Raw genomic sequence first — 273686 nt, 5'->3', positions numbered from 1 at the left:
ACACACACACACACACCAGGAATGGCTTCTCTCCCTCACCTGTTGTGAGTCCTTGGGAAGAAAAGGAAGGAAGAGACCAACCAGAGCTTTCTTCCTTGTCTCTCTGGGGAAACTGAGACCCGAGTCAGGAGATGAATGAACTTCCCTAAAAGCAGCCGAGCAAATTCCTGGCAGGACTGGGACCGGAAGCTTTGCCTCCTGCCCGCCGGCTCTCCGCCCCGGCTCTCCTCAGAGGTCTAAGTCAGAAACCTCCCTCAGGCACGGGTTATGCAAAGACACACACACACACACACACACACACACGCACACACACTCGCGCGCACACACACACACACACACACACCCGCCGCCCTCTCCGCCTCCCTCCGGAGGCCCCTGGCCCTGAACATCAATCCCGTCTTCCCCAGTCCCTTCCCTGGGCCACCAGGGAATTTGAGAGTTGAGATCCTTGAATATTTCATCAGCACTTCAGCCTCCACTTCAAGAGGCAGCCAACTTACAGTTCATGGATGATTTATGGCCCCATCAGAGAACCTGGAAGTGGTGGGGGGGAGGGGAGGGAGTGGGGGAGGGCAGAGGGGGGTCGGTGAGGAGGGTGCTGGAGAGAGAAGGGTGCTGGAGGGTCCCCAGCTCCATCCAAAGTGTGTGTGAGGGGAGCTGGGGGAGGCCAGGGCATTTCCATTTTTGAGAACACCAACGTCTTTTCAGACAGACAGACAGACAGACAGAAAACCAGCCAGGGCCATCAAAAAAACTGTGCCAAAGGTGAACGGCCTACGACAAGCGTTTTTGAACTTGATTCCTGTCCCTGCCTTTGTAACTGGGGCATCACCTCATTTGGAGATAACAAGACATCGGGACGGGACGTCCTCTATGGCTGTGAGGCTCCCACACCCACCCACCCCAGCCAGAGCGAGAGGCCACACTCCCCACTTAGATGGGCTGAACCTCCGTCCTCCCCGGGCTCCTCCTCCAGGAAGGCCGTGAGGATTAGCCAAGCGGTGCAGGGAAAGGAAGGAACCCCCAGCGGCCACCTCTGACGATGCTCCAGGAGGATAACGTCACACGCTTCTTCTAAAAGGAAAGATGGAAAAGGTGACCGGAAATGGAAGACATCAAATTCTCTTGCCGAAACCGGTTTGGCTCAGTGGATAGAGAGCATCGGCCTGCGGACTGAAGGGTCCCAGGTTCGATTCCCAGCAAGGGCATCTACCTTGGTTGCGGGCACATCCCCAATAGGGGTTGTGCAGGAGGCAGCTGACCGATGTTTCTCTCTCATTGATGTTTCTGGCTATCTCACCCCCTTCCTCTCTGTAAAAAAATCAATAAAATATAGGGGGGGAAATTCTCCTGACTTCCTTCAGAGCGGCTGGCCTTAGGGAGTCCCTTCACAGATTCTGAGGATTGAGTAAGTGTATGTGCACGCGCGTAGGGTGTGTGTGGTAAACCAGCAAGCATGTCCGCCCCCTTACCTCCGTTTCCCCACCTGAGTCATGGGCACGAGAGATGCTCCCACACCAAGGGCTGCTGGGGGGAGGGGGGGCTCCAGAGATGCTATCCAGGCTCCCTGGCACCGGGTGGGTCCCAGGCAGGTGGTAATTATGCGGTGATGTGTCGTCCACAGGGTTTGGCCTGAGGTTGACTCAGGGCGGGGGGTGGGGGGGGGGGGGGGAGGTGCCCCTGGTCCTCGGCACACTCCCATCTAATCCCCAGCCATCTTGGAGCTGGGTCCTGGGCAGGCAGCTGGGCAGGACGGCACCCGCCTAGCTTAGTGAGCCCTGACCCTGGGGGCCCAGGCTGGCCTCTCTGGGCCTCCGTTTCCCCATCTGTGGAGTCAGGGGCATCTGCCAGAGCCTTGGAGAGAAGTTGCAAGAGGAAGCCTGGGTGAAGACCCCGGAGTGGGGAGGCTTGGGGGGCTTGGCCCTGCGGCTGCCAGGACTTCCCACACACACACACACACATACACACCCCGGGTCAGGTTGGGCAGACACAGCCTTCTGACACGGGAAAGTGTCATTCTTCGTCCCCAGGGGACCCTGGGAGAGGGTCCAAGGGGGGCAGAGGGTAAGACTTCAGAACTCTTCCTCAAACCCAAGGGGGGAATTCCTTCTATTGTGACTGACTGGAACCCGGGGGAAGGCCTGGGACTCCTCCCACCGCACTTTGCCATCACTTAGGATTCAGGAAGAGGCTAGTCTACGTGCCTCCAGCAGTCTGTCCCCAGGACCCCTAACATCCGCCCAATCTCAGGACTGGCTCTGGGATCAGGCCTGAGAGAGGGCCCTTGATAGTTTGATCTCCCCTCCCTCCCTCCCTCCCTCCTCCACTTCCTCCCTCCCTCTCTCCCTTCTGGAACTCCTGGCCTCCTGCAGTGAGGGGTGGCAATGTGGGCCTTTCGTCTCCACAGCTGGCCCTCACCTCCCCCTATTGGGCCCCAGCTGACAGCCTAACGCTGCGGTGGGACTAGAAGGCCCTCGAAATCATTCGGCCTGGTCCTGCCGAGGCATTGGGGGGAGTTGATTAAATGTCTGACCAAACACAGCGGGCTAATGTGTAGGGTGATACGAGAATTTTGTTTGGCCCGGGAGTGATGTTATAAATATGCCAGTGGCTTCTGGCAGAACAAAGGTTCCTCACCTGGAAAGGGACAAGCCCACCCCAGAGGCCAGGGCGGCATTCTCACCTCCCTCTCCCTTCTCCGATGTGGGGAGGAAGGTCCAAACCCAGCTCAGCCACCACCATCCTCGGGGACAAGCTGTTTCCCCCCAGCCTCACCTGCGGCCGAGGGGAACTCATATCTACGTGGAGAGGCTGTTTGGCGTGTTATAAAGAACCTGCCACCCTGACCGGTTTAGCTCAGTGGATAGAGCATCAGCCTGCGGACTGAAGGGTCCCAGGTTCAATTCCGGTCAAAGGCAGGTACCTTGGTTGTGGGCACATCCACAGTAGGGGGTGTGCAGGAGGCAGCTGATTGGTGTTTCGCTCTCATCAATGTTTCTAACTCTCTCTCTCCATCTCCCTTCCTCTCTGTAAAAAATCAATAAATTATTAAAAAAAAAAAAAGAAAAGAAAAAAAAGAACCTGCGAAGGGCCTGGCACATAGTAGGTATTCAATACATTGTAGTAGTGAAGCTCTCCTTAGGATGGGGTCTTCTGGGCCCAGGACACCTCTGTGGTGTGGGAGCCTGGCCGCACTGTGAGGTCTCCATCCCCAGTGCCCTATCGGAGGTCATTAACCTGCTACCCATTTTACTACAGATGCTGTGACTGACGAGGCGCTGGGTGGGGCGCTGGGTGTGGGGGAAGGAGATAGATGTGGAGGAGGCAAGGGCGTCTGGGCTGGGTGGGGTTGGAGAATGGGCTGGAGGGCCCCAGAGGGCCCATGCTGGGACTTGCTGGGACTCTGTCTCACCGGTTTGGGGAGCTGGCCCGACACTGGGGAGAGGCTGGCATTAGAGAAAGACAGGAGGGGCCGGCGCTGCCTGCTGCTTGGGAACAAGGAGCGAGATGGCACACTGGCTGGGCCGGCCTGGGCGGAGAGCCTGTCTGTGCCGAGAGAGGGGCCAGGCTTCTGCTCCCAGTGGATACCCTCCACACACACACACACACACACACACACACACTCACACACTCTGCCCCATCACCACAGGCTCAGAGACGCCACTCTCAGATGCACACTTGCACACACACATCAACACACTTCTTGAACTGCAACCACTCCATCCTCCTCATCCTCTGACCCAGCTCTACTTTCCTATCTTAGTTATCTACAATTTTTATAACACATAGCAGGGCTTCCTGCCCATCTCCCGCTGGAATGCAGGCCCCACCAAGGCAGGGTGCTTGGCCTGCTGTGCCCTTAGTGAATGCCCAGCACCCGTGGGTGCTCGATAAATACGTTCTGTCCTGGCCGGTTTGGCTCAGTGGATAGAGTGTCGACCTGTGGACTCAAGGGTCCTGGGTTCGATTCTAGTCAAGGGTGCATGCCTGGGTCGTGGGCTCGATCCCCAGTAGAGGGTGTGCAGGAGGCAGTCAATCCAGTCGGTGGTTCTCTGTCATCATTGATGTTTCTATCTCTCTCTTCCTCTTCGTTCCTCTCTGAAACCAAGAAAAAATATATTTAAAAATAAGTAAATAAATACGCCTGAGTGAGTGAGCGAGGAAACCCCCTAGAGTCATATTCACAAATGCACAGACCCCTCCACGACATCGCCCTGGACGGACGTTCTGGCACACGCACCCAGGCACCCGCTCACACCCAGCCTCCCACGCCCACACCACACACAAGCATAGACCTTCGCAGCCCCGCACACCAGCACTTTCAGACTCACACCCACCCTCTTGGATTCCAAGGCTCCTAATCACACCGGCCAGCAGGCTCCAGCACATCCCCGCTCCGCACCCTCCTCGGTGCCAGCCCCTGAGGGCAGCCCCTCCCAGCAACAGGGGGCAGAGCCCTGGTGGAGGCAGCCTGAAAGGGGTGGGGCTGGGCTGGGCCACCCTGGCACCTGGCAGTTCTCAGGAGAAGCCACCTACCGCTACCACCGCAGACTCACCTCTGGGAGGGGTGAGGTCACCTTCGCCCTCGACCCCACCCATGTGCCTGCCAGACTCAGACTGGCCTTCCCACCCTCGTCATTGATAAAGGGCCAGGGAAGGGGTTTGGGGTGGGACATGGGGTTCTCCTGGGCACAGAGATGGGCGGGGCCCAGGCACAGCCTCCTGGCACATGTGGGGAGCAGGGGTGTGGAAGGTGAGAAGCAGGTTCCCAGCCCCAGCTCCACCCTACAGTGAGAGAGAAGGCTCCTCCACCACCACCCTGCCCCTCAGAGGGCAGACACGTGGGCAGTGGGCAGAACTGTCAGCTGGCAGGCCCTGGCCCATGGCCCTTCCCAGAGACCCTCTGTGTCTCCACTTTCCCACTGCGAAACCTGGAGATCATAGGTGAGTCACAGGGCTGGGCGACAGCCACCAGACTCGGCTCTCACCCCCACATCTCCGGATCCTCTGCCCCCCCAAAGCCAACGTAAGATGGGGCAGGCCACCACAGCCACCACCAAGTTGCTCTTCTGGCACTGAGATGGGGCCCCAATCTCTTGGAGAACGGGCAGAGCGGGCAGGGCATGCTCACCCTGACTCCAAGGAACCTGGGTCAATGCCGGAAAAGTGAAAACCGGACTTAAATGTCCTCGGCCCCTTCCCCTCACTCACCACACGTCCCCAGGGAAGCCATGCTGAACTAGGAAAACACAGGACGTCCCTCTTAGAAATCTGAAACCACCATCCTCCCAGGACGCGGGGCAGGAACTGCGTCCTCGCGCCCCCTGGCGGTGGGTTGCAATCACAGCAGCTGCTCCTCATGGTCACAAACACCCAAGGTCCAGAGGCCAAACGGCGCCTCCTCACCCGCCTCCCTCCGCATTTGCAGATGAGGGGAGATGGGGCAGAGGCCGGGAGAGAAGGACCTGCACCCTCACCGCTCAGCTCTTGGGAGAATGGACCCCAGGTCTTGTAACGTTTTCGTTGTTGGTGCTGTTAATCCTCACCTGAGGATATTTTTCCATTGATTTTTTTTTTTTTAGGGAGAGAAGGAGAAAGACAGAAACATCGATGTGAGAGACACATCGATAGGTTGCATCCTGCACGGACCCGACCAGGGCCTGGGCCGGGGAGCAGGCCCTTAATCGGACTCGAACCCAGGACCCTTTGGTCGGCAGCCGACGCTCTATCCACTGAGCCAAACCAGCTGGGGCCAGGCCTTGCAATTCCTTCAACAAGAAACGTTTATTGAGCGCTGTGGCCAGTGTGCCAGGCACCGCCGGCCGCCTGGGCCAGCGCTCTCCATGGTGCCAGCGCCCCTCCGCTAGCTCTGAAATTCAGGCCGAGGCCCCGACCAGAGACGCTGGCATCGCCTCCCCCAGGGGAGGAAGGAGCAGCTGCAGCACGGCCCTCCTGGGGTCCAGAGACCGGCGAGGAGGCAGGGGGGCCGGGAGCCACGCTCTCGGGGGGGGACAGGATGGGCCTGGCCAGCTATGTCCATTCTACACTTTTAATAAATAGTCTTGCTGCTGCCCAGGCTGGTGAGGGTGGTCCCGTGGGGCCCAGGCTCCCCAAGTTCTTGTGAGGTGCAGGGGTGGCCCTCTTCTCATGCTAGCTCAGGCTCCGGCTCTGCAAAGAGAGAGAGAGAGAGAGAGAGAGAGAGAGAGAGAGAGAGAGAGAGAGAGCGCGCACTGGGGTGAGCCCCCGCCCCTCCCAACAGGTGTCTGGGTGCCATTCTACGGGGCGGTGGGGCAGGCAGGCGCGAGGCTCCCCAGGAACAGGTCTCAGCGGACCCCTGATCCCAGGAAGGATGCCCCCCCCACAGAGGTTGCCAACAGACAGGAAGCCCCCAAAGGAGGTGGGTCCCAGCACCCAACATACATCCCATCCCCCCGCCTCTGTAGCCCAGTGCCTGGACCCCTCCGTCCCCAACCTTCCCCCCAGGCTGCATCCCCGCCCCCATCACGGCTAAGTCACTGACCAGCCTCAGCCTCATCACCCTTGGCGTCCAGCTCCTGCCACCAGTCGGCGTAGATGCCCTCCTCGTAGTCCCCCTCCCCCTCAAACTCGGCGTCGGAGGGGTGGTCCTCGGGCTCCACGGGCGGTCTGGTCTCCTCCAGCTCCATCTAGAGAAGCCCCAGGGCAGGGACAGACCGGGTCACAGAAGGCACAAGCCGGCATCAGTGCCGTCCGGGCCAAGGGGCCCGCCCACCCCATCTGTCTCAGGATCTCACACAGGGATGATAGGAGGGTTTCTCCTACCGTCCTGTTCCCCAGCCGCCCCCGCCCCGCACTGGCACCTGGGGCTCCACCAGCAGAGTCAGGGCTAGCAGACGCTTCCCCCTCTCTGCAGCCTCCTGCTGAGTATAAAAACCCGAGGACGCTGCTAGCCGTGCACACCGCCTGCCTGTGCTGTTCCCAGCCAGGAACTGGGTCTGCCCGTGCCTTGTTCATCCCTCCAGCGCCAGGATGCAGCCTTCGATGTGACCATGGCCGGGTCAGGCGTCCTCTGGTGCCCCCTGCTGGCCTCTCCCACAGGGAGCGGGATCTGTGCCTCCCCCTGCTGCCGGGGGCTGTGCCTTCCATCCACTGAGCCCAGGCCCAAACCCGGTGTCTGGCAAACAGCAATCAACACGGCTGCTACCTGCTGAGCACCTACAACCTACGTGCCAGCTCCGGACTAAGTGCCTTACAGACCTGATCTCGTGTCACTGTCACTGAGCGGGGTTAGGGGGCTATTGCCCCCCACCCCCAGAGGATGAAGAGATGAACGTTGCAGGGTTACCTATGACCTGCCCGGAGGGGGCCCACTTGGGAAGTGGAGGACCACGTCTGACCAGCACCAACGTGGCTACTCAGAGTGTAGACCCAGCCCCGTGTCCCACGTGGGGGCACGGGGCCTGAACAAAGCAGGGAGTGAAGAAGCCCTGAGCGCCCTAACCGGTTTGGCTCAGTGGATAGTGTGTTGGCCTGCAGACTGAAAGGTCCCAGGTTCGATTCTGGTCAAGGGCATGTACCTTGGTTGCAGGCACATCCCCAGTGGGGGGTGTGCAGGAGGCAGCTGATCGATGTTTCTATCTCATCTGTTTCTAACTCTCCATCCCTCTCTGTAAAAGAACAATAAGGTATTTTTAAAAAAGAGGACACCTGAGAGCATTCACCCTCAAACCCTCATTCAGAATCATTCCTTCCTGGTGTCCTGTACTCCTTCCTTCCTTCCCTGGTTCATTCAAACTCAGTTTCTGGGCGCCAGCTCCGCTGTCCCAGGCGCTGTGGGGGGGCTGGGAGTAACCTGGTCCCCCATCCTGGGTCACAGCCCCTAGGAGACTGGCTGGAGAGGGGGCTGGGGCTGAGATGGACCAGGGCTGCAAGTCAGTCCCGGTCCAGGGAGGCAGGGAGGGCCAGCGTCGGCATTGCACGCCTGGAAGACAGAGCCAGGGCACGCCGCCCGGCTTCCCGGAGGGGGCGCTGCCTGAGCTGGGCCCAGGAGAAGCCCGGCTCAGACGTACAGAGAAGGGGCAGGAGAGCACGGAGTGGGGAGGGAGGGCAGGTGCATTAAGGGACAGGAGCGTCCTGCTTCACAGCAGCGGGCTGCCGGGAGCTGAGGGTTGGCAAAGGGGCCCAGGGGTCTCCATCCTCACCCAGCCCTGAGGGCGGGGGCCGCTCACCTCATCATCGGACTGCAGGTACAGGTGCGCGAACTCCAGCAGCTCCCGCAGCTCGGCCGTCTGGTTGTGGTAGAGCGTGGCCTCCTGGGAGGAGGAGGAGAGGGAGGGGAGCTGGGCCCCACTGCCGGAGGAGGGGGAGCCAGACCCCTGGGATGTGGGCCCTCTGGCCCTTTTCCAGCTCAGGAGCCCGGACGGGTATCCGCTCCCACTGAAGCTGCTGGGAGAGCCGGTTAAGAAGGCTTCTGAGGGCCAAAACCGGTTTGGCTCATGGGATAGAGCGTCAGCCTGTGGACTCAACCGTCCCAGGTTCGATTCCAGTCAGTGGCATGTGCCTTGGTTGCGGGCACATTCCCAGGAGGGGGCGTGCAGGAGGCAGCTGATAGATGTTTCTCTCTCATCGATGTTTCTAACTCTCTCTCTCCATCCTCTCTGTAAAAAGTCAATAAAATATATTTTAAAAAGGAGGATTCTGAGGGCTCTGCGGGAAAGAGCGCCTCCTCTGGTTCGCAGTGTCTGCCCCTCAGAGGACATGGACAGTAGGACCACGTGCCCCACATCTGCCAGGGTTGCCCCAGGCTCCTAAGGGGTTTCTCAGTTGGCCCAGGCTGGGAGGTCCCTGGGGAAGCAGAGGGTGATGAGGGTGTGAAGGGAGCGGGCGGGAGCCAACAGGCATTTGTATACCTCCCACCCCCCAGGGGGTGCTGGTACGGCGAGGAGGACCAGCCCCATCTTGCCGGTGAGGAAAGGGTCAGCGGTGTTCCCAGGACCACAAAGCTGACGGGGCTGGATTTGAACCCAGGACCCCAATCACAACCCATATTTTTTTCACTTTCCATGCTGCCTTCTGAGGAAGCCAGAATTTTTTTTTTTTTTTTTTTTTTTTTTAACCAAACCACACGGTCCCCTGAGGGCCTGGAAGGCAAGGCCCACCTCCCGGGGCTGGAAGTCCTCCTCCTGCAGGCCCCAGCGGGCCCGGTGGAAGCGGTAGTACACCAGGTTCTGCTGCATGACGCCGTCCTCGGGGTCGAAGAGCATGTAGCTGGCGGCGCTGCGGGCAGCCTGGCGCACGTCGTTCACTGCGGACAGAGGAGGGGTGAGGAGTGGCCCTGCACCGCCCACCTTTAGGGGTGACCCCACCCCCCTCCACCTTTAGGGGTGACCCCCTCTCACCCACTCTCTCCTATCTCCCTCTTCAGACCAGTGCCTCAGCTGTCTCCCAGAATACCTTGGGGCGTCTCACCCCACCCAACAATAATGCAAGCTAGGATGTACTGGGCACTTGATGTGGGCCAGGCCCTCATTTAAGACTCAACGTCGCTGTCATTTCCATTTTACAGATGAGAAATTCAAGGCACAGAGAGGTCGCACCGCTGTAGAATGATGCAGAGGGGAATGAGAGGCCAGTGTGTTGCCCTCAATCTCTTAGCCAACTGGACCCATGAGGGGTCTCCTGGCTGCTGTGTGTGTGTGTGTGAAATATATTTTTATTGATTTCAAAAAGGAAGGGAAAGGGAGGGAGAGATAGAAACATCAATGATGAGAGAGAACCATTGACTGGCTGCCTCCTGCATGCTCCCTACTGGGGATTGAGCCGGCAAACTGGGCATGTGCTCCTGATGGGAATCCAACCGGGGACCCTTCACCCTTCAGTCCACAGGCCGACGCTTCACCCACTGAGCCAAACCGACTAGCGTTCTCCTGGCTCCTGGTGGGCGGCCCCTCCACTCCACCTCCGGCTTCTGTCTGAATCTTGGCATCTCTGCATTGCAGGAACCCTAGAGATTGTCCATCGCAGCCCCCACTTGGGGCCAGGATTTCCCTCAAGTGAGGGAAGCCTTAAGTCCTGGGGGTACTTCATTTTTCATAAGATTTAAAAAAATATTTTATATTATTTTTAGTGACAAAGGGAGAGTGAGAGAGAGAAATAACTATGTGAGACCAAAACATCAATCACACACCCCATACTGGGGATCAAACCCAAAACCTGGGCCTGTGCCCTGACCTGGAATTGAACCAGCAACCTTTTGGCACATAGGTTGACGCACAACCATCTGAGCCACACCGGCCAGGGCTCTGGTGCTACGTCTTATTAGCTTTGTGACTAACGGCCCCGGGCCCTCTATGTAAGCCTCAGTGTCCACATCTGAAAAATGGGTCCAGCCGAAACCAGTTTGGCTCAGTGTATCCACTGAGTGCCAACCTACGGACTAAAAGGTCCCGGGTTCAATTCCCGTCAAGGGCATGTACTCTGGTTGCGGGCACATCCCCAGTAGCGGGTGTGCAAGAGGCAGCTGGTCGATGTTTCTCTCTCATTGATGTTTCTAACTCTCTATCCCTCTTCCTTTCTCTCTGTAAAAAATCAATAAAATATATATTTTTTTAAAAGAAAGAAAAAAGAAAAAGAAAAATGGGCCCAGCAATGTCCTCTGCAGGAGGTGGGTGAGAGGATAAAGTGAGATAAATGGATGTGACAGGGCTTGGTAAACTGTCAGGTGCGGTGCAGCCGTGGGCTAGCTAGTCACTGACCCTGAGGCTGCTCCCTGTCTCTCCCTCAGCCTCTCACCCGCCCCACCCCCACCTGATCGAGGGCCCCCCCCCCCAATAGCCCTGAACTCTGAGGAACAGCTCCCCCTGACTCTGTGATGCTCCCAGCGCAGTGCTCTCCGCTCCCCACCCACCCTCAGCCCTCAGGAGGCTCACGCTTGTAGTAGGCAAACTGCAGGTAGTGATACATGGTGGCCACGAACTTCTCCACGAAGTAGCCGCCCACGTTGGGGGTCAGGTTGGCCTCACAGTCCACCTTGCACTGCAGGGATTCTGCGAAAATATCTGGGCGGGGGTTGGGGAGAAGCTGGGGTGAGACGCTGGTGGTGTGCTGAACAGCTCCGTCCCACCAAGGGGGTGACGCAGAAGACGCCCCCCCCACCCCCCAGCGCTGCCTGCAGAGCCGCTGCCATCACCGGAGACCTGGCGGCTGGGATAAGCGATGCTGAGGGAGACAGACTACTGCGGACAGGGCTGACGGACACCCACAGCTCGGCTCTCCGGGAGGGTGGCAGGTGAGGTGTGGGAGCCTCACTGACACCCAGATTAAAAAGCTCAGACAGCCCTGAGGGGCCCCTGCAGTTAGGGACTAGGTGTGATTTCTGGCCACAAGCTGCTGGGCTGTTGTTTCCCATCTGGGGCGGGCGTGGGGGGGGCACCTTTGCACCTGCATTGACCTCTGCCCCAAAGCCTGTGAACCCCACCTCCCAGGCCCTTCTGGGATGTCACGGCCTCTCTCCCCCGGGGCCCAGCACCCTGGCCGCTCCAGACTGCAGCCCTCTGCACCCAGTGGCGGGGGATCCGTTACCCGGTCCGCCTCTCTGAGCTGCCTGCACCCTCCGCACTCCCGGGGACCGGAGGACTCCGACCGCCTCCCCAGCCCTGGGTAGGCGCTCCATAGCTGTGTGAAGGGGTGGGAGCTGCTCCGGGCCGACCCCGTGGTGGCCGGAAGGACGCCCCCGGGCTGGGGCGGGGTACCTGCTATGGCGGGGTAGAAGTCCTTGAAGTCCACCTGCTCGTGGGCCCCCTCGCAGCCGGCCAGGCACCGCGCAAAGGTGGCCAGGTACTCGGCCAGGGCGCGCTCCATGTCCTCCGTGCTGCTGCGGAAGTCCCCGCTGTTGTAGAGCTTCACCGCCCGGAGGAACACGGCCTGGAGGGCAGCGAGGGGAGGGTCAGGCACCCCCTCCCCCAACTCCCTTCCTCCCCAAGTCCTAGGGGTGGGGGGGTGGGGGAGGAGCCTCAGGGCCAGCCCTCCCCTTGCACCCACCTCGTAGGGCTGCGCCTCCAGGTCGGTGAGGGGCTCCTCGGCGGCGTCCAGCAGGCCGCGGTAGTAGCTGAGATACTTGGTGGTCAGCTCGTGCTTGGGGTTCTTCTGCAGGAAGGTGTAGGCCGCCGCCAGCGCCTTCTCCAGCCGGTTAGCCTGCGGGGCGGGGCGGGGCGGGGTCAGGGTGGGTCAGCGGGGCCTGAGCCCGCCGCCCGGGAGTGAACGCACCAGGGGCTTAGGGACCGGTGTCACCCACTGCTCCGCCGCACCCGACGGGGCACCCGACGGGACACCCGACGCCCGCTGCCCGATGGGGCCGATGGGGCCGGGGCGGGGGGACGGGGGCGGCGCCCACCTTGAAGTGCGCGTAGTGCAGGTACTGGTATGGCCGGCGGCTCTGGAAGTCGCGCAGCAGCTGGCGCGGCGGGTAGGGCACCTGGAAGGCGGGCAGCGTGCGCTTGCAGCGCCGCAGGCAGGCGGCGCGCTCCAGGACGCGGCCGAAGAGCCGCAGCTCGCGGGCCCACTCGTCGCCGGGGCCCCCGGCGGGGCCGGGCGGGGGCCCGGGGGCGGCGGCGGGGCCGGGCGCGGGCGCCCCGCTGCAGTCGGCGTGGCAGAAGGCCTCGCTGTCGCGCAGCAGCCGGTGCAGCCGCAGCGCCGCCTCCAGGTAGCGCGCGCTCTCGCGCCAGCTCTCGCCCTCGTACTGCTCCAGCGCGTGCCCGTAGGCGGCGGCCAGCGGCATCAGGTCCTCGGGCGGGAAGCCCCGGAAGCTGTACTTCTCGTACTGCGCCGCCGAGCCGCCCAGCAGCAGCCACAGCAGCGCCCAGGCCGCCCGCCCCATCCCCGCGCCGCCGCCCGCGGCTCTCCAGCCGCGCGCTGTCCGGGCCGGGCCTGGGGGCGGGCGGGCGGGGCAGGGGCCGGGCCGGCGTGCCCGCTGGGTCTTAGCGCCGGGCCTCGGGCCTCCTGCAGGGTCGTGGCCTCGGTCAGGTCCCCGGAGGGCCAGAGGGCTGCGTCTCCCCTCTTTTCGGTGGGCGCCATGGGGTCCCGAGTCCTCTACGTAGCCCGCCCCCCTGTTCTTAGGCTTTTCCCTCGACAGATGGGGGGACGCTCCCCTTAAGGATGGGGAGCCCAGAAAGCTCCTCTCCACACTGTCCACCCACCTTAGGATCGTGAGGGATGTGCCACCGCCCTCTAGGCTGCCCGCGCCCTGGGGCCGGGCTTTCCGCCCATCACAGCGCCCCTCTGGCACACGCCGCACCCCCAGTCACGAAGGGGTCGCTCCCAGTGACCCCCCATCCCAGTGTCCCCCCATCCCGCAGCGGGCAGGCCACACCTGGTCTTGCCCGGCTCACCCTCCACTCCGCCCCCTCCTCCATCCCCCGACAGGAAGCCCGGGCAGCCCAGGTTTTGCAGAACAAAGTTATCTCCTCGTCCTGGGACAGTAGGGATGGGGGAGCCCCGAGACACCCTCGGATTCTGTAGCCTCCCCAGAAGAGGCTTCTGGTTTGGGGGTGCCAGCGAAAGGAGCAAGGGATGCCTCGGTCCGGCGGTCCGGCGTTAGGACCCCGGGGGCTCCAAGGGGGAAAACACACCAACACAACTTTTTCTTTTCTTTTTTTGGGTTTGGAGTCAGCTCCCACTTCTCATCTTTCCGCAGCCTCCCTCCCTCCCGCCCCGGCCAGGCCTCTCGCCCCGGGTGGGGGTGAACGGGGGGAGTCTGGAGCCCTTTGTGGCGCCTTCCCGGTCCCCAGGGCTCCCGCCGGGCCCCCTCCTCCCAGCCCACCCCCGCCGGCTGCCAGCTCACCGCCCCCGCCCCCATTCCACGTGGACCCGCCGGGCGGGGTGGGAGTGGAGACAGGAAGAGGGGGAGCCAAGGCCGGGAGCGGAGCCTCTCCTGTTCGCCCTCCCTCTGCGCCGGCCATCCCCGCTCCCGGCCATCCAACCCCGCTCTGGGCCATCCATCCCCGCTCCGGGCCATCCATCCCCGCCCCGGGCCATCCCCGCTCCGGGCACCATGTCCCGCGGCCGCTCCCTCCGGCGCCCCCCGCCGCCCCGGATGCTGCTGCCGCTGCTGCTGCTGGCCCTGGCCGTGGGCAGGGGCCTGGGCCGCGCCAGCCCGGCCGGGGGCCCCCTGGAAGACGTGGTCATCGAGCGGTACCACATCCCCAAGGCCTGCCCCCGGGAGGTGCAGCGCGGGGACTTCGTGCGCTACCACTACAACGGCACGTTCGAGGACGGCAAGAAGTTTGACTCCAGGTAAACGGGCCGGGAGGGGGGGGGCAGGCTCCCTGCTCCTCTTCCCCCGCAGCCGGGCGCCCTTAGTTCCTGGGGTCCCCTGGGTGCCCCGTTAAGCCGTGTCTGCATTCTGCATCCCCTGATCCCCCTCAAACCCCGTACACAGCGCCTTGGGTGGGGGTGGGGCTGGTCTCCCAGACACCCATCTATCTCCCCAGGGATGTGTCTTCTGCTCTCAATTTCAAACCTTTGCCTCTCCGAGGATCCTGGTTTCGAGCTCCCCAAACTCCCCCCAAAGAGCTTGAAAGTCAAGGTGAACTGCTCTCTTTCCAGCCCTTTATTTAGGGACAGGAGGAGGGGGCTGTTCTAAGCCTACAGGGTTGGGGGGAAGAGCGTGGTCCCTGGTGCATGTGAGCAGCCTGGGACCCCTCCGTTCCCACCCACCCTGACTCCCTTCGGCTTCCATCTGCGGGTTTCAGTGCCGCTGTGGTCAGAGAAGAGGGAGAACTTTCTTTTGCGGGTGGGGGTGGCTGTTAGCAGCAGCCAGCGGCCAAGCAGCTGCGTTATAATGAGGTTGGGTGAATCTGGGCGGTAGGGACCACAGCTGTCCACATGTCCGGCCTGCTGTCCCAGGCTCCCGGGGAGGGGGGAGTGTATCCCTCCCTCTCCAGGGCTACCTGCACCCCCACCTCCCTCCATCTTAGTTCCTGCCACCCGGCCAGGGCTGCCACCCATCTTGCCAGCCGTGGCGTTCCAGAGGCTGGCTTCTGCTCCGACAAGTCCACATTTCCCCCCAAACCCAGGAATACTGTTTCCATTGATTTCTAGAGAGAATGGAAGGGAGGGGGAGAGGCAGAGAGACAGAAACATGACATGAGAGAGACACACCGATTGGTTGCCTCCCAACCAGGGTGGGACTCCAACAGCCTGCGACCGAGGTACATGCTCTTTGACCGGAATTGAACCCGGGGCCCGTTAGTCTGCAGGCCGACGCTCTATCCACCGAGCCAACCCGGCTCCGGCGCTAATCCACTTTTGTTGGTGGGGGCAGGGCGGGGCTGCTTGTCAGTCTTGGTTAAACCATAGGTCTCCGTGACACACACACTCACAACCCCCCACCACACCCCAAGAAGTCAGTGCTTCTTAGACCCTCCCCCCAAACACAGCTCCTCCCACGGGAAATGGCGGCCACGGCTTTGGGGGTGGGCTGTGTATTGTAAGAACACAAACTCCAGGGTCCGAGACCCTGGTTTCCAAGCCAGGCCGTGGCCATGGATAAGAAAGGCTGCCTCTTAAAGCTTTGCTGGATTTATCTGAAACATAGAGATCACAAACCATCTGAAAAAGTCCAGTCCCTCCTTCCTAAGACTGATGAGAGGACTCCAGGCGATGAATGAAAGTGGACTTGACTCAGTGCCTGGAAGTCCGAAAGGTTCAAGACTCATCAGCCTCGATCTGGGAGAAGCAGAGGCCCTGATGATGCTTAGCTGGTGCCGGGGGCCCTCACAGCAGCCTCCCGTCATAAAACCTGCTCAGTAGGCAAAGCGAGGAGCAGGCGGTAGCTGGGAGCACAGCCCCTGACCGCCAGGAGCAGGGTGGAGGGGCGGGTGGGGGTGGGGGAGGGGTGCATTGGGCGACGACTTCCCTGGTGGGGACTCGGGAGAGCCAGGCTGATTCTGGAAAACGTTCACAACCCGTGGCCCCCTTCGGTCAATCCCCCAGCCTCCCTAACTTCTGAAAACAAAAGGAAAAAACAGTACTAAAATAAATACAAGCCATGGCACTTTTAGAGTAGGCTCTTTCAGAGCTAAAACCAATCCGTACCCCCACCAGCCCTGCTGCCCCTTCCTTTCCTCCTTGGCGGAGTGAGTCCCTGGTGCGGAGGCACAAACGGGGCTTTGGCGTGGGCGCATACCACATGTTAGCCGTGACCTTGAGTGAGTGACTTCGACTCGGAAGAAAAATGAAAACAGTCGTGCCTGCCTCACGGGGAAGGAATTAAATAAGATCACCACCAGGCATGTCCCCGGCACACGCTAACGGCTCCATAGATGCTCCTCTTCGCCTCCATGCAGCGCTGAGCGCGCCTTTGCTGCCAACAGAGAGCAGCAGGCGCCGGCGCCCAGCCCTCTCCCGGGGGTAGGAGAGCCCCGGGCTCCAGGGGGGGGGGGAAGGGAGGAGACTGGCTTTTTGTAACTGCCAGCCTCTTACATGAGGGGGGGGTTGTGGCTGACTCCGAGGGAGGTGAGGAGCATGCTGATCTACACCTGTGTACAGAGGGGCTTGTGCATGCGTATGCGCGTGTGCGCGTGTGTGTGTGTGTGTGTGCGCGTGTACCTCGGCCTGTATGTGACGGTGCGCCGAGGGGAGCACCTGGCTGTGTGCACCCTCACCTGTGCACACCCGGACCCGCTGTATCCCTTCTGTCCCCTCCGTCCCCCAGCTATGACCGCAGCACGTTGGTGGCCATCGTGGTGGGGGTGGGACGTCTCATAACCGGCATGGACCGCGGCCTCATGGGCATGTGTGTCAACGAGCGCAGACGCCTCATCGTGCCGCCCCACCTCGGCTACGGCAGCATCGGCGTGGGTGAGGAGGCTGGGCCCGGGCCGGGGGATGGCAGCATCGGCGTGGGTGAGGAGGCTGGGCCCCGGGTGGGGGATGGCAGCAGCGGTGTGGGTGAGGGGGCTGGGCCCGGGCCGGGGGATGGCAGCATCGGCGTGGGTGAGGAGGCTGGGCCCCGGGTGGGGGATGGCAGCAGCGGTGTGGGTGAGGAGGGCTGGGCGGCGGCAGCGGTGTGGGTGAGGAGGCTGGGCCCCGGGTGGGGGATGGCAGCAGCGGTGTGGGTGAGGGGGCTGGGCCCGGGCCGGGGGATGGCAGCATCGGCGTGGGTGAGGAGGCTGGGCCCCGGGTGGGGGATGGCAGCAGCGGTGTGGGTGAGGGGGCTGGGCCCGGGCCGGGGGATGGCAGCAGCGGTGTGGGTGAGGAGGGCTGGGCGGCGGCAGCGGTGTGGGTGAGGAGGCTGGGCCCCGGGTGGGGGATGGCAGCAGCGGTGTGGGTGAGGGGGCTGGGCGGCAGCAGCGGTGTGGGTGAGGGGCCTGGGCGGCGGCAGCGGTGTGGGTGAGGAGGCTGGGCCCCGGGTGGGGGATGGCAGCAGCGGTGTGGGTGAGGAGGCTGGGCCCGGGCCGGGGGATGGCAGCAGCGGTGTGGGTGAGGAGGCTGGGCCCGGGCCGGGGGATGGCAGCAGCGGTGTGGGTGAGGAGGCTGGGCGGCAGCAGCGGTGTGGGTGAGGAGGGCTGGGAAGGAGGGAAACCAGAGATGAGGAGGGGAAGGCCAAGCAGGATGCCGGGGGCTGCACCAGCGTGAGCGCCCGCCGCCCGGCCCTCACAGCGGGCCTCATCCCCCCGGACGCCACCCTCTACTTCGACGTGGTCCTGCTGGACGTGTGGAACAAGGAGGACACCGTGCAGGTGAGCACGCTGCTGCGGCCGCCCCGCTGCCCCCGCATGGTCCAGGACAGCGACTTCGTCCGCTACCACTACAACGGCACGCTGCTGGACGGCACCGCCTTCGACAGCAGGTGAGGGCGGCGGGCCGGGGCGCCGGGGACCCGGGCTCGGGGGGGGGGGGGGGGGGGGCGTCCGGGGTCTGTCCTCCCTCCTCCGGCGGCATCGCCCCTGCCTCCCTCTCCGCAGCTACAGCCGGGGCGGCACCTACGACACCTACGTGGGCTCTGGCTGGCTCATCAAGGGCATGGACCAGGGGCTGCTGAGCATGTGCCCTGGGGAGAGAAGGAAGATCATCATCCCGCCGTTCCTGGCCTACGGCGAGAAGGGCTACGGTAAGGGCACGGGCGTTCTCCGAAGCGGCTGCAGCACACACGTCCGGGGTGCGTACCGCACAGGGCACCCGCCGAGGAGGCGCCTGGGAGTGAAATCCAGCCCTCGGTGGTCCTCTCGTTCAGAAGGGGGCTGTGTTCTTTTTTCTTTTTTTTAATATGTGTGTGTGTGTGTGTGTGTATATATATATATATATATATATATATATATATATATATATATATATTTTTTTTTTTTTTTTTTTTTTTTTACAGAGAGGAAGAGAGAGGGATAGAGGGATAGAGAGCCAGAAACATCGATGAGAGAGAATCATCGATCAGCTGCCTCCTGCACACCTCCTACCGGGGATGTGCCCGCAACCAAGGCACATGCCCTTGACAGGAATCGAACCTGGGACCCTTCAGTCCGCAGGCCAACACTCTATCCACTGAGCCAAACCGGCTTCGGCAGGGGGTTGTGTTCTGATTCACACAAAGGCCCGTACAAGCTGATGGGGGGCCCCGGGGACGTACCCAGCTCCGGCCTCACAGGGGGAGCCAGGAGCAGGGCTGTGAGGGCCAGGGAAAGGCCCAGGGGAGCAGGGCTGGCACCCAGAGGCCCTCCTGGGTCCCGGAGGAGCCGGGCTTGCTCCCCACCCGTATGGTTGAAGCCTGTCCCGTCCCCAGGGACTGTGATCCCCCCGCAGGCCTCCCTGGTCTTCCACGTGCTGCTCATCGACGTCCACAACCCCAAGGACGCGGTGCAGCTGGAGACGCTGGAGCTCCCGCCGGGCTGCGTCCGGAGGGCGGCGGCCGGGGACTTCATGCGCTACCACTACAACGGCTCGCTGATGGACGGCACCCTCTTCGACTCCAGGTCCGGGGCGGCCCGAGCCTGGAGGCTGGGGCTGGGCGGGAGGCAAGGAGCTGGGGTCCCCCCGCCTCCCGGGGGCGCTCTGCGCTGTCGGCCGGGGCAGGGGCCGCCCTGACTCCCTCGCTGGCCTCCCCACCTTGCCCGGCAGCTACTCCCGCAACCACACGTACAACACCTACGTGGGGCAGGGCTACATCATCCCGGGCATGGACCAGGGGCTGCAGGGCGCCTGCGTGGGCGAGCGCCGGCGGATCACCATCCCCCCGCACCTGGCCTACGGGGAGAACGGGACCGGTAGGCCTGGGTCCCTCCGCGCCTCCCCTGAACCCCTCCGCGCCTCACAACACCGGCCACCCGCACGGTCCTGCCACACCGACTCCATCCTCTCCCCCGGGCAGTGCCCCCACCTCTCTCCCCTCCTGGGGACGTGCGCTGAGTGCGGGGAGGGGGTGGTTATGGGAGGGCGGGAACCCCAGAGCCCTGGGGAGCAGAGGCCCGGAGCTGAGGCCCAGCTCTGTTGGACGCCTCGGCGTCCTCGCCTATACAATGGGACTCGTCGCCCTGGCCAGCAGGTGAGGAACCCGGAGCTGCACGGTATGAGGGCTTTCTCACTGGCAGGCCCCCTCCCTCCCCTGCCCCCGAGGAGACCTGATTATGTGGACAAACAGCCCACCCCATTCTCGCGGGAGACCCCAGGGCAGGTTCACGGAGACCCTGAGGCTCCACCCCCACCACCCCCACCACCCCCCCAGACGCCACGCTGACCCTCTCCCCGTTCTGGTCCCAGGAGACAAGATCCCTGGCTCGGCCGTGCTGATATTCGACGTCCACGTCATCGACTTCCATAACCCCGCGGACCCCGTGGAGATCAGGACCCTGAGCCGGCCGGCCGAGGCCTGCAACGAGACCGCCAAGTCCGGGGACTTCGTGCGCTACCACTACAACTGCTCCCTGCTGGACGGCACCCGGCTCTTCTCCTCGTGGGTCTGGGCGGGGCGGGGCGGGTGGGTGGGACTAGGGGAGGGGAGACCTCCATATAGCACCCCCTTCCTTCTCCGTAAGTTCCCATCCATGGGGGAGCATAAGGGCAGAGAGGGGAAGGGAGGGTGGAGCTAGCCGCAGGGGAGCTGAGCCCTCGAGGCCACGTCTTAGGGGCAATGGCAGGATGAGAAGGGTGTCTTCTCAGCCCGGCCCCGCACTCTGCAGCGTGGAGGGGGGGGGGGGGGGGCACCGGAGGGCTGTGAACTGTGGGGCGAGGAAGGGCACTGACCTGGGACTCTGCTCCTCCCCCAGGCACGACTACGGGGCCCCCCAGGAGGCCACTCTGGGGGCCAACAAGGTGATCGAAGGGCTGGACACAGGCCTGCAGGGCATGTGCGTGGGCGAGAGGCGGCAGCTCGTGGTGCCCCCGCACCTGGCACACGGGGAGAGTGGAGGTGAGGGGCAGTCTGGCCTGACCCCCCCACCCCGTTGGCCCCTTTCGGCTGGTTCCGTAAACACCCACGCCCCCTCCAGCCTCCCCGCGGGGTGACAGGCCTGCGAGCTGGGAACACCCCGGGCGGGCGGGCTGCACCGCCAGGCCCAGCCCCTGGCCTGACCGGGACGCCCTCCCTTCTCCCCCCGCCAGCCCGCGGGGTCCCGGGCAGCGCCGTGCTGCTGTTCGAGGTGGAGCTGATGTCCCGGGAGGAGGGGCTGCCCGAAGGCTACCTGTTTGTGTGGCACCAGGACCCGCCCGCCAACCTGTTTGAAGACCTGGACCTCAACAAAGACGGCGAGGTCCCGCCGGAGGAGGTGGGTGAAGATGCGACCCTCACAGGAGCCCTTCCCACACCCTCACCTGGCAGGGTGGCCTCTAGCAGGAACGGGTGCATGCCTGCCCTCCTGTCTGGGCCCGTGTGCCCGCCCCTCTGTCTGGGCCCGTGTGCCCGCCCCTCTGCCGGGTCCCTGAGCTGTCGGTTCCTGTCCCTGCGTCTCTCCCACACACGGGCGGCCCTGGCCCCGCACAGGACCCCAGCCCCGGCTCCTCCCCTCCGTCCTCGCTGGCTGGCCTCCCCTGGGGTCCTTTTAAAAAACAAAACAAAAACAAACAAACAAACAAAAAAATATATATATATATATATTTTTTAATATATTTTTTATTAATTTTTTAAATATATTTTATTGATTTTGTACAGAGAGGAAAGGAGAGAGAGAGTTAGAAACATCAATGAGAGAGAGTCATTGATCAGCTGCCTCTTGCACACCCCCCACTGGGGATATGCCCGCAACCAAGGCACATGCCCTTGACCGGAATCGAACCAGGGACCTTTCAGTCCCCAAGCCGATGCTCTATCCACTGAGCCAAACCGGTCTCGGCATTATTTTATTGATTTTTTACAGAGAGGAAGGAGAGGGATAGAGAGGTAGAAACATTGATGAGAGAGAAACATCTATCAGCTGCCTCCTGCACACCCACTACCAGGGATGTGCCTGCAACCAACGTACATGTCCTTGACCGGAATCAAACCGGGGACCTTTCAGTCCAATGCTATATCCAGAGCCAAGCCGGTTTCGGCATCCCCTGGGGCCCTTGCCAAGGTCCCCAAAGCTGCTCCGGCACGAGGCTCACGCCCCCGCCCCCGCCCCGCTCTCCTTTCCCCAGTTCTCCACCTTCATCAGGGCTCAGGTCAGCGAGGGCAAGGGCCGCCTCATGCCGGGGCAGGACGCGGACAAGACCATCGGCGACATGTTCCAGAACCAGGACCGCAACCAGGACGGCAAGATCACCGCCGAGGAGCTCAAACTCAAGTCCGACGAGGACCAGGAGCGGGTTCACGAGGAGCTGTGAGCGCCGAGCCCGGGCCGGGCCCCACACCGACGCCCGCGTCCGGGCACCGTGGGCAGAGGGGGGACGCCCAGCAGTCACCCCCCCCCCTCTGCGGGGACGAGGTCTGAGAGCATCTCAGTGGTCAGAGACAGCCCGGTCTCCCCACCAGCCCGAGCACGATCCACAGCGCAGACCTCTCCCCGTGCTTCTCCTCCGGCCCCGCACCAGCTCCTTCGGAGCCACAGCCAGTCTGGGGGCTGGGGGAGGCTGGGGCTGGATGGGCCATTGCTGGCCCCCACCCGCCCCTCCGCGTCACCACGGAGCACGGCCAAGCCAATCATTTCTATTTCCCCACACTCCCTGTTTGTCCTTTTCCTCACCATCCCCAGGCCTGCCCCCTTCCCGTCATGGCAGCTCCCCAGGGGCGTGGGCCGGGGCTGGCAGAACCCCGTCTTCCTCCCACAGCCACAGCTGGCTCCAGAGGAAGGGGAGCCTCAGGAGAGCAGCCCTACCACCCCAGGCCCCTGCCCCTGCGCCGTCCCCGTCCGTCTGTCCCCCCCCCAGCGCTGCTGGGTACCTCAGGGAGCTGCAGGTCCGGGCTGGGCCGTGTCACCTTTCATCCCTGAAGGCGGCTGAGGGGCTGAGGGGGAGGAAGGAATAAAAGGGCAGGGTGAGGAGGTGGGTCTTGGAGCTATGAAATGATTGAGAGCCGAGATAAACCCGGAAGGGCTCACTGGGGCCGGGGGGAGGGGAGGGGCAGAGCTCTGCACTCAGAGCTCAGCTGGTGTCGGATCTCCTTCTCCTCGGTGACGAATAAAAGACCCAACCAGAGGCCTCCGGAGTGGTCTTTCCCTGGGGAGGCTCTGAGACCCAAGGACTGAGAGGAGGGGAACCGAGCAGGCCATGCCCGCGCCCGCGCCCGAGCGCAAGGCTGTCCCTGGGTCTCCGTCTCCTCCCTCCAGAGCCTCCTGCCTCCCCAGTCCAGTCCCTCGGCCCTAATCCTGGGCAGGGAGCCCCTGGGCAGGGAGCGGGTGACCACCGAGAGGGGCCTGCAGGGGAGGTGCGGACAGATGATCCCTGTCTCCTCACTGTCCCGAGTGAATGGAAAGACGTGGTCTGTGACCTCAAACACCACACACAAAGCTCAGAGATAAATCAGAGGCCGGACTCCGCCCTCACATTAGATCATTCCCAAAACTGACATTCCCACCTCTCCCTGCTCCTGGCTGCAGGCCATTCCCACCCGCCCGTCCTCCCTCTGGTCACAGGAAAGGAACTGAGTGAATCTCCGGGTCCTGGGGGAGGTGTTGGCAGCAGCCACCAGCCAGGCCATCGGCCCTCACCTGCCCTGCCATGGGGATGACCCAGAGCATCCCGGGACCAGGGTGGAGGAGGTGCTCAGGAGAGAAAACGATGGGACTGGCCACTGATCTGCCCCTCAAGATTTCCTTCCTGCCCAGGATCCTGAGACGTGACCTCCCCATGGCCACTTCCTGTCCCAAAGCATCCGGAGGCACCTCAGGGCCTGACACCAGCTACCCTCAGCCTTAGGTGAAAACCTCTCCTCCCCCAAACCTACCCATGCGGGGGGGCAGGATGCAGGCCCCCTTTGGCCAGAAACACCCTACCCTCGCTCTAGCTCCTCGCCATGGGGTGTGGCCGTTCCTGGTCCTTCCTTGGCCACCGGCAGACTAGACCTGCCGGGTCGCTGTGAGGTTTAGTGGCGCACACAGGAGGTGCCGCACAGGATCCAGCCCCCAGACCCGAGGCTTTCCTCCAGATAAACATTTCCAATAACCTGGCACCCATGGGAAGGGTGAGGGGCCGGATGTCTGAGGACAGGCTAAGGAAACACAGGGTAATGTGGTGGGTCTACATTTTCTTCAAAAGGCACCCTAGAGAAAGGTCAATTAGTTCTTTTCGAAAAAGTATTTTTATTGATTTCAGAGAGGAAGGAAGAGGAAGAAAGAAACATCAATGAGGAGGGAGAATCTGACAGGCTGCCTCTCACACGCCCCCTCCTGGGGACCGAGCTGCAATGCCTGAACCAGAACTGAACCGTGACCTTCTGGTTCAGAGGTTGATGCTCAACCACTGGGCCACGCTGGCCGGGCTCAGCTAGTTCCTCACCAAGTCAACAGGGAGGGGAGAAGGGAAAAGACTTTGAAGAACAGACAAGACAAGACAACATAAACTACTTCTAGTTTGCTTTGCCACAGAGCGACTTCTCCCTCCAGGTCCGAGGTCCCACGCCCACCCCCACTTACGTCACCCATTTTAGTGGCCCTGGATCCGCAAGAGGAAGGAAGGACAGGAATCAAGGGCATCAGGGAAAATCGACACCCCAATGGACCCCTTGGGGGGACTTCTAAAGGGCTCTGCACACAGGGCTGGCCAGACCCAGCGGATCCCAACTGAATTCCCAGTTTACCAGCTGCATCAGAATAAAGGCAAACTGCTCCTGCCTGCCTGCCATCCCGACCCCCGCAGACATCCTCAGGCTGCGCTCACAGCGTCGTCTGGGCTAATGCAGAGGTTTCCAAACCACGTTCTGTGGATCCCTGGCAGCTTCTTGGGAGGTTCCTGCACCTCCAGGACCAACGGGTACAGGCTCTGTCCCACCCCCCAAACCTCGAAATCAGAACAGCTCTGGTTTCTCCATTTATTTCGATCCACTTTACACATTTGATTTGTTTGAAGAACAGCATCCCACGTTAAACATTTCCGAAAACCAGAATCCTGGACCACACGACCCCCGGAATGCAAACAGCCTGCAGGTCCGACTCATCTGGAGTGGCTTCTGCTCCTCCCACCTGCCAGGGCCTCCCTCAGGCCTTGGAGAGCTCACAAGAATGTGCCAGGGGAAGGGGGAGGGGAGGGTACGGACCCAGCAGCAAGGGGATGACCTGAGCTGCCCTCTGCACACACCAGGCTCACCTCGGAGCGGCCCCCGGAGGCTCCCCTCCCTCCGCTCTCACCCTGCGCCCGCCTCTCAGGAGCCCCACGTCTCCACCCCGTCCCCCTGGTGCAGGATGTGCTGCAGCAGCCCGTTGACCACGTCCAGCGTCTCGTCCTTCTCCAGCACAATGTCGTAGGAGGCCATGTAGCGCTCCCGCTGCTCCTCCACCTGCCCGGGGAGGGGGAGGGGAGACGGAGAGTCCCTGAAATGCCCACCCTCTGCCCACTGCCTCCGCCTCCAACCACTGCCTCTGCCTCCGCCCACCGCCTCTGCCTCCGCCTCTGCCCACCGCCTCCGCCTCCGACCACTGCCTCTGCCCACCGCCTCCGCCCACGGCCTCCGCCTCTGCCCACTGCCTTGGCCTCTCAAACACCTGGAGTGGGGGGAGGAGTGCATTCAAGCCACAGATCCCCTAGACCCGTGGTTGGCAAACTGTGGCTCACGAGCCACATGCGGCTCTTTGGCCCCTTCCACAAAATATCATGGCCTGGGCGAGTCTATTTTGAAGAAGTGGCGTTAGAAGTTTTAAAATTTTAGCTCTCAAATTTCAGTCATCGTGCTGTTGATACTTGGCTCTGTGGACTAATGAGTTTGCCGACCACGGCCCTAGAGGAGTTCAAGGTCACAGGGCCTGCCTCTTGGAGCCGCAGATGGCAATGGGCACAGGCTGCCACAATAAACTCTGGGGCCAGAAGGTCAGCGACCAGGATTAAAACTTAAAAGCCAGACGTGACCTCTAATCCACGTGGACTGGATTTCCACAGGCTCCAGCATGCGGGGAGCCTTCCATCCACACCGTGCCGCGGCCCCCGCCGGCCGTCCTGCTTCCACCCGCCGGCCTCTGTGCGAGTGTTTTTCTCTCTAAACTGGGGACCCGCATCCTGAAACCCGGCGTCTCCCATCGCAGTGATGCTCGACAGGTCTGACTTGGGAGGACCAGCCACCAGCCCGCCTCTTCCTCCCCAGCGTCCCCCGGGCAGGTGACTCAGCCTCCTCGCCGGCTTCCTCGGCTGTAAAATGGTGCAGCCGTCACTCCCTCACCGGCTGCTGTGAGGACTGAGGGGTTAATGACCCCACACACGCTGAGCACTCAGTGGGACCCCAATGAGGGGCCTGGCATTCCCCTGCCTCTGAACTCACTCAGCGCTGGCTCTCGCGCGTTCATTGCTGGCTACCTCATCTTCCTATGAGATTCGGGATTTCCTCCCGAAGAACACGCCTCCTGTCTTACCTCTGTGCCTCCAATACTGAGTGCCGGGGGCAGCACACGGGTGTCCGGTGAGCACGTGGACAGAAGCTGCGGGGGAAGCAGCCACGGAGGCGGCGGCCCCGGCCCCCCACCTACCTTGTCGTTGAGGAAGCCGATCTTGAGAATGTTCTCCACGCCCTGAACGCCGTCGGCCATGGTGAGGTCCCCCATGGTGTCCCCCAGCAGCAGCACGTTGGTCTTGCCCTGCAGCTGCTGGAAGTAGCTGGAGTTCCTGCACACGGAGCTGTTCTTGTTGTACGTGTGAATGAGCTGGCCCTTGAAGCCCCGCAGGAAACCCTGAAGGACCGAGAAGAGAGACCCACCGAAGGGCTCCAGGGACCCGTCCGGCTCCGGTGTACCCCTGCCTCTGCCAAAGAGACAGGGAAATCCTACAAGCCCCAGGCAACGCCAAAGCCGCCTTGTGGTCTAAGCCAGGAGTCGGCAAGGGAGGGCCTGCGGGTCGAACGTGGCCTATTTTTGTAAATTAGGTTTTGCTGGCCCACACACCTGCCTGTTGGTTCCCGTCTGCCTGCGGCTGCTTTTGGCACGGCAGAGCCGGGAGCGGGGGGTGGCTGCCACAGAGGCTGTGTGGCCCGTCCAGCCACAGATGATAACGCTTATGGTTCCTGGTTTAAACTTTTCCGCAACGACCGTGTTTCCCCGAAAATAAGACATCCTCCGAAAATAAGACCTAGCGCGACTTTGGGAGAAAAAATTAATATAAGACACTGTCTTATTTTCGGGGAAACAGGGTAGGAGCCATCCAATATGGCTGGTCACCTACTCTGGTGGAAGCATGAAGCCCGTTCAGGCTGTGTGTGCACTAAGCCTTCCCTGATTAGCCACAGGACAAAGGCATGGAAATTCCGGCCACTGGTTTTAAGGGGAAAAAGTTAGAACGTGGGCAAATCAGAGCAGCCCACCGCTGGCCCTAGAAAAACAAGCCCTGGAGTACCCAGGACGGCGCATGACGTGACAGTGACGTGGGGCCTGCTGGACCCCATGGCAGAGAGCCGTTGGCCAAACACCAAAGAGCAGGTCCTTCAAAAGTAACTGTCTTCTCTGACTGGTTTGGCTCAGTGGATAGAGCGTTGGCCTGCAGACTGAAGGATTCCAGGTTCGATTCCGGTCAAGGGCATGTACCTCGGTTGCAGGCACATCCCCAGTGGGAAGTGTGCAGGAGGCAGCTGATGGATATTTCTCTCTCATCGATGTTTCTAACTCTCTATCCTTCCCTCTCCCTTCCTCTCTGTAAAAAAATCAATAAAAATATATTTAAAAAAAAAAAAAAAAGTGACTGTCTTTAGAGGGCATAAGTAAATAGGTGAGGACTGCCCGCGGACACAGAAGCCAGCCCGCCTTCCGCTCCCTCTCCTCCCGGGTTAGGGCTAACGTTTAGGGTGAAGTGCCCTGGCCGGTGGCTCCCGCCCACGTCCACTCCCAGCCCAAAGCGATTTGACGTGGCTCACATCTTCGTCGAAATCCATGTAGTTGGACACCACGTGGATGTTGGGGTGGAACACTTTCCTCTGCCGGACGATTTCCTCCAGGACGTCGCCGATGCCCGCGGAGAAGATGAAGAGGGGGATGTTGTTTTGGTGGAGGGTGTTGAAGAACGTCTTGTATCCCTCCCTGGAGAGAGAGGAGCAGATTCTGAAACGGCACTGCCTCTACTGCCGCTCTGCATTTCACCAACCAGACCTGCGTGCCCCCGTGCCCCTCCCAGTGGGTGCCAGCCTTCCCTATTCTGACTTCATGCCAGCGCCGATTAGCTTTCCTGAACTTCGTACGAACAGGCGTGTGTATTTTTGCTTTTGCCTCTGTATTACACCTGAACCCCGAATAACACAGGGGTGAAAGGTGCTGACCCCTGTGCAACAGGAAATCCACGTACAACCTGTGATGCCCCCAACCCTTGACTACAGCTGTCCCTCAGCATCTGCGGGGGGATTGGCTCTAAGACCCCACGGATACCAACACCCAAGGCTGCTCAAGTCTGTCTCTCTCTCTCTCTCTCTCTCTCTCTCTCTCTCTCTCTCTCTTTTTTTTTTTTTTTTTTTATATTTTATTGATTTTTTACAGAGCGAAAGGGAGAGGGATAGAGAGCTAGAAACGTCCATGAGAGAGAAACATCGACCAGCTGCCTCTTGCACGCCCCCTACCGGGGATGTGCCCGCAACCAACGTACATGCCCTTGACCAGAATCAAACCTGGGACCTTTCAGTCCGCAGACCGACGCTCTACCACTGAGCCAAACCAGTTTTGGCTCAAGTCTCTTATAGAAAACGGCATGGCCCTGATCGATGTGGCTCAGCTGACTGGGCGTCGTCCCACGCTTGGAAAGGTTGCCGGTTCGATTCCCCGTCAGAGCACATGCCCAGGTTGTGGGCTCGATTCCCAGTGTGGGGCGTGCAGGAGGCAGCTGATCAATGATTCTCTGTCATGACTGATATTTCTATCTCTCTCTCCCTTCCAGAAATAATAAAAATAATATTTATAAATAAGTAAAAATAAAATTTTTTAAATAGTGTAGAACAACACACACACTACCAGCAGACTGCTTCCAAGGAAGTACCCAAGTGTAGGACATTCTTTAGCCACAGCCAGAGAGGGAAAGCAAAACCTTCCCCCTTCATGGCGCCAGGTCTCTCCTAACTCCCAGCAACTAACTCCTCTCCTCCCTCTTCCAGCCTCTCTTTGTGAGCAAACCAGTTCGCAATGTTCCCCACAGCACGTAGCTTACCTCAGCATGGCGTTGGACTCTCTGACCACCTGGGCTATCTGAGACTTCTGAATCTTCTGCTGACACAGGAGATCGTGTGCTTTGGTCCACCTACACACAAACACCCCGCAGACCCCCGATTCAGATCAGCAAGATGACCTTTCCCTTCTCAGGGCCAAGTCCCCTCTGAAAGCACTGACAATGGAGGTGGCCTCATCCGTTTCCACGGAACCATTTCCTGGAGAACCCTGGCTGTCCTTAAAAAAGGAGGGTGAGCTGAAACCGGTTTGGCTCAACGGATAGAGCGTCGGCTTGAGGACTGAAGGGTCCCAGGTTCCATTCCGGTCAAGGGCATGTACCTGGGTTGCAGGCACATCCCTGGTAGGGGGTGTGCAAGAAGCAGCTGATCGATGACTCTCTCTCATCGATGTTTCTAGCTCTCTATCCTTCTCCCTTCCTCTCTGTAAAAAATCAATAAAATATATTAAAAAAAAAAAAAAAAGGAGGGTGAGCCCAGCATGCATGGCTCGGTTGGTTGGAGCTTCATCCCGTTAAACCTAAAGGCTGCAGTTTCGTTTCCTGGTCAAGGCACATACCTGGGTTGCGGGTTCAATCCCTAGTCAGGATATATACAGAAAATAACCAATGGAGCCTGGCTGGCGTGGCTCAGTAGATGGAGCATCGTCCCATGAACTAAGAGGTTCTGGGTTCAATACCCAGTCAGGGCACATGCCTGGATTGTAGGCACCATCCCCAGTAGGAGGTGTGCAGCAGGCAGCTGATAGATGTGTCTCTCTCATTGATGTTTCTCTCTCTCTCCCTCCCCCCCCCCCGCCTCCCTTATTCCTTATCTAAAAATCAATAAAAACATTTTAAAAATAAAGATAACCAATCCACATTCTCTCTCACTCTCTCCCCGTTCCCCTTGCTCTAGACCAGCGTTCTCAACCTATGAGTCATGACCCCTTTAGGGGCCGAACGACCCTTTCACAGGGGTCGCCTAAGACCATCGGAAAACACAGACATTTACATTACGATTCATAACAGTAGCAAAAGTACAGTTATGTAGTAGCAACTAAAATAATTTTATGGTTGGGGAAATGTATTAAAGGGTTGTGGCAATAGGAAGGTTGAGAACCACTGCTCTAGAATTAATAAGCATATCCTTGGGTGAGGATTAATAAAACACAAAACAAGACTGTGAGAAGGCAACATGACTTGGACACAAGAGGTAGATGAGTTAACTGCTGAAGTCAAAGCTCTTCTGAACCCCTTCCTCCGTGAGCTCACTCGGAGAACTGGGGCTCTGTCCAGGGGTACTGGTTTCTACAGGAAGGTTATCTTCCAAAGCATGGACTCCCCCACACCTAGGGGCTTCTAACTCATCCGAGGATGCTTGGCGGGCCACCATGCCAGCAGCTGTCACAGTAGCTCCAGGTGTGTCTGGACAATCGGTTCTACTAGTTGGGCCTGTGGCATTCAGTTAAGCATCCAGTAAGTTAAGGAAGTCTGTCATCTCATCAAAGCTCTGGAAAACCAGCCCCTCCCAGGCCAGACCGCCGCAAGGAAAGGCAAGGGCGTTCACCACCACTCACCACTCCACCATATGAGGCGCCTTCTCCTTGGCGGTCCGCTGTGGGTCAATCTCAATTGGGTAATATTGGTGAAGGAGCGCCTTCAGCTGGGGCAGCCAAAGAAGAGAAAAGCCATTAGTCTCTCAGGTTTTCCCCAGCAAAGTCCTACTGTTCAGCACAAGAAAAAAAAATCAGGCCGATGGGTGTGGCTCAGTGGTTGATCTGTGATCTATGAACCAGAAGGTAACGGTTTGATTCCTGGTAGGGGCACATGCCCAGGTTGTGGGCTCAATCCCCAGTAGGGGGCAAGTAGGAGGCAGCTGACCCATGATTCTCTCTCATCATTAATGTTTCTATCTCTCCCTCTCCCTTCCTCTCTGAAATCAATAATGAAATATACACACATACACTAATATGTGTGTGTGTGTGTGTGTGTGTGTGTGTGTGTATGGGGTTAAATGCAAAGATCACACACTGACCAAGACAGAGAGCTCCTGCCCTGATAGATTTGGCTCAGTGGACAGAGTTTCCACCTGCAGACTGACGGGTCCCAGGTTCAATTCTATTCAAGGGCACATGTGTCCTTGGGTAAGTTGCTCTATGTCTCCAAACCCGCTTTCCCATCTGTTAGGTGGAGACAATAATGGATCCAGTCCCCTCTTGAAGTTGTGGGGTTACATAACGAACACTGAAGTCTCTTGTAAACTCTATAGCTAACCATGAGCATAACACCCACAACTCCAACTACCCATTATCATCCTGAGACACGCCCGAAAGCCAGGACAAGTGGCGCAGGGAACAGACAGCTGAACAAACGGAAGAGCAATGTACAGCAGATACAGAAGGTCACCTCCCTAGAGATAACGTCTAGGCCTCAGTTACAGTTCAGCTCCAGGCCCGAGAAGACAGCAAAAGCAGGCGGGGGACCCAGGACCAGCTGCCATGACTAACAGACGCCCTGCCTGACACTGGCCCATCGGTGGAGACCAGGACCTGGAGCAGCACACCAAGAAAAGGGATGACTATTCCACTGAAACCCTCCCTAAGATTCCCGCCTACGAGAGAGAGATAAAAGAACCCAGTGCCAGGAGCCCTCAGGCTCTACCCCTCTCCCCCTTCTTGCAACCTGGGCAGCGATGGGCTGGGTGGCAGCAGCAGTTCATCCCGGGCAAACCCCCTAAACCTCCGCAAAGCCCCCTTTTCTCTGATGTCTTTGTGAGCCAAGCAGCCCAGCCTAGGCTCATTTCCCCAGCCCCTCCTTGTTCCACTGTCCCCAGCTTCTTTTCTTTTTTATTTTTTAATATATATTTTATCGCCAAAACCGGTTTGGCTCAGTGGATAGAGAATCGGTCCGAGAACTGGACGGTCCCAGGTTCGATTCCAGTTAAGGGCATGTACCTTGGTTTTCGGGCACATCCCCAGTAGGAGGTATGCAGGAGGCAGCTGGTTGATGTTTCTCTCATCGATGTTTCTAGCTTTCTATCCCTCTCCCTTCCTCTCTGTAAAAAAATCAATAATAAAATATATTAAAAGAATAATAAAAAAATAGAAAAAAATAAAATTCACAATACTTTAAATATATATATATATATATATATATATATATATATATATATAAATTGATTTTTTTTTTTTTTTTTTACAGAGAGGAAGAGAGAGGAATAGAGAGTCAGAAACTTCGACGAGAGAGAAACATCAATCAGCTGCCTCCTGCACACCCCCAACAGGGGATGTGCCCACAACCAAAGCACATGCCCTTGACCGGAATCGAACCTGGGACCCTTCCGTCCGCAGGCCGACGCTCCATTCACTGATTGGTGCTGTGAAGTTTTTCCTGCACTAAGTCAAGAACCCACACACTCTGGGTTGGCCCGAGGCATTCCCCCGCCCAGGGTCAGGTCCCCCTGCCAGGAACCATCTGTCTTGGCCAACACGGAGAAGCTCTCCCAATGTACTAACACAGGTCCCCCTGAGCGAAAGAACACCAAAAAACGTTCCCTTCGTCTTCGAAGGTCTGGGAGGCCGGCTGGCCCGGGGGCGCCGCATCTGGACTCTCCGATCCTAAGCAGGAGCCACGCGAAGTAACACAGGACAGCAATGCTGAGCGGAGGAGGGGCGAGCTCACCTTCTCCCGGCACTCCTCGCTGATGATCTTGCTGTCGTCCAGAATATCTGCAAAAACACAAAGCTCCCTTCACTCCCCCCTCAGAAGCCATCGCCCTGTCGGGCCCAACAAGGCAAGCTGGCAGGGGACTGACTTACTGTAGGAAGAAGGGCAGGGCTTCCCGTTATAGGCAAATCTGCTCAGGGTCCTGTCAAAGTCAGAAATGACCTGAAATGCAAGAGAGAGATGACGCCTAGGGGGGCTCCTCCTGGGGTGGCCCCGCCTCCGCCGCCGCCGCCTGGAGGAGGATGATGATGAAAGTCCGAGGGCTCAGCGTCCAGATGGGGGGTCAGGGAGGGCTCCGGAGGGAGGGAGGCCTAATCCCAGTAGCTCAGCGCTAACCCTCAGGGGGCCCAACCTGGGGTAGGCGGAAGGGAGTGCTAAGAATCACGATCCCTTGGGCTCTTTCAATAGCACCCATCTGGGCGCCCCAGGCCCTTCCTTCAGGGCCCATCTCCCTCCACATTGGCGGTTTCCTGGGGAGCCCGCCGCGCTGGGGAGTGTGGGGAAAGAGGCCCAGGGTCTGGGTGGGTGCTTTCTGCCCCATCAGAGGAAGCAGCACGACCCTGCAGAGCAGGGGGGGCTCTTCCCCAAACGGGCGAACCCACCCGCTTGCCCCAGGCCCCGGGCCATTCCTAGAGGCTGAGGGCTTGCAGGTGCCGCAGCCAGACGGGCGGCTCCTCGGCAGGACGCCCCGCGCCCCCCGCGCCCGCCCCCAGCCCCGCGGTACCTGCAGGCGGTCCCGCCCGCCCCTGCGGAGGGCGCCCACGATCTCCTGCACCCGCCCGGGCTGCCGCATCAGGACCGTGGCCTTCATCAGGGGGCGCACCTGCCCGAGACCCAGAGAACGGTGACCCCGGCGCCGGGCCCGAGGGCAGCGGGGGTGCAGCGGGGGCTCCGGCCGGGCTGGGGCGCTACTGGCCGCGGCGGGCCCGGGCGCCCCGCTGGAGGCCTCGGCGCGCCCGGGGGGTCGGGGCCCGCGCCTCGCGGGCCGGTCCCTCCCGCCTCACCTCCTCCGCCATGGTGCCCGCCGCCGGCCGCCGGCCGCCGTGCCCGCCCCGCCGCCGCACTGCGCAGGCCCGTCCCGCCCCGGAGCGCACCGGGCGGGGCCTGCGGGGGCGGGCCGGGGGCGCCGCGCCCCACGCGGGGGCTCTGTGTTGAGGGTGACGGTGCCAAGGAATTGGGGTCAGGGGGTGCCACTCTCTCTAGAGCAAAAACCCCAGCAAGCAAGGTGGCTTCTGGCTTCCAATTTGCAGGATGGAAAGGCCGCAGGGTTGAGGGGAGGGGAGGGCAGGGGAGGGCAGGAAAAGGCGCCCAAAAACGGTTCTGTTCCCCATCCAGAGGCGGTCCTGGGCCTCCTCAGGAGACAGTGAGTGTCTACCTCGCGTCCAGAGGCCAGGAGAGGCCTGGGCAGCCGGGCCGAGGTGCAAGGGTCATCCATTCTGCATCTCCCTTCTGCCTCCTCGGGCCTGGTTTCCATGAACACGGAGGCTGGGGAGCCAGGGGGGAGCTGTGGAGGAGGGTGGATGGATGCCACGGGGATGCGAAGTGGGCAACAGGAACCAGAACTGATTAATAAAAACTCTTACATGCCCCTGACCGGTTTGGCTCAGAGGATAGAGCATCAGCCTGCGGACCGAAGGGTCCCAGGTTCGATTCCGGTCAAGGGCATGTGCCTTGGTTGGGGGCACATCCCCAGTGGGAGGTGTGCAGGAGGCAGCTGGTCGCTGTTTCTCTCTCATCGATGTTTCTAGCTCTCTATCCCTCTCCCTTCCTCTCTGTAAAAATAAATAAAATATATCTTTAAACAAACAAACAAACAAACCTCTTACATGGTGTTGATGGCCATGGTCCTGCTCGGGGTACAAGGACATGGGTGCAGGTGTGGGGTGATCTTTAGCTGGCGGTGCAGTGGGAAGGGGAGAAGGCAGGAGGACAGGGACTTTAGACGTAATAGGGTTGCCCAACTAAGCCTAAGGGGGAACTGGGCGCATGTGAGACATCTTGGTTCATGTCACGTTCCCCACCCCGCCATCTGAAGTTTGGGGACACTGTCAGAGCACTGGGCTCCTTGGTCATCTGAAGAGGCACCACGAGGGCCAGACCTCCTCCTCCTTGGTTTTCAATTGGAGAGAATTCCAGAACCTGAGAGCACAATCCTGCGAGTGATCTCACTCAGGCCCAGGATTCTGGAACTTGGGCTGCCTAATGGACCCTACATGAAAGATGTAGTAGGGAAAAGGAGCGACAGCTGGCTGAAGGGGCCCCCCACAACCCTCCCCGACACCCTCGGAGAACAGCCTCCCTTGGCTGGCCCCAGGGTGCCATGGAGATGGAGAACAAGGCGGCCTCCACGCGTTTCCACCAACCTCACATGGAGAGGAAGATGAGTGCGATGACCTGTGAGATCTTCAACGAGCTTAGGCTAGAGGGCAAGCTCTGCGACGTGGTCATCAAGGTCAATGGCTTTGAGTTCAATGCCCACAAGAACATCCTCTGTAGCTGCAGTTCCTACTTTAGGTACCGATAGGGCGGCCGGACTGAGCCTGAGGGGGGATGGGGTGCATTTTAGACGTGGTTCGTTTCGTGTTTCCCACCCGACTGTCTTGAGTTTGGGGACACTGTCAAAGCACGGGGCTCCGGAGGGTAGCCTGGCTCCGTTGTCATCTGAAGGGGCACAGCTAGGGCCTGATTCTCTTCTCTTTGACTTTCAATTTGGATTTCAACCAACTCTTGGTGAGCCAGCTGCTTTTTCCTTTTCTCACTCAAACTATTATATACTGGGTTTCCTACTTAAACCTAGATAATACTAGTAATGCCACTTCAACCACCCCTATCCCCCTGGCCCCATAGAGACAAGCTTGAACAGGGTGATCAATTATCAAGGATTGAGGGGATGGGAAGGGGGATGCAGGAGAACCACATAAATATTTATCAGAAGAAAAGAGAGGGGGGGGGGGGGTTGTGTCCAAACCATTGTAACCCAGGAAATGGAAGGGCTATTTGGTTCATGAGCTGAAAATGTTTGCGTAATCAATTCCAATCAAGATATGATAAATGTGTCCCACCTGTTGCTAAAAATTCTCATTTTGATCTATCGCAGGGTCTATAAAGAGACCAGATAGCACATGCTGTAAGCTTTGCAGTCTCTCTCACATGCAACTACTCCACTCTGCCTTTAGAGTGGGAAAGCAGCCATAGATAATACTAAATGAAAGGACACTGAAATTTGAATTTATTATAATTTCATTTTTACCCCATTTAAAAAAATGTAAAAAATATTCTTACCTCGTGGGCAGTACAAAAAGAAGACGTGGTTGGAATTTGGCTGTATTTACAGACCCCTGCTCTAGAGGAGAATTTTATCTCTAAGCCCATAGTCCCTGAGACCTCCTAGAAAAAGGAAGCAAAATATATTATGGAAGGGAATTCTGTCTTATTCAGTACCTAGCTACAGAGTGGAATACTACTCACTTATTTATTCAATAGCTATTTATTAAGTGCCTATTTTGTGACCAGCACTATAGTGGGTACTGGAAATAAAACAATGAATAAAGAGGTAAACATTCCTGCCCTCATAAAGCTTACCTTCTGGTAGGGAGAAGAGACATTAAATAAATAAAATACGTATCAGATTGTAAGTGCTAAGAAAAAACAAGATTGCCGGTGGATGGCAATTTTAAAAGTGATAACTTTTTGACAAAGTTAAATTTGAGCAAAGACTGCAAGGGAATGAAGGATTGAGAAATAGAGAGATCTGGGCAGAATTCCAGGCAGAAGAGCGAGCAGGTAAAGCCCAAAGATGGAAGCATCTCTGATGTGTTCAAGGAACGCATCAGAGAGGTGTGGCTGGCTCAGATCTCACAGGTTTTTGTTTTTTGTGGTTTTTTTATAATATATTTTATTGATTTTTTACAGAGAGGAAGGGAGAGGTATAGAGAGTTAGAAACATCGATGAGAGAGAAACATCGATTCAGCTGCCTCCTGCACACTTCCTTACTGGGGGTAGCAATAGAATTGATTGTATTGTGATATGTGTTGAAGATTACTTGAATTTGGTGGGCAATGGGGTTGAGACAGAGAGACCTGGGTCTTACACCTAGCTCTAGATCCCAATTTTTCTTTTTTTAAAATATTTTATTGACTCTTTACAGAGAGGAAGGGAGAGGGATAGAAAGTTAGAAACACCAATCAGCTGCCTCCTGCACACTCCCCACTGGGGATGTGCCTGCAACCAAGGCACATGCCCTTGACCGGAATCGAACCCCGGACCCTTGAGTCCGCAGGCCAACGCTCTATCCACTGAGCCAAGCTGGTCAGGGCCAGATCCCAATTTTTCCATCCCCAAATGGGAAAAGGATATGGTGATCACGAGGATAAGAGTGACCACAATCAAAGTTCTTGGGAAGGTTCTCTCACCCTCCGTATAAAGCAGCCTGCCCTTCCCCTCGCCTATTTATTTTCAATGGGCTCTTTGGAAAATATCCAAACTCCCCAACAAGAAAAAAGCGGGGAGAACATGGTCGCCTGGAGGGAAATGTTTCAGTGACTGCTCGTTTCTCCCCTTTTTCCAGAGCTTTGTTTACAAGTGGCTGGAACAACACTGAAAAGAAGGTATACAACATTCCCGGCATCTCCCCCGACATGATGAAGCTGATTATTGAATATGCGTATACCAGGACCGTGCCCATCACGCCCGACAATGTGGAGAAGCTGCTGGCTGCGGCGGACCAGTTCAACATCATGGGTATTGTCAGGGGTTGCTGCGAGTTCCTCAAGGCAGAGCTGTGTCTGGATAACTGTATCGGCATCTGCAAGTTCACGGACTACTACTACTGCCCGGAACTCAGGCAGAAGGCCTACATGTTCATCCTGCACAACTTCGAGGAGATGGTGAAAGTCTCGGCAGAGTTTCTGGAGCTCTCCGTCATTGAACTGAAGGATATCATCGAGAAAGACGAGCTGAACGTCAAACAGGAAGATGCTGTGTTTGAGGCCATTTTAAAATGGATTGCTCATGACCCCCAAAGCAGGAAGCAGCATATTTCAGTTTTGCTTCCCAAGGTCAAGTTTAATTACTTTTTTTTAAGGATGCTTAGTTGACCACTTTTGACTCATTTATCCCAGTCGGGTTGTCCTAAGAGCTATAGTCAGATGTGTGACAGACTCCAGGGCTGTGTTTAACATATACGTGTACAGAAGGCATCTCCTACTAGTTTCTGGAATTTTGCAATTTTTCTTTGCCCTTGACATTGCTAGTTCCTTTTATCCCAGTTCTTTTGTTTATATTTATTTTTCTTTTTTAGGGAGAGGAAGGGAGACAAACATCAATGTGAGTCGGTTGCCTGCTGCTCGCCCGACGACCAGGGTAGCATCTGCAACCTGGGTGTATGCCCTGACTGGGAATCGAACCAGCCACCTTTTGGTGTACAGACGATGCTCCAACCAGCAGAGCCACACCAGCCAGGCCATTTCGCCCCCCTCCCTCTACCCCACAGTTTTAGTCTTTGACAAAAATTCTCCCTGGCTGTGGGGGAAGGAGAGGGCAAGGCCTTCAAAAGAATTCTAGTCTTCTTTTTAACTTTGTCCATTCTGAGTTTCCCTAAACCCAAGGGAGAAAGAAACTGGAGTAGTAGCCATTTGATGCTAATTCGTGTTATTTTACATACGGAGACAGATATTCATTTACAGAAAAATTACTTCAACCTTTTTTTGGTCTAGTAGTATAATCTGGTGGTCAAGGAATGAGCTAGCTTGCTGATCATTTTCCAGCTCATTCTCAGGATCCAAATGCATACCACCTCTTAAAAACAGATACTTAAACTATAAGCTGTAAATGTCAAAAAGGCCCTGCTGCGGTTCAAAGGCAGGCCTCCTCGCCTCGCTTTTTTAAATGACTTGCTGCGTTTCCTCCTCAGGTCCGCCTGGCCCTGATGCATGCGGAGTACTTCATGAACAATGTGAAGATGAATGACTATGTCAAAGACAGTGAGGAATGCAAGCCAGTCATCATTAATGCCCTCAAAGCCATGTATGACCTGAACATGAATGGACCCTCTAATTCTGACTTTACCAACCCACTCACCCGGCCCCGCCTACCCTACGCCATCCTGTTTGCCATTGGTGGCTGGAGCGGCGGGAGCCCCACCAATGCCATTGAGGCGTATGATGCGCGGGCAGACAGATGGGTGAACGTCACTTGCGAAGAGGAGAGCCCCCGTGCCTACCACGGGGCGGCCTACCTCAAAGGCTACGTGTATATCATCGGGGGGTTCGATAGTGTAGACTACTTCAATAGCGTGAAGCGTTTTGACCCAGTCAAGAAAACCTGGCACCAGGTGGCCCCGATGCACTCCCGACGCTGCTACGTCAGCGTGACGGTCCTCAGCAACTTCATCTACGCCATGGGCGGGTTCGACGGCTACGTGCGTCTCAACACCGCCGAGCGCTACGAGCCGGAGACCAACCAGTGGACACTCATCGCGCCCATGCATGAGCAGAGGAGCGATGCGAGTGCCACGACACTGTACGGAAAGGTAAAAAAATTGGGGGGGGGGGGGGAATGTGAAAGCAAACAAGCCCGGAAATAATGCTCTTCTTTCTGGGGGGGTGGATGGAAAACAGAAATGGCAGTCTTCTTGGCAATTCAAACCCTTTCATGCAATGACTAAGGGACCCTTTGTAACTGTCTTTTCTTAGTTGACTCATTCTGACCCATGAATCTCTTCCCCCGGCTGAGTTTTTATTTGTATCTTTTCACTGTAATAGACTCTGAGAGTATAACCACAAAAAGAGTCAAAATAAAGAGCAATGCATGTACATGTGGAAAAAAGCGGCTCAGAGTGCCCCCGGCTGGGGGCTCGGTTGGCTGTGGCATTGTCCTGATGTGCCAGAGTTTTGGCTTTGAGTCCTGGTCAGGGCACATACAAAGGTCAACCAATGAGTGCATGAATGGGTGGACTAGCGGGTTGATGTTTCTCTCTCTCTCCTCCCTTCCTCTCGATCTAAAATCAATAACAGACTGGTATAAAAGCACCCCCCACACACAAACACACCATGTACACACCCGTTCATACTCCAGAGGTAACCATTTTAATAATCTTAAAACTGTCTTCACACAGGTCTACATATGTGGTGGGTTCAATGGAAATGAATGCCTGTTCACAGCCGAAGTGTACAACACTGAGAGTAATCAGTGGACAGTCATAGCACCCATGAGAAGCAGGAGGAGTGGAATAGGCGTAATCGCTTATGGAGAACACGTATATGCGGTGAGTTGATCGTGTACCACCACAAAAACGATCCCCTCCATTTTTCTATCATGCGACCAGTGGTAAGCACTTGGAGAGGTTTTGTTCCATGGCAGAAAGCGGGAGAGGGAGGTGAGGTCACTGGCCCTCCCCTCCGAGGGCCTCCTGGGGAACAGAGTCCAGGCAAACAGTAAATCCTGTTCCCGTTGCTGCCCACAGGTAGGCGGCTTTGACGGAGCCAACCGACTCAGGAGTGCAGAAGCCTACAGCCCGGTGGCCAACACCTGGCGCACGATCCCCACCATGTTTAACCCTCGTAGCAATTTCGGCATCGAGGTGGTGGACGACCTCCTGTTCGTGGTGGGCGGCTTCAACGGCTTCACCACCACCTTCAACGTGGAGTGCTATGACGAGAAGACTGACGAGTGGTATGACGCCCACGACATGAGCATATACCGCAGTGCCCTGAGCTGCTGCGTGGTGCCGGGGCTGGCCAACGTCGGGGAGTACGCAGCTAGAAGGGACAACTTCACAGGATTAGCACTGCGAGATGAAGTCAAGTACTCCGCTTCAACAAGCACCTTACCTGTATGAGCCTCTTCATTTAGCTAATAAAAAGTCTAAGCAATAAGAATTAATTCTTTTTTAAAATAAATGCAGTGTTTAAACTTGTAAGAGTACTGGAAAATGTTCACCATAAGGGAGCCAGGGGTTGGACGAACGAGGGAGTAAAAGGGTTCAGGGAAGAAAGCAATTACATTCAACAGCACGTACTTAAAAGGAAAAATCACACAATGCAAACCAGCTCTAGTGAAATACGTTTATTTAAAGCTTAGATTGAGACCATTAGTAGCTTTAACACAGAACAAGATAGCTTCGGGAACATAAAACAAGCTGTTACACAACGTCATGTCTCAAAGTATCTTACGTTCCACATCTCCTCTGGCTTGCAGGAGATAGTCAAAATTATTCTTTCAGTAGAATAGGGGCTTGGATACTGCTAGCCCCCAAAACTCACTGTACATCGCTGGAACTAAGTATTGATGTCACAAATAACTCAATGAGCCCTAAGCACAGGGATCCTAAGATCTTCACACGTCTAGCAAGCACTACTTTTCGCGAGTGCAAAAGGCAGGAGGATTAAGTTACTAAGTGCTCTATCGTATGTGCTTCACTGTTGCAGAAATGGTCATATAGGGCAGACGAAAGCCTCACAAAGGTAAGCAATAAATAGCAGTTATTTGGCTAACTAAATTCTTTGAAGCAAAATGACTACTATATTGTTATTGTATTACATCACTCAACTATGAGCTCTTTTGTTTCCAATGACCAGAACATTAACAAAAACAAAAATGGACTACTCTCAAGAGATTAACAAACTGGAGTGATGAACTGTGCCAAAATGTATGACAGTTAAAAGGGAGACTGAGTTGTTTCTCAAATACTCTACAGTTAAAGAGCAATGTTTCTAGTGTAGGCTGATGAACATGCTTCACAATTCTCTGTTTCAAAAGACATGAAATGTGACCAATATACCCTTTTCATGTTAGCTTAATCTGAGGAAAGTACAAACAAAACAAAACAAAACAAAAAAAACCCTTTGGTTATGCTTGATTAGGCCAAGTAACTAAAATACACAATTTAGCTTACTTGTCTACCAATATATTAGTGTTCATATAAGAATTATGAAGCAGAGAATATTTAAATACACCACATCCTACACTAGTCAAGAAACGCGAAGAAAAAACATGTGCACTAGAAACTGCCTTAGCAGCAGCCTAAAGAATTTAAAATACAAAAGCACACAAATCTTCCATAAACAGTCTTTCCAGTTCCAAGAGTCTGTTCTATATTTTAAAAGTTAGTATTTAAAATTTTTTGGTCCCAGAAATACTACACAAAAACCAGCTGATCAAAACAAAACTAATGTCAATAAATAGATTTTTTTAGCACAATATTTTTGAATTGGCACAGCAAAAGCCAAGATACCAAGATACACAAGACTAATCATGCAAATAACTGCAAGTGAGATACTTAAACACTAAGCTCACGACTGACATTCGTAATATATACCACTGATTTTTTTTTTTTTTTAACCATGGCGGGGTAGGTATAGTTAAGATATCCATTCTGAGATAGAAGTAGATTCACTCAGTTATGTACAGTTGTTACTTTTTGTATAATCAATTCCTCTTTTACTTCCACAAATTACCAAAAGCAACAAAAACAAGATTTGCTTAAATACACATTAGTTGCCTTTTTAAAGCTGTATTTTTTAACTGCTTAAATTACCAAACACAATCTTCACATTTTCATCAAAAAGGACATTTCCGCACCCCCGAAAAAGCCATTTCAGGTTCTTCGTAATCAGAACCTTTCCAAAAACACTGGGAAGTTATTTCCAGTTTGGAACTTCAGAATGTCAGCCTTGAACAGATTTAAGCAAATCTGGTTTCCTTCCTGATTAACAAGTTAGTTAGGCTATTTCAGAAACACAGTTATTGATGTGAAATCACACGTGAATTCAGATACGGAAATTAGAAACTCAGTAGTCAGGAAGACCTGCACACACCATCATGCAAGGAAGCACTTACCCCTTCTCTCCACCCGTGGCCTAGGCTGCCTGCTAAGTTAAAAAACAACAATTTCAATCAAGTTTTCAGAACCAGATTATACCTTAATCTTATCCGTTGTAAAGTCGGCCATATTATGTGAAAAAGAGACAACCTTCCAAATAAATTGGTGACTCTCAGAAAAGTCTGAGACAAAAACCCCTCAAAACCCACTGGCCCCAAATCCCCGCATCACCTTCTAGAGAGAAACTGGCATCCGAGTGAGCGAAGGTTTAAACCGCCAGGAAAAGGAAGTCTAGTAGAGAGGAATGAGAACTTCGTTCATTGAGCTTTTCTGTCTTACTTGCATAGATTTCTCACAACTAAGAATTAGCATTTCTCGGAATCCAATGGCTTTTATTAAACTAACTACAAATACATAGAAATTGAGAAAATGGTTGGGATAATATATCCTCATAGAGAAACATGACTTGCAGTTTCCGGTCCCCACCCCCTTCTAAATGAAATGGTTTTAAAGCAGATTTCCAACAAGTTTGTTGAAAAACCGTCCTAGGTAGTGATATCAATTTATAAATTTCAGGAAAATTCTTAGTAGAGAGTCCAAGGGCTAAACATTAGTAGTAGTCTTGCAGCTGAGAGCTAAAATTTCTGTTTTGTTTTGTATTTAGTGTTTGATATAACTAATAAAGAGGTTAACTATTAGTGCAGTAGGGGGGGAAAAATCAATGCACTTAGAATTCTACTTCTAGGACAGTGTTTGGGAATGCCAAAGATAGTAGAAAACAAGAAAAATATACTGGACCTACCTTGCAAACAGTAAGAGTAGGAGTTACTGAGTGCTAAAATAGTCAACCCAAGTGCTAATTTGTATAAAGCTTTTGAGTGTGTTACAAGAATCAGAAGAATGAATAAAATAAAATTTGAAGAGCCACAATTATGCCCTTAAATTTGGTATTCCAGGCTCAGGCAAAGTTCCAATTAAAGTTCATGGCAACTGGGGAGCATGTGAGGTCCTCGCCCAGCATATGTGGTCAGTTTGGCTCAAATAAAGTCTTCTTTAAAAAAAAGTCTAGGGAAACTGGATATGACATTATAACAATTGGGGCTGAGAAATAAGGCTTCTCTTTAGCAACATTTCTCTAAATTGTTCTTCTCTTTCCATTAAAAAAAAAACATTTTAGAAAGGAATGAAGATTCTATTAAATATGCATTAGAACAAAATTTAAAATCGAAGGCATTGAGTGTCGATTGTCATCGGCATTATTTACACTCATGAACTTATCCTCAGATAAGCCTGCAATTCCTGAAAAAAGTATTTAAACATTTTTAATGCCTTTGACTTCTCAGACTGCACCAATAATATTTCTTAGAGAAACAAATTTCACATATATAATGTCCTCTGAATTCAATCAATCAGCTAAAGATTAATAGTTGTGCCAATTACCATTATTTCAGAGTGACAGCTTAAAGTCAATAACTAAGTTGGCTAAAGAAATGAAAAATATTCCAAAAAAATGCATGAGCCAATTACAAATTCCTCACCAGTCCTCTCTTCTAGAAGGAAAGAAAACAGCATTTCTAGATAAACAAAATGTCAAAGCAAGAATTCTGAAATCATCTTGCTAAAATATTGTGCTTTTTCCTTCAAATTTTAGTCCTACTATTGCACATACCTCTTGCAAATGAGGGCTCGATGCATAAATTCTGATCTTATCAAAACCAACCGTTCCGGAAAAAAAGTGAAAAGGAGTATCAAGAAATGTGCAAATAAAATTGATGCTTAAAGCATATTCAAAACCTAAGTCCTAAGACAAAGGAGTTATACCTTCTTAGCAGAAAACCAGCCGAGGAACTACACCTGGTTTTCCCGTCTGCCTTTAATAAGATCTTAGTTAGCTAGCTCATACACATAAACCAAAGACAAAGACCAAAGGCAGAAAAAGACTGCAAGCTAACAAAAATTACCACGTATTGAATTCAATTTCCCAGCCTTCCGATTTTAACTATATTTCTTTTATAGGGGGCAATCATCAACTCAGGTAGAAAATAAGTTATTGACACACTTTTTCAAGTAACAGTCTGGCATCTTCAGCTCCACAAAACAGGTGTGTGACTGTTTTAAGCTTCATGTACTGCAGAACCTAGCATTCGATCTGAGAGCTTGGCACTCGCCGCATGTTCAAGGCATGCCGATGTATTTCCTGCATCTGCCTGATCCGGTCCTTCTGCCACATTAAGTTTTGAGGCATGGGATATCTCTGTGTGCCATGCAAGTACCGGTACGGGATTCTCACGTGGCAAGCAGTGGCTCTACAGCGAGGCTGCGGCATGGGTGGGAGCAGCATCCACCTCTTCCTCTCGGCGCAGTATCGATAGGCCTCTTTCCGATACTGCTTGTCGATATCATCACTGTTTTTCCAGCCTCCAATAATGAAAACGTCATCTTTGTAATAGCAAATGGCTGCTCCTTCGATGCTTAGGACTTCTGGAGGTAAGCTTTCAAGGATCTCATCGGAAACTTGGCTGGCGATTTTTCTGACTGCCTCTTCATTTTCTAAAGAATAACTCTTGGGACAGCATGATGCTGTTTGATAAAAGTTGGAATTGACCACAGACATTTGGAAAAAGCAGTAATTGTCAATAAGCGGCAGAGACTTCACATCCTGCCACTGCCGCGTCTCTGTGTCGTAGCAGGTGATGACAGCCTTCAGGCCATCCTCCGTGTCCCGATCCACAGGGGTGCGGGCAGCGATGTACACAAACCGGTCTTCGACAGCGAGAGCTTTGACATCTCGAAGAATCTTTGGTGCCGATTCCAAGTTGTGCCACTTATCAATCTCAGGATTATAAACAGTAACATCTTTAAAGCCGGGACTGAAGTTGCCATGTCCTCCAATGCTATAGAGCTTCCCTTTGACTTGGGTCAGCCCGAAAGAATGCTTCCGTGTCATCAGACTACAAACATGTTCCCATATATTAAAATTTGGGTTATATCTTTCCACAGTTTTAGCAAAACCTGGTTCCATTGATCCAGCAACATACACGTGGGATTCAGTTACTGCAACCGCGTGGCCATCCAGGTGATTATGAATATGGGGCAGGTTTACCCATCTGTCCTCATCAACAAAATACCCCACACATTCACTTAAATAGTCCCCTCCTTCCGACACGCCTCCAATCACCATGATCACGTCCATGTTTTGTCCGTAGCGAGGTAACAATGAGACATTAGAAGCAGGATGCTGGATTGTACCAGACTGTATGTTCTCAGCTCTCAGAGCATGCCTCTCCACGGCATCAGCCACTAGCTTGACACAAACTTCATTATTGGCCACCAGCCTCTCCGGTTTCACGTGCCGAGTAAGATAAGTAGGTTTCATCTGGGACAATCTGAGCAATTTAAAAAGTTCTTCAAAGTACCTCTCCCTCTCTTCGGCATTTCTCTGAACCCACTTCAAAACTGTTTCAAAAAGAACCTCTTCGGAATCCACCGTAATTTCCAGGTCTGACAGCCAGTCTCGAATAAGATGGAAAGGTAAAGTGTAAAATTCCTCATCCTGAATTACTTTGTGGAAATTTCTCCGTATCATATCGGCAGCTTTCAGAGCAAGCTGGCTCAGGGTATACATGTGAGCTAAGCTATGAATGGCCACACAATTAGAGAGATGAAGTTTTTTCTTGAGAAATTCTCCACAAAATTCTTTTAAGCGAATTAATAGGAACCTAAAATCAAGAAAAAGAAGGATTAATTTTCAAATGTACATGTTATGTAGCTGCGTTTTGAGAGCCTCTGAATTATACAAATTGAAATGGTAAGCTTTAACTCACTTTATGCACAATATCTGAAAAAAAGCAAGCCTTCCCAAATTAAAATGGATTATACTGAAAAGTATGTTTAAAAGCATATATAAAATCATCTTTATCTATGATCTGTTTTCAATTACTTATATAGTTTGTATATAATTATGTTATGCATAATATATCTAGCACACATATGCACACAATGGGGATTTTAAATTATGTAAGATTTTCCAGACATACCCTTTACCAAAGTATAACAGTCCTATACTTTATTTTTACCTGTTTGTTGTTGTTAATCCTCACCTGAGAATATTTTTCCATTGATTTTCCCGGAGAGTGGAAGAGAGAGGGAGAGACAGAGAGAGAGAAACATCGATGTGAGACAAGCACATTGATGGTTGCAACCAGGGCTGGGGATGGAACCTGCAACCTAGGTATGTACTCTTGACAGGAATCAAATCTCGGACACTTCAGTCCTCAGGCTGACACTCTATCCACTAAGCCAAACGGCTAGGACTATTTTCACTCTAATTTGCCCTTGCAAAGGCAAATCTCAATTTACCATCCTACCCCAATCCCTTGCCAGTGACCAGCCTCTCTTCAATGAGGCAGGGTCTCAGTGAAGAGCTTTAGTAAGCATTGACTGCATGGTATAGGAACTGTGGCTCCCAGGAGGTTGGTTACTCAGGCCTCAGAAGTGGAATTTTTGTGTCCGAGATTTAAATCTCCTCACCAGACCATTCCTCCAGGACAACAAATGAAGCGGGGAGGTGCTGGAGAGTGGGGGAGCTGCAGTCTCATTAAAGCAGAGGTGGCAAAGCAAACAAACATCTGAAGAAGCCAGGAAATAAAACCATAAAAAACATGTACAGGGCAGTCCAGGGTAAAAAAGAAGAGCACTGGCAGGTGGTTAGAGCGTTGGCCTGCACACTGAAGGGTCTTGGGTTCGATTCCCAGTCAAGGGCACATAACTGGGTTGCAGGATCGATCCCTGGCCCCAGTCAGAGCATGTGAGGGAGGCAACCAATCAATGAACCTGCTTCACATCCCCGTTTCTCTCTCTGTCTCTTCTCTCCCTCCCCCTTGTCCCCTTTCCAATAGAAAAAATATCCTTGGGTGATTATCAAAATAAAAAAGAAAAATGGTTAGGCATGTATCGGGTCTAGTAATAATTAATGTCGTTTTTAAACATTCGTTTAAAATCTTGCTTGGCGTTGACTTGTATTGACATAACCTTCAAACACGTGGTATCTACAGAACGTGTGAAGTGCAATTAACAAGTTTTGCTTGAAAAAGTTTGTGTTTGGTTTGGTTTTTGTTGCAAAACTAGGGCTAAGAAGATGGCGGATGAAGAGCATATTCGGCACTGCATGCTTTACGAGTTCCAATTAGGAAGAAAAGCAAGTGAGGCTGCAAAAAACATCTGTAGTGCTCTTGGTCAAGATGCAGTTAGCGCCAGAAAATGCCAGCGTTGGTTTGAGAAATTTCAAGAGGGAAATTTTTCGTTAGATGACAAGAGTGGTCGAGACCGTGTGTCCAATTTTGATCAAGAAGCTCTTCAAGCTCTTTTGGTGCAAAATCCTCAAATTACCCAACAAGAGCTTGCGACAACTTTAAATTGTTCACAAAAAACAATTTCCAATCAATTGCGTGCACTTGGCAAAGTCCAAAAGTTTGGAAAATGGGTTCCTCATGAGTTGACTGACAACAACCGTAATCAAAGAGTCACAATTTGCAGTTCGCTCCTCTCTCGTCAAAACCGTTCGCCGTTTTTAGAGCAAATTGTTACCGGAGATGAAAAATGGATGCTGTATGTTAATTTGAAAAGGCGGCCTCAATGGTTGGACAAAAATGAGGCTCCGCAGCCCACGCCAAAACCTGACTTGCATGCGAAAAAAGTGATGTTGTGTGTTTGGTGGAATTTTAAAGGAATTCTTCACTATGAACTTTTACATCTAACCAAACCATTACAAGTGGAGTGTAATAGTGCCCAAATGGAAAGGTTAGCCCAAGCTTTAAGAGAAAAAGAACCCGCGCTGATTAATCGGAAGGGCGTAATTCTTCACCACGATAACGCACGACTGCATACTGCAAGAATCACTGCTGAAAAACTGTGCCAGTTGGAATGGGAAGTTCTCCCTCAACCTGCATATTCTCCTGATATTGCCCCTTCCGATTACCATTTGTTTCGTTCTTTGCAAAACTTTCTTCTTGGGCCGAGACTGGTTTAGCTCAGTGGATAGAGCGTCGGCTTGGGGACTGAAGGGTCCTGGGTTCGATTCCGGTCAAGGGCATGTACCTTGGTTGCGGGCATATCCCCAGTAGGGGGTGTGCAAGAGGCAACTGATCGATGACTCTCTCTCATCGATGTTTCTAACTCTATCTCTCTCCCTTCCTCTCTGTACAAAATCAATAAAATATTAAATAAAAAAAAAAAACTTTCTTCTTGGAAAAAAATTTAATAATGAAGAATGCCTCAAAAATGCATTGACCGAATTTTTTGCATCAAAATCACAAGAATTTTACAACAGAGGGATTAAAATGCTTCCTGAGCGTTGGGCACAAGTAGTAGAAAACAATGGCAACTATATTGTTGATTAAATTTTGTTGTATTGTTTAAATAAATTCGATTTAAAAAAGTATTAGAAAACGACATTAATTATTACTAGACCTAATAGTTGGCTAGAAATTACTTACCTACCTCAATTTATTTTAAAGTTAAATTTAAAAAAAAAAAAACCACACACCACAAAACCACATTTCAGACAAACCCATAAATCTGGCAGAATTCAGCCCCAAGGGTACAGTTAGAGACCTCCACTTTAAAAAAGAGAAAGTCCCCAGAACTGAGAACCTTAACAATATAAGGACGAATACATTAGTCCAGACCTACTTAATTCAGTAACCATTTATTATTATGATTGTTACAACTATGTGAAACCTGAGAAAGAGAGAGGGCTCTTGGTAGCTAACTGTACTCAAATTTTCAAAAAAACAGAGCTTAGCAGCCATGTCTCCACAGGGGCCTCTCAATTTAGGGAGAGGCCTGCACTGCAGCACTTGCCTCAGAACCAACTGTGTTTCTGCCACCTGAGCTGGCCCTGAGAGAGGTATTCCTGAATTCAATTTCAACCAAAAGGACTGAAGATTTCCCCATCCAATTGGAGCTGTGCAGCTCCAACAAACCAGAGTGGTTCTATTCTGACCAATCAGGACAGTGCATTTTGGAGTGAGGGCTTCGAGCCCTCATTTGCATGATGACAGACCAATCAGGGATCAGGGGCAAGGATGTCTACCCAAATAAGCCAGCTCCCCTCTGGCTCTGACAGCACACTTTCCTTTCCCACCAAAAACTGGGTAGCCTAGCTGAGCTGAAACACCAAAGATGTGTCAAAGGAGCAGACCGGTGCAGGCCCAGGCCAGAGCAGACTGGCACAGTACGCAGCAGACCATGGTGGAGCAGAGCAGAGGCCAGCAGAGCATCTAGCTGGAAGGACTGGGCCCCAGGACTGCTTCACAGCCTCGTTATCTCACAAACGAGCTGTTCTACAGCCCATGCTGTTTTCACAGCTGTGCTATATCACAATTGAGCTGTTTTGCACTGAATAAAGTTTCCTTCTTCACCACACCTCAAATTGGGGATTCCTGTTGCCATTGAATTGGTGCCAATAACAATCGGACAACACAACACTGTCTAACCAATGATGTAAAGATGAGTAACACAGGCTCCCTTCACCCCCTTAAGTGAAAATACATCTTAAACATAAAGACAAGGTGTAGTAGTGAGTTCCAGTAGCTCTCAAACGTCTGGGTGCCTAGATTCCCAGCTCCTATTTCTGGCAGGCACTCCAGGTAGTTCCCACACATATTCCCTTGGACGGGGGTTAGGAACATTGCTCTATGAAAACAACAGCTAGCATACACCAGGCATCTGCCACGTGACGGGCATTGCAAGCTGCACTTCTTGTGATTTACGTTGTTAGTGACCTACAAGGTGGGCATGACCAACAGAATGTATGGGGAGTGGGGTCAGGAGAGTGATCCGCTCTCAGAGCTGATATAACATTAGATGAGATGGCTGCAGGATACTCAGAAGAGTGCCTAACACAAGGCAGCTGCTCAGCAGCTGACAGACGGAGAGAAGTTAGTGCTGTAAGTAAACTGCCTGAATGTTCTCTCCTCCTCCTTATCCCCAACTCCTTAATAAGGCTGGACAAATCTGAAAAACAAGCTCACCTGGCAAAAGCAAACACAGCATGAGTGAGTGCAATCACCTTCCCCCATCTCAGATCTGTAACTGCCCCACCCTGTTCCACTCCCTTCTCTACTGGATGACCCGCCTCACGCTTTCAGAGAAGCCACCAGGCAGAAACTTCATCTTCCCACCACCCACACTGCCTACAGCTGTACCCTACACTATGCCTTCCCAGTCCAACTTTTCCATTAAAAAGATTTTTTATTGCTTTCAGAGAGGAAGAGAGAGAGAGAGAGAGAGAGAGAGAGAGAGAGAGAGAGAGAGAGAGAGAGAGAGAAACATCAACGATGAGAGAGAACCACTGATCAGCTGCCTCCTGCGCGGTCCACTGAGCCCACAACCCCGGCATATGCCCTGACTGGGAAGTGGAAATCGAACTCTGACAACGCACTTTCTGGCTCATTGGTCAGAATAGAGCAACTGAACGCAGTGGTTTTCATGCTCAACCACTGAGCCACACCAGCCGGGCCAACTTTTCCGTTTTTCATATGAATTCTATCTGCTTCTTGGTTTCTAACACTTTGCTCCTACAATTATTCTCCTGTCCGGTGACATCAATCTCTCCTTTTCCACTGATTCATTTTTCATCAGCACACAAACATGCTCTAGTATCTCCTACATTAGAGGGGGGAGGACAGATCTCCCAGGACCACTCCCCAAATATGTCCATGAATAACATTTTTCTGATCTTCTTTGTATAGCACGACTTAACTTAAATGGCTCTTGTCCCTGGCCGGGTTGCTCAGTTGGTTAGGGCGTTGTTCCAAAATGCCAAGGTTGTAGGTTCAATCCCAGTCAGGACACATATCAAGCAATTGAGTCAGGACTCAACCAATGAATGCATAAGTGGAACAACAAATCTCAAATCTCTCTCCCTTTTCCTCTCGCTCAAAATTTTTTAAAAAATCTTAAATGGCTCTATGTCATTAAGGCCCTCTATTATTGCCAAATTCAATGATCAGTTACGGTTGACAGAGCTGACATGATTGGCACCCTTCTTTCTAGTCTCTGCTGGTTCCTCTTTAACATTCTGAAGAATCCCAGGACTTAGTCCTGCCCCTTCTCTTTTCCATCTACACTCTCTTCCTAACTAATTTCATCCAGTCTTAAAGCTTCAATTAGATTCTATATGTTCTGACATCCACCTGCCTACTCGCACTTCTCCTGGACCCAAATCAAACTCCTGATCTTCCTCCAAACTTGCTTTCCTGCAGTCTTCCATGTTAAAAAACAACAACTCCATCTTTCCAATTGCTTGGGTCCAAAAGCTAGCGCACTCTTACTCATACCCCACATCCAATCTATGAGCAAATTCATCTTCTCTTTATCTTCAAAATATATCTAGAATTGAAGCACTTATTACCTTTACTTCACCCTCCCCAATCCAAATCTCTACACCACCATTGCAACAACCTCCTTCACTAGTCTCTGCTTCTGCCCTTGCTGCCCCATCCTTCAACATAGCAGAATGCTTCAAATCAGAATGCGTCATTCCTGGGCCTCAGACCTTCACATCTCATTCAGAGTAAGAGTTCACGTCCTGCCACAGGCCAACAAGGCCCCACGGGATCTGGATCCATTCCCATTTCCACCCAGGGGCCTTTCCTACTCCTCTCATTCAGCATCTGTTTGATCCAGCCTCCTGCTATTCATTACCATCCAGATACGCTCCAAACCTGGGCCTGCACACCAACACTGATTCATCTCACCTCCTGTAGGTCTCTGTCTTCTGTGTGAGGGATTCTCTATTCAATTTAAAAAATACTAGTTTCTCTCCATCAGCACTTTTTATATGTCCCCACCACGTTTTTATTTTTCGTCATAGCCATAACAATCACCCAACACGCTATATATTTCACGTATTTCTTGTCCATCTACCAATGTGAGTGCAATGACGTAGGGATTTTTGTCTGTTTTGTTCCCCCGCTGAATTCCCAGCACCTTTAGAACCCAGTGTCTGAATTGGTGCAGAACAGGTACTCAATAGGTAGTTGTTAAAATAACGAATCTGTAACATAATACTGCCCACACAGGCTCCTCCCATCTCTATAAAGGGCATTCGTTCACCAGCACCCTAAACCAGTCTCTGGAGCACCCATTCCTGCTACCCTCTACAATCCATTTTCCGGAATCATCTTTTAAAATATTTAAATCAGATCAATTCTTCACCCAGCTTCCCATCACCCAGTAAAAATTCAAAACTCCTATCCCAACGCATTTCACACACCCGTCTCCCCTTCACCCACTAGATCCAGTCCCACCGGATTTTTTTCCCCCCGTTCTTCTCTAAAGCCAAACTGGATCTTGCCTGAGGGCCTCTGCGCTGGCCGCCAGGAATGCCTTATCTTTGCTGTGTAGAGGTCGGTTTAAACGTCCTCTCCTGAGAAAGGTCTTCCGTCTACCCCATCACCATCCCTTTCCCCACCACTACCACCCTCTTTCCCCGTCATCCCTTTTTAATATCAACACAGCACTTACAACCAGAAGCGGATTTTCCTTTGGATCGCCTTTGTGTTCCTCCCCCCCGGGATCTGAACTCCCTAAGCCAGGCAAGTGGCCCCGGCGGGGCTGGCCGGCTGCATCCTCCGCGGCCGGCGCCGGAGCTGCCCGCACCCCGCCGCGGGCCCCCGGGAAGGGCCACACGAGGGCACGTCCTCCGGGTCCCCGGGGCTCAGCCGCCCGCGCTGCCCGCCCCGCCGCCGCCGGCGCGTGCCCGGAGGCGGCGCTCGGAGGCCAGCGCCCCCCTCCCGCCGGCCCTGCCTACCTGTCCGCCAGCTCCAGAACCTCGTGCACGCTGCCGGTGCTGACGCGGATGCGCCCGGTGTACATGTATTCGATAACGGCTTCCACCGTGTCAGGTTCGGGCCCGGGCTCCGAGCTCCACTTGCGCATCTCCACCCGGCCCGAGCGGGACTCGGAGAACTGGCCCGACAGCAGCGGCGTGAAGTACTCGGTGGCGGCGGCCAGCACCGAGCGGTGGGCGCGGAACTCGCGGCCGCCGGCGCCGCCGAAGCACAGGGTGATGTCGCAGAAGAGGCCCTGGCGCCGCTGCTCGTTCTGCCTCCACGACAGCTCCGAGCAGTGGGTGCTGCACTCGAAATCCTCGGCCTCTGGGCCCGGGTCGCCGCCGCTCGCCTCCATGGCGGACAAGCAGGGCCCGGACCCGAACTCCACCGTGCCGCTGCCCCTCACCTCGGCGGCCAGCCCGGCCGAGCCGGCGGCGGCCGTCTCCATGCCCTCCATCTCCAGCACCTGCAGCGAGGCAGCTGCGGCTGCTGCGGCCGCCGCCGCCACTGCCGCAGCCGCCATCTTGACGCCGCCGCCGCAGCGCCGGGGCCGCCGCAGTCTCCGAACGGGCCGGCCGTTCTGGTGCGACACAGAGGGATTCTGGGAGTAAATAGTGGCGCACACTGCGCCGCGGGCCGCGCCGTCTGCGCACGCGCCGCCGCGCCGCCTACGCCGGCCGCCCGCCCGCGGGGAAAGCGCCACCTGAGCGCTCCGCAGTGGGAGGCCTGTTGCCCCTCAGGCGGCGGGGTGGCTGGTCTCCTCCCTCTTGTAGAGCAGCGTGTCCTTCCTCGTGGGCATTTTGTAAAGCAGAAGCCTCACGAGATTATCATCCATTGCTAGTGTCTTGGGTGGCCATACAGGGTTTTGTTTTGTTGTTTTGTTTTGTTTTTTAATCCGCACGAGGGGTATTATTAATTTAGAAAGGGAGGGAGAGACAGAGAAATTGAGAGAAAAAACATCGAAGTGAGAGAACATGCATTGGTTGCCTCCCGAAGGCACCTCCCACTGGGGATAGAACCTGCAACCTCTAGACTGAGTCTAGTTTATGTGCCCTGACCCTGAATCCAGCCCTCTCAACCTTTTGGGATGAGAACGATGTACCAATCAACTGAGCCACATCGGCCAGGGCAGGATTTGTATGTAAAGGTTTAAAATTGCTGAAACCGGTTTGGCTCAATGGATAGAGCGTTGGCCTGCAGACTGAGGAGTCCCAGGTTCGATTCTGGTCAAGGGCATGTCCCTTGGTTGCGGGCACATATATTTTATTGAATTTTTTACAGAGAGGAAGGGAGAGGGATAGAGAGAAACATCGATGAGAGAGAATCACTGGTCAGCTGCCTCTTGCACACCCCCTCCTGGGGATGTGCCCGCAACCAAGGGACATGCCCTTGACCGGAATTGAACCCTGGACCCTTCAGTCTGCAGGTGGACGCTCTATCCACTGAGCCAAACTGGTTTCGGCAATTATATATATATATATATATATATATATATATATATATATATATATATAAATATATATATGAAGATTTAAAATGGCTTTGGAGTAAATTAAACAATAAATGAGACTGAGCTCCAACTTATGGATGAGTTGGGCATGCAACTCATGAATGAGGGTGAGCAAGTTACTATCTGGGAACCCATCCTATCTAATAAAGAGGGAATATGCTAATTGACCATCACTCCATCACAAAAGATGGCTGCACCCACAGCTGAGGCCAAGTTCCCTTAGACTAGGGGTGTCGAACTCAATCAGAGAAGGGGCCAAAATCTAAAATCCAGCCTAAATCGCGGGCCGAATGGTTTACTGAACAGTCATAAACTGTCATAGTGATGGAAACGCAGCGGAGTGCAGTGATGACAGCGCGGTGCGGGCCACATTGCAAGGCCTGGCGGGACGGATTTGGCCCTCGGGCCTTGTGTTTGACACATGTGCCTTAGACAATGGTTCTCAACCAAAAATGCCACAACCCTTTAATACAGTTCCTTATGTTGTGGTGACCCCCAACCATAAAATTATTTTTGTTGCTACTTCCTAACTGGAATTTTGCTACTGTTATGAATTGTAATGTAAATATCTGTGTTTTCTGATGGTCTTGGGCTCTATCCATAGGTTGAGAACCGCTAGCAGGGTTGCCGTGACCCCCACCCCTCCTACCAATAACACCCACCCCCCACCAGCCCAGGGGACCCGAGGCCATGCCCCACACCCTGCAGAGCTTGATCGGGGACTTCAAGGTGCGCTTCCTGTACTGGTGCTGGGCTGGGGGACCTCAGGGTGCCCCCCCCATACCAGTGCTGGGCTGGGGGACCTCAGGCCATGCCCCCCACAAGGTGGGGCTTGACAGAGGACTTCAGGCTGCACCCACCCTGACACCATGCTAGGGGACCTCAGGCTGCACCCACACACACACCAGGATCGGGCCAGGAGACCTGAGGCTGTGCCCCCCTGCCTGGCAGGGCTTGACAGGACCTCAGGCCACGCTCCTCACCCAGTGGGGCTTGACAGAGGACGTGAGGCTGTGCCCCCTGCCAGTGGGGCTTGATGGGACCCTGATGTTGCCCCCTGCCCAGTGGGGCTTGACAAGGGTGGGACTGGCCGGGTCTGGATCTAGCCCAATGGGGGTTAGGGGGTTGCCGGGTCTGGGTCTCTCACGCATGTGGGTGGGCGGGGACTTGACTCTGGGTCCCCCTTTTAATGTGCATGAATTTCGTGCACCAGGCCACTAGTTATAACAACAGTGATACTATCTACGTTGGAAGACCGTTGTGAGGATTAAATGAGATGCTTGTGTTCTGCAGTGTTTGGCCTACATAGCTAAACTGTTCTCCATATAGTTGTTAAAAAGACTACCAAAAGCCGCTTTGGAATTTTAAGCAAAGGAGGGTTTCAAATTAGATGTTTTAAAAAATATCACTGGTGGCTGCATGGAGAATGCACTGTAAGGGGAAAAGCAGAACTAGGGGCACAGTTAGCACACTAGATATGGATCCATCAGAGCGATAAGAAAGGTCAACTGAATGGTAACTAAAGCTACTGTGGTGATCATTTTGCAGTGCACACAAATTCCAAATTATTATGTTGTATGCCTGAAGCCAAATTATTTATTTATTTTAACTCTTGGTTATTTTTAAAATATATTTTATTGATTTTTTACAGAGAGGAAGGGAGAGGGATAGTTAGAAATATCAATGAGAAAGAAACATCAATGAGCTGCCTCCTGCACACTCCCTACTGGGTATGTGCCCGCAACCAAGGTATATGGCCCTTGACCGGAATCGAACCTGGGACCCTTGAGTCCGCAGGCCAGCCCTCTATCCACTAAGCCAAACCATCAGGGCGCAAATTATTTTTGAAAGGATAATTTGACAGCACTTGTCAACCAGATAGAGAAGGAAAGGATGGCTTCCACGCTGTTGGCTTGTGTGTCTGGATGGACAGAGCTTTGGTTCTCATTCACCAAGAGGGAGGTGCAGATATAAGGGTGGGTATTTTGTTTGTGGAAATAGTGTTTTTGATAAGATTCTTTTTTTAAAACAAACAAAAAGAGGTAGATTAACATTTTTTTTAAAATACATGTAGTAAAAGTATTAGAAAGTAAAGTTCAAAGAAATACAGATGAAAAGGGTAGGGATGACATGAGACAGCAGTAGGTATTCATTGTTACTATAGAGTTTATTCAAACCAGACTATGATAATACGGAGAAGAGACTGAGGTGGCAGCTGCCCAGAATCTTATGGATTACAGATGCAAACTGGCTGGAAAGGAGTCCGTGGACCACACTTCAGTAACAGACAGACAAGTCAGTTGCATAAATATAGAGAACATAAGACACAGACATTTCACAGCTTTTTGCTTTGCTTTTCCATTTTAAACATATGTATGTTACAACTTTACATTTTAACTTACTCCTCCACATATTCTGTAACACTGGCTAAGGATGCAATGGTCTCAACCCGATATAAGCAGACTTTGGTCTGCGATACGGAACGTTTCAGTGAGATACCAAACAAACCCTTAACACAGAACACACAAAAAGACCCTAAGAACATCAGATTAATACAATGTGTTTTTTTTTTAATGTTATATAAGCACGAAAAGGGGGAAATGAAAACACAAGACATTAGGGGTGCCTTAAATGTATAGTATCTTGCTTGAGGTCTTACAAGTTTCATTCCCTTCCTTCAAGGGGAAAAAAATTTTTTTTTAACTAAAGGAAAAAAGAAAAAGCATCAGAAAGCCCTACAATGAGGAAAGACACTCTCTTGACAGTGCTTAGATGCTTTTATGTAATAATTACAGCAGGTAGCAGAGCAACTGTCACAATATTGGCTTTGTTTTTATTTCTATGCTTAAAAAAATATTAAGCTTCTTTGTGTGGACTGAACGGTGATAGCCTGTGGGTGTTGGTCTCCACCCTGTACACCAGGGGTTTACATCGCAGGCCATCCTATAGCAAGCCCCAGTGCCAGCTGTCTGCACACTATTTCCCAAGGGAGGAGTCGTCTTCACTTCACTCATCAGGACTCCTGGCTCAGTTACATGGTCATGTGTTCCGGAAGAACATATGAAATATCATCCCACGGGTGACGATAGAGCCCCTGCTTCAGCCTCTTCTGATCGAGATAGTGTCCTAAAATGGAGCAAGTGCAGTTTTTTGAGTTGGTGAATTTATTAAAGTTTGGTGAAGGAGAAAGGATAAGGAAGGGAAATGCATCTAATACAAAAAGGCAGATACAAAGAAGTGGGGAAGTAAATCGAGACCCATTCTCCATAGGTACATGTCAGGCTTGGTTTGCAATCAAAGTACCTTCCAAGACAAGGGAACAAAGGTAAAGATAAGGGGGAAATGAAGGTAAGAAAGGAAGGATTAGAAACAATTAAGTCAATGTAACATCTCTTTTGTGGAAACTCACCACATGGGTTAAGCGGTGTAGCTGGGCCATAGGGGGGAAAAAACAGTCCCACCTAAAACACTCTTAAAACAGGAACAACTCACTCACCAATGAAGCCCATGCTCCTTCCCAGAACAAAGATGCCATTGAGGGCTCCAATGTCAATATATTCATCAGCTTCTTCCCTGCAACACACAGTCAACATGTAGTTTTTTTGTTTTGTTTTTAATCCTCACGTGAAGATATGTTTCCACCCATTTTAGAGAGAGAGGAAAGGAAAGAGGCAGAGAGACAGAAACATTGAAGTGAGACCGAAGCATCAACTGGTTGCTTGCTGTATTCACCGAGACCAGGTTTGGGACCTGCAACCTTTCCATGTATAGGACAACATTCCAACCCACTGAGCCACATCGGCCAGCGCTCAACATGTGGCTTTAAAATGGCTCACATGACGGCCCTCCTCCCCATGGACAGTACAACTTGTGCTCAGGAGAAGCTAGTTCTCTCTGATTTCAAAGTGGAAAAGAGGGGTGCTCTGGGTGGTGGGAGTGGAGGCAGTTTTTGTTCTTTTTTATACACTGCATATTTTCTACATTCTCTATAATGAGCGTGCATTATTTTCAGAATTGGGAGGGAACAACAACAACAATCAATAAACACCATGAAGAGGAAAGGGCTTCGAAGCTCACCGGGTGAAGGACCCACAGTTTCTCAGCATGTCCACAAACGCAACCCCGATGAAGCCATCCACATTCAGGATGAGGTTTGGTTTCTGGGAAGGCAAAATATTCAAAGCATTTGTCATTATTTTTCATATTCCCCTTGTAATTGTTCACTACTACTACTACTACATTAGGTATTCTGATCACCTTTTAAAAAAACTACCGGTACTACCAAAACATCCCTGTTGGTTAGAAGAGACTGTCTTACTGAGTTCACTCCCCATTGTCTAGCAAAGGATCTGACACCTAGTGAGCACTTAGTACATGTGTGTTGAACTTAGTGATGCAACAGAAATAAAATTTTCCAGAAAACCAGGTTTAATTTTAGCTCCACAATCAAAAGATAACTTGGCTGCCTCATTTCTGCCAAGAGATTCTGCCAAGTAATTCAAGAACGAGGGACATTTTCTCTTTTACCTTCGAGGTGGTAATCTTTTCCACTTGCAGTGCATAGTCGAGCAGGGGGGTGGCAGGGAAGTGCTGTTTGACGTAATCTTTCAGGATCTGCACTCGCATGTCTGGGTTGTTTATCTAGAAAGAGATTTAAAGGTACAGAGGAACTCACTCAAATATTGCTACTAAGGAGTATGTTTGTGCTCATGTCACAAGTAGACGCACTCATTTCATATCCAGGGAGCACAGATTAGGACACTGGGGCTTAAAGTCCTCTCGTATTTTCATGTGGGCCTTAAAACAACCTTTTAGATTCTCTCTTTTAAGCTATAAATAAGGAACTGAGACTTGAAGATGTTGAGTTAGCCGTGCATCCTACCATGTAAAGCACCAGGCGGGCTTACCACTCTCTAACCAGAAGTCTTAGCCATGCTGCCCACCAGCTCAGCTGCCTGGTTAAGCTGTAACAAAGTTCCACACTAAGCAAGTACCCCTGAAATTTTAGAAAAAATTCTGGACCTGCAATGAATAGAGGTGAACCACCTGCTAAGAACCCACACTGAGCACTAATCTGTTAGTGGGAGTGAGAGGGAGGAGGCACACACCAAATCCCAAAAACCACTGTGACGCCCCTCAGCAGCGACGTGCTGCTGAGCCAGTGCAGACTCCAGGAAGACTGAGTGTGGCAGTGCAGGTCTAATGTTAGCTCAGAAATAGGTCTTGCACCATAAATAGCAGAGATACTATCTGCCTGTGAGCCGGGGGGCGCTGAGCAAAGTTCTGCAAAACCTGGGTGGAATGTCCCTCAGAACTAACCACATCCCCTGATTCCAGTGCAGTCATTGCTGATCAAGCAACTTCCGTAGGCTACGTCCAGGCCAAGCGTGTGGATGCCTGGAAGGGGGTGTTCTGGATCACATGCATGACCCTCTTGTTTTCTTCTTTTTACTTCTCTGTATTTTCTAAGTCCTCTATACTAAGCAAGCGTTGCTTTTAAAGTTGGGAGGAAACAAAAATCAGTAAGAAGAAAAGGGCCGCCGAGCTCACAGAGTAAAGGACCCCAGTTTGGATGAGAGTGTTAAGGCCCGCCTAGACCAGCGGAGTGACTGACTAAACGAGGTTTCTAGAGCTACAGAGCCACGGACCCCAAAGCAAAGGGTCCTGTAAGGATCTATCTCTGCAAGAACCTGAACAGCAGTCACTACCTCTTCTCTTTCCCTGCGATTTCTTTTTATTATTATTTTTTCAATCCTCACCTAAGGACATGCTTATTGATTTTAGAGAGGGGGAGAGAGACATCTATTGGTTGTCTTCCTGGAGATTGAACCCACAAGCTAGAGATGTGCCCTGACCAGCAATCGATCCAGCAACCTTTTGGCATATGGGATGACACCCCAACCAACTGAGCCACACTGGCCAAGGCTCCCTTTGATTTCTACATACAGCTCACTACCAGGACACACAGAAGACTACCTGCCTGGGGGGAGACTCTATTAACTATTTAATAGAGTCCCGCCCTAGCCGGTTTGGCTGAGTGGATAGAGCGTTGGCCTGTGGACTGAGGGTCCTGGGTTTGATTCTGGTCAAGGGCTAGATTCCCAGTGTGAGGTATACAGGAGACAATCGATCAATGATTCTCTCTCATCATTGATGTATTGATTCCTCTTTCCCTCTTGCTTCCTCTCTGAAGTCAACAAAAAGTATATTTTAAAAATAAATAAATAAATAAATAAATAAATAAATAAATAAATAAAATATTAATTCCTGGCCTCTACCAATCAGGCTTGCCTTGAAATTCTTGCTTTTCCTGCACTAGTGAGTCAGACTTAACCATGTCTGACTTTTATTGGCCAATGAAATTCTAGTGCAAGTGAGATGTACCAAGCAGAAGCTTTAAGAACTTCTGCCATGACTTTTCCCAGATAGGGGCTGCTTCTTCAGTGTAGATGACAGAGAACAGAGCAGCAGGCACCCTGCAGTGGGGGTCGGGTGAATCCTACAGGGGGTGTAGAGTGAATAAGAAACCCTTGCTGTTGGAAGCCACCGAGATTCTTGGAGTTGTGTTACTGCAGCACGCAGCTAGCCTCAGGTGATGGTATGTTCCCTTAACACCTAAACTGTCCTTTCTCTTATAAGGTTCATAGGATGTGTTTCCAGCTCATCATATTTTAAGACCACAACTAAGCACGATAAAATTTGTTTAAAGGTAACCTGTCTTACAACGTTCTCATCTGTCAACACGTCCAAAGTTTTGCATGTTGGAGTCAAGAGCCTGGGTGTTCTCAACTGAACTGATGCTCTCTCGTCCCCATGCATCCAGTCCCTCAAGGAGAACAACATACCGACTTCACTCGGTGGCCGATGCCCATGATCAGCTTTCCTTCCTTCTTCATCTTGTTCACGAACTCCATGGGGATAATGCCACTGTCAAAGGCTTTGCTGAACATCTTGGCTGCTGCATCCAGGGCACCCCCAAACCGGTCACCCTGTGGGAGAAGCAATCCCATGTTGCCCTGAGCTGTGATTCTCCTTCCACTTCGCAGACAATCTGGCCTGCCCTGAACAGCCCCTGCACAGGCTTTTACCTTCCAGGGCTTCTGGTAGGACCTGCTATAGCCAAGCAGCACGGTCCCAAAGCCCTGTGTCCCTGCTGGCACCTCCCAGAAAGACGATACTCACAATGGTGAGCAGCCCCGAGGTGAGGCTGGAGACCAGGTCCTTCCCAGCGCGAGCACAGATGATGGTGTTATGAGCCCCAGACACGGCCGGGCCATGGTCAGCTGTCACCATCAGGCACATCTCAATGAACTGGCAGGAGTACTTGGGCAACCTAGAGGCGGGTGAGTAGAGGGACAGGGAAAGGAGAACAGAAACAAGGTGAGCTGCTGAAAAGGAGATACACTGACAAGGCCATGCTCCCACTTTCTCCCACCTCCCTGAACAAGTCACTCAAACTCAAGAAGGGCAGCAACTTGCCAATCTAGGTCTGATACTATCATACCAACGCCAGCCCAAAATCTCCAGAATGAGAGGCTCCGGACTTTGCTGAGAACAAATACTGGTTTTAAGTAGTTAGCAATCAGGGTTTGAAATCTCTTCTTTAGTCAGTTTTCAGCATGAGTTGCTATGACAGGTTTGACCTGTATTTGTGGCTATCCTCTGTGGAGAAGAGGTGAGGTCCCTGTCCCTTTCACAGTGTAGGAGGCCCTAGACCTCCAGTGTTCATCCTAACAACTATGATTAAGAATGCAGCCTGCAGACGTGGGGACACGAGAGCAGAGTGAAACCTGCCCTGGTAGCTCAGGTGTGACAGCTCATGAGTATTTCCCAGGAAGCCCAAAGCAGGACCAAGACCCACCTTTGCAGGTAAGGGCATGACACAATCCAAGACTTCCACCTGGCCTTCTGCCCGGCCCACACCAAGCCACAGGGCTCTGTGAATCATGGACTCACTGGCCCCCTGGCCCAGCTGTCAGTCCCAGGGGAGGGCTAAGTTTGGGAGTTGCAGAGAAAACCACTTTTTTCTCACATTCAGGCTAATGATACAAGGTGCTTCACACGTGTTCTGCAACTCTACCAGCCGTGCACTCTTTTAAGTACCAGATCTGTCCCGGTCTCCCCTGCTAATCTTCATCTCTCTCTCAAGAGGCCTGCGTTACTCGGTCCCGTGTCTATGTAAGTTCCCAAGGGAAAGAGGCTGATCCAAGATTCCTGATTAAGTTCATGGTGTAGGCTGGCCTTTCTGTTCTTGGAAGATATAGGAGTCTGTATTTTTGTCATTTAGCCTTATCGCTGATTTGTGGCCATAAAGATTGCCTGACTGGCCTTGGACTACTCCTCAAGGCTGCCACCCCTACTCCCGTCAGGGGGAAATCATTAACTCCGGTTTGCAGGGCCCTCCCAACTTCTGCCTTCCATGCCTCACCTTCTCTGGAACCAGAGCAGGCCAAGGACCCCGCCGATGCCCATGTCCTCCTTGAAGACCTCAGTGATGGGCATGCCTGCGTAGATGAGCTCCTGTCCCCGTTCATCACAGATACTGGTCATGAAGGAGGCAGGTTTGCGGATCAAGCCCAGCTCCTGAGCAGAGACGGGGCAGAAGCAAGCAGCACTATGGTAACCACAGAAATATTTCCTGGACTGCCCCACCAGCTCCACCCTCAGAACCAGTGTCCCGGGAATATCTTAAAATTCTGGTGGCTGTGTATTCAAGAACAGCTTCCACAGGTCAGGTTTGGGCCTGGGCTAGGGCTCCACTTACACATCTCCACCCGGCCTGACAGACAAGCTCCTCCTAAGAAATGCAAAAGCTCTTTTACTGAACCATTTGAATTATGAACCAGGACAGGATTCAATTCCCAGTCAGGGCACATGCCCAGGTTGCAGACTTCATCCCCAGTGGGGGATGATGTTTCTCTCTCTCTCTCACTTCCTCTCTGAAACCAGTAATATATGTATGTAAAAAGAAAACAGGAGTGCTACCCCACAGCATCTGCTTAGCCTCAGCTCTATATGTTCTTTACTGAGCATTTGTGGGGCCAGGCATTGCCCTAAGCCGTTGACATCCATGGGCTCACTCTAACCTCACAAAGGAAAAGCATTCTTAACAAAGGAAATGAATCTTAGAGTGGCTCAATAACAGTCGCCTGGCTAAGAAATGAAAGAATGGCCTGGCTAGTGTGGCTCAGTGGTTGAGCTATGACCCAGGAACCAAGAGGTCACTGGTTTGATTCCCGGTCAGGGCACATGCTGCTCAATCCCCAGTTGGGGGCATATAGGAGGCAGCTGATCAATGATGTTTTTCTATCATTGATATTTCTGTCTTTCTGTCCCTCCTTCTTCATCTCCCTCTAAAAATCAATAACATATTTCTTAAAAAGTTACAATCTTAAAAAAAAAAAAGAAAGAAAGAAAGAAAGAAAGAAAGAAAGAAAGAAAGAAAGAAAGAAAGAAAGAAAGAAAGAAAAGGATGCCTTTTACCCAGGGGCGGGACCGAGTTCCTGAATTTCCCAGATCCCAGGGGTACCATCAGCCAACGTTGTCCACGCCCATTTCTTCATTATCGCCCATGAATTTTAATTTAAAAAAAATGTTTATAACTTATATTCTAATTACATGAGTATCTTCTTTTTAAAAATTTAAAACAGAACAGATCAAGTTATATCGCCTTTGACCTCTACCCCATCCCAGCTTTCTGCCTTAGTGCCTGTCAGTTTAGTGGACATCTTTCTGGGCCTTTCTTTCTCCACTTTTATTTACATGCTCGCATAAACACGTGGAGACCTGCAACAGCATTTTATGTGCACAGTTTTTATAATCACATTAGATATACTGTCCTGTAATGTGTTTGCTCAACGAACTTGAGCTCTCTACATGTCAGCACACATACATACAGTTCACTCCCTTACCTGCAGTTTAGTAGCCCATCATATGACCATACCACCATTTAGCTATTCCTTCACTGATTACTATCAACTAGGAAAATAGCCTTGAACACGTTTCTCTGTATATGTAAACATTTCTCTGGAGTTGTTTTCTAGACATGGAATTGCTGGGCCATAAGGTATGAGCACTTTTAAATCTGATTCATATTACCCAACTGCCTTTCAGAAAGGTTGTGTCAATTTCCATTCCTCCCAACAATGAATGAATGCACGTTTCCTCACACCCATACAAACAGCACATTACCAACGAATTTTCATCTTCGCTGGGCTGATAGGGAAAAACTAGTATCAAGATGTGTTTTTTTGTTTGTTTTTAATCCTCACTTTAGAATATTTTTCTAGTGATTTTAGAGAGAGAAGGAGGGAGAGAGAAACATCAATTAGGTGCCTCCTGTACATGCCATGATTGAGGATCAAATCTAAAACCTTTTGGTATACAGGACAAAGTTCCAACTGGGCCACTAGGTCAAGGTAGTATCCCAGTTTTTACTTTGGTTCCTTATATAATGAGTTGAGTACTTCTTACTGTTGAAAGGCCCTTTTCTACCTTTTTTTCTAATTGGGTCTGTTAAAAATTGATTTCTAAATATCAAGATTAGTTTTTCATCCATGTCCCTGCACCCTGAAATCTCTTGGGAAGCACAAACAAGTCTAGGGGACACTGTCTGCCCCAGCCCCCGTTTCCAGGTCAGGCAGCCCAGCTGTGGAGATACCCACTGCCCTCTGCCCTCTTCGGCCCTGCATTTCTTCACCCACAAGCCCACAGGGAGGAGGCGGTGTCCAGGAGTCTAGCTGGTTTCTCCTGAGCGCTGGGAGAAGCCTCCCCTAGGGGTGTGGATGGAGCCCAGAGCAGTGATCACATGGCTGCTCTACTAGGTCAGGCCTGCCTTCCAAGGATTGAAGGCAAACCGCCTCCCAGCCCACACCTCAGCCCCCCATCTCCCTGGCCCACACAGTTAGGGACACACATGGCACCTACCCTGGCCCAGGAGTAGTCCATCGGCACCGTTGGGGGAGGTACCTCCTGCGCAGGGACAATGACCCCTTTGGTCACGAGATCATCATACACAGACCTGGGAGCAGGGAAAGGGCAGGAGAAAAGACACCCATGTGGATTTTCTTCTGGGCTTTTCTAAGCCACCCCAAGAATGCTCCTCCATCTAACACAAACTCTAGGTTTTCCTTCTCTGTACCCGCTTCCTGTCTGTGACTTAGTCTTACCAGATAGATTCCCAAGTGAAAACAGGCTCTGGCCAAGACTCCCCTATCACCTCTGAATGGGGCATTATAGAAAGTTGAATCTGGAGGCCAGGTAAGGTCAAAGGATCAATGGGAAGAGACAATAATAGTATTATCAATAACTCTTTATCCATCAATGAGAGATGGCACTTTCTAAATGTTTCTATGCTCATCTCTCATTGATGGCCACCCAAGCAGGGAGGTTAAGAAAGTGAATATGTTTTGTTCAATACCATTGTGAATGGCCTGTAACTGCTGCTTCTACAAACAAAAGCCAAAGAGAAAAAGGGTTTTAGACTATCCTCACAGCTGCTGAGACGGACCCGGCATATCAGACACCTCCATTTTAGAGAGAGGCTGCTGACCAGGATGCTCCTACCCCAGGTTCCTTACTTGATGAGTTCTCCAAGTTCATCAAAGCTCCGGGGCACAAACACTCCTGCCTCCTTCAAAGCCTTGTTCTTGGCCACTGCAGTTTCAGAAGCCTGGTTGGCAGAAGCGCCAGCGTGGCCAAATTGTACCTGGAGGGCAAAGGAGAGTGGTGTGACTGGGCTTGTTAATCCCCGAGGGGGAACAAAGGCTCCTGGGAAATGACAGCACTCATTACAGGCCGGACCTGCCAAACACTCTTCAGGAATCACTTCCTTCAGCCCCAAGCAGGCCCACTGAACATGTACGATGGAGGACTGGAACATCAACACATTCGGGAGCTGGCACTCAAGCTCACACAACTGGTATGTGATGGAGCTAGGATACAAAGCCTGGCAGCCAACTCCCAGACCCTTCCCTTGGCTTCCCCTGGGGCAGAGGTCCGGGGATGGAAGATACGGATTAGTTCTGAGCAACAGGTAAGGGATGCTACAAATTGACAACCTGAGGTTGAAGTGAGCTCACAGACAAGATATGATTATCCCGAAGACACTTTTTTGTAAAATAGGTACCAATGTTTAAAAAAAAAAAAAAAAAAGGTTTCATGTCAAAATACAAATTCCCAGCTTTTTATTTTTGATTTATTTGTTTATTTATTTTATTGATTTTTTACATAGAGGAAAGGAGAGGGACAGAGAGTTAGAAACATCGATGAGAGAGAATCATCGATCAGCTGCCTCTTGCAGACCTCCCACCGGGGATATGCCCGCAACCCAGGTACATGCCCTTGACAGGAATCAAACCGGGACCGTTCAGTCCGCAGGCTGATGCTCTATCCACTGAACCAAACCGTTTTTGGCAAATTCCCAGCTTTTTAAAAATCAAATTTGGTGCTGTAAGCTTATATTCCCATAAAGCAACAATTACCTGAAGCCAATGAGTAATTGCTGCCTTCCACCTAAGTATGTTATCGAGGTAAAATACAAATCCAAATAAATATAGGAGTTGACAGACTGTGGGAAGTAAGTGAGAAGGAAGAGAAAACCAATGTCTTTGATGAAGTGATAGGGAAAATGATTTAACCCAGTGAAACCTTTGGTACAAAACCCTGATTTAGGAACAGGGTTGGGGAGTGATTGTAATCACACCTAACCTGTTTGAATAACACTTATCATATATCCCAGCACTTCTCTAAACTTTATTCATTTAATCTTTCAGTAACTATGAATGTTTCCTATAAAAAAGGAAATGGAAGCACCGAGGGTAAAGTAACTTGTCCCAGGGTCACACAGGCATATGCGGTAGCATTTGAACCCAGCAATTTGGCCTCTGGCTGTGCTCTTAATTCCTAAATATAATAAAAGGTGCCCTAAGTGTTGAAAAGGTTAGCAGCTGCTGCTCCAATTAGCAACACATCCTTAGAACACGGGTTCCCAGTACATCCTTTGTAGGACATAATTTGCATGACTGAATGGAGTGGGAATGAGAAGATAGTCTTCACTCAAATAAACTTAGAAAATGCTAGCTGGGTTTAAACAAGTTTCTTTAACTCAGAGATTTCTTAACACTAAAACAAAAAATGTTAAAAGGGAGATGGAGATATTGCACATTCATAGTTTATAAAAGCTCCTTTGCTTTTCTGTTTATTGGGTTTGTTTTGAGGACCATCACTACAGGACCAGTGTTTTGTGGAACATACTTCTGAAAAATGCCACATTACCTATACCCCCTATTCTTAATCCACCTTTTCCCAAGGAGCTGTCTCAGTATGCCAATAGGTAGAGATTTATCTGATTTCCTTTACAGGGTGGAAAGTTCTGCAAGGTCATGTGAATCCAAACATCACCTATATAATAAAAGCCTAATATCCTAAGTGTCCGGTTGTCCATTCAACCAATCAAAGTGTAATGTGCTAAAGGCATTCAACCACTCACTATAAAGTGTACTGATCACCAGGGGGCAGACAGTCAACTGGTCAACCAGTTGCTATGACTGACCACCAGGGGGCAGATATTCTGAATGGTAGGTTAGCTTGCTGCTGGGGTCCAGCCAATCAGGACTGAGCAAGACTGGCCAGACACGCCCGGGAGCTCTCCTGCAGCCCCTCCCACAATATCAGCATCACCCATACACAAATTCATGCACAAGGCCTCTAGTTTTATATAAACTTTTAAAAATTCATTAAAAACAAAAACCAAAACACTTCCTGAGGACCTGCCCAACCTATTGGGTGATGATAAGCGCCCAGGCAGAAACAGATGAGCAAGATGCTTGCCCTCTGGAGGTGTCCTCAACAAAGTGGAGTGGAGTAATGCAAAGCTGGTTAAGAGAAACAGTGGAGAAGGAAGGGGTTACTTTTGGCTATTGGGGCGTGGAGGAGAAAGTGGTCACGAAGGAAGTAGTCAGAAACTGCTTCATGGAATAAGGGAAGAAGAATGGAAAGGAATAGTTGCTAAGACCTGTATGTGCCAGACCTTCACAATTATTTTCTTACTAGCGTCCTGGTGCATGAAATTTGTGCACTCGGGGAGGGAGCTCCCTCAGTCCGGCCTGTGTCTTCTCACAGTCCAGGAGCCCCACGATTGATTGCCCTGAAGAGGAAAGCCCCAACCACCCACCGCAGTGCCACAGCCACGTAGCCTGGGCTTCCCTATGTGAAGTAATCTATCAATAGATAGATTGGGGCTCCATCATCAATAGCCCCAAAGAGGTAGGCCCTGCCCACCTGGTGATGACAGGACAAGGCCTCACACTCAGAGCCCGCTGTTAGATGCTGAACTTACTATATGCCACCAGGCATGTTCACATACATTACATCATGCACATGTGACCTCCCCCCACACAGAACTTCTCGTCTCCTTCCCAGCTCTGCACCAGGAATGTGTCCTGTCCCCTCGTCCTCCCTTCTGGTCAGCTGACTTCTCAATGAAGCCTTCTCACCTCCCTCAGACACAGGCTGCTCCCACTCAAAGCAGTGACTGAGGTGGACTGAAAGAGCTAACTGCCACTAAGGTGACCAGACAGTCCACCTCAAATGCCCCACCTTCCCCTCCAGGAGTGATCTGTACCGGCCGTACCTCTGAGGAGAACATGGTGGCACAGGTCCCGATGCACCAGCAGATCACGGGCTTGGTGATGCGGCCCTCCTTGATGCCCTGGCAGATCTTATTCTCCTCAGTGCCCCCTATCTGCCAAGGAACAGAGAACAAGGAAACCCGTGAGCTGGAGGAACCCATTCTGAGTTGCTCCAAGCAGACTGCAGCAGGACAATCAGTCCCAAATCAGGCAGAGGCCAGAGTCTAAAAAATGAAGGGACATGGGCTTGGTCCAAACAGCCTGGAAGACTGAGAGTGGCAGGGAAGAACTACTAAGGGACAGCGGGTATTTGAGGCGAGTCCCGGGGACCCCTCCTTCCTAACCTGTGGGTAAGATGATTTAGGACCAGATTTAGCACAGCCAGGAAATGGGATGGGGTTATAGGGCTCTCCCAAACTTAAAAAAAAAAAAAAAAAAAAAATCACATGTCGCCGAAACCGGTTTGGCTCAGTGGTAGAGCGTCGATCTGTGGACTGAAAGGTCCCAGGTTCGATTCCGGTCAAGGGCATGTACATTGGTTGTGGGCACATCCCCGGTAGAGGGTGTGCAGGAGGCAGCTGGTCGATGTTTCTCTCTCATTGACGTTTCTAGCTCTCTCTCTCTCTCCTTTCCTCTCTGTAAAATATCAATAAAATATATATTTTTTAAAAATCACGTTTACTCTTCAATCCAGCTATCACTGCCCACCAGGCAGAGACATAGTCAGCAGTGCAAAGCTTCTCCTCTATTGACACTAAAACATCTTGTGCGGCACAGAAGAGTTAACAGTGACGATCCCCACATCCCAAAGTCTAAGGGGTGAGACTACCAGGGACTGGCACCTTAAGTTATACGTAAAGAAATGCATGCACTTTTAAAAAACTGATGTCGTACATAACTTTAACAATCAAAAAAGTTTTCCTTTAACTCACCTCTCCAAGGACCACAATCATTTTGACTCCTGGAGTGTCCTGGTAACGTAATACATGATCTATAAATGTGGAGCCGGGGTACCTGGGGAGAGCACGGAGGGCATATGGGGTCAGGAGGCGGTCTGGAGAGGTGTGTGTTCAAGTATGGGAATCATGCTTGTATTAGGAATAGTGTGGGTTTTCATTGGTGTGGATGCCCAGAGAGTCCGGAGATGCCTTGGGGGTTGGTTGGGGGACGGAGTAAGTGGAGCAGGAGGAGGAAAGGGGAGGAGAGGAAGAGGCGGTAATAAGCCCAAAGAGGTTCTCTTGGTGTGAGATGCCTAGAAAGCATGTGTGGTGGTTTTAAAGTATGCCCACAAATTCTTTTTAAAAGGTGGAAGAACCTCATGCCTCTCCTCTTGAAAACGAGTTTAATTTAATTTAATGATTAGCTTCTAATGAACGAAATGTGGCGAAAGTGATTTTATGATATCTACTCCCAAGGCTGGGCTATAACAAAAACAGCTTTTTCTGGCACTCTCTCTTGAATTGCTCCCTCTTGGGAAGCCCCAATGCAAAGTCCTCAGGACACTAAGCAGTCTGGAGGCTCAGAGAGGAGCCACCTTGCCTGCCCCGTGGATGAGCCCCCTCCCGCCTCAGGCCTGCCTTCAGCTGATTGCAACTGAGGATCCATGTGTAGCCATACCCTGAGGACCGGCAGGGGCGCTTCCTCACCCAGGAGTCCCATCTGAAATGACATGGGAGCCAGGGAGACGGACCAGGTGACCCAGCCTCCCAACAGCTTTTGGTTCCGAGCTACAGAGTAGCAGTAGTAATAATGGTAATCGGCAATGGCTGAGGTTCATGAGGATATTAAGTACTACTGATTATTGTTCCCACCAACAAAAGGAATGACACTATTTGTGAAATAAGAACAAATATACATTGTTCTCTGTGCCTAGTTCCTGATCCAGCTCCTACAACCCTGTGACCTCCTGAGTGACAGGAGCATCTTTTGTTTTAGTGGTTGATCCTTGAGCCATGTTGCTCCTAAAAACCTTTTAATTTCCTGAGTAATGGGGGTGATAGAAGCTCCTAAATCCCTTGGAAGTCCTGGGTAATAGGAACTCTTGGTGGACTCCTGCATAGCTCCTGGGAGGGAGCTAGTCGCCAGAAAGACCAGAAGCCTGGAACTTTCAGTCCTACTCCCCATCCTCCAGAGAGGTGAGAAGGGCTGGAGACTGAATTAATAATAATCAATCATGATGAAGCCGCCACAAAAATCCCTAAATATGGGGAATGGAGCTTCTCAGTTGGTGGCCAGAAATGTGAGTGTGGTAATAGTAGAGGATAAAGCAACAGTTTTTCCTTTTACTATTATTAGCTACAATGAACACATACTGAGTACTTACTAAATGCCAGCCTGTTAGCCACTTTATAATACATGACCTCATTTAGTCTTCCCACCATCTCCATGAGGTAGGCACTATTATTTCACCCACTGATATGTAAGGATGACAGAGGTCTGGGGGTGGGGTAAGTAGCCTGTCAAGGATGCCCCTTAGTAAACAGGGAAACTGGGATTTGAACCCCTTTGGTGTGATTTCAAAATCCGTCCTGCTAATCACCGCACTCTGCTGCCTCCCCATGGCCACCTCAAACAATAAACAGAACTACCCTGCAGACCCTGATGCCTTTTTAAAACACCTTTCCGTGTATTTTGATTCTTATGCTCATGTTGGTTCTAAGGCAAGAGTGGACTTAAGATATCATTCCCCCCTCAAAAAATAAAATAAAATAAATAAAATAAAATAAATTTTTTTTAAAAGATATCATTCCCACCAGGAACTAAGACAAAACTGAATGCTAACTGTAATTGGGAAAACAAATAAGCCCTCTCACCCCCCCAAAAAAACAACACACAGCTGTGTGCCAGGAATTCAACAGTAGCAAGCAGTGTGGGCTTGTCCCCCGCTGATCACCTGTCCCCGCCAATGGCCACGCCCTCATAGACGCCATCTGTGGTCCGAGAGATGATATTGTTGAGCTCGTTGGACATGCCCCCAGAGCGCGAAACATAGGCCACGCTGCCAGGGCGGTACAGCTTGGAGGCCAGGATGTTGTCCAGCATCCCGCCAGTATTCCCAATCTTAAAGCACCCAGGCTTGATGCCTCCGACCTGCAGGGGCAGAAATAGCAGTCAGGGAGGAAGGGTGAGCTCCAGATCAACCATCGAGCTCAGAAGAATCACCAAGCCCAGTACTACCAGCCCATGCCAGTCTGGCCAGGCTGGGGAGGAAATGATCAAGATAGCTAACACCTGCACATTGGATTTCCTACTTAAGAAGAATCTCAAGACATTATGCAAAAATAAGTAAATAAATAAATAAAGCCTTATTTATAAAACATGGCTTACTACTGACAGGTATATTCAGGGCTAAGTCATCTCCTTTGCTCTACAAGAGAGACAATGACCAGTAAAAAGGTATATATCACAGATGTGTACCTCTGCTCAAAATCACACACTGCCTCTGAGATGAAAGGTCCCTCTGTCTTCCCTTCACATAAATTTTAACATTAACAACCAAGTAAAAACAAAAACAAAAATATTCACAAAGCAATTTCTCCTTCAATAAAGACCTTTTGGTCAAAAATAAAGCCTCCAGGTAGATTTTTCTTTGGTTTCAAGTTAAAGGAATAATCAAAGAGTATGCAATGTTTGTATGAAAGTGGGCAAACACTTAAAACAAGAATCTTCTCATTAGTCCCTTGAAACTATATAACAGTGATATGAACTGGAGAGTGGGCTTATAAAAAATTAACTGGAAATGGACAGACTGACTTTCAAGAGGTACCTCTAAATCTTTTCAACTTAGAAGCGAAACAAAGAGTCAACAAGTGAGTTTCCAGAACGTCTTAAAAGAGCCTTGAACTTAAAAGGCTTTTTAGCCCTAGCCAATTTTGCTCAGTGGTTAGAGTGTTGGCCCTCGGACTGATGGGCCATGAGTTTAATTCCTAGACAAGGACACGTCTCTCATACCTTGATTCCTGGGTGCATGCAGGAGGCAACCAAGTGTTGTGTCTCTCTCACATGAATGTTTCTGAGGTTTCTCTGTCTCTTTCACCCCCTCCTCCCTCCCTCCACTCTCTCTAGAAATAAAAGGCACAAATATCCTCGGGTGAGGATAAAAAAGGCTTTGTGGAGAGGAAGCTCACTGTGGCAGGTCCAATGATTGTCACTCCCTTCTCGTCCGCCTTCTTGATCAGCTTCCTTGTGAGGGCCTCAGGGATACCTTCAGCTATGATGGCAATGGTCCGGATCTAGAGGATGGGAACAGTCCTGCCTCATTAACTTGTCACCTCAGGCGGGACCAAGAAGCAGCAACCATTCAAGAACCCACCTCCCATGTCCCCTTCCAGGCTCCAAGGACAAAGTAAAATTAGTAACACGCACTGCTTCTTTCCCCTAGTCTCTGTTCCTAACCTGATCACACCAAGCCTCCCCCAAAAAGAGAGGCGTGGACATCCCAAACTGATCTCCATTGCTAACATCACGGTGATTCGGGAACCAAGCAGGAGCAAATGTTTCCCCAAAATCTGCTCTCGTCAAAGATTTTTCCCCCTCTCCCACCCGAATTCACAAGACTCGGACACTTGTTCCCCACCTGCACACACACAAGCTATCTCTGGCTTTCTCTGCTGTGCCCTGATTCTATGTCCTCAAAGATCAAGGCTAGAATGTGCCAGAAAGGAGCTGCTTCCACAGTCGGAGGAGAAAGCCAGAGAAAGTGGGGAGTGGGCAGAAGAGAATGAGAACCGTCTCTGACTCTCACGCAGGGGCTGGCAAACTGTTCTATAAAGAGCCAAACAGTATTTATGCTTTGTTGATCATGTGGTCTCTATGGTAACTAAACTTTGCCTTTGTGGCATGGAAACAGCCACAGATAATATACAAATGAATGAGCGTAGCTATGTTCCAGTAAGACTTTTAACAGGCAGAGGGCTGGGTTTGGCCCTAGAGCTGCAGTTTGTCAACCTCTAATCTAGACTAAAAATCCAACTCATTTTTAGCAAGTATGCTTTCGTTTTTGCTTCACCTAGATATCCACACAAGTTTATCTTCTCCAGTTATACACTGAACCAAACCAGTCCAGAATCGGACAATAATTATGAGCAGATGAATCAATATTTTTTTCCATTAAGGAAGTCTTACAAATCAGTAACGAAGAAGACAAACACCTCAATGCGGGGGAAGGGGGAGGCCATGTCATAGATTAGAAATGGCCAATAAATGTTCTTTAAAGCTCATCTTAACCGAAGGTCTGCAAATCAAATAGAATGCCTATCAATTTGTCAAATAGATGTTTTTAAAACGCAAACATTGTGTTGGTAAGGGTACAGAAAAACAGGAATTCTCAAACTCCTGAAGGGCACGTGGGCAGGATGGTCCAAGAGCCTAAAGTCTGCTCATTTTGATGCAGCAGTTTGACCTCTAGACATTTATTCCGGGGAAATAATTAAGGATATGTACAAATGTTACTCCAACATGCTCATCACCATACTTGACAAGCAAAACTGATACTGCCAGTGAGTATTTACGCTGCGGAAAGAGTAATTGAAGAAAACGGATTATAAAGTAAGTCTGTAAAAGATTCCACTTGGTCAAATCCAGGAAAAGATGTGGATAAGGGTGTACGCAAACATAGCAGCCGTGTTTCTGGGAAATGGGACTTGAAGTACTTATTTGCTCCATACCCAGAACTTCTTGATGGCCCAGTGAGCAGCCCGCCTGCTCTTGGTTACTACCCTCCCGCCTGAAGATCAAGTGTCTCAACCACTCTCACCCACAACACTGCCAGTCCTGAGTCTAAGCCCTTTGTCCCCGGTGGCGGTGAGCATGAACTCCACTCGGGAGCTTTCCCTTCTACCCCCGTTTATCCCTAGGGCCGTGACTACCTGTGCATAATTCATGGTCTCAACTGTACTGTCATAGGCAGAGCGAAGAGAGGCGAAGTTGATCAGCACGTCCACCTCTGGGTGTTTCTTCATGGCATCAGCCATGTTCTTGAAGACAGGAATCAGGATCTCCTTGTGACCCCAGTAAAACTTCTGCTTGTGGTCCCCCCTGTGAGGAAGGCAGAGGAGGGGTCAGCACAACCTGTCCGGGTTGGGGACGGGGTCTACCGGGGAGGAGCTTCTAGAAGGTGGAAAGGCAGGGTTCTGCCCTCAGCTACTGGAAAAGACGCTTCAAGAATATGGCTCACCCCAGTCTGGGATGGGCAGTCGCTTCCCCAGCAAAGGGGATAAGTGAGCTCCTCCCCAGCTCAGTCTCAGTCAGGGAGATTAGATGAGAAAACGCCACTTGGCAGCCATCTGCAGCCTTCCTGCCGTGGCATGACTCACGTGAAAGGGTAGACCATGGCGGCCACCGAGGGCTGGTCTCGGGAGCAGACGTAGTCAAAGTCCAGCATGCCTTGCACAGCCCTGGTCTGCATGCCCCACACAATGGCCTTGGTTTGATTGCTGAAGAGGGTGGCGCTCTTTCCTGCTGGGCAAAAACACAGCGAGTGCACCAAGAGCACACCCCCCGGTGAGACCCGCAGCGGCAGGGTTATCTGCCAGACCCCTCCATGCCAAGTCCAGGGAGGGTGGCTGATCAAAACCACAAAGGAAGGTTAAGAGGATGGAGTTCTGAGAACTCGGGGAAGAGGTGGCCTCAATTTCTTCTGGACAGAGGTGGCAGAAAGTAAAGAGCTCAAGAGATCTGCCTGGCTAGTCAACAGCTCAGAAACACACAGAGATAGGACTCCCAATGCAAAGAAGGGGCCCCAGAGAATTCCTACAGGGCCTGCTCAATTTCACAGGAAAGGCATGTATGTAATCAGCCTCCTGGTCATATGCAAATGGGCACTTGATAAATTATTGTTAAAGTCACTGGAAAATTTTGGTGAACGCAGGGTGTTCCACAACCCTCCACAAGCCTTATCACCTCGAAATTGGGACATAAACCACCTTACGACAGGACCTGAATCCTCACAATTCTAGGTCAGTGCAGGTCCAATGAAGAGGTTTGCTCAGCCTTATCTCTCGGTTCCGGCCAGGCTCTGGCACGGGCAAGGCGAGAGCAATACACTGCCTATTCCTCCTGCTCTCCTCCCTCAACTAGGTGGCTCTTTCCTGCCCAGAACAATGCCCTTGGATGGGCTCCCTGGCTGCAGGAAAGGGGTGGGGGCAAAAGAAAAGAACAAAACATCTGGCACAAGTGGATTCCTCAGTGTTGGAGGAAAAGGCCCCTTCACCACCCTCAGGCAGGTGGCCTCACCCTCCCTTCCCTGAAGTGCTAAGAGAGTAGCCCTCAGGGGAAAACAGTGCACCAAGCTCAGTGGCATCTGGCATTAATGAACCTACTATACTAATGCAGACTTGACTAACCAAGTTCAAGGTCTGGTTAAATTAATTTAAGCTTTAGCTAGTTTGGCTCAGGGTCCCAGATTCAACTCCAGTCAAGGGCACATGCCCGGGTTGTGGGCTCGATCCCTAGTAGGGGAGGGCAGGAGACAGCCAATCAATGAGCCTCTCTCATCACTGAGGTTTTTCTCTCTCCCCCTCTGGCTTCCTCTCTGAAATCAATAAAAATAAATAAATAAATAAATAAATATATATATATATATATATATATATATATATATATATATATAAAATTTTTTTTTTTAAGCTCAATTTCACAAGGCATACAGAATTCTCATCTCCGCAGGCCCGCCTCTTCCATCACAGCCATAAGCTTCTCATGACACAGGCTCCTGTTGTTGCAAATACCCGGGATTTACTGTCACCGGACCCAACTGGATTCTGACAAGACATGAGATCACAGAAAAGCGAAGCCACCTAATCCAGTACCGTCACTTCTCAATCCCAGAAAATTGAAGCCCAGAGATGCCAGATGACTCAGATCCTAGGTCATCCAGCATCAGAGCCAGGATGACAGCTCAATTGTGCAAGTGAGGAGGAAGAGAAGCCCTGCCACTCCCATCCTCGAGGGAGCCCACACGGAGTCAGCGTGCGCACATTCACACATCTGTCTGTCCAAGAGGCGACAGGAATCAGACAAAGCCTGAGGTCTCTACACCTCCAGCACAAAAGGGGCAGGACCAGAGTGCTCACCTCCTTGTACAGAGGAGCCAAAGCCGATGGGGGCGATCCTCAGCCCACCAGCAGCAAGGAGACCCGAGGGAAACCTGCTCTGGGCTAAGAGCCCCGACTAGGCTCCTCTTCCAGACCGCTGAGGGGAGGGAGGGCCCTCCCTGGTACAAGCTGTCCTTCCCCTCCCACTTCTCAGCTCAGCTGGGGTGACAGTGAGCATCAACTCCTCCCCTCGGGTGGACGAGCTCTCAGAACGAGAGTGGCCCATTCTCTCTGCACAGCTCAGCCTCAGATCGTGCCTGTTAGGGAACAATGGGTCTTGCCAGATGGTGTAGGGACTGCTGGACTTTCTGAGGGGGCATAAATAACCCTGTCTAGTTATTCCTTCTCCTCCCCTCCCCTGAGTAAGAAAGGGGTCAAATATCATCAGAAGACTACCCTTCCCCAGGGTAAAATCTCCCAGGTTGTGCAAGTCAAGAAATTAAAGGCAGTCCTGAGGCTGTGAGCAGGTGTGTTCTGGGTGAGGACATGCAGAGAGCACCTATCCTAAACAGTGACCTCTCCTGCCCTATCCCATCTCCCACCCAAACCCCAGGGAAACCTGAGCTTGTCCCTGATATGACAGCCCTGGGATAAAGTCAGCAGTGGTGAGGCCGAGGAGAGGAAGGTAAGAAATGAAACCATCAGATGTTGATGAGAATCGGGGAGGACCATGGCTCTTGTCCTCACCCTCTGGGCTCTGCCCCTTCCCCTTTGGTTTGATGGCTCCCTCCTTCCCAGGAGGACTCTCTCTCCTCAGCACCACTCCACTCTCTAAGCTGTGGGCCTGGCTCTCCACCTCCTCACCCCCAAGTTTTGAGCCAGAGACAGCCACATGGCCAGGAGAGCACTGACTGGGGGCCTGAACTGAGCAGAAGTGGGAAGGGCGAGAGAGCCAAGACTAGGGCTTGGGAGCAGACCACACCGAGGCAGGAACAAAATATACCACACAGCACTGCAACCCAACGGGGAGGGGAAACAAAGCAAATGGTTAGTGAGACCCACTAACAAGCCACACGCAGATTTGGGCAGGGCAGGGGTGTCCTACCTTGCAGGGATCTTGAACTTGGGACTGAATCTGTCAAAGAAAATGACCAAGGCAACTGAGTGACCTGCTGATGGCTGGAGGCTTTGGAGGGAGAGGGTGGGAATAGGGAAGGGTCCCCTGGACAAGCCTGGCAAGGTTGACGCCCTCACCATCTCTCATCTATTCCACAAGAGACAGGAGGAAGGCCAGCAAAAGAGAAGACAGCACTGATCAGCAGAGCGAAAGTGAGAAAGCCAGGGTCCAAAAGGGGACAGGAGGGACACGAAGGCTTAGAGGGTATGCTGAACACTGAATCTCTGCCCCCCGCACCCTCGGGCCTCTGAAGGGACAGCTGGCCTGGTCCCAGCCTCTTAACACCAGTTCCTCATCCCTACAAAGCACACGATGATGAGGCCGACTGGGTTGGACCTGCCATTCTGGGCTGTGGGTTTGGGAACTGCAGGACAGTAGCTTCCAAATCTGGTGCCTGGAGCCAGTGTCACTATTTCACAAAATGCCTCGGGCACTCGCTGTCAGTATGTACTAGGGGAGGGTGCACAGGCCACACCAGCCCAAAAGCTAGTTACTGAACGCTGGTTGTCAGGGCTGGCTGGCCAGGATCACATCTCTGGTAAGTCAGGGATGGAGACAAAAGAGGCAAAGTACAGATGGGCTGGTAGACAGCGGATTCCTTGTGGTGGAAAGGAGTGTCTCTGTAGAAGCCCCCGGATGATGGGGTGGGCAGGAGCTACCGATATACAGGAGCCTGTTCTGCCCTCCACTTGGGAGGAGAGTCTGGGAGACCTGCCCACCTCCTGGAATTTTTGTAACCCTCTCTCCTCCATAACCTCCCCGCCCAGATCACACCTGCCCACAGGAAGTAGGGGGAAGAAGAGAAACAGTGGGGAGTGAAGTGACCCAGGTACAGCATGAATCCTCAGCGCCGGGGGGAGACCACTGGGAAGGCTCAGCGTGTCCTCCCATCTGTTCCCACCTCACGCACCAGGCCCACTCTCACAGCAAAGCCCAACCCCTTCCCTCACCGCTGCTGGTGCAGCGAGGCCCAGAAAGGGAAGGAGGCAGGGAGGACCCGAAACCGCTGGGATTTACCTGATGGCATGGCGGGCTTGGCCTTCTTTGCAGGTGCCACCTCATCTGCCCTGGCCTCGGAAAAAGATGCAGTCCTGCTGAGGGCTGCAGCCTGGGGTGAGACAAAGAGAGGGAGGAAGAGTCAAAGGCAGCCCGGGGGTGGGGAAAGAGCCATTGGTCCTTGAGGCCCCAGAGAAATCAGGGAACAAGAACTTGTTACAGCAGTTCTTTATAAGCTGCTTCCAAAGCGCTATTCTAACAGCCTTTGGAGACAGGAATCAGAATTGTCTCCAGGCTGCAGGTAAGCAAACTGAGGCTCTGAGCAGGCATAACTGCCAAAGTCCCACCCACAGCAGGATTTGAACTCGGGTCTGATTTTTAAAAAAGCTGATCTTTCCATTATACTACCTTGGCTGGCATAGACAAAAAACTGGCCGAAATCCAGAAACCAACCATGTAGTACCACAGCCGCCCCTCCCCCTCCATTTCCCCAATGTCCCCAAATGGCTAGGGACAGAAGAGGGGCACCATGTTCTGGATGGGATGGGGGTGTGAGGAGCTGAGAAAAATAGCATGGCAGGCTTTATGGTAGAGGCCAGCGGGCACCTACCGATGTGCTGCCACTGGCGTTGAGGAGGAAGTTCGCAGTGTGGGCGGCTGTGGGTGGCTGATTGGGGATGGGGCGGTGGCCCAAGGCCATGCCCACAATGGCCGTCATGTGAGTCTCGGTGCCAAACACGTGGATGGGGATACCAGTGGTCTTCCCTGTGAAGGAAGGAAGAGAGTCCGTCATTCAAGTCTTCAAATAAGGGCCCAAGTCCACACAACTCTGCAAAGGTCCTGTAAGATCCTGCCTGATGCCTGGCACTTCCTGTGCAAGACCAAGTCTGCAGCACAGTCAGCTGTCACATCTTCACCAGCAACGAACCTGTGAGCACAAGCAACATCAGAGTCTGCACTCCTCCCGTTCACAGCCTAGACCCTGGCTCTCCCACCCCGACCCACCTCGACCTCACATGGCCCCTCCCGGGCCTGGCCCCTGCTCCTTCCTCTGCATGGAGCTCTCATCCCAGACCTTCACCCAGCTGTTCTGGTCATTCAGCTCAAGTGCCTCCTCCCGATGACCTTGAAACCTGCTCTTCTCCACACCACCCTGCTTGTTTCACCGCAAAGAGCCCTGACAGCATCTTGTTCCAATAATTGTTTACTTGTTTAATGTCCCAACTGTGACTGAGTGACATTCACTGTGCTGGCCCGAAGGCTGGGACCATGGCAGGCACTCAGTCCTGGGGGGCAATGAGGATTTGGCACTGCTCCAACTGACTGAAGTAGTTTTGGTGTTTGCCATGGACACCAGATTTGGAAAACTGGGAAGATGGAGAAGATTTTGTCTCTCCAATCACTCACTAGCAAAAGCCTCATGTCTGGCACCCCTCGGGCACTTCACATGAACCCCTTCTCCACACACCACTGCTCTTGGCAATGAGGGCTGCATTTTACCCAAGACCAAAGCTGCTGGTCCCAATGCTCACGGGTTCCAGGTTCGATCAGGTCAACTTAGGGAGACCTGATTGTAGTCCTGACTGACAAGATGTGGTCCCAGACTTCTTGAAAACACTGAGTGGTAGGCCTTTACCCCCTCCTCCCTAAGCTCAGCGAGGGGCACAGCTCTCCTTTTCTACCAGTTACCAGAGCCTTGCCCCCTCACCCCTCACATCCAGGCCACCACTGTCCTGGGCTCTGCTGCAGCCTCCTAAGAACTCTCCCTGCTTCTATCCTGGCTGCTGGTCACCTAAGTCAAACTGTGTCACTCCTCAGGCCAGAGTCTCCCCACAGCTGTCAACCCAGGGTCAAAGCCAAGGATTTCCTAGGACCTGTACTAGCCTCACATGCCTACACCCGCTGCCCCTCCAGCTCCAACACCCAGCCCCATCCCATGGCCACCCCCACGGGGCCTGCACACGTGGACACACTCCCACTTCAGGGCCTTGAACCTGCCCTTTCCTTTGCTGACAGTCACCCCTGGCATGCTCCCTCCTCTTTTCCAGGTCACCTATCCAGTCAAGCATTCTCTGATCACCCCGCAAAAACTGCCCGTCCCCTCCCACACACACTCCCCCTTCACCCTGATGTCTTCCTTCATGCACTTAGCGAACCTGACATTACAGCCAACGTCCTCAAGTGCACAAGGGCCACGTGGTCTGCCATGCATCCTGCAGTCGCTGTAACCGCAGTGCTTAGCACAGAGCAGATGTTCTCCCTGAATATTTGTTAAACAAATAACTGAATGAAAAGGCGTTACTGCCCTGACCCATTTGGCTCAGTGGATAGAGCGCCGACCTGCGGACCTCGGTTACAGGCACATTCCCAGTGGGGAGGGGTGCAGGAAGCAGCTGATCGATGTTTCCCTCTCATAGATGTTTCAAACTCTCTATCCCTCTCCCTTCCTCTCTATAAAAAGTCAATAAAATATATATATTATTTTTTAAAAGAAAAAGAAAATGCATTACTGCCTATTCTGAAGTTTAGGACAGGTCTATGCTGAGAGCAGAAAGTGGAAGTAGAAGCGAGCTGCATATTCAGAGAGGGGAGCGGGAGAGCACACAAGTGTTCACAGACTGACTCCTTCAGGAATCCCAAGGAAGCAGGCCACCGACGCTCAGGGAGGGAGGGAAAGAAAAGGTCCCCATCTTACCAACTTCTCCCATCACCCGTAAGCCCTCCTGATAGTTGGGGCCACCTCTTCGGACAAAGATTTTGACCTCATGTTCCTTCAGGGGGCCCTGGTAATCTCGAATCGCTCTCACGATGCCCTGGAAGTACAAAGGGACAGACAGACATGTGATTACAAGTCAGGCAGCCGTAATGCCCAACTGGTGTAGTAGCTCAGTGGTTGGGCGTCAACCCATGACTCAGGGGATCACGGTTCAATTTCTGGTCAGGGCACATGCTGGGGTTACAGGCTTGATCCCCAGTAGGGAGTGTGCAGGAGGCAGCCAATCAATGATTCTCATTCTTGATGTTTCTCTCTCTCTCTCTTTCTCCCTTCCTATCTCTAAACATATCTTTGGGTGAGGAATAACAAATTAAAAAAAAAAAAATACAGTCAATGTCCTGCAAAAGCTTCTTCAAGAAATTTAGGGGAACAGCCCCTGCAATGGGTATCGAGTTTGGAAGTAAGAGAGAATGTACAGGTGTGTACCCATTTTGTCTCTCCAGATGGAGGGAGTATACTGAGCCAGGAGTCTAATTTCTGTCACCGAAGGCCTTGCACACAATTCCTGTCCCAAACCTCACCACCCTTATCACCTGGGCTGGCTTTATTATGAGATTGCTCAGCAGTTAAAACAAAGCAGTCGAGATTGATCTGTTTCAGATTTGTCTGCTGAATCGGGTCCAATTAGGGACCCGTTTTAGGCAGTCTGATGAGGCCTGGTCCTCCACATCTTGAGAGCTCAGACTTTTAAGGTTGATATTTATTTATTCATTATTCTCAAAACCTATGTGAAAAGTACCAGATGGGGCACATTCTTTTGAACAGCTTCAGTGAGCATCTAACAGTGGAATAATAATGGCCTCCTCGGATGGCTACCTTGAAGGGAATGATTCTTGAGACATGTTACCTCTGTCATCGTTGTTGACCCCGTCACTTTTAAAACTGTGCCCATAGCCCTGACCTGTGCACAGGGATCAGGCTGACGGGCCCCTGGCTAGATAACCAGGAGCTCCAGGTCGTAAAAACACTTTCTTTATTCTGACATTTTGGAGAGGAGTCTGATGACTGAGAGACGAAAGACTAAGAGTTGCAGAGAACCCAGTCTCACATTGGAGCACTGAAAATGAGGGTCCATTAAGATACTTCTTTAAGAACTAGTCCTGAAAGGGGGGATGGCAGAATTTCACCTTCTCCCCACAGCTCAGATGGAAGAATTATGGCCCAGCGAGTGCCAGCTGCTTGCCCAGAGGCACAGCTTCAGATCCAGACACAGCTTCTGCAGCCGCCACAAGGAACCCTGGACCAAGAGCCTCTCTCTGGAATGGGTAAGTCATGGGAACTTGCACCTGTCTTAAATTTGCTTGTGAGGACCTCCCTTTCCTGGTTCCTCCAAACCCACGCTCCTCAGAAACTGCAGTCGCTATGGCCGATTACCTTGAATGTGGCAGCCACATTAGTGAAGTTCGCGATGCTGCCTCCGATGATGAGGATCTTGCCTGATTTTGGAGTCAGAGAAATCAAAAAGGGTTAGAAAGATAGACCTGAGCATCTTATCAGAAAGCCACCTGAGAGTTCTCTCCACTGAGCAATGGTCTCCCAACTGTTAGGAGGTATCAGTACAGAGGTGGGAGAAACAGGCTGGTCTCCTGATGACTGACAGCCTTATCAGCCCCCTCTCCATCACCTCCATCACCGAGCAGGGGGTTAACCCAAATCCACAGAATCTCTATGTCATTCCTAGACGGCCATCCAGACACCCAACTTGGTTTCTGCATACACCTGGTGGGAATCCCACTCCCTCTGGCTTCAGGTTAGGCTAACTGGTATGTATAGTCCCCAACACGGGACAGGCGGTAAAAGGAGGCTGAAATGACAGGGTCGGGTAACAAATGTCTACATGGGCCACTAAGCACAGTTGATATCAGTCAGAGTGAGAGCACGCCTCACCTCCTCCCTTGCACCTGCTCATGGGGCTTTAAGTACACATCACCTCCGTATCCTCTCACAGACTCTCATCTGAGAGATGCTATCACTGCCCGCTGCACAGTCAGGGAAACTGAGGTCCTTAAGTTAAGTGAGTAGCCCCGTGTTGCAAAGTACCAGGACCACAATCACAATCTCCATGCCTCCTAAGCCCAAAGCTGTTCCCCCTGTGGCATGCTGGGCCATCCCGAGGAAGGGGCATGAGTCTCACCATCGGGGTGCTTCTCCCGGGTCATGAGGGAGAGGATCGTCTTGGCATAGTCATAGGTCTGCTGCTCGCTGGGGGCGCCCGAGTACTCCCCGTAGTTTGCCAGCTCATTGACACCCCCTAGATCGCAGATGGTGTCACTGCCAGGGAGATAGGAAAGTCAGTGCTGGCTCCAACTCTAGCAGCAGAGGGTGGCAGCCTGGTAACTGGGAGGGCACGCAGGCGCCTCCAAAGCCCTCAAGTCAGACTATGGAACTGACCTTGAAACCTCAGACCCTCAAGCCCCACAAGTGACACTTCAAGGCTCTCCCAGGCAATGCACTCTGCCAGCGCTGGGCCACCGTGAGGCCCTGGACTGACTGACGATGGCAAATAAAGTGAACAAAGAGCATCTCCCAACACAAAGGAAAAGTGCACATTCCACCCGTCCCTGCCAGGCCGCCCAATGAAAAGGAAAACTGCTGCAGCCGGAGGGAAGCCCAGCCAAGCAGGAAGGGGTGTGGCCCATCACAGCCCAGAAAGGAGAGGACTATTGGGCTTCCAGTGGAAAACCAGCCGTCATCACAAAGGGTGAGGACTAGGAGCCCAACATCTCCACCGAGTGAAACGTCTGTTCACCTGTGACCTGTGGGGACACAGCAACATTCACTTTCTGGTTCGTTTTCTGTATTTGCTGTGGAATCCATATTACTAATTCCAAGTACTAAAACTAATCAAAATAACTTCATTTTGAAGCAAACAGGAAGGTGCATGGGCCCCTCTGGCAGGCCCGCGATTCCTGCTCTGCACCACTGAGACCTCCAGGTGAGGCTCGATCCAGGCTGTGAACATGTGACCCAGCTGGCACCTTCAGTAGCCCCTCAGTCACCTGTACACGACGGAGGCACCACCTCCAGCCACCATGGTCCAGATCCTCCCTTTGGGGTTCAGCAAGGTCAGCTTCAGGCTCGCCCCACTTTTGGCATCTAGGTCTGCAATGTAAGCTTCCTAGGGATCAGACAACAGGTGGGCCCTGTGGGCATCCCCTTCACCAAGGCCCCGGATCTCAGGACTCTTCCTCCCTCCCCTTTCCCTGAAGACACATGAAGAGGTCCTCATTTGCCTTAACAGAGCCAGGAAAAAGGGGGGACAAAACACGATGGCATCTTCAATACAAAAACCACCCATCTCCACTGTCACCACTGAGGGCAAATTTCCCAATTCTTTTATCTCTGAGGGTCAAGTCCTTGACCCTCTATCCAAGTCCCAAGCCTTGGTTATGTCACTGCTTCTACAACAGCCCCCACTCCCAGCATCTGCAGCCTACATCACACCACCCTCTCCCTCCATAGACCCTAGCCCTCTGCCAGCCCAGCCTCTTCCACTGGCCTGAGTTACAACATGCCCTGCAAGCCCCATTCTGCTGTGAGATCTCAGAGAGGATGGAGAGAAAAGGAGCAATTAAGATTCTCAGCAAGTGGCAGGGAGAGCTACCTTTCTGACAGGATTATGGGGGGCCACTCGGAATGACCAAGAAGTAACAAATCAAGCTAAGAGCCCCGGGAGGCTGATTGCGAGAGAAGTCTAAAAGGATTTCTGGCCGGGATTCAGAGGCTTGGCTGACTCCCACCTCCCATCCCCTTTGGAGTTTTAAAAAAATTAAATGGCTCCCGACCTTCCTTTCCCTGCCAAATATATAGCCCACTATGGGCCAACTGCTCATCTGAGATTAGTCACCCTCCCCCCGCCCCAACACTCTCCATCTCCTCCCCAAAGCAGCTTACCTCTGGATAAGCCTCCCGCCCAAAGGGGGGAGGGAACTCTATATCACCCCATTTCACTTTGCAGATGTAGTCAGCGGTGGCATCCACTTTGGCTGCCAAGTCAAGCACATAGACGCCATCTTTGGTCACAACTGCGAGAAAAGCAGAAGCAATCGGACACTGGCCCCAAGCAGAGATGACCACTAACCTCCAAATCCCTCCCCAGACTTCCCCACCAGACACACCACTCCCATGGTCCAGCTCTCATACAGGCCGACTTCCTCATTCGGCAAGAAACCAGAATAACTCTTATGATAACACAGCTTCCCACCATCAAAGCAAAAAAACAAACCCTAGGAGTCCTATAGGTAATATAATAGGAAAGTCGCTATGGCAATTTTTAAACATTTTCTATAAAATGCTACACAATGTGCCTTAAATATTCACCCATCCATGATTTAAAAAACATTTAAAGGTATAGGTTGCTGTCAGAAGACCCTCTAGGTATGCACATTTGGGCTTTTGCAGTCTGGCCAGGAAGCCTCACTGTGGGGTGGGGGTGGGAAGGCGTGAGGGTACACTGGGCCCCACGCCAGCAGGGCTCATTCATTGCCACCTCACTGGACATCTATCTTCCCTCTCCCCAGGGCCATTTAGCTAATTAAGTTAGCACAGAGCCATCTGGTCCATTAGAGGGACTGCATCCCCAGCTGCATCTGGAAGCAGGACTTTGCCCTCAGAAGCCCTGGCCAGAGCCAGATCACACCACCTGCCTCCTTCCCTGCCTGAGAGGCTTGGACCAGGGCTTCCTGGTCTTGGGGATCAATGATTGACCAGCTCCTGGAGGGAGGGGGAGAGGGGTGCTCTGAGGGCACAGAGAGGAAAGAACAGCCTAAAAGGTCAGACCAGTGCAGAGGCAGCCCTGGTCCTAGGCAAACAGCCTAGCCTAACCTACTGGCAGACATAGCCACAGAGCCCTCAGACCAAAACCAGAACAAATTAAGGCCCAAGAAAGAAGCTGGAGCTGGTTAAGGAGGAATAACCAGTCCTTTGAGAGCTCAGACGCAGGAGCCTACCCTCGGGGAGCTGGGAGATGTCTCTGCACACACCTGTCTGCACTGCCTCCACATGTAAAGGCCAGGGTTACTGTGGGCACTGGAGCCCTGCGATCAATGACCATGTCCCACCACACCCCCCACCCCCAGACCCAGTTACCAAGGGGGTTGATCTCGAGGTAGGTGAAGTACAGATCCTCATAGAAATTGAAGAGACCAGAGATAAAGCTGGCCAGAATGCTAAAGGGGGAGGGGTAGAGACAATCAATCCATCAATGAGCAGGCTCAGCAGCAATGTCACCCACTGCCGCTGACAGCTCCACTTCTGCCACCCCGACACCCCGCCAACCCTTTTGCTGTCCTCTGCCAAGCCCACTCCTTGGACATCACTCTTCAGCCACTGAGGCGGAAAGGAGCTGTCAGGCAGGGAGCCAGAGGAGGAGGTACCAGACAGGCAGGGGCAAGGTGAGGGACGCTGACGGCATATTTCAGTCTGAGCCAGCCAGCTGTCCTCTTTGGGACCTGGGGTGGGGGGTGGGGATACGGGGCTGTGTGTGCGCCTGCCACCAGATAGAGAAGACCACTCTGCTTTCCCTGCGCCGTGCCCACAGCCTGCCAGCCTTCCCTATTCCCCCCGCCACGTCCCTGCAGACCCTCTCACTCAACTCTTTCTTGTCTCCAGGGGCATGGACCAACAGGTGTTTCTTGACGTCCTCAGGTTCCAGCTTTTCGTCCACCCCGACAAGCAGCTTCTTGGCTTTGGTGTCCACATCGCCCACGTCCACCCCCCCTTCGTGGTGGAACAGGACGTAGTCCCCTTGTCGGGTAGCATAGATGCAGACGTAGAACTCCTCCGCCTTGCAGGGGACAAGAGCACCAGGTGGGTGGGGGCACTGGACGGAGGACAAGGAGCCCAGGCCCTGTGGTGTCATTTCTAAAAACACTCACCAAGGGAGACCTGTTTACCACTCGCCCTCCCCAGGGGACAAGTGGAGAGAAGAGACCTCTGCCTGGCTCGCTGACAGTCCACCCTCAGCCAGCAGGACCCGAACTGGGGAAGGGGGTTCTGCCTTCAAATCTTTCTCATCTCAGCACAGGAAGTGACCAGGCCTGATTCCTCCTGGCTGCAAACTAAGCCCTTCCTTCATCTCTGGACTCCCCGCTCCGCAGGCCCCAAGGCCCTCAGTGCAGCTTCTGAGACTCTGGCTCCTTTGACTTTTCTCCAGCAGCTTAATTTCCCCTTTCATCACTTTAGGTCAACAAACTGAAGGCTCCAGGAGGGAGAAGGCCCAGCTTGGAGCCACCTCACACGTACCTGACTGTGCGGAACAAAGGGCTCGATCAGGAAGTTCTTGAGAAAGCCTTTGGCCTTGCCCACCTACAGAGATGACGGGAGATAAAGCTTAGATGGACGGCATGTCTTCCTCCTGAGGGCAGAAGGAGGAAGCACCCCCTGCTCCCTCCACCCCAAAGTCCCTTCAGAGGTGGAGCCCAAGCACTACCACCACAACGCTCGGAGAGGATTTTTTCAGAAACCAGGGCATCGGGCCACACCCCTAACATAGCGATTTTCATCAACTGTGCTGCAAAAAAGTTTAAGACGTGTAATAACTATTTAGTCAGGGGCACTGACCTCTTTTCCCTTAGGTTGTCAAATAGAAAAATGACAACAGCCAACACAATAGCCGTCCAGTGGGAATTAATCAAAATTATACCTTTTTGTGTGTGGGCTTGGCAAAAAATATATATATTTTGGTGTGATGCAGAATTTCAGTAATGACTTTGTGTCTCCCGAGATGAAAAAGGTTGAAAATCACTGCCCTAGCTAAAGAAGTCCTCATGAGATCCCCTCTTCCCTCTGCTGGCCCTGGTGCAGCCGTGTACTGGCCTTGCGTGTTCTTTTTCTGCCTCCTCTGGAGGGTGATAAATGAGCTGCAACATTGTCTCACCCCCAAAAGCACACAGATGGGGAGTCACCTCCCTCCCTGCCATCACACAAATTAGAACTCAGACAATCCAGGCTATCTCAGAGCTCAGGCAGGAGAGCCAGCCCGAGGACCAGTCAGGCAGGGGAACCATGGCGGGGGCGGGAGGGTGGGAGAAGAGGAGAGAAAGAGCTTGACGGGGAAAAACTTTTCCACACAGACTTTCATCACTGACGACAACAGGCCTGCAGAGCTAATCAGTGTGAGTGGATCCCTGGCGGCAGCCAAAGCAGACATCCCTCATCCCAGTGTCCTGAACCCCCGGCCTGCCCATGCATCATGCTGAGTCAGAGACCAGACAGTGATCCATCAGTGGTAATGAGCTGCTCCTGAGCCAAAGCTACTGCCAGCTCAGACGCTCTGACATGCCCTCCACAGCCAGCTGAGGAGAAGGGAGCATGAGGACTTCCCAGGGGACACTGCTCAGCCCCCAATCCTGCTGACCTTTCCCTGGAAGCACAAAGGTCAAGATCCCCACCCCCGGCTCATGTACAACTTCATGATCCCTCGTTACCTATAGGGCCAAGAACAAAATTAGGGCGAAGAGCTGATTTAAGGAAGCCCAATCAGAGAGGAGGATGACTCCATCACCACCTTCATCCTATTTCCGAGGAGCCACAGAAAATCATCCCCAGTCCACGGTCACCCCAGAGGGGACAAAGCCAGGTGTGGGTGGCACAATCTCCCCAGGCTAAGCCATCAGCACATCCTCCCCTCAATTCTCTAGCTCCCTTTGGGAGTGAGAAGAAATGCAATTTTATTTCCGAGCATCTTTTAACCTTCCCAAATCATATTTCACTTTAGCTCTCTCATCTACAGCGATTCGATTATACACCAGGCCAGGAGAAGCCAAGAATTTAATTTAATTTACCCATCAGTGTTATTAACTGTCGTGTTCTAGATTCTTGGCCAAGTCATACCTCTGCTTCAGTGATTCTGCATCTCTCTTCTTCAACTTTTTTACCCACCCTCTTAGGATTTCCATGTCACCACAAGCTACCAAGACCTTTGTGGAAGTTGAAAAGAAAGGAATTCCCAGAATGGGCCTCAGAGTCCCATCTCAGATTGCCAATATAAGTGAAGACCACTTCCACGTGGCTCTCGAATTGTACTGGGGTCACTTTTGCAGCACATCTGGCCATTCTCTGATGGGGGAGGTGAGAACGAGCACCACATCTGGCCCTGCTGCCTAAGTCAGCTCCACAGGACTCTGCCTTCCCCTAGCTGCAATCTTACCAGTGTGGGATGACTTATACAGTTACTAATCTAGAGTGACCATGTTTGCTTCTGCAACCACAGCACGGCCACCCCAACCTTATGCCCATACTCACAGTGGTTTCCTGTCCCAGCCGCAGCTTCAGCCAGGACTTGACGCCATCCAGAGTGAGGTTGACCCCAACTAGGCCCAGCTTGCCACGCCGTTTGATCAGCTGGTCTGGCTTGACCACCAGGTTCTGGAATGAGAGGAGTTTGTATTTAGAGCAAGGAAAGAGAAGGTGGAGTAGAAGTGACAGCCCTAGTCAGTTTGGCTCAGTGGATAAAGCACCAGTCTTTGGAGTGAAGGGTCCTGAGTTCAATTTGGGTCAAGGACACATGCCCGGGTTGCGGGCTTGATCCCCAGTAGGGAGTGTGCAGGAGGTAGACAACCAATGATTCTCTCTCATCATTGATGTTTCTCTCCCTCTCTGAAATCAATAAAAAAATTTTTTTTTTTAAAAAGAGGTGACAGTTTGGGGACACAAAGCACAATCCACCCTGCTCCCCAAACCAATCCCACCCCTCTTTTAGGTCAACTCCTGGACGCTTCCCTCACCTGTCCCACAGCCCACATCCTTCTTGAAAGCCAGGAATCTAGAACTATCCCTGCCCAGGATAGGGCCTGGCATAGAGTGGGTGTTCACCAAAAACCTGCTAAATAAATGAGTCCCTCCCCTCCCCCTATGTGGTATCTTAGCGTCAATAAAGCATGAGCTTTACATTTAACCACCAGCCTTTATCTCCCCCACACTCAGAGCATGGGCCAGGCAGTGATCCTAAAGGAAGAACAGAGTGATAGGACTTTGGGGTGACAAAGGACCAGAGAGGTCACCTGGTCAACGGCATCCCTGTCTACAACCCCAAAAAGGAGCCCCCAGGCACTGCTCATACATCCCAGTGCCAGGAAATGCACTATCTCCAGAGGCAGCTCCCTTTGCGGGTGGGCCGCCTCCCAGTGGGAAGACATGTGCATTCCTGAAACCCCACCACTGGTCCTAGTGCTGCTCTCCGGCCCTGCCAAAGCCTAAGCTTCGCAGCAGTGCCCTCAGGGATCTAAAGAAGAGCCTCTATGCTAAGCCACCCAAGGCCGTTAGCCATTCCTCACAAAGAACAATGTCACACTTCCTCATGGCCCTGCCATTCGTGATATGCTCCACTGGGGAGTGTGTGTGCGGGTGGGGGTGGGGGGTGGAGCAGGTGGGGATGACACGCATACCTACTTTTCACTGAGCATCTACCAAGTGCCAGGCACACTTAAGGTTTTCCTGATCTTACTGCTAATCCTTTCAGCTCACAGGGTGAGGGTTATGCCCATGAAACTCAGAGAGGTAAAATGGTTTGCTCCAGGCCACATCGTTAATAAACAGAAGGCTGACATTTGGACTTATTTGTCCAGCTCCAAGCTCATGCTCTGTATGCCAAGCGAGCGTACCTTAACATGCAGGGAGCTGAACACCAAACCTTGCTGAGCCCTGGAAGGTATGCTCAGTCATTAGAGCGTCGAGCCGAGTACCAAAGGGTTGTGGGTTGGATTCCCGGTCAGGGCATGTACCTGGGCTGCAGGTTCGATCCCTGGCCCCGGTTGGGGTGTGTGCGGGAGGCAATCAACTGATGTGTCTCTCTCACATCAACATCTGTCTTTGTTTCTCTCTGTCCCCTTCTCCCTTCCACTCTCTCTAAAAACGAATGGAAAAAATATCCACGGGTGATATTTTTCCCATTACGTTTTGAACAAAAACCCTGCTCGGCCCACTGCATGCTGCCCACTGATGCAGGCAGTCTGCCGTCTCATGACTCATGTGCACATCTCCAACAAACTGGCTGCTTTCTCTCGAACTCGGCCTGGATGAAGGGTCCGATAGGGACAAACTCACCTGGGTGAGCAGCCAGGGATGGTCTTGCAGCAGGCGGGCCCAGTCTGTGTCAGGGGTGACCCGGGCATACTTGAACCTGTTCTGGATCGCCGAGGTGGTGCAGATGAACTTGTAAAGGAGTTCTTTGCCCGTCTGCTCTGAAATCGCCTTGGCCGACATGGCTGCAGAGGGACCTGCTCTACCTGTTGGTCAGAAGGGGCAGAAAATGGAAGCACTGTCTTCTCCAGCAGGGCAGTCGCACACCCAGCTGCCCCAGACAGTACAGCCAGAGCTCAGCACTTCTCCAGAGGGGTGGGTTCCCAAACAGCAGAGGAGGATCAGGGAATGGTGGGGGATGGAAGATGGTAAGAAGGCTGGCCTTTCCTCTCTGACCCTTGGCCTCAATCCTATCTCTACTCCCTCTAGGCAAACCAGCTCACTCATGCCAACATTCACCCTACAACCAAGGCAGATGGGTGGGGAGAACAGCATTATCAGTGGTATGACCCAAACCTCAGTGCTGGTCCCACCCAAGGTGGGCACACAGACACTGAAACACTCCCTTTGGTTCTGTGACCTGTGGGGAGAGCAGCCAACTTGTGCAATGCTAGTCTGACTCCCCCTACAGGTTTTGTCTCCCCCACACCCAGATTCACCCACTTCACACACACACACACACACACACACACACACACACACACACACCTGCAAGCTGAAGGTCGGGTCAACAAGTTTAGTTAGCCTTGGGCAAGAAAAGTCCCCTGAGAAGCAAAGAAAAGTATCTTAAAGCTCATTTCTCCCAGGGCACCACACCCCCACCCCTGAGTTCAGAGCAGACACAGGGTGGGGAACTATGACCTTCAGTGCAACCCACTCAGTCCACTGAGTCACCCAGCTGCTAACTTAGAGAAAACAGAGCCTCCCCGGGGACCACCCTGAACTGGCCGCTTCTAACTGAGCCAGGGCTGGGGGAGGAGGCAGAAATCATCCTTAGTCACAATCACATAGAAACTCACCTTATGTGAGCCCTGGGAGCTGCTCTGAGATTCATAACCCTGTTTCTTAGATGAGGAACAGAAGCTCAGAGGTGTTAAGATAACTTGTTCAAGAAGCCTAAGTATTAGTAGGGGACCCAAACCCTTTTACCCCAGAAAACCCCACACTTCAGCTCAAGAAAAAAGACCATTTCTAAAAGGAACAGGCCATGTCCCCTCTTCACCGTTTCATTCCCCTCCCCACCACTTTGCTCTGATACACCCGTTCTCTCCCATGGGTAGTGACAAGAGTGAGTTGAGGAGAGGGACAGGGGAGAGAAAGGAACCCAAGTCATCATGCTAAGAGCTTGCCATATCATGAAAAGACACTCCTGTCTCGCCCACAAAGATCCCGAGCTGAAGCTGCGGACTTTGCTGGAGGAGAAAAGGCAAGTGCAATAAAGGAGGGCAGAGTGAGGGAGGTGGCTGGTTTGAACATACGTTCCCGGCTCAGGGAAGGCCGGTGTACCCGGGGCCACTCTGCACCTCCCTCCCGAACGGCCAGGCTGGAGCTTCAGGTTCTAATCCTGGCCTGGCCGGTTCCCTCGGGCTCCCAGCTGGTCTAGGGCCGGGCACAATAGGCGCATTCAGTGTGGTTGTCTGGCCCGAAGTGGGAGAGCAGGGAAGGGGCTCAAACAAGACATTCCCTTTTCTGGCCTCCCCCTGAAATGACTTCTAGCCCCATCGCAACAGGAGTCTCAGAAGGGGATACCTCCAGTCTCAGAAGGGGATGCCTCCGTTGGCCCGACTGTCCCACAGTCCTCCACCCCCACCCACTCCAGCTCCATTTCCCAACCTTCTTGACTCAGACCAGAAAAACTGGTCCTGAAATCAGATGGGTACACCGGCCCCCACTCTCCTCCCAAACAGAGTGCAGCCCAGGGCAGGTCAAGCAGAGAAAGGAGAGGACAGCTTCTGCCACCTTGAGCAGTTCAGACACATTAGGCGCAAGTGATCAGAAAATCCAGGATGAGGAAGCCCGCAGCTAAGCCTCTCCAACAGAGAGGTCTGACAGACACTCCCAGGAGGACACTCCCCCAAACTCAGCACCTGCCAAATCAGACAGAGACCGACTTTGGAAAGGAAGGGGTGAGAAAAGGGACTTCTATAGCCGAATTAAAAAAAAAAAAAAAATCACCATTTTCTTGAGCACCAGATCAAATCCAGATCCAAGAGCTCATCCCCATAAAGTCCTCAAAAGAAGACGGGAAAAGACACAAGAAGAGGCTGATGCAGGATAGAAAATAGAAAAGATGTGCCACCAGAGCGGTCTGGCTTAGATGGGACAAGCCCTCTCAAGGACAGTAAAGAGAAGAAGAGCAGGGAAAGAATGGCCTCAGCATAGGCACCAAGGCTCACAAACCAGAGGGTGGACTGGGTGGAGAGAAGTCACAAGTTTAATCATTCAACGGGTCTTGAAGTCTCTCTAGGGCAGCGGCTCTTAACCTATTTGAAATTTCAAACTCATCTGAGCATCAGAAAGTAAAAAAAAAAAAAAAAAAAAAAAGTGCGCATACCCCATTATGCAGAGCATTTCCAGGTACTCGCTGTGACTATCACCTGTGACTACCATCCCACTGCCCCAGACCTTCAGTCAACATGTGCTTGTGACAACGAGACTTACAGTGGATACCAATCTGGGTTTTAGGATTCCCGACACACACACACACAAAATCTTAGTCTGAATGTGCTGTCAAACTGGTGACAGATGGTTTCAGGGCAGAGCTAAGACCTCAGGGGTCTTCTGTGAGGCCCGAGACCCTGTTACTTAGTAACAGTTAAGTGGGTAAACCATCTGGGAACCTATAACACATTACACACTCACTACACATCCATTTTCTCTCTCTCTCTTTCTCTTTCTCTCTGGGAACCTATAACACATTACACACACTACACATTCTCTCTCCCCCTCTCCCTCCACCCCCCAGGAGGGACCTAATGAGCTGAATGGGGTTTTTTCTGCAGACAGGGTATGTGACCCAGGGCTGAGTTCATCCACAGCAGCCACCGAAGGCAGCAGCAGCCCACAGGGGAGGCTGAATGAAAGGAGCCTGTTTCCGGGGAACGCACAGCTGGGACCCAGCCAGGGGAGCAGAAGCACTGGGGATGTTACTTAGTGTCTCTCTCCGGGAAAGATAAAAAGTGCTCACTTTAAGGTTAGCAATCCTAAGGTTGGGGTTTTTTAAGGGCAGTTCTGAGTGTCCCCTTACAAAGTGTCATAATGGGGGAGAAGACACCAGCTGCCAGGTGCCTGAGGGATCTTCCTATCCAAGCCTCCTAAGTTGAGAAGCTCTGGAAGAGGTGAAAACCACTCGTCTGGGCAGCTGGGGTCTACCGGCTAGCTGTCCCTCACCCATCTCAGAAATCCAAGGAGCTGACCTGGCTGAAACACAGAGCAACGTTACCGTGCTGGGCACTGCTCCCCACCATCCTCTCCAAAACCCTCTTCCCGGGCAGACGGCGGAGGACCACCCAACGGCATGCATAACTCCGTGGAACCGCACACAGTTATCTGCCAAGGTTGGAGAGGGCAGCAGAAGCGGGGGACTGGCCCCGGGCCAGGCCCGCCAGGAGGGCGGCGGCGGCGGCATCCTCCGGCCCCTTGAGGACCTGGCTTCGGCCAACCTTGGCGGGCGGGCGTCGGCGCCAAGGGTGAGGAGGGAGACGGGCACCACGGCCATCTGTCGCTTAGAGGCTTGGCCCGACGGCACCACCGAAGCTCGAGGAGGGTCCCTCCTGCATCGCCACTCGATAGCCAGGTCTAAACGGCGAGGCCAGGCCTCGGGCAGCCCGGCCCCGCGTGGCCCGTGGCGGCGGCGGCGGCACGCCCAGGTGGCTCCGTGCACTGGGGCGCGGGGCTCAGGGGACTCCACGGAACTAAGAGGAAGGGCCTGAGCCCGGCTTGTGAGGGGCCGGAGTGGGACGAGAGGTCACTGCCGTTCTCTCTACTTCCCGTTCCCCCGCATCCGGTGGGGGGGACCGGATGGGGGCAAGGGGTGGCCCGATAAAGCCGAGGAAACTCAGGGACCGGCGCCGGGAGGGGGTGAGGGGCGCCGGCGTGGAGTAAGTGCGATTTCACCGGGGAAGAGAAGCAAGGACGGCGGAAGCCTGTGCAAACTCCCAGAAACTGGAAGGTGGGAGGGTTGGGGGTCAGTCGCACGTGGCCGCTGGCCGGGGTCTCAGACGAAGTCTAACCTAAAAGGCTAACCCCCCAAAAAAACTTCCAAGGAGGTGCAGGGAGGGTGCGTTAACGCCGAGCCGGCCTCTGTGGAGGCGGTTCCGGGTTGCGGGAGGGAGGCAGGAAGCTCCTGGGCCAGGTGGGGGCCCTCCCGGGAAAGCAGCCGCCCGCCACTCACCTCTGCGAGAGTCCGAGCCGGGCGCTACCTCCGCAGGCCGGGACCCAACGCCCACTCTCCGGAGCGCGCCAGCCTCCAGCGGCCGCTAGGGATCCGGCTTTTGTCCTGGCCCCGGAGGGCTTCTCCCCGCCCCTATCAGCACACGTCGCGAGCCGCCCGGCGATTGGTTACAGGCGTTCCCTAGCCTGAGCGCCAGAGCCCCTCCCAATTCGCTGTCCTGTGTAGCCCCGCCCGGTGGGCGGGACCCCTGGGGCTGCTGGGACTTGTAGTCCCGCTAGCGTATCCTTCCCATGCAACCACGGGCGCCGCCTCTCCGGAGCCTGCTGGGCAGGGGAGGGATCGGGGGCGGAGTCCCGGGTGGGGAGATGGGCCGAGCTACGCCGGGAGGAGAACGTACCGGGCCGGGGGCCGTGGCCTGATCGCTTAGGGGCTGGGCCGTCCGCCACTCCGACGGGGGTGTGGAGTGGGGAGGGAAAGGGTGTTGTTTGTTGGCCCAACTGGCTGTAGCGCCGCTTTGAGGACCTGGAGTCTCCTTGCTGTCTCCCCATGGGAAAAACTGACGTCCGCATCCCAGCCGCCTGAAATGGGCCACACCGAACCCAGTTGCCTAACCCGGCTTTTTAAAAAGCCGTGGCAAACTGCTTTTCCACATGCACGCGGACCCTCTAGGTTGAGTGGTTGGGCGAGGCTGAGAGACGAAGCTAACTTACCAGACTTCCCAATATCCCAGTCCCAGTATGGCATTGGGCGGGGGACAGGGTGAGCAAGTGAGGCTAGAAGTGTGGTGCCATGCAGCCGAAACCGGTGTCGCTCAGTGTCGCTCAGTGGATAGAGCGTCGGCCTGCGAACTCAAGGGTCCCGGGTTCGATTCCGGTCCAGGGCATGTACCTTGGTTGCGGGCACATCCCCAGTAGGGGGTGTGCAAGAGGCATCTGATTGATGTTTCCCTCTCATCCCTCTCCCTTCCTCTGTAAAAAATCAACAAAATACATTGAAGAAGAAGAAGAAGGAGGAGGAGGAGGAGGAGGAGGAGGAGGAGGAGGAGGAGGAGGAGGATGCCATGCATCGCACATGCCTGCTCACCAAACCGCGGTTTCATGGAAGTTTCAAGTGCAGAGCTGAGGCCATTTCTGCCACTCTCCTGTACCTCCCACTCCACCACCACCCCCAGCCCCCAGCCCACGCATAGACACTGGAATGAATGAACTGCTCCCTTGCTTTTCTCCATTATCTGTGAAACAGACTACTATATTTTCCGAACCAAAAAGCCGGGACACCCGATATGATAGGTACTGATGAGATTGTTGGGGAGAATATTTGAAATCAAGACAGTCTTAGAACCCAGGACATAATATTTACTGCTCCGACATTCTGGAGCAGTAAACATTACCCCAGTCTTGTAGGTCTTTGCAGCTGCTCCCTGACCCTAACAGCTGTTTAACTTCAGGGTGGAGAATCATGGGCTGAGCAGCTAAGGTGAAGGGGTCGGGCCAATGTACAGAGTCAGCATGCCTGTGCCCTCGCCAAGCACCTGGGTAACACGCACACTGTAGCAATGTTGTGACATTCTTATGACAAAAACTGTGCTATGCCCTCCCTCCCTCCCTCACCAATCCAGTGGTAGCCAGGAGTGGGGAAGCTAAGTTTGCTGCCCATGCCTGAAATAAGTGACCCCTGATGACATCACTTTCTGGTCCCTTCCTTTTTAAGTAACTCCTCACCTCCTCTCTTTCTTGGCCCTACAATCTCTTTTTCCCCCCCTTCCCCCCTGCATGGGTTGAGTGCCACCCCTACCAGGAATCTTCCCAAACAGCACAAGTCTCTGAGAAGGATCTCCTCTCTGTGGATAAAGAAAACATCGATGAAGGTGTCCCATTTCTGGCCTTGGGAGACAGCAACTCGGGGCCTTGGTAAGCTAATGGAAAGATGGCCGTCAGGATGGATCTCCTGTGCAGGAGTTATCCCGCTGGTTAGAAAGACAGACTGGCCCAGAAATAGCCATCCAGGTGGAAAATAAACTATAATAAACTCTATGTTTGTATACCAACTTGGCAATATGGATAAAATTTTAAATGTGCATGCCCTTTGCCCCAATTATTTCATTTCTAACAGCTTATTCCTTCAGTTATACTTGCATATGGCCATGAAGATAGGGATTTTTGCTCTCTTCATGGTTGTGTCTTCAACACTTTGAATAGGGCCTGGTACCTAGGAAACGCTCAATCAATGTTGGCTGAGTGATTAAGTTCCCCCTCTAGGCGTTGCTGGGTCCAAATTTGACTAGTCCTGGTCAGGGGTGAGGAGAACGTAACTGTCCAGAGAGTGAGGAGGAACAGTGTTGGCCAGAGTCCATGAATCAATCACTAAAGTTTTTCAGTTTTCTCAGTGGTCCCATGCAAGGCTTCTGCCCCTCACCCCCAACCCTAACCTCCCAGAAAAGACTGTCATTACTCCACCATGTCCCCACAGAGACTCCTGTACCCCAAATTAATCAATATGGCCTCACCTTCTCAAAAGCTCTGAATTCGCCTGGCCAGTGTAACCCAGTGATTGAGTGTTGACCCATGTACCAAGAGGTTGCTGTTTCGGCCCTAACCGGTTTGGCTCAATGGATAGATCATCAGCCTGAAAGGTCCCAGGTTCGATTCTGGGCAAGGACATGTACCTTGGTTATGTACATCTCCAGTAGAAGGTGTGCAGGAGGCAGCTGATCAATGTTTCTCTCTCATGGATGTTTCTAAATCTCTATCCCTTTCCCTTCTTCTCTGTAAAAAATCAATAAAATATATATTTAAAAAAAGAAAGAAAAGGAGGTTGCTGGCTCAATTTCCCATTAAAGGACATACCTGAGTTGTGGGCTCAATCCCCAGCAGGGGGCATGCAGAAGGCAGCTGATCAATGTTTCTCTCTCATCGATGTTTCTCTTCCTACCTCTCTAAAAAAAAAATATATATATATATATATATATATATATATATATATATATATATATAAATTTTATATATAAATAAAAAATAATATATATAAGTAAAATATATATATAAATAAATTTTTAATAATATATATATATTATTTAAAAATGTTTTTAACTACCTCTAAACTCTTTTGCTTTTCCTATTTGAATCTTCTAAGATAAGCTGGAGGACAGTTTCATGTCACTGGACACAGAATACGGGTACAGCAGAAACCAGTTTGGCTCAGTGGTAGAGCATCGGTCTGCGGACTGAAGGGTTCCAGGTTCGATTCCGGTCAAGGGCATGTACATTGGTTGCGGGCACATCCCCGGTAGGGGGTGTGCAAGAGGCGGCTGGTCGATGTTTCTTTCTCATCAACGTTTCTAGCTCTCTATCCCTCTCCCTTCCTCTCTGTAAAACTCAATAAAATATATTTTAAAAAAAGAAAAAAGAAGAGAATACAGGGACAATCTGTGCCCAAGCTGTGGGCATTCTACAGTATCTAGGTTTCAGAAGCCTTCGCCTGCCTAATGATTCCCTCTTAGATTTTAATCCATTTTAGCTGATACTCATTGAGCACCTACTACGTGAAAGGCATGGATGCTAGCACCTGCTCCTCACAACAACGTCATTTTGCTGTCAGGTCCCTTGCTCTGTCCACTAAAACTGCTGCAGAGGAGGAGGGAAAGAAAATCATATCCAATGGGTCTCTCCCGGGACAAGGAACACCTTATGATGCCTTGTTCCTCTTGGCATCCCCAGTGCATAGCAAAGGATTTGGCACATGTTAGGCACTCACTGCATGCATGACTGAATAAACACTGAAATGAACATGCAAATAAAAGAAAGGAAAAGAGGGCCTACCTGAGGGAACAGTTCTAAACCCAGCTCTCTCCTTGTGACAAGAGAGAGGAGCTTACTTCAGAGCCTCATCATGACCCCCCTGTGAAAAGCCACCGGGTTCCTGCCCACTTTTTGGCCAAAGGCCCAGGTGTCCTGGGGAGGCTCCCAGGAGATCCAGCCAGAGTCAGCGACTGTGAGCAGAAAATGTTTCCCAGCCAGACCGCCAGCTCCTGGTGAGACTCGTCCTATCGTTATCCCAACTCTGCACTCACCCTGTCTTAAAAACAGCCGCTGCCAAAACCGGTTTGGCTCAGTGGATAGAGCGTCGGTCTGTGGACTGAAAGGTCCCAGGTTCCATTCAGGTCAAGGGCATGTACCTTGGTTGCGGGCACATCCCCAATAGGGGGTGTGCAGGAGGCAGCTGGTCGATGTTTCTCTATCATCGATGATTCTAGCTCTCTATCCCTCTCCCTTCCTCTCTGTGAAAAATCAATATATTAAAAAAAAAAAAAAAAAAAAGCTGCTGTCTCCTCCCCACCAGGTGTATCCTGGGACATTCCCCCTCTTTTAGGAAGTCTTTTCCTAGGAAGGCTATTTACCACTTCCCGGTGTGAGACAGAGCTTGCACAAATTCTCTCACAACAGGATCACTGACCCTGAACTTTTACTAGGCAGGTTTAACCTTATCTCTGAGCGAGTTTATTATTTTTGCCTCTCGGCTCTCTTAGCCTCGTTCCATGTCTGGGAAATCCCTCAAGGTCAGGCAGAAGCAGAAGTCATAGTGCACAGAAAAGCATCGCCAGCCTCCGCCAGGACCAAAGTCTCTGCCCCAGCACCAATCTTAAAGTTTTAGGGCTGGGCCTCGCCCGGGATGTTTGGGGGCCTCATCCCAAGCAGGGGTTGCGCTTCCCTCTCTCCTTATAATTTAGGTGCTGCCTCAGGCATGCACGGCCCCAAGTGCTGCTGATTCAGGGTCCCATGACCCAAAAGAGACTGCAGAAATCCCCTAGTCCAATTCTCTTACAAAAAATAAAAATAAAAAGTAGGGGAAATTGAGGCCCAAATAGATGACCGTAATGTAGATGGGAGGGCAAATTGATACAACCCCTTTGGAAACCAATGGGAATTATCTAGTAAAATTGAAGAGTCACATACACTAAAACCCTGCAGCTCCACTCTTAGGGATGTACCCCGGAGCATCTCATATACGCATGTGCCTGGAGACACATGTACAATTATCCAAAAACTGGATGGAGCCCAGATGTCCTTCAACAGTTGAATAGACAGGTTGTGGTATACTGACAAAATGAAAAAGGTGACCGACGTAGAAAAATGAATGACTTGCAGCTACACACAAAACATAAATTAGCCGAAACCAGTTTGGCTCAATGGATAGAGCGTCGGCTTGGGGACTGAAAGGTCCCAGGTTCGATTTCAGTCAAGGGCATGTACCTTGGTTGCGGGCATATCCCCAGTAGGGAGTGTGCAAGAGGCAGCTGATCAATGACTCTCTCTCATCGATGTTTCTAACTCTCTATCTCTCTCTCCCTTCCTCTCTGTACAAAATCAATAAAATATATTTAAAAAAAAAGAATTTGAGAAGCCTACTTTAAAAAAAAATTAATCTCAAAAACATGATGTTGACTAAAAGAAAGTAGACCATAAAAGAACGAATATAGCACGATTCCATTTACATAATTAAAACAAGCAAACCTATGCCGGCACCGGTTTGGCTCAGTGGATAGAGCGTCGGCCTGCGGACTGAAAGGTCCCGGGTTCGATTCCGGTCAAGGGCATGTACCTTGGTTGCGGGCACATCCCCCATGGGGGTGTGCAGGAGGCAGCTGGTCGATGATTCTCTCTCATCAACGTTTCTAACTCTCTATCCCTCTCTCTTCTCTGAAAAATCAATAAAATATATAAAAAAAATAAATAAATAAATAAAACAAGCAAACCTAAGTTGTTTTGTTTTTTTTAAACTACAAGGAAAGCAAGGAAGTGATTATCACAAAGAACTGGACAGCGGCTCGTTCATTCAAATACGTACTGACAGTTCCTGCCGTGTGCCAGGTACTATTCCGGGCACTGGAGCAACAATGGTGAATGAAATAAGCAAACGTGCTCACCCCTGAACAGCTTACATTTTATCATGGGAAACAGTAATATACAATCCAACAATAAGGAAAGAAGTTATTTGGTATATTAGAGAGTGGTGTTACGGGAAAAAGAAAACAAGAGAGTAGGGCATCAGGAATTCCCAGATCGAGGTGGAGGGCAAGTGAGTTGCGATATTAGAGAGAGTGGTTGGCGGGGTCAGCCTCGTTGCAAAGGAGAGATTTGAGCAATTCAAGAAGGAAGGGAGAGAGTCAGTTAGAGGCGGGGAGGGAGCATTCCAGGCCCATAACGGGCCATTTTGGGCTCAGAGAACACCCAGGGCAAAGGCCCTAGGAAAGGAGCAAGCCTGCTGTTTTTCTCTTCAAGGAACTATAAGGAGGCCAGGAGGATGATGGAGAGAACAGCTCTTATTCTGAGTGAAATGGACCACTGCAGGGTTTGGAACAGATCTGACTGGCATTTCAAAAGAATATTCTGACTGCTCTGTTGGGGAGGAAGGGGGTGAGGGTGGAACGAAGAGACATAGAAGGATATCGTGGTAGTTCACGGGAGAGATGATGGGGCTCAGACCAGGGTAGTAATCCAGAGGGTGGTGGTTACATGGGGAGGCGGCAGTGCAGGGGAGGGGGTTGTGACTTGGGAGGGGAGAGGGAGTGAGAGATAGAAACATCAATGATAAGAGAGAATCGTTGATTAGCTGCCTCCTGCAGGCCCCCGCCCCCCCCCCCCCCCGGGGGGATTGAGCCCACAACCCTGGTATGTGCCCTGACCGGGAATCAAACCGTGACCTCCATGGTTCATAGGTCGACACTCAACCACTGAGCCTCACAGACCAGACTAGAATAAATCTTGAAAACAGAGAGTGTAAGCTCTCTCGATCCTTTTTCAAAATTGCTTTGGCCATTCTAGGTCCTTTGCATTTCCACATAAATTTTAGAATCAGCTTGTCAATTACTAAAAAAAAAAATCTGCTGGGATTTTGATTGGGATTGCGTTGAATCTATAGATTTCAGGAAAAACTTTGCAGGAGTTTTTCTCCAAATAGCTGCTGATGATTTCAGCAGTGTGTTTAACTCATACATGTGCCCATCTTAACAACCTAGGAGGGTTTTTTGTTTGTTTGTTTGTTTGTTTGTTTGTTTTACTAGAGTGGAAGGGTGGGGTAGAGACAGAGAGAGAAACTTCTTTTTTTTTTTTCCCTCCCCCCCAGAGAGAGAAACTTCTATGTGAGAAAGACACATCCATCCCACGGGAGCCTGACTAGAGCCAGGAGTTGGATTGAGCCTGCAACCGAGAAACGTGCCCTTGACTAGAATTGAACCCAGGATCCTTCAGTCCACAGGCCAACACTCTATCCACTGAGCCAGACTGGCTAGGGCAAACAGGATGGTTTCACTCCAGTGCATGGGGTTGCTGCTCCTTACACATCTGGTGAGCTTGTCTGGGCTTTTCTCATCTCCTTCTCTACTTAGGTGTCCCTGGCCATCCTTCTCACCCTCAACTCAGTTATGCTGGCATTTTCATCTAAATCCCCTATGAAGCTGTCTCTGACCCATACCAAACCCTAAATGAATCATTCACTCACCTGGGCTTTCCACCACTCTTTCCTCATCTCTCTCACAGGCGCACAGAACTTTGAATAATATCACATTGGGAAGTCATTATTGTCTATGCATCTCTCTCCCTAATTAGACATAACTCTTCCAGGGGAGCAACCAAGTTATTTTTTATTATCTTGGTGTTAAAGTCATCCTTCTTTGAATTGAACCTTTTATTTTGAGATAATTGTAAATTCATATGCAGTTGTAAGAAATAATGCAAAGAGATCCCATCCACCCTTTACCTGGTTTCCCCAAAGTTAACACCTTGAAAAATGTTAGCACAATAACAAACAGAAAGTTGACACTGACCCAACCCACTGAGCTCATTCAGATTTCCCAAGTTTGACACGGTCTCATTGTGTGTAGTTAAAAATTTTTTTTTTCTTTTACTAGTTGCACTTTAACAATTATTTATTTAGGGTCTACTATGTGCCAGACAGTTGCATTCTGGAAATACAAGGTTAACACAAGATCCCTGCCTCTGTACAATCTGTAGTTAGCACCTCAGAACTGGAGTCTGAGTGCCTGGGTTGTTGACTCCTTCCTCTGACACTTGCCAGTTCAATTATCTTGACATGTTATCAACTTCCTTATCAGCCCCAGCTGGTTTGGCTCAGTGGATAGGGCGTTGGCCTGTGGACTGAAAGGTCCCCAGGTTCCATTCCAGGCAAGAGCACGTGCCCAGGTTGTGGGCTCCACCCCCAGTAGGGGTTGTGCAGGAGGCAGCTGATCAATGGTTCTTTCTCATCATTGATGTTTCTCTCTCTCTCTCTCTCCCTCTCCCTTCCAAACTTCTTTATGTTTCCTTATCTCAAATAACAGTACCTCCCCCATAGGCTTATATTGTGCTTAGCAGGATGTCCGGTGTCCCAAAACAATGCTCAATCCCCTTAGGGTGGGAGGAGCAATTATACTAAGGTTATGAATGAAATGATTCTTTACTGACCACCTTCCACTGTATGCCAGAGACTTCACTTCTGCAAGCAGCCTTAGGATGGATGATGGGTCACAATCTCCTTGGCATTGGGAGTTGACCTTTCAAAATAACGTAGTCAAGACAAGGGTGTTTGTTGGAACCTACTGTGTTTCCCTGAATATAAGACATCCTCCGAAAATAAGACCTAGCGCGTGGAAAAATAAGAAATCCCCTGAAAATAAGACCTAGTGCATCTTTGGGAGCAAAATTAATATAAGACACTGTCTTATTTTCGGGGAAACAGGGTAGTCCACTTTTTTTTTCGGGGGGGGGGGTGGCAGGGAAGAGGAGGGAGAATCTCAGAAAAGGCACTGATCAATGACTGCCAGTAGCAGGGGTTCAATAAATGGGTTCAATTGGCTGAAACTGTTCTGGCTCAGTGGATAGAGCATCAGCCTGTGGACTGAAAGGCCCCGGGGTTCTATTCCGGTCAGGGGCATGTACCTTGGTTGTGGGCACATCCCCAGTACGGGGTGTGCAGGAGGCAGCTGATGGATGTTTCTCTCTCATTGCTGTTTCTAGCTCTATCTCTCTCTCTCTCTTCCTCTCTGTAAAAAGTCAATAAAACAGCCAAAACCGGTTTGGCTCAGTGGATAGAGCGTCGGCCTGTGGACTGAAAGGTCCCAGGTTTGATTCTGGTCAAGGGCATGTACCTTGGTTGCAGGCACATCCCCAGTTAGGGGGTGTGTAGGAGGCAGCTGATCCATGTTTCTAGCGCTCTCTCGCTCTCTCTCTCTCTCTCTCTCTCTCTCTCCCTTCCTCTCTGTAAAAAATTCAATAAAATATCTATTTTTAAAAAGTCAATAAAATATATTTTTTAAACTATAAAAAATAAATGTGTTAAAAAAAAAAACAAAAAAACACAAACACGTTATTTCCCACGCTGGCTCGTGCAGACCCTCCCCTCTGGAGGGTTTTCCGTCTCCCCGTTCACTGGGCAGCAGGAAAGGGAGGGTGCAGAGCCGCACTCAGAGAATGAAGACGGCGTCCGAGGACCACCCGGCTCCACGCTCTTCCCCGGCGGCTACAGCCTGGCCGCGAGGGCCCATCCGCATGTAGAATCTGGCCGCGATCCGCTCCCTGGCTTCCTGGCTGCAAATCCTGGACGCGATCCAGCCGCGGAGAACCGGCGGAGCGAGCCCAGCGATCACGCGAGCCGGGCCGCCCTGCACGCCCCGGACACGCGGCGGCCGCCCCTCGGCCAGGCGCGCAGCAGCCCGGCGGCGCCCTCCCGGGCGGTCCCCGGCCTGAGCCCCAGGAGCAGGGGGAGGGACCGGAAGTAGTCTCTGTCCCCTGGTTGCTAAGAGACGGGGTTTCCCGCAACCCAAACAGAGGTTCTACGCCTTCTTTTCTCCCTTTCTCCGCTTCGGCTTTTCCGAATTCCGAATCCCGCCATCATGTCGGACCAAGAAATTGACATCCTGCGGAGCACCTTCCCCTCCTACATGGCCGAGGGCGAGCGGCTCTACCTCTGCGGGGAGTTCTCCAAAGCTGCCACCAGCTTCAGCAACGTGAGTGGCGCTCCGGCCCTCTCCACCGCCCATCGCCGCTCTGGATGCCTGATGAGCCTGGATAGCTCTATCGTTTCTAGTCACTGGCTCCTGATGGATGCACCCCAGGGACAGATAAGCCCCTGCTGGGCCATTTTCTACTAGTTTCTACCTGCGTTCTACCTGATCCTTAATAACTATTCTGACCTCTTCTACTTTCTTTCAAAATAATATTTTTATTGACTTCAGAGAGGAAGGGGGGATTGAGAGAGAGAAGTCAATGATGAGAGAGAACCATTGATTGGCTGCCTCCAGCACATTCTCTATTAGGAATCGAGCCCCTAACCCCAGTCATGTACCCTGACCAGGAATCAAACTGTGACCTGATTCATAGGTCGATGCTCAACCACTGAGCCATGCCAATCGGGCTTCTACTTTTTTTAAATCAAATGTTTCGCCATTTATTGGCCGCCTCCTACAGAGCAGGCCCAAGTCCGCCAGTGGGCTGGGAGACTTCCTGCCGAACTGAAGTCTCAGTTGCTTGTGGAAGGTGGTCAGTAAATAACTAACAGTGTCCTACATAACCTTAGTATGAATTGCTCCACCCACCCTCAGGGGATTGGTGCTGTCTTAGGACACCAGGTACCCTGCTAAGTGCAGCCTAAGCCTGTGGGGATGTACTGTTATTATACAATTTTAAAGATAAGGAAACTGATGAAGAAGTTGGGTAACACATTCATGATTACTGAACTAGCAAGTGTCAGAGGAAGGCTCCAACCCCAGGCCCTCAGGCTCCAGCTCTGAGGTGCTGTCCACCAGAGGATACTGCCTCCCAAGTAAGCCATTAGGTGTTTTTATGACAATTTATTTCACAACACACAGCCTCTTCTTATTCCGAATGGAGTGGCAGAATAGCTGTCATTAACCAGTCCCGAAACTCCCCCTAAAGTCAAGCTTCTCACCTGCTGCCCAGAATCTTCCATCCCTCCCATCACTGAAGACTTGACATGTTTGACCAGTTGGGCCGACAGTTGATTTCAGGGGCCCTGCCTCCATCCCTTCCCTTCTCCTTTTGGTTCTATCTAATCCTGGGGAAGCTCAGGCAGAGAGAAATGAATACCCTGAAGGAAGATAGCTTTGATTGAGAAGTGGCTTCCCGCCCCCCCTTAAGAAATAAAGTTAGCTACTTCCTCTTCCTGGAAAAGGGGGAAAGTCTTAGAAAGGTATGGATATACACTGAGTGGCCAGATTATTATGATCTCTGAATGCATAATAATCTGGCCACTCAGTGTATATCCTATATAATAAAAGGCTAATATGCAAATTGTCTCCTCGACCAGGAGTTCAACCAGCAGGCAGGCCAGCCAACCGCCCATGTCTCCTCCCCCTGGCCAGGCTAGCCAGACCCCACCCAAGCACGAATTCATGCACCAGGCCTCTAACACACACACACACACACACACACACACACACACACACTGAGTGGCCAGATCATTATGCATTCAGAGATCATAATAACCTGGCCACTCAATTTAGTCTGATACCCCAGGAATGACAATATACCACAGACTATGGTAATGATCTCAAACAGAAGAAATGAGGACATAGGGAGTAGGGGAAGAGTTCTGCTCCCACTTTAGGGCTAAAATCATAGTTTCAGTTTTGCTGGCATTTTCATCTTAATCACCCGAAATAGAGATTCATTCACAACAAGCTATACAAAAAAAAAGAGAACTGGTGGGAGGGATAACTCCATTTGCAGATTGTCCTAAAATCCATTTTGTTAGCCTGCAGAGTGCTTAGCCTCTGGAATGTATTTTGAGCCTGCTTGTGCAGCCATTGCAGATTTGTGGTTGAATCTGGTATGCACCAAACATCCTAAGATTGCATTGTCTGAGTGAACTGGAGGCATCCCAGACACGCAGGGAAACTATATATCCACAGAGAAGTATATTCTTACACCTCAACCCATGGCTTCCCCAATAGCTTGTGATTCGACTTTAAGATGAGCCGCTTGCAGATAATGGAGTTGACTAAGCAAATATTGATAATAGGCTGCTTTTTGTCTGGTAAGATCCAAAGACCTGTTTGGTACCCCAAGGAGTCCCCTTGGAACTCTGGCAAGAAGGTTTGGGCTGCCATTGCCAATCTGGCTTCTACCTTGCCCTGCCTGGTACCTGCCGACCCGTGTGGTTCCTTTCTCAGGCTCTTCACCTTCAGAATGGAGACAAGAACTGCCTGGTTGCCCGCTCCAAGTGCTTCCTGAAGATGGGAGAGTTAGAGAAGTCCCTGAAGGATGCTGAGGACTCACTCCAGGGTGACCCCACTTTCTGCAAGGTGACTGTCAGGGTGGAGAACTCCAACCTGCTTTCGCAGCACCCTCTGGCTGGAAGTGGTAGAAGAACCACCAGCCAGGCTGTCTAGAGTCTGATGCCATTTTCTCTTTCTGGATAGGCCACTTGCCTAGCTCCCTGCCTTGGTATCCCAACCTTGACCCCAACCCAAGCCCCCTCTGTTCCACCACACCCGAATTCTGTAATGGCTTGTCTGTCCACCTTGATCTGACTTCCTCTCATTTCAGGGCATTTTGCAAAAGGCGGAGACCCTGTACACCATGGGAGACTTTGAGTTTGCCTTGGTGTTCTATCATCGAGGCTATAAGCTGCGGCCTGATCGGGAATTCAAAGTCGGAATTCAGAAAGCCCAGGAAGCCATCAACAACTCAGTGGGAAGTGAGTGGCAGTGGGACCTGTGCCCTTCTCCAGGAAGTCGGTTTGGAAGGCCTGAGGGCCTTAGGTGACCACCAGGAGGCCTACAGGGAGTCCCAGGCTTGGATTTGGCTGCTGCTGATTTTGCTGAATATAAGGAACCGTTCACAGGGAGGACCAATCCCCAATTCACCACACTGAGCACTGCAGAGTCTGGTTATCCTCAATGCCAGATAAGAAGGGCTGTCTTCCTCCAGTCATGTGAATATGCCTGTCTTTGGCCTGGTATCCTGGGGTTGCATGGAGTCCCGAGTCTAGTCTTCCCTAGACTCTGGCTTCTGCCCTTACCACCTGCGCACCAAGAACTGGCCTTGTGTTGGGGGAGAAGGAAGGAGAGAGAGAGCGTGCCAGTGGGATGGCTGGGTGTGGAAGTGGATGGCATGGAGAACTCCCTTTGTCTGGAGATCTGGCTGCCACGGCCCCGGGCTAGCAGGGGCTGCCTGGCCTCCTACAAGAGCATTACACAAAACACCATGGACTGTTTGCCTGCCAGGCCAGGTCACAGCCAGCATTGCAACAATACCCCCCACCCCCCTGCCAAAGGCAGCCATTTCCACATAAAAATATGGATAGGCCACACTGGAGGTCTGGCCAACCTGAGCCCCAGCTTCTGTCCTTACAGCTCCTTCTTCGATTAAGCTGGAGAACAAAGGAGACCTATCCTTCCTAAGCAAGCAGGCTGAGGTAAGGCCCTGGTCCTGATGCTACAAACCGTTCAGGGAAGAGGTCACGTGGACCTGAGGCGCACAAGTCTTTGTGGCCCTGTTGCCCGGAAACTAGCTCCTACCCACCCCAGGCAGCCATGGGGGTCTGCCCCAGCTCCACCGGGGTCCTGACAGTCCAGCTATTCCTGGGGCAGAAACACTCCGTGGGTTTCGGGTCCTGGAGGAAGAGTTTGGGGTCACAGAGTCCGGGCCCCTGGATGCTCTGTGCGCCTTGCTGAGGCTCTGCCGGGTGCTGCTCTGTCTCCCCAGAATATGAAAGCCCTGCAGAAGCCGCACCCCCTGAAACAGACCTCCTACTACCCCAAGGCCGAGTCCAAGCGGAGGGGCTCGGTCAAGAGCGAGAAGACGATCCGCCAGCTCCTCGGCGAGCTCTATGTGGATAAGGAGTACCTGGAGAAGCTCCTGCTGGACGAAGGTCTCAGGCGCTTTGTTTGCTGCAGGGAACGGGGCAGAGCGGAGCTGGAGTGGATGCATAACGCCCGAGGCAGAGGCAGACTCTGTCATATTGGCCAACTCGTTCCTATGGGCAGGCTTTCCTCTCATCTTACAGATGAGGAAACTGAGGCACAGAAAGGTTAAGTCACCTAAGGTCATGCCTAGGTAGGCAGTTACAGAGCTCTCAGATTTGGGTCCAGGAAGTTCAAGTTCAGATCCAGTGCCCTTGAGCGCTGTGGTGTCCTGGGAGGGAACTCCAAAGATTTGGGCTCCTCTACCACTGTGTCCCTGAAGGGGACGTCCCCTTGGCCTTCAGGAAGGACAAAGGACAAAGAACTCCAGCTGGAAAGCGCTAGGAGGGGAATCTGAGGACATTGATACTAGAATGCCCCACACCTCATCCGGTACAACCCTTCCTTTTATTTATTTTTTTATTTAAAAAAATTGTTTTTATTGATTTCAGAGAGGCAGGGAGAGGGAGAGAGAGATAGAAACATCAATGATGAGCCCTGACCGGTTTGGCTCAGTGGATAGAGCATTGGCCTGCAGACTGAAGGGTCCTAGGTTCGGTTCTGGTCAAGGGCATGTACCTTGGTTGTGGGCACATCCCCAGTAGGGAGTGTGCAAGAGGCAGCTGATAGATGTTTCTCTCTCATCGATGTTTCTAACTATCTCTCTCCTTTCCTCTCTGTGAAAGATCAATAAAATATATTTTTTTAAAAAAAGAAAGAAACATCATGATGAGAAAGAATCATTGATCTGCTGCCTCCTGCACGCCCCCCACTGTGGATCAAGCCCACAACCCAGGCATGTGCTGGAAGTCAGTCGAACCATGACTTCCTGGTTCATAGGTTGACACTCAACCACTGAGCCATGCGGCCGGGCCAACCCTTCCTTTTAGAAATAAGAAAAAAAAGAGACCCTGAATGGGGAATAACTTGTTCAGGTTGACAAGCAAGTTAATGGCGGAGTTGAAGCCAGAGTCCATGATCTTTCGAACCCGCTGGGCTGGCAGTGACAGGACATAGGACGGAGCCTTGCAATGAAAGAATGCCTCACATAAACAGCGGGACGGGAGTCTTCCGTTAGCCGATGAGCCTACGCAGGGCTCACCCTTGAATCAAAGATCTTTTCCCCAGAGCTGACTGCCCAGGCCTCTGCAGGGTTCCTTGCAGGTCTGTTCCAGGGGCGGCTCTTTGCTGGCTCATCTCCAGTGCTTCCCCCCCACAGAGGAGCTTCTGTGGAGACAAGGGGGCCTCATTACTCCACTGGGCCTTGCAGCTCTGCTACCAGCTTTCACCTCTGCTCAGGCGGCGGCCAGGACCTGGCACACCCCTCCAGCTCCCAGCTCGCACTGGGGAATCACCGGGCACTGGCAACCTGGGCCAGGCTGTGCGTTGCGATGGTCTCTGCGTGAAATGGGGGAGCCCGGGAAGCTGGGGGCCACCCGTCAGCAGCCCCTTCTGTTAGTTTCCTCATATACCTCCTCTAAGGTGAGCAGACGTCCCGCTTTTGGCGGGACAGTCCCGATTTTGAACAATTTGTCCCGTGTCCCGCGGCGTTTTAAAAAAGTCCAAAAGATTCTTTCCAAAAATCAGGACTTTTTAAAAAATGCCTTGGGACGCGGGACAAATTGTTCAAAAGCGGGACTGTCCCGCCAAAAGCGGGGCGTCTGTTCACCTTAACCTTGCCGTAGGGGCCCATGCACGGAAGCTCTGTACCGCGGGGAAGCCGGAGAGGGGAGGCTCTGGCCTCATCTGGGCCCAGATGGACCCCCTCTGCCACCTGTGGGCTCTGGCTTTGCTCACTGTTTCTGCAGCTCCAGGCAGACCCCTCCCCCCCCACCCCCCCCACCCCCACAGGGCCCCGGAGCAGGGACGCAGAGCCGCAAGGAGGTGGCTCCTCAGATGCCCGTTCCGGTTGGTTCTCCCCATGCCCTTCCCCGCAGACCTGATCAAAGGCACCATCAAGCACGGCCTGACCGTGGAGGACCTCATTATGAACGGCATCAACTACCTGGACTCCCGCAGCAACTTCTGGAGGCAGCAGAAGCCCATCTACGCCCGGGAGCGCGACCGGAAGCTGATGCAGGAGCAGTGGCTGCGCAACCGCAAACGCCGCCCCTCGCAGACGGCCCGCTACATCCTCAAGAGCCTGGAGGACATTGACATGTGTGGGTGCTGCTCTCAGAGGGACGGGGACGGGCCCCGGGCTTCCCTGGGCTGTGGATGGCGTCTGGGGGGCCTGGGGGGCCTCCCCTGGGTCCACATCCCTCTTCCCTCCCCAGTGCTGACCAGCGGCAGCGCCGAAGGGAGCCTGCAGAAGGCCGAGAAGGTGCTGAAGAAGGTGCTGGAATGGAACAAAGAGGAGGTGCCCAACAAGGACGAGCTGGTCGGGAACCTGTACAGCTGCATCGGGAACGCCCAGATCGAGCTGGGCCAGATGGTCGCCGCCCTGCAGAGCCACCGGAAGGACCTGGAGATCGCCAAGGAATAGTGAGTGCCCGGGCCGAGGCCGGGGCCTGCAGAGGCGCTGGGCTGGGCCTGTGTGTCTGGGCCTCCTGCCAGGGCTGCTGGTGGCTCCACTCCCGTCTCCTGCCCAGCATGCCCGGGAGAGGCGGGGGGCGGGGGGAGGAGCCTGGGGGCGCAGAAGGAGGAGCCACCTGCCCAGGACTGAGGGTAAGGGGCTGAAGGAGACTGTAGGCCTTCTTGCCACCAAGGAGAAGGCACTGGCCCACAACTCGAAAAAGCTCCCAGCGGCCTGGCCCATCGGGTATTTTCATTCTGACACCGTGTCAGCAAGCCTTCCTCAAGCCCAGGCAAACAGAGGCCGCTCTCGCTGGGAACACGGCAAAGCCCAGACACGAGGGCCATTTCCCTGCAGGCGGGAACGGGGAGGGATATGGCTCACAGGTTACCATGGTGATAAGGGTGGTGAAGGAAAAGCCGGGGACCCGTGCCAGGAGCCCTTGGCGGGGCCCGTGGCAGGGCACGGAGGCAGGTGGGAGGGTGCCTGAGGCTGGCCAGCACAGGGTGTTGCCAGGGGGAGAGGGGGCCAGAGGAGGCTGGACCGAGGGGGCGGGGATCAGATCCAACCAGGCCCTCGCAGACCATGGTGCTGACCAGGTGCCTGGGCTCTGGAGTGCGGCCGACCTGAGCTTCGGAATTGTGTCTGCAAGCTGGGACCTTGGACAAGGCCCCTAACTGCTCTCAGCCTCAGGAGGACACAGCAATAGCCCCGCCTGAGCGGATGGGCGGGAGGACAGGGTGCAGAGTGCACATGGGGACCACTGTCACAGCAACATCAGCTCCCCCAGGAACCAGCTCTTCCAGCCTATGGCCGCTCAGGGGGGCCATGGCTTCCAGGGCACCTGGTGTGAACCTTTGGAGTCATCTGTGGCTTTCTCCTCCCCCCTCAGTCCTAAGTCCCTGTCAGCCTCCCGTCATCCTGTTTCCCGGCTCTCCCTACCTCCAGCTGCTCCCACACATCACCTCCAGCCTCTGCTTTTCATCTCTCCACCCTCCTTCCCTTGCTGACAGCAGGCCTCGGTCCCTCATTGCCCTCAGATGGAAAGCAAACACCTCTGCTTGGTACTCAAGGCCCTCTGATGTCAGCCCTCCATCTGGGCCAAACTGGACTTCCAGGACAGTCACTCCTGCCTCCTGCCGGCGCCTTCTCCCTGGTGGGCGCCCTGGGAGCCCTCCACTCCCGACTCATTCTCACCTGCTGTGCTTGCTGAGCAGGAGTATCACAGAAGTGGGGGAAGGGGGGGCAGACAGCTTTGGAGACATACCTGAGTTTGACTTCTGGCTCAGGCTGTGTGGACTTGCTTAAACCTCAGTTTCCTAATCTCTAGTGAAGGCATAATAATACCAGTTCACAGGGATTATGAGAATTAAATGACATGTATCGACAGTAAGCCATTTGGACCCAACCCTAGCCCAGGCCCTAAAGGCATTCACAATCTCTATTCTGGCAGAACTCCCTCCCAAGCCCCAGACCCGCACAGCCAACGGATTCCAGAGCATTTCCACTTGGATGTCCCACAGGAACCCCCAAAAGAACATGCCCCGACTGGAGCCCCGTGTGTCCCCCCAAACCTCGTGCTCCGGGGCTCCCTGTCTGTGAGGATGTCGTCTTTGGCCCCCCAGTTTCCAAGAAGGAGCCCAGGCGGCTCTCCACACACCTCCCTGCTCACGCTCAGCGGCCCGGGCCCTGTCCGCGCTGCCTCTTCCCTCTGCTTCCCTCCCACGCTCAGTCCGGACCCTCCTCGCTTCGTGCCTGTTTTCTCAGACCTGGATTTCCTGCTGCCCAGCTGGCTCTTCTGTGCAAAACAAACCCAACGACCAGATCGAGTGCAGGTGCCCGGCTCTGTGCCCTGCCTCAGCTGGCTGGTCTCTCTTGACCCAGCCAGCACCTCCAGCTTTCCACCTGCTAGTCACTGAGCAGGAGCACCTCCTTCACCAGCCCTTTCTCCATCGACGCTCTCCTACCCCTTCTTCACAAGGTCATCAAGAGCCTTCCGGAAAGCCTTCCTGCGCCCCAGGGGTGACTTGGAAACCCCTCCCCTGTGTGCTCTCCCCACACTCCCCGGCCCCCTGTCTGCACTGAGACTCTGGGCTGGGCTGTCTTACATTCCCTGTCTCTCCCAGCACCTGCCACGAACGGGCAGGCAGGAAATGCATGCCAAGTGGCTGGGTAAACAGAGCGCTCCTTAAACAAAGTCAGTTCCTTTTTGACATCCGCCAAGGCCTCAGTCTTAACTCGTGAGCACCGTGTGCCCGGGGGCTCCCTCGCTCTACACTGCCACGCCCCTCCCTCTTGGCCCCAAGGTCCATCCTTCTTGTAGGTGCAGCTCGAACCCCAACTTGCTTCAGGAGCTTCTTAGTGGCCCCAGCCCTCATTTCTTCCTTCCGATGCTCTACAGACGGTTTGAATGCATGCTTTCTCATGACGGTTATTGACAGCGTATTATATATTATTGTTACGGATACATGGACGTATTGCAACTCATTCATTCATTCATCACACAACAGAGCACCCACTTTAGAAGGGGAGGCTGAGCCGAACCGGTTTGGCTCAGTGAATAGAGCGTTGGCCTGCGGACTGAAAGGTCCCAGGTTTGATTCCTGTCAAGGGCATGTGCATTGGTTGCGGGCACATCTCCAGTAGGTGTGCAAGAGGCAGCTGATCGATGTTTCTCTCTCATCGATTTTTCTACCTCTCTATCCCTCTCCCTTTCTCTCTGTAAAAAAATCAACAAAATATATTTTTAAAAAAAGAAAACAAAAGAAGGGGAGGCTGAGGTGCTGGGAGAGCAGCGGGTGCAACGTGTGGCCAAGATCGCAAGGAGAGAGGCAGTGTCAGCCCTGCTGGGGGCCGAGGAGGCCTCAGAGAGGACGGGGTGTCAGCACGAGGAGAGGAGAAGGCGGGAGAGGGGCACCCGGACAGAGGGTCCCGGCAGGGTTGGAGGGTCGGGGAACTGCGGGAAGTGTGCAGGTTATACTGGTAAGACTGGTGCAGTTGTGGGCAGGGCCTCCCGCCCTCCAGAGGCTGTAGGGGAGAACACAGCGTCCAGAGCGGCATTCATTGCACTCCTTGGCTCCTGGCCCCTTCCTCCAGGGTCAAAGCCAAGGGCACAGTGTCACGCTTCAGTTCTGCATGTGTATTAACAGGAATGGGGTGACAGACATAGGATACACTCCTATACTCTTTTTAACCTACTGATGTTTCATTCACAAAAATTGCCAGTGCTGAGCCACTGACAACGTGCAGACTGCTTCCCACGTTTGTTATTATAAACAGAGCCTTAGCAAGTGTTCTTGCCACACGATCTTCCTGAGGAAAGTTCCAGAAGAGGAGTTGCTAGATCGAAGGGGCAGCTTTGCTAAGCTGTTGACTGTCGGCCCCCCAGGAAGGTCCCGGTAGTGTTCATTCTCAGCTCTGGAGCGTGAGCGGCCCCGTGCGTGCCCCTGCCGGCCTGCGTGTGTCCCTCCCCTGGACCCTGAGTCCCGGGGCCCCTGTCTCCGCCTTCCTTTCCGCTTCCACACGGCCTACAACGCCCGACTGCTAGCGAACAACCTGTCATCCTTCTCCCCCTCAGTGACCTTCCTGACGCCAAGTCCAGGGCCCTTGACAACATCGGCAGGGTTTTTGCCAGAGTGGGGAAATTCCAGCAAGCCATCGACACGTGAGTGACCGAGGACGGCCCCCTCCCCCCCTCGGGGCCAGGCTCCCACCCTCACACCCGACTCCCAGCCTGGGGCCAGGATGCCAGGGACCGGGGCATCGGAAGACCTGGGTTTGGGCCCTGGCTCTGCTAGGCGGCCTCAGGAAAGCCACTCTGTAAGCTCAGGGGCTCATCCGTTAAATTAATTAATAGATTAGAATCAGCATTTTCTCAGAAGGTCCCCAGGAACAAGAATCACCTTGAGCATTTGTTAGGGGTGTGAATTACAGGTTCGGTTTGGAGCTCAGGGATCGGTTTATTTTTTATTAAAACTTTAAGATATATATTTTTATTAATTTCAGCGAGGAAGGGAGAGGGAGCAAAACATCAATGATGACAGAGAATCATTGATCGGCTGCCTCCTGCATGCCACCTACTGGGTATAGAGCCCACAACCCAGGCATGTGCCCTTGACCAGAATCAAACCTGGGACCCCTCGGCCCTGGCTGATGCTCTATCCACTGAGCCAACTGGTTAGGGCTATTCTTTTCTTTCTTTCTTTCTTTCTTTCTTTCTTTCTTTCTTTCTTTCTTTCTTAAGTATTTTTATTGATTTCAGAGTGAGAGAGAGACAGAAACATCAGTGATGAGAGAGAATCATTGGTCAGCTGCCTCCTACATAGCTCACACTGGGGACGGAGCCCACAACCTTGGCATGTGCCCTGACTGGGAATTGAACTGTGACGACTTCTTCTTCTTCTTCTTCTTCTTTTAAAAAAATATATTTTATTGATTTTGTACAGAGAGGAAGGGAGAGAGATAGTTACAGTAGAAACATCGATGAGAGAGAGTCATCAATCAATCAGCTGCCTCTTGCACACCCCCTACTGGGGATGTGCCCGCAACCAAGGTACATGCCCTTGACCAGAATCGAACCTGGGACCCTTCAGTCCCCAAGCCGACGCTCTATCCATTGAGCCAAGCCGGTCCTGGCTGAACTATGACTTCTTGATTCTTAGGTCGACACTCAACCACTGAGCCAACCCAGCCGGGCAAGAATATTCTTAAACGTTATTTTTATGTTATTTCAAATGATACTTTGTAATCATTATTTGCTACTGTTTGTATCAAGTTTGATCTCATAGATTTTCCAAAACAGTGTTGGAAGCTTTAAAAAATGGTACTGCTTATCAGTCCTGCTCCTTATCGAAGAAGGAAGAACGGGTGGATGGAGGGGCAGTTCCAATTCTGCCCCCAGCAGGAGGCCGTGACCTCCTGTGGCCACGTGCGGGGTGGGGAGGGGAGGGTTAGAGTGGAAGGAGCTGACCTGGCTCTTCACCCTCAGGTGGGAGGAGAAGATCCCTCTGGCGAAAACCACTCTGGAGAAGACCTGGCTGTTCCATGAGATCGGCCGCTGCTACCTGGAGCTGGACCAGCCCTTGGAGGCCCAGAGCTACGGCGAGAAGTCCCAGCAGTGCGCCGAGGAGGAAGGGGACATCGAGTGGCAGCTGAACGCCAGCGTGCTGGTGGCACAGGCACAAGGTATGGGCTCAGGCCGGACACCCTACCTCCCCAGCACGCAGGCCCCGCTGCACGCCTGGGCCGGGAACCCTGTGGCCAAACCTTCCATCCCAGGGTGCTGCTGCCCAGGTGAGTTCTGATTCTGAGAGGGGACCGACCCCTCCCTTTGACCAGGGTTAGTGCCTCCTTTGGGCCAAGCTCAGTGAGGGCTGAGGGCGTCCTGAGAGCTGCCCCGGCTCAGCCCAGCGGCAGACCAGCACAGCGCCGGGTCCTCATCACAACAGCGCCACCTGGTGTCGCCTCGGTGCTCTTTACATTACCATTCTTATATGTAATCACTCTGCAGCTAATGACTTCTGCGCATGGGCCACGAAGTTTCTCAATCGTACTGTTCGTGCACGCCCACACGTGGTGTTAAGACCATCGGAAAACACAGATATTTACATTACGATTCATAACAGTAGCTAAATTATAGTTATGAAGCAGCAACGAAAATAATTTTATGGTTGGGGGACACCACAACATGAGGAACTGTATTCAAGGGTGGCAGCTTTAGAAAGGTTGAGAACCACTGACCTAGAGAGTTGGTGTAAAGAATAAAGTAATAGCCGAAACCGGTTTGGCTCAGTGGATAGAGCGTCGGCCTGCGGACTGAAAGGTTCCGGGTTTGATTCCGGTCAAGGGCACGTGCCTTGGTTGCGGGCACATCCCCTGTAGGGAGTGTGCAGGAGGCAGCTGATCAATGATTCTCTCTCATCGATGTTTCTAACTCTCTATCCCTCTCCCTTCCTCTCTGTAAAAAATCAATAAAATATATATTAAAAAAAAAAGAATAAAGTAATATGTAAGTGAGCAAGCACTGAGAACACTCAGGAAGTACTAATCTCTTCCTTCCTGTCCTCTCGTTAACTTCTCATAAGTGTCTCTCATAGAGAACGTTGCAGGCCTTGGAAAAACCTAAATTTATGGCTCAACCAAAATGTAGGTATAGATCTCCATCCTCTTAAAAAAATTTTTTTAAAATTGATTTTAGAGAGGAAGGAAGAGGGAGAGATAGAAACATCAATGATGAGAGGAAATCATTGATCGGCTGCCTCCTACACGACCCTTACTGGTGATCAAGCCAGCAACCCAGGCCTGTGCCCTGATTGGGATCGAACTATGACCTCTTGATTCATGGGCCGAGGCTCAACCATTGAGCCACACTGGCCGGGGTCTGCAAAGTTCTTTAAAAAATCGAGTGAATATTTTAAAAATACAGATGTCCTCTTTGGAACCATCTAGAGATGGGACGGGATGGAGTTGTGGGCCCCTGACCTGGAGACACATGATGTGGGCACAGGCCCCTTCCCTCACTGACCCCTTCGCATGGCGGAGACCCATGGCTCAGGCCGCCAGGTCCTGTCCTTCGAGGGGGGCGGCCCAGGAAAGCCAGGGGAAGGGGCTGCCTCCGGCTCACACAAGCTCCCACCTGCCCCGGGAGGGCCAGCCAGGCCAGCGCTCCTGAGGGAGGCCGGCCCTGCAGGGCAGCGCCCCCCGCAGCCCCAGTGTCACACCACCCACCTGTGTGTGCCTCCCCGTGCTCCAGTGAAGCTGAAGAACTTCGAGTCGGCCGTGAACAACTTCGAGAAGGCGCTGGAGAAAGCGAAGCTGGTGCACAACAACGAGGCGCAGCACGCCATCCTCAGCGTGAGCCTCTCCCGGCGGGGGGCGGGGGGGGGGGGCGGGGGGGGCGGGGCGGGCCTGCCCTCAGCCTTCCTGCCACTGCAGGGCCCGGGCCAGGCCGGGCACTGCCTTCCAACGTCTGCCACTGCCGTCCGTTCCTATAGCAACCCACACACAGTGCTTTTCAAATAAACAAAAAAAAAATGGAAAGGCAGGTTTTACAAAACATATTTACCTTTTACTCTGGACGCTGACAGTCCTTATCCTGTTTTATTTTTCATTTTCTTTTTGTTGCTGTTGATCCTCACCTGAGGATATTTTTCTTTTTTTTTTAAATATATTTTATTGATTTTTTTTTTTTTTAATATAGAGAAAGGGAGAGAGATAGTTAGAAACATCAATCAGCTGCCTCCTTCACACCCCCCACTGGGGATGTGCCTGCAACCAAGGTACATGCCCTTGACTGGAGCCGAACCTGGGACCCTTGAGTCTGCAGGCTGATGCTCTATCCTCTGAGCCAAATGGGTTAGGGAAAGAGGATATTTTCCCATTGAATTTTAGAGAGAGTGGAAGGAAGGGGGAGAGACAGAGAGAAACATCCATGTGAGACACACCCTCATCAGCTGCCTCCCACATGGGCCCGGACCAGGGCCGAGCATGGAGCCCGCAACTGAGGTACAGAATCGAACCCGGGACCCTTCAGTCCAAGGGCCGACACTCTGTCCTTCGACCAGAATCAAACCCGGGACCCTTCAGTCTGAGGGCCGGCGCTCTGTCCACTGAGCCAAACCGGCCAGGACTTATTTTTTTCTTCTTTTTTTATTTAATGCTGGCGGACACCTAAAACGATTTTAGAACAAAACCCCAGCCTCCCCCAGGAGACCACGAGAAAGGCCGTGTGGTTGCCTCACCCACTCGCCTGCACCTGCGCTGCACAGCAGGCTGCCACCAGCACGTGCGGGCGTTTAAGGGAACGTGACCGACCGGAAAGTTACAGCTAACGTTCAGCTTCAGTCTCCCTGGCCCCATCTCAGTGCTGCACAGCCACCCTGGCTGCGGAGCCACGGAGGGCAGGCCTCGCGCAGTCCCACCCCGGCTGCCATGGGGCCGTGCGGGCCTGGCCGCGGCCTCAGGAGCAGACACACAGCGGGGGCCGCTGAGGCAGGTGGGCAGCCTCAGGAGGGTCAGCACGCTCACCTCGCAGACGCACAGGCGGCGGAGTGTGACTCGGCTGGCCACCTCCCTTCCTCCCTCCCTCCCTCCGGCGGCCCAGCAGGCTGCCGCCCCTCAGCTGTCCCATGTCCGAGTTCCAGAGCCACCACCAGCACGCAGTTGGACGCAGGAGGCATCAGCTGGAGTGAATGAAGCAGGCCCTCCTGGGGGAGCTTGCCCAGTTGTTGGAAGAGGCCGTCTGCATAACTGGGGGGACGGGGAGGCAGCGGGAGCCGCCGTGGAGGTGTGCAGGCACTCAGGAAAGGGAGCAGGGGCCCTGGGAAGGGACACCCTGAAATGCTGCCGATGCAGTTAGAGGTGGACCTCCAGGTGGTTTTTTTTGTTTTGTTTTGTTTTTAAATATATTTTATTGATTTTTTACAGAGAGGAAGGGAGAGGGATAGAAAGCTAGAAACATCGATGAGAGAGAAACAACGACCAGCTGCCTCTTGCACACCCCCTACCGGGGATGTGCCCGCAACCAATGTACATGCCCTTGGCCGGAATCGAACCTGGAACCTTTCAGTCCGCAGACCGACGCTCTACCCCTGAGCCAAACCGATTTCGGCTCCTGGTGGTTTTTTTGTTTGTTTGTTTTTAGAATAGGTATATATTTTTTAAAAATATATTTTATTGATTTTTTTTTACAGAGAGTAAGAGAAAGGGATAGAGAGTTAGAAACATCGATGAGAGAGAATCATCCATCAGCTGCCTCCTGCACACCCCCTACTGGGAACGTGCCCGCAACCAAGGCACATGCCCTTGACGGGAATCGAACCTGGGACCTTTCAGTCCGAAGGCCAAAGCTCTATCCACGGAGCCAAACCGGTTTCACTCCTGGTGGTTTTGAAGGACAGGAAGGCAGGGGTGGCCAGGCCGCAGGCACGGAGGCTGTGGGTGCTGAGCGCTGTGTGGGAGGCCGGAAAGGAGACCCGGGCCTGGGTGCAGGAGTCGGGCCACGTTAGCAGAAGGATTCGGGGCAGAGAACCTGCAGGGCAGTTGGTGGTGGACCAGCCTGGGCTTGAAGGTCTAGGAACCACAAAGGAGCCACTGGCCCCCTTGGGCTTTAGGGGGTGAGACCATCGTTTGTGAGGACCGCGGTGGAACCGTATTTGCCCTGTCACGGGGGAGACGTCGCTCCCAAGCAGACCCTGCCCAAGGGCGGTCCGCGCCTGCTTCCTGGCCCAGGGCGACTCCGGCCTGTCGCCTTCTCTGTCGACCGGGGGTGGCTCCCTGAACATGCCTTCCCTTCGAACCCGGCCCCCAGAGGGGGCGCGCTCCCCTTCACAGGCCCAGCCATCTGCTCCTCAGTTGGCACACGTGGTCTCCCCCAACGAACCCTCTTCCGCACAATCACCCTGAGAATGGTGGGGGACAGATGGCATGGCGATTGAATTCAGGGCCTTGCAGGTGGACTCTTTCAATCCCTGGGCAAGCCTGGGATGTCCAGTCCAAAGGTGACAGCCCTGGTCCTGGCCCTCAGGAAACACACCCTTTCTGTGTGTGACAGTGCAGTGGGGCCCCGGGCATTCAGAGTGAGAGAGCCCGCCAGCTGGGAGGCGGCGCTGGGGCTTTCCCATCAAGGAGGGTTCCGGGTCAGCCTGAGGACGGAGCATGATTTTGAAAGATTGAGAGGCAGAGAGAAGTGTCTGTGGGGCCTAACAGCCCCACGGCCCTCAGTGACCCAGGACCAGGCTCCTGTCCCTTTACCCAGGCATCCCCGGGCAGGAAGGCGGGCAGAGGGTGCAGACGCGCATCTGGGCCTGGTGGTCAGTCATTCAGTAGATGGTGCTCAGTGCCTGCTGGTGCTCCCCCCACCCACCCCCATGCAAGTCATGAGGAAGAAGGCGGAGCCTGCCCTCGAGATGTGCACAGGCTGAGCGGCAGGCCCCCCCCCCCCCGCCCCCAGGCCCACACCGCCCTGAGTCTGAGTTCCCTCGGTGGCTTTGCCGACCTGCTGCAGGCTTAGGCACCTGCACCGTGTCTTTGCATTGGCCGAAGCCAAAGGAATCTTTGTAAAAAGGCGGAAACTGGTAGGTACACACACACTTCCCAAATACACGCCTAGGCCCTGCAGTCACGTCTCTCCTGCCACTTCGCCTGGGTATTTCCAAGTCCCTGTGTCTCTACGAATCGAATCGCCAGGCAGGAGCTTCAGAGGAGCCGGGAGCAAAGGAGGGGGCGGGGTTAGTGCCAAGCCCTGCTTCCTGGGTTGGGTGAAAGGGGAAGTGTAGGTGCCAAATAGGGGTTATGAGAGTTCACTGGCTCCTCTACCACTCACAGGCGTTGGATGAGGCCAACAAGGGCATCGTCGATGAGCTGAAGAAGACGAACTACAGGGATATGTTCAAAGAGAAGAAAGAGAAAGGTGAGTCCCTGGAGCGCCCGAGGCAGCGGCTTCAGAACGGTCCCTCTTCGTCTCTCTGTCAGCCCGGCAGCTGGTCCCGCGCAGAGCACTGCCTACGAGCATTCTGACTCCAGTGCCACCCGCGCCCCGGCCTTCTGCTGGGGCTGTAGAGGGAGGCGATCCAGCCCTTTGTGGGCTGCGGTCTGAGCCCATCGTCTGCCTGGAAAGCCCATTTCTGTATTTCTCCAATTAATTGATCAAGAATTTGCTGAGCACGGGTCACATGCCAGTGAGGTGTGAGACGTGGGGGAGACAGGCTCAGCCCGGAGCCCAGGGGGACAGCCAGACAATTGGCGTTGTCCCTGACCGGGCTCCTGCAGGCAGCGCTGACCTGGAGGAACGCTGTGCCCTGAGCACAGGCCAAGCACAAGGGGAAGAATGGTCTGCTTCAGGCTCCAGACGAGGCCCGAGGCTTCTCCAGGTGCATGCTGGGAGAGGGAGGGCATTTCTGGCGGGAACAGCAGGAGCAAAAACAGAGGCAGGACGACAGCTACTTACACGTGTGGGGCCCTTCCTGTGTGCCAGGCACGGGGATGGGCACCGCATTCAGTCCTCACCACCCTGGGAGGCAGGTACCGTTTGGGGGCAGTAGAGGCTGAGGGAAGCTCAGAGCCACACTGTCCCCCGCTCCGAGGAGCTGCTCTTTGGGACCAACGTGGGGAGAGGAGGTGATGGAGCAGGGAGGAGGGAGCAGGGAGCAGAGGGTCAGAGGTTAGGCTCCGGTGCAGAGACGCAGACCGACCTGCTTTCGCACATGCTTCCTCCCAAGGCCTCGGGGAGTGCAGAGGCCTTTCCTGGCTCCGAGAGGCTCTCGAAGGAAGTGAGGGAGGAGGAGGGGCTTGGGCTCCAGGCCCCCGGGCCTGCCTGAGCCATCAGGGTGGACCCCAGAGGGGATGGGTGACAGAAACTGATCTCTACTCAGTGCTTCCTCTTCTCGGGGCTTTATACACCAGGTCCTGATGCTGGTCCTGCGGGGACACTATCAAATCAGCATTACTATTTGCTGGATTTGATGGATGACACGGAGGCAGAGGGGGCGAGGCTCACAGTGGTTTCTGCCTCGGGAAGCCTGGCTCCAGACCCAGGCTTTAGCCACGGTCTGCGCTGTCCCTGGCAGTGCCCTGCCTGCCCCTCAGTGGTGCCCTGGCCCTATCGCAGTTACTCTGTGCAGCCAAGAGGACAGAGCCACCTCCAGGCACCATGGCGAAGCCCTTCTGACCCAGGCATGGTGATGGGGATCCGGATGTGGGGTTCTCGGGCACCTGAGCAGCCCTTTATCAGTCAGCATCTGCCGCATGGTGGCTGGATCCCCTCAGAGCGGCTCAGCCTCCCCACATGGCCTCGGAGCTGCTTTCAGAAGCCACAGGAGCAGGAGAGGGGAAGGGACACACCTGGGAAACGGCAGGGGCTCCGGGCAGCCTCCCTCACGCTGCCTTTGCTGACCTGGGCAGGCCAGGGGCCGGGAAGGTGTCCTCAGCCGGGCAGGGCATTTCCCTCCTGGAACAGCAGGTGGCAGCATTGCCTATGTTTTCACCCCCAAACAGCAGGTGGCAGCCCTTTCCCAGCTGTGACCTAGGCACCTACGAGGGGCTCCCAGGAAGAGAATGGGGGGGCGACCCAGGAGGAAATGGGTGACTGTTCTCTGTCACTGGTTCAAAACAAGGAGCGAGGATCCCTCTGGTTGTAAAGGGCTCTCTCCAGCTGAACTTGCTGCTGGCAGTCTGTGTCTATGTGTCCAGGGAACCTCCCAACACATGGCACAATCTGCTTCCCAGGGACAGAGACATGCGGAATGGGGTGCTGGAGAAAAGACCCCTACTGTCCTGCCCCAGTGCCCATGCTGTTTCCTGTAGGGAAAGAGAGTGTGCTGTGGGGGCAGACTGTCCTGGGTTCGAATTCTGGCTCCCCACTCATGCGCAGTGTGATCGTGGTGTGTGGTCGATGCCTCTTTATCGATCTCCGGTCCCTTGACTGCAGACTCGCATCAATGACGCGCTATGCACTTTCACGACCCTGTGCACTTACCGTCGGATGGTACGGCCTGTGCCGCTCACACCGCTCCTGTCTCTCTGTGTGGAAAGAAGTGCTTCTTTAAAAAAATAATAAAATAAAAAAAAATAAAAAATATATATATATATAATTTAAAAAAATATATATTTTATTGATTTTTCACAGAGAGGAGGAGAGAGAGATAGAGAGCTAAAAACGACGATGAGAGAGAAACATCGAACAGCTGCCTCTTGCACACCCCCTACCAGGGATGTGCCCGCAACCAATGTATATGCCCTTGATCAGAATCGAACCTGGGACCGTTCAGTCCGCAGACTGACGCTCTACCACTGAGCCAAACTGGTTTCGGCAAGAAGTGCTTCTTTTAAAAGCACAGGCCACCACAGGCTGGGGTCCACCCGGGCCCCGAGAAGGACACATTCACGTTTACCTTTCTCTCTTCCTTTCCAGAAGAGGCTGCTGCCATGGATAAAGCAAAAGCAATGGTGAGGGGGAAGGAAAGACTGAGGAGGAGAGAGGAGCCCGAGAAGGTGATGAAGCAGTGGGAGAGGGACCGTGATGAGGCGGAGAGGGAGACCTCGGATGAGGACGAGCTGTCTGACGGAGATGGTCGGACCGTCACGGCGATGGGACAGGAGGTGAATGGGAAGAGAGGAGTGGAAATAAAAATCTCCTCCATAAGAGATCTGGGAGCCATGGGGAAGGATTCGAGAGATGCCATGAAGAAACAGTCCAGAGAACCAGGCGGAAGTTCGGAAGGAGCAGGTGAGGAAGTGGGTGAGGAAGTGGGTGAGGAACTGGGCAAACGGGAATTGAGAGAAATCTACAGGCGGCCTTCCGATCTGGACCAGAACCCCAAAGAAGAATTAATAAAAGCCGGGTCCAAAGAGGAAGAGGAGAGTCTCTCAGAAGCCGAAAGAAGAGGGTCGGAAGGAACGGGGGACGTAGACCTGGGAGAGACGGAGACGGAAAGTGCTGAAGTAAAGGAAAAAGATGAAAAGGAAGACGATTGAAGCCCTTGTTCGTAGGCTTTAGGGTCCCGAGGCTGGGGTTCACAGGGACCCGGGGATCTTATTAAAGTAGACGTTCGCATTGAGGTTTTTGAATAGCTCACTTCTGCCTTTTTCTGATAACTGTTTTCTTAAATAGATACCTTTCACGCGTACAAACCCTGAGTCTTTCATTGCCTCCGTGCCCCCCTTCGCCCCCATTCGCAGAGCGGACTTGGAGAATGAATGACCAGGCACGGGGACTACTTCCCAGGCAGAGCTCTGACCTGCCCTTGACTGGGTGAGAAACAAGGCCTGACCCAGAGTGTGAGCAAGGTGTGGCGTGTGGCCCTCTCCCCCAGACCCTGACAAAGCCCTTGTGGGAGGAAGAGGAAGGTGCGAAGGAAGTGTCAGCGGGGTGAGGACACAGGTGAGCTGTATGAATCAGGACGGCTTCAGCGGGGAGGACAGAGGAAGGCCTGGGAGTAGAGGCATGTCTGCCCAGCCGCTGTCTATGGGCTCGTTTGGCTGAGTACCTGCTTTGTGCAGCGCATGGTGGGAGGCTCTCTGGAAGAAATAATGATGGGGGCAGCCTCGACCATCACTCAGGGAGGGAGACCTACCTGTAAACCCCTAAGCCCTGGGAGCAGAATGAATGAATGCTGGTACTGGTAGGGGCATTGTGCTCTAGGAGACTAGAGGAAGGAACACAGGTCCTACCCCCAAACAGGAAGTAACGGTTGTATGGTGCTGGTGCTGCCGCCTCCGTTGGCAGTCACGTCAGTCAGACCTGAGCCAGAGCGTGATCAGGATGTGAAGCTGGTCCTATCCCCCAGGCCCTGTCCAAAGACCTTACAGGAAACAGAAAGAGAAAGAGAAAGGTGCTAAGAAGTACCTTTGTTTCCTCCTCTGTGGAATGGCACCTGCCTCAGGGGTTGCTGTGGGATTATGGTATACTGAAAGCTCTCCACCATCTACCCAAGCTTTCAGCGTCTGCACAGAGGAAGTGGGGGCTGAGCAGCTGCCTCGGAGGATGAATTACAATTTCACTGCTGTTACCCTTTGTCCCTTTAGCTACTACCATCCTGGTTCTGTCTCCAACAGCTCCCCGCAGGGTGGGGCTGAATGTAGACGGGGACAGGGCCTGGCCTCGGGGGAAGCAAGGGAGGCATTTCAGCTGCCACATTTCACGGGGTGCCAACAACTCAGCAAGCGAGATACACAGCATTTTAATGCAATATTGTAAAAAAAAAAAAAAAAAAATTTAACGCAACAACCCATGATGAATAAGACATCAGCCTTTTCTGTAAAGACGGCATCCCACCTGGCACTTGCAAGACCCTGCTTCCCCTCCCCGCATCCTGATCTTGGCGCGGGCCTGGGAAAGGGTGACTGCTTTCCTCTTTAAAGACTTTCTTATGAACCCCTACAAGAAAAAAGAGGCCATAAAAAATGAATGAATGAATTAAAAAAAAAAAAAAGCTGGACAACCTCTGCCCAGCACTTCTGCTGCTGCTCAGCACGTCGGGGCGCTGCCTCCCGCTCTCCACGCTCCACGCCCCCCTCAACCCCCCGGCCCCCCGCCCACGGGCCGCTCGGTTTCGAGTTTCGCTTTGCTGCGCCTGCGCAGAAGCGAAGGCGCGCCCGGCCCCTCGCGCGGTCCCGGGCCCCGCCCCGCGGCTATGAAAGGCGGCGCGGCGCGGGGTGGGCGCTCCTAGGTTCCGTGTCCCTCCGCGCCGGCGGCGGCCCCGGGAGCTGGTGCTGCGGAGACGGCGGCGGCGGCGGCGGCGGCCCCTCCCCATCATGGTGAGCGGGCGGCCAGCCGGGCGGCAGGCGGCGGGCACCGCGCGTGGACGGAGTCGCGCCTCCACGGAAAACGGGACAGTGGGGGGGGTTTGGGGAGGAAGTGCCGTATGCAAACGAGGCCTTGCGGTCCCGCACTGGAGTGGAGGCTCCCGGGCGGTGCAGGGCCACCCTGAGGTGGGGGAGAGTGGGCTGGGACCGGGGTGGAGGGTGGGGGGCGGCGCTGGAGGAGGAAGGGACCCGGAGCTGCGGACCAGATGGCGCGTGGCCCCCGTGCGCGGCGGCGGCCCTGGGCCTCGTCCCGGACCCCGGAGTGCCCGCTCCCTTCTCGGCGCGCCGCGGGGCGGGTGCTGGTGCGGAGAAGAGTTTACAGAAGCGCCGTTGCCACTTGTGGCTTAGCTGGCAGGGAAAGCAGCGGCGCAGAGAGGGGCTGGGACACAGCGGAGTGGGGGCGCAGCTGGACCCCGAAGGCAGGTGCCCGTGCAGCCCAGGCTGGTGCAGCCCCAGCGACCAGGGCTTCAGGGGGGCCGCGCGCAGAGGAGGGGGCACGCGTGGTGAATACGGCCCTTTGTCCGGTGCTCTCCTGCCCTGCCTCCCACCAGCCCCTCTGTGGGACCATTGTCCCCCCCCACCCCAGACAAGAGAGTATTATCTGCTGCTGCCATTGTTGGGGGAAGGGAGGCAGTCTTCGGGTAACCCTCCTCCACCCTCTCCTCAGCGCGCTCAGAGCCCGGGCGGCTGTGGCTGTGCCAGACGTGTAACACTCCTGCCTCCGGAGAGGCAGGTGCGGAGAAATCAGTTAGGGGTCCCCGGAGGCACAGCCTCAGGCCCTCTCTGCAGGCACTACAGCCCATTTAAAAAAATTTTTTATTGATGTCAGAAGAGGAAGCGAAAGTGGGAGAGAGAGAAACATTAATGATGAGAGGGAACCATTGATCGGCTGCCTCCTGCACACCCCCTAATTAGGGACCAAGCCGGCAACCCAGACATGTGGCCTTGTCTGGAATCAAAACCCCCCCAGGACCTTTCAGTCTGCAGGCCGGCACTATCCACTGAGCCAAACCAGCTAGGGTGCACATTTTTCTTTAGAGGCGACAGCAGTGGGTTGCTCCGATAGAGGAAAGGAAGAGTTTGGGAAGGCTCAGACAAGCCTGCCCTTCATCCTCCACAACCAGGAGCAGTCGGTGCTGTAATCCCATCTGCAGCGCCCCAGGCAGGGAGGGGTCCCCCGTTAGGAGGCGGCCAGAGGCCGGGGAACAAGGGAGCTACTTGGGACCCGGCTGACCTCTGCGCTTCCCTCCTCACACAGAATAGAGGCTTCTCTCGCAAGAGCCACACATTCCTGCCCAAGATCTTCTTCCGCAAGATGTCATCCTCAGGGGCCAAGGACAAGCCCGAGCTGCAGTATCCCTTCCTGCAGGACGAGGAGACGGTGGGCACGCTGCAGGAGTGCAAGACGCTCTTCGTCCTGCGTGGCCTGCCGGGGAGCGGCAAGTCCACGCTGGCCCGGGCCATCACGGACAGGTACCGGGACAGCACCAGGGCGGTGTCCGCCGACGCCTACAAGATCACGCCCGCCCGAGGCGGCTTCTCGGAGGAGTACAAGCGGCTGGACAAGGACCTGGCCGACGGCTGCCGCCGGGACATCCGGGTCCTCGTGCTGGACGACACCAACCACGAGCGGGAGCGGCTGGAGCAGCTCTTTGAGATGGCCGACCAGTACCAGTACCAGGTGCTGCTGGTGGAGCCCAAGACGGCGTGGCGGCTGGACTGCGCCCAGCTCAAGGAGAAGAGCCAGTGGGGGCTGTCGGTGGACGAGCTGAAGAAGCTGAAGCCCGCGCTGGAGAAGGACTTCCTGCCGCTCTACTTCGGCTGGTTCCTGACCAAGAAGAGCTCGGAGACCCTCCGCAAGGCTGGCCAGGCCTTCCTGGACGAGCTGGGCAACAACAAGGCCTTCAAGAAGGAGCGGCAGCACTGTAGGTGGCGGGGCGGGGAGCCTCACTCATAAGGCCGCTGGCTGTGCTGCGCGCACAGGACCACGGCGTCCTCACAGCGCTGGGAGCCGGTGGGGAAGCAGGTGGAGGGTCGCCTAGTACCGGGCGGGGGGAGCCTTGGGTAGTGGGAGCACGGCGGGATATGGAGAGATGTGTCCCTCCCGTTTCACCCTTTCTTCTCCCCAGGTCCCCTCTCCCAGGGGCCTGTAGACCACTGACCCCGTCTTAGAGGTGGGAAAAACAAATTACTGTCCTGACAGAAAATGTATTTCATGTGCCATTAGGAGAATCTGGCCCAATGTTTTCAAACTCATGTTTAGCAGCAGAACCATTTTAAATGTTCTCTGGACTACGGTGACGTCACTGGGGATGATGGTTCTCAGGCCTGGGCCACACAGTGCACCTTTCCTGGCATCGCTCGTTTAAACAGCAGTCTCCCACCTTGTCCAAGTGCCCTTGTTTTGCAGAGGGAAGAGGCCCCGAAGGGATGTGGGGTTTGCCCAAAGCCACAGAGAGCCTGGACTTTGTCCACTCCCGCGGGGGCCTCCCCACGGTTCTCTCGTGGTAAGGGCCGTTTGCTCCGATGATGGGAGTGGATTTGGATAAGGAAGGGCCCCGGTGACCTTTGTTCTCCTGCAGTGGCCTATTGGGTCTATGTCACCCATTAATCTGTTCATTTAACCCATTTCTGGTTCATACTTAAAATGTCCCCTCCCACCCCCCATGCTTGTGTTGCTCAGAGGCAGGAAATTCGTGCTTGTTTATGTTCGCGGAGAGCTCGCCTTGAATGCTGGGAAACCAGGGGATGCGGTGACTGGCCAGGTGGGAGTCCTGCACCTGTGAGGAGCTTGAGAGAAAAGCACCCCAGAGGCAGGGCTCCCGGGTCAGAGCTGGTGGCTCTGCCCTAGAGGCACTGCCTCCTGAAGCTGCCTTTTGCCATTACAAACTGGGATCCTTTTCTGCCGGGACACCGCAGGAGAAGTGTACGGGGTCAAGAGGAGTGACGTCCTTGCAGGCACTTGATTCTGGGACTAAACAGGGAAACCCCCATTGACTCTGAAGCTAAGCCACAAGGCTTGGAGTCTGGACACTGAAGTCACAGGTATTTCCAAACCTTATCTACCAGCCACATGACACCATCCCATTACATCCCCAGGCCCGTTACATCTGACAAACCTGCAAGGTACACAACATAGTATGGTGACCAGGTAACTATCCCACTGGGTGAACTAGGGTGCTGTCAAGACTTATCTGGGTGGTTGTGGGAAAACGGGGTGTATGGTTACCCAGTTGTTGTACTTCAATGACAGATAAGGCCAAATGGCTCCTAAGTGGGCTAGGTTGTTAATTATGCTCTTTCCTGCACCCTCCATTGTATCACATAGTTTCCAACCATCTTTTCCTCCTTTCCCTCACTTTCCATGACCTGGGGATTCCCACTGTTGATTCTGGTGAGCGGCTTGTGCTGCCTGTGTCTGGGTTACAAGTGCTTTCGTGTTCAGTTCTGGGGATGAGATGTAAAAATCTACACAACACAGGGAATTTAGCACTTTTAAAAATATATATATATACTTTATTGATTTTTTCCAGAGAGGAAGGGAGAGGGATAGAGTTAGAAATATCGATTCAGCTGCCTCCTGCACACCCCCTACTGGGCATGTGCCTGCAACCCAGGTACATGCCCTTGACCAGGAATCAAACCTTTGACCCTTTGATGTGTGGGCTCATGCTCTAACCATTCAACAATACTGGCCATGGCTAATGCACCCTTTTAAAGTCCTGGGGTTGCTATTACTTTGACCAACTAATGAATAAATGATTTACAGTGGAGTGCTCAAGAATTTATGCCTTTTAAAAAATTTGATTTTAGAGGGGAAGGGGGGAAAAAAGAGGTTTGGTGTTCCACTTATTTATGCATTCACTGGTTGATTCTTGACTGGGGATCAAACCTGCAACCTTGGCATATGATATTCTAACCAATTAAGCTACCTGGCCAGGGCTCAAGAATTTTCGTGTGAGGTTTGTGTAACTCTCGGCCTCGATGGTCTTGGTGGTCGATGTTGGAATGCTCTCCTGCCCTGACTCACTCTGCTCTTCCCCTGCAGTTGCCCCTGGGGACGAGCACAGGGAGAAGGTTGACCTGGTCGCCTACTTTGGGAAGAGGCCCCCCGGCGTGCTGCACTGCACAACCAAGTTCTGTGACTACGGGAAGGCTGCCGGGGCTGAGGAGTACGCCCAGCAGGATGTGAGTGCTGCAAAGGGACACGGGGGGAAGCGGGGAGGGGACAGGGTTCTGGAGGTGGTACTGGCTTAAGACAAAAAAAACAAGATGGCAGCTCAAGAAAAATGAATGCCCAGCTCACCCCCTCTGATGGCTTATTGCACACACCTCAGGCACCCTTTCTGGGGCCCACCCGCCCACCAGTGCTGCCAGTCTTAGGCCTGCCCACCAGTGCTGGTTCTCCTGCAGATTAATGGAGAATGCTGGTTGGGAGCAGACTGCTGCTCTGGCCTCTGTAAGCCTCCATTCAGTCTCAAAGACTAGGAGTCCCTTGTCCTGAGGGAGCCTGGTGCTGAGGTTTCTGTCCTTAGGTCTGAGGCCTGGCCTTGTCCCCAAGTAATAAGTGTCCTAGAATAGTGAGGTTTATTGGCTTGGGGGTACCCGTTCCTTCACCTCACAACTGGTATCCTCGCCCACAGCGACATGGAGATCTGTTGCTGGGATATACATGGCTGTCTCTAGCCTCCTTCAGGTCACCTCAGCAAGGCCTTCCCTGACCCTCCACCATCGCCTCCCTCTTCTCTGCCTAGCTTAATGTAGCCAGTTTACTTGTGTGGTCATTGGTCTCCCACTGAAAAGGAAGACCCCTGAGGGCGAACATTTTTATTTAGGTTCACCTCTCCTCCCGGCACCTAGCCTAGCTTCAAGAATAAGTGTATATTGCCCTAGCTGGTTTGGCTCAGTGGATAGAGCATTGGCCTGCTGACTGAAGGGTCCCCGGTTTGATTCCAGTCTAGGGCACACGCCCGGGTTGCGGGCTTGATCTCCAGTGGGGGCCGGCAGGAGGCAGCTGATCAATGATTCTCTTTCATCATTGGTATTTCTATCTTTCCCTCTCCTCCTCTGAAATCAATAAAAAGGTATTAAAAAGAATAAGCGTATAACATTTTTACTACCATCTCTAACCATTCATTTAGCAGTATGTCTTAAGCATCTTTTATGTGCTAGACACCATTGGGACGAAGGACAGGGAGCAAAAATAGAGCAGCTTTTATGGTCAAATGGGCTTTCTCAGAGAAACAGATATAACCAGGTGTGCAATCAGATGTAAAGCAAGATTTTGCTCAAGGCAGTTATTTCTCACCTCGCCCTGCCCTCCAGGTTATGGCCTGGTTATCGGGGTAGCTATAACCAGGGAAAGCACTCATGACAGTAGCACTATGTGCCTGACATTGTTCTTTTTTAAAATATATTTTTATTGATTTCAGAGGGAGAGGAAGAGATAGAAGCATCAATGATGAGAGAATCCTTGGTTGGCTGCCTCCTGCACACCCCACATTGGGAATAAAGCCTGCAATTTGGGCATGTGACCTGACAGAGATTCAAACCACAACTTCCTGGTTCACAGGTCAACATTCAACCACTGAGCTATACTGACCAGGTCCAGTACTGTTCTAAGCTCTTTACCCAGTCACTCCTTTAATGCTCACACGGAGATGGGTTCCATTCCACTTTACAGATGAATAAGCCAATGGGGAGAGGCTCAACAGCTTGCTCAAAGCCCTGCAGCTCTAAGAGGGGAGGGAGGGACTAGATTCTGAACGCAGGAAGTCTGGCTTTTAACCTCTGCCTCCCTGGCACCTTGGTTTTTGTTTGTTAGTTTGTAAATATATTCTTATTGATTTCAGAGAGGAAGATAGAAACATCAATGATGATAGAGAATCATTGATTGGCTGCCTCCTGTGCGCCTCCTACTGGGGATCGAGCCGGCAACCTGGGCATGTGCCCTTGACCAGAATCGAACCTGGGACCCTTCATGGGACCCTTCAGTCAGCAGGCCATCACTCTATCCACCGAGCCAAACCGGCCAGGCTGACCTTGTTTTGTTCACATTAGCCTGAAGTCAGTGGAAAAAACACCCCAACACCACACAGGCTGTTAGTGATATTTATGGATGACATGCCTTTTACCAAAGGGCTCCGCCCAGCTGTGCTCACCTGTCGGCTGACCCATGCTTCACATTGTCCTCTCTGGAGGCCACCACCTGCAGCTTAGTCCTCATTCTCTGTCTCTGCAGGTGGTGAAGAAGTCTTACTCCAAGGCCTTCACGCTGACCATCTCTGCCCTCTTTGTGACGCCCAAGACCACGGGCGCCCGGGTGGAGCTGAGCGAGCAGGAGCTGCCGCTGTGGCCCAATGACGTGGACAAGCTGTCTCTCTCTGACAGCCTGCCCCTGGGCAGCCGCGCCCACATCACCCTAGGCTGCGCGGAGGGCGTGGAGGCCGTGCAGACTGGCATCGACCTCCTGGAGATTGTGCGGCAGGAGAAGGGGGGCAGCCGAGGAGAGGAGGTGGGTGAGACACCCCGGGGCAAGCTCTTCTCCTTGGGCAATGGGCGCTGGATGCTGAACCTGACTAAGAATCTGAAGGTCAGGGCCATCTTCACGGGCTACTATGGGAAGGGCAAGGCTGTGCCCACACAGGGCGGTCGCAAGGGGGGTGTCTTTCAGTCCTGCACCATCAACTGAGTGTTCTCACCACTCAGGTGCCCCCCTTTAGAAGGGAAGGGGGTGCAGAAGAAAGCATGCCCTCTGATCTTTAAGACTTTTTTTTATTCAGTTTAACATTGTAACTTTTCAAAACTTGTAAAATAACTGTCCCTCTTTTTCTGCCTACCCTCTTCCTGTCTAATTCAAGCTCTCAACAGAAAGGGGAGGGGGCAGGTACCATTCAGAAATCTGGACCAGAGTTGATAAGGCCAAGCTGGGCCTGGAGCTATAGCCACAGCCATGAGCCCTGTCTGAGCTGACTAGTGGGAGAGACCTCAGGGCTCCACTCCCTTCAGCCCTGGGCCCTGGTGCTGGGAGTGAGAGGGGAGGGTCCCTGGGCTTTGGTTCTATTTCTTAATCAGCGCAGCCTCTGGAAGACTGAGGCTGCCTATCAGGGTAGAAAAGGGGTTAACCTTTTAAGTGCCTGTCCCCTCCTTCACACTGTAACTAGGTAACAGTTTGATAGCTAGCAAAGGAAACAGACCAGTAAGCAGCAACCACACCCCAGGTGCTGGCCTCACCCCAGGAAGGGGATGGGAGGCCGAGGCCAGAGGCAGTGCGTGGAGGGGAAGCTCTGGTCTCGCAGTCTGCCCAGCCCATCTTGCCTCTTCGGTGCCTCTGGAGGCCTGTGTGCCGCCTCTAAAGGGGGCTGGTGGGTACCAAGAGCCAATGGAGTGGGCTCCTGGCTGGTAAGGGCTGAGCCCCACCCAGTGCTTTTGGGAAGGTTTTAACACTGCTACATGGGCTGTGGTTCCTGGGGTGCCCTCCACTACCCTCTGCTCAGTAACAGAGCCTTGCTAACTAGGTTGTCACTTGACAGAAGTGCTTGGGATTTGAGTTACCATCCTGCTTTGCCCAACCTCAGTAACTTGTAATACTGATAATGAAATAAATCGTGTTAATCCTAGTTGTGTGCAGTCTCTCTCACCCTTCTGTGCCCAGCTTTCTTCCTGGGGTGTCTTTGTTCCAAGCTTGGGGCCATCGGTCCTGTCTCCCCACTGCTGGCTGGCCACAGCTGTGACGAGGCTGGGCAGCCGAACAGTGTTGCTTTCATGAGGAGACAGAAAGGAGAGAGGCTGGTGTTACACACAAAGTGGGGGTTGGCTGGGTAAGAGGGATGCAGAGCACAGAGCTTCGGCCCAGTCCAATCAGAAAGACTTCTTAGGAAAGATAAAACAAAAAACCCAAACAAAAAAAACACACGAAAGACTTCTCAGAGAAGCAAGACCCAAACTCCTAGTATGGATTTCCCCAGGTCAGTGGTGCTTCAACACAAGGGAGGGCCTGACCGCCAATCTCTTCCAGCCAACAACGGCCTGGACAGCTACACAGGGGACTTCCTAGGCCTACATCAGTCATCTCCTCATCGTGGCCTTGGCACCAAAGGGGAGGACTGGGAAAGAAGAAGGCAGGGGCTCTGAGAAGAGAAATCATGTTATCTGTTTGGCCCAAGGTCTGCTCCACCATCTCTACCAACAAAGCACCAAAAACCCTTTTCAGACGAAGTCCCTAGTGTCTGCCTGGAAATCCCAGCCAGATTCCTCACCACAAACACTAAGCATGACAGGCACCACAGCTCCCTTCTCCAGCTTGCTGCCCATCAGGAAGGAAACCAGTGGAGAAGTGAGGGCATTTACTAAGAATGAAGTTTCCAACTGTGGGTGAATGTCAGCAACTAGACCCCTGGGTCCAGGAGGCAGGGTTTTACCTCGTCTCCATCTCCCTCAAACCTGCAAGAGGAACTGTGAGAGTCTATGAAAACCTCTGTCTAGGTTAGCCTGGCCCGACACATCCACCCATGCTCCATGTGAGCTTTGGTACACACAGCTTCTAGGACTTCTGGTGGCCTCCACCACACAATAAGCATGTTTTCTGAGCTCGGTTCCCATGACTGACACAGACTGGGCCCAGCAGCAAGGCCAGCATCTGCGCAGCACTTCCATGCTGAACAGGTTTGGGTAAGGCAGCCAGCTTCCCGCCTGCCACCAGGCTCTGGGTGCCCACACCCCTGTGGGGCAGCTTGCGAGCCTGAAGACCATGCAGGCCTTAGGTCCGTGCTGGGGGCTCGGCTCTGGCCCGCTGACAAAGCAGCTGGGAGAGCAAAGTGCCAGAAAGGATCAAAACATTTTATTCTCTCTCTTTTTTAATAAAGTTAAACAGTAAAACAAAAATTCACAAGCTGCCTCCCTGTCCACCTCCCACCTCCCTCCCCTCCCCGCAGTCTTCGGCGCTGGCTCCCTTTCCTCCATCCCACTCACAGACACAGGGCATCCAACTGAGAAACGAAACTGCTCTAGGTACATGGAGACATGATGAAGGGAGGAGGTGAACTGTGTCCACATTCAAGGTTAAACTGAGCAAGTCGGCATGTTCTGGGTTCTGGATGGTTTCCTTTCATTAGCCAAATTGAAAAAAGAAATTCCCGGGACCAGATGCTGTAAGGAAAGAAGGGCTCGTTAGTTGACTCTGGATTTTCTAGGAAATATCACTTTGCTCTGATGATGGGTAAGTCTCCAAGGGCTGCTCCAAAGTCAGAGAAAAAGCTCTGATAGTATCAAACAGCCTGGGCCCTGGGGGGTAAGGAAGCACACGAGCATGTTGTGAGTGTGTGTGTAGCTTCTAGCACCTCCACTCTTGCAGGCTTCCCAGAACCTGTGGAGGTGTGGCAACAGGCAAGGTGTGCCCAGAAACCTCCCTTCTGCTATCCTCAGCCACCCCACAGGGTCAGAGGCCCCATTAAATGAGAATTCAGCTGCCCCCACCCCCCATCAAATTCTGCTATCCTCAGCCACCCCACAGGGGACTCCCAAGAACAGCAGACAAACCCACCTTCAAAGCTGAAGCCCCCAGGCCCTCCAAAGAATGCCTTGAAGATATTGTTTGCATCGAAATCTGTGGGCAAGGTGAGAAACAGGGAAGGAACAAAAAGGTGAAAAAAATAAGTGTTTGAAGGGGAATTTATCATGACACTGAGAATGGGTCTCCAAAGCTTTCTCAGACAGTATCACTTCCCTCAGTTCCCCAAACTTCAGACTAGAGGTGAGGAAATCTGCCCCACCCTATGCAAACCTTACCCCCGACCCCACTCCGGGCCATGTCCCTTCTGTTCCCTTCTGCAGCCCCAAAGGAGAGCGTTCTTTGCCTCAACCTCTCTTCTCCACAACTGGGAATGCCAAAGACTTTCCCCACACTATCTCCCTATAATGCTTGGGGCTGCTATTGAAAAGGCTAAAATTTATCACATACTACCAAGAATAAATATAAGACCTATAATTTATCATATCTGTTTGATTCTATGCTGTATAAATTGTATTCCAGGAAACTTGTGGCTTATTAAAACACTAATTAGGTGCCAATCATGGTGCTGGGTACTTTGCATATATATCATTTAATCCTAATAACAGGCTGCCAGGATTAAGTACCATTACCAATTTATATTCAATGACCATAGGTAGGTAATTTGCCCCAGATCATGTGGTTAGTAAAAGCAAAATAACGGATAATTCCAATTTCTGTCTGACTCCACCACTGTGCCCTTGTCATGAGGCCATAGCAGGTCTGATGTCCCAAACCACTGCCTGACCTAAGTTGCACAGAAAGATTTATCTCTACCACTGAATCCCACCGGCACATGTGTTCAAAAGTGAATTCTGCCAGGACTGGTTCGGCTCAGTGGATAGAGCATGGGCCTGCGGACTGAAAGGTCCCAGGCTCGATTCCGGTCAAGGGCATGTACCTTGGTTGCGGGCACATCCCCAGTGGGGGGGGTGCAAGAGGCAGCTGGTCGGTGTTTCTCTCTCATTGACGTTTCTAACTCTCTGTCCCTCTCAATTCCTCTATGTGTAAAATCAATAAAATATATTAAAAAAAAAAAAGTGAATTCTTTGCCAGCACATCTGTTCATCTTCCTCGGTCCCCTCGCTCCGTGAATGGCCCCACTGAGTCTGCCATGGCAGAGCCACTCTCGGCTTCATCCTTTCCCCCTCCCAACACATTCAGCAACAACTGCTGAGCCCACCATCTCCCAACTGTGCCTACCAGTCCTTCCCATCCACTGTCTTCCCTCCCTTGCTATTCTCCTCCTCCAAACCACCTCTTTGCTGCCATCACAAATGTATTTCCAGAGCCTAAATCTGGTCCATGATTCCCCTACTTAAAACTCTTTTTAACCAGCTCTTGATGGATTATAACTCCATTACCGGTAAACCTAGGTTTCTCTCTCTCACTGAACTGGAGAGGTCAGGGTTATCTATAGATCAGTATCAATCTTGTTTTAAATTCCAACAATTTTTCTTAGTGAAGGAAAAGAGGTTGGCATTAGAGACAGAGCTCTGAGAAGTGGGCATAGTTCAAGGCCTCTCTTATCTCTGAGCTCAAAGTGAGCAACGATGTTGATAGCTGTGCTTTACTTCATTCTAAAGTCTTTTAGGGGAAATTAAAATCTGTGAGTGCTTACAGGAATGTATGATGCAAATAAGTATCAGAATACACTTTGCAGTAGGGGACAAAAGAAGTTCCAGCGATAGGAAAAGCCCACAACCCTTACTCCAGTCCCTAAGGTCTTCTGAGGTCTCCCCACAGTGCCCACCTTAAGCAACCTCTATCCTACAGAGCCCCTTGGAACTTCCTAGGGTGGTTTACTTTTCTGACTTTCATGCCTTCCCTCCCTTACAAAGCTTACTCCCGAGTGCCCCTGGGCACCTGCTACACTTAATTACACTCATTCAATTCCATGTCTATTAGATCAGGGGTCAGATCTGGTCTGCAGGCAGAAGTTTGCAAACCTCTAGCCTGGGTTCCCGGAGGCCAGGGAACCTGATTATTTCTAGTACCCCAGACAGTGCCTCACATGCCACAGGTCTAGATCAAGGGTATGCTTTACGCATCACTGCGCACCACTGGCTGATTACACAAACTCCCCCTCTGGAGTGTCTTCAAACAAATTCTATCAGATGCCTCCCAGGTTGCACAAACCACTCACCACCCATATTCATGCCCTCCTCATCCAGGTCCTGTCCACTGTCATAGCGAGTCTTTTTCTTGGGATCAGAGAGGATGGTAAAAGCTTCTCCAACTTCCTTGAACTTTTTCTCCTCCTCCTTCTGAACTTCGGCACTGGCTCCACTGTGCCGATCTACAGGGGGGAGTACAGGGAACTTGTCTCAAAGTCTCAAGAAAGAAGTTTAAGAGAAAGACCAGTTGATGTCTGACTTAAGAATTCGGTACTTCCCAAAATTTGGAGGGTACTGAACTTAGTACACCTTCTTCCCAGTGAAGAGCCTCTCTGAGGCTTTCATTCTGGACTGAGTGACAGTGGGCCAGCCTGGCTTGCTCTTCTCACAGAGTCCACTCCCCACCGCTCTACCTGGATGGTGCATCAAGGCCCGTTTCCGATAAGCTTTCTTGATCTCATCCTCAGAGGCATTCTTGTCCACTCCCAGAATCTTGTAGTAATCTTTCCTCTTACTCTTCTTTAGTTCCATCTGTGCATTTTTAAGGAGTTGTTTGTGTTCTAAAGGGAGACATCTAGCATCAAGGACAAATCTGATCTGGCTTCCCTTACCACGTCCCAGCCCAGATGTCTTTGAGTCAGTAGCCTTGTTAACTATACCAGGGCTTTTATGGTGTGTTTCCCGCCTAGAGATTAAAAAAATCTACTCATAGTTAAGAGTTTCTCACATCAGTCTCATCACATAGAAAAGGTTGTGAAATTAACAGGCAAGATTTGGGACCAGAAAAATAGATGCCTTGTTCTGCACTCAGGATTTCTGTTCACTTCTTCCTGGCTGGTGATCGAATAAGCTCCAGCTAATCCCTGAATCAAATTACCCGTGTCCAGTTTTTAGGGCCTACAAGTAAGGCCACACCGTTTCCTGAGAAGCATGCTCCCAAATACCTTTACCTTTTGTTTTCTCCGTCTGATACACTTTTTCATAGTCCCGCACTGCTTCTTCATACTGTTCTGTGTCCATGTAACTGAGAAGGAAATACAGGGCAGTAGAGTGACATAAATGGCAATGGCCTTCAGTATCACTCGAGAGGAAGAGGCATGGCTCAAGCATGAGACATAGACTTTTGGTTGAGATGCTTCATGAAACAGGAGTCCTTAACCTAGCAAGAAAAAATTAACTACCAGGCTTCCTTGAGAAAAATAGAGAAGTCTCATGCCACTTGCACCCAACCCACAAAGTGAGTCTGCTCTGAGCAGAAAGCAACCAAGAGAACTTCCTTTTGATATCATAGAGCCACCCAGAGGCATCTGGCCTGCCTTAGGAAAGGCAATGTGAAAGCAGCCATTTGATTACTTGAGATTATAACACATAAGACAATTTATCAAGTGAGATAAATGGATATGGAAGAGCTTTGAAACCCAGCGTGCCAGCAACATGCAGGGCCAGCTTCAATCCAGAGTGGAAGCGGGATTAGTGAGCCACTAGAAGGATCAAGGTCAAGGTGGTGGCCACTGGCAAATGCTTCCATTAAGACCGATCAACCTGAGAGATGTAGGTGAGACAGCAAAGGACACTCTAAGCTCAGGCTTGCTCCCATGTGGATAGTGCAGAAGAAAGGAGGGGCCCTGGCCCACGATGGGAGGAATCTAGCTTTCAATAGGCTGACTGCCAGACCTTTTTAAGTGTTTCTTCACAGAAGCAAAGGGGGCATTCTTTCTGGCACCAATTATACAGACTGCGGTAAGAGTCGTAGAGACAGACACGTCAGTTGAGGAGTGGGAAGTGATTATTTGCAGCTGGCTGCTGCACAACAGAGATTCAATTTGCTCCAATGCTCCCACACAGGCCCATCTTCCCAAACATCAAGGAGCCCACTGGGCTTACAGGCCAGGCAGAGGGAGTGCTGCTTATGTGGCTGGCCAGAGAGAAGCCCAACTGCTGAGGCATCTCTGACTTTCTGTCAACATCTTGATTTATGCCTTTAAAAAGTGGTAAACCATGACCTACGAAAACAAATGCTATTAGGAGTTCAGAGAACCCATTTACAGGATGAAGTATAATATAAACTGAAGTGAAAAAAAATTGGTAACTGATAGCCCTGGGTGTAGAATGATCTGACAAGCAACCTTGATGAACTTTCCAGATCCATATGTGACGTGCTCAACAAGCTGGTTTTACAGTGATTTGCATTTTACCTCACACTTAATAAAAAAAAAAAAATTCTAGGACATTCTTACATTAACATTTTTTTAAAAGTTGAAGTAGAAAAGCAAGCAAAGCCTTAGGAAAAATGGGAAATGCCAGCTCATGATGGGAGATATAGCAAAGATCTGATATCTCCCCAACTTTAGGGACAAACTGAGGCAGACTGGGACAATAATCAGGCCCCTTGGTCTGAGCTAATCTCCCGTTCTTCTTGTGGGGACTGGGGCCAAATTCTCAGCCATCTGTGCCAAACAGTTCTGCTGCCCCTCTCTGGTGGGATCTCAAAAACAGAGCCACTCAAGAGGACAGTTTTATTTCTTCCACAAAGATGATATGTCTCTTTATTTTATTTATTGTACCCATATGAAACAAATAACCGCCATTCCTCCTCCTCCTAACAAATCAAGACTATTCTCTCGCTATTACAGTATCATGTATCTAGACATAAAGATAATTCTTCATTTTAGCTATTAGTTAAAACTGTAGTAAACAAGTATACAGCATTTTGCATCTGTTAAAGTAAGTCTTTAGCTAGGTCAAAGGGTACTCTTATCTTTCTTTTTCTTTTTAAAAAAATATATTTTATTGATTTTTTACAGAGAGGAAAGAAAAGGGATAGAAAGTTAGAAACATCAATGAGAGAGAAACATCGATCAGCTGCCTCCTGCACTGGGGATATGTCTGCAACCACGGTACATGCCCTTGACTGGAATCGAACCCAGGACCCTTGAGTCCTCAGGCTGACACTCTATCCACTGAGCCAACCCGCTTTTATTTAGCCTCGTTTATCTTTTGAAGGTTCCATATTTGTCAGTGGTTTGTAAAAGTGAGATAACGGACATCTTTACAGTTGGTCTCATACAATCTACAACTTTGCATTTGTTTCTGTTTCATGGACTTAGTCCTCTACTTCAAAACTCACAAAACAACACCCTCACCCTTCCCCACACAGTAGCAGTTTTCCAAGTTTTAAAAATGTGGATAATTTTGGGAAAACTAAATGGGAGGTAGGCCACCTGCTGTACCACTGATGAGACTTGGGACTTAAAGAATGATAGGTTCACCAGCATCAGTGCAGCACCTACTCTTTAGAAATGACATTTCATAACAAGGACTGAAGGGGCAATGGAAGGTAGTATACAACAACTGGGTCTTCCATTAGAAATGTAAAAAATGGGAGGTTCTTTGTCTGGGAAAGAATCTGAAAAAAGATAGATCTGCCTGGCTGAGCGGCTCTGCTGGTTGGGGCATCACCCTGTACACCAAAGGTTGTGGAATCCATTTCCCATCAGGACACATAACTAGGTTGTGGGTTCCATCCCCAGTTGGAACATGTACAGGATGTAACTGATGGATGTCACATCTCTCCCCCCTCTCTAAACATATCATCAGGTGAGGATTTAAAAATAAATAAATAAGTAAGATTAATTTTTGAAAGGGGTCTCTCCTAGCTCTTGCTAATTAATATTCCTGTATGAAGAAGACTCTGGTAGGCCCACGAGTTAAAATGAACAAGTAAGCTCTGGGCACTAGAAGCAGGCATATCCTGGCTCGGAAATCAGCTAGTCAGATGGGTATTTTCAAAGGGGGTTCCTTATACTGCTGGGAGGGTGAGCTAGATTAAATCTCTTCTAACTTTAAGACTGTCTTTCCTAACCCAAACAAATAAGCTAAGCAAGACTCTCAACTGTCTCCAAGATTCTTCTTCTTCCGAACACCATACATTCATTCAACATTTATTGAGTGAGCACTTACTGTGTGCCAAGCACTGTGCCAAGTTAGAGCAAAAGTGTACAACACAAAACAAAATCTCCAAGAAAATGGATTTAAACTTTAACAAAAGGTATTTGGGTCAGGCATCAGAGGAAACTTACTGACCGTGAGGGGCGTAAGACACAGGCATGGGAGACTGAGGGAGCTTGTGCAATCTCCTCCGCTGGAGGTCTATAAACATAGTTTAGGGCTGGAACAATCCCACCTAGAGGCAGGGGGAAGGACCAAATGACCTCACAACATCCCCGGGTCTGCTTCATCATCCATAATGCAATTCCCCTGGCAGGCCAGCAGCAACTCCCTCTTCCCCCCACACAGCAGAGGCACTCACCACTGAGCTCTCCTCAAGTAGGCTTTTATGTAAGTGTCATCGAGCTTCACTGCACTTGTGCAGTCTTCTATTGCATCATCTAGTTTCCTAAGCTTCAGGAGAGAGAGAGCAGTCATAGTTCACATGGTGGTGATCAAGGGAGCCCAGAAGCTGAAAGCATGGCTTCAAAATTCTAAGCAAACCAGTCATGCTGGCTCCCCAACTGTCACACTTGTTCTTGGTCCCTGAGAAAGTCTCTATCTCAGTGGGCTAAGGCCCCCAAATTTGAAATTGGTTTCTTCTCTACGTAACAGAAGCCAGGCACACTTATCTGCAAAAATAAAACCACCTCTACTATTCCCAGGTTAGTGGTCAATAGTGGACACAGTAAGGGTGGTTCCTGCCCCCCATTTTTCTAGAGACCAAGTAGAGGGATCATGATTACTGGGGGTTTCAACTATTGGAACTCTGCAAGGAGCCTACTCTTATTTCTACCATGTGTAGGACTACAGGCACACTCTATTTTCCACTGAGCATGGTGACCATCAGTTATGCTGAAGGAAAAAACACAAGCCTGCCTCATACTCATTTCCTCCAAATCACTCATAGAGAGTCACTTGCTTAGGCAAAAAGAAGCAACAATGTTTGCTTCAACAACTGTAGCAGACTCCTGCCATTCTCTGGAAGAAAAGGACCTTACATCGTTCCTCAAGTGCCCCTAAGTTCCACAGAAAAGATAAGAACTTTATATAAGTTCTTAGTAAGCTGAGATACCAATCAAACAACTTTTCCTCCTGTCTTCTGGGTTACCCTCAGTGGGGAGATTTCCCAAGACCTCTTCCATGTCCCTTAAAAGCATCTCCATAGGTGCCCAGACCGAGTGCTTACCTTGGAGTTAACCGTACCCCGATTACAGTAGAGCTTAGCATTTGTTTTTATATTGTTGGGGTCTATCCCCAGGGCTTCTGTGTACAGTTCATATGCTAGCTTGTAATTTCCTTCTTTAAAGGCTTTATTTCCATCTTCTTTCTTTGCTTTCAGTGCTTTGGCATTCTATAGAGAAAAGCAAGGGGAAGGTCAGTTCACCTCCAGAAAGCCTCAGACCCCTGCACAGACACTACCCTATTTTCTATTTCTTGATCCCAGTAGTTCAGCATCACACAGCCCCCCATCCCACCCCACCCCACCCCACCCCCTGAGCTATTTGTTCTTCACTGTGCTTCCTACAGAGTGGACAGAAGAAATCTAGATTTATAAAAGAATACCAAGGAGAACTGTGTTTCCCAGGGTTTACCTCTTCTCCCCAGGATAAGCATTACTACCCTTTCTTCACGAGGGAAGAAAAAGCAAACAAACAAACAAAAAAACAACACTTAAATATTAACCTATCTGATCACATGTATCTTTAGGCAAACTAGAGTAGTTCTGAAATCCTTTTTTTTTTTTTAATTTAGAGAATTTTCATAAGAGTATATCTGAGTCAATCTGATGACATATGCCAGGGAGCAAGATCTCAAATGCTCTCCTGAAATCTTGCTACTAAAAGGACCAAGCATTCCTGTGATTCTAAAACCTTCCATTCCAAAACTCATAAAGGCTTTCTTTACCACATAGATCTGGTGCCTAGAACTTACTCTGCAAGCAACACAGGCCTTCTCATGGTCAGGAGCCATTCTGAGAGCCTGTACAAAAAACTGAACAGCCTTCTCAATACAATCTTCATAATAAAGGCAAAGACCTCGGACATACAGAGCATCCGCATTGGTGGAATCCATGCGTAAAATGTCACTGCCGTAGAAAGAAAGAGGGCACATTTAGCTGTGGTTTGGATTTCCCTGCCATTACTATTTTATTTGTGGGATTTTTCCTCTTGACCATGTGTCTAACATGGAAGTATCCAAAGGTAGACAGATTCCCAAGGATTTTTCCCAAACACATACATGTCTCACAATCTTTACTAAAACAGGTGTTAGCAAACTACAGCCCACAGGACCAAATCCTGTTTGTCACCAGTTTTTGTATATAAAATTTGATTGACAACAAGCCACATCATTCACTAATCCACTCTCTATGGCTGCTTTTGCACTATAGAGGCAGAGCTGAACAATTGCAATATAAACCACATAGCTTGCAAAGCTTGAAATATTTATTATATTTAGAGAATTTAAAAATCCCTGGAATAGACAGAAAAGGACATTTAAAAAATAAAAGCTATGCTCTTCCCAGTGTGGCTCAGTTGGTTGAGGGTTGTTCCATGCACCAAGAGGTCATGGGTTTGATTCCAGGTCAAGGAACATGCCCGGGTTGGGGGCTCAATCCTCAGTAGGGGGTGTGCAGGAGGCAGCCAATCAATGTTTCTCTCCCTCTCCCATCCTATCTCTAAAATCAATTCAAACATTAAAGAAATAAATATAAATAAAAACTAAAATTCACACACCTGTTCTTTCACATACAGCTCACTTACTATATTCCTATATTCCTTATAGGTTTTCAAATTTAGTCTAATATTTGTTTTTTTTAAGTCCCAGAAAGGTCTGGTCAGCCCCCTGGCTTACCTTCAGGACACATGGTAGCTATTGCTATAGACAGCACCTATCTAGTAGAATCTGACTTTTCAATGCAGTACTGGCCTAAATTCATACCTAGCCACAGACTGTGCTTCTGGATAACGACCCAGCATTGCTAAACATTCTGCTTTGAGGATTTTGAAGCGATGGCAAGCAGGAGCAAATTCTAGTGCACGATCCATGCAGAAAACCACCTACAGGGAGGAAGAAAGCAAATAAGGTTCTTCACCATGGACTCCAGAAACGTCTTCATTTTAGTTTTGTCACAGGTAATAGATTCAAAGGAGAGACATATCAGTTTAAGAACATACATAATTCATTTGATTAAACCATTGAAATGAGGAAAGCAGTTGATCCAGATGACAGCAAATATTTAACAGTACTTTGTATATTAACTTATTTGATGCTCACACAATTTTATAAAGTAGGTAATATTATTCTTATTTTACTGATGAAAATACTAAAGCACAGGGATTAAATAACTTATTCAAAGTGACCAATGGAAACAGGATTTGATCTTAAACACTAAGACTCCAGAGCCTATACCCTCATCACCATGCTAAGCTGCCTCCACAGTGAATCATATCCACAATGACTAGGATCAAAAACTCACATTCTTCTTGCTGGGACCGGTTTGGCTCAATGGATAGAGCGTCGGCTTGGGGACTGAGGGGTCCTGGGTTCGATTCCGGTCAAGAGCATGTGCCTTGGTTGCGGGCACATCCCCAGTGGGGGGTGTGCAAGAGGCAGCTGATCGATGACTCTCTCTCATCAATGTTTCTAGCTCTCTATCCCTATCCCTTCCTCTCTGTAAAAAAATCAATAAAATATATGTATTTTTAAAAAGAAGTAGTACCAAAAATAACTTAGTACGGAATCATTGCTCACAGTTCTCTCCTGTGTCAGGAACCGCAAATCTCAGAGTACCCTAGTGACCACTCTTCCACTTTTGAGTAGAGAAATATGCCAATGAAACAATTTATGTAAAATGGTCAGAAATAAACCATATGTTCAACATGGTGCTATACAAACCAAAAGCCAAGAATCCCCCCCCCCAACACATGCACTCGCATATAGCGGGGATTGGTTCTCTCTTTCAGTTTCATAAAGGCTCTCCATAGATTTCTATTTTTTCTTTTTAGAAGTTTGTTCTCCGAGCTTTCATTTTTGGGTTTAGCTGCTATTCCTGGGATATCCTTGCTGAATCATATTCTTCTCCAAGAATAACTGACCCAAAGGCGAAGTCTGGAGTTAAGAGCTACTCATTTCCTCTAAAAATCTGGCCATAGGGATCAGGAAGAGATGAAGTTTGAAAACTTGGAAGCAGCAATAACTCAAATTCCATGAACAGGAGACTAATGCAGAACTTCATATAACGGAATATGATGTGGCTCTAAAATAGAAGCAAGTTCTCCATGTATTAATATGGAAGGACTTTGAAGGTCTAGTCAACAGTACAGAACCATGTAGAGCGTATTACCTTTTATACAAAAAAAAAAAAAAAAAAAAAAAAAAGGAAAAAGAAAATTAAGAATCTATATTTGTATTTGCTTATGTATGGAAGGAACTAGAACAAACAAGAATAGTGGTTACTGAGGTGTGAGATTGAGGCAGATGGAGGATAAGTTGAGGCAACATTTAACACTGAATGTATTTATTCTTTCTAGCTTTTAAACCACAAAAACCACCCACTTGAAAATTAAACTTAAAAATCTGGGGAAGCAAATAAACACCATGAGCTGTTGCACTGGGAAGACTTTCTGCAGAACTAAAAGAGCAGCGGTAGAGATCCTGGAAGTTCTAAGGACAATATGAAAATTCAGGCATTATGCATTGAAGTCATGGTATTAATTTTTCCTCTTTAAACGGAAAAGAATGGGGGTGGAGAGCAGTCAGTCAAAATTTCAGCAGCCACACCCTGCTGCTTTCACAACGTTCTGTATGGAGATGGTTCTGTCATCATGGGGAGTGTCAGAGGCTCAGTGCTTCACTTCCCACCCCCATCTCCCCATGATTAGGGACAGCTGCAAGCAAAGAAGATCTTTGTTTCTTCTAACTTCATCTGTTCCCCCTGCCAAGATCATAATTCTTCATTTGTGACATCACCATGAGCTACAGTGGCGGGGGGCTGGGATGTCACAAACAGAGGATTCTGTCACAAAATGGGGGTTCTGGTTCCAGAGCGGGCAAGGGAGAAATGAAACCAAAGGCCGCCTTTTGAGACAAAGTTTTTGCCTGTGTAAACCTCAGAAAACATGACAAGATGCAGAACTGCTTTCCAAACACACACACACACACACACACACACTAATTTAAAAAAAATGAATGTATAAATCACACTACCAAAGACACCGTGGTTATTAAAACCAACGGACAGAAGAGGGATGCTAAATAAATTAATGCTAGGACTCTCCATAAGCTAATCATATATATGTGTTACCAAATAAAAGACCTTCACAGTGTGTGACTTAGGAATAATTATTCAACTGAAACTTGTATGTTCATGCTGAACAATGTCACCCCAATAAATTTAATTAAATAAAAAAAAACACACACACCAAAAGAATAATTCTTAACTGTACAATTTTGTCAAACATTTATTGAGTACCTACTGCAGAAAGCACCAAGCAAATTCCGACACATAAAGCGACATCTCCGTTCCTTGGATGGTACTCATAAACATCATTTAAGTGATCCTGAAAATCAAACCTGATCAGTGTTTTTTAACCTTTTTGGGAGTCCTTTATCTCCTCTTTTGAAACTCTAGTGAAAGCTACTTCTGAGTACCATCTAAAGAAGGGTGTTAGGAGTTATTATACAGAGGAGGCGTAACTACTATAACGTTTAGAAAGATACCTACAGCTTTTACACTTTTCCCATATTTCAGATTTGCCAACCCCTTTGGATTTAAAAATTTCCATGAACTATCACACAGCTCCATAAAGGGCAGTAGTCTGCTTTTGTGGAAAGGCCTAATATCAAAAAGGCAGTGATGTCAGGTTACATATACTATTCAAAATGTAATAGGGGCCTCTCCTAGTTTTGATTTCTAGCTCCATCAAGCTCCCATAAAGCAGGAGTTAAAAATAGCGCTCATTATTCAAATAAAAACAGACGCCGGCTGGCATGGCTCAGTGACTAAGCATCAATTCATGAACCTGGAGGTCATAGTTTGATTCCCAGTCACGGCCCAGGCCCAGGTTGTGGGCTCGATCCCCAGTGTGGGATGTGCAGGAGGTGGCCGATCAATTAAATGATTCTCTCTCATCATGATGTTTCTCTCTCTCCGTCCCTGTCCCTTTCTCTCTGAAATTAATAAAAATGCATTTAAAAATAGATTATCCAAACCCAGTATTTAATTCCAACTGGCTTTTCCTCATTTTTTCCTAAAAGCACATTTTTAGACCACTATCTTATATGAAAAACAGGAACTTGGGTAACAAATTCATTTTGCTTTTTATCATCATAAAGCCAAGTATAATTAACAAAAAAGAACCTTAGTAAAATGTAATTTTAAAAGCTAGTGATGATGTGGAACAATAGGAACTCTCATTCATTCCTGGTGGAAATGCAAAATGGTATAGCCACTTAGGAAGACATTTTGGCAGTCTCTTGTAAAACTAAACATATTTTTATATAATCCAGCAATTACAATTAACATCTACCCAAAGGAGTTAAAAAATGTCCATACAAAAATCTGCACATGGATGTTTATAGAAGCTTTATTCATAATTGCCAAAAACCTGGTTGTACCGAATGTACCTCCAGGGAGGGATGCTGACAGAGGAGGAGGCTATGCTGTGTACGGGCAGGGAGCATATGAGATATCTCTGTGCCTACCTTCTTCCTGATTATTCTGTGAACCTACAGCTATTCTAAAAGAAATGATGTCTTAAAAAAAGAAAGAAAAGGTCAAATTAAATGTATTATTCTAGATCTTCTGTACTATGCTTCTCTCTCTCTCTCTCTCTCTCTCTCTCTCTCTCTCTCTCCTTACTTACACACACACGCACTTTGTGAGACAGAATAGATAAGATTTCCTCATAGTTGCCACTTTACCTTCCGAAAATCCCGCTTCTCAAAATCCGTTTCTGCTATTTTCTCATATTCTATGACTGCATTAGCATTCTTGAACTACACAAGAAAATCAGACAAAGGAAAGTTTTAGTAAAGATGTAGATTCAACCACCACAAAAATCAATAAGGCTAATGACTGTGTTATTTCAAGAAAATCAAAACCATGGACTTTTCACAAATCAAGTTGGTGAAGATACAGCCAAACACCTTAATAGAAAGCCAAGGTCCAAATCTTACCCTCAATTTGAACTTAGAAACTCAGGAATACAAGAATCATGCCTTGATATATACAAAATAAAGGCAAGGCATTGTCAGGGACTGAGCAAAAAACTTGCAGATACTCACAAAAATATACCCATGGGTAAACTGAGCATATATGGAGATGGAAATAAAACATGTTTCAGCTGCTACAAATTTAACCAGGATTTGAATGTACTAATTAAAAAACAAAACAAAACACGTTTTCTTAATTTTAGAGAGAGAGGAAGGGAGTGAAAGAGAGAAACAGATTGGCTGCTTCCTGCATGCCCTCTACTGTGGATTAAACCTGAAGCCTAGGTCTGTGCCCTGACCAGGAATTGAACCAGTGACCTCTTGGTTTATGGGTCAACTCTCAACCACCAAGCCACACTGCCTGGGCTAAATTTACTAAATTCTTTAGCCTTGCTCAAATCAGTTCCCTGGTGCATCTGTCTATTCCCTTAGCAATCTCAGAAACCCTCCAATTTGCAAAGATTTCTAAAGCTGTAAAATCATATTCAAAACGCCTTTGAGCCAGGCCTGTATGGCTCAAGAAGTCCCTGGTTCCATTCCCAGGTTCAATCCCAGGAGGGGGTATGCAGGAGGTAGTGGATCAATGATTCTATCTCATCAATGATGTTTCTATCTCTCGCTCTCTCTTCCTCTCTAAATTCAATAAAATTAAAAAACACTCCTTTGACAGAGAAAGCCGAGGCTCAGAGAGACTATGAAACTTGCAGTCACCCAGGTGTGGCTGATGGCAGAAGTGAGACTGGATGTCAGTTCTGACTCTCAGTTACTATTCCTGCCCTCTCTAACACAGACAGGATCAGACCCATACCTCTTGTTGTGCCTGAGCATTTTTGTGATCCAATTCTAGGGCTCTCTGGAAACTGCGACAGGCTGCCATGGCATTCCCTAAAGATAGGTGGCATTTGCCTTCTCGTAGATGTCCCTAGAAGAAACACAAAGAAGGAAAAAAGGAGTATGAGTGGCCAAGCAGACAGAAATCACCAGCAGCAACACTCACTCACACAAAACCAACATGGCCCTAACCGATTTGGCTCAGTGGATAGAGCATTGGCTTGTGGACGGAAGGGTCCTAGGTTCAATGCTGGTCAAGGGCATGTACCTCAGTTTCAGGCACATCCCTAGTAGGGGGTGTACAGGAAGCAGCTGATCGATGTTTCTCTCTCATTGATATTTCTAACTCTCTATCCCTCTCCCTTCCTCTCTGTAAATAAAATCAATAAAATATATTTTTAGAAAAAACACAAATAAAAAACCAGCATGGGATGAAAATGGCTGGAGAAGTGGTTCTCAGCCAGGGCTGATTCTGCATCCCATGGGACATTCAGCAATGTCAGAGACATGTCTGACTGTTACAGCGGGGCAGCGAAGGGATGCTGCTAAACATCCTACAATGCACAAGACAGAACCCCACAACAAAGAATGATCCTGCCCAAAATATCAATGGTGTTAACACTGAAAACCCCTGGGCTAGAAGTCAACTGCAGCAACTCAGTCCTCCCCAGAGCCCGTTACATACCCGGACGAAACTGTCATCCAAGCGCACTGACTGCTGCGCATCTCCGAGAGCTTCCCGGAACCTTCCGAGCATCATCAAGGTGGCTGCTCGATTCCCGTAATAGCTAGCATTTTTAGGACACATGTCTGCAGGAAAAGAAAGAAGTAAAACAAGGTTCAGAGTGGGTCATTGCCCAAAAACTCAAGGGCCACTCCTACAGAACTATATCAAACTATAGTAGGAATGACGACACTCTTTAAACAGCCACCTTCAGATTTTTGACTACCCGTGCAAATGGACAGCAGCAGTGCAACTGAAAAATAAAACACGGCATTAAGCTTAGCTTTAAAGTGCATTAATGATCTTTTGGAATAGGGGTCAGTATATTTATTTTCTTACTGGACTGTGTTTTATATAATTAGATATGAAAATGAATTTGCATTTGTTTATCTGGGGGTAAGAAAAATGCTAACATGGGATTAAAATATGTTGACAAATTGTTCAAAAGGCAATGACTGAAATGCATTCAGGTGGCCATCTTTTTGCTGTAAAATTTAGAATTTCTGGAGTTGCTTTTAATTTCCTAGAAGAACTACCATCCACTTAAGTTAGAAAAAGCAATTTCTGCCTGGCCAGTGTGGGTCAGTGGTTGAGCATCAACCCAAGAACCAAGAGGTCCCCAGTTCAATTCCTGGTCAGGGCACATGCCCAGGTTGCGGGCTTGGTCCCCAGTAGAGGGAGTGCAGGAGACAGCCAATTGATGTTTCTTTCTCATTGATGTTTCTCTCTCTCCCTTCCCCTCTAAAAACCAATAGAAACATATAATTTTTAAAAAGTAATTCCCCTTGTGTGGCCATTAACCTTGAAGATATGCTACTTCTTAGAGAGGAACTACCGTATTTTTTGGACCATAAGACGCACTTTTCCCCCCCCCCCCCCGAAGTGGGGGGGGAAAGTCCCTGCGTCTTATGGTCCAAATATAGCCTACACATGTACTTAAAAAAAAAAGTTTTTTTACTTGCCCGGCTCTGTGTGGTCTCTGTGTGCTTGCCCGGCTCTAAAATGGTTCTAAATGCTGCTGTTTACTTTACAGGGTTGATTACATGTGTTTATGACTGTGATGTTGGGTTTTAATGCACATAAAATATTTTAGGACACTATTTGTTTCAGAATCTTTTTTTCTTCATTTCCCTTCTCTAAAAACTGGTGCGTCTTATGGTCCAGAGCGTCTTATGGTCCGAAAAATACGGTATTTATAACAGTATTTAGCAAATTATTTCCAGCATAAGCACTAGGTCCATCTCACCTATGGCTTTTGTATAATAGTTATAAGCTTCATTGTAATCTTTCTTGGCATAGTATGCATTTCCTTGTTCCTTGAAAGACTCCGCTTCCCTGAAAAGGAGAGAGACAGAGAATCATGTTACTCTCTATACCTAGGCAATCACCTCTTTAATCCCATGGAGCAATCTTTGGTCTACAGCCCGCAAGGCACATTTAGCTGAAAGTCAGTGTGACACTGGAAGGAATTTACAGATTTGTTCGATTGGCTGATGGGTCAAAAAGAGGTGCTAATGAAGGAATCCATGGTCTTCAGATGTTATTTTTTGTCACTTAGATATATTTAAACTAAGAAAAACTCTCTCATGTCACCTGCCTTGCCTCACTACTCCCACCCGAAGTCACTGTCCTCATGACAGGCAAATTTAGACACAGAAACTGAATCTTTATATATTTACTTCCTTTCCACTGTGTCACAACTGCTGCCACTTTAGCGAACTTACAAAAAATGAGCTACAGATAATTTCATTCAGGGCAACTCATTTCTCAATGTAAAGTGGGTCATATCCTTTGAGTTTTAACGATTTACTTGTCACTGGAAGGACAAGCAGAGCAAAAACAGAAGGCAAAGGGGTTAAAAGCACAGCATATTGGTGTTTAAGACAGAAAACAGAGTGACAGCAAAGACCTGGATGACAGGGACATATGAGATATAGGCTGTAATGCTATGCTCTAAAAATCCACCCACCAGAGTTCCCTCTGCCCATCACACATATGTGGGTACTTTCTGTCCCCCTCTACTATCCCTGTAGTACCCTGTATAACCACCAATTGGGTAATATCAGAATTTCTGCCTTAACCCCAACATACATTTTTTTTTTTTTTGAAGTTGTGCCATTAGACCAACTTTATAACTTCATTTTCGGGCCATACAAATGTTATCAATTTAAAAATTAGCCTGCCCGCAGGTGGCCCCGTGGTTGAGCATCAGACCTATGAACCAGGAGGTCCTGGTTTGATTCCCGGTCAGGGTAGATGCCCAAGTTGTGGGCTCGATCGCTAGTAGAAGGTGTGCAGAAGGCAGCCGGTCAATGACTCTCACTCATCATTGATGTTTTCTCTCTCTCTTTCCCTTCCGCTCTGAAATCAAAAAAGATGTATTTTTAAAAATTAGCCTGCTATAACCCTAGCCGGTTTTGCTCAGTGGTTAGAGAACTGGCCTGTGGACTGGCCTCCGGTCAAGGGTACATGTCTGGGTTGCAGACTCAATCCTCCCACTGGGGGTGTGCAGGAAGCAACCAATCAATGATTCTCTCCCATCACTGATGTTCCTCTCTCTCTCTCTTTCTCTCTCTCTCTCTCTCTCTCTCTCTCTCTCTCTCTCTCTCTCTCTCTCTCTCTCTCTCCCTCCCTTCCTCTCTGAAATCAATAAAAACATATTAAAAGTCTGAAAAAAATTAGCCTGCTATATTTGGGCAAACATTTAATCGACTCACCCCTACTGCCATGTGCTGTTGAAAGTCAAGAAGGATCCCCAACCACAAGACTGTGGGACCAATGGCAATCTTTCTACATGGTGTGCACCACCCTGTAACTCTAAGTGAACCAAGCACTATATAAAAACCATGAGCAGCCTATCCTGTCAGAGCAGACATGCCAAGAGAGTTGAAGAAAGGGCTTCCCCAACACTGGATTTTAGAAGTTGAGTCAAATTCATGTGAAGAAATGGAGTAGTAAATTCAAAGGAAATATCAGGTCCAAAATTGTGCCCAAAAAGATCTAGCCATTTCTTCAGCTAGCTAGTGGCTAAGAATACACAAATTCTTGAGGAAAACCAAAGGCATCTAAGCACTTGGATAGACGTGTCAGCAGGCTAAAGCTTGCCAGTCAAAGGTGAAACAATCTGTAGAGCTGCTGCAAGGTGGCCTTGCACAAAACACTAATCCCACGGAGGCTAGTGAGTTCAGCGAGGGCTTCTAGTAAAAATGCAAAGGGTGATTTCGGTGGAAGGTTAGTAATAATCACTGAGGCCAGGTACTTTCCATACATTATTCCCATTTTTCAAAGTAGGAAATAAGGTTGGGGGGGAGGGGGGATTGGCCCAAGGTCAGGCTGTCAACTCACACCTACCAGATTCCACTCTGTACCATGCTATGCTTTCTCTTAATGTTCACCACCTCTACCTATTGCCTAAGGTTAAAAGTTAATCTGTACTTTCAGGAACAAGACATAGGCAATGAACATGAATTTCTTTAAACTAAGACAAAAAAACAGCCCAACATATAAAACCCAACTCCAGAACTGCAACCTGCATTTAAATAAGCAAAATGACATTCTTACGATTAGTCAGAGAGAGAGCAGGGCTCCTTTAAGATGCGAGACCTAGTGAACTGGACTTTGCCTCCCCCAAGAAATGCATTTCATTTTAGTAAATGGTGAGTAGATGCCATTCTAGAGCAAACAAAGCAAGTAATGTAGAGTCAGCCCACAGCAGAAAGAACAAGAAGAATTGTGTTGTGACAAGTTACCATGTTTTTAACCTCACACGGCACAGATCAGGCCAGAATTAGCTATTCCCACACAATTGCCTCATGAAAAGGACTTATTTTCATAGAAACATGGTTGATTAACAGCTGCCTAAACAATGGGCACTTGGTGCTGCTTTTAGACTGAACGCTTATTTTCTGCCTCCAGGTCTAATGCCCAAAGTGGAGTACCTCTCCGTTCTGATCCTCCCCACAAAATACAAGACAAGCTTTACCCAATGGGCCTGACCCTGCGAGGCCAGTCAAGGAAAGAGTGATCTTTGGAACCCAGCATGGCAGCAGCAAGAACTGAACAAGGCTGCACCAGAAACAATTCCAGGGTCAAATCCATTCACATCCTGCCCTGGGGGTCTGAGAAGGGGTTGAACCTGTTCACGGTGCCCTTACAGCAAAGGGACTGAAGGATGAGATGTCAAAGGCATAGGACTGGAAAAGAAGGAAAAGAGCTGGTTATCACTGGAATTGAGGGCAATCTGGAGGTGGCATCTGTCACTCTACTCACTGCCAAGGTCAATTCGTTTGATAAGCAAGTAAGACACAACACATACCTACTAAAACACATCTGTACTGAGAAAGGAAGAATTAGGATTAACTGCATTCACCAGGACAATCTAAAAAAAAGGAAAGGACTCCAAAAGGGACATTAAACTACACATTATCTTTTTAAAAAATATATATTTTATTGATTTTTTTTACAGAGAGGAAGGGAGAGGATAGAGAGCTAGAAACATCAATGAGAGAGAAACATTGATCAGCCGCCTCCTACCCCCCACAACCAAGGTACATGCCCTTGACCTGAACTGAACCTGGGATACACACCTCCCCCCAACCCCATCCCCCAGTCCTCAAGCTGAAGCTCCATCCACTGAGCCAAACCGGTTTCGGCCAGATTATCTTTTATGTCTACAAAATAAAAGTCAGACTAAACCATGAAATATAATACCCCAGAAAAATATAGAATTGGCCATAACAGCTGTGCTCTATCTCTAGTACTTTTTCAGATTTTCAAAGGAGTTCTAATGAAGATCTTTGAAATGGCCTTCTGAAGTGGTTATGATAAAATCATGTATCTCTCAACATTAGGTGACTGCACAGGTTTCCTAACTCATACAGTCCTATGTATTTTTCCTCCAGATCTTGCTGGTTTCGAGATTTTTGGATTAAAACAAATTTTTCCTACCCAATCCTTGGGTCAACTCTAAGCAGAATAAGCTTCATCTCTCTGATTTTCCAAGAGATGCTGGAAATGACTTTACCTCCCCTCCACTAAATTAATTCTTTCACTTTAATAGCTGGCAACAAATTCTTATGAAAACAGCTACTGAAAAAAAGGTTTTCAAAAACTGTCCTCTTTGGACATATGATGGGACGCTCTCCCATAACAGGCTCATTGCTGAAGGGCTGGGGTCAGCCTTCCCTCAGACGGATATAGATAAGGAGAATTAAGGAGAATACATTCCATTCTCGGTTTGCTTTGCTACTCTAAAATGTGTCTTTTTTCACAAATAACCTTGTCAACTGGAAAAGCGCAGCCCTGAAAGTCTGTGCTTCTTTCTACACCACATGTGCATTAAAAATCTGTATGTCCCCTGGTCATGCAGGTACATTCTCTCTCTCCCAAGTGAGCACTCATTCATCACAGATGCTAACCAATCCAACAAACACTGCCAAGGGAATCACTTCACACAGGTCTTAGCGGGGCTCAGCATCATATGATCAAAGCAGACACTTTGGGCTTATGATTATCAGCCAACTGCCCATTTGCAGCTCAGCTAAATTAAAAACACATTTAAAGCACCACAGTTGACATTGCATTGTGCCCCAAATTAGATGTCCTTAACGAATTTCCATTTCTCTCTAAATACTTCCAAGTTTGCACTTAGGTAAGATCTTTTAGCAATTAAAGGGGCATTTAGAAAATGTAATCAGCTTTCACTAATGCAGGATTCATTGGGTGGTAGTTTTTAATACATGGCTAGGTTCACTCTGGAACTGCTTTATATACATACATTTGTAGATTAAAATAGGGATGAGATCTTTCACCCACAGTAACATTTTAAGATTATTTATTTTACCTCAGTGCACAAAAAATAAAGACCAGCATAGTGTCATGATTCTGCAACATTCTTAACTTGGGAAATGCTGAATACATTTTTCTATGACAAAAACACACCACACTGCTTTTATTTATTTAAAGTATTTGGCTAGAATTATGTCTTTTTAATAAAGTTCAGCTCTTTCAATGATGGCATTAATAATTAATTCAAAACAGATACAAATATAATTATAAAAATATATATTATATATTATTAATAAAATTTATATATTATAGATATAAAATTATATATTATAAATTATATAATATATATTATAAAAAATAAAATAATATATTTTCCTTTTCATTTTCTTAGAAAAAAAATCTAGCTTTGCCAAACTCACGACAAAATGATTTATTTTGTTAGCACAGGGGAGTGTTTAGGGACTATTTTATTGGCAGGAAGAATCTTAGAAAAAGATATCTTCCCTTTTCTTCCCTCAGGCTATTAAGAATAATACTTTATACTGCCAGTGAGACAATATTCTTGCATTCCTACCGTATTTACTACTTCCAAAATGTCACCCTTATTCTATTATTGTGCATTCCTACTATGTTTACTACTTCCAAAATGCCATCCTTATTCTATCATTGTTGCACCCATTTATTTTATTGTCAGATTTACAAGTTGCCTGCTGACCTAGAAATGTCCTCCACCCTTCAGAATTCATGGGATCGTGGCCAGTGTCAGAGTAGAAATTCCTTCCTCTTCCCACAGATTGAAACCTCTTGTCCCCAAAGGCTGGTCACAGGGCCTGTTAAATGTTGTAAGCGCTCTGACCTTCACGAGAGAGTAAAAGAGCCCAGGAACCTAACGTTGATTTTGTCTTTTTTTTTTTTTTAATATATTTTTACTAGAGGCTCAGTGCACGAACTTTGTGCACTGGTGTGGGGGTGGGGGTGCGGATGTGTGTCCCTCAGCCTAGCCTGTGCCCTCTCACAGTCTGGGAGCCCTCGGGGGATGTCCAACTGACGGCTTCCGGGCTCAGGGCTTTGGCTGAGCGGCACTCCCCGTGGGAGCACACTGACTACCAGGGGGTAGCTTCTTGTGTTCAATGTCTGCCCCCTGGTCATCAGTGTGTGTAAGAGTGACCGGTCATTCCGCCATTTGGCCGATTTGTATATCAGCCTTTTATTATATAGGAGGACTGATTTTAGAGAGGAAGGAAGAGGGAGAGATAGAAATATCAATGATGAGAGAGAATCATCGATTGGCTTAGCTGCCTCCTGCATATCCCCACTGGGGATAGGCCCCACAACTCTGGCATATGCCCTTGACTGGAATTGAACCTGGGACCTTTCAGTCTGCAGGCCAACACTCTAGCCACGGAGCCAAACCGGCTAGGGTTGATTTTGTCTTATCAAATACATATTATTCTCTTTCTTATCTAATCTAGGGGTGATTTGACAATCTGAGTTTCACAATGATAGGTGGGAGCCATACATGACTTAATGCAAGGTACTGCACACTGAGTGCAAGTAAAGGCTTCATTACAGGTCAGAGAAAACAGCTACCAACTAGTAAAGGTGGGCTACCCAGCTTCCTTTACTCAATTCCTATAAAAAACAAATCTGTTTTTACTTTAAAACACCTGCCTACCCCCCAAGCAAAAGAGGGAAGATGATGATGAACAAAATTTATAATCATACCAGTTCAAAATGTTCTCTCTAGATATCAGGGGGAAGCTTCAAGAGAGGCAGAGAGACCAAAGTCACAAATACAGTCTAACAAGGCAGTAGCACTCTCTACTGTTCAAGTAGGGAAAGACACCAGGCAACATGCTGGATGGAGTTGGCTCTGCCTCTTTCAATGGGGGGAAAAATGGAGCAACCAAACAGTCTGGACAAAAATCCCATTAGTGTAGGCTGAAGGACAGTCTCATAGGAAACAGCTGAACTGTGAATTATGCTAGTTCCTTAAGAGGGAGGAATCAGGACCTATGGAACCCACCCAAGCTTCAGTTCCCACTGGGGAAAGGACACGGAACCATAAAGCTGCTTCTGAGGAACAAGCTTCCCTGAAACCATTCTCAGGACACTGGCTTTAAAAAGTCACTGGCTTTAAAAATTAGCCAGAGGCTTATTTTTATAACATATCCCAAACCCACCATTTTCTATTTCTTGGTTCCCAATTATTTGACATTTCCCAACTCATGAAGACAGCAAAAATCTAGAACTGCCTGGCCAGCATGGCTCAGAGGCTGAACTCTGACCTATGAACCAGGAGGTCAGGGCACATGCTAAGGTTGTGGGCTTGATCACTAGAAGGGGGTGTACAGGAAGCAACCAATTAGTGATTCTCCCTCATCATTGATGTTTCTCTCTCCATTCTCTCTGAAATAAAAAATACATTTAAAAAAATCTAGAACTGAGGTATAAGGAAAGACTGCTTTCTGAAGGTTTTTTTTTTTTTTTGGGGGGGGGGGAAGGTATGGGAACCAATGCGGGGAATCTGGATTGTCAACTAGTATTTTGCTTCCAAAGCTCTCTAGGTTCCTTAGTTCAACAGGTGGCTGACTGTCTAAGAGCATGCTGTCTTAAGACAGATATTCCTCAAAGAAAGGGTCCTGTTTGCCTTACTCTCTCAACCCCCAACCCCGGCGAAGTTTAATATCAGAATCAGAAGAGTTACCACTTTGCTAATCAAGACAGTCTGGACTCGCCTCCCCACATAAACGTGAAGTTAAATGCCAAAAGAATACTAGGTCTCAGAATCAGACTTTAAAAGTCAAATATTCCCCTTCATATTACCATTTTCAAATCACTCACACCCCAACCAACGGTGGAATAAAACTCAGGAACTGCCATTTTGATCTGGTGGAAAGGAGAAAAAACTGTGAAGCCAATAAAATGAATAGACTACTGGGATAGCACACACTCCGATTCCTGCCCTTACTGCTGAAATTCAGTTTAAAAGAATACCTGTAACGACCTCTAAGTAACTTCCACATCACTCAGCACGGAGAAAGGGGACCAAACACTAGTGGAGTAGGGGAGAAATGGGCTCTCAGAGGGACTCTGCATCAGACCACAAGGCACCTAGGCAGCCGCTGACCACTGTTCTCCAATCTTCTACACTCCTAGAAAGAGAGCAAAGGCAAATGCCCAGTACTCAGCCAGCTTTTTAAAACTCAGAATACTAGCTTCAATGGCTCACCTAATTCCTGATTGGCTGGAATGTACAGACGGCTGGGCTTTAAGCCAATCAGAGTCCTGGTCGTTGGGAATGGAGTAGACACAAGAGCAACTGTCACTTACTGGCCCAACATTTTATTAAAATCTCAGTTCTCAAACTTAATTTGTTCCAGAAGGCTGTTCGAGAAGCGATTTGTTAAAAAACTGAATCATTTTTCCCATTAAAAATAATGTAAATTGAATTAATTCGTTCCAGACCTCCAAATGATTGTTTTAGCCTTTCTTACATACACTACATGCCTAGCGCACTGTTTAATCTGTAAACAAACAATTATTTTATTAAATTTAACCAACCGGCCCCTTAAATCACAGGCGTGCAGCATCTTCCCTTTTTCACATATCACCACCTCCAGAATGTGGTCACTGGCTGATGCTTTTTCTTTATCCAAATCCACAACAGTTTTTCTGCCTCTTCCATTGCCTGTGATCACTGTTGCTTTCACACTCTTAGCAACACTAGCACTCTTGATGGCTTCATCCATTTCTTCAGCAACAAAAGCAAAAACACACATTATATTCACAGCAATTTCCTGAGATGTTAACAATGCCAGGTAAACTGACTACATTCTCTCCTTTGTTTGTGGCCTGAGAGCAGATTTTCACCAACTGGTGTATCAGCAGGAAAGGGCTGTCAGGTCCAGAACTGAAATTTTATGCAAAGGTTTTTGGAAAAATTTTAAGTGAACAACTTGGTCAAGAACAGAATTATTTGTTCGAGATGGGAGACATTTGAAGAGTTTGTAGCTCAATGTACCTGGCCCTGGTTAATATGTGGTTCCGAATTAGAGCAGCAAGAACAGAGAGACCTTTCCTTCCTCTGTACTCGACCTTTGTTCCAGTTATGATTAACAATTTTGCTACTTGTTAAATATTAGGGTTCAATTAATTTATTGGTATTCAGGATTCTGTATTCTTAGGTTTAACCCTTCTTTAACCATGGCTCGTTTTGAGAGGGGCAGAAATGAAATATTGGGGACCAAATATAATTGTAAGAAATATTAATCATGCTCTGTTAACCGTGACTGCTTCATTCTGATTAAAGATGGCACATTCTAATCTGGCTGGGAGTTGTATTTGGTCCTGGGGGACTGGGAAGCTCCCCCGGAAATGTTGCCCACCCTCACCATCAGGGAGGGGCCCATTATCATGGAAATATTAACAACCTTTTGGCAGAAACCAGAGCGCCAGCCCTTTGAAGACTCCAGTCTTTGCATACCCGCAGGCCTTTGCAAATCTCCAGCCTGCATTACTTGTTAAAACTGCCCGTTCGGCATATCCTTTTGCCTACTTCCCTATGTAATCTTTGTCCTACTCAATAGAAGCAGCTGGCTTATGGGGAGAGGCAGAACACATTTTTCTGGATGACCTGCTGCTCTCCTAAACCGCCAGCAGTATTGGAATAAATGCTCATATGATTCAACCCTGTTTCTGCTTAGTTGGTTCAAGTAGTGACAGGCAGCACGGACCTACTGATTGTCTGGTTACAATTTGTCCCATCTCCCAAAACAAAAATGAAAGCAGAGAGCAATGTTTCTTACTGATATGGGTTCAAGGTCAAAGAATAAATTCCCATTTAACTTGCAAGCTTACTGAAATGTCTAGCTGTCTGCCCTAGAACTTCAAGAGAAAGTTTAGGGGGACAATTGACTAAGAATTGAAAGCAGGGTGAGGAATAAGGGGGAAAACTTCAGTGAAGGCTACAAATTCCAAAATGTCCCAAGGAGCCACAGTAAACAGCAACAGCAGCAAATCCTGGGATATAGACTCAGGGCTCAGTGCTTCCCACAACAACCCAATCCAATCCCATCCTATATAGCACATGTGTCAAACACAAGGCCCGCGGGCCAAATCCGTCCCGCCAGGCCTTGCAATGTGGCCCGTACCGCGCTGTCATCACTGCACTCCGCTGCGTTTCCATCACAATGGCAGTTTATGACTGTTCAGTAAACCATTCGGCCTGCGATTTAGGCTGGATTTTAGATTTTGGCCCCTTCTCTGATTGAGTTCGACACCCCTACTATATAGTAAGCCCTAATTTGCAAATCGACCAAATGGCACAGTGACCAGCAATACAACAGTCGCTATGATGTCCACTGACCACCAGGGGGCAGATGCTCAATGCAGGAGCTGCCCCCTGGAGGTCAGTGCACTCCCACAGGGAGAGTGACTCTCGGCCAGAAGCCGGGCTCACAGCGCAGTGGTGGTGGTGGGAGCCTCTCCTGCCTCTGCTACAGCCGGACAGTAAGGAGCCAGGGTCCCAGACTGTCAGAGGGTGCAGGCTGGGCTGAGGAAACCCTCACCCCCAGTGCATAGATTTCATGCACAGGGCCTCTAGTATAGACAGACAAAAAAATAAAAAGCAAAATCCACAGAGGTACTAAGAAAGGGCCTAAAAATAACTGTTCTTGTTTGCATCCATGAGGAAAATAGATACAGAAGAGTTAAGATCATCAGCTCAAAGGAATCAGGTAATGTCACTGCTCCACGGGTTATTTTAAATCTCATTGCCTCTCCTATTAATGAACAATGTGAACTCCCTTGATTTTACCATAACAAAGACTTTTGGAGCCCAAGGTGCTCCCCAGCCCAGGAAATGTGACCAGAGCCTTCCTTCTAATTTATGAATACTTATCTTCAATCAAGATAAGTATTCATAAATTAGATAAAGCCACCAGCAACTTCCCAGGACAGCTATAATGTAAAACCTATGAAATTTAGCCCTTTGTCTTCCAAGTTGCTTTATCTGTTCTGGTAGGCAAAGAAAAGTAAGTAATCTTCATGTACTGATCTATTTTGGAGTGCCAACTAATGCATCTTTTATTTTAGCCTCTCAGCTGCTATGGGCTCAAAGAACTTCCTTAGAGTGACAGGCAAAAAAATGAGGTCCATTTCTCTTCTCCGATACACTAAAGCTGAGGAAATAAAACACAGCCATTTAAAATGCCGTTACCATGAAGCCCAGTGTCTTGAAAGCTCTGCTCATTTTGCCTCCTGTGGGACTGTAACAATTTAGCAGCAGCAGCAGCAGCAGCAGCAGGATGCCCCTAAGCAAGATAAGATGCAAGGACTCCTTGCTGGACTTCACAAAAACAGCCAAGAGACCCATCCACTCACGTGTCCCCAAGTGAACCGGTAGTAGGACTGTAACCAGAGACGCGAACTTGGCCTAATGACAAACCAAGCCAGAGAGTAAAGGACACTTTAAGGGATGTTCCTATCCGTGCTCTCTGCTATGACCTCATGGGAGGATTCCAAGATATGAAAAATGTAAATAACCTTTTTCCAAAACTCCTAAATTCCCACTCCATTTTCAGCATACATAACCAAGTATTGGAAAACCATACATAAACAAGTTGTTTTCTTATTAACAGATCCCAATGTTTACATAAACCTCTAAGGAAGGCAGAAAACCTGTGATATTTTTATTTCACTATATTTTCTTTTGATTTGTTCACCTTGGTGGTACATAATAAACATCTAAGCTTTATTATATTTAAAATAAACCATCATAAATATGTCTAGCATATAAGTCTATTTGGTAAGAATTCAGCTTTTATAGTTAAATTTAGTGGATTGTTTTTTTTTTTTGGTGTTAGATGAAATAATTGTGCATTTTACAACCAATGGCATCTTTTAAAAAACATTTATTTTAATTTGTATTGAACTTAATGGGGTGACATTGGTTAATAAAATTATATAGGTTTCAGGCATACAATTCTGTAATTCATCATCTGTATATTGTTTTGTGTATTTATAACCAATGACATCTTAAATTTCATGAAATAAGGCAGTTAACATTAAGTCAACACCCTTCCTTATTTTGTTATACTGCTACCAAATACCATATTTTGGGGTAATGTAGTCACATTACAGCATCACCAGTTTTATGTTTCTTAATGTATCTTCTTAAATATCTTCAGTTTATTATAATTTTATGATAGAACATCCTCTAAGGCTGTAATTTTTTTTTTAAGGAAATGAATTTAATTTAGATAGGGGAGCACTGAAAAGGAACCCAAATTAGGGATAGTCCCTACATCAGATATTTACACTGAACAGAATGAATTTAAATTCCATACAGCCCAAGACCCTACTTATAATGCAAAGAACTCTTTTCACATCAAGTTAATTCTTACAATTAATTTAAGCTTGGGGTAGTTGTATTTCTCATTTTGCAATCCCTTAATGATGCAAATGATGTTTAATTCTAAATATCTGTAAAGAACTAGGACCGATGTGAAGATTCTTAAGTGTGAGCAGCACTCACACTTAAGTGTGACAGGAGCAGCACAGCGTTGATGAGCCACTAGGGTGGAAAGCCCCAGCAATGGGCAAAACTGGGAAAACAAGGACCTTGTCCCCAGGGTAACCTCTCACCTAGCTAGCGTTTCTCAGATCAGGTGGCTGACCCTCCGTGACCTTTCCTCCCCTAGCATGTGGCTAGTCTGTGGGTTAGACCCTCTTAGAGGGGGAATGAGTAAGAGGGCCGGGGGATAGCCCTTACACGTTAAACCTCCAGGACTTGAGGTTCTGATCCACGTCAAATACATACAGGCCTCACCTGTGTTCCAGCTCCAGGCCCAGGATAGCAGCAAAACCAGAGAAGCCAAGCCATGTAACTAGAGACTCAATAACCAGGTCCAATCGCCAATAACATTGTTACTGCGCTGACTAATGCCTACTGGTGCCAACCAATCAGTGAAGACTGCAGCCCTGGACAGACACACCTGGAAAGCTGATGAGTATTCTATTGGGATCCTCCAAAGACCTCCAACTGAACACCCTCCAGCAGTCTATGGAGAGGCTTCCCCTTTACCTACCTCCTTCCCCAGCTGCGTTTGCCTTCCTTCTCTTTTCTCAGCTCCAAGGGCCCTTCGTTAGCCTCTGTGATATGTTCCCTGAGCCCATGCAGCTCAGCTGGCTCACTGGTTCTACCTCTCCGACTTTCTAAAATAAACTTCTGCTGGTATCTGAGTCTTGGCTCTGAATTCTTTCTTGGCCAGAACTCAAGTACCAAGGATGCTGAGCCAAGGTCCGATCGCCAGTAACATTCTGGGTGCCATCTTGCTGCCAACCTGAGGCCACCAGACGCTGGTATCCCGAGTTCTCTGACAGCTCAGAGACCTACTACACTCGGTCAAGCCTCAGCTCCCAGCAGGCCAGGCACGTGGAACACTGGCTGCAGTAACTCACCTTTTCTTCTATCTACTCATTCCGCCTCACTCAATCGCTCTTATGTTCCTAACTTAAACAGTAAAAATATCTCAGAATCCTGACTTCAGATCTCATGTACAAATCCTACCTCACCACCTCAAATCACCCAGACTGAAGACATAAACAGGCTTGGTATAAAGGTATGAAATATTTGGGAAGCAGACTGAGAGGATTGTAATCAATTAATCTGCAGCGCAGCTGGTTAAGAAAAGGGGCTCCGGCCCCAGCTGGTTTGCCTCAATGGATAGAGCATTGGGGTCCCAGGTTCGATTCCAGCCAAGGGCACATGCCTGGGTTGCCGGCTGATCCCCAAAAAGGGGCGTGCAGGAGGCAGCCAATCAATGATTCTCTCTTATCAATGACGTTTCTCTCTTTCTTTCCCTTCCTCTCTAAAATCAATACAATGTATTTTTTTAAAGGGGGGTGGGGGGAGCCCTCTCCGGAACCTTTTCGTTATTTTTGTTTCAGGATTGGGAGCGTGAGCACCCACAACTGTGTTCCAACCCCACTTCCAACCACCTGCCCCCGCGGTAGCCAGAATCCAGACTGTTCTCGAAAAACACTCACTCAGCAGCTCCTTGGCCGGTCCGGCCTGGCCATCTCGAGCCACTGCAGCTGCCCAGCAGCGTCAACAGCGCCCAAGCAGCTGCCCTCTCCCTTGCTGCTGCTTAATTTAAGGAGGAATAATAGTCCCGAGAAGAATGAGGGTATTCCTCGGGAGGGGGGGCGGAAGGATGGAGGAAGGGACGTCTGACGTGCAGAGCATGAAACAAGCCCCTCACTCTTCCTCTCTAGCATTTTCCGGGGTAACTGTGGGGAGGGGGCGCTGGCCAGGCCAATGGTGAAGACACACAATCACCTCGGACCCGGACCAGTACTCGCTGGGCTGTAATTAAGGAAGAAGAGGAGGAGGAGGAGGAGGAGAGCAGGGCTTTGGAGATGCCAAGAGCTGATTGACAACAATGAACACAAGTTAAGGCGGGGGTCACGGTCGCCGCGCCGGCTCCCCCACCCCGAAACAGACCTCGGATTCCCCCAGGGACCAAGTCTCCTCCGCAGGGGCGACCTTCCCTCCCCTCCGCTGGGAAACGACCGGCGCCTCAACTCCCCAGCCAGGCGGAAGCCGGAGGGGAGGCCCGACCTCCGAGGGCGCCCCTTCAGGGGGTCCATCCGCACTGGGTCGCGAGCCTAGCGGGAGGGGGGTCCGCGGAGGGCGGGGCATCGCCCCAACAGCCAGGAGCTGCATCCTGGGGGGGCGGGCTCCCCACGGCCACAGAGCTGGAAAGCTCGCCCCTTCCACGCCACCGTCCTCCGGTTTACCTCTTCGCTCCTTCCTCGTCGGGCAGCTCTGGCTCGGTCGCCGCCATTACCACATCGCACTCCGCGGTAGCCGCCATCTTACCGCCTAGACCAGAGAGCCGGGTGGGAGGCCGGCGGTGAAGAAGAGCACTTCCGGCCGGGGCATCGAGTCGCGCCGCGGCGCTGTGCCCAGAGAGGCTCCCCCGGGCCCGTCTACCAGCGAGAGGCTCCGCTTGGGGCCAGAGCGGCCGCCCGCCCCCGGAGGTCCACGGCGGTCTCCGCGCGGGGGCGGGGCCCCAGGGACGGTGCCTGTGCGTGGGGGGCGCCACTTTGGCCGTGGATCGAAACGGGGTACAGGAGGGTGTCGCCTCTGTAGACCTTGGCTGTCCTCAGTCTTCCCGGAGCCCCGTTGCCATAGCAACCCTTGAGCGTCTTCTGTAAGGTTGAAGGGGAGGTCTGAGTTGGGTGGGGACCCGGTCACCCAGGACTCTGGAGGGAAAGAGCCCCCCCGCCGCTGCCTTCCCGGCCTCGGAGCGTGTCCCCAGCTTCCTCCCGGGAAAGGCAAGAAGAGACACTTGGAGCCCGGTTCCTCCAGCTTTCATCGGCCCCTTGGAAGCCCTGCCCAGTCAAGCCTGGGGTACGCGGTGCGTCTTCACCCCGCGCCTTTCATCCCCCCGGCTCTCCACGCACCAGCTGGTTCATCACCCCAATGACGCTGACCCTTTTATGATGCTGCTTTCATGTCAGCCGCCTGGGAGTGCCATCTCAGCATCAGGCCCGTGCAGAGTGGCACAGCGCCCCAGACCCTGCCCTGGAGTTTATAAGGCAGCTCGCAGGGTGAGGTCCCTGCCCTGGTGTCCCCAGCATTCCCACCCCTTGTAAACACTCTCTGCTCACCACGTTTGTCTTGCTGAATGCAGTCTGGACTGGGGACTCTTCGAGGGCAGGGACACAGCCTAGCCATCTTTGTGGTACTTAGCCTCACCCAAACCAATAATATTTGTGGACTTGAATTAAATTGGGGTTTTCTGCCGAAACCGGTTTGGCTCAGTGGTAGAGCGTCCGTCTGCGGACTGAAGGGTCCCAGGTTCGATTCCGGTCAGGGGCATGTACATTGGTTGTGGGCACATCCCTGGTGGGGGGTGTGCAGGAGGCAGCTGGTCTATGTTTCTCTCTCACTGACGTTTCTAGCTCTCTATCTCTCTCCCTTCCTCTCTGTAAAAAATCAATAAAATATATTTAAAAAAATAAATAAATAAATAAATAAATTGGGGTTTTCTGAGGGTAAATTGGGGGAGTTTGAGGTTAAAATTTGAGACATAGCCCTACCTGGTCTGGCTCTGTGGACAGAGCATCAGCCTGCGGACTGGAGGGTCCCAGGTTCGATTCCGGTCAAGGGCATATTGCCTGGGTTGCAGGCTTGATCCCTAGTAGGGAACGTGCAGGAGGCAGCCGATGAATGATTCTCTCTCATCGTTGATGTTTCTATCTCTCTTTTCCTCTCCCTTTCTCTCTGAAATCAATAAAGATATATTAAAAACAACTTTTGAGATATATGGGGAATTAATAGAGGGGCAAGGGAACTCAAAAGGGATCTTATCCTCTTCCTCCAGTAAAACTATGCCATTGTCCTTAGGCTGCTTGCATGATCCTTGCCTATCAGAGTGCCAAGGAAGCTGACACCAAACTTACCGTTAGGTAGGGGAGAATGGGAAGGCTCAGTAGGTTGGAAGAGAGAGGTCATTTATCTAGCCCTCTCCCAAGACCCTATTCTAGCTTGGGAGGACACAGACTCACCACCTGCCCTGCCTGCCAGTGGCTCACAGTCTGCAATCTAATACAAGAGATAGTCCTTCACCATCTTCCCAATTTGTGTTCTCTGTTGATATCTCCAACCTACATCTCTCTTCTGAGTTCAGATCTGTATATCCAACTATCTACTGGTATCTTTTGGATGTTTCCCAAATCCCTAAGCTTAACATATTTAAATGGAACTGTCATTCTCTCCCCAGCCCTCCACAACAGAAAAAACAACAAATGCTGCACTTGATTCTCTTCTGCTAAGCTCCTTATCTTGTTGAATGGATTCATCCTTCACCTGCTCACCAAACGAGACAGATGGAAAACATCATGAATTCCTCTCTCGTTCTCACTCCTGACTCCCAATTTAGCATCAAATCTTGATTCTCTTACCAAAAGTCTCCCAAATCTATCATCTTTCCATCCCAGTTCTGGCTCTTGATATCTTTTTTAACTTGGAATGGTATCCAAGTTTCCCCACTGGCACCCCCTGGTCTCATCTCTTTGCAATCTTCAGTCCTCTGCCAGACTGGACCTTAAAAGCAAAAATGGACCATGTCACTGCACGAAAACCTACCAATGGCTTTCCCTCGCTGTTAGGATATAGTTTGAAGCCTTTGGTCTACTACATGCGGCCTTTGATTATTTGGTTCCCTTCTACCATCAATATTGAACCCATGTACTTGTAGTTCCAGAAAAATGCCATGATTCTCTGCCATGTTTTCTTTTTTTAAATAAATAAATATATATATAATTTTTTTTTTTTTTTTTACAGAGAGGAAGGGAGAGGGATAGAGAGCTAGAAACATCAATCAGCTGCCTCCTGCACATTCCTGCTCCTGGGGACGTACCTGCAACCAAGGTACATGCCCTTGATGGGAATCAAACCTGGGACCCTTGACTCCGCAGGCCGACGCTCTATCCACTGAGCCAAACCGGTTAGGACTTTGCTATGCTTTCTTCATCCTTTTCTCCCAAGTCCTTCCAACCTCAACACAGACATAACCGACTCCACTGCCCACCGCCCCCGCGTTAAATGCCCCCACGTCTGCAGTGTCCCTGTGGCCCCTCCGTAGCAGCCCTCACCGCGCCGTCATGTTTGGGTTAGACGTCTGCTCCTCCAGGCAGTGACTTTCCAGCGGGCAGCGAGGGTGAAGAACTCGTCTCCTTTTCCAGGTACGCGGTCCTGTAGCTGCACAGAATCGGTGCTCACGATTCACTGGATGAATAATCGATTGCATCAATGAAGCATCACTGCACTCCGGCAGCCTTAGGAGAAAGGACACCTGGGCATCCGACCAAGAGAACGGCGCCCCGCGTCCAGGGAGCCCAGGGCCCCGCGCGCCCCGCCGCGCCCCGCCCGCCGGGCCCCGGGCGTCAGGTCCCCCGCCGGCCTCTGGGGGCGCTGGGCGGCCGGCGCCGGCTCCCTGCCGCCGGAATTCGTCTTGGGGGACAGAAGCTGGGGTTGGGGGGCGGGACCGGACAGAGCCCGGATGCACCCGGAAGGAGGCGTCCCGGCGGCCGTGCTGCCCCTCCCCTGATCTCGTGCTCCTGGGGCCGGGCTGGGGCGCTGCGAGGGCCCGGCAGGTGCGGAGCTGGGTGGCAGGTCTTTGCCGCCGTAAGTTCCTCCGGGGATGGGGGTGGGGGCGCCCCCTCGAGGGGAAACCTGTGGCGGAGGCCCCCGGGCTCTCTCTTGGGGTACCTGCTAGTCGCGGAGCTCAGTCTGTGGGGCGCTTTGGGCGGGGTAGGAGGGTCTGTACCTGGAGTTTCCTCCGCAGAGGATTCTGTTTGGAACCCCTTTGGGGAACGATCTCTCTGTTCTCTGGAGGAATCTGGGGCTGCTTGTGGGAAGCCTGGCTTTTGGGATGCCTTCGAGGTCTCTGGGGAGAAGGGGTTTCTGTGTCTGAGCCCTCTCTTCTGGGTCTGCCAGCCCAAGGGCGGCAAGGAGCCTTTCTTTCCTTAGACTCCTTCACTTATTCTTTTTTTTTTTAATTTTTAATATATTTTATTGATTTTTTACAGAGAGGAAGGGAGAGGGATAGAGAGAAACATCAATCAGCTGCCTCCTGCACAACCCCTACTGGGGATGTGCCTGCAACCAAGGCACTTACTTGCCCTTGACCGGAATCGAACCTGGGACCCTTCAGTCTTCAGGCCAATGGTCTAGCCACAGGCCAGTGGTCTATCCACTGTGCCAAACCGGCTAGGGCGAGTTAGACACATCGTTCCAACATACACCCTGACTCGAGGAGAGGGCAGTGCTGGACCCCCGAGGCTCCCCGTGCAGCTCAGAACTTGGGCTCAGCTTGGATCCCCTCACCAGGGTGCTGCTGCTCTGTGAGGCTGGAGGCCAAGCATGGGGAAGAGTTGCAAGGTGGTCGTGTGTGGCCAGGCCTCTGTGGGCAAGACGTCGATCCTGGAGCAGCTCCTGTACGGGAACCATGTAGTGGGTGAGTGTTGTTTGGCGGGAGGGGTGGGGCGTGCATGGGGAGGGGACGGTGGAAGAAATTGAAGAACAAGGACTAGGATTTAATAACACAGAGAAGCCAAAATCTGCTCCTGGAGTATACAGTCTGCAGCATGCCCTCCAGCTCTCCAATATTGAGATCCGGAGGAAGGAAACGGTATCTGGGATAAGGAGGAGGGACTCCCGAGGCTCACTTTTGCTTAGCATGGTGTGAACACGTGGTACATATCTGTTCCCCCAAAACCATTCCAGTCCTGCTGGATGCGGTCTGGCCCCCACCTTCCTCTCCCTCCCTGTCCGGTCAGCCAGGTTGTCCCGTCTCCCTGCTCCCTACAAAGAAGCGTCCTCCTTTTCTCTCAGGCTCTGAGATGCTCGAGACCCAGGAGGACATCTACGTGGGCTCCATCGAGACCGACCGGGGGGTGCGGGAGCAGGTGCGCTTCTACGACACCCGGGGGCTCCGGGACGGGGCGGAGCTGCCCCGGCACTGCTTCTCCTGCACCGACGGCTACGTCCTGGTCTACAGCACCGACAGCCGCGAGTCCTTCCAGCGCGTGGAGCTGCTCAAGAAGGAGATCGACAAGTCCAAGGACAAGAAGGAGGTGCGTGCGGGGGGGCCCCGTGCGTGGTGAGGGAGAGCGGCCCCAGGCGGCGTGGCGGGGCTGTTTTTCACTCATGTCCTAGAAGGTGGGTGAGGAGCTGGAGGAGGGATCGAGGCCCCTGGAAGGCGTCTTCCCACACAGAGGCGGCCCCGTGCTGAGGCAGCTCCACCGAAAAGGCTTCCGTTTAAGCGCTCCCCGGCCTAACACGGGAAGCCCCCACTGGTCCTTCTTCTTACCAGCCCCACACTCTCACTTAGGAAAGCCTTTCTTTTTTCTTTTTCTTTTTTTATTTTTTAATTTTATTGATTTTTTACAGAGAGGAAGAGAGAGGGAGAGAGAGCTAGAAACATCAATGAGAGAGAATCATCAATCGGCTGCCTCTTGTACACCCCCTACTGGGGATGTGCCTGCAACCAAAGTACATGCCCTTGACCGGAATCGAACCCGGGACCTTTCAGTCCGCAGGCCGACGCTCTATCCACTGAGCCAAGCCGGTTTCAGCGTCTTTTGTAGTTAAGTCCCCCTTGTAAGCTGTTGGGCATTGTGGGAGCCTGCGCTGCCTCGTGTTATTTAGCCAGACTTGAACTGACTGCCGGTCGTGAGCAGGCATGGGCCATTCGGGGCTGGTTGTGGAACCCCATGGAGAGAGGGCCAGATGGAGGCCAGAATCTGAAGAGGGGAAGGAGAGGAAAAAGCAGCAGTCTCCCTCCCCCTCGCTTCATAGTCCCTCATACAGGAAGCGATGAGATATCAGCCGTTAAAACTCCCCTCCTCTTAGGACTCCCTGGTGGTGGCCAGCCGTCACACCCACCCCCAAGGCCCCTGGCACACCCACAAGTCCCTGCTCTGTCCCTCCTCCCCAGGTCACCATCGTGGTCCTCGGCAACAAGTGCGACCTGCAGGAGCAGCGTAGGGTGGACCCGGACGTGGCGCAGCACTGGGCCAAGTCGGAGAAGGTGAAGCTGTGGGAGGTGTCGGTGGCGGACCGCCGCTCCCTCCTGGAGCCCTTCGTCTACCTGGCCAGCAAGATGACCCAGCCCCAGAGCAAGTCTGCCTTCCCCCTCAGCCGCAAGAACAAGGGCAGCGGCTCCCTGGACGGCTGAAGAGCCGCCGTCTGTCTTCGCCTTCCCGGCCCCGGCCCGGCTCCCGGGCTCTGGAAGATGGGCTGAGGGGAGAGGGGAACTCTCTCGGCCCAGGCTCAGGCCGCTCTGGCTCCCTCCTAACTCCGGGAAGTGCACATAATCTAGGTTAGCGCCCCCCAACCTCTCCCTCCACCCCAGCTTCCATCGTATCTGCCCCTCTGGGGACCGGGGGCAGATGTGGGTCCGGGTCCCTTCCACCTGCCCTGGTCGGGAAGCAGAGCTACCACCATGGAAGTGCCACGTCTGGGGTCTGGTTCTGATCACGGGTCCCACGCTTCTGGGCTTCTGCTACTCACACACACACACACACACACACACACGCACACGGCACCAGCCTGGACTCCAGGGATAGGGCGTCCAGGTATCGCGTATGCGTGTGCCTGTTGGCGTTAGGGGTGCCTCCTCACCTCACCCAGCACCCTGGCCTTTTCCCCTGTCTGCACCTTGGCTGGAAGAAGCCAGCTTCCTGGGAAGTGTGATTTTCAACTTGACCTCCCGCCCCAATTGTTTTCACTTCCTCTTCCTGCTTCATCGGTCGAGGTGGAAGGGAATGGTGACTGGGCTGAGTCACTGAGGGGCTTTGTTACCCAGCAAAGTTTTTTTTCTCTCTCTCTGAGCTTTAGTTTTCTTATCTGCACAGCGACAGGGGCTGCTTCGATGGCCTTCTAGGTCCTCTCCAGCCCTGTGGTTTCAGAATGCCCCTGGCTTCCGGCCGGCTGACTGTCCCCTTCCTTCTCCCTCTTTCAAGGTGCTATGCCTACCGGCCCCGGAGGCTGGGACACTGCCCTCTGGCAACCACCAGGGGGCAGGAGTGCACTATCTACTCCAGTTGCCAGACTGGCTGCTTTAGTGCCCCTTGGGGAGCCTCACACCCCTGGGGCTGGTCTTCACGCCTTCCTGTGGTTGTCTTCAGCTCTTGGCTGGACTTTATTTATAGATTTACCCGTTAATCAGTTCCTATGCTGCATGGTGAAGGCTGGACAAGGTGCTCCTCTAGCCCTTCTTTACCTCAGATGCCTCAACAGAACAAGAACAAGGCAGACGAGGGGTAACTTCTCAGGAGCGGACAGATCTGTTGGGGCTCAGAAGGGTGGTTACACTCTCCGCACGCTGTCAGGTGAGCTCATGACCCCCAGCTTCCCGGGCCCGCCTCCCTCGTGCTTCTGATGGGCACCGCAGCCCTGGGTGAGCCCCTATAGCCGGGCCGCCTCCAGTGCCCGCCCCTCCCCCAAACAGGAGAGGTGAGCAGGGGCAGACGGTCCCAGGCTGGGCGAGTCAAGTGAGGGCATATGCAGGCTCGGGCTTAAAGTTCATTTATTGATGCATTGGACACAATAAAACCACAACTGTTATCAAAAAGTTTTTTCCCTCCCATTCGCCCCTTATTGTCCCATTGGAAATATCTTTTTTTTTTTTCTTCTTTTTTTTTTTAAAGATACAGGTGGATACTGGCAAAGTCCCGTATTGTGGGGTGAGGGGGTTGGGCAGTACTGGGATAGGATGGAGGTTGTGGCGTTAGCATGGACACGGGTCTGTGGTTATCAGGCTGGATCCCAACTCAGCTTCACAGTGAGGGAGGCTTGGGGTGCTGTTGGTTGGGAGGAGGGAGAGCTGACTTGTGCGAGGGACCCGTTGGGGTTGGATAGCGAGGGGAGAAAGCTCTCTGTGTGGGAGGCCCGGGGGGACTCAGTGTTAGCCGGGTCCATAGTCTGAGGGAGACCCCCAGGGTCCCCCTCCCCAAAGCTGGGGGTTCAGGAGAAATGGGTAAAAGGCTAAGGGGACTGGTCACTTCCTCTGTTAAAAGGGCCCAGCCAGGGCATCACCACCACCCCTGTCCCAGCCCCATCCCTTTGGGAGGACCCTGAAAGCTTCCAGCACCATGGCTGTGCCCCCCCCGCCCCCGCCCCTCCCCAGCACGGCTGCCTTCCTCCTCCAGCCTCCCACCGCGCCCCCATGGCCATCGTGTCCAGATTGCCCAGAACCCAGTCCGGCTGAGAGCCCGCCCCTCACCGTGTCCTCCTCCAGAGAAGCCGTCCCTGAGCACGGGGGGAGGGGCCGGTCACAGACTTGGGATTTCTAGGGCCTTCGGCCATGTGGGTGTAGGTCTTGAGAGGGGTATGAGAGCACCGTGGGGCTGGGGTTTTGCATAGATCTTGGGGATTTCTCCGTTTGCTCCCGGTCAATGGGGCTGGAAGTGCGGGGAGCCCAGGACTAGAAGGCTGGGGGGCTGAGGGTGGGCATGGCCCTGGGGCCAGGGGGTGATAGCTGAATCCCCAGTCAGATGGAGTGAAGGGCACCTGCCCTTCCAACCAGCCCAGCTCTTCCTGGGTTGGCCAGGAACCCCTCCCCCGTGGGATGTAGGAACAGAGGCGTCCCGGGGAGGGGCAGATGGGGAAAGGGACCGCTGCGAAGGCGGCCCTGGCCCCCCTCGAAGGGCTAATAGGGGGCAAAGAGGATGGGTCCCGTGGCGGGGCGGACCGCTCTCGCTGGGGCGCGGAACAGAGCCGGGCCCAGGATGGGAGCCGGGAAGAGGGTGGTGGCCGTGGCGGGGGCCGGCCGGAGGGCCAGGGGCCCGGGCAGGGCACAGATGGCCGCAGCTGCGGTGGGGATCGGGCTGGGCAGGAAGCGGGCTGCCAGCGTCTTGGTGAGTTGCTTCTGCAAGGCCAGCTTAGACTGCAGAGAAGAAAGAGAGGACTGGACACAGCCTGGCCCCAGAGCATCCCCCCTGCCCTGCGCTCCGTCCTTGGGCTTTCTGCTGCCGGATACGCTGCCTCTGAGGGCTCCAGGCTAAATCCTCCTTCTCTCCCGCCCCCAAGCCTTCATTCCAGAGGGCTTTCTCCACCACCTGTCCTCCCGCCCCCAAGGAACGGAACCCACCGGGATGGGCCTGGGCGGAGGCTGGTTGGGTGGAGGTGGAGATGGTTTCTAGGAGATGGCACACCCACCCCTCGCTCTTGCCCGAGATTCCTACCCAGGCCCGCCTCCGAAAAGTCCTCTGGGCAGATCCCAAGGGAGCCAAAACCCACCCCCAGGCAGCCTCGTTCAGGGTGGCTCTATTCCTGCCTCAGTTCCCCAGCAGATCCCCCCCCCTCCCGCCTTCCCTTGACCAGGGTCCCAGCCCCGGTGCCCAGAGACAGATACCTTGAGGATACTCACAGCCAGCGCAGCGTGCTTCTGCAGCTTGCTGTGCTGGCTGGAGGGCTTGGGGGGCTTCCCGGCCAGGCGGTCTTTGTGCCTCCTGCTGCTCAGGTGCTAACGGGTGGACAGACAGACAGACAGACAGACTGGGAACAAGATGAGGAAGCCCAAGGACCCCCAACCACCCCATCGTCCTCAACTAGCTCACCCTTCTCTACCTACAGTTCGTACATTGAACCTACACGTATTGGGCATCACCCGGAGTGGCCCCGGGGATGGGCAGTGAGACTTGGCCTCTGGCTCCCCTCCCTCCCCCTGGCCCTGCCCTACCCACCTCCCCTCCTCAGCTCCCTCCTTCCCCCTCCCCTGCACTGGGCCCGCCCCCTCACCCCTGCTCCAGCCCGGTCCGGCCTCCCTTCTCCCACCTGCTTGAGCTGGGTCTCTGAGTTGACCTGGAGCTGGCAGACAGCACAGTGGAAAGGGGGGCTGGGCCCCTGCCGGCCCCGCCGGCCCCCGGCCACTCTCACGGCTTTGTGTCCAGCTCCTCCCCGGGGCACCGGGCGGCCCCGGCCCCTTCGGGGAGCCCCTCGCTGGCCTTCCACCATCCACCGGTGCTTGGCTCCTGGTGGGAGGGAAGAAGGTCTGTCAGCACCGAGGAGGGCTGCACGGCCATGGGGACCCCTCCAAACCAGGCCAGCTTGGCTGTCCCTTTAGCTTTGGGGCTGCTCAGCACATACACCCTCCCCCCGTGCGCGCGCGCACACACACACACACACACACACACACACACGAGACTCCTCTTTCCATCCCCACAAGGTCCTCTCATTTCAAGCCACCCCCACAGGGAAGGCCTTCTTGCAATGGAACTGGCCAGCTTCCTTCTCTGGTCTCAGCCCCTCCCTCTGGCCTGAGCTAAGGAGAGAGGGAGACAGTGTCTCCTATGGTCTCTGCAGTGACCCTTCAGTCCTTGTGTCTCTCCTCAGTGCTCCCTCAAGCCTTAGTGGGAGGGCCCGAAGTGCACGCCCAGTAACAGCTGAGCTCAGTGTTTCAGGTTACCAAGTCCTTGAGCAAAGCGCCCAGAAGTCCCAGCCCGCCCCCCTCTGGTGCGGGGCAGTCTCCCCGCCCTTCTCCCTCCCCCGGACTCCAGCCGGCGGGAGCCCGCCGGGCCGGGCACACTCACCCGTGTTGTGAGCCTGAAGCTGGGAGGCGGAGTTCACCGTCACCTTACAGGTGGGGCAGTAGAGGCGCCCCTTCTCACCCCGGCCTTCCCCACTCACGCCGCTTCCCGCCGCCGCCGCCGCCGCCGGCTCGGGCCCCGGGGCCTCGGTCCCGGGCTCGGGGGAGCAGGGCGGGCAGGAGGAAGCGGAGGAAGAGGAGGCGGCGTCCAAGAGGTCTGCGCGGGCGGGCCCCCCCGCCATCGGGTCGGGCGTCCGTGGCGGCCGGAGCGGGGGCCCCGGAGGAGGGTCTGCAGGAACGGCTGGGGAGGTGGGAGGCGCTGGGTAAGAGGATGAGCCCGGAGTTGCCTCTCCAGGCCGTGGTCTTAAGCACTGACATCGGGGGTGGCATGGCAGAGTGGACGGGTCACTCTTGCGGGGGTGACCAGCGCTGAATTCCAGACCTACTCTACCCTCCAGCTCACCGGGCAGACCTGAGCCTTTTTGGGCCTCGGTTTCCCCATCTGAAATCATAAAAGTTGGGCAGAGTCACCTCAGCCCTCCTCACGGCCCTGATAGTTCAGTTACTAGCTGTTAAATAAACGGAAATGTAAAAAGGTACTAGAGTGTGCGTAGAGCACCATTCATAATATAACAGCATGAAACTGGAAACTATTCAAATGCCCATCAACAGGAGAGCAGGTTTTTAAAAAATCATTCGGTCCTACGATGGAATACTACATGGCAACGGAGAAAAACAGTACAGCTACCACCACAGCACCGTGGAAGAATCTCATGAATGTTCATGAAAGATGAACAAAAGCCTATATTCTACATGGTTTATCGAAACCTTGTGCAGAGAAGTCAGGATCGTAGTCACCCTGCGGGGAGGGGTGTAGGTGGTTGAATAGTGTCACCCCCAAATTCACGTCCCTCTAGGTCAGTGGTTCTCAGCCTTTCTAATGCCGCGACCCTTTGATACAGTTTCTCATGTTGTGGTGACCCCCAACCACAAAATTATTTTTGTTGCTACTTCATAACTGTCGTTTTGTTGCTGTTATGAATCATAATGTAAATATCTGTTTTCCGATGAGTGACCCACAGATTGAGAACCGCTAGCAGGGTCACCTAAGACGCATCCACAAGCCAAGGAATGCCAAGCAACCGGCAGAGGCTAAAAGAGGCGCATGAGACAAATCCTCCCTCTCCATCCCACGAAGGAAGCCACCTTGTGGACACCCTGATTTCAAACTTCTGACTTCCAGAAACTTCTACCCAGTGAGTGGTCATTATAGTTCCTACGAAACTATTACAAGGTAGTGCCTGGAAGGGGCCCAAGGTGGGCTGCTGGGTGCTTGGGAGAAGTTTCTTAATCTCGATATATTCAGCCGGGAACGTTCACTGAGCTGTGCACTGTGATGTCTGTAGGGAAACTCCAGCACGAGCAGACGTAATAATAAGACCTCTCTCAACCCCCCCGTCAGAAACCAGACTTGGCGTGGGGGCGGGAGAAGATTTCAGGACTGACCTTTACGCTGCGGCTCTTCGGGGCCTCCGCTGGCCACGGCCGGGGGCGGGGACACCAGCGTCCCATCCTGGGCCAGGGTTTGGGGCTTCTGCTTGCTCTTGGCGGCTTCAATCGCCTTGAGTTTCCTGGCGTGTTTGTGGCCTTTATAATGCGCTTCGGCCTGGTTCTGGGAGGGGAGGGTATAAGGTCACCATTCATTCTCTGAGTCTCCGTGTCCTGTCCACAAGCTGGCCTTGGACATGGGGCGGGTCAGAGCGAATCCTGGTCACCGCCATCATCGTCACAGTGCGTGCATGGCCCTGAGGTCTACGGAGCACACACTCATAGGTGAGCTCCCAGGCAAGCAGCCCCGGGCTTTCAATTCTGATTCAGCCACTGAGTAGCTGTGCATCTCTGGGCAAGACACCTCGCCTCCCTGAGCCTCAGTTTCCTCACTCAAACTCTGCTTTAACACCGACCTCACAGGATTGAGAATTAAAGGAGAACCTGAATGATCATTCATACAGAAGGTGCTCAATGAATGTTAGTTACCAAGTTTATACATGCACAAAGGGAGAAAACCGAGCAACCCCCATCCTCTGGATAGGTGCACCCCAGAACATTCATCCCTTTCCCACGTTTTCAACAAATCGTTACTGAGCATTGGCTGTGAAGGGGCCCAGCATAAACACACGGATCTTCTCTCCGAGTGAAGTCTCTCTGTCCAGCTGGTTCACAATTTGTAACTGGAGAGCCTGGAGGAACCCCCATATCTATCCTCCCTCCTTCAACCAGGGGTCCCTGCTTATTGCTCCCACATGCAGCAAAGACAGGCCCCTCCCTGGACACCTTCACTAGAACAGGTCAGCTGAGAGCATCTCCCCAGAGCTGCCCAGACGGAGGGTAAACCTTCCCTGAGAAGCCAGATAGAGGCCCCTTCACTCTCCAGGGGCAGGCTATGGTAGACAGGATGCAGGCCTTGGGGTCAGCCAGGCCCGTGTTCAGATCCCAGAAGCCCCAGCTCCGGCCCTCTCCCCGCCCAGCCGCTCCCCAGCGTGTTTCCACTGCTCCTCTCACCGCAGAGTTGAACCTCAGGTGACAGATGTTACAGGAAATGAAGAGCTTCTTCTTCAGAGGGGAGGGGACCCCGAAGGTGTGGCTGATGACAGCTTTCTGGACCGGGTCCATCTGTGAAGGGGGAGGCACAGTAACTCTGGGGCTGGCCCGGGAAGGGGGCAGTACCAAATGCCCCAAACTAACGGCTGTCCAGGAGGGCAGCGGTCACCCTGAGGAAGAACTTCACCATCCTAGTGATGCCAGACCCAACAAGAGAAACAGCCTCGTCCCTGGCAGGCTTCTCTGTCAGCCTGGCTTCTGCGTGGAGGCAGGGGGATGGCCAAGGTCACCTCCTTGATCTCAAGAAACAGACCATGTCCTGGTGGTCACCTTAGCATTTCTTGCTGCCTCTGGTCTGTTTTTTATTTTTATTTTCTCATTCACAAGAATCTATATGGCGACAGATTGTTGTGGGGAGGGAGAGCAGGGCGGGGACAGAATCCCTCTGTGGGAATTTCCTCTCCGGTAACCCAGCCTTGTGCTGGATCTAATGGCTGGGGAGATCAGGCTTCTCTTATGAGCCCTGCTACTGCAGCAGGGCCTGAGAGGGAGAGGAAGCCCTGGCCGGGGGCAGTGGGGGGCCAGGATGGAGCAGGTGACAGCAGGTAGAGGCTGGAGGGTTCCCTGAGTAGTAGAATCATTTCTTTGGGATGTTAATGTGTGTGTCTTTTTCTTATTTTAAATAAATTTTTCTTCTCTTTTCTCAGGGCCAAAAAGTGGAAGCCATCTGGGCTTGCTTGTCCAGAACTTTCCGTTCTCTTCTGTCAGGAAGACAGGGAGAGAAAAGCATGGTTTCGGGAACTTCCCTGAGAACAGAAAGAGGTTCTAATTCCCACAGCAACCGGGGCTGGGCAGCAGGGGACAGGGCCTCAGAGAATGGCCTGCAGGGCCCAGGCGATCATGACAACAGGGTTCATCAATTCCTGAGGGTCCATGGGCCCGAACAGTGAGCACGCCAGCCAATGAGAGCAGGAACCTCAGACCAGAGGACCCTCCCAAATGTGTCTGGTTCCTGGGGATCTCTGCGCAACGCTGGAGGGCAGGCAGGCAGGAAGGGATGCCTCAGGGCGACTGAAGCCGAATTCCCCACCATCTGGTCAGGCTGGGGTGGGGCTCATTGATGACTGCGTTTGATTTTTCAAAATTAACAAGGGGGAGCATTCCTATGGCTCATGTAGTGAAATCTAATTCATGCTCACCACCCTTGTTCTTCACACACATACACACACGGAAATACATAGACAGCACATGAGCTGACAGCTACAGGTGACAGAGACATGCAGAATAATACACACGCCAGTGGCAGACAAGCACAGACAAAGGCACCATCACCCAACCCACACAAAACACACGCAGAGGTCAGACACACACCAAAACACACAGTCAACACGAAGACACAAAACGCCTCTCAGATACCCAGAAACACATATTACCTATCGAGAAACAAAGAGTTGTTTACACACACACACACACACACACACACACACATGGGACACCAACACACATCCACACCCACAAACAACGCACAAAGACCTATGGATTTACACACTAACACAGAAAGGCACACTCAGTTGCACACACACACACACACACAAGTCATCCATAGAAGTCGCTGTATCAAAACTCAAGTGAGATCTACAGTACAGACCCTACAGGCCCAGCAGCTGTTATTGGGGGGACATCGTTCTCCCCTTGCCCAGAGAGCTGGGCCTGGGGGGGTCTCTATTTTGGGAGCACCTAGTCTCTTGGGGATGTTGGAGGAAAATGAGCTCCTGGTTAGACCCACCTTCTGAGAACCGGCCCATCAGAGCCCACCTTCCATGCCCACCCCCGCCTGGCTGCATGCCCCCGCCCGCCGGCCTGGCCCGTACCGTGCTGAAGTTGGGGAAGAGACTGAGCGGGGCAGCGCCATTGAAGTGGAAGGCGAGCAAGTGCTTGAAGTCCAGCGGGGGCTGCAGGGGCCTGGCAGCCAGGGGCAGGGAGGCCAGCAGGGGGCTGGGGGTGCTGGATGCCGGGCCTGCTGCAGGAGGAAGAAGGGCAGGGTCTGAAACGGGGAGCCACAGGCAACCCTAGCCCCACAGCCAGAAGAAGCTGGTAAGCTTCTTGGGTGTGAAGCCAGGACAGAGTTCCTGTCTCCCTCTTCGCGAAGGAGCCCTGGCCAAACCCAGGGCAAGTCCAGCCCACCTCTGTGCCCTCTCCTCTCCACGGCAGAGGCAGGGAATCCACAGCGTAGGGCTCCCAGCCCAGAAAGGATGACCCTCCCACCCTTACAGAGGCCCGGATGAATGCTTAAGGGCAGCCAGGCCAAGGGAGGGAACCGAGGCGTCAGGGCAGGCCCCTGACACACACACACCATATGGAGACAGCACAAGAGCTGGGTTCCTCTTTATTGCAAATTAAATCCAAACCCAGGAGGCCCGGGTAAGGCCATCCCCTCCCTTCTCACTCCCCCTCCCGATCCCCACGTCATGCCCAGCAAGGGCTGTCAGAGAGGATGGGAAACCCTTACAATCTGAAGGGATGTGTCCCCCAGCACTGGTGAGGCTCCAGCTGCTTCCCCCAGGAGGCACAAAGCCCTCCATCGGCACCCTGGGCCAGGCCTGGAAGCGGGGGTGGCGGTGGGAATCGGGGGAACACTGTGGTTTTATAGTCTTTGGTCTTAAAGGTCTGAGGCAAGGAACTTGGGAGAACAACCAGACTTGGAAAAAGAAAAAAATTAGTAACAAGACCAGTTAACTTGGGACGCTTTTGGACCCTATCCCTGCAAAACGAAAAGAAGTCCTTTTAGGTTTATGTGCTAACGTTATGAAAAATAGGACAGATTTATTTCATATTTATAGGCTGAACATATCTATATACATGGTCATATACATGAAAGCCTCAGGCAGCCTTGGTGGGAGGAAGGAGGACACCACTGCCTCTCTTGAAGTGTTAGCTGTGCGCAGAGTGCTGTGCTGTGCCAGAAACAAGGACAGCCGGGGCCGGTTTGGCTCAGTGGATAGAGCATCGGCCTGCGGACTGAAAGGTCCCGGGTTTGATTCTGGTCAAGTGTATGTAACTTGGTTGCAGGCACATCCCAGTAGGAAGTGTGCAGGAGGCAGCTGATTCATGTTTTCTCTCTCATCTCAATCGATGTTTCTGACTCTATCCCTCTCTCTTCCTTTCTGTAAAAAATAAAAATCAATACAATATATATATTTTTAAAAAGACGCAGTATTCGCATCCAGTTCCATTTCTAAAAAAAGAAGAAGCAGAAGCAGAAGCAGAAGCAGAAGCAGAAGGAGGGGGAGGAGAAGGAGAAGGAGAAGGAAAAGAAAGGAAGAAACAAGGACAGCAGCAGCAGCAGCAGCAGCAGAAGAAGAAGAAGAAGAAGAAGAAGAAGAAGAAGAAGAAGAAGAAGAAGGAGGGAAGAAACAAGGACAGTGGTCTGCTGGAAGAAGGAGGAGGAGGAGGAGGAGGAGGAGGGGGAGGAGGAGAAAAAGAAAGGAAGGAAGAAACAAGGACAGTGGTCTGCTCTCCGGTGGGATCTGGAGAGAAGGGGCGCTGCCAGGAGTGGGGCTGAGAAAGGCAAGGACCACATCCTTCTTTCCCCCAATCCCTTCATTCTAGAGCCCCAGTCTTCCTGCCTCCAAACAAGAACCCCCTCCCCCAACAGTTTTAGGGTCAAAACTTGGGATGAATCCAAAGGGAAAAAAGGGTGAGCTGCTCCTCACCAAACTCTAGAATTGTCAGGAGCAAGAGTTAGGGTGCCCCAGGCCCTAGCATCTCTGCCCATTGCCCAGGCACCCCTGGACCCGTCCCTCCTCCACAGCCCACAGCCCACAGGGCTGGGCGAGTCCTCAGCGTTGAGCAGAGGAAGCACGGGGAAGGCAAACGGAAGGCCGCAGTCCGTAAGTCAGCCCGGATGCAGCATGGGCAAGGCTGGCTTGGCCCTCAGCGTACCCAGCGCCCCAGGCTGGCCGGGTAGAGAGGGAAGGCGGCCGCCCTCACATGAGCTGCGACCCCAGCAACCCCTCGGCCCACCCGCTCTCTAGGACCTCCACGGCCAGTGCAAAGTCAAACTCGTGCAGCGGGGGGCCATCCACGGCGATCTTGACCACGGGGTCGCCCCGGCCTTCCCCGGCGGCCCCGCTTTGCCCCCGCCACCAGCGCAGCTCCCTGCTGCGGCCGACCTTGTCCAGGAGGCCGGCGCCCGCGGGCATCGCCAAGGCCAGGCCAGCGAGGGCGGCGAAGTCGGGGAAGAGCTCGTGCAGCTCGGAGCGCGCGCACGCCAGCCGGGCGCACAGAGCGCGCGGGCCCGGCCGCCCGAGGCCGCGCACCACGCGCTTGAAGAGCGTGAAGTGGCCGAGCGCGCGCGGCCGCACCACCGCGGGGGCGAAGGCGCGCAGCAGCCACCGCAGCGCCCGCTCGCCGTGCGCGCCCAGCTCCTCCGGGGTCTCCGGGTAGCGGCGGGCATCGAAGATCGCGGAGAAGGCGGCCACGGCCTCCAGCGAGGGCCCGGGGTAGGCGTCCCGCAGCCCCTTCTGCATGGAGTCCAGGAAGGCCCCCCGCAGCTGCTCCAAGTCCCGGAGCGCAGCCGCGGAGTAGCCCACCACCTCCAGGCCGCGGTAGGCGCCGCGCTCACCGCCCAGGCCGGGACTGGAGGGCGCCAGCTCCCGCAGGAAGCCCTGGAGCCGCGCGCCCCCGGAGCTCCGCTGCGCCTGGAGGGAGGCCGCCGCCGCCATCACCAGGGGCTGCAGCAAGGCCAGGGGTGGGTCTTCCCGCTGCAGGGCAAGGGCGAGCTTCTGCACGCAGGGCAGGGCGTCCAGCAGCAGGTGGGTGAAGGCCACGAAGGTGAACTGGCGCAGGGCGAGGGCCAGGGCCCTGGCTGTGGGCGAGGCTGGGGCAGAGGCCTCCAGTGCAGGCACCAGGCATGGCCAAGCCTCAGCCACTGCTTCCACGACGGGCAGCGAGGAGGCCCAGGGCACTGGCCGTGGTCCTGCCAAGTCGATGGCTGCAAGGTCCAGGGCTGCCCGAAGCTCAGGGACCATGTGGGAACTGGGACCACCATGGAGGCGGAAGAGGGCATCCAGGACACTTTCGTATTCCCCTAGGTAGGCAGGGGGCTCAGGATCTGGCCGACCGGGGAGGCAGTGCAGCTCGGTGAGCAGCGGGCAGGCGGCCCGGAGCTGCGGGCCCACACTCCCCCCGAGGCAGTCACCGGGGAGGCTTGCACTGAGCCAGGCTAGCTTGGCGGCAGACACGCCGAAGGTCTGCAGGATGTCCAGGAGCTGGCCAGCAGTGTCCTCGCCCTCCTGCAGCTCCACACTGCCCAGGAAGGTGGTGGCAGGCTGGCCGTCACTGGGGGACACCGACGTGGCAAACAAGGCCAGACTGTGGGACTCGGGCCAGTCTCTGGTCTTGTCCAACACCAGCCCCACATACGGGGACGCCTTCAGGCCCTGGCAAGCCTCTGTGTGCAGGACGCTGGCGATGGCCACCTGGGACGGCCAGAGAGAGGAAGGGAGGGAGGGCAGAGTTAAGCTTGTCCGGAGAAGGGGAGGCAGACAGTCCAGGGGGAGCACAGGCGTTGGGGTCAGACAGACGTAGGGATGAATCCTAGCTTTGCCACGTATTGGCTGTGCGATCTTGGGCAAGCCATTTCACCTCTCTGAGCCTCAGTCTCTTTAGCTCTAAAACCAGGCTAGCCACGACCGGTTTGGCTCAGTGGACAGAGCGTCGGCCTGCAGACTGAAAGGTCCCAGGTTCGATTCCAGTCACGGACATGTACCTTGGTTGCTGGCACACCCCCAGTAGGAGGTGTGCAAGAGGCAGCTGGTCGGTGTCTCTCATTGATGTTTCTAACTCTCTAGCCCTCTCTCTTCCTCTCTGTAAAAAGTCCATAAAATATATTTTAAGAAAAATAAAAAATAAAATAAAACCAGGCTCATAGGTGTCCATCCTCTCCTCCAGAGGTGGTTGTGAATTATAAATACAACTTTTTGTTGTTGTGCTTATAAATGAAAAACGCTTTACGAACCATAAAAGCTCCATGGAGTTTGGGGGGGGGGGGTGTGCATTTCTATAGCATCACCCAGTCTGTCTTATTCCTGGGGCTCTCCCTCCTCTCTGCTGTCCAGGGATTAACCGATAGATATGTTCACTCCTGACTCCTGGCCAGTGGCATAAGGCCCCCGAGGTGTGTTCTGCTCGTCTGTTTGCCATCTCTCTGTAAGATGAGAGCGACTCCCCCTCCCCCACCCCAGCCCCTGGGGCTCACACAGCTGGTAAGTACCTAGGACAGAGTTGCAACGTGCATGCCCCCAGGGGCCATGTGGGTAATACTGAGCTCGAGGAGGTGGGCCAGGGACAACACGGAGGGACTGGGGAAGTCCATCCTCGCTCCCCACCTCCACCTCTTCATGCCCCGAGAGCACTGGGACCTAGCTTTTCGGTACAAGTTACAAATCCAGATGTTCACATGTAATGCCTCGTTTTGTTAAACTTGGAAGCTAAGGAAACATGTTTAAAAACACTGTGGCTCTGGCCGGTGTGGCTCAGTTGGTTGAGCGTCACCCCATGCATCAAAGGGTCGTTGGTTTGATTCCTGGTCAGGGCACATGCCTGGAGGAAAGGCTTCATCCTCTGTAGGGGGCGTGCAGGAGGCAGCTGACCGATATTTCTCTCTTGCCCTCTCCCTGCCTCTCTATCTAAAATCCATAAAACAGCCCTGGCTGGTTGCTCAGTGGTTAAAGCACTGGATTCCCAGGCAAGGGCACATACCTTGGCTGAGTAGAGGCATGAGCAGGAGGCAACCAATCAATGTGTCTCACTTAGGTGTTTCTCTCTCCCACTCACCCCTCCCTTTCCCGCTCTCTAAAAATCAATGGGAAAGATAGTTTTGGGATTAAAAAAAAAATTAAAAAGAACTAAAACACTTCCGTGGGCCAGCGAAGCCCTCAGGGCCACCAGTTTGCTGTCTCTGGCCTAGGTGGTGAGGGGAAGGGCCCTGGGCCCCTGAGGGCAGGGCCTGATCTGGCTGCTTCGCTGCTGTGTTCTCAGCAGCTGGCCCGAGCCCAGACACACGGCGCGCCCTCAGTGAGGGTTCTGACGGGCGGAGGTATGAATGAAGTGCTCTGGCTGACGCCCAGGGGCCTGGCATGCTGGCACTGTGCCCGAGGGCTCCATGTCCTCCCTCCCCAAACCCTCCCCCATATCCTTGGCTGCCACCCACCTGCATGTCCCTCACCCTCCTGGGACTGTAGTAATCGCCACGCTCCGTGCCCAGCAGCGCCTGGCACAAGTTGAACCTCTGCAGCTGGAGCAGGGCAGAGCAGCGGTCGTCGGGCACGTTCTCCTTGGCCATGCAGTACACCGTGGTCAGCACGGCCACCTTGGCAGGGTCCACCTCCGCCTTGATGCCCCTGGAGGGAGGGCTGGGCGCCGGGCCCGGGGAGGCCCCTCCGTCCTCCGCCTGGCCCTCAAACGTGGGCTGGCCCCGGTTCGTGGCCAGCGCCCGGCGGTGAGCCCCCGAGTTCACGTGGCGCAGCAAGGCGTGGCGCTGGAAGTTGTCAGTGCCCACGGTGAAGGCGTTCTCCGCTTTGCCGTGCTTGTTCCGGACCAGGGCCTGGCGGCACTCGAGGCAGAACATCAGCTTCCGCTCGTAGTCGAAGTCCAGCCAGGAGAACTCCTCCTTCCAGTGCTCGTTGAAGTAACGCTTGCACTTCTTGTTGGAGTTGGAGGCCTCTCCCGCCGGTTTCTTCCCCGGGGGCACCATTCCTGCTCCAGGGGCAGGGCACCCCAACTCCCACCCCGATGCTCTCACTCCCGGCCTCCCCCATGCACAGAGTCACACGTCCCTCGACAAGGGGAGTTGGCGGGGAGGCAGGAGAAGGGCGCCCGCCTGGCTGCTGGGGACCATCCATCTAACTTAGCCAGGAAGGTTTATCCCTGCTCTGCTGGTGGCAGACTGGAGGTGAAAGAGACAAGGGAGGTGTGTTAGGGAGTCCACCGAGGATTCACACTGCCCACAGAGGTGGCCTGAACCCAGCGGGGAAGGGCTATTGGGAGTGGGCGGGACCATGCAAAGGGCCATAGGATACTGTCCAAAGTGGGGAGGTACGGGAGCCCCAGCCCCACCTTCCAGGACAGGGCTTTATATAGTGCAGACAGCCGCAGCATGCCAGAACTCGGAGCTGGAAAGACCGGCACCACCTATACAACCACGTGTTATGGGTGGAGGGACTGAGTCCTGGAGCCAGAGTGGCTCTCAGGACTCGTGAATAATTTGTGGCTGAGCCAGAACAAAAACGTAGGCCTCCTGATTGGCTGCCAAAGGATGACTGATCCCGCCAGACCACAGTCATTTATTTCATTAGAAGGAAGTTAGCACAAAGCTGAGCTTCTGGGGCCACTGGGTTTTCTCCGGAGATCCCTTTCCAACACACACACACACACACACACACACCACTTTCCCATCAGCCTCTCCTTGGCCTATGCTGTCTTCCCCACCTCCTCTTCCCAACCTCAACCTGTCCAGAGCATTCAGAACCATCTCTGCTGGCCATTCCGAAACATACAACTCCAGTCAGGGCCACTCCTCTGGACACCACATCTCTCTGTCCAACCACCTTCCTGGTTTGTCAAATGGGACTTTCCCCGTTTGTCCCCAGTCCAGGAAAGGGCCCATCCTCCCGCCCAGGTGCTCTGGCCAGAAACGTGCCCCCTAAACCCCCTCTCTTTCACATCCGGGACCTGTTCTATCCACAGGGCCTGTTGACTCCATCTCCACAAACTACCTCCAACTCATCCCTTCTCTCCATGCCTCTGCCACCTTCCTCATCTAGGCCCCCTTCTCCTCTTGCCTGGACTATGCTGGTTGCTTTCTGGTGGCCCTTTGGGTTCTGAGCCACCCAAACTCCAGCAGCCAGAGGGGACTCTTGATAACTGAGCTGCTTTGAAACCCCTCCATGACGGCCTGTTGCTCTGGGTCAGTGCCAGCATCCTTTGCCAAATAAGAGCTGGCAGCCACTTGTCCTTCCCTCCCTTTCCAGCTATTCCTGCCTTTTCTTGGCTCCTCCAGAGGGCCAGGTTCCATCCTCAGGGCCTGCACTCAAGCTGTGCTTTCTTCCAGAATATTCCCAGCCTCCACTTCCACCCTGGTCTTAGCTTAACTGTCCCCTCTTCAGAGGAGGCTTCTGAATGGTCGGATCCTAGGAAGTCCCCTCCTTGTTGTCACCATCCCCCATAGTTTACAGATATGCGCATTTCTGTGCAGACCTATGGCTTGGTATATTCTCTCTCTCTCTGGTGACGGAACCCCGGAGAAGGGAACAGTGCTTGGCAAAATTTGGGGGGGTGAACAAATAAGGAAGCATGAGCTCTCAGTGGAGTGGGCCCTTGGGCACCGTTGGGTAGTAAAAAGCTGCCTCTGACATTCTTTCCTTCCAGAATCCTGTGACCCTTGTCCAGCCCATGGCCAGAGGGTCTTTGAAAGGGGAGGAGGCGCAAGGCCAAGGTGGTGCCCTTTTGGAGGTGCGTCACATCCTTTCCAGGCCCCTAGGAACGGGCTCCCCTGCCCCCTCCTGCAGGGGGGACAGGAGGACTATCAGACCTCGGCTGCTTCTGATAAAAGATCAGAAGAGTAGGTAGGAAGGATGCTTGGGAAGATAGAGACTCCAAAACTGCACTGACTGATGCACTAGCCGCTAGCCTGAGTGGCCGTTAAAAACGGATCGGAATTAAAGGAACAAAGAATTAAATTCACTTCCACAGTTGCACTAGCCACAGTCCAAATTCTCAATAGCAACATGTGGCTATTGCATTAGACAGCCGAGATAGAGAACATGCACCGCATCCCAGAGGGTTCTGTGGGGCAGCGCCACTCAAAACACAAAACAAGACCGAAGCCTTTGCGGTCCCCCCACCTCAACCGGAGGGAACCAGGCAGAGGGGGTGCGGTCTGAGGCTGCCCTGTCTCAGACCCAGGTCCCTGGCTCCTCTCCTGTCCTGGACAGCAGGATGGGAGCAGGCACAGCCTGTGGGCCCTGGGGCCCCGGTGTGTAGGTCTGCCAGCCAGACTCCACCGGGCACATAAGCCTCAAACATAGGGTTTAGTTAGCCGCAAGACGATGGTCCCAAACCTGCTCCTCAGGCTCCTTTTAGGACCCCACTGAGAGTCCAGGGTCCAGGCAGACCCCTCCCCTGGCAGCCCCAGTGAGGCTAGGGCTCCCTGCACGCCTGGCCTATCACCCTGGAGTGGGGACCCTGAGGGCTGGGGAACTTCTGGGGCTGGGGGAGGGGGGGCCACAGGGTGGAAGAGCCCTCGGATGGGTCATCTGGGGTGCTTATCCCCCACTGGCCCGGGGAATCTTGTTACCCACCCCCTGCCAGGCAGCTCTGGAGGAGTCACGCTGCCCGCTGGCCCCCGGCCCGCCCCGTTCTGCCCACCCACCCGCCACCCCCGCCCCCTCCCCACCGCGCACACACACTCACGGAGCCGCGGAAGCCACCATCTTGCCGGTGGTCGGTGGACGCTCTGGCCGCGGTCTCCTTGGGCTGCACTGAGCGACAGCAGCCACTAGCGGTAACCGCGGCGAAGAGGCGCCAGCAGCCGGCGCAGGGCCGGGGGTGCGGGCTGGGAGGTGGCGACCCTCCCCACCACCACACACACACACACCCTAACCCCGGGCTCACCTGGCCGCGCCCACCTGCCGTGGGTCACCCTCACCCATCCCAGCCGCAGCCGGAGCTACGAGGCCAGACCGCAGGAAGGATGCTGGGGCGGGAGGCACAGGGCTCATCACTCCTCAGCCACCTGCAGAGTCCCAGGGCGCTCCCAGGTGAGAGCTCAGGATGGAGAGCTGAGCCCGGTGGAGCCGGATGGAGGCTGCAGTCCGGCAGGTGCTCTGAGAGCTGCGCCCCAGGTGCTGAGGGATCGCGGAGGGGCAGGCAGGAAGCCCGAGATTTCCCCGAGGATAGTTTTCACAGCAGGGGAAGGCATTCCAGGCAGTGGGACTGGCAGAGCACCGGAAGTTAAAAGGGCAGAGCAGTCCACAAAGGCCAGGGTAGAGAGGAGGTAGGAGGGCGGGGAGGGGTGGGGCTGGGGCAGTGCCTGCTGCTGGAAGGCCCTGCGGAGAACCCTGGGACTTGGGTCTCAGGCCAGGTGGGAAGAGAGGCTGTGGGCTTCCCGCAGGAGGAATGTGGGTTCGGGCACCCCAGCCCTCCCAGCCGTGGAGTCTGGAGGCCTGCAGGGGAGCTCTGCTGACAGGGAAGAGGTCTTGGGCTGGACACTGAGCTAAGAGCCTCAGTTTCCTCATCCATGAAGTGGGAATTGAGCCAGGCGAGGAGAGGGCAGGGCAGGTCTGAGACCCAATGGAGGTCATTTGAAGAGGGGGTGCCAGGCACGTGGTGACTCAGCCTCCCCTCAGTCAGTACAAAGTCACCTCGAAATGCCTTTCAGCCCCTCACAGTAGTTGGGTCGGCTCCTTCTCCCACACAAGGCCTAGGGCACACATGGATTTGAGGTCAGGGCCTCTCTGGGGGCTGTTGGGAGCTTCCCCCTGGGCTCCCCTCGCACAGCGCTGCTCTGGGCCACCCCCTGTCTGCCTCTGACCTTCACTGCGAGTCCTGGCCTCCAGGGCCGCTGTGAGGATGTGTGAGTCATGCCACATGCACACACGTGTGACTGCTTGGCGTGTGGACACCACAGCCCCCCACACCTGCCCCAGGATGGCACCACCCAGCCTGACCTCACAAAACTCTGCACCCACAAGAGGGTCAGGTGTGGAGGGTCTTCTCTGTGGCAGCTGGCAACAGAACAGCCGCCGTGGCTCAGTGACCCAGAGCATCCCTCCAGGGGTCCTATCTGGGACCCACGGCTCCCTGGGTGGCTCCTCAGGAGGGGAGGTTTTTTCTCGGTCAAACGTGAACAAATCGGACTGCGTGGCAGAGAACAGCTCACCCCCGGGGGTCTCACTGAGGCTGGGGTGGGAAAGGAGATCGGCGGGCTCAGGAAATACCATCATCCCCCTGGCTGCAGCCCACAGGAGAGGCTCTGGGGGAACCACACTCTGCTGTTGTGCCATCACCGGGAAAGACACACAGCAAAGCACGGGGACATACAGCGTGAGGTCCACAGGCCCACACGCAGATGGCGACAGGCACACACACCTCCCCAGAATGACACTGTCTACGCACACTGATGTGCTCGCATGCAGAGGTGGGACCCACGCGGAGACAGCTGCCCTTGCTGGCCAGAGGCCACGCGTGAGCGTGCACGTACACACAGACGGGCAAGATCAACAAAGAGGCACGCAGATCACGTATACCCGGAGGGACAGACACGCGAGGACGCACAGACCCTGGCAAGGCATATACGGACAATGCTAAACACGGGCACGCAGCAGCACACACAGGCACCGAGATGTGTGTGCACAGAGGCCCGTAGACAGACAACTTCACCCAGAGGTGGGTGTGCGCACACACCCCGCTTACAAAATCAGATGCATCTGACATACACCCAAGCTCCGGAAGCCAGACCCAGAGTCTCTTTCTCCCACAGGCCAGAGGGACAGATGGCAGGTTCCCCCCACTCCAGGCACACACACACACACACACACACACACACCTCAAATAGTCAAGTTTCTATCCCAGATAAAACCAATACTCTGCGAAAGAAGAGGGGGTCCAGGAGGGAGAGAGGGCCAAAGGCAGTGAATGGGAGGTTGAACCAAGACCCCCTGCTTGCCTACTCCCACCAAGTCCAGGGGGTCCTCCCCACATTCTCCAGGGCCCCCAATCCGCTTCTGGGTGAGCCAGCACTGAGGGCGGGGTGTGGGGGTGGGGTGATGTTCCAGCCTCCCTCCTTCTCATGCTGGAGGAAGACCTCCAAACCCAGTCACCATCTGTCCAGGGGAGGGGTTCCCCACAGCCCCCCTTAAACGGTAATGGCCGTCTCCCTCAGAGAAAGCCAGATACCCCCAGTGTGGAGAGGTGCGCCGGAAGACAGGGAGAAAGGGGGCCATCGGCGCTGACCCCCGCGCAGTGGCGGGGCCTCAGGCAGGAGCACCCCAGATTTCTGCCGGCCTCCCTCTGTCTGTCTGTCTCTCTGCAGTAACGACGTCCTCCCCTAACACTGCTTAGAGGCTCCGGGCGCTCTCAGAGGCAGGGAAGGGTGTGATTTGCTATAAGGAAGGTTCGATGCAGGCTCCTCGGCCCCATGTGAGCACACTCCCTCCTGCAGGATGGCCTGTGGCTCCCCACAGCTTCCTGCCCCCACCTCTGTTCCCAGCCAGAGGGGGGAGGGGGCTCCCTTGCCCAGCCCTGGGACTAGGAAAACGTACCAAGAGTCCACTGCCCATGCGAGTCTCTTAACAGACAACTTTTGGAAGCCAGCAAAGGCGGGAAAGGGACAGGGCTGGGGGAGGGAAGAGGCCTCCTGGTGCCCAGGCCCCCTCGCACTGGCTCCTGTGCCCTCCTGCCCTCCGTACTCACCCAAGAGCATTCTCTGCTGCTTCGGAGGCACCGCCGCTGAGCTGCTGAGCGGAGTGAGGAGCCAATGAAGCCCAGCCAGAGAGTGACAGCGGGAAGGGGGTGGGGGATGCGAGGGACAGGAGGGGAGGGCACGAGGGAGGGACGCCTGCTCCTGCCAGGAACACTGCTGCCTAGTGCTGGTTTCCTCCATGCCAACCAGGGGGGAAAGGACCGGGCACTTCCTTCCCGAGGGGAGGGGAGGGGCCAAGTGAGGAGACCGGGGACGGAGGAGGGTGTCAGGGTGCATCCACTCCCCGCATCCCAGCAGCCCCAGGCCTCTTACACTGAAGCCGATAGCCGGCCCTGCCCGCAGACACCTCTAAGCAAGGGGATGCTGAGGCCGCTGTGGCTGCCACGAAGTCCTCGCTGCTGATCTCGGAAGCCCTGCCTCAGGGCTTGCTGCTTCAGGATCCCCCTTCTCCCGTCCAGTGAGCCCACCGGCCCCTTCAATGTGCTCCTTTTGCTGAAGGGGAAACTGAGGCTCGGAGAGGGATCACCGCTTCGCCCCAGTGTTGGCCGGGGCAGTGGGGGAAGGGAGCGCGCCCCTCTCGGTCCAGGACCTGGACTGCAGGGCCTGCTACCTGGGCAATGCCGGAAGGGGTGGTGGTGGCGGTCATCGGGTCATTAGACCGCCCGAGCCTCTCTCCTGCCCTCCCTCCTCCCTCCCCACGCGCCCACCCCCAGCCTTTGCTCTCCTCCGTTTGCCCCTTTCTTCCCTCCTCTTCCGGAAAACAGGCTGTGTCTCTCTTCACCGGAGCACCTGGCGGCCGGCTGGGAGGGGCGGTGGGTGGGGGAGAGGAGACAGCCAACCCACAGCTGGATCCAGTCTCGCATTCCAAGCCCGGGTCCCAGGGCGAGCCCTCCACCCCCCCAGCATCCTGTCTCCACCAGACAATACCCTGTAATCTCTGGGCAGCCAGCGCCTGCGCTGCAGGGAAGGTCTGGGGAGGGGGTGGCAGCAGCCGCTCCTGAAAACAGGTTTGTTAGGAAGAGGCTGGGGGAAGGACCTGCCGGTGAGGGGAGGAAAACACGAAACTCAAGCCCGGAGCCAATTAACCCACCCCGAGACACAGACCGGACCTTTGTCTCCGCCGGGGCAGGGATCTGAGCTAAGCCCCCAGGTTCTTCACCCCGATGGCCCTGCCTTCCCTGGCCGGCCCGGGGGAGGGGCTGGTGGTCAGGTTCACACTCAGCAGAGGGGGATGTGACAGCCATCAGGGAGAGCCGCACTCCTGTCTCCTGCCACTTAAGAATAGTAGCAGGACTCCAAACCTGGTTTGGCTCAGTGGATAGAGCGACCACCTGCGGACTGAAAGGTCCCAGGTTCGATTCCCGTCAAGGGCATGTACCTTGGTTGCGGGCACATCCCCAGTAGCGGGTGTGCAAGAGGCAGCTGATCAATGATTCTCTCTCATCGATGTTTTAAACTCTCTCTTCCTCTCTGTAAAAAATCAATAAAAAATATATTTTAAAAAAAGAAAAGAATAGTAGCAGGAGGCCACGGTTAGACTGCAAGCACTCAGTGGCCTTGGGGGAGCGCAGTGTCTCTGAAACTTGCACCTAAAGGTGACCAGACGTCATGATTTTTAACAATTTGTCCCACGTCCCTCGGCATTTTAAAAAAGTCCCGATTTGGGACTTTTTCTAAAACGCCGAGGGACGCGGGACAAATTGTTAAAAATCGGGACTGTCCTGCCAAAAGCGGGACGTCTGGTCACCTTAACCTCAGGGTGGGTACAGGGAAGGACTGAGGAGGAATCCACGCATCAGGGAGGCACTGAAGGGGCGGAGGGACAGGCCGGAGGGCTTCCGGGGCCTCCTGATGGGACTGAAATTAATCTACCTGCAGGGAGTGGGGGGTGAGGCGCTCATCCAGCCGGTGACTCCGGCATGACCCAGCTCACGGTCTTTGATCTGGGGGGGGGGGGGGGGGGGGCTCAGAATGCAGCCGGAGGCTTCTGCTGCCGAAGACTCAGAAAGGAGCTGGGAGGACTGATGAGAACGGAAGCTTGGGGCGGTCTGAGGGTCTGAGCACAGGGCCACCTGCCATTCCGACCCCTCCCCGCCCCCAGAGCCACACGGGGTGTCTGGTGCAGCCCACTCTGCCCTGAAATCCACTACAGTTTGGCTCCGTTTCTGCTTTCCTGTCCCCCTCGAGTCTGCCCTGCATTCCCGCCCCGCCATCAGCCTGGCCATGGCGGTAAGCTAGAGCTTCAGTCATTCCCAAACCCCCCTTCTCTCCCCTCCCGCGTCCTGGTGTCAGGTTGCAATGGGTGATGGGGGACCAGGGTGGGCCCTGAATTGGGGGGCTGGGTCAGTCCTGCCAAGAGACGGGGGAGGGACCAATTGGCTTTGGAAGGGTCCCCTCTCTCTCCCTAGCCAGCCTAGGCAGAGTGGGAAATGGCTGGCATCTCCCCATGTTCCAGGCGAGGACACCAAGGCACTTAGCAAGAGGAGAGGCCATGGGGCCTGAGCACTTGAGAAATCGTCTCCTGGGAGCTGACCTGCCTTCCCTGGGCCATCGCTCCTCCCCTTTCCTGAAACAGCAAGGCTCATCCTGGGCAGCCAGTGCGGTGGGTGTGTGAGATCTGATGCAGAGTCAGACACCCTGGGGTGGGGGCCCGGCTATGTGACCGGTGTGCTGCGGAAACTCTCTGAGCTCCAGTGTCCCGATTTCTAACGTGAGGACTGAGCGTGGTCCTCTTTGCCTGAGGGGGGAGGGGGTGGCTGGGTGAGGGGCGCATGCCATGGCGGGGGTGGAAGTGCTTTGTGAACAGTTCAGCTCCCAAGTAGATGCTTCCCTCGGCGCAGGAGGCAGGTCCCAGCTGCCTGCCCAGGTGTCTCCCGTCCCCTGTGCTGGCCCAACATCTGTAAGAGAGGTTGGAACTAGGAGGGTGGAGCCAGCAAACCTTTTCCCTGCAGGGGTGTGTGTGTGTGTGTGTGTGTGTGTGTGTGTGTGTGTGTGTGTGAGAGAGAGAGAGAGAGAGAGAGAGAGAGAGAGAGAGAGAGAGAGGGAGAGAGAGAGAAAGAGTCAATAGGGTCATTGAATTCAGCCTTATTGGGGCAGGAGTCTGCGTACCCACACCTGCCGTACCCACACCTGCCGTGTTGAAAGATGGCTACAGACACATTCCTGAAGCATCAAAGGGCCCGCTGTGCTGTGTGGGAGACAGACAGGGAGGAGGGTGGGCTGGGGAAGGTGGGGAAGTGCCTGGGGGAGGCGGACGGAGAAATGTGGGGCCCTGCTGTTTCCTTGCCCTGTGCCCTCTCCCAGGTGTGCCAGGCTCACTCTGGCTGGGAGCTGGGTGTGGCCGAGTAAGGAGGCCTCTGACGCAGGCACTGAGGAAGCTCAGAGAGGGAAGAGTGCCCCCCCTCCACCGCCCCAATATCTCCCTCCCACGGACAGCCTCAGGGACATGAGCAGGAGAAGGTCCCCACCTCCCTGCCTGTGACGGCCTGCCACCCTGCAAGCCGCCAGCCCCACAGACCCCTAATCAGAGTGACAGCTCCAGGGAGCCTCTGGGGAGCGTGCCTGGAGGTCCTACTCCCATCCCGTTATCACCCTCCCAGGGAACAAGGACTGTCCAGGAACAGAGCAGTGTGTTCAGGCCCCTCAAGCCTCCGTGAACACAGGTGTGGCTCTCTCCACTTCCCAGGCTGCCCTGCAGGCCGCACCCAAACAGCTCTCTGCTATGGCCCAGTCTTGAGGTTCCTATGCACCCACCGCCAATAAAGAGGGAATATGCAAACTAATGCAACAAGGTGCGAGGCGGAAGGCGGCTATGGGGGCAGGAGAGAAGGCAGAAAGGTGGCTGTGGCCAGAGCAAAGGTGGTGCTGGCAGCCAGGGGAAGGAAGGCCCATTCCTGCACAAATCTTTGTCCCGAAGCACAAAGTGTGTCAATTATATCTCAATAAAGTGGGGGGAAATATGAATTCTCCAAACAATGGCTTAGGGGGTTGCCTGAAAGTATTTGATGAATTAACGAGTGCCTTTTGGACTCACACACACACACACACACATACGCACTCTCTCTCTCTCTCTCTCTAGAAACATTATATGGTCAGATATGCTTTTACTCAGATTCACACCCTCGGTGTCCCCACAGGCTCAGGTGGAGGAACTGGCAGCAGCCATCAGAGCACCCGCTGCTTTGCTAATGCAGTGACCTCCGCCTCCTATGTCCCTTCTCCGTGTCCCAAGCTCAGCACGCCCACTTCCTTCAGGAGGCCTTTCCTGGTGCCCCCGGGGATAACTGACCTCTGCCCCCGGGATATCCCTGGGGATACGTCCCACGAAGCACCCACAATATTCATCTGCTCTTTCTGTGTCTGTCTCAGCCCGAAAGACAGATTCGGTCTTGGCCGGAAGGGGGAGGGGCTGTGAGGAGGGAGACTGGAACGTATTTGTCTCCAAGCCCCAGGCGCTCGTGCAGAGAACACAGTGGGTGCCCACCTATTCACCAGAAGAACAGGCAGCCTGCTGAGAGTTCAGAGTGTAGCCCTCCGGCAAAGCCACGGACCTGGCTGCAAGCTAAGTCTCCAGCGGCCGCCCCCCCAGAACCAGGCAGACGTTCCCACCCTTCCCAGCTCCCGCACCGGGCCTGCCTCTCCTCATTTCCCCCATGGCCCCTATGGGCCTGTCAGCCGGGATCACCCTCACGAATCCATTCACCCATTTTCCCCAGAAATCAGCCAGCTGCTCCTTGGTGCTTGCAGCCAAACCTCTGCAAAGTCATCGCAGCCAGGGAGAAGCAGAAATCCTGGCCGGGAGTGCAGTGGCCGGAGGAACAGGGGCTTCCCTAGTCCACCCCTCGGCAGGAGTGTCATGCACCTTGCTAACCATGACCTTCAGAGACCACAGTAGCATCCTGGGATCCCCTGCAGGCAAGGCCTTTGTCTGAAAGTCTGTCCCTGCCAGGGGGCTCCAGACTGGGGTCATGATCCCAAAAGTCCCCACAGGGAGGCCCTCCAGACCAGAAAGACCTCAGGGGAGGCTTCAGCCCTAGAGATCCTCAGATCCAAGAGGGTTGTCCAAATGCAAAATATATATATATATATATTGACAGCATCTGGGGGACTTCAGATGCTAAAATGCATCGAAGGTATCCCAGACCCCAAGACCCCACAGAGAGAAGCCACAGACCCAGCCCTCGGAGGGGCCCGGAGCCAGGTTTGTGGGCACAGGGCCCCCCTGCACTGACCTGGCCCTGCGGGGGCCTTTCCCAGGCTGAGCTGCCGCAGCCGCCTCTGGTGGGCCCGCCCCTCGCAGTGCACCTGGGCCTGGGCCGCCGAGTTCAGCTGGATGTTGCAGACGTCGCAGAGCGTGAACGACGGCCGCTTCCTCTCACGCTTGGGCTTGGGCGGTTCTGGGGGCTGAGGGGGGCACTCGGCCGCTCCAGATACGGGGGGCTCCTTCTCGGCAGGGGGAGACGGGCTCAGCGGCCGCTTCATTCCTGAACAGATAGAGAGGGAGACAAATACAACAAAGGCTGAGTGTTGTGAGCACACAGGAGGGGCACGGCGGCCTCCAGATCCAGAGATAGCTGGGACTTTCATCCCAGCTGGACGTCCCCCGCCTCTGGAGAGCCCCAACCTGAGGGTGGCCAGGGGAGCAGAGTGGGGCCTATTTCAAACAAAGCAGCATTCATCACAAGGCAGGAGCGTCTGGAAGAGAGTCAGGAAGGTGCGCACACGGGGCGGCCTGGGCCTGGGGGCGCGGCCACAGAGCGGGGCTGAGCGTGAGGGGAGCTCGGGTCTCAGGGAGCAGGCGGGCACACGGGGCCAGGCGGCAGTGAGCTTGGTGCAGCCCCGTGTTGGGAAGCCAGCGCTCGGTCCTCAGGGCCCTCGGCGCCGCGGCAGGCGCTGACAATCCTGACAGGCAGGCATGTGGCGCTTGCTGGAGGCACAGCCCTCGCTGGCCAGGGTGGTGACTGCAGAAACCCAACCTCCCTGTGGCCAGGGCCCGGCCCGCTGACCTTCACAAACGGTGGCAGCGTGTGAAGCCATCGGCACCCCGACCCACGTGGCTCCAGATGGTCCCTGCGGTCTTGGCCATCCAGCTTGTGGCAACAGTTAGTGTTGGTAGTGGAGACCTCGGCCTTACACAGACACCACACACACACTCATACACACACACACACACACACACACACACACACACGCACGCACGCGCACACGCGCGCACACACACCCTGGTTCCCACAGAACTGGCACATCACCCCCTCAGGCCCCTCATCTCCAGTCTTCTCTTTCCAACTCACTTCTCTGGAGCTTTCCCACCGGACGCCTCTGCCTCTCAGGGGCTCTCTTCTGGGGCTGCTCAGTGCCCTGCCTCAGGCTGCCCTGGGCCAGCGTTCACTTCCTTCCTGCACCGGTGTGCGTGCCTCCCACCTCTGCTTTAGACCGGGGGCTTCCTGAGGGCGGGGCCTCTGTCCCCCTCCCCCGGACTGAGAATTCCTGAGGTCAGGGACCCTGTCACTCTCTCTGATTGGGGGAATCCCCAAGGCTCACACCTACGTGGGGCATAACTGAGACTCTCTCATGGGCTGAACTGTGTCCACCAAGAATTCCCATGTTGGGGTCCTCACTCCCAGTACCTCAGAATGGGACTGTGTTCAGAGAGACAGTCTTTAAATAGGTGATTACGTGAAGATGAGGCCAGTAGGGTGGGCCCTGACTCAACAGGATATGTCCTTGTCAGAAGAGGAAGCACAGACAGTTACAGAGGGAAGGCCACGGGAAGACACAGGGAGGAGATAGCCATCTGCAAGCCGAGGGGAGAAGCCTCCGAGGAAACTGAGCCTGTGGACACCTGCATCTCACATGGCTGGCCTCCGGAGCCGTGAGAAAATACATTTCTGCTGTGTAAGCCACCCAATCAGTGGTAACTTCTTATAGCAGCCCGAGTGAACTCACACAGTCCCTAAAGAGCATTTCCCGATCCTGAGGCTCATGCTCATTTTGAAAATTAGACCAAGTGAAGCCAAAACCGGTTTGGCTCAGTGGATAAAGCGTCGGCCTGCGAACTGAGGGGTCCCGGGTTCGATTCCAGTCAAGGGCATGTACCTTGGTTGCGGGCGCATCCCCAGTGAGGGGTGTGCAGGAGGCAGATGATTGATGTTTTTCTCTCATTGATGTTACTAACGATCCCTCTCCCTTCCTCTCTGTAAAAAAATCAATAAAATCTATTAAAAAAAAAGAAGAAAATTAGACCAAGTGAAGCCAACTGATGCCCTAACACTCTCATAAGCCCACATATCCAATGGTGGAGCCCACAACTGAACAAAGAAAATGGATGTCTCAAGTCCACAGCCAAGAACTGGGAGTCCCCGGACCCACCCGCTGCTCTCAGAAACCTGCTCATCAATTCTGTGGGCAGTGCTCCCACATAACATATCTGTCATTACATGTGTGGGGACCATTGTGAATGGACTAGAGGGACACAGCGATTAAGAGTGCCGGTGTGCTCAGTGTTAGAGCATCAGCCCATGCATCCAAGGGGCGCAGTTTTGATTCCCAGTCAAGGGCATGTATCTGGGCTGCAGGTTCAGTCCCCAGCCCTGGTCAGGGTGTGTGTGGGAGGCAACCAATTGATGTGTTTCTCCCACATAGATCTCTCTCTATCCTTCTCTCTATTCCCCCCTTTTACTCTCTAAAAATCAATGGAGTCCTAACCAGTTTGGTTAGAGCATCAGCCTGTAAAATGGGATGATGACTAACAGTTCTTAAGTCACAAGCATAATGCAAGGATTAGCTGAACTGAAGATATGACAGTCTCATTCCATGCTAGGGGCACCGTAACAATGTGAGTGTTACGGTGCCCGTAGCATGGAATGAGACTGTCACTGACCCTCTGAGACTCGCCACGTGTGATGGGTTAAATGGTGCCCCCTCAGATTCGTAGGTTGAAATCCCAGCACTTCGGAATATGAAACACAAAACCTTGTTTGGAAATGGGGTCATTGCAGAAATTATTAGGTTAAGACGAGGCAATACTGGAGCAGGGCGCCCCCCTAGTCCAATATGACTAGTGTAATTCTTATAAAGGGGGGGGTTTGGACACAATCATTCACACAGAGAATGCCACGTGAAGACGACGGTGGAGATCAGAGTGATGCTTCTTACCAGACCAAGGAATGCCAAACTTAGCCAGCAAACCACAGAAGCGAGGGCAGAGGCATGGAGCAGACTTCCTCCCTGCCCTCAGAAGGAACCAACCTCGATGACGCTTTGATCTTGACCTTCTAGACGCCAGAACTATGAGACAACAAACGCCTGCTGTTTAGACCACCTGGCTTGTAGTCCTTTGTGACAGCAGCCCTAGAAAACACACCACGGATTTGACTCTTGTGTGATCATGGGTGATGTGAGGGCCCCCTTCTCTCTGCATGGTGGTGTGGCTGGGGTGCAGTACCAGAGAGAGCCTCCAGGTGGCACAGCAGTGAGCACCAGGCGGCAAGATAAGAGGTGGAACTCAGGACCCCTCCACGGAGGGAGGATCCCACTCCTCCACACTCCTCTGGGGCAACGAGGTTGCCCCTCCGAGGCATGCCAAGCGCCCGAGCAATATGTCTGGAGTCCAGGGCACAGCCCTGCCACACTGGAAAGCCACTCCCATCACCTTGTGAGAACCCCACCCCCATCTCCAAGGCTGCACTGAGCCTCTGCCAACATTCTGTGCGCTCTCACCTCCAGCTGGAGGTCACCACAGCTATCTCCTTCTTCACAAGTGTTTCCCCACCCTCCCAGCAGGAAGAAAGGGCAGGCAGAAAGCGCCAGGTGCAAATACTGCAGGGGGGGAGGGGTGTCCAACTGGCCAGGGGGAAGAGGTGTCAGGGTAATGAGATTTTTCCGGCCATGCCAAGGGAGCTGCCTGCCCCCTGCCAGAAAGGGGACAGGGAGGGTTTGAAGTCTCAATGCAATTTATGACAGGCGGGCCGGGGACATGGCTCAAGAGAGCAGACAAATATCTGCCACGAGGCTGATTAAACCTCCGTGATATACAGCCTCCGGGCTCACCGGGCCCTCCGGAAGCCGGGGCTGACTGTGTCCCCCTCGGCCGGGCTGCCGGGCCTGCCGCAGCCTGCCCTGCCTTCCCAGCTGTCCCCTCGGGAGTTACACCGCTCCGGCCGAGCTAGGGCGCCCCCCAGAGAAGGTGGGGGGGTGGGCAGTTTTTCGGGCACATAAACATCTATCGAACCCCCGTCACCAGCACCAGCAGGTCCGCACTCCCTGTCCTGGCCCCTGTTCAGAACCAGCATGACTCACCCTAGCCCAGCGGGACCCACCCGTGGACAGGGCCTGGCCCACAGGCTCTCTTTGACAGAAGAGGAAATGGAGTCCCAGAGCAGGAGAGTGGACTTCCTTCAAAGCACACGGCAGGGCAAGAGCTGAATCTAGAGACGCCCCCACCCCCTCTCTGCCTCCTCGCTGCCAGGCCACCCCTTCTTCCCGGCGACAACCGCTTCCTGACAGCTGCCTGTGCGCCGGGAGCCGTACGCACAAAGGTCCCTCTGCACCTTCACCACAACCCCATGAGGTGGGCACTATTATTAACCTATTACCCCACGTCACCGATGAGAGGACAGGCTCCGAGAGGTTTTATGGCCGGACCTGTACTTGAACTTGTCTGACTCAGGGCTCCCAGAGAGGGAGGCTTGTGGCTGCCCAGCCCCTCTCAGGCCGGGGTGCCAGGCAGGGAGATGCCACATCCTGGTCAGGAGGAGTTGGAGCCGGAGCCAGAGAGGCTGGGAGGAAGGAAAGGGTGGGAAGAAAGGGGGTGAACTGAACGTAAGAACAGGTGAAAGCCGAGCAAAAGAGCATGGGTGTGTCCAGGTGTGTGCTTAGCTGTGATCTACACAGGAGTGTGTGTGTGTGTGTGTGTATGGGGGGAGGGGGGTAAATCCCTGTGTTCTCACCTTCCCTGAGAGATGGGTTGAGGCTGAAGCAGGAAGGGGGAGGTTGGACAACGGGAGCGAGCCACCCACTGGAAGGCCTGCTTACTCCAGAGCTGGAGAGCTGATGGAGGCTGGGGTTGCTGTCTGCCTGCCTGTCTGAGGGTCCATCTGCCTGTCTGTGTGTCCATCTGCCTGTCTGTGTGTCCACCTGTACGGAGCTGCAGGGATGAGGGGGTGGTGGGAGCACTACCTGGAGCCCCATCTTGCTAAGTGACAATGGACTTGGGCTGGGTTTCCGTGGGGACCTCTGGCTTGGCAGTAAGGGGAATTCTCAGTCTGCCTATCCAGAGAGGCCTGGACAGAAGGAAGTTCGGAGGTCATAAAATGCAGGGCAGAGGGGTTTCCAGCAGCAGCCTGGGGAAGGGGCTCCTGGAGAAAGAACTACTTTTGCCAAAGGGTTAACGGGAGAGGAAGGTTCTGGGCTTGTCCCCAGCCCTTGGCCAGGCCTGAAGGGCTCCCTCACCAAACCTTTAATGAGCCCAATTACATTCTGGCCTTTTCCCCCCCGCGGCTGCCAGCTCTGGCCCTCTGGCCAGGTCCCAGGACCTGCCTTTGCGAAGGGAGCCTGGCTGGCTGGCCAACCTGGGGCCAGTCTCTGCCCCTCGGACCTTTGGTTTCTTTCTTTAAAGAGAGGGGTGGGGCTGAGCTAATCTCTTCGGTCCTCCGCAGGCGGTGTGGCAGTGGCAACATGGAGCAGCTGCCCCAGAGGAGGTGGGGGCAGGCCAGTGACCGGGGGGGGGGGGGGGGCGTGGGGGTGTGGAGAAAGAACTGCCCAGTGGTGAGAGCTCACTGCCTTCCGGGTGCTGTAGAAACATCACTTCCGTGCACCCTCCTCACAGCCCTGCGAGGCCTTACAAACAGGCCCCGGGCGGCGCGCGGAGTCTGAAGGGGCAGGAGAGTAGGGCCAGCTCTCTCCCCGCCTATGGTGCAGGGGCGGGGCGAGGTGGGGGTGGGGGGTGCCAGTTGTCTCCCATCCTATGACTCATGGGATCGTGAGCAGGAGTGTGGCATCTCCCGTGCACCCTGCCCGGCTGCAGGGAGAGGTGTCGGGAAGAAGGGAGGCTTTGTCTGTTCCCGTCCTATTTTGTGAAATATGAGCCCCCCTGGGCCTGGCTGCCCACTCAGTGCCCCCAGGGAGCCACCACGGACCATTTTGGTCTCTTCCCTCCACCCCCCTCTTCCCAAGGCTGACACCTTCCTAGCGTGAGGAAGGGGGCGGACAACCCACCACAGAGTGGCACCACCCAGCCATCCTGTGCGCCCCGAGAGCTGGGGTCACCCGGAGTCGTACCCAAAACCCCCCAGAGGAGCCAGAGACCCCGCCTCGGGGGCAGAATGGCTTGAGTGGGGCCAGCTGTATCCACGCCCAGCACACACGTCCCTGAGGCAGAAGGTCCTGGGGACCGGGCGACAGCTGGCCCGGATGTCAGGGGCCAGGTGGGGGCTGCACTGGGCAGGGCCAGGCAGCCATGCCTGTTTCCCATCCGGAGTGGTGACAGAGGCAGCCTGTCACCTTTCCCCCGGGGCTGCTGGGTGCAGGGGATGGCGGGAGCGAGCTGGCTAAGACGTGCTGACAGGGAACACTCAGCTCCAAGGAAGGGGGCGGGGAGGGCACGGGAGGTGAAGGAGAATAATGGCTCAGGGATGAGGTCACTGTCCCCCACCCTGTTCCCTCCTCCAGGCTGCTCTGTCCTCACCCCCTGTGGGCTGGGTGTCCCCCAGGCCCTCCTGGACAGCGAGACTCCTCCCGAGGACCCTCAGGCCACCCCCAGGAGGGAAATCCTTCTTGCTACCAACTTGCATTTCTCCTGGCAGGGTCCACAGAGCAACACAGAGCAGCTGCCGCTGAGGGGGTGGGGAGAGGTGGGGCCTCAGCACCGCCTTCTCTAGCCCGCGTAGCCAGGCCAGGCCTAGGAAACCCCGCGGGGACAGGCCACGCCCCAGCCCCCACGCCCCCGGGGCCTTATAGAAACAGCAGGCCCGGGATCCTGGCCCTGCTCAGCCTCATCCACCACCTGCTCTCCCGCAGGACGGAGCAGGAGCTCCCCGAACCTCACTCTCTGCCCAGGAATGAGTCCCAGGAGCCAGAGGGAGGAGGCCCGGAGGTCCCGCTGCCTGGGAGCCGTGGGCAGGAGGCTGGCCAGGAGGGCCCAGCCCGTGCCCGCTGCCGAGGGGGAGGGGGGTCAGGCAGCGCCCATGGCCCTGATGGAGGAAGGTGCAGAGTGCTGTGTGCTCTCTACACCCCAAAGAAACGATAGACTTCCCCCCTTCCCCCTTTCTCTCCCGCCTCCCCCCACTTCCATTCAGTTCTATCCCAGCCGCTGACAAGGGTGGGATGACTCGGGTTCTCCAAACTACACAGGAAAAGAAGGCCTTCGGACCAGCCCTGTCTCCAGAGAATGGTGCCCTCCTTAGGGTGAGGTCCCAGCCTCCCTCCCTCTTCATCATCACTCTCATTGCCCCCCCCCCCCACCTCAGTTTCTGGCTAAGTTGGGGTCCTAGTCTCCCCCCTCTCCCCGACTCCAGGTGGGGCCAGGTCCTGGCCGCAGCTCTCAGAGCCGCCGACACTGCACCGGCGTGCGGCCCCGCGGGCGCTCAGCCCCAGCGCGCCTGGGTCCGGGATGGGGCGCCTGGGTCCGGGATGGGACGCCTGGGTCCGGGATGGGGCGCCTGAGTCCCGGATGGGGCGCCTGGGTCCGGGATGGGGCGCCTGGGTCCGGGATGGGGCGCGGGAGTCCAAGATGGGGCGCCTGAGTCTCGGATGGGGCACCTGGGTCAAGGATGGGGCGCGGGAGTCCGAGATGGGGCGCCTGGATCTGGGATGGGACGCCGGGGTCCGGGATGGGGCGCGGGAGTCCAAGATGGGGCGCCTGGATCTGGGACGGGACGCCGGGGTCCGGGATGGGGCGCCTGAGTCCTGGATGGGGCGCCTGGGTCCCGGATGGGGCGCCTGGGTCCGGGATGGGGCGCGTGAGTCCGGGATGGGGCGCGTGGGTCCCGGATGGGCCGCCTACCTGAAGGGCGCTCCCAGCCCACGCGGAACCGCATCTGGCCGCTGGGGGAGACCGGTCCGCGGTTCCCGGAGGCGCGGTGAGTCCGGCCGTGCGTCCCAGAGCGGCCGCCGCGCCTCCAAGCCCGCCCCTGGGCGGCCACGGGAGCCGGTGCCAGGAGCCGCTGCCCGGAACCGAGCGGGCGAGCGGGCGAACGAGCTGGAGGGGACCGGGCGGGGATCCCCGGGAGGAGGGCGGGGGGACAGCTGGGCTCTCCCTGCGGACACGGCTGGGCCCCCTGAGGACCTTCTGCAGGGGCGGGCCGGCTGGCTTGAGCGCCCTTCAGCTTCCCGGGGGTCCCAGACGCAGGGAAGGGGACCCCAAAGTGGCCAAAAGGGGACCCACCACTGGCCTCCTGCGGCCTCCCCACCCATCCTGCGAATGGCCCATCTTGGGGGAAAGCTGGGAGAGGGGGAAGCTGACATTCACGGAGCCCCTCCTGGGTGCCAAGAGGGATCACACTCAATCCTCACAAACTGCTCTGCTGGGACTGTCTGATCCCCATTTTACCGACCAGGAAACCAAAGACTGGGGACATGAGGCCACCGATCCAAGTCGCTCAGGAAAGGAGCGCTGGGAGGCCAGACGGGTCCTAGGAGCCGTTTCTGGAGGGCAGGGGAGAAAGCGGGGGGCCTGCTGGTGGGAACTCCCCCGCCCTCCCCTGTGTGGCAGTTATTTATTTCATTTCATTTCATTTTTGTTCTTCCTCACCTGAGTATATGTTTTTACATTGATTCGTTTTGTTTCAAGTGAGTGGACATGCCCTTGACCGGGAATCGAACCTGAGACCCACCAGCCACACCAGGCAGGGCTAGAGTTCAAGGAATCAGCGGGCAGTCGGTCTGGGCACAGTGCAGGAGCACAAAGCCAGGCAGGGGAGGGAAGGTGGTAGGGGCTTGTGGCTTGACCTGAGAGAGCTCTGCCATCTTTCCGTGCCTGGGGGGCAGTAAGAAAGGACTCCTGCCCCAGCTGGTTTGCTCCGTGGGTAGAGCACGGGCCTGCCACTGATGGGTGCTGGGTTCGACTCTGGTCAAGGGCAGTACGTTGGTTGAGGGCTCCATCCCCAGAAGGAGGCAGCTGAGTGATGTTTCTCTCTCATGGATGTTTCTAACTCTCTATCCGTCTCCCTTCCTCTCTATAAAAAATCAATAAAATATATTAAAAGAAAGAAAGAAAGGGAGTCTCACCCTAGCCGGTTTGGCTCAGTGGCTAGAACATCGGCCTGCAGACGGAAGGGTCCCGGGTTTGATTCCAGTCAAGGGCATGGACCTAAATTGCAGGCTTGATCCCTGCCCTGGTCTGGCACGTGTAGGAGGAAACCAATCGATGTGCCTCTCTCACATCGATGCTCCTCTCTCTCTCTCTCTCCCCCACCCCCCCTCTGCTCCCTTCCACTCTCTCTAAAAATCAATGGACAAATATCCACAGGTGAGGATTAAAAAAAAAAGTGAGTCCCCAGGAAAGGGACAGGAGTGGCTCCGATTGCGAAGGTGATGTGTCAGTGCTCCTCTCCCACCTCACACTCCAGCACGCCCCACACGAGCACGCGGCTGAGAGCAGGTCCTTGGTGGGGAGCTCTGTCTCTGTCTCCACCGCTGTACCAGTCTCCCAGCTCCTCTTCCTGCTCCTCACACCCCCAACTCCTCCTCCTGAGGCCTCTGTCCCCCCTGTTCCCTCGGCCTGGAGCACCCCCTGACCTTCACAGGGCTGGTTCCTTAAGCCTCAGCCCCACAATCACCTCCCAGGCCTGGTTCCCCAGCCCGGTATCCCGTTATCTCAGCCCCTGACTAATTTCCCTCTTAGCATGTCTCCCAAGACATCGTTTTTTTGTTGTTGTTGTTGTTTTGTTTTGTTTTTAGTATACTAGTATTTTTATTGATTTCAGAGAGAAAGGGAAAAGAAGCAAGAGCTAGAAACATCAATGGTGAGAGAGAATCATTGGTCGGCTGCCTCTTGCATGCTCCAGGAGGGGATGGAGCCTGCAACCCAGGCATGTGCCCTTGACTGGAATCGAACTTGAGACCCTTCAGTCCGCAGGCCGATGCTCCACCAGCCAGAGCAAGACATCATTCTTGTGCTTGGAGACGTACCTATCTCTTGTTGAATGAACGCAAGAACTCATTTCCACTCCAAAAGTAAATCCACATTAAATTGTACACTATAGCCCAGCCGGTGTGGCTCAGTGGTTGAGCGCTGACCTATGAACCAAGAGGTCATGGGTTCAATTCTTGGTCAGGACACATGCTCGGGTTGTGGGCTCGATCCCTAAAGTGGGGCGTGCAGGAGGCAGCCCATCAATGATTCTCTCTCATCATTGATGTTCCTATCTCTCTCTCCCTCTCCCTTCCTCTTTGAAATCAATAAATAAAAAAAAAGCATATGAGAAATTGTACCCTATAAATGGGTGAGTGGTATGGCATGTGATTTATATCTCAATAAAAAACAGTTACTAAAAATAATAGTAAATCCAGTGGGAGGATGACAGTCATGATACACCGGGTGTAACCAGCTATCTGCAGCACACCCATCGCCTAACCTGATCCAGGCACACTTCTCTCCCTCACAGTCCCCATCCTGTCTGTCCGTGGAGAACTGCAGTTGCTCAGACTTGGAAGGGATCTTAGAGGTCATGCTGTCCTTTTCGTAATTTGTCCCTCGCAAGCTACCCTCTGGCCTCTGCTTAAATATGAGCATGACAGGGAGCTCACTGCCTCCCGAGACAGTCCACTCCATTGTTGGATATTCTCAGTGACAGAAACGCTATTATTGGGGGGGGGGGGGGGGGGGAGGCTGCTTTCCTGTAATGCCTTGCACTGGTCCAGACCTGCTCCCTGGTCATTTGGAAAAAGTACACCCCACTTTCCACAGCCAGCTGATCACCACTGGCAGCTTCTTCCTCTGAGGTCTCTTCTCCCAGCTAAAGAGACCGTTTCCCTCAGCTATTCATTCCTCCCCGTCTCCGGGAGGAAGCCCCTCCTAGGTGCTCCCAGGGCACCCCATATGGGTCCCTAACACTGCGCTTACGGCTCTCTCCCAAACCCTGCCCTGGAAGCCCCTCTGCACTGAGTGGGTTAATTCTGGGCTCCATTCACTCCATTCTGCCCAGTACCTTGCAGGGTGACCAACTGATCTAAACTAAGCAACTTAATAAAAATGTGTTGAACCCTCGCTGGTTTAACTCAGTGGAGAGACCATCGGCCTGCAGATTTGATTCCTGTCAAGGACACATGCCCAGGAGGCAACTGAACAGTGACTCTCATCATTGAAGTTTCTCAGTTTCTCTCTCTCTCTCTCAAATCAATAAAAAAAACATTTTTAAAAAATGTGTTGACTGCCGAAGCCGTTTTGGCTCAGTGGTAGAGCATCGTTATGCAGACTGAAAGATCCCAGGTTCGATTCCGGTCAAGGGCATGTACATTGGTTGCGGGCACATCCCCGGTAGGGGGTGTGCAAGAGGCAGCTGGCCAATGTTTCTCTCTCATCGATGTTTCTAGCTCTCTATCTCTCTCCCTTCCTCTCTGTTAAAAATCAATAACATATATATTTTTAAAAATGTGTTGACTAAATGGTTTCTAGGTACTTCACTATTCCAGTCACGTCCTTTTCCACGTATTTAAGCTTTCAATATTCTCCTTAGAACAGAAAAAGGGAAAGAATCAGCTCCCCCCACCCTCAACGCTGGCCTCTATGAATGCCGTCGGCTCCTTAGCTTTTCTGCACTGCTGAGTCAGCTCTATATGGAGCCGGGGTCCGTGAAACACCCCACATCTGTTTTCATGTGATTCGCTGGCAAGCGAAGCGCCCCCACCTCGTTGCCAAGAGAGCGATTTCTTGAACTGTGAGCACCGGACCTTAAGTGAGGCTTGCTGGCTCTCTGGTTCTGCCCCGCCTGTCACAATCAGTCAGCAGGACCACAGGTGCCTGCTCAGTGCCACCGCAAAGACGTGGCCTCACCTAGATACCTAGGAACAACACTCTCCTGACTCCAACCCCGCGCACGGTCAAATCACGGCCCTTAGCTGTGGGGCGTCTGTATTCCAGGCCCTTCCCAACCCTTTCCCGATCCCCTTTATCCTCCTAATAGCCCCCAAAAGCTGGTATTTCTCTCCTCATGTTGAAGATAAGAAAAGGGAGGCTCAGAGAGGTTAGTTTATTTACCCGAGGACACACAGCCAGAAAGGGGAAGAACTGAACCTCATTTGTTTGACTCCAAACTCTAGGCTCTCTTTCCTCTATGTCAGTGTTTCCCAAACTTTTTTTTTTATAAGTTTTTAAAAATATATATATTTTATTGATTTTTTTTACAGAGAGGAAGGGAGAGAGATAGAGAGTTAGAAACATCGATGAGAGAGAATCATCGATCAGCTGCCTCTTTCACACCCCCTACTGGGGGTATGCCCGCAACCAAGGTACATGCCCTTGACTGGAATCGAACCCGGAACCCTTGAGTCCGCAGGCCGACGCTCTGTCCACTGAGCCAAAACGGTTTCGGCTTGTTTCCCAAACTTTTGACATATGAGTACCCCTTCTATAATTTTCGTAACGCTGAGTACCCCTTGTACTCATGAGAACGTAGAATTGGGCGCAGCTAAGCACGGTGCAGTGCATATTCCCACCGAACTCTGGTGCAACGCGTACCCCCACCAAACTCTTCCCATACCCTGGGGGGTACGCGTACCACACTTTGGGAAACACTGCTCTATGTCATGGTGCCTCTAAAGGCCTTATCCCAGTATGACCTGTGCTGATGATGGTCATGATGATAGTAATGACGATGATTTTGCTATAAAGGGGGAGTGAGGAGGAAGAAAACAGAAAACCTAGTCATGAGAGCTAGATGAGCCAGGCAGTGCTGGCGCCCCCTTGCACACCTACCCCTTGTTCAAGGGGGGATCCAGGCCCCTGGCGACAGCCCGCCCCCTGACCAGGTAGTAACCTTGCGTCTAAATAAAGTCACAGAGTCTCCAGTCAGACCACTTCGTCCTCCCTGCTGCCCAGCCTCATCCTGTTCTCTCCCTTCCTCGGTGTTGACTGTGGCGAGTTCCCAGCCTGGCAGCCAGTCCATGCTGCTGGGCTCAGGGAATGGAGTGCGGGCCTGGGACGTGGGCTGGGCTGGGCGGACTCAGGCAGGCTCCTTTCCCTCTCTGAGCTTCGGCGTCCCCACCTGTAAAACGGGGCGGCTCACACATCACCACCTCCCCGAGGGCGGTGCGCGCTCCCCCGACACCGTGTGTGCCCCCTCGATGGCGTAGACTTAGTCGGGGAGGCAGTGTCTCCCCTTTGGGGGCGGGCACTGAGGCTCAGAGAGATGAAGGGACTCTGCCACCCACTGTACCAGCGTGGAGGTGGCCCGTGCAGAACAAGCACCCTCTTCCCTGCCTCAGGGCGCCCTTCCTAAGTGTTATTTCTACGACGAAGATGAGATGGTTAGATTAGCCGTTCATACTAAGAATACCGAGGGCTGAGCTGAGGCAGAGTCTGGAGGCCCAGGGATTCAGGCGAGAGGCCCCGGACCCCTGACCGGCCAGCAGCTTCCCTTCTTCTCGGTGCCCAGACCGGGGTGCAGCGGCCTCGCAATCCTGAACCCCTGGTTCCCGGCAGGTGGGAGGAGGGACGTTGGGTTGGCTTACCCTGTCCATCCTGGGCTCTTCCTGCTCCCGCCGAAAGGGCAGAATCACGGATGGTCTGAGCAGGTCCCCCGCGCCCTCCCCCCTGGGCCAGCCGTGTGCCTCCGAAAATAGCCCAGAGCCACCATGTGCCCGGGGTGGCTCCCACCCACCGCAAATCCCCCTGAAATCGAATCCCCAATCTGCCCCGAGCAGCGTGGCACCACCTCCCGCCGCCTGCGCTCTCCCGCTGGCCAGGCTCCTCCCAGTGGAAAAACTGTGCCGGCTGTCCTTCATGGTGACCGGGACATAAATCCCCAAATAATGAGGCAGGCACCCGGGACCCAGAACCAGACGCGGTGCTAATTGGTTTTCTCGGGGCCGGCAGGGCCTCGGTTTCCCCCCGATGAGGGGGGGCGGGCCGTGATGACTTCCTGGGTGGGTGTGGACGCCCTCGGACCGGCCTCACACCCCGGCTCCTCAGCAGCCCCTTTCCAGAAGAGGGACAGCTCAGGCGTAAAAGGGAAGGTTGGGGTCTCCCGGTCCAGGTCTTGAGGTAGGGGCCCTGCTTTATCCCCGTGGGCCTGGCCTGAAAGCACCTTCTTCCCGTAAAACAGACCAACGTGCAGTCCTTCCAAGGGCGCGTGAGGATGGGAGCGAGGCGGCGGGGGGCCCAGCACGGCCTCCCGCTTCCCCTGTGAGGCTGGTCACGGATTCTTGGATGGGCCAGAGGCCCTCCGTTTGCAGCGATCAGGGCGAGATTATCACATTAAACTTGGAAGGTCTTTGCCCAAAATGAAACAGCAGCAGCTGACGCCCTCGGCTCCCCTGACTTTGTGGCCAGCCGTCACCCTCTCCTGGACCACGGCCAGCTGAGCTCCAGACACCGGCCGGCCACCAGGAGGCGCCCCCTCCCCGGGGAGAGGCGGGGGGCTGCAGGGGATGGTGTGTGTGTGTGTGTGTGTGTGTGTCCCCCGCCCCAGGACCAGGCTGCTTCTGAGCTGCAGCGAGATGGGAGGGGGCAGAGCCAGGAAGAGGGCGAGTGCGTGTCTGTCAGTGGGAGGAACGTGGGGGCCTCCTGAGTATCGTGGAATCATCAAACATGTGCTGATATTACAACTGGAGCATGCCCCTTTTCTGCACACTGGGTCCCTGTCCGTGAACTGGGGATAATGGTAACAGTAACAACTCCCCTGACCACGGGCTGACCGCTGAGAAGATTAAATGAGATAACATGTAGCCCAGCCAGTGTGGCTCAGTGGTTGAGCACCGACCTAGGAACCAGGAGGTCACGGTTCAATTCCCAGCGGGGCACATGTCTGGGTTGTGGACTCACTCCCTAGTGTGGGGTGTGCAGAAGTGGCCGGTCAGTGACTGCCTCTCATCATTGATGTTTCCCTCTCTCTCTCTCTCCCTCTTCCTTCCGCTCTGAAATCTATAAAAATATGTCTTTTTAAAAATTAGAGAACACGTATAGAAAATACCCTGCAAGCTGCGAAGAGGCCCTGTGCTGTGAGGGAGGCACTGTCAGCTCCAGCAGGAGGCACTGTGAGCAGACTGCGGGGAGAACCTCCTCTCAGCGGTGCTTTGAAACCAATGGGGCCAAAGGAAAAGGAAGACAGATGGGCCTGGGTTGGACCCCCGAAACCTAACCAATGATCCCCTTCCCAACCAGGTGACCAGCCCGTGCCCAGACAAACCCCCTCTCCTGCCATCCTCCTGCCACCAGCACTGCCAGCAGTCCCCAGTCTTTGCCCGTCCAGAGCTGCATCCAGTCTGTGTTTGTTGCCAATGCAACAGAAATTATTTCAGCCTCCTTGCCCAGCTCGGCAGAGCTGCCTGGGTGGTGTAGGGGAGCTACAAAACACGAGGCTGGCACCCGGGGTGTCCCCAGGATGTTAGCTGCCATAGCAGCCGTCTAGAAGGCGGGCAGATGACTGAGGGGACTTCCTCATGCGGCCCAGGGAAGGGACGGGAAGGCCTGAGGGCTAGGGGTCCTCACTGGGACCTTGGCCACCTTCCTTCTTTCTTCAAGAGCTGCATTCAGAAGAGGCTGGGAGCGGCCCTGACTACCGGCCAGGATCCTCCCTGTGGAAGTTCAGATCTTTGAGCCTCTGACCCACCCTTCATTTCCTGGTGCTTCCCACCCCTGCCCACCCCACTGGACTTTGGGGTCCTCTCCCCTCCCTCAGTGTGAGAAACTGAACCTAAGCCATCCTGACCCCAGCAGGACGGAGGCAGGAGGAGGCTGAGGATGACCTTGAGAATCCCGGGTTTCCTGGAGCAGGAGGGAGGGGAGAGCCTCCACGCTCATTGGGCTGGGGGAGACTGAGATGGTGGGGCGGCCACTGTCCCCCTTGCTGGCCAGGGAGCAATTGCGACCACATCAAGGCGTCCTGCTCTCAGACAGGCCTGGCAGGCGAGGCGCACAGCCCCTGCCGGCCATGAAGGAGACCTTTCAAAGCCAACGGCCAGGTTCCAGGAAACGCCCCACGGACGGGCCGCCCGTCTCAACACGGCCCAGGCCCCACAGGCCCGCGGTCCAGCCCCCAGGCTGCTGGCCACAGCAGGGCTGCTCCGAGGCCTTGGCTGGGAGGGAGGCAGCGTGGGCCCAGGATGGATGGAGCCTGGGCTCTGGATCTGCCAGACCTCGGGCTTCACCTCTCTGATCTGTAAAATGGGCCCAGTGGCAGCTATTTCATAGGGTTGTTAGACGAATTGAGAGACGATAGAGGGAGAGGGTCTCCCTTTGCGCCTGGCACAGAGCAGGGGCTAGGTAAACTCCCTGACTAAACATTTGTTGGATGTCCACCATCTGCCAGGCCCTCCGTTCCAGGCCGGGGGGGACCCTCAGGGAGCCTGCGGTCCAGGGGGGATGGGCACACGGGTAAGCAGATAGACACACGAGGTCCAGGAGGACGAGTGGCCACAGAAGACCTCTCCGAGGAGGGGGCAGTTCAGCACAGACCTGGCTGACAGGGAGGACTGGCCTGCCTGAGCGTCCTCAGCCATGGCTGCTCTCCGGAATCGCCTGGGCAGCTTGGCAAACCTCTGCCGCCTGGGCCCCTTCTCAGGGATCCTGCCAGGATTGGTCTCAGGCTTTTAAATTCTACCCAGGTGTGCCGGAACCGGTTTGGCTCAGTGGACAGAGCGTCGGCCTGCGGACTGAAGGGTTCCGGGTTCAATTCCGGTCAAGGGCATGTACCTTGGTTGCGGGCACATCTCCAGTAGGGGGTGTGCAGGAGGCAGCTGATTGATGTTTCTGACTCTCTATCCCTCTCTCTTCTTCTCTATGAAAAATCAATAAAATATATTTTAAAAAAGAAAAAAGAAATATCACTTTAAAAAAAAATTCTACCCAGGTGATGTGCAGAGGGAAATCCCCACACCTGCAGGACTCCCGAGAGAGCGTCACCTGGGGAGCTTGTCAGGCATCCTGGGTTTGGAGTCAGCAGTGGGGGAGGCCCAGCGTCTACCTTTCTGACAAGCTCCCAGGAGATTCTGAAGACGGACAGATCTAGGGGAGTGAGTAGGGAGCACCTTCCAGCTTAGACTCCTCCCCAGCGCGGGTCCAGGCCACGCCCCCAGGACCACCTGCTGCTCCAGGGCAAGTGGTCCCACCCCACAGCCCTCAGGCTGGGAAGCCCCGCCTCCTTGCTCTGCCAGTCAAGTCCTGCGCATGCCTCGAGGCTTATCATCCATTCGGAAGGTTCCCCACGTGGGGGCTTGGACTCTTTCCCCCCACCACCCCCAGCCCCTTGGCTGAGCCCCCTGCCCATCTGTCCCACGTCCATGTTTCCAGTCTGACCAGACCCTGGGCGCCCAGGGGTCAGGCCGGCTCCTCCAAGTACGTGGCACCAAGGCTGGCACCCCGCAGGGCATGACTCATCATTGTTGAAGGAATACCAACTCTGCCCCAGCCTCCCCTGGGCACAGCTGCTCGTGGCCAAAGACGCCAGGCTTGTGACCTGCTGCTCCTTGAGATCCCTGCTCCACCCCCTTCTCCCGCCCCGGGTCTCTGGCCCCAGGACTCCTCTCCCCAATCTGACTCCCCCCCCCCCCCCCCCCCCCGCAGCCCTGCCCTAGAGGCCAGGCCCCGGGGTGAGAGACGGCACAGTCATGCTCCCCCAGGCAGATGCCCGCAGCACACCCTCCAGCCCAGGGAGAGAATCAGTCCCCGTTCAGGTGCCTGGCCCGAGGTTCACCCGCCCCTTCCTTCCTGGAAGCACCGTCTTGCACCCACACATCCCCAGGCTCACGTCCTACCTCTGCCACTTCCTGCGGGACCTTGGCCACCTCCGTGCCTCAGTTTCCCCATCTGTAAAATAAGGATAAACGGTACCTCTCTTAGAGGGTGGATATGGGGATTAAATGAGTTTAAAGTGTTCAGTAAACAGGCACAAGGTAACTACTCTGTGTTTGTTAAATAACGTTAACACATATCTGATCCTAGGAGGGTGATGTTTGCTAGTCAGTCAACCCAGGGCGTCCTGATGACCCACCGGGGCCTGGAGGCTGGGATTAGGGTTCCATTTACAGCTGAAACTGGTTTGGCTCAGTGGATGGAGCATTGACCTGCGGACTGAAGGGTCCTGGTTTTGTTCAGGTCAGGGGCATGTACCTTGGTTGCGGGCACATTCCGAGTAGGGGGTGTGCAAGAGGCAGCTGATTGATGTTTCTCTCTCATCGATGTTTCCAATTCTCTATCCCTCTCTTCCTCTCTGTGAAAAATCAATAAAATGTATTAATAAAATATTCCATTTACAGATGAGGAGACTGACGGTCCAGGAGAGGAAGTGATTTGGCCCAGGTGACACCCAAATCTCAGGTCTGTGTCACCTCCAGCCTTCTCCCAAGTGCCCCCAGGCCCACCTCCCTCACTCCTCAGGCACCCGCCGGGCCCAGATGGGCTCCGTGCCCTGCACGCATTGCCATCCACAGAGGCCTCTTTGTAGCCCTGCCCAGGGCCACACCCTGAGCGCCAAGCCAGGGGCCGAACAAGCGCCCTGTGTCTAGGCATGCTCCCTGCCAGCTCTGCGGCCGCCTGGCTGCTCCGGCCACGTGCCCCAGGTGGGCAGATCCAAGGGCCACCCCCACCCACCCTGCAGGGCATCCCGACCCACGGCCACATTCAGTCAGGAGACAGGCTGGGAGGGAGCCCCAAGGAAAACACCCCGCTCTGAGTCTCCACCCTGGGCAGACTCCGGAGGCCAGAGTCGGAGGTGTCGGGGGCCTTGGGGGAAGGCAGGGGCAGGAGCTGAGGGGGCGGGAACGACAGGGGGCCACTCTGGGCGTGTGAGGAGGCCGTGCTGGGCGCTGGGGAGTGGGGACAAGAATCGCCTTGGCCTTTCCACCTCCCTGATACTTATCAACCCACTCACTTCTCTTTACCACCTGGATTGGCACCACAGCTTCCTCTCTGGCCTCCCTGCCTCCACCGCTCCACTTTCCGCCCTCCCAGTCTGCTCTTCGGGGCCAGAGGAGCCTGCATTCAAAAGAGGCAAATCTGCCGAAATTGGTTTGGCTCAGTGGTAGAGCATCGGTCTGTGGACTGAAAGGTCCCAGGTTCGATTCCGGGCAGGGGCATGTACATTGGTTGCGGGCACATCCCCGGTGGGGGGTGTGCAGGAGGCAGCTGGTCGATGTTTCTCTCTCATCGATGTTTCTAGCTCTCTATCTCTCTCCCTTCCTCTCTGTAAAAATTAAATAAAATATATTAAAAAAAAAAAAAAGGCAAATCTGAGTGTGCCGCTCTCCTGCCTAAGGCTTCTCCTGGGCTTTAAGAGAACCCTATGCCGACCTTTCTCTCACAACCCGCCCTTTCTATCAGAACCTTCCCCAGACTCACGGAGGTACAAACACAGCTCTCCACCTGCGGACATCACTGCTAGAAAGTACATTGACCATGGTTAGAACTGGATACAAGAAAATTTGTTATTGACTCACAAGGACAGAAGAATCCAACCTTGCCCACGAATCTTTTTTAAAATGCAAACTTTAGCACTAGCCGGTTTGGCTCAGCGGCTAGAGTGTCATCAGCCTGTGGACTGAAGGGTCTCAGGTTCAGGTCAAGGGGACATAGCTTGGTAGCAGGCTCAATCCCTGGCTCCCCTTGGGGGTATGCATGGGAGGCAGCCAATCGATGTGTCTCTCTCACATTGATGTTTCTCTCTGTGTGTTTCTCTCTCTAAAAATTGATGGGGAAAATATCCTTGGGTGAGGATTAACAACATGAGTGTCCGTCAGTTGCACACAACGGAGTCCAGGCTCAGGAACCTTCGATTGATACCAACTTGATTGACGAATCAACTCTTGGCAGCAACATTTATACAGAATTGATGCTGGTGGAAATAATTTCTGTAAAATTAAAATGGAATGGGGTGGGGGAGGAAATCTGTTTAACTGTTCCATAGGGGGGGAGGGAAATGGGGAAATCTGATCAAGAAATTATTTGGATGAATAATGTTCAAACTGGGAAACATTTTTCTCTCCACCTCTTTTTTTTTTCTTTTTTAAAAAAATATATTTTGTTGATTTTATACAGAGAGAAAGGGAAAGAGATAGAGAGTTAGAAACATCGATGAGAGAGAGTCATCGATCAGCTGCCTCTTGCACACCCCCCACTGGGGATATGCCCACAACCAAGGTACATGCCCCCGACCGGAATCGAACCCAGGACCCTTCAGTCCCCAAGCCGACACTCTATCCATTGAGCCAAACCGGTCCCGGCTCCACCTCTTTTTTTGTTGAACTTATTGGGGTGACACTGGTTAACACAATTACACAGGGTTCAGATGCACAATTCTACAACACACATCTGCACACCGTATTGTGTGTTCCCCACCCCTCATCAAGCCTCCTTCCACCATCATTATCCTCCATGCCCTCCTCCATCTCTGGAAAACACTTTCTAAAAAAGTCTCAGTGTCGGTATGTTTTGGTTTCAAATGTTTGCATTCAAAACATCCTTGGGGTCAAAACGTCCAGGTTAGAGTATCCTGCGCGCCCGGCTCTGTTTGTTCGCCACTCCCTGCCTCGCCTCTGATCCTCAGCCACACTGGGCTCTTTCTCTCCCCTCGGCCAGCGCGCCCTCACCTCAGGGCGTTCTCGGAAACCCTGCTCCCCGCCCAGAGCGCCCTCTCCCTCCTGGCTCCTCTCTCCTCCTCAGGCTGATGCTGAAATACTGCCCACAGGAGAGGCTTCCCTCATTGCCCTCCTTGAGGTATATTTCCCTCCTGTATCCTCATATTCTTCCTTTAAAAAAGTAATTAATATATAAAATTGATTTCAGAGAGGAAGAGAGAGGGAGTGAGAGCTAGAGACATGAACGATGAGAGAGAATCATTGATTGGCTGGCTCCTACATGCCCCATACTGGGGATCAAACCCACAACCCAGGCATGTGCCCTGCCCAGGAATCAAACTGTGACCTCCTGGTTCATAGGTTGGCACTCAACCACTGAGCCATGCCAGCCGGGCTCCTTGTATTATTTCTTAATTCACCCTTATTCCTCCTTGGATCCCCAGGGCGAGGCCTACCAAGTATAACACATAGTAGGTGTTCAATAAATACCTGTTGAATGAATAAATAAATGAGGGTGAGGCACAGGAGAATGGCGTGGGGCCTACAAGGCCCCTGAGAGAGAAAAGGGACAGGCGCAGACATAGTTTTCTACCTTTATCTGCTCCCCCTTACCCCTCCTCCTCCTTTACTCATGGCGGCAAGTTCCAGGGGAGCTCATGTCAGCAGGAGAGGAGAGAAGAGACGGTACTTGTTCTCCTTCATTTCTGCCCCTTGCCCAGCTTCCCAAGGCCCAGGCCCATGGGCCAACTGGCCGGCTTCCCCCTGCCCCCACCGGGGCCTGGCGCCCACATCTGGCTGCTGGCCAGGCTATTTGGGGAAGCTTCCTGATCCCCTCTTTGGCCTCTCCACCCCCACATCTCATCCTGTAGCCGGGGCATAGCTGTCCCAGCCTCAACCTGGGGACAGTCTCCTTCCCAATTAGCACCCACATGGCTGCAGCCATCTCTACAAGCTGCTCGTGTCCCTGTCCCCTCAGGAAGCTGCTAACTAGGACAGCGGCTCCCAGAACGAGGTCATAGGACGTACCTGCTCCTACCCTCCCTTCCCAGCCAGAAACACAGGGGGGTCAGGACTCCCCATTGCAGGCCCGTGAGGATGGAGGAGACATGGGGGAGGGGGAGAAGCAGGGAGAACTCAGAAATGGTTGCAGCCTGGAGTTCTGTATGGCCAAGGAGCAGCGAGCTCTGTCCGGGGAGGAGGTCCAGCTGTGGGGAGTGAGGAGACCTGGGTTCGAGTCCAGACTCTGCCTGAATGGGGATTTTAAATATATATATATATTTTTATTGATTTCAAAGAGGGAGGTAGGGAGGGAGAAAAACATCAATGATGAGAGAGAATTATTGATTGGCCTCCTGCATGCCCCCCACTGGGAATTGATACCCTGACCAGGAATCAAACCGTGACCTCCTGGTTCATAGATCAATGATATGCAACCACTGAACCACACCAGCTGGGCCTGAATGGGGATTCTGCTACCTCTCCCGGTGCCCACAGGGTAGGATGAGACAGTTCTGTGCACAGGACAGCACCGTACAAAACCCAGGGCTGGCAGGACCCCTGGGGTCCCAGGGAGATAATTCTGGGATGGAGTCTGGAAGGGCCCAGCTCCTGAGGGGATCATTCATGTGTTGAAGCCTGTCGCTGGTTCAAGCCGCGGCCAGTGAGAGGCGGGCAGACTTCCCCCACATTCTGGAGGCCACACCCCATGTGTTCCTCCTTGGGATCCCCGGACAACCTGAGGGTCCCAGTTCTCAGCGCCCTCCCTGGACCTTTTCCCTCCCTCGGCCGGGGACGGGGCTGTGTGCGCAGGGTGGGTCCTGCTTGGGCAGCGGCTGGCATCACAGGTAGCGATTGTCAAACCTGAGATCAGGAGGGCAGAGGAGCCTGGGGTTTGGGGATGCAGGAGGGGCGGGAGGGCAGGGAGGGCGGCGGGAGCATGCGGGGTCCGGCCTGGCCTCCGGCCTAGGCAGCCGAAGTGGGGTGAAGTATCACGGGGGTCGATCTCCACCCCACCCCACCCAAGGAAACCGTAACCAAACAAACAGCCAACACAGCCGCTCCTGTGTGAGCAGCCATGGCAGCGGGCTGGCCCATGGCAGCGGGGAGCCCCGGGGGGGGGGGGGCAGGGGGCTGTTTGAACAGGCCCTGAGGCCCAGGGGCAGTTGGCGGGAGTGTTTGGAACAGGGCGGGGAGCCGGTGGTTTGGAGCAGGAAGCTGGGGCCTGGGGTGGGCGCGTCGAGCTTGGCTGCTTCGAGGAAAAAGAAAAGTGTCGATTCAGCCCCACTCCGGTCAACACCCCTTCTGCTGGGACTCCACGTTCCAACCCCCTTCCCCCGGCTCCAAGTCAATCCGATCAGCCAGCCTCACAGGGGTTCTCCCCCTGTCACCCCGGAGCCCCAGCCCTGCTCCGGCCTCACGTCCCTGGGCCTTGTCACTGAAGAAGGACATTTCAGAGTCTGGAGCCAAAGCCCGCACGATCTCAAGTTCTCGGCAGAGGAGCTGGGGGATGGACCAGCATCAGGCCTCTCCAGGCCTGCAGCCTCCCTGGCCAGGCACCGGGGGGCCCAGAATGATGCGGCCCCTCCCCTGGGTGCTTGGCCACCTTCTTCTGCCCTCAGACACGTGGCTGTCCCATTCCCCTGCTTGTGTGGCTGCGGCTGGCATCAGAGGAAGACTCACGAGGGTCAGACAGGGAGAGAGACACCCAGACTCAGAGGCAGAGGTGGAGAGAGGTAAAGACAAAAATATGGACACGGAAAGGCGCCACACCATCAGACAGAGCTGAGAGACAGGAGGGAGTGAGAATGTGTGTGTGTGTGTGTGTGTGTGTGTGTGAGAGAGAGAGAGAGAGAGAGAGAGAGAGAGAGGGCGATGCAGAAACACACACAGAAAATCAGAGAGAGGCAGACAGGCAGGCAGAGACATACACACAGAGAGAAAGGATGAGAGACACACAGAAAAACAGAGACTCCGAGGCAGGGAGAGAGGAGAGACAGAGTGACAGGCATGGGAGCAGGGGAAGGACCGAGCCTGGAGCGCAGCGGAGGCGCAGGCCGAGGCAGAGCGGCTCAGAGCTGCCCGGGAACAGAGGGGCCGGGAGAAGGCAGCCCCCCAGACACCCTCTTGGGGGAGCAGAGGTGCCAAACACGGAGCCTGGCTGGGATTTGCAGGGCGTCCCTTCTGTCCCCAACACTGAACCCCGCGGGCACCTGGGCCCTGACCACTGGAGCTGGCGGGTCACCCGAGGTGAAGGGAAAGTCACCAGGGGGGAACCTGAGCCTGCGAAGGTGGCAAAGGCTCCAGAGTCTGCAAAGCGCATGTGCAGGGCGGGTCTGCGGGGGCTCCGTTCCCAAGACCGCACGTGAAGCGGTGGTTAGGGCTGGGCAGCGTGTACAGCCACGTGTGCGAGTGTAGGTGGCGGGCAAACCTGTGTGCGTGTGTGAGTGCTGCGCGTGTGCACGTTTCGATGTGTGTGTGTCCGGGTCCAGGAAGCACGTCCCAGCCCTAATGAGGCCAAGGCGGCAGGTACGATCCTCAAACAGCCCGACGGGAAAGGAGTGAGTCAGAGGCGGCCACAAAAAGGCCGCACGCCTCTCTCCTCTGAACAGACGGGTGTCCAGGTGCCACGGGGCCCTCGACCACAGTCCAAGACCAACAGGCCATTCGTTCCCTCCAGGAAGGACTCCCACCGCCTGGCCAGCTTGCCCCCACGTTCTTCCCCACGGAAGCCCAAGATGCAAACGTACGGGAGGACCCACATGACAGATACACGGCCCCCTCCCTGGCCACAGGCCCGGCTCCCTCGGAAAAGGCAGCTGGAGGAATGGGGGATCCAGCCCTGATCTCCCCCAAGTCTAACTTCCATTCCTCCCGTTGCCGTGGCCTCGTTTAGCTCCCTCCTGGCTCCTTGGGACCAGGGAGTGCCCACGCCCTCCCCACACTCCGGAGATAAGCAACCCCTCTCCTGCTCATCTTTTCCCTCTGACGCATCACAGGACATTAGGAGGAAAAAAAAAATTGTCCCAATTTTGGGTGGAGAATGAGGTCAGGAGGCCCATGGGGGGGACTGCTCGTTGGTGACAGCTGACAGTCTTCATTCCACCTTCAAACCCCTTTCTGGTCCAGGGAAGGTGTATCCTAAGCCCCATATCCGCATGTCTAAATATTTAAAAGTTATAAATCAGGCAAACAACCTGTTCATGCAAATATGTTTTCCTAATGACGTGGAAAACTAGGCTCCCTTTTGGACTTGCTGACTCCGGGGGTTTTGCGGGAGGATGATGCAGTGGAGGGAGAGACAGCTGCCCTCCCACGCCAGCCCCAGCCATCCCTCCCCTCCCGCTGCTGGCTCCTCTGCCCTACAGGGCCTCCCAGGCAGTGTGTGTGTGTGTGTGTGTGTGTGTGTGTGTGGACACCCCACTCTACAGCTAGCTCCATCTCCATGCCCTGCAAACAGCCGTCCCGTGGCTGTCCCCACTGGTCCCTCAGGGCTGTGAGGCACACCTACTGGCATAGCCTGCCCTGAGAACAGGCCCAGGGCCGAGGCTGGGTGGGTGGGGAGCAAACTGACCGTCTGTGCAGGGGCCTCCAGAGTCACGGGTATGGGGACTGTGGTCTCGAAGGGGGTGAACAGGTTTGTCCCCTGGGCCCTGCTGGTTCCTCACCCCACAGGGAAGGCTGTGGCCAGGGAAGTGCCCAGTTAGGGCATGGGCACCCCTCCCTTGCCTGGGGTTAACGGTGCTTACTGGATCCACCATTCCCCACCCTTCCAGACCTCTGTCCAGGGAGGGCTGCCTGGACGGTCCCCAGGCAGAACTTTCAGAAAGTTATATTATTTATTTTCCCGGAGAAAGTGCAGCTTGATCCCAACATGCGGGCTTCTGGAGGTGGGGAGGGCGGGGAGGCGACGACAGGGGGCATTTTTCCAGTTGGGTGTCAGCCAGGGTGCTCCGAAGTGGGCTCCTGCAGCCCCTGGCCCTGCCCTGCTGGGTCCCTCCCCTGAGTCTGGAGACAAAGGCAGGGCGGCTAAGAGATGAGGAGGGGAGGGGTCCCGGGCAGCCCCCACGGGCCCAGAAGAGACGCAGGAGCCAGCAGGAGTGTGGGCTGGCGGAACGATGGTGATGAAGGGCATGGCTCTCGCTGGCCAAGTTTTAAAAAAAACCTTCACCCCCACCCCCTGCCGATCGGCTTTGCTGTCCTACGCCCGAGGGGACACTGACGCCGGCTGAGCCCTCCCCAGGCGCCAGGCACTGTGCTAAGCATATTCTCACTTAATCCTCGCAGCCTCCCCATGAGGCGGGTTCTATTATTATCCCCATTTTACAGGTGGGAAGTGATCGCAAAGAGGCTGAGTGACCTGCACACAGCCGGTAGAGGTGGCAGAATTCCATCAGGCCTAACTGACCCCCAGGCCCCCACTGTTCCCACAGCGCCTCCCAGAAGCAAGACGCTGGCCCAGCAGCCGAAGGGATGAAGGTCGGACGTGAGGGAGAACTTTCTGACAGTGACCGTGGGCGGTGGGTGGGAGGAGACAGTGGAACAGGGAGATTAGACCCAGGAAGCCCGCCCACTTAGGCTTGGATGTGGCCTGCCTCAGGGCTTGGACAGTCCCGGGGCCCTGGCTGGATCCGTGGCAGCACCCTGACCCGCCTCTGGTCTACAGCTCGGCGTCCTCTGCTCGACCCCAACCCCAGCACCCAGGCCCAACGTCCAACTCCCCTTGGTGGCTCTGAGCATCACATCTGAGCTGTCAGCTCAGGGCCTCTTCTTCCAGGAAGCCTTCCGTGAGGTGCTGACAGGCAGGATCCCTCTCCTTCAGCCCAGATCCCACGGAGGGTGCAAACGCTCCCCGTGTCGGCGGGAAGGGCCAGTTCTGGGATCACCTCCCCGCCCTGGCTCTGGGACATGGACACAGAAAAAAATCTAATCCGTCCCCAAGCCCCTAGGTCCCTCAGGCAATCCGGACGACCCCTGCTCCCTCACCCCTCACCCCTCACCCCTTACCCAGCATATCTGCACCCGGGTGCAATTAAGTGGCGCAGGTGCCTGGATCTCCTCCGAAAACCCAGCTCAGCTGTGCTGTGCGCTGTGCGCTGTGTGCACCGGCTCCTACCGCATTCGCACAAAGGACAGGAGCCATCTGGGTCACCCCCTCGCTCTCTGAGTGGGGGCGATAGCATGCTGCCCCGGGTGAGGCATGCATGGGGCACGCCAGTCAGAGGTTCCTCACCCGGAGCTCCGCCATCCCCAGCACCTTCCTGCTCTGCTCCAGAAGGCTGTGTGCCCACTGCCCGGCTCTGCCTTCCCGCATCCCTCGCCGGCGGCCCTGGCCTCGGGGATGAGCAGCCCAGGAGCCTCTAAACTTCCCCGGAGTTGAGCGCCACCCGCTAGAGGCAGCGCGTCGGAGCCCGGAGCGGATAGGGGTGTCCTCGCGGTCCCCTTGGGGTCCCCCGTGTTGGGACAAGGGCGCCGGACAGAGGTCAGGGGCTGCCTTGTGCCCCCGTGTTGGCCTCGGGGTCCCCAGCCCGCGCCGCGGACTTACCTGCGGGGCAGAGCGGAGCCGCGGCCACCTGCTCTCCGCGCTCCGAGCGCAGCGCTCCGGGCAGGCGGGGCGGGCGGGGCGGGACGGGGCGGGGCCTGGGAGGGGGAGCCCCTCCCTGAGTCTCCAGCCGGTGGGTGGACCGGCTTATTCAGGGGAGGAGGGAGGAGGAGCCACGAGGGAGGCCCGGAGCCCTGGCTGCTCTGAGGGCTGAGAAGTGAGGATGCCTGGGTCCTGGGGACCACGGGACTCCCCCTCCCTCAGGCAGCCTTGCCCTGGAGGCGGTGGCTCCCCAGGAAGACCCCTCCCACGAAGAAGCAAGCCCGGGAACCCCTCCTTGCCCGAGTTCCCCCTTCCAACTGAGCTCCAGAAGGCTCTCTCCGGGGTAAGGTGGGCGCGCGATGGACGCTCCCTCCAAATCGGGGTCCCCCATCCAGGGGCTCAGGCCCCTGAGGGGACCGTTAGGTGCCCTGGGCATCTGTATCCTCAGCCCATCTCTCCCTGCAACAGCACGTTTCCCTCCCCCCCCCCCCCCCCCAACTCCAGCGCCAGCGCAGTTCCCTCAGCTGTCACTGCTCAGCCCTGGAATGACAGGCGTCCGGGCTCCGTGCGTCCAGCTGCGTCCAAGGCCATCGAGCTTAGCACCCCCGGGCCCTCCCCCTGCCTCTGCTCCCCGGCCGCTAATTTTATTGACCTGTAACAGGCACGCTGCTGGCCGCGGCGATGACAACTGAAGGTGAAGCGGGAGCGGATGGGCAGGAGGGACCAAGGAGGTGGCGATGGGACGGGAGGAGAAGGGTGACTCTGGGAGCCACAGCCTAAGGAAGAAGGGCGCTGGGAGGGAAGGGGACACTCTCTTAGGGGGCTGGGAACCAAAGAGCCTAGCACCGGGCTTTTAGCTCTCAACCAGAGAAGAGGGGGGCTGAAGAGGGAAGATACTGGGAAGAGAGAGCGATCTTTTTTTTTTTTTTTTTTAATCTACCCTGAGATGGGACCAAGGATGGAGTAGGAGAGGGTAGATGGCAGGAAGAACTGCCTGCTGCTCCCAAACCTCAAGTCTCTGCCCTCGCCCCCCTCCCTTCCTCCTGAAGGTGACTCCTGCCTGCTGGGCCTCTTACTACAGAAATAGCCCTTTCCCTGAAGAATCAACCTAGATCTTGCCTTCCTTTGCTTCTTGTTAAAATGAGAACAGGAAATGTAGGCCTTTATGACTTGCCCCACCCCCGTGCCTACCCCTCCAATCCTTTGGGCCTCTGCCAGCCCAGGGGAGATGACCTGGGGGCTCGGGGGAGATGGGGCCTTGGGGTTAGACGCTTTCATGTGGGGGAGGGGCCAGGAAGGCCTCACATTTTCGATGGCTCTCACATTTAGACTTCTGATGCTCTCTCCAAATAAGGTTACATGATGACCAAAAAGAGGGGTGTTTAAAAAAACAAAACACTTTTAACCTCCAAAACATACCACCAAGCTGATTGTGGATGGGAAGTGAGGGGGAGGGATTTTAATGGGCTCGAGGAGAGGGATTTTAATGTGCTCAATTATCTTGATTGTGGAAGAGCATACACACATTAACATGTGTCAGTCAAACACCACACATATGTAGTTTGTCAATTCTGCCTCAACAAGTGTGATTTTAAAATACTACACATTTTCCCAGCCAGCATGGCTCAGTGGTTGAGCATTGACCTATGAACCAGGAGGTCATGGCTTGATTCCTGGTCGGGGCACAGGCCCGGATTGCAGGCTTGCTCCCCAGTGTGATGTGCAGGAGGCAGCCAATCAGTGATTCTCATTCTCTCTCTCCCCCTCCCCCTCTCCCTCTCCCTTCCTCTCTGAAATTAATAAAAATATATTTTAAAAAATACTACATATTTTCGACACCATTTTTCTATTTTTTTATTTTTATTTTAAAAAAATATATTTTATTGATTTTTCACAGAGAGGAAGAGAGAGCAACAAATAGAAACATTGATGAGAGAGAAATATCAATCAACTGCCTCCTGCACACCCCCAACTGGGGATGTGCCCACAACACATGTACATGCCCTTGACCGGAATCAAACCTGGGACCTTTCAGTCCACAAGCCAACACTCTATCCACTGAACCAAACCGGTTTCGGCTTTTTTTTTTTTTTTTATTTATTTATGGGGAGCTTCAAAAAAAAGGGACGTCAAAGGGCTAAGGGAAACCAGTGATTCCTAGTATAGTCGTCCCCTTATTCACGGAGGATATGTTCCAAGATCCCCAGGGGATGCCTGAAACCACAGAGAGCACCAAACCCTACATACACTATGCATTGTCCTATACATACATACATACATACCTGTGGTAAAGTTTAATTTACAAATTAGGCACAGTAAGAGATTAACAACCAATAACAGAACAATTGTAACACATGCTGTAATAAGCTATGTAAATGTAGTCTCTCTCAAAATATAGCTTACCGTATATACTCCCCTTCTTGTGATCGGAGATGATTCTAGGTGTGTGTGAGGAGATCCAGGGAGGGTAATGACGTCGGCATGCTGATTGGTGTTAGGCCACTCTCAGGGTTATTCCAACACAAGCACTCTGAAACCTGGACAGATGACCTGGCGACCCAGACAGCTAAGTGACCGCCAGGCCGATAGCATATACACCGGACATGCATGGGGACACTGGACAAAGGGACGGCTCATGTCCCAGGCGGGACCAAGCAGGATGGTGCGAAATTATATCACGCTACTCAGAATGGTGCACAATTTAAAACATAAAAATCATTTATTTTGGGAATTTTCCATTTAATATTTTTGGACCGCAGTTAATGGGGAGTAACAAACTACAAAAAACGAAAGCATGGGTAAGGGGGCACCACTGTACAGTGTGGCCATTCTGCCTCAGTTCTTACCCCTCCCCCCCCATGCCATCCAGTGTGTAGAAGTGTCTGTGTGGGTGTCAGGGGGGCCAGGGGCTGAGCTGTGGCCCTTCAGCTGCTTCCTTAATGTGGAAGTTGAAGTCAGTCTGGGCCCCTGGGATTTCTCTGTGGCTGGTCAGCAAGCCCCTGAGCTGGTGACTCCCGGCACGGAGGGATCTGCACCGACTTGGTTCAGGGAAGATGCTGTTGTTGCTGCTGCTGCTGCTGCGGATTCTCGCGCCCCCTACAGCCTGATCTAAGTACTGCAGCGACAAGATGCTCAGTTCAGGGAGAGGTCGGACAGGGCCTGGGCACAGTGCTGCACGTAGTCGAAGTCAGGCACCGGGAAGGGCACGGAGGACCACTTCTTGGCCTGGATCCGCCCGCGCGGGGTGTGCAGCAGCATGGCGCGGACTTTGAGCGCCGGCAGCTTCACGGACTTGTAGATCATCTGCAGACCCCAGAGCTGGCGGTGGGACAGAGACGGGAGGGTTTGGGCGTCTATCCCCTGGCTGGGCTTCTCTCCTCAAGTCAGAGCCTCTGGACGCGGGGCTTATGTCTCCCACCTCGGACAGAGCCGCCTCCCTCCTCACACTGTGGGCTCCCTAAGATAGGGGTTGGACCACTCTCTTCAGACTGGGGGCTCCTGGGGCAGGGCTGTCTCCCCCTTCCCAGGGAGGGCACCCTGGGGGCAGAGGCTGAGCCTTCAGAATCAGGACTTCTAAAGACGGAGCTGAGGAGGGCTGCCCGCACTTACTTCCCCACAGTTCCTGCAGCTAACGACGCCCCCGGGCACCCAGTCCTTGAAGACTCTGTCGATAGCCACGGGCTTCTCAGAGACGTTGTAGTAGATCCTAGAGAGAAACGGGAGTGGCCTCAGGCCTCAGGGACCCCCAGCCCAGACGGCTCGCCATCCTTTCTGCTGAGCCTCTGCAGGGCCCTGGGCCTCCCTGCCTGTCAAGAAGCACAGAGACCTCAGCGAGCTCGGGCAGTGCTGCCTCCATCCCACTCCCTCTGCCCAAGTCCAGGCCTCAGCACCACCCGCGTGAGAAGGCCATGGGCACAGTGGGCTGGCACACAGTAGGCGCCTAATGAATACTTCCTTAACCAATGAACAAATGGAGGATGCGGAAAGCTACCCTCTAGGGGGCGGAGGATGAGGGGTTGGCTCAGGGACCCCCGCCCCTCGTGATGTCTTCAGAATACGTAGGACCAGGGGCCACTGTGCGGCCCCCCAGCGTTTGGCATCCTGAATGCCAGCTCCTGCTCAACCACAGAGTGGCTGCGGGAGCTTGGGCATGTCGCTGAGGCTCTCGGGGCCTCTGTTTTCTCACCTGTGAAACGGGGCGGTGACAAAACCGGCAAACGTGGTACTTGTTCAAATGCTCTTCAACACCTCCCCCCGCCCCGAACTCTCACTGCACCCCCCGCTTCCTCTCATCCAGGCAGCCCCTCCCACAGGCCTCACGAGAAGTTGGGGTTCACGTTGACGTGGTGGGTGCCCTCCACCTTCCGCAGGTCGCTCCCGTGGCCCACGGCCACCATGCAGTTGATGCAGAGGAGCTGCACTTGCTCGGCCGGGAACTGCTGCTGCCGGGTCTGCTTCTGGGCCGCCTGGGCCGCCCGCCTGACCAGGGCTTCCCGCTGCAGGTCCCGGATCTGGGGGGGGCGGGGGGGAGGTGACACCGGGCATGGCTGGGGCCCAGGAGACCTGATCTCAGAAATCCTCTAAGGACCTCAGAGCGATGGCTGGTACCCAGGGGGACTCTCCTCAGCCTCCCGGGAGCTTTCGGAAGCTGCTCGGAGGGGAAAATACTACTGGGTTGGGGGGCCGCGCAGGGAGCGAGGTAAGCTCTCTCATTGAGTCCTCACTCCCTTCGGAGGTGTTCCTGTAAAGCTGCTTCTTTGGATCTAACAGGAGGCACATGGGTAATTCTGCCGGGACAACAGGCGTAAACAGGGACTGTGCCCTGCGAGGCTGGACAACGGTGACCCCCCTCAGGGGACGCTGTAGGTCCTGGTTCGGGGCTTACTTTGTGGGTGTCTTTGATGGCCCCCCCTCTGCCTGGCTCTGGGAGGGCTGGAGGCGGCTCTCACAGATGCACAAAGCACTGAGGGGGGGAGGTAAAGTAAAAGCCCTGGACCAGGCCTGTTCCCGAGGCATTTTGGAGAAAGAGCCGTTGCCTTCCTGGCAGCCCCAGCCTCGGCCTCTGCCCCTCCCGGATCCTGGGCCACGCAGCCCCCAGAGGAAGCGGGCACAGGGGTGTGAATGTGTGCGCCTCAGAGACCACAAAACGCCCACAGCTCCCCTCCCCGCAGGCCGCACAGGCCGCCCGCGGACCTTGGCCTGGTACTCGGCCCGGTCCATCTGCTGCACCGCAGCCACCGCCCGCTCCATCAGAGCCTCGAGGACCTCGTTGGTCTGCTCCCGCCGCAGCTCCCGGCTGCCCTGGGTGGCCACGAAGGAGTACACGCTCTGATCGGCCCGGGCACGGCCCCTTGCCTGGGGAGGGAGGACAGGGGCCTGAGCGGGGCTGGGTCCCCACGCAGGATGCTTGGAGGACGCTGAGGGGGTGGTCTGGGCACCTGGACCATGGAGATCTCGTTGGTCAGGAGCCCGTAGCGCACAATCACGTTGCACTGGGGGATGTCCAGGCCCTCTTCCGCCACGCTCGTGGCCATCAGGAGGTTCAGGGTCCCATCCCGGAACTTACGGATCACTTCTTGCTGTTCCTTCTGGAGGGGGGTAGGCGGGGGGAGAAAGAGGATGGTATATGAGGTGGCTTCAGGCCTACTCTCTTGCAAGCCCAGCCTCTCCTGGGTTAGCCCTTTTATTCAAAATCTTGGCCCCTTTTCTGGGGGGCCCTGAGTCTCCATCTCTACCTCCAAGTCCCCCCTCAGGATCTTGCCCACTTTTCCAGGTGAGCATCTAACCCCTCTCTCCCCTGGGGACTCCTACGGGTCCCTGCCCCTGCACACAGGAGCTCCCAGGACCTATTCTTCTCCAAGGGACCCGGATCCCCTCTCCTCTGTCCTGAGACATCACTCACCTCTACCCCTGCAGACCCCCTTGTTTCTGCCTCTCTGCCCCCGAGAGACCCGCAGAATGGGAAAACCTTCAGCCCCTGGGAGCTCAGTGTCCATCTCCCTCCTCAGCCCGCCCCCCGCCCCCATCAATCTGTGCTGAAGACTCCCCTTCTTTCCTCCCCTCGGGAGGCCCCCAGCCTCAGCTCCCTTCCCCCGAGCCCACACCTGGGTCATATGGGCGCTCTGGCTGCTGCTCCCGGCCCCGATCAGCAGCTCGGCCCTGATGTCCACCGTCCGCAGACCCGGCTGCTGCCGGAGCCAGAGCAGGAGGGAGTGCGCGCTCTGGCGGGTGCGGGTGAAGATGATGCCGCGGGGGCTGCCGGGACCCCCAAACTGATCCTGCAGGATCTGCTCCAGCATCTCCAGTTTGGGGTTCTCCGGGCCACGCGTTGCCAGGCGGGCCAGCTCATTCTTGTGGTCTGCCAGAAAAGCCCAAAAGTCAGAGGCACGGGACTCAGGCCAGGAGGTGGGCGGGATATGAGGGTGCGTGGCTCACAGGTGTGAGATTGCAGGAATCCAGAGGGGGCCTGGCCTTACCTGCTCCTGCCTGATTGCATCTGCGCTGCACCAAGAACACAGGTAAGGACACCCTCCGCCTGCCCAGCCTCAAGGCCAGCCAGCCTTCTACCCGGGGTACAGTCTACCAGGGGTCTTCAAACTACGGCCCGCGGGCCACATGCGGCCCGCAGAGGAGTCTGATCCGGCCCGCCAGGTTTTTTGGGCAGTGAGCGCAGCCGAGGTGTTACAGTAGGAATTAATCATTCATATAGTCCGGCCCTCCAGCTCTCTGAGGGACCATGATCTGGCCCCCACTTTAAAAAGTTTGAGGACCCCTGGTAGGCACTCACACACCTTATGCAGCACCCTCTTCAACCCTGCTGCCAGGATGACCCTTGACCTTTTCATGTAACCCAGGACTGACTCAACCTCAGGTCTGTTCAGAAAGACCCTCGCCCCTCGGCCTGTGCTGAGGCCTCTAGTCTTAAATTCACCCTCTGACCATCTCATTTCCCCAACTTTCAGGGAAGAGTCCCATGAAATGATTTTCAAAAAATATTTGTTGCCCTAACCGGTTTGGCTCAGTGGATAGAGCGTCGGCCTGCGGAATGAAGGGTCCCAGGTTTGATTCCGGTCAAGGGCATGTACCTTGGTTGTGGGCACATCCCCAGTAGGTGTGCAGGAGGCAGTTGATCGATGTTTCTCTCTCGTGGATGTTTCTAACTCTCTATCCCTCTCCCTTCCTAACTGTAAAAAATCAATAAAATATATTTAAAAATTAAAATAAAATACTAAAACAAACAAAAAAGTCAATAACGTAAACTAGTTTTTACATCTACGGAAACCTTCATAAATGAGCACATCCCTCTTTTGTCCTATCCACAGCCTTGACTTTTGGTTGGAAACCCGGAACTCTTGTCAGCACCTTCCCAGCTTGCTGTAGCCAGCCCCGGGCCCAGCTGGCCACTGACCGCTAGCCCAGTTCCCACCCCCTGGTCCCCGGGAGCCTCACCGTCGAACAGAGCCAGCAGCCAGCGCTCCGCCCGCAGCACCTGCGTCTTGGTGGCTCGCTCCCAGTCGTAGAACTGGCGCAGCGTGGCCAGCGCGTCCACGGCGCGCACCGTGTCGTGGATGAGCAGCGCGTCGTTGTAGCGCCGCAGGTGGAGCGCATGGGCGCGCCGCTCCTGGAGCCCGGCCTCCGCCGCTGCACCCACAGGGGACCCGGATCTGAGCGGCCCGCCCCCAGGCTCCACTCCCGCCGAGGCCCCGCCCCTAGAGGTTGGCCCCGCCCCCGGCTCCGTTCCCGCCTAGGCCCCGCCCCAGAGGCTGGTCCCGCCCTCTGAGGGCGTGGCCTTTCCGGGCCTCCTCACCGGTCTTGCTCAGCTCCACCACCTGCTGCTCATACGTCTGCGTCCCGAAGTCCTGGCTCAGCTCAGGCATCTCCAGGCGGTCCTGTACTTGTTGCATGAGCTTCTTCAGCATGTCCCCAAACGGGTCCTATGAGCAGAGGGAGGGCGTGAAGGAGTTCCCGTGCCGCCATGGTGTGACAGAGGCCTGGCTGGAGGCGGGGTCAGGTTCCCGCCCCTGACTCCTGCTCTGCCTCCACCCCATAGATGGCCGTGACCTCCGGCCTGAGCACAGGGATGGTAGTCCCTATCCAGCCTGTCACAGCAGACACCAGGCCGTGTCCACACCGCAGGGAAGAGCCTGGAACACCCTCAGCACAAAGTGCCCCAGCTGTGTGGTTTGCAAAGCGCTCCGCTGCGTGCATGCCCAGGGTTTTGACAGATGTCCAACAGGAGGATGGGCCCCGTTTCACAGAAAGAAGAAATGGAGGCTCAGGAACATAAGCAAGCGAAGTGAGAAGTGATGTAACAGCTCTCCTGAGAGCAGAGTCAAGGCTCAGTCCCGTGTGGCCCAATTGCACTCCCGCCCCGCCCACGCCCCCCTCCCACCCCCTCCACACACCTGGCTGCGCCTGTGGCAGAGGTCGTACTGTTTGCAGGGCAGGCGGTTGTGCTCCTGCAGCTCGGGGAGGTGGGTCTGGGGTGACATGATCCGCCACGTGTCTAGGTTGGCACAAAGCTGGGCAACAGAGAGGGTTCACTGGAATGGGGGGGGGGCGGGGGTGTTCTGTGGGGACAATGGGCAGAGCTTTGGGGCAGGATGGGTCCCAGCTGAGGTAGGGCCATTGGGGGCGGGGATTCATTTATTCGATAAATATTTATTGCTTGCCCAGCGCTGTTCCAGGTACTGGGGGTACAGAGCGCCTTAGATGGCGGTTGGGGAGACAGATTTTACTGTAAAAAAAAAATGGTAAACCAGTAAAGGACAACAGAATGAGAGGATAGCGGACAGTGTTAACAGGCTCCGAAGAGAGTAAAATGGAACGATGTGGCGAGTGCAGTGGGGGTGATTGGGGAAGGCTTTGAAGGCGTGACATTTACGTTGTTCCCTGAGTGACAAGAAGGGGGCAGACAGGTAAGTACGGGGGAAGGGTATTCGGGCAGAAGGAAGGGCAAGTGCAAGAGTCCTGTGATGGGAACAAGCCCGACATGCTCAAGCTGCAGAGAGAAGGCCAGTCGAGCAGGAGGGGGAGAACAGGGGAGGGGGCGGGGAGAAGGGGCGGGGATGAGGTTGGAGACTTAAGCTGGGGCTGAGTCCCAGGGAACCTCTAAGCCAGAGTGGAGTGTTTATTCCAGGTGCACTAAGAAGCCTTTGGAGGCTGGGAGTTGGGTGAGGAAGGGATCCGACCCTGCCTGCCTGGGTGAGCCGGCCTGGGACCGGTGGGCAGGGGGTAGGACAGGCCAGGAGGTCCCTGGTGAGTCAGGTGAGGGGAGGTCACAGGGGCCAAGCTGACCTGCAAGATGTGGTCAATGGCTCCATCGAGCTTGGTGGCCCTGCCAGTGCCCGGGGAGGCCGTGAGGCCCAGCACCTGGGGCAGGGGCCTCGTCCCCTGGAGTTTGTGCTGCAGATACCGGCTCAGGATGACGTTGTAGACGGTGTCTTTGTGCGTGTGGTGGCACTCATCCACCACGAGGAGAGAGAAGGCTGGGGGCACGTGGGAAAGAACTTCTGCTTGCAAAGCCCTTCGTCCCATAGGCTTTGTTTCATGTACTTCCCAGAATTCACCCGGGAATTCCTTCCTCCCTTCACAATTTGCAGCCGGACCCCAGAAAACGGGCAGTCAGGAATGATTTCCCTTCATTCTACAGACTAATAACCTGAGGCTCAAGCTGGAGAAAGGAACTTGCCCAAGACCCTGCACCAGAGCCAGGCCTTTTTCTACTAGGGTGCAAGCCGGGGTTTGGTGAACAGGGAAGCCCTCGCTCCCACGAAATCCCCCATCTTTGCCAGAAGAGGGGCCCTGGGGGTGGCAGGCAGGGGTGCCTCGGGCGCGCCCAGCTCTCACCATTGAGCTCCACGTGCTCGTCCTCCTCGGGGCTGCTCAGGGCCAGCTGCAGCAGCTCAGCTGTGCAGATGAGCAGGTCATTGCTCCGGGCCACGTGTCCAAAGCCGGGGCGCAGCCCCATGTCCCCACTCAGGGTTGCAATGGCCCAGCGCCCATCCAGCATTCGCTTGAACTCCTCATAATGCTGGGCCACCAGGTGTACCTGGGTGCGGGGGAGATGGGGAGAGGAAGCGGGGTCTGGGTGGAGGCCGCGGCTGGGATGAGTGAAAAGGTGGTGAGAGATGGCCACAGAAGGGTCTTGAGAGGCACCGAGGAGCTGAGAGCCCACGGAGGGGGGTGGGAGGGGCAGGCCACTTACCCTGTTGACCAGTACAATGACCTTGGCTCTATCCATGGTCTCAAGATGCCTTTTGGCCACATAGGCGGCCGCCCTGGTCTTCCCAGCGCCCGTGGGCAGCCATATGATGATATTCTTGCCCTCCAGGGCAGGCATGACCACCTCCCACTGGTAGGATCGCAGCTCCATTCTGGGAATGGCAGGGGACTCAGACCCCTGGCCCTCCTGGCCCCCGACTCAGCTCAACCCCATCAGATCTGCCCCCTGTGGGCTCCCAGCCAACCCAGTCTGGTGCAGAGACCTCCCTTAACCTAAGACTCCATCCTGCTTGGAGGAGGTGGGACAGGGAACCCACCAGGAGCCTGATCTGGCCAAGGGGGGCAGGAGTAAGACAGAGCTCTGCCCAGCCTCACCTTACACCCGCACTGCCAAGGGCAGCCCTGCTCTGAACCGGATGCCTGCTGCTGAGCTCGGCCGACAGAAAAGGAAACTGAAACTGAGGGGCGGAGCCAGCCCAGCTGCCTGGAGCTCAGCTTTGCCTTCTCTTCCTCACCGGCCTCAGGCTGAGGAAGAAATGCTGCTGACAGGAAAGCACCATTCACAACACGGGTCCTGCCGGCCACCCCCTCCCACTCCTGTGGAGTCAGCTGTACCCATGTCACTCAGGCAAAGGCAGCCGAGGAGGCCAGGACCCGCCGTCCAGGCACCTGGGCCAGGATCAGCCAGGAGCAGGGAGAGTGGAGGCTGCGGCCAGGCGGGCCCGGGGCCCGGGACCAGGCGTGAGGCCTGCAGGGGAGGGTCCTCAGCACAGCCTGGGCTCAACGGGCTCCCTTGCAGGAGGTGCCGGCAGGAACAGGTCAGCCTGCTGAGGCCTGGGATGCTACTGAAGAGACAATCACACACAGAGATAAAAACAAAAGAGCTTTATTGATCCCTCTGAGGGATTAATGCCAGGAAACAGATGGTCCCCACGTCCCCCGCCCCTGGGGACAGACAGAACACAACAGTGCAGGGCAAGGCCTGGCCTCTCCAATCTGGGTGGCATTTCCAAACCCTGGAGCCCTCGTTCAAGCTAAAATGGTCTCCGTGAGGAGACCGTGGCTGGGCCAGGCCCAGGACTGCAGTGAGACACCACTGCTCTGTGGGGACCGGGGCTCAGAGCCACCAGAGCTGGGCAGGGTATACGCTCTGGCCACCGGCCACTGCAGAGGCTCCGAGCCCGCACCCAGGAGACCCCTCCCAGGGCTGCAGGCTTGGGGGTGCCCAAGGGCCCAGAGAGGACTGCAGGGTCAGGGCTGGAGTGTCTCAGGCTGAGAGGGGCCTGGGCGCCAGGGCCTCCCCAGCGATCGGATCGGAGCCTGAGGTGGTGACAGTCAGGGCCGAGGCTGAGGTCCAGGCCGGCCTACTTGTCGATGAGCCCCCCCTCCTTGAGCTTGAAGTAGAAGAACTTCTCCAGGGCGCTGGCGCAGCGGCAGTACTCGCTGTCCGGGGGGTTGTACTCGCGGCAGTTGGCGATGACCCGCTGCAGGTCCGCCACGAAGAGCTTCCGGGTCACGTAGTAGCGGCTGCGCAGCCGCTCCGTCATGGTCTTCAGGTCTGGGCGGCGGGACAAGGGCAGGTCACGGGGGCCGCGTGGCCGGGGAAGGCAGGAGCAGGGTTGGCGGGCGGAATGGGAGGAAGGAGCATCCTCACCGATGGGGAAGCGGATGACCTCGTAGTAGTCGGGGGCCTCGGACTTCTTCACGGGCTCCATGAAGGGCCAGGCACTGGGGTGTGACTAGAGAGGGGAGCTGAGCTGGGACCAGGACCCCTGAGGCCCACGCCCAGCTCGTGACTGTCGCCCACCCACACGGGTCACAGAGCCCCTGGCACAGGGCGCCCGGGGGCGGGCCTGGTCTCCGCACCTTGATCTGGGCCAGCAGGTTTTTGAGGGTGGTATAGAGCTGGTCAGGGTCCTTCAGCTCCTTCCTGGGGCGATAGAGGTCAAGTCTGAGGCTCCCGGTCCCCCTGCCTCCCCCAACGCCCTGTCCCTCCGCACAACACTCACCCCTTCTCCTTCCCCAGCGGCTTCCAGCCCGTCTCTCCTGCAAAGCGGGGCGTGCGGAGACATCCCTCAGAACGCCGGCCGCACGCCGGGCGGCGCGCCCTCCCGCCCCAGAGCCCCGCTTACGAATGCCAGGGACACTCTCCACGGGAATCTGCCTCACACCTTCCTTGAAGCAGCTGAGCCCGGGGTAGACCTTTCGGATCTGGGCCTGCTTGCGCTCAATCAGCTTCTTGATGATCTGAGGAAGGAGGGGTGTGAGGGGCCAGCCACTTCCCTCCCAGGCCAGTCAGAAGTGCCTCTCCTCCTGACTTTCCCAAGAGGCGCAGCAAGGACCAAGATCCTGGCCCTCCCTCATGCATGCACATGCGTGGACCTGGGGTACACATGCTCATCCCACACACGTGCTCACCCACCCCCACGTGCACGTTCCACAGAAAGCACCCCACCTCCTTCTGCTTCTTGATGATGTGGGAGAGCTCCGTGTAGGGGATGCGGGGGTTCAGCTCGCACTCCATCAGTGTCGCCCCCTCGTAGTCCTTGATGTAACCCACGTAGCGGCTCTTGGGCACCTTGATGTCCTTGGAGAAGCCCTAGGGTAGGGGTGTCGAACTCAATCAGAGAAGGGGCCAAAATCTAAAATCCAGCCTAAATCGCAGGCCGAATGGTTTACTGAACAGTCATAAACTGTCATTGTGATGGAAACGCAGCGGAGTGCAGTGATGACAGCGCGGTGCGGGCCACATTGCAAGGCCTGGCGGGACGGATTTGGCCCGCGGGCCTTGTGTTTGACACATGTGCCCTAGGGAGTGGGCGACACGACCCCTCCCATCGCAACACTTTTCCGATTTTAACAGCCCCTCCCCCAGGAGCACCCAGGGCAGCTGCACGCCAAGTCCCCTCTCTCCGGTTCCCGAATCCCCTCGGGCACAGTGCTGTGCACTCGGAAAGCTCCATCTGTCCCTGGAAGGACTCCAGGTCAGCCCCCTTCCAGCAAACCCCCAGGAGCCCCCAGTCCTGCCGGCCACCCCGCTGCCCTCCCGGTCCCACTCACAGCTGCGGCGCAGGAGGGAGGAAGAAGGCAGGAAGGAGGCCCCTGCGGGTGCCTGATGGAACAGGGGCCTGAAGGGCTCCCAGTCCACCCACACCAGGGAGACAGAAGGACGCCTGCCCCAGGCGGCCAGCAAGGGCGGGGCGGGGCGGGGCGGGGGAGGCGAGGGTCACCTGCTTTTTGAAGTAGCCGATGGCATACTCGTCGGCGTACGTGAGGAAGTAGAGGATGTTGTGTTTGATGTGATACTCCTTCAGGTGGTTCATCAGGTGGGTGCCATAGCCCTGCGGGCAGGAGCAGGGCTCAGCAGGGGGAGGGGCAGGCCTGGTGCGGACAGAACTCGGAAGGGCCAGGGAGGAGGGAGCAGACTGGACAGGAGGAGGGGATACCACGGGGTCTAGGGCAGGCAGCAGGAAAGGCAACCAGGAGAGGAAGAGAGGTTATAACGAGAAAACTGAAGGACACCTGGTTTCCAGGCACTTGCTCTGAGTCAGGTGACCACGTCTCAAGTTAAGTCATGAGGCAGGCACCGCGGCCAACTTACAGAAGGAAAACTGAAACTCAGCTCCACGAGAAAATCTGTCCAAGGTCCGGCTTCCAGGCTCGGCAGGGCCAGGAGCCAAACCCAACCAGGAAGCTGCTGTCCACAGGCTACTAGTTCCTGGCCCCCGGCCTCCGAATGGAGATGGGGAATACCAGGGGCCCTGCCTGCTGCTGCACGTGAGCCCTGAAGAGACACGGACTCCCACGCGTGCCAGGTCCGAGGAGGCACCTCCCGGAGCTGGGGTCCGTGACGGAGAACCAGGGGCCCTGCTGGTGGGGCTGCTGTGGCCGTGAGGGGCTGGAAGCCAGGACTCTCACCCAGCACAGGGCTCCCACACAGGGAACTCCCACAGTGTGCAAACATTCCTGTGATGACATCATCTCGGGGACATTTAAAAGTGTTACTGATTCCACCCTGGTCAGGTGGCTCGGTTGGTGGAGCATCGTCCCACACACCGAAAGGTGGAGGGTTTGATTCCCAGTCAGGGCTCATACCTAGGTTGCAGGTTTGATCCCGTCTCAAATGGACAAAAACAAATCCTCGGATGGAGGATTAAAAAAAGTGTGACTAATTCTCAAGATCTATTTGTCAACAGGTGTTTTCTTCCTTTCTTTTTTATCCTCCGTGAGGATTTTTTTCCCATTGATTTTTTTTTAGAGAGTGGAAGGGAGAGGGGAGGGGGGGACAGAGACGGGGGAGAGAAGCATGGATGTGAGAGACACATTGATTGGTTGCCTCTCTCGCACACACCCAGAACAGGGGCAGGAACGAGCCCGCAACCCAGGAGTCTAGTGTGCCCTAATCCGAGACCCTCCCGTGCTCGGGCTGGCACTCCACCCACCCAGGGAGCGAGCTAGGGCGACAGGTTGTTTTCTTACTCCACCGTTATCAGGGAACAAGTGCCACCTTGTGGTGAACTGAGGAACTGTCTGGCCACTAAAAGAAGTGCTGGGGGCTGCTGCATCACCACGTCAGCCTCTCCTCTGATCCGGTCTGAATCAGAAGCAGGTGGTGGGATGGGGCAGGGGCAGGGGCTGGGAGCATGCACCCACCTTGACCTGCTCATTTGAGGTGACAGCACAGAAGACAATCTCCGTGAAGCCCTGGGTGGGAAACATGCGGAAGCAGATCCCGCCGATGACGCGCCCGTCCTTGATCAAGGCCAGAGTCTTGTGCTTCCTGAGGGGAGAGGGGACAGGTCACGGTCCCTACCTGCCCCCCAAATGCTCCTCGAGTCCCCATAGCCGTGGAGGAGGAGGAGGGGACCCAGGAGGAGGAGGAACCAGAGGTGGAGGGAGAGGCCGAGGGAGGGGCGTGGGGGCCGAGGCAGGCGCCCGGACGTGGTGCTGGGGCTGGGCTCTCCCGGGGACGCACGGGTCAAAGACGAGGCGGGCGATGTACTCCTTGGGCATGCGTGGCAGCTGGTGGGAGAAGACGTTCTGCAGCCCCACGAGCCAGAGCAGCACCCGCCGGTTGGCCTTGGGGGTCAGCGAGTTGCCGATGACGTGGAACTCGATGATGCCGCGGCGCTCCTCCAGGCGGGCCGTCTCGTCCCGGGCTGCGTTGGCCGATAGCAGGCTCGTCTGGGCACCGGGAAAGGGGGAGTGAGCGAGGGTCTCGGGGCCACGAGGGCCGCTCCCTGCCCCTGCCGGCCGGCAGGCCAGCCGCCCACCTCGGGCCCCAGCATGGCGGCGGGGTCGGTGATGGTGAGCATGACCTCGTTGACCAGCTCCATGGGGATGTCGCCCATCACACGGAGCCGCTTGGCGTCCTCCAGCGTCAGGTTCTCTGGGAGCTTCCTCTTCTCACCTGCTGGGGAGGTCGGCACGGTCTCCCGGGGATGGGCAGAGAGACTGGGGGAGGGCTGCGTGGGCGTCAAGGGTCAGGTACGCACCTGGCATGGGCTCAGCGCCTCCAGAATCCAGGCTCAAGGAGCTACTGCTGCCCCCGCCCATGGTGGGGCTGAAGATGGGGGCGCTGGGCACAACGGCTGCACTCACTGCAGCTGAGAGAGACAGAAGGATCGGGGGGAGGGGGAAGGGGAGGGGAAAGCCGTGGTTCAAAGATGTTGGGTCCCAAAAAGGGATCTGGACCCTCCAACCCCCAGCTGAGCCCTCCCGCATTTCTCCACGGCTGCTGTTTGAAGCGCCTCTTCCACGGGAGAGGGGCAGGCGGGGGGCATCCGAGCTCAGCCAGGAAGGCCGAGCGGAGGTCTTGTAAAACCGGCTGTGGCACATACCTGGCCGGGGCACCAGCTGGGCCCCCTCCGAGGGCGGCATGGTGAAGCCCGACTCCCAGATCGGGGAGTTCGCCCCGTAGATCTCCTCCTCCAGCATGGACAGGAACCTGCGGGGGGCACAGTCTGTCCCACAATTCTGTCTGACCGAGGGAGCAGCCCGGCCAGACACCAGGGCTGGAGGTGGGTCAGAGACCGGCCCTCTTCTCAGGAACTGGGAGCCTGAGAACAGAGACGACCTCTGCCTCTGCCAGGTGGAGGTGCAGGCCCCGGCCTCCTGGAGACCCTAACTAAAGGTGGGAGGACAGGACAAACCCGGAGACAGAGGCCCAGTTGCCATTGTGGACAGCAGAGGGAGGCAGGGTCTGAACGGATGCCACTCTGTGCTGTGACCAGGCAGGGCCCCACATCACCCTGGGCCTCAGTATCAAAATGGGGGTCAGAATCCACCCCCTCCTGCCCCCTTACTCCCCCCTGCTGGCAGAAGGGACACTGAAGGTTCTGAATTACTCAGGAAAGCCTTTCAGAACTGGACAGCTATGAGCAGGTTTACAGTGAGAGGAAGGGGTGGCAGAACGGAGGAAAACCCTTCAGAAAGAACTAGGAGTGGAAACTGGTTTTCCCTCAAGTATAAGCTCTGGAGTGCTGTTGCGGCAAGGATTCTGAGGCTGTGTCCGGGGCCCGTGGGAAGTAACTGGTATAAGACATACACCAGCCAAGGCCGGTTTGGCTCAGTGGATAGAGCGTCGGCCTGCGGACTGGAAAGTCCCAGGTTCCATTCTGGTCAAGGGCATGAACCTGGGTGTGGGCACATCCCCAGTGGGAGGTGTGCAGGAAGCAGCTGATCGATGTATCTCTCTTATCGATGTTTCTAACTCTCTATCTCTCTCCCTTCCTCTCTGTAAAAAAAAATCAATAAAATATATAGTATAATAAAAAATAAAAAAAAATAAAAAAGACATACACCAAGTGCAGGCAGGGCTAGTGTTAGCACTCGGGCTATGTATCTGCCATCCCCTGACTAGTACACAAGGCAAATGCTATCAAGTTGCATCTGGGCTGTGGGCACGTGGTCCAGGGAGATGCCCAGATCCCAGAGGGCTTATGGAGGGAGCGGAGGGACCAATCCAGGAAGCCTTCCTGGAAAAAAAAAAAGGGGGGGGGGATGGCGGGACAACAGGGAGGACGTGAACTTGGGGCCAAACCCTGACGGGCCAGCAGGAGCCTTACTTGGGGAAGTGGGTGAGGATGAGGGTCCTCTTCTCGGGCACCAGCTTGTCCTTCTCCACCCGGAACTTCTCCAGCAGCTGCCGCCGGGTGACGGTGAAGATGGAGCGAAGCAGGCTCCGCCCGAAGACGTGCGTGGTCTCGTAGCGGGGGAGGCTGTCGCAGCTCTGGGGCACGTGGCAGTAACAGAGCCACCTGCGGAGCGGGGAGGCGGTGAGAGCGGGACCGCCGGGCCTGCACGCGTCTCCCCGGGCGGCGGCTGGCCGGGCCTACCTGGTGTAATTGACCTTGTAGGTAGCCACGTCCTCGGCCTGAGACCTCTGCCGAAACTGGGCAGGGGTCTCCAGCTTCCAGTAGTTGAGGCAGAGCAAGAACATCTTCGAGAGCTCGAACATGGTCTGCCGCTCCCGGGGGGCCAGGTGACTGAACTTGTACTGCACGAAGTTCAGCACACCCTGGGTGGGGGCGGGCGGGGGGCAAAACCGGGGAGGAGGTGTGAGCAGCCAGCGTGGGCTTCTTACCCAAAACTAGGGGCTTCCTGAGGGCAGGGGCAAGGCTCTCCTCTCATCCCGAGGCTTTCTGTGAAGAGAAACTATGCCCCCTCGCAACCCCTGTGCACACTCTGAGGTTAGCACAACGCATCCTCCCTCCCTGGGACCTCTCCCCTGATCCCCGCTTGAGGAGGATGGGGAACACAGTCTCCTCTCTCCTCTCCAAGATGCCCCCCATTCTCTTGGCCCCCTTCTTCATCCCACCTGCTCAATATTAGGCTTCTCAAACGGGGGGCTGCCCAGAGAGCCCTCCACCACAGGCCGCGTCATCTGCAGGATGCACTTCCGAAGGAGCTGGAGGAAGAGGAAAAGGGAGGGGCAGAGGCCAGCAGAGATCCAGAGCGGCAGACCCACCAGCCTCCACCCCTCTGCTCCCTCACGTGCACATGGGGAAAGCTCACCTTGAAGAGGTAGAAATAGACCTGCTTCGTGTCGGTGTCCTCCTCCTTGTGGACAGACATGAACAGGTTCTCCACGTCCACCACCATCCCCAGCAGCCGGTTAATCTCCTCCTCCGACACGTTCTCCAGGTGGGACACGTGGTCCGCTGCAGGAACGGGCGGGAGAGTTGGGGAAAATGGGCAGAAGAGGTCAACAGGACGTCCTGCCCCTCTTCGTCACCAGCCAAGACACACCCCGGTCCCTCTCTGACCGGAAACGAGCCTGACGATTCCTGGGTCGGCCCCTGGGGGACTCCTTGTATTTCTGTATGGGCAGACTTCCTTTCTCCCCCTCACCCCAACCCAGTATCTCCTTAGAAAGCACCTTTGGTTTTTAAAAGATGAAGCTCTGTGGCACTTAAGTCATTCTGTCCAAGCAGGAGCCAGCACCTGCTTCGCGCCCCCGCCCCGGCTCCCGGGGCACGACCTGCCTTACCCAAGGGGTGCTCACAGCTGCGGCACAGCTCACTCAGGTTGGCAGCTGGATGCTGCAGGTCCATGCGGGGTGCGGTGGGGGGCTTGGGGTTTTTCCAGCCATTGCACTTGCAGGTTTCATTGGCCTGGAGGCAGAAGGGTCAGTCAACAAGCCTGCGTGTATCCCAGGGTCGAGGCGCCTGTCCCCAGCCAGAGCTTCGCTTCCATCGCCACCCGAGCCCTAGGATGGCCCAAACCCCGCCCCCTGGCCCAGGCCCCGCCCCCACCTTACAAGCCGAGAAGACCCCTAGCTTCTCCAGCTTCTTGGCGCGCGGCAGTCCCCGGACTTGCGCCTTCCTCTGGCTGGCGCGCTGCTGCTGGCTCAGGCCAGGTCGAGCCGGGTCCCCCCCGCTCCCGGTACCCCCACTTCCTACCCCGGGCCCCCCCGCCCCAGCGCTCCCGGATGGGGCTGCAGCTGGAGCGGGGGCAGGTGCCGGAGTGGGAGCCGGAGTCGGCGCCGAAGCCGGGCTGGGAGTAGGAGTCGGGGTCGGGGCGGGGGGTGGGGACTGCAGGGGCCGGGGCTGCGCGGCCGGGGCCGGGGTCGAGGCCTGGGAAGGTTCCGCCATGGCCTCCCCCGCAGCGGAGCGGCGCGGCGCTCCCTGCCCTAGGGCCGCATGGGCAACGGACGCGCAGTACGCAGGCGTCCCGCCCCAGAGCTTGATGGGAGTTGTAGTCTTCCACCGCCGCTCCCTTGGCCTCCACCTTCCAGACTTTTCTATCCTGTCTCTTGGGCCCAGGCAGCCAAATGAGGCCAGAACCAGCACCGCACATTAATTCCTCGTCAACGTTAATCTCTCCTGAAGGCTTCCAGGGTTGTCAAGATCGCTGTCCTCTCCGGGATCTGGTGGGGGGACTCGTGGGCTCTGCCCTCCTCCCACGCCCCGCAGGTGGCGTGCAGGCCTGGGACTGAGGTCCAGTCGGCTTTCCCGCACACCCCCCTCCCACCCCTACCCTGGTCCCTGACCCATATGTCTCCGGAGACGAGCTTCAGCTACGGAGATTAAGCAGCAACAGTTGTATTTCTTGACCTGTTGGGATAATTCGGCTGTACTCTTTTGTGCTTCCATAAAAAGGGTTTATTATGAAGGTGATGAGTACCAGAGACATGGTGGCGGTCACGGACAAGGCTGCCACGGTGGGGATGAAGAAGAGGCATAGGAGGGCGGGAGTTTTCCTTCGTGTTTGGGAATGGCTCTCTTTCAGCATCCTGGGAACCTTGAGGGCCGCGCCGTATCTTAATCGGTTGTGGTCCCTGAGCCCAGCCCAAATCTGCAGCACAGAAGGCCCAGGATGGATGGAGGAAGCCAGAAAGATGTGCCCACCTCCCCATCTCCAGAGTGCCACAGGACTGTGCCTTGTCAGAGAAAGGCAGGATGTCCCGAAAATGGAAAATGGATTGATTACCCTGTGCTCACTCTCCAATCGCTCTGTCCAGACAAGTCTTCTTACCCCCGGGTCCCAGTTCTTGGGAGGGGGTGTCCTGATGGCTCCATGTCATCTGCACCCTGCGCTGATAACGGTCCCATGGGTCATGGCTCCGGCCTCCTTTATCATCGTATCCAGTTGGACCCTCTGACGGAGGTGGGCAGGGGCCCAAGAAAGGATCCAGGATAAAAGCAGCAGCGGGCATGCCAGAGCGAGTGACCGCCTGACCTCGGAGGTAGGCAGTGCACAGCTGGCCCTGAGCTCTGACTCTGCAGCAGGGAAGGGAGTCCCGCTGAGCGGAGCGGAGCTGCGGAGCAGGAGCGGAGCTGGGGGGGGGAGGGGGGTCGGGGCGCGGAGGCCCCTCCGCTCTCGGATCCCGCCCCTGCACGCGGGGCAAGCGCTAGACGCAGAGCCTCGTGCCCTCGGACAGCAGTTGCTCACTCGGATGCAGCGGGGCGGTGGCGGTCTCGCCAAAGGGGGCCAGGTGGCGTCCAGGTCTCCCAGCACAACCCTCGCCAAACAGAACCAGGTGGTCACACTGCCGGTGCAGCAGGTCCGGGATGATGTGCCAGCTGTGGGGAGCAACGTCCACGTGGAGAACAGCTTCCAGATGAAGATGGATGCCCAGGGCTACGGCCCCGAGGAGCTGTTGGTGCAAGTGGACGGCCAGTGCCTGTCGGTGACGGGCCAGCGGCAGAAGGAGAGCTACGGCCGGGACGGGAGCAGCTACCGCATGGCGCAGAAGCTGCAATGCCAGATGCTACTACCGCCGAACGTGGATGCCTCCGCCATGACCTGCAGCCTCACACCCTCGGGCCAGCTGTGGATCCGAGGCCAGGGCGGGGCGCTACCTTCCGCTGAAGCCCAAACCGGACACTCCTCGAAACACAGGCGTCTCGGCTCTAAGGGTTCCAACTTAGCCTGACCCAATAAACCGCCACAGTGAGCAGCAGCCCTCGTGTCCCGGCCTCTTCTTGGGGTTGGGGTCAGAGGTGGGAGTATGATGGAGGGAGAGGCCAGAAAGGCACCTCAAGTGGTGGTCCTGGGAGAGGCTGGGATTTGGGGGGTGCGGTGTGGTCCTACTCAGCACGGCTCTGCTTGGACAGATAGCCCTTGGGGGCTGAGAGCAGCAGCGCCAGCAGGGAGCAGCAGAGAGCCAGGAGGGTCCGAGAGTCCCCTAGTTCCAGAACCAGCAGAGGGCCTGCTGGAGACCAGGGGCCAGAGGGCTTGGACCTGGTGTGAGGCTACTGTCTCGGCCTCATGATGAGTCCAAAGCTCCAGGTCATTGGTGTTCCTCTTCGGGAAGAGGGCAGAGAACCCGTTCCCTCAGTCCTGATACTGATCCGCCCCAAACCCCAAAGAGCTCGTTTCTGCTGCTCCAGAGGCCAACTGTGTGTGCGTGTGTGTGTGTGTGTGTTTTGTTTTGATTTTGAGACCAAATATTTTCAAATCCGGATTGCACAATCACCCTAATATATTCTAGAGGTGGTCAGGGAGAGGAAAATGCAGGACCCGCCACTTCAAACTTGGTGAGATTCAGTTCCAGGTCACTCTTAACTCCCACGCCATTAGTACTGGTAACAGTAAGCGACTCTTTTTTCTTGGTTACCAAGACACCAGTACCCCCTCACTTGTTTAACAAGATTCAGTGGTCCATTTTAAATTAACTTCAAGTAAGCTAGAGAGGATGAAGTCTGATAAATTCTGCCAGAGAAAGACAAGACAAGCAGGAGGTCAATCCATTGGCTGACTATATTGACAAGATACTGATTGGTTACATGTTGAAGAAAACATACAATACAAAATACAGAAAAAGTTGGTTCCATTCCCGCCCACTCCCCCCTTACCCACCCACCCCCAAATACTCATCATCGTGATTTGGTCAGAACAGGGCTCAGAGCCAGAGGTCAGGGTGACCAAGGATGAGGGGGATGGGGTGGGCTGTGGGCAATGGGTTCGTGGCTGTCACAATAATGCTGTGGTTTCTCTCCCAACTGTGTGTCAGGGGTGAGGGGGACGGCAGCCTGATGCCAGCCAGCCAGCTAAGGGAAGAGCTGTCTCTCCCTTCCCTAGTCCCTAGGCCTGCCCCGTGGCCCAGAACCAAGCACACGCCAAACAGAAGGCTGTGGATGCTCTTGCTGAGCCCGATGAATCAGCAAAAGGAAACGAGGGTTACTGCTCCAACCCCTGCCTCCCCATATGTAAGGGCGGAGGAAACAGGAGCATGTGGCTACGGAGGGAGAGTGGGAGAACAGTAGAAAGGGCAGGTAGTGGGAAGAGATCATATATATTAAAAAAGTGACTTAAGACTTAAAATTGAATTAGTATTTTTACAGAAAGGTGCAGGTGGAATAACTCACTCCGGCCTATGAACAAAATTAAACGGAGAAATCATGGTGGACCCCCTCCCTCTGCCCCCTCCCCCCACGGTGGCCCGAGTAGTTAAGTGCGATTGGTTAGAGTGGATTCCAGTCAGGTTGTTCAGGCGGAGGAGGTGGGGGCAGTGGGCAGGCAGGAGGGCTCAGTTGCTGCAGCACTGGCTCCGGCTGGCTGGGTTGTTCTCCTGGAGGTCCACACCTCGGTTCCGGCCCGGAGCACCAGGTGCATTCTGGGGCTCATTCTTGGGGAGCTTCTTAGCTGTTTGGGAGAGAAGGGAACATGTGTTTGTGGGGGTACGCTAATACTGTCTCCCAAGTCCATATTGAGGGCTTCACTTTTGTGTGTCAGGTACATTCTGAGTGTTTCAGGAAACTGAGGCAGAGAGAGGTTAAGTGACTTGCTTAAGACCCGAGTTATAAGTGGAAGAGCTAGAACTTGAACCAAGCAGGTTGACTTCAGAGCTAGATGGGTTAAAAAATCCTAAGTAGTGAGTAGGATGGTGAAACCGGGTTTTAGGTGGGTGGCAAGCTTAACAGTAAGGAAGTGAGATGTTGAGACTTTAGTCCAAGTTTTAGAAACTTCTGGGATGAACTATCTACATCTGAGAGTTAGATGAAAAAGAAAATGATTTTATCAGAATACTGAAAATAGTGGAAGATCTGCTGATGAAGGGACTCCACAGACTTGCTACAGAACAGCAGGCAAGTGCTGTATCTCAGTGAGAGCAGGAGAGGAGAGGCACCTTACCTATTGCCATGAAAATTTCATTCACATTCATTGCTGTCTTTGCTGATGTCTCCATGAACAGCAAACTGTTGTCGTCTGCATAGGCTTGTGCTTCCTGATTTGGAAGGAGTTGAGAAAGCGGGTGGGAGGAAAATGTTGAGTTGGCAGGGGCTGGAGCCCAGAATAAAATAGTCTTCCCTGATTACAGTGCCTCATACACAACAGAGGCAATGCAGGGGTTTCCAGGCCCACAGCCTTCCACTCTGGGCTCCTCTGAGACATGTGCACCGTATGCCCTGTTCTCCACTTCAGCTACAGCACCTCTCAGCTCACAAACATCGGCAGACGCTTTACCAGGTGTCCCTCTGCCCATTCTACCTTTGCTCTTTAAAACCCTGGGCTAGGAAATACTTCTAGAAAGTTATCCTACAAATACAGTTGCACATTTGAACAAAAGCCAGTGTGGCTCAGTGGTTGAACGTTCACCCATGAATCAGAAGGTCACGGTTCGATTCCCAGTCGGGTACATGCATGGGTTGTGGGCTCAATAACCAGTGCAGGAGGCAGCCAGTGATTCTCTCTCATCACTGAAGTTCCTCTCTCTCTCTTTCCCTTCCTCTCTGAATAAAAATACATTTAAAAAAAAAACAACGCACAGAGGTGTGTACATATTGACTACAGCATTGTTTCCCGTCTTTTGCTATTACAAACAACCTTAAAGATTGGGACTGGTAAAAAAAAAAATTAAAACACATCCCCATCTATGTAAAAAGGGATTTACACACATTGTGCATGTTTCTGGAAAGAACAGAAACTGAGGTGCTTGGGGGAAGGGAGACTGAGTTTCTAGGTTAGAGACTTAAATTTAGTTCTATATACCTTCTTGTACTATTTAAATTTTACTATGTGCATGTATTATGTGGGGAAAAAATATTTCTTTTACAGTAAGTTTCATTTAAAAGTTTACAGGAAAATAAGCAGAGACTTTAGCTATCCATATGCACACACACCTGCTGCCAAGAAACAAGGCAATTCCTCTCAGCCCGGGCTCCAGTCACAGAGGACAGCAGATAAAAGCCCCGCCGCCTCCCAATGTCACCCTTCCTGCAGCCGCGAGGCAGCCTGGGCAGAGCCCCCTGGCCGGTCCATCCCCCACACCTGGAATTCCACGGCTCTCTTGTTGGCCAGGTCTGCCTTGTTACCCGCCAGCGCGATGACGATGTTGGGACTGGCCTGCCTCTGTAATTCCTTCACCCAGTTCTTGGCCCGTGCGAACGTATCCTGGGAAAACAGGGCCGGAATGTCAGAGGGACGGAGGAGGCATCCTGCCCAGGCCACACACCAGAGCCAGGTGTCTGCAAGGTCGCCAGCCTGAAGACTCTGGCGAGACACCCCCAAACCACCGAGGAAATCAGGCCAGACCCCGTCCAGAAACAAGGACCGAGAAGCAAAGGAAAGATCTTTACTGTGTTGGTGATGTCATAGACCACGATGGCAGCCTGGGCCCCCCGGTAGTACATGGGGGCGAGGCTGTGGTACCGCTCCTGTCCAGCCGTGTCCCAGATCTCAAACTTGACTGTTGTGTCGTCCAAGCAGACGGTCTGTGTGAGGAAGGCCGCTGTAAGAGGGAAGGTGGAGTTACCGGGCAAGAAAGAGCTGGGGAAGCCATCCCCACACATCCCCACGGTTGCATCCGGGGCTCCGGCACTCAGAAGCCTTCCGCAGAGCTGGGCACAGAAAAGCAGCCCGCGAGGACAGGCAGAGCTTGTCTTTTTTGTATATGTCTCGAGGCGGTTGCAGAGTGTACAGGCTTTAGAGACCACACTGGGTGAGGGCAGGAGGAGGGACGCCTGCTTGCACTGGCCACTTCAGGGACACTCTCTGAAGGAAGAGGAATCAGGGGACGGGAGACAGAAGCCCAGGGGAAACCTGACTCGAAGCTCAGCAGGGTGGGCTGACCCACCCGCTTCCTCCCTCCTCCCCCCTCCCCTCGGAGAACAGCCCAGCTGGAAACCTTGCGAGTCCCTGTCTGCTCCAGCCCAGGGTGTCACTGGCCTTCTGTTTCCTGAGGACACTTACATGCTTAGCTGCGCTGGGGACGCCTGAAAGTACACGCTGTTCCCCTGCCGGAGGAGCTGGGTGGCCGGCTTCCTAACCGCCCTGCCACCTCCAGGTACACTGGGCTAGTAGCCACGACCCCCAGCTCTGACCGGACCCATTCCTGACTGACCGCCCTGTGGCCTGACCTTCAGGCAACACCTGGCCCTCTCTCTGTCCTGAGGAGGCAGGGGAACGTGCGGCACATGTGTATACGCTCCAAGGAGCTGGCACAGGCGGGTGGGAGTCCCCTTGGCCCCGGGACCCATCAGAGAGCTCTGTTTTTGAAAGCTTGCTCTCCCATCTGCCTCGCCCTCCTCTCCGAGGACACGGGGCATCACCCCACTTCCCCTCTCCGGCTCCTGACTCGAGTGCTGAGGAGGCAGCAGAAGACTGCTGACATGGCCCGTTTTGTTTCCAGCTGCCTGGACACCTCCTACCAACCAGGAGGGTAGAGAAAAGATGACTCAAGCCCAAGGTCGGCCCTGGCCCCTCAAGGCTTGTACTGGCTACTAAGGCAGGAGGCTGAGTTCAGATCTTTACAACCTAAATGCTGACCACTGGGAAATCAAAGAGGCTCTTTACTCAAGAAAGAGGAAAGGTCAGCTTCAGAAATGCCAGCCACTCACCAGGCCATTTCCCCATTCTGGGAAGTGGGAGAGGCCAGGGCAGATGCATGGCCTGGCAAAGTCAGAAGAACCCGCAAGAATCCAGGCTCAGGCTCTCCCTTCCCGGAGGCTGGGTCTGCGGAAGGGTCTTCGCCAAAGCCACACCATAGTGAAGAGGCAGAACCAGGAGAGGAAGTCAGGGTTGGCTCCCAGCTAATCCTCACTAGAAGCTTCTGGGGACTTAGGCTCGGAGACCAGCTCCTGGCATTTGTTTCAGGGCCCAGAGGAGGAGCGGTGTGTTTAGTCTCTCCGGACAGGCAGCTTCCTTCTCCTCAATGGCCTTCCTGCGGCCACCCCCCTGCTCCCTTGCGTCCACTCACCTCCGATTGTGCTCTCCTGGTACTCGTGGAACTGTCCCTTGACAAAGCGGAGGACAAGGCTGGATTTGCCTACTGCGGACTCCCCCAGCAGGACGAGCTTAAACTGACAGATCTTGTTCCCGGCAGCTGGTCCGTTGGGTCGTGCTGCACCTCCCCGACCCGCCATGGCCGTCCTGCTGCAGCGGTACCAGTGAGCGAGGGCGGGGCCGGTGCTACGCGAAGAGGCACTTAGTGGGACAGGGGGGCCTCCAACTGCAGGGGAGAAACCAGAAATACTGGGTTAGTCCAGAGACCGCTGTGCAGTGAGCCCTTCTTAAATCACAGGTCTCCCCCTCTGCCCTCCCTGATGTTAGGGAAAGAGCCTTGTATAAGCTGTAACACACATGTATTTGCTCTACAGCCATCTGAGTGGTCAAGAGAAAAGTGGTCTTCCGACTTTAGGCTCATGCTTCTGAGCAAACACACTGCCTTCCCGATCCCCAATGTGTCCATTCACACACAGATAAACACACAGGAGGGGAATGGGCTCGTAGCAGCCTGGTGACAGTGGAATCAACAGGCTTTGGGTACCAAACACATCGCCCAGGAAGACGTTAGGATCTAGGTCAACAAACAATGAACTTGTAGTCTGGTGGCTAAAACCACAGCCCACCTCTGTGCAAAGCCAGAGGGAAGCCAAGCAGGGGAGTCCCGAGAGAAAGCTCCTCAGCCTTGGGGGTGCTCAGGGACCAGGGCCTGGCCAAGTGCAAGTTGTTATTAAAATAGTCACTTTGTCCTGTCATCTTCAGGAGGAATGACTAGCCAAAACCGGTTTGGCTCAGTGGATAGAGCGTCGGCCTGCAGACTGAAAGGTCCCAGGTTTGATTCCGGTTAAGGGCATGTACCTTGGTTGCGGGCACATCCCCAGTAGGGGTTGTGCAGGAGGCAGCTAATCAATGATTCTCTCTAATCGATGTTTCTAACTCTCTATCCCTTCCTCTTCCTCTCTGTAAAAAAAAAAAAAAAAAATCAATAAAAAAACATTAAAAAAACAAACAAAAAACTGACCAACTTTCTCAGTCTGAGGCTGGACTGTGCACTGGAATCCAAGTCTCATCCTGAGCCTCTTCCCCACAGTTCTCTCATTCTTATGGGCCAGAGGGCTCACACGCATTAAAAAACCACACACACACAAAACCAAACACACACCAAAGCCAGAGCTCTGCTGGCGGTCAGAACGGCTGCCAAACTTCTCTTTTAAATAGAGACCTCAGTTCCATCCTCTACTGGCAGAGAAAAAGGGTGACGCAGAGGAAGACAAGGGGAGTTATGGGAGGGCGGAGACAAACACGGGACACCAAGATCTGCATCCCAGCAGCTGGCGTTCCGGCAAGGACATCTTAGTCACTCGGGCTGTGATAGCTTTGGAGGTGTAAGCTTTCTTTTTTTAAGTTTGGAACTGCAAAGGATGAGGAACCTATCTTCAGAAGCCTCTAGAAGAGGTATATTAAAAGCTATAAGAACATACAGTGCTTTGCAAATAGGTACTGTGAATAGATGTCATGACCTGAACACTGCACACAGAATTTGAACTCAGGTTGCAAAGAAAAGATTCTAATGAATAGCGTGTGCAGGAGGGGGTCTCTGGAACAGGATCCCAAGGAGGCCCCGGCCTGCCCCGAGCAAAGAGATACATTCCCATGCAGTGAGGACAGGACAGGGGTGTGCACGAAGAGGCAGGAGGCGGGTGTTTGTAGGAAGCAGTGGTCTGCACGGTGTGAGAAGCGGACAGCAAAGGGCTGGCTTTGTGCAACCTCAAATCGTTTTTCACGTCCAAGTTCTCCCAGCAACGTGTTAAAAAGCGAGCTTCAGGAAGAATGATTCACTGACCAGGAACAAGGGTTTCCCTCTGGGCAGCACCAAAGGAACAGAGGCTTGAAACGGGGCCACCTCTTTCCCAAGAGCACAAGGAAGGAAGAACGAAGAGCAGAGGGAGGAGAGTCTCAATTAGGGACAAGCAGTGCCAGTTTTGAAATCTTTTCTAGTCTAAGGTGCCTTCTCTTTTCGCTCCCATCAACCGTTTTGCAAGACTCTATGGCCCTTGAGCCAGAGTTGTGCTTCTGGCTTCTCTGAGGTGCCTTCCTTGCAATGCCTATGGACACACTGGGAATTCAGAGTGCTCACCAAATGAAATGGTGACAGGTAACATTTGCTGAGCACTTGCACAACCATTATCTACTCTAACCTTTAAAACAAGGGCTTTTCAGCCGAAACCGGTTTGGCTCAATGGATAGAGCATCGGCTTGGGGACTGAAGGGTCCCAGGTTCGATTCCGGTCAAGGGCATGTACCTTGGTTGCGGGCATATCCCCAGTAGGGGGTGTGCAAGAGGCAGCTGATCGATGACTCTCTCTCATCAATGTTTCTAACTCTCTATCTCTCTCCCTTTCACTCTGTACAAAATCAATAAAATATATTAAAAAAAAAAAAGTCAAACTGGAAAAGTTTAAAAAAATAAATAAATAAAAATAAAAAATAAAACAAGGGCTTTTCAGACGACTAGCCTGACGTCCAGGCATTAAACGCCCCGCTCAAGGCACCCAGCATACAGATGACAGAGCCTCGTCCGCCAACTCGGGTTGCCTGCATGCTCATTTGTCTCCCTGCCACTCTCCCTGCTGAGGGGGAAAGATGGAGACAATGCCCACTTCGTGTCAGGTTTTGGGTGGCTGGGGGAATGAGACACTCTTTGCCGGCCCAGCAGGGTCTGGCTCCAGCAATCACGGTGACTCTCCCTTCTCTAAGTACTCCCAACAGAGGGAGGAGCCACTCAGGGCCACAGCAGCAGAGGGAAACCAGGCAGGAATTACAAGTTGGTTATTACCACAAATTCACGTGACAGAATCTTGGCCAACCGACAGTGTGGCCGGGGCACTTGAGGAGGAGGTATGAGTGAGTGGGGGAGGGAAACAGATTATGAAGTCTCCGATTCCAAAAATCAACCAAACAAAACCCCAAAGCAGTTGGGACCCTGGCTACCAGAACCTACAAGACAAGAAAAAATAGAGCTAACATCTAAGTTTTGTTCCTGTCAAACCAGTGGGTTTCCAAATCTGCCCACACAGAATCTGATTTTTCTTTTAATGCTTGCATTATTATTATTATTTTTAATTTTTATTGATTTCAGAGAGGAAGGGAGAGGGAAAGAGAGATAGAAACATCAGTGATGAGAGAAAATCATTGATCGGCTGCCCCCTGTACACCCCACACTAGAGACTGAGCCCGCAACTCTGGCGTGTGCCCTTGACCAGAACTGAACCTGGGACTCTTCAGGCTGACGCTCTATCCACTGAGCCAAACCAGTGAGGGCAGAATCTGATTTCTTTAACAAGTCAGAAGGACAGGAAAGCACTCTTTTGCAGGGGTTCTCAACTCTGTCTGCACATCACGATCACAATCACATGTGCACCAGCCCCTGGAGGTTCCGGGGGAGGCTTGGCGGCGCGCCCGGGATCTGCGTTTTGTAAAGAGCTGCAGGTGCTCCGCCTGGCACAAACTGGCTGGTGAGATGTTCTGCCTGGAAGCTGGTCCTGCCGTCCAACCAGAGACACCTCAGCCGGCACACCCAGCACTTTTTACGGCCTGCTGCCCCCCTTGGTGATCACATGAACAGCTGGAGAACCCTGCCGGACGATGAAGCATGGAGGCGGCTGGTTTTGCAGTGAAGGGCACATCCAGACGGAGGGGGGGTCTAAGACAGGAGAGGGCACATCCAGAGGCCCGGGAAGCTTGATGCCCTCCCCTCCCGAGCAGGTGAGCTCATGTGTGGATCTGGACTGCCGCCTAGGGGAGGGAATCTCTCTGTGGGAATCCTTCCTCCTGAACCAATGGCGAGAATCATCCACAGGCACAGTCCGCTGATGGAATTATAACTAAAAATGGCACAGTAAATGTCTTCCTTCAGAAAAATCACATTCTCTTGAAGAGATCAAGTTGTGGCTAAAGTTTCTTATAAGATACAGAACGGGCCAAAAATATTAAAACACACACACACACACACACACACACACACACACAACAGTTTATTCAACGTCAAGAAAAATACATGAGTAGGATAAATTTCCTCCTGAACATGTTCTTTCTTTTTTTGTTAATCCTCACCTGAGGATATTTTCCCATTGATTGATTTATTAATTTTTTTAAGTGGAAGGGAACGGGAGAGACACAGAGAAACATCTATGTGAGAAACATAGATTGATTGTCTCCCCCACACGGTTGAGCCTGCAACCAAGGTTCATGTTTTTGACTGGAATCGAACCCAGGACCCTTCAGTCCGTGAGCCATGTTCTATCCACTGAGCCAAACGGGCTAGGGAGCTCATGGATATTTTCATGAAGCTGCTGAAATGGGTACAGCTTTGGACCCATGACAAAAGGCGCTCTTTGCTGGGACCTCTTCCCCCACCCTCCCAATCAGAACCGCAGTTTGTTTAGAGGCCACAGGTAATGAACACTTAACCTAATCGCACATCTTCACAGGAAATGAGGTTGATTGCAAGGACTAAGGGGTCTGCTATACCTTTTACCACAATGCATATGAAAGGGCAGAGGGGTCCAATTTCCTAAACACTCCGGCCCCGTGAACAGGCATAACGGGCATATGCCCAGCCAGTTCGGGGGCCACGGGTGGAAGAGAAAGAGAAAGAAAAAGCAGAACACTACTCTTCCTTGCTTTGGGTTCCTCTGCTCTGGATACTACAGGTTAGTGGGTCTCAAACTTTTTTCATCAGGATCACCCTGGGCATTAAGAAGGTAACCCTGACCAACGGGATCAGAATCTCTCGAGGTGGGATCTCTTCTCTAGCACATGAAGTCACCCACTTCATAATGCGTGTCCTTCCTGGTGAAAGGGTGAGCAATTCCAGCTGATGGGTGTCTCTCAGGCTTCCTGTTTGCTTCAGTGACTTCCTCTAGCTGAGAGTCCCAGCTCAGCTTGGATAGTGAGCTGATTAGGGAAACCAATCAGACTGCTGCCCAGAGGCTGGGTTGGAGACTCACTCACTCAAGGTTAGCTGGAAAGGGGCGTGGGGGCGGGCAATGAGAGCCAAGTGACCTTGCCCAGCCTGCCCTGGAGGTGGCTCTGGCCAGTGACTCTTCAGCTACACTTTACTCTGGAAAAAACGCATTCCTGCATACTTAACAGCCCAAGAATTGGCTAGAGAAGATAAGCAGAAGCAACTTGTTAGCTAAAGAGAAGGAAACTCGGAACACAGGAGAGGTGATCGCTTCAAGGGCTGAGGTGGAAGACATTTAAAGGCTCTGATCAGCTGGGGAGTGATTTACCCCAGCCCTTCCTCCACGCGGAAAACCACCACTGCCCACAGGACCAGGGGCAGACCCGCAGCAGGACTGCCTGGGCCTCCAGCTGGTTGCACACCCAGAGGAAAGAAGAATCTGAAGCAACACAGGCCATGAGTCACATGAGGTATCCACTCGCTCTTCCTCAGCACAACTAGCAGGTTAGGACTTGGGAGACTGAACGGGGTTTGGTTAAAGCCTGGCTCTACCGTTTAATAGCCAAGTGACCTTAGCCAAGTCAGACAAGCAACTGCTGTCAGCCTCAGTCCCTTATTTATAAAATGGTAATGCCAATCACTTAGGGCTGTTGGAAAGGTTAAATGAAACAGCGAACAGCATACACAGCACAGTACTGGGCTGAAGGTAAGGTCCAATAAGGGGCAGGTTATTATTCAAAGAAGCTAACTAGCTTTGACTCACTAAGAAAGGTCCTTGAAGACCTCATCCTCCTCTTCCCTCCACAGAGGAGATAAGATGAGGCCAGGTGAGCTGCTTAGGGTCACAGTCAGATGGTGGCAGAGCCCAAGCTTATGACTCTTAACTCCCCCATCAGACACAGAAAACCCAAAAATATTACTAATACCATTCCATCACTAAGAGTAATGGGGGCTGCCGCCTCCTATGTATGCTTTAATAAAATATGTCCTTTAAATATGAAAAAAAAAGAATGTTTTTTTCCATGGAACCTATGTCCCCCCCTGGAGAGTATAACAGCGGAAGCTGGGCCTGAATGTCAGGCTGAGATTTAAGAGGCTCTCTGATGGGGTGTATCAATCCAGGGCTGGGGCTCCTCATCCTCCCCTTAGGAGGGATGACAGGAGAGGAAGGGGTGCTGTCCTCACACAGCCACAGCAAGACGCTTCCCTTTCCAGGGGGAAGGGAAGTAAACCACTCCAGCGGGGGACTATGAGCTGGGTCCCATACCACAAGGACAGGCCCTTGAATCTCCTCCCAGCCACCCAATTCTCTTAGCTGGGATCAGTTTCCTCTCACTCCCCTTTCAATGATAAGGCCCTTCTGAGGCCGAGTGCCTGAACCTGCAGTAGATAACACATCAAAGCCCCCGGGGGAGTCCACAGAGCTCCAGCTGAGGCCACCAGTTCCACCAATGCCTGCAAAAGGGACCATATGCAGGAACACCAGGAAGCTTAAATGCTGCATACCCATGGCCAAGAGGTCCTTCACCACAATGTCCAGGCTGGACCTAGAGCTCTGCCCGGAGCCAGCCAGGACAGCACAGCTGCTTCTGCAGCCCTTTCCTTGGTGTGGGGAGGCCTGATGGGCCACTCGGGACAGATGCTAAGCTGGGTTAGGTGAAGACCCCTTGAGCGACTGGTCCCCAGCTCCCGGATGCCCTGCCCCAGCAAGAACACCACGAAATCGTTCCCTGAGCTCCAAGCTGCTTTCTCAGCTCTCACAACAGATGGGTTCCCCGGGGAGGCTGGGAGAAGCAGAGTCAGCACTAACTTCAAGCCAAGGATGGAAACCTCCAATCCCTGCTCCCTCTCCTGCACCCACAGGGAGGAAGGCTGCTGGGAGGGACATCTCTACGTAGCTGCTGACACAGCTTGGTCAGCGTGACCTACCCGTACTGTCCACAGAAGGTCCCCAGGGTTCATGGGCGGCTCTAGGACTCTCACTCCCTGGTCCTGGTGGACAACAGAGCCAGGCATTTGGGTAACAGATTAGGGAGGAAGGCGGTCAGACAGGGGACAGCCTGCAGTTGTACCAGCAGGGCTTGTCCTGCCTACTGAGTGTAAGAGGCACCACAGCCCTACGCCCTAATAATGACATTTCCAAGAGATAATTCTCCCTAAGAGGTCCTGGTCTCTGACTCGGACAGCTCACTCAGCAAAGTCATGGCAAATTTTCTGGTTCCAACTAGGGCAGCTCTATGACACCTCAAGCAAAAGCTCAGTTTGAAATGTGGCATTTTCTGCAGCACAAATCAACACACACGTCCAGCCATAGGGCATGGAGAGGATGGAACTGAGGCTGTGCCATGTCTCACCCCCTGCCCTCTACCCCCCACCTCCGACTCTTCACCTGCCAGTGCCAAGTGAAACGCTAAGAGACCCAGCAAAGGCCTAGGCTCTTCCCCGGCCCCAACCTACACCGGCTCCCAGGACGGAGCGCGAGTTGTGTGAAAGCCAGTCAGACAGACATGGGATCCCTGCTGATTCGCAAGCCTCACAACTATCCTGTATCTGTTTCACTCGTGAAGTTACCATTCAATGAGGACAGTTCTGACTGGACTCTCATCAATGCAGGGCCCGCCTTCCCTCTGTCTCAGGAGGATCTCTGTAGGGGTCAGGAGGACCAGCCAGGGCAGCTATGGCTTCTGCTGCTGCCCCAGGCTCTGAAACACTCCAGGAACCTCTGCTGAGGATCAGTGCCATCAGCAGCAACTGCTCACCCAGCCACTCGTACCAACAACTGCAACAAACGCCTCCCACAAACCTTTCTTGTCTTTACAAAAACACACACAAAAATAACAAGAAAACCAATTTACTTCACAGCCCTCTTTGCTTTGCCCTCAGCTCCTACACAGACAGCAGAAGACGAGGGTGTGTTGGAGAGGAGAGCAGAGGAAGAGAATCGGGTATCAGGTACCAGCAAACCAAATTCCTCTTGCTCGGTTACCACACACACTGCAGTCAGAGCTGCCCGAACAACAAAGGTGGCCAAAGTTCCCACCCTGAGTTCTGAGGGACAATGGCTGCTCTCAGGAGCCCGGGCACCAAAGAACAATACTTTAGGCCAACTTTTTCTTTCTTAACTTCTGCTGAACAAAATGCAGAATAGTGCCAGGTGAAGAAATTAGGCAATGAATGGGTCTGAACACGTTTCCACGAATGAATGACAGTCTACTTCCGTGGCCTCACATTTTCAAAAGACTCTTGTGAGTGGAGGGGTTGGAGAACTTGCAAGGCGTGGGAGTAAGAAGGTGAGACACATTAAGGACATTGTTGCAGATGAAAAGGGTCACAAAATTCTTGAAGGGCGGACTATGTGGGTTTCTTTTGTTTTCACGGCACACATAACATCAAGCCTGACATGCAGTAGGTGCCCATACATGTGATGAAACGTCCTGGCCAGTGTGGCTCCGTTGGTTGGAGCATCATCCCGAACACCAGAAGGTGGCAGGTTTGATTCCCAGTTAGGGCACATGGCCAGGTTTCAGTTTCCCTGGAGAAGAATATCAGAGGCCGCCTCAAGCACGCTCCCTACTGGGGATCAAGCCCGCAACCCGGCACGAGCCTTGCCTGGAATCAGAGAATCAAACCTGCTACCCTCTGGTGTACTGGACGATACTCCAAACGGAACCACACAGGCCTGGGTCATCGGTGTTTCTTTCTCTCTCTCTACCTTCCTCTCTCTAAAATCAGTTAAAAATGCTAATCTCCCTCCTTAAAAAATAAAATAAATGTGATGAAGTGAGCCTGAAATATAGGCCTGGTTAGGTTTGGCAAGTAAATGGGGCGGTTGAAAGCTTAACTATACACCCATCTGCCAGATGGTGCAGATCCTCGAAGAGAACCACAGCCCGGCAGAGGACACAGCTCACTCTCCCAGAAAAGTTCCTCCTGCACACGGGTGAAGAGCACAAGTGCTCGAGCCAGACAAACGGCAAGTCCTGGAGCCACCTTGTGACCCTGTGTTGTGTCACGAACCCATTTCCTCACACGCGCAATGGAGAGAGTAGTGTCCGCCTCCCAGGGCCCAGCGCTGTTGGAGGAGGATGCATGGGAGACTCTTAGCAAAGGGCCTGGCTCAGAGCAAGCACTCAGTGAAAGTTCAAAGGGCAGGGAAGTCCCCTCCAAGTCCCTATGAAAGAAGTGGATTCTTCAGTGGAAACCTTCAGGTACTATTCACGAATTCCTTTTGCTTCCATTCTTCAGTGCCCCTCAATTGGAGAGAATTCTGAATTGGACAATTGTTATGGTCTGAATGTTTGTGTCAACCTAAATTCCATGTTGAAATCCTAATCCGAAAGGGATGGTATTGAGAGGCAGTGCCTTTGGGAGATAAGGCCCCGAGGGTGGAGACTCTCATGATTGGGATTAGTGCCTATTTATTTATTTATTTATTTATTATTTTTTATTGATAATGGTATCACATAATAGTGCCCCTTTAAAGGAGGCTCCAGAGAGCTTCCCTGACCATTGCATCACGTGAGGACGCAGTGATGTGTCGGCAGTCTGCAACCGGAAGAGGGCCTTCGTCAGAACTTGACCATGCTGGCACCCTGATCTTGGACTTCCAGTTTCCAGAAACGGAGGAAATAAATCTCCTTGTTTATAAGCCACGTAGCCTGTGGGATTTTGGTATAGCAGCCCTAACAGTCTAAAATATCTTCGCCAGTGCCCTAGAAAAAGGACTGGTCACACCTAATGTCCTGTGGCCTTGTATTCTCTGAAGACGGGCTTCCAAAGCCACAAAGATGGAGGGAGAGACCACCACCATCCAAAATAAATCAGCACCGGGTTGAAACCCAAGCCAGGCAAACTAGAGCCCCTTAAAACAACTGCCCCTCAGAACAAAGCATCTCAAAGCCCAAATGCCCTCCCTGTCATCCAAAGCCTCCTCCAGGAAAGGGGAAAGTAGTTCAGTTGTGGAGAGGGGGAGGGGGCAGCACGAGGACAGCTGACAAAGAAACCACAGAGTTCCCTTTAAAAACCAGCTGAAGATACTAGAGGTTCGGAAACCGGCATCATTAATCACCCGTCTTCTGAGAAGCTCCGAGAGCGGTGTGATGACTAGGAAAGAAGCCAGGGTTAGAGAGGCCACCCACGCCCTCCCCCGTGCCTGGGCTGCTTCTGACAGAGCCACCTGAAGGGGACACACACGGAGCTATGAATAGAAGGGAAGAGACTTGTAAACCAACTCCAGTCAAGATTCCAAGTTAGTGTTCCCAGTAGGGCTCACGTTACACACCTTCAGAGGGATGGCAGTACAATAGAAGGATTTAAGCCAGTCAATGATTCAGGATTACAGCGAGCCTGCCTACAGCCAGGAGTCCTGCACACGCCCTCCCAAAGGGATAGCCCGATTCTGAATGGCAGGGGAAGAACGCCCGCCCAGACTTACAGGGACTCTCCTAGGAGACCCAGAGTCCTGGAAGGTTTGGCTGGAGAACTAGTGCCCGAAAGAGAGAAGGATTATTACCTCATCACCCCAACTGGACAGGAGACTCCAGAGTAAACACCAAATCTGACCATTTCTGGATCAAAGCGTTAGGCAGGGGTGTGAGAAGCAGGAACGGGTGAGCAGAGAAGCAATAGATTGCTATTGGGATCAACTCCCAGGATTCTCACAGAGTGGGTCTCTTTCTTTTTAAATCCCCTCACCAGAGGATATTTTTTTTAATGACTTTAGAGACAGAGAGAGAGAGAGAGAGAGAGAGAGAGAGAGAGGGAGGGAGGGAGGGAGGGGAAGAAAGTGCTATAAGAGAGAAATATTGATCAGTTGCCTCCTGTATGCACCCCAACCCACAACCTTTTGGTGTACGGGAGACTATGCCAATAAACCAACCGAGCCACCCGGCCAGAGTGCACATAGTGGATTTCCCAGGTGCATCTCCCCTCCGTACCCAACACTGGAGTCTTCAGTGACTGTGACTAACGATCAAGAGGAGAAACAGCTTGAATCCATCTACACAACTCTATGTTAACATACCCCGAGGAAATGTTTGCTTAAAAGGCAGTGGCCTTGGAGAGACAGCTAATTCTAGGCCTGGGGCAGGAAATATACAAGGTGAGCCTGGAGCATCTCACAGTGCCCAAAAGTAAGGAAGTGCTCAAAAAATGAAAACCAAAAGCCCTCACTATGGCCCTAACCGGTTTGGCTCAGTGGATGGAGCGTCGGCAAGGGTCCCAGGTTCGATTCCAGTCAGAGGCATGTGCCTTGGTTGCGGGCATATCCCCAGTGGGGAGTGTGCAGGAGGCAGCTGATTGATGTTTCTAACTCTCTATCCCTCTCCCTTCTCTCTGTAAAAAATCAATAAAACATATTTAAAAAATAAAAAAAACCTCACTATGAAGGGGGTTAGTCAGAAACCTGAAAGACTTCCCAATGATCAAGCTGGGACAACTTGAGCAATAAAGTAGTACTGGATTATAATCCCAAGTGTAAAATAAACACCCATGAGCCCATACTGATGTACATAACTGGGCATACAAACAGAGAACAGACAAACCTCTTGTGTACAAGAATTCCAAATAACCCACGTAAATACTCTGCCCTTAAGGAGAGGAGCATAAGGCAGCCCTCATCAACTGTGGGCTACACGCAGGGACTTCATCCACAGAGGCCGTAAGGGGGAGGAGGGACCGCACCTTTACAGGGAAGCAACCTACCAGGCACCACCTCAGCCAGGTGACTAAGGCTGAAGCTCAGTGATAAAGCATGTTGACTGGATTTACCCCTGACAGGACATGATCAGAAAGGCACTCTACCTTTGCTCTTCCTCCCAAGAAACTCATAGTCATAACCCAATGGAATCGTGAGAAAAATACTAGGCAAATCCCAACTGAAAGACACACTACAAAATACCGGACTAGTACTCCTCAAAACTGTCAAGGTCATAAAAAAAAAAAAAAAAAAAAAAAAAAAAAAAACAAGGAAAATCACCCTGGCCGGTGTGGCTCAGCTGTCTGGAATTGAGCCAGGTCAGGGCTCATGCCCAGGTTGTGGGCGGTCCTTTGTGGAGGGCAGGCAAAAGGCAGCTGGTTGATTAAGTTGTGCTCTGATGTCTCCCCCTTCCCCGCCCCCGTCTCTAAAAATCAATACAAATATTAAAACAAAACAAAACACTAAGTCTAAGAAACCGTCACAGCCAAGAGGAACCAAAGGAGATATGACAGCTAAATGTCATGAGTCCTGGAACAGAAAAAGGACATTAGATAAGAGCTAAGGAAATCTGAATAAAGCATGGACTTTAATTAATAATGTATCAACATTGTTTCATCAATTGTGACAAATGCACAATACTAATGTAAGATGTTAATAATAGTGGAAACTGGGCACAGGGGTTTGTGAGAAAACTGCATTACCTTCATAATTTTCCTAAAACTATTCTAAAATTAAACTATTACTCATTAAAAAAAAAAAAAAAAAAAAAAAGCAGCCCTGGCCAGGTGGCTCAGCTGCTTTGATTGGAGTGTCGTCCTGTACCCCAAAGGTAGCAGATTTGATTCCCAGTCAGGGCACATGCCTAGGTTGTGGGTTCAATCCTTGGTTGGGGCATAAACAGGAGGCAACCGATCGATGTTTCTCTTTCACAATGATGCTTTTCTCTCCCTCCCCTTCTCTCTAAAATCAATAAAAATATATCCTGGGTGAGGATTAAGAAAAAAAAAAAAAAAAGAGGCAGGAGCTCATCTTGTGACAAAAAGAGATGCAAAGACTCTAGTTACCATAAATTCATGTTCACAAAGACGAGTTAGTTTTACAGGGAGCTGGGCCGAGGGGTAAGGAGCTAGGGCTTGGTGGGAGCCCTAGCAATAGTCCAGGTGCGCAGCCCAGCCGGCATCTACCTATGAAGGAGGAGGTCATGGTTCTATTCCTAACAATAGGACATGCCCGGGTTGCAGGATCAATCCCCAGTAGGGGGCGTGCAGGTGGCAGCCGATTAGTGATTCTCATCATTGAAGTTTCTATCTCTCTCTCTTTCTCCCTTCTGCTCTGAAATCAATCTATATATATCTCTATCTACCTACCTACCTACCTAGCTACCTATCTATCTAAATATCTATCTAGATAGATATAGGTAGATATATAGATATAGACATACATATAGAGAGATATACATATACATATACATATACATATACAAAGTCAAGGTGATCAGAGAATAATGCCCAAATCCTGCAGGTACATGGCCGAGGGGTTTAGAGGCCACAGCAGTGGGTTACAGCTGCTGGTGCCTAAGTCCACCCTCTCAGGAATGAGCCTTACGCTGACGTGTAAAGTAGCACCACAGACCAGAGTTAAATTCCCTTCCACTGACCCCTGCTAAGTCCTGGCCCGGGGTCGCTGCTGGCTCGCCACACGCAGCTGCAGAAGCAGAGAGCAGATCCACATGCTGTAGAAGTCAGTCAACAGGACTGTGGAGAGCCAAAGCCACGCCAGCCTTCTCCGGTGAAGCCGTCCACTGGCAATGGAGGTAAGGAGAGTCCCACCTTCTGGGATTAGTTTGTGACCTGCCCCGCCTCCTCCCCATCTCCTCTGTCATCTACACTAACATTCATCCTATTCACCTGTCTGCTCTTCTATCTGTGAGTGACTTTCTGGTGGATGAACTGAAGAAATGGCACGGGCGTTGGGATCAGATGGATGTGTGAATTCCAGGTTATCACATCCAAGAGGCGTGGCCTTAGGAAGTGTGTTAAATGAAATGGGTAGGCGTTTGCTTCAAGGGCAGATGGGAATGTCTGGCCTTAAACAGCCACACTGGGAGTGACAATGCTGAGCGCCATGGTAGGACTGAACACACTGAACACATGACATGACCGGTGCCCCTACCGGGCTCCTCACAGGACAGGAGGTAGACAAGGTGGAATTGGAGGAAAGCAAAGGGAGGAAGAAAGCCCTCAGCCTACCTCAAGGAGGGAAGGCTTCATGGAGCAGTGACGTTCTCACTGATGAGAGAGAGGAGGGAGGGGGCTCCCAGGCAGGTGAAGTGGAGAAGAGCCTTCCGGGCAAAGGGAAGAGCACAGGGGTGGGCAGGGAGGGGCTGTGCTGCACAGGAATTCCAGCACAGGCTTTGGTTCTGTCCGCGGCTCTGCCACTTACTGCGGAGCTCCCCACGGTAACATGGCATTATGCACAGTACCTTCCTCCTGGAGCTATTGTGGAGACCAAAGGAGTCAACACATGGGAACGGCTCTGGAGTGCCTGGCACATCCTATATAATAAAAGCCTAATTTGCAAATTGTCCCCTCGACCAGGAGTTCGACCAGGGGGTGGGGCTGGGTGGCCAACCGCCTGCGGGCCTGGCCTGACCAGTGGTGGCAGCAGCAGGCAGCTGGGGGAAGGGAGGCCCGGCTGGCAGCTACTAGGGATCCTACCCGTGCACAAATTTCGTGCACTGGGTCTCCAGAATGAAATAAAGCTCCAACAGTTTAGCTTTTACTTGAATTGTTGTTTCCATATACAGGAGATGAGGACATTTACTCAGAAAATGAATCTCTTATTATAGCAGGCTATTAATGCAGAGGACACCCTAAGAAATATTCTCCTCTGCCATGGCTCTTCAAGGCACTCTTACCTGGATTTAGGGACATCCTAATTTACAAATTCTACTGGATACAGCCCTTCTCAAATGACCTCAACAAATGTAACCCAGACTCAAGTTAGGGAGGGAAATGCCAAACTCTAGGAATCTGGGAATTGAACCCAAAGAAGTTTGCTGTAACCAAAATATTGTCCTCAAGTTTCCTGTTTTAGCTACATTTATGCAAACTTTGCATTCCAATTTATAACAGATCCAGGGCTGTTTTAATATGAAAATGTTTAAAACTGAGTAAGATTGGTCCCGGCTGAGTAGCTCACTTAGTTAGAACAGCATCCCGCTATGCCAAGGTTGGGGTTCCATCCCTGGTCAGGGCACATACAAGAATCAACCAATGAATGAATAAATAAGTGGACAAACTGATGTTTCTCTCTCTCTTCCTCTCTTCCAAATTAATAAGTAAACAAAACAAAAAACTGAGTAAGACAGAAGTGCTTACAAGATCTCATCTGGTCTAGGGTTCCAAGTATCCACAGCACATGACCCCAGTAGGATCCAAGAACCACAGTGGGAGAAATATAAGCATGGTCTTAGTTAACAATGTATTCTGTAAAACAGGAATACAACCCACAGCAGTTCTGTTTAATATCTATAAAACAAGAAAATATGTGAAACTGTCCAGCAAAGGATTAGCATCACAGTAACTTGTTACAAACGTTGAATCAGAATCATAGGAATGAATTATCATGTACCTTGAAAATCCCACAGACCTGTCCTGGCTGGTATGGCTCAGTTGGTTAGAGCGTTGTCCCATGCACTGAAGGGTCACAGATCTGATTCCTGGTCAGGGCATTTACCCAGGTTGCAGGCTTGGCCCCAGTCAGGGCTCCTTCCAGAGGCAACCAATTAACGTTTCTCTCTCACATTAATGTTTCTCTCCCTCTCCTTTCCTCTTTCTCTGGAATCCATGAAAAAACAAAACAAAACAAGACAAAACAAAACAAAACAAAAACCATATCCTGGGGTGAGGATTAAAAAAAAAAGACCCACCAATTTGTTATTTTGTTGAGTATCCATTCTGTGCCAGGAACTGGACTAGCTGCTTTACCTCTTGTTTCTGATTCTGCAAGATATTTTGTATCCCCATGACACTAGAAGAAACAGAGGCTCAGCAAAGTCAAGTAAGTAACAAGCCCAAGGCCATGCAACTGGTAAATGGGGGAGTCCAGATGACAACGAAGGTGTGACTACTCTAAAGCTCTCCTGCCTCCCACCCCATCACACTACCTCTGTTTACAGGGCAGGGGTTAGAAGAAGAAAATTCTTTCTAACAAGTACTTGCTTGTTGGGGCTGAATTAAGTTTATGTAAATCTTGTTCTCTTTCCATGTAAATTCTAGTGAAAAGACCTCTTGGTGGAGAGCTACGTTCTTCCCACTTATAAGCAGTAGGCAGCAGCAAAGGGGAGTGGGGGAGGGGGCCCTAAGCAGAAGCCAGCTCTGCTGGTTCCCCATGCCCTTGACTCTGTCTAGAGCCGTGGTTCCCAACCTTTTTGTGGCCGTGCCCCATTTAAGCATCTCTAAAATCCTGATGCCCCCCACCCCACGACATATAATTCTTACTATTCAAAAAGTGAACTCTTAGTCACATGGCAGAAGCCTAAAAGGCCATTAATGTGCTCTAAACAAGCTTCCAAAGAACATGGCATCCACAAAAGAGAAAAATAAAAGAACGAAAGAAGTACTGAGAAAAAAAAATCACTAAGAAATTGTTTAAAAAAAATATATGAAGTGATATGAAAAATAGCAAAGTTTCAAAACATGTAAGAGAACTGAAATGTATAAATATGTCACAGTATATATTTACATACTGTATATAAGGCCCTTAGAACCATAAGAAATGCAAAAAATTCACTGTTAATAATTCATTCTCAAATTGCCCCTCTTAAAAACCCAAATTGCCCCCATGTGGGACGTGTGCCCCACATTGGGAACCACTGGTCTATAGGGACCCCCGGGTCCACTCTCTTTTACTTTCATTTTCTAGCCATCATGACTTTCAGGTTCCTATAAAATTGATGGCATGCAGATGTCAGCAAACTCTTGGCCCATACAGAGCAGTGGCATAGGAATCCTAACTGCTCTTGGTCTCCACAGGCAGAAGGAAAGGTGGTCAAGAAAGAGGCTAGGAGGGGGGGTAGGAGAGAGGACGAAAACCAGAAGCAGAGGATCCCAATGACGCGGAATGCTAAAGGGTCTATATCTGGGCCACTGGCTGCTCACTTTGCATGTTCACTCCTGTAACACAGACCAAAGGAGGGCCCACTATTAGGGAAGACGAGGCACATTTAATCCCAAGTCCCGGCTCAACCACGTTCTAATCGTTTGTTCCAAGGCAAACTACGTAAATTCTTTCAGCGGCAGCTCTGAAGTGGAGGTACAAATCCCACTATCTCCCAGGACTCTTAATGAGGAACATGTGGGAAAAGAACTTTGCAGCTTGAATATAACTTCTGAAAATTAGTAGTTACCACCCTTCTGTAGTATAAAGGCAGGAAAAGGCTTACTAGTGGTAAGAGGCCAGAGGAGAGAGGAAGGGCATCACGGAAGAGGGGCTTCTATCCCACACAGAGCCCTCTCTTTCTGCCAAGCAGTGTCAGATCTCTCCAGATCTCTCAATGCCAGAAGTGGCTGCCTAACCATCCGGAGCACTGGTGCTTTCCTTGTCTCTCTGGAAGGGGCAGCTTCTCCTTCAAGAGCCTACTCCAGCATCGGAGCTGGGAGAACAGGTCCAGACAGCGAAGGTCTCCTCGAAGACTGGTCAGCTTCATCCTGAGACGCCCAGGGTTCCAGAAACCACAGCCTACTGCTAAGGAGGTAAGTGTGGTCAGCAGGCCTGGTGAGCGCTCAGGCCTCCCAGGCTCATCCTCTCAGAGGCCCAGGCTGACCAGATTAAGAGAAACGAGGTTGCCTGCAGAAGTCTCCAGTGACCCTCCAAAGAAGCCCAGACAGATAGAGAGCTTGTGATCTGACTGTTGATCCTAATAAGGAAGGTGTTTTTATTGTCCAATGAAAAGTGAAATAAGTGCATCCAAGGTCTAGCTCAAAAGTGTGTGGGCATCAGACACTGGTGAAGTCCAGAAGCAGTCAGAAAGATCTCAAGGCAAAAAAAAAAACACACACAAACAAACAACTAGTACTTGTAAACAGCATCCAAGGGCAGTAAAGATAGCCCAGAACACTGAAGAAATCCCCAAAGACTGCATGGCCTTCCCTCCCTGCCTTCGCTGGAGATAGCTGGGGTCAGCCGTGGCCTCCAAGAGTCAGGCTGCTCTCTTTAAGGTACAGTCTCTGGCCTGTACTTTGGTCACATCACAAAGAACCTCCCAGCTTGATCTGAGACAGCAGCCATTTCACACACCTAAGTCCCAAGCAATAGACAAGGGATGTCAGCAAGAGCTGTCTCTTGGAAAGGCCGGGGAAATCAGCACTTTCTGGCATATATGGCTGTTCTTTGGGCTACAAAAAATGAGCACATTAAGAACCCAAAGGTGCCACTGTGATCTCAATTGATTCTTCTATAATTTACAAATTGTTCAAGCCCAGAAGGGACTGGAGATAAGTGGAACTAGAACTACTAGCTGATAAGGAAGGTATGTGTGTGTGTTTTCATTGGGAGGCGAGGAGGGGCTTGAAAGAGATAGCCCAGGACCCTTGAATTCCAGGCTCTTCATTTTTGTTTTTGTTTTTGTTTTTCCTCTCCTCCCTAAAGACCAGCAGACAGCAGTCCAAGGAGGAGCAGTCCCTCTGAAGCAGCTTGAAAACCACTCACGTGCTCTGGAAGGACAGTCCTGAGCCTGGAGCAAGGAGGGAGGAGGAGTGAGAAGATAATGAATGGGCAGATCCGCCCAGAGCTGTAGCCAGAATTGAGCAAACCTCAGCTAAAATGTTCAGAGGCAGGAAGGGAGATACGCTCAATGGATAACACAACTGGAGAACAACATAACTAGGGGGCAGGGCTGGGGTCGAGGGGGCGAGACGTGAAGACAGCTCATTCCTATTGAACTCTGCTGAGACCCTGGTTGGCGCCTGGCTTGAGGAAAGAGAGGAAGGAGTTGTGCGAGCCTGTGCGATGTGACGGTCTCACCCAGGACCCCCCTAAATCCCCCCTTCCAGGAAACAGACATAAAACTCCTCAAGGGTCGGAGAGACCACTGTTTCTGTGGGAAGGGGGAAGAGAGGAAAAGGGCGACAGACAGCACTCCTCGCCACCTCTAAAAGAAGGGAGACAGGCTCCTTCACACCTGGCGGAACTTCTGGAGCGGAACTTAGGGTCTCTCCCTCCCACAACTGGACTGGACAGGCCGGAGGGGAGCCGGGAGAGTTTCCCAAGGCGCACGAAAGGCAGGTAAGGGAAGGAAAGAAGAGCTCCCTTCTTGGCCTGATGCCTGGGGAACTCCTAAGAGGGGGCTACGGGTCGGGGGAGGGGTCAGTCTCCCTCTAAGCCGGAATGGGCGGGAGGAAGGGCTACCCCGAAGACACCTCAACGCGAGCGGGATTTTGGGTCCCGGGACGGGGACACTCACGGCGGCTCTGGGGCGGCGGCGTTACTTGGGGCCAGGGCTCGGACTGGCTCCGCTCCTCTCCCCCCGGCGGTGTCTCCGGCCTCCACTTCCGCCTTTCAGCGGCTCCGGATCCGGATCTCCATCTCCGACCCGCCCCTCAATGCTTCAGGTGACTGACAGGGCGGAGAGACCAATGAGAGGCATTCTTGGCGGACTCGCAGGCGGTGCCCTTGGAGGGCGCGGGAGAGGCGGGAACGGACGCGCTAGGGACGCCGGGACTTGTAGTTCGCAGCGCTGGGAGGAGCCAGTGGCTGCCAGGGTCTTGGGCGTAGGGTGGAGCCCGCTCCCGGCGAGGCGGAGCCCGGCCGGGAAGTTTTTAAGGCCGGGCCTGCCAACCGGCACACCGCGCGTTCCGGACACCCCAAGGAGAAGCGGTTGGCGGAGCGTTGGGAGAGGGCTGAAGGCTGTTGCAGAATTGGGAGAGGAAAAACATGGTGTGAATGGGGCCGCTTGGTCCGATCCTGAGCTCTCACTAACCCGGAGAAGCCCGGCTGCACTTTCGGGCCAAGTCAGCTCTGGGAGCTGGATTATTTGGGACATTCTGTGATGGGGAAGGTGATGGAAGGGTTCTCTGGAAGCTACTGGGTGAGATCAAAGGGAAAACTCCTGCCACTATCCAGCGGTAAACTAGGACCCTCCTCCTTTGGCTCGACTCCAAAACACACCCGGACTACCTCTGCCTTGGCCTGCCCCCTACACCCAACCAGAACCAGCTCTTGTCTCCGATGCCAAATGCAGAGCCGGACCATTTCTGCCTTGTCTTCCTCATCCATAAATACAGATAGAACCACTTCTCTTTGCCCCCACCTTGCCCTCTCCATAGGTATCAGGACTGTTGTTTTTTCTGCTCCCCTCAATATGGATTAGGACCACTTATGCTCCCGCCCACCCTTTACTCCCCAACAAAGACCATACCTTCTCTGCTTCTGCATCTCACCCCTTGGGACACGATTCAAGACCTGTATGGAATCCAAGCTCACCCCAGAGACAGCTGTGGGCATTGTTCCTATGACACCAGCCAACACCAATCATACGCTGAGATAACCGGCCACAAACTGCTCACACCTACTCC

At 53.3% G+C, this 273686-nt stretch overlaps 16 protein-coding genes and 3 long non-coding RNA genes across 45 annotated transcripts; 7 read left to right on the top strand and 12 right to left on the bottom strand.

The window, feature by feature from the left end:
• Positions 1-5769: 5769 nt before the first annotated feature.
• Positions 5770-12931, bottom strand: P3H4 (prolyl 3-hydroxylase family member 4 (inactive)). The gene is made up of 8 exons (XM_036451308.2): positions 12371-12931; positions 12019-12171; positions 11730-11901; positions 10908-11036; positions 9138-9283; positions 8208-8291; positions 6521-6665; positions 5770-6168 (listed from the first exon to the last, which is right to left on the bottom strand). Exons 1-8 carry the CDS (start codon positions 12851-12853, stop codon positions 6146-6148), a joined length of 1335 nt encoding a protein of 444 aa, XP_036307201.1. The 5' UTR covers positions 12854-12931; the 3' UTR covers positions 5770-6145.
• NT5C3B (5'-nucleotidase, cytosolic IIIB) lies at positions 6685-33495 on the bottom strand. Of its 3 annotated transcripts, XM_045586269.1 has the most exons (11): positions 33423-33495; positions 33143-33241; positions 32511-32580; positions 32374-32420; positions 30270-30355; positions 28696-28785; positions 27422-27584; positions 26049-26249; positions 24736-24871; positions 21774-21786; positions 6685-6696 (listed from the first exon to the last, which is right to left on the bottom strand). In XM_045586269.1, exons 1-9 carry the CDS (start codon positions 33432-33434, stop codon positions 24737-24739), a joined length of 903 nt encoding a protein of 300 aa, XP_045442225.1. In that variant the 5' UTR covers positions 33435-33495; the 3' UTR covers positions 6685-6696; positions 21774-21786; position 24736. The 3 variants fall into 3 exon arrangements, with proteins under 3 accessions (XP_045442225.1, XP_045442223.1, XP_036307397.1); XM_045586267.1 differs by lacking the exons at positions 6685-6696; positions 21774-21786 and adding an exon at positions 10312-10324 and having other exon boundaries at positions 24723-24871; positions 33423-33491; XM_036451504.2 differs by lacking the exons at positions 6685-6696; positions 21774-21786 and having other exon boundaries at positions 24415-24871; positions 33423-33491.
• FKBP10 (FKBP prolyl isomerase 10) lies at positions 13845-22575 on the top strand. Of its 2 annotated transcripts, none has more exons than XM_036451307.2 (10): positions 13845-14268; positions 16691-16881; positions 17638-17827; positions 17943-18088; positions 18752-18941; positions 19087-19232; positions 19726-19918; positions 20232-20374; positions 20566-20729; positions 21580-22575. In XM_036451307.2, exons 1-10 carry the CDS (start codon positions 14027-14029, stop codon positions 21763-21765), a joined length of 1791 nt encoding a protein of 596 aa, XP_036307200.2. In that variant the 5' UTR covers positions 13845-14026; the 3' UTR covers positions 21766-22575. The 2 variants fall into 2 exon arrangements, with proteins under 2 accessions (XP_036307200.2, XP_036307198.1); XM_036451305.2 differs by having other exon boundaries at positions 13849-14268; positions 16691-16836.
• Positions 33496-33695: 200 nt separating the features above from the next.
• LOC118726563 lies at positions 33696-36528 on the bottom strand. Its single transcript, XR_004990329.2, has 3 exons — positions 35701-36528; positions 34782-34958; positions 33696-33922 (listed from the first exon to the last, which is right to left on the bottom strand). It is a non-coding gene; the product is annotated as an uncharacterized LOC118726563 (long non-coding RNA).
• Positions 34481-40293, top strand: KLHL10 (kelch like family member 10). The gene is made up of 5 exons (XM_036451503.2): positions 34481-34932; positions 36987-37476; positions 38331-38948; positions 39534-39683; positions 39882-40293. The coding sequence occupies exons 1-5, from the start codon at positions 34739-34741 to the stop codon at positions 40254-40256; spliced, it is 1827 nt and encodes a 608-aa protein (XP_036307396.1). The 5' UTR covers positions 34481-34738; the 3' UTR covers positions 40257-40293.
• A 175-nt stretch (positions 40294-40468) lies between these two features.
• KLHL11 (kelch like family member 11) lies at positions 40469-53674 on the bottom strand. The gene is made up of 2 exons (XM_036451502.2): positions 53056-53674; positions 40469-45958 (listed from the first exon to the last, which is right to left on the bottom strand). Exons 1-2 carry the CDS (start codon positions 53598-53600, stop codon positions 44377-44379), a joined length of 2127 nt encoding a protein of 708 aa, XP_036307395.1. The 5' UTR covers positions 53601-53674; the 3' UTR covers positions 40469-44376.
• Positions 53675-56730: 3056 nt separating this feature from the next.
• ACLY (ATP citrate lyase) lies at positions 56731-96763 on the bottom strand. Of its 7 annotated transcripts, none has more exons than XM_036451495.2 (29): positions 96613-96763; positions 92244-92425; positions 90444-90566; positions 88443-88505; positions 87794-87984; positions 87288-87367; positions 86094-86224; positions 85199-85317; positions 84334-84470; positions 83574-83635; positions 82119-82236; positions 80034-80188; positions 79445-79535; positions 78356-78385; positions 75532-75676; positions 75085-75253; positions 73345-73449; positions 72111-72307; positions 70150-70231; positions 69220-69330; positions 66167-66294; positions 65514-65607; positions 63016-63170; positions 61770-61920; positions 61433-61576; positions 59115-59228; positions 58665-58747; positions 58084-58160; positions 56731-57713 (listed from the first exon to the last, which is right to left on the bottom strand). In XM_036451495.2, the coding sequence occupies exons 2-29, from the start codon at positions 92400-92402 to the stop codon at positions 57619-57621; spliced, it is 3309 nt and encodes a 1102-aa protein (XP_036307388.1). In that variant the 5' UTR covers positions 92403-92425; positions 96613-96763; the 3' UTR covers positions 56731-57618. The 7 variants fall into 7 exon arrangements, 6 of the variants coding, with proteins under 6 accessions (XP_036307388.1, XP_045442220.1, XP_036307391.1 ...); XM_045586264.1 differs by having other exon boundaries at positions 75532-75673; positions 96613-96762; XM_036451498.1 differs by lacking the exon at positions 61433-61576 and having other exon boundaries at positions 92244-92427; positions 96613-96761.
• On the bottom strand, positions 71852-72103 carry LOC118726564. The gene is made up of 2 exons (XR_004990330.2): positions 71971-72103; positions 71852-71907 (listed from the first exon to the last, which is right to left on the bottom strand). It is a non-coding gene; the product is annotated as an uncharacterized LOC118726564 (long non-coding RNA).
• Positions 96764-106339: 9576 nt separating the features above from the next.
• On the top strand, positions 106340-126913 carry ODAD4 (outer dynein arm docking complex subunit 4). The gene is made up of 12 exons (XM_036451526.2): positions 106340-106612; positions 108797-108928; positions 109173-109323; positions 109982-110043; positions 110334-110499; positions 112468-112692; positions 112807-113014; positions 116623-116709; positions 118033-118229; positions 119797-119897; positions 123369-123453; positions 125953-126913. Exons 1-12 carry the CDS (start codon positions 106499-106501, stop codon positions 126513-126515), a joined length of 2091 nt encoding a protein of 696 aa, XP_036307419.1. The 5' UTR covers positions 106340-106498; the 3' UTR covers positions 126516-126913.
• Positions 126914-128163: 1250 nt separating this feature from the next.
• LOC118726612 (2',3'-cyclic nucleotide 3' phosphodiesterase) lies at positions 128164-135964 on the top strand. The gene is made up of 4 exons (XM_036451583.2): positions 128164-128297; positions 129604-130270; positions 132394-132533; positions 134587-135964. The coding sequence occupies exons 1-4, from the start codon at positions 128295-128297 to the stop codon at positions 135034-135036; spliced, it is 1260 nt and encodes a 419-aa protein (XP_036307476.1). The 5' UTR covers positions 128164-128294; the 3' UTR covers positions 135037-135964.
• Positions 135965-137182: 1218 nt separating this feature from the next.
• DNAJC7 (DnaJ heat shock protein family (Hsp40) member C7) lies at positions 137183-171453 on the bottom strand. 6 transcript variants are annotated; one of them, XM_045586260.1, is made up of 16 exons: positions 171226-171453; positions 168361-168774; positions 156924-156962; positions 154016-154104; positions 152731-152855; positions 152023-152136; positions 150924-150998; positions 146940-147058; positions 145932-146085; positions 145186-145350; positions 144319-144410; positions 140960-141033; positions 140423-140569; positions 140039-140191; positions 137887-137949; positions 137183-137492 (listed from the first exon to the last, which is right to left on the bottom strand). In XM_045586260.1, the coding sequence occupies exons 2-16, from the start codon at positions 168435-168437 to the stop codon at positions 137455-137457; spliced, it is 1524 nt and encodes a 507-aa protein (XP_045442216.1). In that variant the 5' UTR covers positions 168438-168774; positions 171226-171453; the 3' UTR covers positions 137183-137454. The 6 variants fall into 6 exon arrangements, with proteins under 6 accessions (XP_045442216.1, XP_036307473.1, XP_045442215.1 ...); XM_036451580.2 differs by lacking the exon at positions 171226-171453 and having other exon boundaries at positions 168361-169021; XM_045586259.1 differs by lacking the exons at positions 156924-156962; positions 168361-168774 and having other exon boundaries at positions 171226-171448.
• Positions 171454-171590: 137 nt separating this feature from the next.
• Positions 171591-175709, top strand: NKIRAS2 (NFKB inhibitor interacting Ras like 2). Of its 2 annotated transcripts, XM_036451586.2 has the most exons (5): positions 171591-171726; positions 172482-172589; positions 172967-173208; positions 174072-174276; positions 175099-175709. In XM_036451586.2, the coding sequence occupies exons 2-5, from the start codon at positions 172496-172498 to the stop codon at positions 175515-175517; spliced, it is 960 nt and encodes a 319-aa protein (XP_036307479.1). In that variant the 5' UTR covers positions 171591-171726; positions 172482-172495; the 3' UTR covers positions 175518-175709. The 2 variants fall into 2 exon arrangements, with proteins under 2 accessions (XP_036307479.1, XP_036307480.1); XM_036451587.2 differs by having other exon boundaries at positions 174072-175251.
• ZNF385C (zinc finger protein 385C) lies at positions 175648-227108 on the bottom strand. Of its 3 annotated transcripts, none has more exons than XM_045586263.1 (9): positions 227015-227108; positions 199980-200231; positions 183137-183285; positions 181227-181337; positions 180171-180336; positions 178669-178965; positions 177914-178110; positions 177507-177602; positions 175648-177023 (listed from the first exon to the last, which is right to left on the bottom strand). In XM_045586263.1, exons 2-9 carry the CDS (start codon positions 200227-200229, stop codon positions 176787-176789), a joined length of 1503 nt encoding a protein of 500 aa, XP_045442219.1. In that variant the 5' UTR covers positions 200230-200231; positions 227015-227108; the 3' UTR covers positions 175648-176786. The 3 variants fall into 3 exon arrangements, with proteins under 3 accessions (XP_045442219.1, XP_036307472.1, XP_045442218.1); XM_036451579.2 differs by having other exon boundaries at positions 177492-177602; positions 227015-227105; XM_045586262.1 differs by lacking the exon at positions 227015-227108 and adding an exon at positions 217657-217685 and having other exon boundaries at positions 177492-177602.
• On the bottom strand, positions 184764-191271 carry CUNH17orf113 (chromosome unknown C17orf113 homolog). Its single transcript, XM_036451573.2, has 2 exons — positions 188479-191271; positions 184764-186745 (listed from the first exon to the last, which is right to left on the bottom strand). Exons 1-2 carry the CDS (start codon positions 189019-189021, stop codon positions 185252-185254), a joined length of 2037 nt encoding a protein of 678 aa, XP_036307466.1. The 5' UTR covers positions 189022-191271; the 3' UTR covers positions 184764-185251.
• A 2640-nt stretch (positions 227109-229748) lies between the features above and the next one.
• On the bottom strand, positions 229749-237724 carry DHX58 (DExH-box helicase 58). 3 transcript variants are annotated; one of them, XM_036451571.2, is made up of 13 exons: positions 237653-237724; positions 237261-237429; positions 236903-237104; positions 236351-236541; positions 235459-235575; positions 234861-234987; positions 234503-234694; positions 233158-233411; positions 232492-232641; positions 232247-232408; positions 231374-231564; positions 230663-230759; positions 229749-230371 (listed from the first exon to the last, which is right to left on the bottom strand). In XM_036451571.2, the coding sequence occupies exons 2-13, from the start codon at positions 237426-237428 to the stop codon at positions 230186-230188; spliced, it is 2037 nt and encodes a 678-aa protein (XP_036307464.1). In that variant the 5' UTR covers position 237429; positions 237653-237724; the 3' UTR covers positions 229749-230185. The 3 variants fall into 3 exon arrangements, with proteins under 3 accessions (XP_036307464.1, XP_036307463.1, XP_036307465.1); XM_036451570.2 differs by having other exon boundaries at positions 237595-237691; XM_036451572.2 differs by lacking the exon at positions 235459-235575 and having other exon boundaries at positions 237595-237691.
• LOC123652919 lies at positions 231355-238603 on the top strand. Its single transcript, XR_006742489.1, has 3 exons — positions 231355-231384; positions 236490-236492; positions 238483-238603. It is a non-coding gene; the product is annotated as an uncharacterized LOC123652919 (long non-coding RNA).
• KAT2A (lysine acetyltransferase 2A) lies at positions 238142-246702 on the bottom strand. Of its 6 annotated transcripts, none has more exons than XM_036451555.2 (18): positions 246034-246702; positions 245769-245892; positions 245294-245439; positions 245097-245186; positions 244615-244796; positions 244345-244536; positions 243118-243224; positions 242773-242883; positions 242551-242690; positions 242253-242461; positions 241931-242057; positions 240508-240618; positions 239700-239876; positions 239449-239524; positions 239287-239323; positions 239144-239207; positions 238932-239016; positions 238142-238835 (listed from the first exon to the last, which is right to left on the bottom strand). In XM_036451555.2, the coding sequence occupies exons 1-18, from the start codon at positions 246370-246372 to the stop codon at positions 238642-238644; spliced, it is 2511 nt and encodes an 836-aa protein (XP_036307448.1). In that variant the 5' UTR covers positions 246373-246702; the 3' UTR covers positions 238142-238641. The 6 variants fall into 6 exon arrangements, with proteins under 6 accessions (XP_036307448.1, XP_036307442.1, XP_036307449.1 ...); XM_036451549.2 differs by having other exon boundaries at positions 239410-239524; positions 246034-246698; XM_036451556.2 differs by having other exon boundaries at positions 239733-239876; positions 246034-246696.
• A 923-nt stretch (positions 246703-247625) lies between these two features.
• On the top strand, positions 247626-248180 carry HSPB9 (heat shock protein family B (small) member 9). The gene has a single exon (XM_036451594.2). It carries the CDS (start codon positions 247677-247679, stop codon positions 248154-248156), a length of 480 nt encoding a protein of 159 aa, XP_036307487.1. The 5' UTR covers positions 247626-247676; the 3' UTR covers positions 248157-248180.
• Positions 248181-248964: 784 nt separating this feature from the next.
• Positions 248965-272732, bottom strand: RAB5C (RAB5C, member RAS oncogene family). 3 transcript variants are annotated; one of them, XM_036451589.2, is made up of 7 exons: positions 272576-272685; positions 271822-271846; positions 253422-253673; positions 251803-251954; positions 251495-251617; positions 250358-250451; positions 248965-249868 (listed from the first exon to the last, which is right to left on the bottom strand). In XM_036451589.2, exons 3-7 carry the CDS (start codon positions 253585-253587, stop codon positions 249753-249755), a joined length of 651 nt encoding a protein of 216 aa, XP_036307482.1. In that variant the 5' UTR covers positions 253588-253673; positions 271822-271846; positions 272576-272685; the 3' UTR covers positions 248965-249752. The 3 variants fall into 3 exon arrangements, with proteins under 3 accessions (XP_036307482.1, XP_036307481.1, XP_036307484.1); XM_036451588.1 differs by lacking the exon at positions 271822-271846 and having other exon boundaries at positions 272576-272732; XM_036451591.1 differs by lacking the exons at positions 251495-251617; positions 271822-271846 and having other exon boundaries at positions 272576-272732.
• Between the last annotated feature and the right edge of the window lie 954 nt (positions 272733-273686).

Source organism: Pipistrellus kuhlii, unplaced genomic scaffold (assembly GCF_014108245.1).
Source record: "Pipistrellus kuhlii isolate mPipKuh1 unplaced genomic scaffold, mPipKuh1.p scaffold_m20_p_22, whole genome shotgun sequence".
In the NCBI taxonomy this organism is placed as follows: domain Eukaryota; kingdom Metazoa; phylum Chordata; class Mammalia; order Chiroptera; family Vespertilionidae; genus Pipistrellus; species Pipistrellus kuhlii.
Note: the sequence above shows the minus strand (reverse complement) of the source record. Positions and strands in the feature narration are given on the sequence as shown.

Bases quoted from the DNA above. Each gene is read 5' to 3' on its own strand.
- RAB5C (XM_036451588.1), bottom strand. From the start codon at position 253,587: ATGGCGGGTCGGGGAGGTGCAGCACGACCCAACGGACCAGCTGCCGGG. The intron at 251,955-253,421 runs GTGAGTGGACGC...TCCCTCTTACAG, and splicing joins CCAGGAGAGCACAATCGGAG to CGGCCTTCCTCACACAGACC. The intron at 249,869-250,357 runs GTAAGGTGCCTC...TCTCCCAAACAG, and splicing joins TGAAATTTTCATGGCAATAG to CTAAGAAGCTCCCCAAGAAT.
- FKBP10 (XM_036451307.2), top strand. From the start codon at position 14,027: ATGTCCCGCGGCCGCTCCCTCCGGCGCCCCCCGCCGCCCCGGATGCTG. The intron at 18,089-18,751 runs GTAAGGGCACGG...TCCCGTCCCCAG, and splicing joins CTACGGCGAGAAGGGCTACG to GGACTGTGATCCCCCCGCAG. The intron at 19,233-19,725 runs GTAGGCCTGGGT...TTCTGGTCCCAG, and splicing joins CTACGGGGAGAACGGGACCG to GAGACAAGATCCCTGGCTCG.
- NT5C3B (XM_045586269.1), bottom strand. The intron at 32,581-33,142 runs GTACCGCGGGGC...CTTGCATTTCAG, and splicing joins GCGGGCGGGACCGCCTGCAG to GTCATTTCTGACTTTGACAG. The intron at 28,786-30,269 runs GTGAGTGGTGGT...GTTTGTGTGTAG, and splicing joins GCGCCTCATATGGTGGAGTG to GTGGACCAAAGCACACGATC.
- LOC118726612 (XM_036451583.2), top strand. The intron at 130,271-132,393 runs GTAGGTGGCGGG...CTTCCCCTGCAG, and splicing joins CAAGAAGGAGCGGCAGCACT to TTGCCCCTGGGGACGAGCAC. The intron at 132,534-134,586 runs GTGAGTGCTGCA...CTGTCTCTGCAG, and splicing joins AGGAGTACGCCCAGCAGGAT to GTGGTGAAGAAGTCTTACTC.
- DHX58 (XM_036451571.2), bottom strand. From the start codon at position 237,428: ATGGAGCTGCGATCCTACCAGTGGGAGGTGGTCATGCCTGCCCTGGAG. The intron at 231,565-232,246 runs GTCCGCGGGCGG...CGCCCCCCCCAG, and splicing joins GGGCCGAGTACCAGGCCAAG to ATCCGGGACCTGCAGCGGGA. The intron at 230,372-230,662 runs GTAAGTGCGGGC...TCCCACCGCCAG, and splicing joins GCTGCAGGAACTGTGGGGAA to CTCTGGGGTCTGCAGATGAT.
- KLHL11 (XM_036451502.2), bottom strand. From the start codon at position 53,600: ATGGCGGCTGCGGCAGTGGCGGCGGCGGCCGCAGCAGCCGCAGCTGCC. The intron at 45,959-53,055 runs GTAGGCAGGGCC...TCTTGATTTTAG, and splicing joins GTTCTGGAGCTGGCGGACAG to GTTCCTATTAATTCGCTTAA.
- P3H4 (XM_036451308.2), bottom strand. From the start codon at position 12,853: ATGGGGCGGGCGGCCTGGGCGCTGCTGTGGCTGCTGCTGGGCGGCTCG. The intron at 11,037-11,729 runs GTACCCCGCCCC...ACCCCCGCCCAG, and splicing joins CTTCTACCCCGCCATAGCAG to ATATTTTCGCAGAATCCCTG. The intron at 6,666-8,207 runs GTGAGCGGCCCC...GGGCTTCTCTAG, and splicing joins ACCTGCAGTCCGATGATGAG to ATGGAGCTGGAGGAGACCAG.
- CUNH17orf113 (XM_036451573.2), bottom strand. From the start codon at position 189,021: ATGGTGCCCCCGGGGAAGAAACCGGCGGGAGAGGCCTCCAACTCCAAC. The intron at 186,746-188,478 runs GTGGGTGGCAGC...TGGCCGTCCCAG, and splicing joins GGAGGGTGAGGGACATGCAG to GTGGCCATCGCCAGCGTCCT.
- DNAJC7 (XM_045586259.1), bottom strand. From the start codon at position 171,380: ATGCAATCGATTATTCATCCAGTGAATCGTGAGCACCGATTCTGTGCA. The intron at 154,105-171,225 runs GTGAGGGCTGCT...TCTCCTTTTCAG, and splicing joins AACCCAAACATGACGGCGCG to GGAAGCGGAGTCTTTCAAGG. The intron at 140,192-140,422 runs GTAGAGCGGTGG...TCCCCCCTGTAG, and splicing joins GGCCTTGATGCACCATCCAG to ATCGGCACAGTGGAGCCAGT.
- KLHL10 (XM_036451503.2), top strand. From the start codon at position 34,739: ATGGAGATGGAGAACAAGGCGGCCTCCACGCGTTTCCACCAACCTCAC. The intron at 38,949-39,533 runs GTAAAAAAATTG...GTCTTCACACAG, and splicing joins CCACGACACTGTACGGAAAG to GTCTACATATGTGGTGGGTT. The intron at 39,684-39,881 runs GTGAGTTGATCG...TGCTGCCCACAG, and splicing joins ATGGAGAACACGTATATGCG to GTAGGCGGCTTTGACGGAGC.
- HSPB9 (XM_036451594.2), top strand. From the start codon at position 247,677: ATGCAGCGGGGCGGTGGCGGTCTCGCCAAAGGGGGCCAGGTGGCGTCC.
- NKIRAS2 (XM_036451586.2), top strand. From the start codon at position 172,496: ATGGGGAAGAGTTGCAAGGTGGTCGTGTGTGGCCAGGCCTCTGTGGGC. The intron at 172,590-172,966 runs GTGAGTGTTGTT...CTTTTCTCTCAG, and splicing joins GTACGGGAACCATGTAGTGG to GCTCTGAGATGCTCGAGACC. The intron at 173,209-174,071 runs GTGCGTGCGGGG...CCTCCTCCCCAG, and splicing joins AGTCCAAGGACAAGAAGGAG to GTCACCATCGTGGTCCTCGG.
- KAT2A (XM_036451549.2), bottom strand. From the start codon at position 246,372: ATGGCGGAACCTTCCCAGGCCTCGACCCCGGCCCCGGCCGCGCAGCCC. The intron at 244,797-245,096 runs GTGGGATGAAGA...GCCCCCACCCAG, and splicing joins AGAAGCCTAATATTGAGCAG to GGTGTGCTGAACTTCGTGCA. The intron at 240,619-241,930 runs GTGGGTGCATGC...TCCTGCCCGCAG, and splicing joins CCTCAAATGAGCAGGTCAAG to GGCTATGGCACCCACCTGAT.
- ODAD4 (XM_036451526.2), top strand. From the start codon at position 106,499: ATGTCGGACCAAGAAATTGACATCCTGCGGAGCACCTTCCCCTCCTAC. The intron at 106,613-108,796 runs GTGAGTGGCGCT...TTCCTTTCTCAG, and splicing joins CTGCCACCAGCTTCAGCAAC to GCTCTTCACCTTCAGAATGG. The intron at 118,230-119,796 runs GTATGGGCTCAG...CCCGTGCTCCAG, and splicing joins GCTGGTGGCACAGGCACAAG to TGAAGCTGAAGAACTTCGAG.
- ZNF385C (XM_036451579.2), bottom strand. From the start codon at position 200,229: ATGAAGCGGCCGCTGAGCCCGTCTCCCCCTGCCGAGAAGGAGCCCCCC. The intron at 178,966-180,170 runs GTCAGTCCTGAA...CCACCTCCCCAG, and splicing joins CGAAGAGCCGCAGCGTAAAG to CCGTTCCTGCAGACCCTCCT. The intron at 177,024-177,491 runs GTATCTGTCTCT...TCTTCTCTGCAG, and splicing joins TGGCTGTGAGTATCCTCAAG to TCTAAGCTGGCCTTGCAGAA.
- ACLY (XM_036451495.2), bottom strand. From the start codon at position 92,402: ATGTCGGCCAAGGCGATTTCAGAGCAGACGGGCAAAGAACTCCTTTAC. The intron at 73,450-75,084 runs GTAGTCACGGCC...CCCATCCTCTAG, and splicing joins AGACCATGAATTATGCACAG to ATCCGGACCATTGCCATCAT. The intron at 66,295-69,219 runs GTACGGCCGGTA...TTTGCCCTCCAG, and splicing joins CCACCATGTTCTCCTCAGAG to GTACAATTTGGCCACGCTGG.